This window comes from Dreissena polymorpha, chromosome 2 (genome assembly GCF_020536995.1).
Source record: "Dreissena polymorpha isolate Duluth1 chromosome 2, UMN_Dpol_1.0, whole genome shotgun sequence".
In the NCBI taxonomy this organism is placed as follows: domain Eukaryota; kingdom Metazoa; phylum Mollusca; class Bivalvia; order Myida; family Dreissenidae; genus Dreissena; species Dreissena polymorpha.
The window spans coordinates 16,508,817-16,781,330 of record NC_068356.1 but is presented as its reverse complement, the minus strand read 5'-3'; the positions used below and the strand labels follow the sequence as shown (position 1 = coordinate 16,781,330).

Below are 272,514 nucleotides of genomic sequence, written 5' to 3'. Positions count from 1 at the left end.
TATATGTTTAATCCGAGTGAATGTTTTCCACAAGTGTCAAAAACTGTTACCAAAGGTATTGAGTTAGAACTTTTTAAAATATACATTTGGTGCAAAAAACGAATTAGATATTTGTGTATAATGGACAACTATTGTTATGTCGTTGTTAATTGTCACATTATTTCAAACGCAAAGCATACTTAAAATGTGTTTGATTTAAAAAGAATCATTGCGCCTAATTATTTGTTATATGACGTTCCTGACCCCACTTTCAGGAGAGGTGGTCTTGTTTGCTTGTTACGATTTTCCGAAGGATGTTTGTGTTACACATGAGATAAAGTTTATAACTGCTGCAGTGATGATACGTAATTAACATATTCACCAACATGTGAACTAAATATATCTTTGTTTTTGTAGACGAGGAACGGACAACGAGAACGTTTCGACTAGATAACTTAATAGAAAATGCCGGTCAAGCGAAAACACAGGAAAACATGCAGGGTAAGATGGCATAATTGTCGGAAGTTTTTGCAGTTTTTGAGCTGTTCCTCCTATAATTTACCGACAAGTGCTTGTTTTAGTAGGAGAGAAATAATCGATAAGGCGATTTAACAGAACTGTATTAATATTTTATGATGTTTTTTTATTATTTAGTTTTATTGTACACAAGATACCAAATACATTCTTCCTTGTAACACGTTCAATTGAGGCAAGTGTTAAACGGTGTTTAATTTAAAATGTTCTCTATTGTAAGCAATTATAAAATGTTGTTATTGTTAAATTATTTTGTTTGTAAATAATTTAATGACAATCTAATAATAATGATTTATTTTCTAATTATGTATAAGCATTTTCAGAAAACAGTTTAATATTTATTAAATTGTGATGATTCATACACAAATTTTCCGAACATCCGGAAAATAATCTTGCTGCCTAAATTTACATCGTTATTCGACGGATTCTTTTCTTAGTATATATAGACTACAATGCTTGAGTGTAATACTTTTTATAACGTTTATCGCATGGAGCATACTGCGAATCGTACGGGATTGTCTGTAAATATGAAATTCAACGATTATTAATTCGATATTACACTCCAGGTGGACGATGTCAAATGTGTCGAGTTGCCGAACCAGAGGATAGAAAGGACAGAATCGTGTACTTCTCGCAACGACAAGAAAGTTTCGCAACGACGTCTTCACTACCATCCTTCCGTGGAATTGTTCCTTTCTTTAGTGGCAACAGTTCCTGTCAGAAACATTTTGTCTCGACGCATCAACACTGCGCACGCATATCGCATATTCAACCGGAGGCAGTCTACAAGTCGCCGATCTTTGTCCTTAGCCTGTTGTAGCATCGTCGCCATTGTTGTTCTGCTCACGTGTAAGTAGTGTTTGTTTGGTTGGTTTAAAAGATTTGTTATAAAAGAACGTTTTATTCTATTGATTTTTTGAAGCACATTTATGTTCGAATGGTCATCGTTGTTAGGTTTCTACTAATCAACTTGATGTCGAGGCGTCATGGCAAAAGTCGATAACATTTAAATATTGGACATGATATGAGGAGAACTAAAATCCTTATTATGAGAAAGAGTCCAAGATACGAGATGCGAAATTTTAGTTTAAACACTTTATTGCAAATACCAACTTTGGCTAATAAGAAGTTCATGTGTACAAAAGGATTGGACATACAGTGATACAAACAGACTTTCTTATTTACTTTAATTAATAAGAAGTACATGTGTGCATACGGATTGGACTTACAGTGATACAAACCACATTTTATACTTACTTTGGTTAATAAAAAGTGCATGTGTGCACAAGGATTGGACCTACATTGATACAAGCATCATCAAAAAGCCGATACCAGTATGGCAAAGATATTAAATTGATTAACACGATGTCAAAGAAAGCCTCCTTCTACCAAGAGTTTAGTTATAATGTAAATTATGTCGTACTGAAGTGAAAACAAATTGCAGAAAAAACATTGAATCATAAAAATAATTTCGAATAACAACAAAGGACCACGGTTTTGATATATCGACCAACAACCCGTCCGACCGCTACTGTCTGTTCAGAAAAAAATATCATGAAAATTTAAAGATGAGACACATATTTTTTCAGTATCTTCGTACTTTTAATATAAATGTAACAACCATAATCTCGAAAGGACGAGTTCCAATATATTTTTTATTAACACAAATACCATAGTGTTCCGTGAACAACATCACTTTGCATTATTACGTAGTTTTGAGGCCGAACTGTCCTATAATACACCGATCTGTCAGTGAGATATGTTGAGTGTTTTGGATAGCCATCGAGCTGTAGGGTTTGTGTGAATGGCTTACCTCACTTTGATTGCATGTATGAAGAAAAATGCATCCGCAACCAGTCAGAATGGGCGGATGGTGTAGGAGTTGTATTTGCATTGATCGTTAGGACCCAATATAACAGCTCAATGGTTGCAACTTTATTTAATTTTCGCGTTTTCTTCTTTGTCTTACTGTAACACATGTGTTTATAAAATAAGCCATTTGAAGACACTTACTTACAAACAATATTATATAGACAAGTCAGTTAACACGTCCGTTTAATCGAACACGTCGTAGACGTGGAAAAGTCTCTACGCTATAAATGGCGTTTTACACAAGTGCTGAAGACCATTAACACATGAAACTCAAATTTTTACATCAGCAATTAATGAATTCGCGGGTATGTGATCATTAAAATTTATCTGTCAAAGTTGTAAGGCGGATTAGTTTTCTGTATTAGGACTACATAACCGTATGAAGTGTTTTTGATCATTCGCTTTCGGATTTAGCAACACACTTGTTTGGTCGAATACTTATATTAAGAACGGATTAAAATTGAACGGTGGAAGCATGTAACACAATTCTCACGTTTGTTACAAATGACTATGCCCATAACATGCTGCAGTTAAGAATTTTATATGTTCGACATATATTTTGTTCGATGCGGCAAAGTATAAAAAACATGTAGTACATCAGTTTACAAGAAAACAAATTGGATTCGAAATACTTAATTGTGCTCACCTTAGTAATAATATTAAGAATTACATCGACAAGACAAATTATGCTTACATATGTTCAATGTGGAAAATGATGGATAATTCATAATCAACTCGAAACTCAACAAACACAATGTTTAAAATCGTACCTACACACATCAGGAAGGCATAATTCAACTAAGCGTTGTAAATAAAATGCGCTTTCCATATTGTTACAGTTAAAGGCAGGGGGTATTTCGACTGGAGAAATAAAGGTTCTCTTCACACTATTTTTCTTATTTTCTAAAAATGTAATTTAGTTACAATGTATTTATCAACAAAATTTTATTATTTGGAATAGTCTAAAATAATTATAAAAATTATAAAAGCAAGAAAACGAATACAAAGTTTGCATTTCGCAGGGGTCGAACCCGGTAAAAACAATAATCTACCTCTAGGCTACAGAGGCTTCAGATTTAAATTGGCATGTCAAGAGGATGCTTTATTGTTTTAATAATTAATTTGCAGTCTCTTAATTTATGGTTAAATTATAAAAAAACATTGTACTTTTACGCACATCATTAGACAAGAGTAACGGTCAAGACTGAAATGAAGTGAAATTACACGAAGTTCAAGGGGAATAATGTTTGTCAACTTGTCGTTTGGTTAGTTTATATTAATGATTAATGTTAAATTACTTCTTAATATGTGTGCGAATTAGATTTAAACTCGCGCGCTTCATATTTGAAAGGAGACGTAATGCGTGCCATATACCCAGTCACAATATCATTCAAAAAGACCGATTTGCGGCAATCTTGGATTTGTTTTAAGTCTGTCTTTTATTCCCGCTTATTATGTTCAGTGGGATATTTCTAGTGCGTACATTGTCGTCCCTGATTAGCCCATGCAGTCTGATCACGCTTTTCAGGGACGACACTCTCCGACTAAATTGGATTTTCAATGAAAAGAGACTTTCGTTAAACGAAAAATTCGATTAAAGCGGGAAATGTTGCCTCTGAATAGCCTGTGCGGACTGCGACGGAACTTTACCAAGGCCGTTAATCACGCGCGCCATCTCTTTTTTGAGATGCATTGATAAATGAGCCAATGCTACTTCCGAGGTGGCGCTCAGGCCCGGATGTTTAATTACAGAAACTTTGTAGAATCCATCTCATAGTGTTGCAAATAAATACTGCCCACCGTAATGGCATTGTCTTACGCGCTTATATTTATGACAGCATGAACATATACACCAACGTGATTCTTTTCAGTATTTTCACCACATTATTTTGTTTTTTTCTTTTAAATAACATAAGTATTGCGAGAACAAAGTAAAGAAAAACACAGTCATTTTTACATTACATAGGCACATATACTAAACGTACTCGTGTTTAATAATTAAGGAAAACAATACACATGCTATGCAAATATGACCTAGGTAAACATTCAATGACGTGAAATGCGTATTACCCTCAACAATAAATATTTTTAAGAGTGCCTCATAGAGACGCTGTAGCGATATAGTAAAACGGGCCACACCGTCAAACGTTTTAACGGATAATTTTACAGGGTGATTTGGTTTTATATGTTTTTTTTTCAACATGTTTAGTATTATTTTTAATAATCGGCCAATGTAGTGCGATTCAGCGGTTATAAATTCAAAGATGTACAGAAACATACAATCAAAACCCATTTGGAAACGTGAGGACCTTTATAAGTTGTGGCATGTAGAATTCGTAAAAGCAAATCGATGTCTTTTGCCTGTGTGACGAGCAATTTTCCTACCAATTAAATCGCTCATTACATAAAACGATTGCGTTGAACCTGTTCAAGTGAATGCCTGCACAAAACATCATCTTCTAGCCGATCTAATAGATAAATTTGCATTTTTCAAAAAGAGATGGAGCCAATGCCAAGGAGGTGGAACTCTGATTAGGAGGTGGCGCCAATCCACATTTATAGCTATTTTAAAGTGAAATATTTTATGTTATGGTTTCTATTATGTTTATGGGACTTGCATTATTTTTTGTAAGTTGACGACTTCAGCACATTTGTGTCGCGTGCGTGTTTAATTAGAAATAGTAGTTTTCTTATAATGTCTTGATGGATTTAAACGTTCGTCCTTATAAGATAAGAACATTTAACATGTATTATACAAAAAAGTTAACGGAAAAAGACCGAGCTATCTTCATTTTTTGGAGTTGATAGTGGGAAAAACAACATATATTAGCCTAATAAAGATTCATCGACCTTGGCCTTTTATTAAATTAAGCATTTGGATTAAGTGACACAAATCTTCGTTTCAAGAAGAAGTATTATCTTATATTTAATTCGTGAATTATCATACTGTATATAAATATTGCTGTCGATGAATTATTTTGATAATGTTGAACATTAAGTTATTGGTTTTATTGAGTATTAAAAATTGTTGGTATCTATCGTACAATATGTTTTATTCATGTTGATCTTAATTGGTTTGATTGCTTATATTTTTAAAAACTACATCTTATTTATTATAGAATGTGTTGATGTTTTGTAAAGATTTGGGCCTTCGTATGTACGTTGAAAAATAAATTAAATAACATTATCTATCAAATGTACGTCATGTGATAATTTCATTGCGATACGACTGTTAATTGATACATCCTGTATTGGCGCCACCACCTATCATTAGCGCCATCTCCTAAGCATTGGCTCCATCTCTTTTGGAAAAATGCAAAATTATCTACTACGTCGCAAGAAGCCAATATTTGTGTGCATGCAGCATCTAATGTATGTTGTACGCAATCGTTTGATGCCGTTAGCGATATTGGATGGGAATTTTCTCGTAACACAGAAAAAACTTATCACCGTGTAAAATTATCCATCAAATTTCAAAACATCCGGGCCTGAGCAACACCTAGGAAGTAACATTTGCTCATTTATTAATGCATTTCAAAAAGAGGCGCGCGTGATTAACGCCCGTGTTTACGCACATACATTAAAACCCCATTTTCCCTGAGCGCGGCTCATAATGATATTATTTTCAAGATGACCGCTGGCAGCCATCTTAGAATTGTGTTTTTGTGTGCAGCGGGTTTTACGGAAAGTAACCCTTGATAACCATAATGCATCGACACATATTGTTTTAAACATATTTACTTCGGAAAAATCCAAAATGACCGACTTCAGATAAAATGGTCAACTTCGATATATGGTTTTGTTTCGAACTACTTCTTTTGACTTAACATACAACTTCTCAGGCTTCATATTCGACGTTTGTCTTTGAAGATTGAAATGCAGTACTTATAATGCCATCACACACGTGATTATTCTGATCTTTACATGAAGTTGACATAGTGTGGTTCTGAAACATTTAATTAAAGCTCGTAATCCAACGAATGCGTCTTATTTATTGGACAAGTTCAAATCATTGGCAAACGATATGCAATTATCCTTACTATTCAATTTCATTTTTTTAAAACTCCGTACGATTGATAATGAGCCTTTGTCATGTATTGATACACTCATAATTATAAATTATATGGTCGATCATCGAATGTATACTGCACATACCTTAAAAGTGCACAATCTAGAAGAGTTGAACGCTCTGTACTCTGAAAATTCTGTGTTTATGAACTGTTATTGCAGAATGACAAATTCTTTCGTGGTTGAAATGCAAGAACCGACGTTCCACATTTGATCGATAAAAGAGTATAAAAGTATAATACATGCATACTCATGTTACACTTGTGATGCACATAACATTGGATTTGATCTGGACTTAGCGAAGTCAGCAGAGTCATTGTAGCTTACCGTTGTTTTCTCACCTTAATTTCTTTAGGCTCAGAACTAAGTGATGCATCAACAACAGATTCAAACACAGTAAAAACAACAGAGGCTGTTTTATCCAGTGCAACAGCTGCTACAGATCCTGCCAGCAATACAGCTTTAAATAACACACACACTACTACAGGAACCTCTTCACCATCCAGTACTGCAGTTGTTGCTACGCAATCTCGTACCGACATTTTGGAAACTATATCCAGTACTACAACTGAAACAATAACTTCGAGTACTACAACATTGGCAACTCCATCCAGTTCTACAAGTGATACAAATACATACAATAGTACGTCTGATACAGTACCATCTGGTACTAGCGCAGTGAAAACTCCATTCAGTATTAGAACTGAGACACTTCCCTCTATTTTTACAACTGAGACCACTCTATCAAATAATACAACGGAGACAACGCGATCAAATACTACAACAGAGACAACTCCATACAGTACTACAACGGAGACCGCTCCATCCATTACTACAACGCAGACATTTCAATCGAGTCGTTCACCAAAGACCACTGCATATATTAATACAACAGAGACAACTCCATCCAGTACTACAACGGAGACAACTGCATCCAGAACTACAACGAAGACAACTCAATCCAGTACTACTTCACAGACAACTCCGTCGTTTACTACAACAGAGATAAATCAATCCGTTACCACCGCAGATACAACTCAATCCAGTACTATAACAGAGACAACTCCATCAAATACTACAACAAATACAACTCCATCCAGAACTACAACAGAGAAAACTCCATCTCTTACTACAACGGAGACAACTCAATCCAGATCTACTTCACAGAAAACTTCGTCTATTACAACAACGGAGATAACTCAATCCGTTGCTTCCACAGATACAACTCCATCCATTTCTACAACAGAGACAACTCCATCCAGTACTACAACAGAGACAACTCAAACAAGTACTACAGCAGAGACAACTCCATACAGTACTACAGTAGGAACAACTCCATCTTTTACAACAACGGAGACACCTCTATCGAGTTTTTCATTAGAGACAACTGCATCTATTACTTCAACAGAGATAATTCAATCCGTTACTACACCAGAGACAATTTTATCCAGTACTACAACAGGGACAACATCATCCAGTACTAAAATACAGACAATGCCACCCATTTCTACAGCAGAGACTACTCAATCTTTAACTACAATGGAGATAACACCATCCTTTACAAAAACTGAGACAACGCCATCAATAACTGCACCGGGGAAACCTCCGATGAGTACTGTAACGGAGACAACTCCATTCAGTTTTACAACAGAGACACCTCCATCAATTACTACAACGGAGACAATGCCATCCATTACTACAATAGAGGCAACTCCATCCAGTACTACACCGGAGACAACTAAATCCAGTACTTCTCTACAGAAAACTCCGTCGCTTACTACAACGGGGAGAATTCAATCCGTTACCACCGCAAATATAACTCCATCCAGTACTACAACAAAGACAACTCCATCAAGTACTACAGCAAATACAAATCTATCCAGTACTACAACAGAGAAAACCCCATCTCTTTCTTCAACGGATACAACTCAATCCAGTTCTACTTCAGAGACAACTCCGTCTATTACAACACCGGAGATAACTCAATCCGTTTCTACCACATATACAAATCCATCCATGTTTACACCAGAGACAACAACATCCAGTACTACAACAGAAACAACTCCATCCATTACCACAGTTGAAACTACTGTATCTTTTTCTACCACGGAGACAACAACATCGACTACTCCATTCAGTACTAGAAAAGAAACAACTCGATATATTACTACAACAGAGACAACTCAATCCAGTACTATAACAGAGACAACTCCATTCATTATTACCACAAAGACAATACCATCCAGTACTGTAACAGAGAATACTACAGCCAGTTCTTCTGCAGAGACAACTGTATCAATTACTACCACTGTGGCAACTCCATCCATTACTACGACAGAAACAACTCCATCTATAGCTACAACGGATACAACACCATCCTTTACAACAACGGAGACAACTGCATCAAGTACTACAATAGAGACAACTACATCAATGACTACAACGGAGACAATTACATCCATTACTACAAAGGAGACACCGCCGTCCAGTACTACAATAAATACAACTGCATCGATTACTACAACAGAGACATCTCTATACATAAACACAACGGAGACAACTCCATCAAGTACTACAACAGAGACAACTACATCCAGTGCTACAACAGGGACAACTCCATATGTTACTACAACGGAGACACCTCCATCGAGTTTTACATCACAGACAACTGCATCTATTACTACAACGGAGATAACACAATCCGCTACTTCACCAGAGACAACTCAATCCAGTACTTCAACAGAGACAACATCATCCAGTACTCAAAAAGAAACAATTCCATCCATTACTACAGCAGAGACTTCTCCAGCTTTAACTGCAACGGAGACAACACCATCCTCTACAAAAATGAAGACTACGTCATCAGTTACTACAACGGGGATAACTCCATTGAATACTGCAGCGGAGACAACTCCATTCAATACTACAACAGGGACACCTCCGTCTATTTCTACAACTGAGACCACTCCATCAATAATTACAACGGATACAACACCATCCATTAGTACAACAGAGACAACTCCATCCAGTACTACAACGGAGACAACTCAATCAAGTACTACATCACAGATAACTCCGTCGTTTACTACAACGGAGATAACTCAATCCATTACCACCGCAGATACAACTCAATCAAATACTGTAACAGAGACAACTCCATTAAATACTACAGCAAATTCAACTCCATCCAGTACCACAAAAGAGAAAACTCCGTCTCTTGTTACAAGGAAGACAATTCAATCGAGTTCTACTTCAGGGAGAACTCCGCCTATTACAACAACGGATATAACTCAATCCTTCACGACAACAGATAGAACTCCACCAATTTCTACAAAAGAGACAACAACATCCAGTACTTCAACAGAGACAACTCAATCCATTACTACAGTAGGAACTACTCTATCGTTTTCTACCACGGAGACAACACCATCAACTAGTAGAGAGACAACTCCATCCAGTATAATAACACAGACAACTCCATCCTGTACTACAAAAGAAACAACTCCGTATAGTACTACAACGGAGACAACTCCATCCAGTACTACAACAATTCCATCCATTACTGCCACAGAGACAATACCATCCAGTACTGTAACAGAGAATACTACAGCCAGTACTCCTACATATACAACTGTATCAAATACTACCACAGTGGCAACTGCATCCATTACTACCACAGAGACAACTCTATCTTTTATAACAACGGAAACAACGCCATCCATTTATACAACTGAAACAAATCCATCCAGTACTGCAACGGAGACAACTCAATCCAGTACTTCTTTACAGACAACTCCGTCGTTTACTACAACGGAGATAACTCAATCCGTTTCCACCGCAGATACAACTCCATCCAGTACTAGAACAGAGACAACTCCATCCAGTACTTCAACGAAGTCAACTCAATCCAGTACTTCTTTACAGACAACTCCGTCGTTTACTACAACGGAGATAAATAAATCCGTTACCACCGCAGATACAACTCCATCCAGTACTTCAACAGAGACAACTCAATCAAATACTACTGCAAATACAACTCAATACAGTACTTCAACAGAGAAAGCTCTATCTCTTACTACAACGGGGACACATCAATCCAGTACTACTTCAGAGACGACTCCGTCTATTACAACAACGGAGATAACTCAATCCGTTACTACTACAGATACAGCTCCATCAAGTACTGAAACAGAGACAACATCATCCAATACTACAGCAGAGACAACTCCATCTATTACTCTAGTAGAAACTACTCTATCGTATTCTACCATGGAGACAACGCCATCAACTACAAGTGAGACCACTCCATCTAGTGCAATAACAGAGACAAATCCATCCAATACTACAAAAGAAACAACTCCATATGTAACTACAACGGAGACAACTCAATCCAGTACTTTCATAGATAAAACTCCTTCCATTACTTTCACAGAAACAATACCACTCAGTACTGTAACAGAGAATGCGAGTACTCCTACAGAGACAACTGCATCTATTACTACAACAGTGTCAAATCCATCCATTACTACCACAGAGACAACTCCATCTATTATAACAACGGAAACAACGCCAGCCATTTCTACAACAGAAACAATTTCATCCAGTACTTCAACGGAGACAACTCAATCCAGTACATCTTCACAGACAACTCCGTCGTTAACTACAACGGAGATAAATCAATCCGTTACCACCGCAGATACAACTCCATTCAGTACTATAACAGAGACAACTCAATCAAATACTACAGCAAATACAACACCATCCAGTTCTACAACAGAGAAAACTCCATCTCTTACTACAACGGAGACAACTCAATCCAGTACTACTTTAGAGACGACTGCGTCTATTACAAAAACGGAGATAACTCAATCCGTAGCTACAACAGACACAGCTCCATCAAGTACAAAAACAGAGAAAACATCATTCAGTACTACAACAGAGACAACTCCATCCATTACTACAGTAGGAACTACTCTATCGTTTTCTAACACGGAGACAACACCATCAACTACAATAGAGACAACTCCATCCAGTACAATAACAGTGAAAACTCAATCCAGAACTACAAAAGAAACAACTCCCTATATAACTACAACGGAGACAACTCAATCCAGTACTTTAGCAAAGACAACTCCATCCATTACTTCCACAGAGACAATACCACTCAGTACTGAAACAGAGAATACTACAGCCAGTACTCCTACAGAGACAACTGCAGCTATTACTACAACAGTGTCAACTCCATCCATTACTACCACAGAGACAACTCTATCTTTTATAACAACGGAAACAACGACATCCATTTCTACAACAGAAAAAACTCCCTCCAGTACTTCAACGGAGACAACTCAATCCAGTACTTCTTCACAGACAACTCCGTCGCTTACTAAAACGGAGATAACTCAATCCGTTAACACCGCAGATACAACCCCATCCAGTACTACAACAGAGACTACTCAATCAAATACTACAGCAAATACAACTCCATCCAGTACTACAACAGAGAAAACTCCATCTCTTACTACACCGGAGACAACTCAATCCAATACTACTTCAGAGACGACACCGTCTATAGCAACAACGGATATAACTCAATCCGTGACGACCAAAGATACAGCTCCATCAAGTACTAAAACAGAGAAAACATCATCCAGTACTACAACAGAGACAACCCCATCCATTACTACAGTAGAAACTACTCTATCGTTTTCTACCAAGGAAACAACAACATCGTCTACTAGAGAGACAACTCAATCCAGTACAATAACAGATACAACTCCATCCAGTACTACAAAAGAAACAACTCCATTTATAACTACAATGAAGACAACTCAATCCAGTACTTTCACAGCGACAACTCTATCCATTACTTCAACAGAGACAATACCACTCAGTACTGTAATAGAGAATACTACAGCCAGTACTCCTACAGAGACAACTGCATCTATTACTACACCAGTATCAACTCCATCCATTACTACCACAGAGACAACTCTATCTTTTATAACAACGGAAACTACGCCATCCATTTCTACAACAGAAACAACTCCATCCAGTACTTCAACGGAGACAACTCAATCCAGTACATCTTCACAGACAAATCCTTCGTTTATTACAACGGAGATAAATCAATCCGTTACCACCGCAGATACAACTCCATCCAGTACTTTAACAGAGACAACTCAATCAAATACTACAGCAAATACAACCCCATCCAGAACTACAACAGAGAAAACTCAATCTCTTACTTCAACGGAGACAACTCAAGCCAGTACTACTTCAGAGACGACTCCGTCTATTACAACAACGGAGATAACTCAATCCGTAACTTCCACAGATACAGCTACATCAAGTACTGCAACAGAGACAACATCATCCAGTACTACAACAGAGACAACTCCATCCATTACTAAAGTAGGAACTATTCTATCGTTTTCTACCACGGAGACAACACCATCAACTACAAGAGAGACAACTCACTCCAGTACAATAACAGAGACATCTCCATCCAGTTCTACAAAAGAAACAACTCCATATATAACTACAACGGAGACAACTCAATCCAGTACTTTAGCAGAGACAACTTCATCCATTACTCCCACAGAGACAATACCACTCAGTACTGTAACAGAGAATACTACAGCCAGTACCCCTACAGAGACAACTGCATCTATTACTACAACAGTGTCAACTCCATCCATAACTACCACAGAGACTATTCTATCTTTTATAACAACGGAAACAACGCCATCCAATTCTACAACAGAAACAATTCCATCCTGTACTTCAACGGAGACAACTCAATCCAGTACATCTTCACTGACAACTCCGTCGTTTACTACAACGGAGATAAATCAATCCGTTACCACCGCAGATACAACTCCATCAAGTACTATAACAGGGACAAGTCAATCAAATACAACAGCAAATACAACCCCATTCAGTAGTACAACTGAGAAAACTCCATCTCTTACTACAACGGAGACAACTCAATCCAGTCCTACTTCAGAGACGACTCCATCTATAACAAAAACGGAGATAACTCAATCCTTAACTACCACAGATACAGCTCCATCAAGTACTGCAACAGAGACAACATCATCCAGTACTACAACAAAGACAACTCCATCCATTACTAAAGTAGGAACTACGCTATCGTTTTCTACCACGGAGATAACCCCATCATCTACAATAGAGACAACTCCATGCAGTACAATAACAGAGACAACTCCATCCAGTACTACAAAAGAAACAACTCCATATATAACTACAACGGAGACAACTCAATCCAGTACTTTAGCAGAGAAAACTCCATCAATTACTTCCACAGAGACAATACCACTCAGTACTGTAACAGAGAATACTACAGCCAGTACTCCTACAGAGACAACTGCATCTATCACTACAACAGTGTCAACTCCATCCATTACTACCACAGAGACAACTCTATCTTTTATAACAACGGAAACAACGCCATCCATTTCTACAATAGAAACAATTCCATCCAGTACTTCAACGGAGACAACTCAATCCAGTACATCTTCAAAGACAACTACGTCGTTTACTAAAACGGAGATAAATCAATTCGTTACCACCGCAGATACAACTCCATCCAGTACTATAACAGAGACAACTCAATCAAATACTACAGCAAATACAACCCCATCCAGTACTACAACAGAGAAAATTCCATTTCTTACTTCAACGGAGACAACTCAAGCCAGTACTACTTCAAAGACGACTCCGTCTATTACAACAACGGAGATAACTCAATCCGTAACTACCACAGATACAGCCCTATCAAGTACTGAAACAGAGACAACATCATCCAGTACAGAGACATCTCCATCTGTTACTACAGTAGGAACTTCTCTGTCGTTTTCTACCACGAAGACAACACCATCAACTACAAGAGAGACATCTAAATCCAGTAAAATAACAGAGACATCTCCATCTAGTACTACAAAAGAAACAACTCCATATATAACTACAACGGAGACAACTCAATCCAGTACTTTAGCAGAGACAACTCCATCCATTACTTCCACAGAGACAATACCACTCAGTACTGTAACAGAGAATACTACAGCCAGTACTCCTACAGAGACAACTGTATTTATTACTACAACTGTGTCAACTCCATCCATTACTACCACAGAGTCAACTCTATCTTTTATAACAACGGAAACAACGCCATCCATTTCTTCAAAAAAAACAACTCCATCCAGTACTTCAACGGAGACAACTCAATCCAGTACTTCTTCACAGACAACTCCGTCGTTTACAACATCGGAGATAAATCAATCCGTTACCACCGCAGATACAACTCCATCCAGTACTACAACAGAGACAACTCAATCAAATACTACAGCAAATACAACCCCATCCAGTACTACAACAGACAAAACTCCATCTCTTACTACACCGGAGACAACGCAATCCAGTACTTCTACAGAGACGACACCGTCTATAACACCAACGGAGATAACTCAATCCGTTACGACCACAGATACAGCCCTATCAAGTACTGGAACAGAGACAACATCATCCAGTACTACAACAGAGGCAACTCCATCCATTACTACAGTAAAAACTATTCTATCGTTTTCTACCACGGAGACAACACCATTAACTACAAGGGAGACAAATCCATCCAGTACAATAACAGAGACAACTCCATTCAGTACTACAACAGAAACAACTCCATATATAACTACAACGGCGACAACTCAATCCAGTACTTTCACAGGGACAACTTCATCCATTACTTCCATAGAGACAATACCAATCAGTACTGTAACAGAGAATACTACAGCAAGTACTCCTACAGAGACAACTGCATCTATTACTACAACAGTATCAACTTCATCCATTACTACCACAGAGACAACTCTATCTTTTATAACAACGGAAACAACGCCATCCATTTCTACAACAGAAACAATTCCATCCAGTACTTCAACGAAGACAACTCAATCCAGTACATCTTCACAGACAACTCCGTCGTTTACTACAACGGAGTTAAATCAATCCGTTACCACCGCAGATAAAACTCCATCCAGTATTATAACAGAGACAACTCAATCAAATACTACAGCTAATACAACCCCATCCAGTACTACAACAGAGAAAGCTCCATCTCTTACTACAACGGAAACAATTCAATCCAGTACTACTTCAGAGACGACTCTGTCTATTACAACAGCGGAGATAACTAAATCCGTAACTACCACAGATACAGCTCCATCAAGTACTGAAACAGAGACAACATCATCCAGTACTACAACAGAGACATCTCCACCCATTACTACAGTAGGAACTATTCTATCGTTTTCTACCACGGAGACAACGCCATCAACTACAAGAGGGACAACTCAATCCAGTACAATAACAGAGACAACTCCATCCAGTACTACAAAAGAAACAACTCCATATATAACTTCAACGGAGACAACTCAATCCAGTACTTTAGCAGAGACAACTCCATCCATTACTTCCACAGAGACAATACCACTTAGTACTGTAACAGAGAATACTACAGCCAGTACTCCTACAGAGATAACTGCATCTATTACTTCAACAGTGTCAACTCTATCCATTACTACCACAGAGACAACTCTATCTTTTATAACAACGGAAACAACGCCATCCATTTCTACAACAAAAACAATTCCATCCAGTACTTCAACGGAGACATCTCAATCCAGTACTTCTTCACAGACAACTCCGTTGTTTACTACAACGGAGATAACTCAATCCGTTACCACCTCATATACAACTCCATCCAGTACTATAACAGAGGCAACTCAATCAAATACTACAGCAAATACAACCCCATCCAGTACTACAACAGAGAAAGCTCCACCTCTTACTACACCGGAGACAACTAAATCCCGTACAACTTCAGAGACGATTCCGTCTATTACAACAACGGAGATAACTCAATCCGTAACTACCACAGATACAGCTCAATCAAGTACTGAAACAGAGACAACAGCATCCAGTACTACAACAGAGACATCTCCATCCATGACTACAGTAGGAACTACTCTATCGTTTTCTACCACGGAGACAACACCATCAACTACAAGAAGACAACACCATCCAGTACAATAACAGAGACAACTCCATCCATTACTATAAAAGAAACAACTCCATATAAAACTACAACGGAGACAACTCAATCCAGTACTTTAGCAGAGTCAAATCCATCCATTACTTCCACAGAGACAATACCACTCAGTACTGTAACAGAGATAACTACTGCCAGTACTCCTACAGAGACAACTGCATCTATTTCTACAAAAGTGTCAACTCCATCCATTACTACCACAGAGACAACTCTATCTTTTATAACAACGGAAACAACGCCATCCATTTCTACAACAGAAGCAATTCAATCCAGTACTTCAACGGAGAAAACTCAATCCAGTTCATCTTCACAGACAACTCCGTCGTTTACTACAACGGAGATAAATCAATCCGTTACCACCGCAGATACAACTCCATCCAGTACTATCAACAGAGACAACTCAATCAAATACTACAGCAAATACAACCCCATCCAGTACTACAACAGAGAAAACTCCATCTCTTACTTCAACGAAGACAACTCAATTCAGTACTACTTCAGAGACGACTCCGTCTATTACAACAACGGAGATAACTCAATCCGTAACTACCACAGATACAGCTCCATCAAGTACTAAACAGAGACAACATCATCCAGTACTGCAACAGAGACAACTCCATCCATTACTACAGTAGGAACTACTCTATCGTTTTCTACCAAGGAGACAACACCATCAACTACAAGAGAGACAACTTCATCCAGTACAATAACAGACACAACTCCACCCAGTACTACAAAAGAAACAAACTCATATATAACTACAACGGAGACAACTCAATCCAGTACTTTAGCAGAGACAACTCCATCAATTACTTCCACAGAGACAATACCACTACGTACTGTAACAGAGAATACTACAGCCAGTACTCCTACAGAGACAACTGCATCTATGACTACAACAGTGTCAACTCCATTCATTACTACCACAGAGACAACTCTATCTTTTATAATAACGGAAACAACGATATCCCTTTCTACAACAGAAACAATTCCATCCAGTACTTCAACGGAGACAACTCAATCCAGTACATCTTCACAGACAACTCCGTCGTTTACTACAACGGAGATAACTCAATCAGTTACAATCGCAAATACCACTCCATCCAGTACTATAACAGAGACAACTCAATCAAATACTACACCAAATACAACCCCATCCAGTACTACAACAGAGAAAACTCCATCTCTTTCTACAACGGAGACAACTCAATTCCGTACTACTTCAGAGACGACTCAGTCTATAACAACAACGGAGATAACTCAATCCATAACTACCACAGATACAGCTACATCGAGTACTGAAACAGAGACAACATCATCCAGTACTACAACAGAGAAATCTCCATCCATTACTACAGTAGAAACTACTCTATCGTTTTCTAACACGGAGAGAACAACATCAACTGCAAGAGAGACAACTCCATCCAGTCCAATAACAGAGACAACTCCATCCAGTACTACAAAAGAAACAACTCCATATATAACTACAACGGAGACAACTCAATCCAGTACTTTAGCAGAGACAAAGCCATCCATTACTTTCACAGAGACAATACTACTCAGTACTGTAACAGAGAATTCTACAGCCAGTACTCCTACAGAGACAATTGTATCTATTGCTACAACAGTGTCAACTCCATCAATTACTACCACAGAGACAACTCTATCTTTTATAACAACGAAAACAACGTCATCCATGTCTACAACAGAAACAATTCCATTCAGTACTTCAACGGAGACAACTCAATCCAGTACTTCTTCACAGACAACTCCGTCGTTTACTACAACGAAGATAAATCAATCCGTTACCACCGCAGATACAACTCCATCCAGTACTACAACAGAGACAACTCAATCAAATACTACAGCAAATACAACTCCATCCAGTACTACAACAGAGAAAACTCCATCTCTTACTACAACGGAGACAACTCAATACATTACTACTTCAGAGACGACTCCATGTCTTACTACACTGGAGACAACTCAATCCAGTACTACTTCAGAGACGACTCCGTCTATTACAACAACGGAGATAACTCAATCCGTAAGTACACCAGATACAGCTCCATCAAGTTCTAAAACAGAGACAACATCATCCAGTACTACAACAGAGACAACTCCATCCATTACTACAGTAGGTACAACACCATCAACTACAAGAGAGACAACTCCATCCATTACGATAACAGAGAAAACTCCATCCAGTACTACAAAAGAAACAACTCCATATATAACTACAACGGAGACAACTCAATCCAGTACTTTAGCAGAGACAACTTCATCCCTTACTTCCACAAAGACAATACCACTCCGTACTGTAACAGAGAATACTACAGCCAGTACTCCTACAGAGACAACTGCATCTATTACTACAACATTGTCAACTCCATCCATTACTACCACAGAGACAACTCTATCTTTTATAACAACGGAAACAACGCCATCCATTTCTACAAAAGGAACAATCCCATCCAGTACTTCAACGGAGACAACTCAATCCAGTAAAACTTTACAGACAACTCCGTCGTTTACTACAACGGAGATAACTCAATCCGTTACCACCGCAGATAAAACTCAATCCAGTACTATAACAGAGACAACTCAATCAAATACTACAGCAAATACAAACCCATTTAGTACTACAACAGAGAAAGCTCCATCTCTTACTACAACGGAGACAACTCAATCCAGTACTACTTCAGAGACGACTCCGTCTATTAAAACAACGGAGATAACTCAATCCGTAACTACCACAGATACAGCTCCATCAAGTACTGAAACAGAGACAACATCATCCAGTACTACAACAGAGACATCTCACTCCATTACTTCAGTAGGAACTACTCTATCGTTTTCTACCACGGAGACAACACCATCAACGACAAGAGGGACAACTCAATCCAGTACAATAACAGAGACTACTCCATCCAGTACTACAAAAGAAACAACTCCATATATAACTACAACGGAGACAACTCGATCCAGTACTTTAGCAGAGACAACTCCATCCATTACTTCCACAGAGACAATACCAATCAGTACTGTAACAGAGAATACTACAGCCAGTACTCCTACAGAGACAACTGCATCTATTATTACAACAGTGTCAACTCCATCTATTACTACCACAGAGACAACTCTATCTTTTATAACAACGGAAACAACGCCATCCATTTCTACAACAGAAACAATTCCATCCAGTACTTCAACGGAGACAACTCAATCCAGTACTTCTTCACAGAAAACTCCGTTGTTTACTACAACGGAGATAACTCAATCCGTTACCACCGCAGATACAACTCCATCCAGTACTGTAACAGAGGCAACTCAATCAAATACTACAGCAAATACAATCCCTTCCAGTACTACAACAGAGAAAGCTCCATCTCTTATTACAACGGAGACTACTCAATCCCGTACTACTTCAGAGACGACTCCGTCTGTTACAACAACGGAGATAACTCAATCCGTAACTACCACAAATACAGCAACATCAAGTACTGAAACAGAGACAACATCATCCAGTACTACAACAGAGATATCTCCATCCATTACTACAGTAGGAACTACTCTATCGTTTTCTACCACGGAGAGAACAACATCAACTACAAGAGAGACAACTCCATCCAGTACAATAACAGAGACAACTCCATCCAGTACTACAAAGGAAACAACTCCATATATAACTACAACGGAAACAATTCAATCCAGTACTTTAGCAGAGACAAATCCATCCATTACTTCCACAGAGAAAATACCACTCAGTACCCTGACAGATAATACTACAGCCAGTACTCTTACAAAGACAACTGTATCTATTGCTACAACAGTGTCAACTCCATCCATTACTACCACAGAGACAACTCTATCTTTTATAACAACTGAAACAACGCCATCCATTTTTACAACAAAAACAACTCCAACCAGTACTTCAACGGAGACAACTCAAGCCAGTACTTCTTCACAGACAACTCCGTCGTTTACTACAACGGAGATAACTCAATCCGTAACTACCACAGATACAGCTCCATCAAGTATTAAAACAGAGACAACATCATCCAGTACTACAACAGAGACAACTCCATCCATTACTACATTAGAAACAACTCTATCGTTTTCTACCAAGGAAACATCACCATCTACTACCAGAGAGACAACTTCATCCAGTACAATAACAAAGACAACTTCATCCAGTACTACAAAAGAAAAAACTGCACATATAACCAAAATGGAGACAACTCAATCCAGTACTTTACCAGGGACAACTTCATCCATTACTTCCACAGAGACAATACCACTCAGTACTGTAACAGAGAATTCTACAGCCAGTACTCCTACAGAGACAACTGCATCTATTACTACACCAGTATCAACTCCATCCATTACTACCACAGAGACAACTCTATCTTTTATAACAACGGAAACAACGCCATCCATTTCTACAACAGAAACAACTCCATCCAGTACTTCAACGGAGACAACTCATTCCAGTACATCTTCACAGACAACTCCGTCGTTTACTACAACGGAGATAAATCAATCCGTTACCACCGCAGATAAAACTCCATCCAGTACTATAACAGAGACAACTCAATCAAATACTACAGCAAATACAACCCCATCCAGTACTACAACAGAGAAAGCTCCATCACTTACTACAACGGAGACAACTCAATCCAGTACTACTTCAGAGAACACTCCGTCTATTACAACAACGGAGATAACTCAATCCGTAACTACCACAGATACAGCTCCATCAAGTACTGAAACAGAGACAACATCATCCATTACTACAACAGAGACATCTCCATCCATTACTACAGTAGGAACTACTCTATCGTTTTCTACCACGGAGCGAACACCATCAACTACAAGAGGGACAACTCAATCAAGTACAATAACAGAGACAACTCCATCCAGTACTACAAAAGAAACAACTCCATATATAACTACAACGGAGACAACTCAATCCAGTATTTTAGCAGAGACAACACCGTCCATTACTTATACAGAGACAATACCACTCAGTACTGTAACAGAGAATACTACTGCCAGTACTCCTACAGAGACAACTGCATCTTTTACTCCAACAGTGTCAACTCCATCCATGACTACCACAGAGACAACTCTATCTTTTATAACAACGGAAACAACGCCATCCATTTCTACAACAGAAACAATTCCATCCAGTACTTCAACGGAGACAACTCAATCCAGTACATCTTCACAGACAACTCCGTCGTTTACTACAACGGAGATAAATCAATCCGTTACCTCCGCAGATAACACTCCATCCATTACTATAACAGAGACAACTCAATCAAATACTACAGCAAATACAACCCAATCCAATACTACAACAGAGAAAGCTCCATCTCTTATTACAACGGAGACAACTCAATCCAGTACTACTTCAGAGACGACTCCGTCTATTACAACAACGGAGATAACTCAATCCGTAACTACCACAAATACAGCTCCATCAAGTACTGAAACATGAGACAACATCATCCAGTACTACAACAGAGACATTCCCATCCATTACTACAGTAGGAACTACACTATCGTTTTCTACCACGGAGATCAACACCATCAACTACAAGAGGGACAACTCCATCCAGTACAATAACAGAGACTACCCCATCCAGTACTACAAAAGAAACAACTCCATATATAACTACAACGAAGACAACTCGATCCAGTACTTTAGCAGAGACAACTCCATCCATTACTTCCACAGAGACAATACCACTCAGTACTGTAACAGAGAATACTACAGCCAGTACTCCTACAAAGACAACTGCATCTATTACTACCACAGAGACAACTCTATCTTTTATAACAACGGAAACAACGCCATCCATTTCTACAACAGAAACAAGTCCATCCAGTACTTCAACGAAGACAACTCAATCCAGTACTTCTTCACAGACAACTCCGTTGTTTACTACAACGGAGATAACTCAATCCGTTATCACCGCAGATACAACTCCATACAGTACTATAACAGAGGCAACTCAATCAAATACTACAGCAAATACAACCCCATCCAGTACTACAACAGAGAAACCTCCATCTCGTACTACAACAGAGACAACTCAATCCCGTACTACTTCAGAGACGACTCCGTCTATTACAACAACGGAGATAACTCAATCCGTAACTACCACAAATACAGCTCCATTAATTACTGAAACAGATGCAGCATCATCCAGTACTACAACAGAGCCATCTTCATCCATTTGTACAGTAGGAACTACTCTATCGTTTTCTACCACGGAGAGAACAACATCAACTACAAGAGAGACAACTCCATCCAGTACAATAACAGAGACAACTCCATCCAGTACTACAAAAGAAACAACTCCATATATAACTACAACGGAGACAATTCAATCCAGTACTTTAGCAGAGACAAATCCATCCATTACTTCCACAGAGAAAATACCACTCAGTACCCTAACAGATAATACTACAGCCAGTACTCCCACAGAGACAACTGTATCTATTGCTACAACAGTGTCAACTCCATCCATTACTACCACAGAGGCAACTCTATCTTTTATAACAACGGAAACAACGCCATCCATTTCTAAAACAAAAACAACTCCATCCAGTACTTCAACGGAGACAACTCAAGCCAGTACTTCTTCACAGACAACTCCGTCGTTTACTACAACGGACATAAATCATTCCGTTACCACCGCAGATACAACTCCATCCAGTACTACAACAGAGACAACTCAATCAAATACTACAGCAAATACAACTTCATCCAGTACTACAATAGAGAAAACTCCATCTCTTACTACAACGGAGACAACTCAATCCAGTACTACTTCAGAGACGATTCCGTTTATTACAACAACGGAGATAACTCAATTCGTTACGACCACAGATACAGCTCCAACAAGTACTAAAACAGAGACAAAATTATCCAGTACTACAACAGAGACAAATCCATCCATTACTACACTAGAAACTACTCTATCATTTTTTACCAAGGAGACACCACCATCGACTACAAGAGAGACAACTCCATCCCGTACAATAACAGAGACAACTCCATCCAGTACTACAAAAGAAACAACTCCACACATAACCACAACGGAGACAACTCAATCCAGTACTTTCACAGGGACAACTTCATCCATTACTTCCACAGAGAAAATACCACTCAGTACTGTAACAGAGAATACTACAGCCAGTACTCCTACAGAGACAACTGAATCTATTACTACAACAGTGTCAACTCCATCCATTACTACCACAGAGACAACTCTATCTTTTATAACAACGGAAACAACGCCATCCATTTCTACAACAAAATCAATTCCATCAAGTACTTCAACGGAGACAACTCAATCCAGTACTTCTACACAGACAACTCCGTTGTTTACTACAACGGAGATAAATCAATCCGTTACCACCGCAGATACAACTCCATCCAGTACTATAACAGAGGCAACTCAATCAAATACTACAGCAAATACAACCCCTATCCAGTACTACAACAGAGAAAGCTCCATCTCTTACTACACCGGAGACAACTCAATCCAGTACTACTTCAGAGTCGACTCCGTCTATTACAACAACGGAGATAACTCAATCCGTAACTACCACAAATACAGCTCCATCAAGTACTGAAACAGAGACAACATCATCCAGTACTACAACAGAGACATCTCCATCCATTACTACAGTAGGAACTACTCTATCGTTTTCTACCACGGAGAGAACAACATCAACTACAAGAGAGACAACTCCATCCAGTACAATAACAGAGACAACTCCATCCAGTACTACAAAAGAAACAACTCCATATATAACTACAACGGAGACAACTCAATCCAGTACTTTAGCAGAGACAAATCCATCCATTACTTCCACAGAGAAAATACCACTCAGTACCCTAACAGATAATACTACAGCCAGTACTCCTACAGAGACAACTGTATCTATTGCTACAACAGTGTCAACTCCATCCATTACTACCACAGAGACAACTCTATCTTTTATAACAACGAAAACAACGCCATCCATTTCTACAACAGAAACAACTCCATCCAGTACTTCAACGGAGACAACTCAATCCAGTACTTCTTCACAGACAACTCCGTCGTTTACTACAACGGAGATAAATCAATCCCTTACCACCGCAGATACAACTCCATACAGTACTACAACAGAGATAACTCAATCAAATACTACTGCAAATACAAATCCATCCAGTACTACAACAGAGAAACTCCACCTCTAACTACAACCGGAGACAACTCAATCCAGTACTATTTCAGAGTCGACACCGTCTATACAACAACGGAGATAACTCAATCCGTTAACGACCACAAATACAGCTCCATCAAGTACTGAAACAGAGACAACATCATCCAGTACTACAACAGAGACATCTCTATCTATTACTACAGTAGGAACTACTCTATCGTTTTCTTCCACGGAGAGAACAACATCAACTACAAGAGAGACAACTCCATCCAGTACAATAACAGAGACAACTCCATCCAGTACTACAAAAGAAACAACTCCATATATAACTACAACGGAGACAATTCAATCCAGTACTTTAGCAGAGACAAATCCATCAATTACTTCCACAGAGACAATACCACTCAGTACCGTAACAGATAATACTACAGCCAGTACTCCTACAGAGACAACTGTATCTATTGCTACAACAGTGTCAACTCCATCCATTACTGCAACAGAGACAACTCTATCTTTTATAACAACGGAAACAACGCCACCCATTTCTACAACAGAAACAACTCCATCCAGTACTTCAACGGAGACAACTCAATCCAGTACTTCTTCACAGACAACTCCGTCGTTTACTACAACGGAGATAAATCAATCCGTTACCACCGCAGATACAACTCCATCCAGTACTATAACAGAGACAACTCAATCAAATACTACAGCAAATACAACTCCATCCAGTACTACAACAGAAAAAGCTCCATCTCTTACTACACCGGAGACAACTCAATCCAGTACTACTTCAGAGACGACTCCGTCTATTACAACAACGGAGATAACTCAATCCGTAACTACCACATATACAGCTCCATCAAGTACTAAAACAGAGACAACATCATCCAGTACTACAACAGAGACATCTCCATCCATTACTACATTAGGAACTACTCTATCGTTTTCTACCACGGAGACACCACCATCAACTACAAGAGAGACAACTCCATCCAGTACAATAACAGAGACAACTCCATCCAGTACTACAAAAGAAACAACTCCATATATAACTACAACGGAGACAACTCAATCCAGTACTTTCACAGGGACAACTTCATCCATTACTTCCACAGAGACAATACCACTCAGTACTGTAACAGAGAATACTACAGCCAGTACTCCTACAAGAGACAACTGCATCTATTACTACAACAGTGTCAACTCCATCCATTACTACCACAGAGACAACTCTATCTTTTATAACAACGGAAACAACGCCATCCATTTCTACAACAGAAACAATTCCATCCAGTACTTCAACGGAGACAACTCAATCCAGTACATCTTCACAGACAACTCCGTCGTTTACTATAATCGGAGATAAATCAATTCGTTACCACCGCAGATAACACTCCATCCAGTACTATAACAGAGACAACTCAATCAAATACTACAGCAAATACAACCCCATCCAGTACTACAACAGAGAAAGCTCCATCTCTTACTACAACGGAGACAACTCAATCCAGTACTACTTCAGAGACGACTCCGTCTATTACAACAACGGAGATAACTCAATCCGTAACAACCACAAATACAGCTCCATCAAGTACTGAAACAGAGACAACATCATCCAGTACTACAACAGAGACATCTCTATCTATTACTACAGTAGGAACTACTCTATCGTTTTCTACCACGGAGAGAACATCAACTACAAGAGAGACAACTCCATCCAGTACAATAACAGAGACAACTCCATCCAGTACTACAAAAGAAACAACTCCATATATAACTACAACGGAGACAATTCAATCCAGTACTTTAGCAGAGACAAATTCATCCATTACTTCCTCAGAGACAATACCACTCAGTACCGTAACAGATAATACTACAGCCAGTACTCCTACAGAGACAACTGTATCTATTGCTACAACAGTGTCAACTCCATCCATTACTGCAACAGAGACAACTCTATCTTTTATAACAACGGAAACAACGCCAACCATTTCTACAACAGAAACAACTCCATCCAGTACTTCAACGGAGACAACTCAATCCAGTACTTCTTCACAGACAACTCCGTCGTTTACTACAACGGAGATAAATCAATCCGTTACCACCGCAGATACAACTCCATTCAGTACTACAACAGAGATAACTCAATCAAATACTACAGCAAATACAAATCCATCCAGTACTACAACAGAGAAAACTCCACCTCTTACTACACCGGAGACAACTCAATCCAGTACTACTTCAGAGACGACACCGTCTATAACAACTAACGGAGATAACTCAATCCGTTACGACCACATATACAGCTCCATCAAGTACTAAAACAGAGACAACATCATCCAGTACTACAACAGAGACAACTCCATCTATTAGTACAGTAGGAACTACTCTATCGTTTTCTACCAAGGAAACAACACCATCAACTACAAGAGAGACAACTACATCCAGTACAATAACAGAGACAACTCCATCCAGTACTACAAAAGAAACAACTCCATATATAACTACAACGGAGACAACTCAATCCAGTACTTTGGAGACAACTCCATCCATTACGTCCACAGAGACAATACCACTCAGTACTGTAACAGAGAATACTACAGCCAGTACTTCTACAGAGACAACTGCATCTTTGACTACAACAGTGTCAACTCCATCCATTACTACCACAGAGACAACTCTATCTTTTATAACAACGGAAACAGCGCCATCCATTTCTACAACAGAAACAATTCCATCCAGTACTTCAACGGATACAACTCAATCCAGTACATCTTCACATACAAATACGTCGTTTACTACAACGGAGATAAATCAATCCGTTACCACCGCAGATAAAACTCCATCCAGTACTATAACAGAGACAACTCAATCAAATACTACAGCAAATACAATCCCATTTAGTACTACAACAGAAAAAGCTCCATCTCTTACTACAACGGAGACAACTGAATCCAGTACTACTTCAGAGACGACTCCGTCTATTATAACAACGGAGATAACTCAATCCGTAACTACCACAGATACAGATCCATCAAGTACTGAAACAGAGACAACATCATCCAGTACTACAACAGAGACATCTCCATACATTACTTCAGTAGGAACTACTCTATCGTTTTCTACCACGGAGACAACACCATCAACTACAAGAGGGACAACTCAATCCAGTACAATAACAGAGACAACTCCATTCAGTACTACAACAGAGATAACACAATCAAATACTACAGCAAATACAAATCCATCAAATACTACAACAGAGAAAACTCCACCTCTTACTACACCGGAGACAACTCAATCCGGTATTACTTCAGAGACGACACCGTCTATAACAACAACGGAGATAACTCAATCCGTTACGGCCACATATACAGCTCCATCAAGTACTACAACAGAGACAACATCATCCAGTACTACAACAGAGACAACTCCATCTATTAGTACAGAAGGAACTACTCTATCGTTTTCTACCAAGGAAACAACACCATCAACTACAAGAGAGACAACTACATCCAGTACAATAACAGAGACAACTCCATCCAGTACTACAAAAGAAAAAACTCCATATATAACTGCAACGGAGACAACTCAATCCAGTACTTTAGAGACAACTCCATCCATTACGTCCACAGAGACAATACCACTCAGTACTGTAACAGAGAATACTACAGCCAGTACTTCTACAGAGACAACTGCATCTTTGACTACAACAGTGTCAACTCCATCCATTACTACCACAGAGACAACTCTATCTTTTATAACAACGGAAACAACGCCATCCATTTCTACAACAGAAACAATTCCATCCAGTACTTCAACGGAGACAACTCAATCCAGTACATCTTCACATACAACTACGTCGTTTACTACAACGGAGATAAATCAATCCGTTACCACCGCAGATAAAACTCCATCCAGTACTATAACAGAGACAACTCAATCAAATACTACAGCAAATACAACCCCATTTAGTACTACAACAGAAAAAGCTCCATCTCTTACTACAACGGAGACAACTGAATCCAGTACTACTTCAGAGACGACTCCGTCTATTATAACAACGGAGATAACTCAATCCGTAACTACCACAGATACAGCTCCATCAAGTACTGAAACAGAGACAACATCATCCAGTACTACAACAGAGACATCTCCATACATTACTTCAGTAGGAACTACTCTATCGTTTTCTACCACGGAGACAACACCATCAACTACAAGAGGGACAACTCAATCCAGTACAATAACAGAGACTACTCCATCCAGTACTACAAAAGAAACAATTCCATATATAACTACAACGGAGACAACTCAATCCAGTACTTTAGCAGAGACAACTCCATCCATTACTTCCACAGAGACAATACCACTCAGTACTGTAACAGAGAATACTACAGCCAGTACTCCTACAGAGACAACTGTATCTATTGCTACAACAGTGTCAACTCCATCCATTACTACCACAGAGACAACTCTATCTTTTATAACAACGGAAACAACGCCATCCATTTCTACAACAGAAACAATTCCATCCAGTACTTCAACGGAGACAACTCAATCCAGTACTTTTTCACAGAAAACTCCGTTGTTTACTACAACGGAGATAGCTCAATCCGTTACAACCGCAGATACAACTCCATCCAGTACTATAACAGAGGCAACTCAATCAAATACTACAGCAAATACAAACCCATCCAGTACTACAGCAGAGAAAGCTCCATCTCTTATTACAACGGAGACAACTCAATCCCCTACTACTTCAGAGACGATTCCGTCTGTTACAACAACGGATATAACTCAATCCGTAACTACTACAAATACAGCTCCATCAAGTACTGAAACAGAGACAACATCATCCAGTACTACAACAGAGACATCTCCATCCATTACTAAAGTAGGAACTACACTATCGTTTTCTACCACGGAGAGAACAACATCAACTACAAGAGAGACAACTCCATCCAGTACAATAACAGAGACAACTCCATCAGTACTACAAAAGAAACAACTCCATATATAACTACAACGGAGAAAATTCAATCCAGTACTTTAGCAGAGACAAATTCATCCATTACTTCCACAGAGACAATACCACTCAGTATCCTAACAGATAATACTACAGCCAGTACTCTTACAGAGACAACTGTATCTATTGCTACAACAGTGTCAACTCCATCCATTACTACCACAGAGACAACTCTATCGTTTATAACAACGGAACCAACGCCATCCATTTCTACAACAAAAACAACTCCATCCAGTACTTCAACGGAGATAACTCAAGCCAGTACTTCTTCACAGACAACTCCGTCGTTTACTACAACGGAGATAACTCAATCCGTAACTACCACAGATACAGCTCCATCAAGTATTAAAACAGAGACAACATCATCCAGTACTACCAGAGAGACAACTCCATCCAGTTCAATAACAAAGACAACTCCATCCAGTACTACAAAAGAAAAAACTCCACATATAACCATAACGGACATAATTCAATACAGTACTTTAGCAGAGACAAATCCATCCATTACTTCCACAGAGACAATACCACTCAGTACCGTAACAGATAATACTACAGCCAGTACTCCTACAGAGACAACTGTATATATTGCTACAACAGTGTCAACTCCATCCATTACTGCAACAGAGACAACTCTATCTTTTATAACAACGGAAACAACGCCACCCATTTCTACAACAGAAACAACTCCATCCAGTACTTCAACGGAGACAACTCAATCCAGTACTTCTTCACAGACAACTCCGTCGTTTACAACAACGGAGATAAATCAATCCGTTACCACCGCATATACAACTCCATCCAGTACTACAACAGAGATAACTCAATCAAATACTACAGCAAATACAAATCCATCCAGTACTACAACAGAGAAAACTCCATCTCTTACTACACCGGAGACAACTCAATCCAGTACTACTTCAGAGACGACACCGTCTATAACAACAACGGAGATAACTCAAACCGTTACGACCACATATACAGCTCCATCAAGTACTAAAACAGAGACAACATCATCCAGTACTACAACAGAGACAACTCCATCCATGAGTACAGTAGGAACTACTCTATCGTTTTCTACCAAGGAAACAATACAATCAACTACAAGAGAGACAACTCCATCCAGTACAATAACAGAGACAACTCCATCCAGTACTACAAAAGAAACAACTCCATATATAACTACAACGGAGACAACTCAATCCAGTACTTTAGAGACAACTCCATCCATTACTTCCACAGAGACAATACCACTCAGTACTGTAACAGAGAATACTACAGCCAGTACTTCTACAGAGACAACTGCATCTTTGACTACAACAGTGTCATCTCCAACCATTACTACCACAGAGACAACTCTATCTTTTATAACAACGGAAATAACGCCATCCATTTCTACAACAGAAACAATTCCATCCAGTACTTCAACGGAGACAACTCAATCCAGTACATCTTCACATACAACTACGTCGTTTACTACAACGGAGATAAATCAATCCGTTACCATCGCAGATAAAACTCCATCCAGTACTATAACAGAGACAACTCAATCAAATACTACAGCAAATACAACCCCATCCAGTACTACAACAGAGAAAACTCCATCTCTTACTACAACGGAGACAACTCAAGCCAGTACTACATCAGATACGACTCCGTCTATTACAACAACGGAGATAACTCAATCCGTAACTAACACAGATACAGCCCTATCAAGTACTGAAACAGAGACAACATCATCCAGTACTACAACAGAGCCATCTCCATCCATTACTACAGTAGGAACTACTCTATCGTTTTCTACCACGGAGACAACACCATCAACTCCAAGAGAGACAACTCCATTCAGTACAATAACAAAGACAACTGCATCCAGTACTACAAAAGAAACAACTCCATATATAACTACAACGGAGACAACTCAATCCAGTCAATTAGCAGAGACAACTCAATCAATTACTTCCACAGAGACAATACCACTCAGTACTGTAACAGAGAATACTACAGCCAGTACTCCTACAGAGACAACTATATCTATTACTACAACAATGTCAACCCCATCTATTACTACCACAGAGACAACTCTATCTTTTAAAACAACGGAAACAACGCCATCCATTTCTACAACAAAAACAACTCAATCCAAAACTTCAACGGAGACAACTCAATCCAGTACTTCTTCACAGACAGCTCCGTCGTTTACTACAACGGAGATAAATCAATCCGTTACCACCGGAGATACAACTCCATACAGTACTACAACAGAGACAACTCAATCAACTACTACAGCAAATACAACTCCATCCAGTATTTCAATAGAGAAAACTTCATCTCTTACTACATCGGAGACAACTCAATCCAGTACTACTTCAGAGACGATTCCGTCTATTACAACAACGGAGATAACTCAATCCGTTACGACCACAGATACAGCTCCATCAAGTTTTATAACAGAGACAACATCATCCAGTACAACAACAGAGACAACTCCAGCCATTACTACATTAGAAACTACTCTCTCGTTTTCTACCAAGGGAACACAACCATCAACTACAAGAGAGACAACTCCATCCAGTACAATAACAGAGACAACTCCATTCAGTAATACAAAAGAAACAACTCAATATATAACCACAACGGAGACAACTCAATCCAGTACTTTCACAGGGACAACTTCATCCATTACTTCCACAGAGACAATACCACTCAGTACTGTAACAGACAATACTACAGCCAGTACTCCTACAGAGACAACTGCATCTATTACTACAACAGTGTCAACTCCATCCATTACTATCACAGAGACAACTCTATCTTTAATAACAACGGAAACAACGCCATCCATTTCTACAACAGAAACAAATCCATCCAGTACTTCAACGGAGACAACTCAATCCAGTACATCTTCACAGACAACTCCGTCGTTTACATCAACGGAGATAAATCAATCCGTTACCACCGCAGATAAAACTCCATCCAGTACTATAACAGAGACAACTCAATCAAATACTACAGCAAATACAACCCCATCCAGTACTACAACAGAGAAAGCTCCATCTCTTACTACAACGGAGACAACTCAATCCAGTACTACTTCAGAGACGACTCCGTCTATTACAACGACGGAGATAACTCAATCCGTAACTACCACAGATACAGCTCCATCAAGTACTAAAACAGAGACAACATCATCCAGTACTACAACAGAGACATCTCCATCCATGACTACAGTAGGAACTACTCTATCGTTTTCTACCACGGAGACAACATCATCAACTACAAGAGGGACAACTCAATCCATTACAATAACAGAGACTACTCCATCCAGTACTACAAAAGAAACAACTCCATATATAACTACAACGGAGACAACTCAATCCAGTACTTTAGCAGAGACAACTCCATCCATTACTTCCACAGAGACAATACCACTCAGTAATGTAACAGAGAATACTACAGCCAGTACTCCTACAGAGACAACTGTATCTATTGCTACAACAGTGTCAACTCCATCCATTACTACCACAGAGACATCTCTATCTTTTATAACAACGGAAACAATGCCATCCATTTCTGCAACAGAAACAATTCCATCCAGTAATTCAACGGAGACAACTCAATCCAGTACATCTTCACAGACAACTCCGTCGTTTACTACAACGGAGATAAATCAATCCGTTACCACCGCAGATACAACTCCATCCAGTACTATAACAGAAAAAACTCAATCAAATACTACAGCAAATACAACTCCATCCAGTACTACAACAGAGAAAGCTCCATCTCTTACTACAACGGAGACAACTGAATCAAGTACTACTTCAGAGACGACTCCGTCTATTACAACAACGGAGATAAATCAATCCGTAACTACCACAGATACAGCTCCATCAAGTACTAAAACTGAGACAACATCATCCAGTGCTTCAACAGAGACTACTCCATCCATTACTACATTAGAAAATACTCTATTGTTTTCTACCAAGGAGACACCACCATCAACTACAAGAGAGACAACTCCATCAAGTACAATAACAGGGACAACTCCATCCAGTACTACAAAAGAAACAACTCCATATATAACCACAACTGAGACAACTCAATCCAGTACTTTCACAGGGACAACTTCATCCATTACTTCCACAGAGACAATACCACTCAGTACTGTAACGGAGAATACTACAGCCAGTACTCCTACAGAGACAACTGCATCTATTACTACAACAGTGTCAACTCCATCCATTACTACCACAGAGACGACTCTATCTTTTATAACAACGGAAACAACGCCATCCATTTCTACAACAGAAACAATTCCATCCAGTACTTCAACGGAGACAACTCAATCCAGTACATCTTCACAGACAACTCCGTCGTTTACTACAACGGAGATACATCAATCCGTTACCACCGCAGATACAACTCCATCCAGTACTATAACAGAGACAACTCAGTCAAATACTACAGCAAATTCAACCCCATCCAGTACTACAACAGAGAAAGCTCCATCTTTTACTACAACGGAGACAACTCAATCCATTACTACTTCAGAGACGACTCCGTCTATTACAACAACGGAGATAACTCAATCCGTAACTACCACAGATACAGCTCCATCAAGTACAGAAACAGAGACAACATCATCCAGTACTACAACAGAGACATCTCCGTCCATTACTACAGTAGGAACTACTCTATCGTTTTCTACCACGGAGACAACACCATCAACTACAAGAGGGACAACTCAATCCAGTACAATAACAGAGACGACTCCATCCAGTACTACAAAAGAAACAACTCCATATATAACTACAACGGAGACAACTCAATCCAGTACTTTAGCAGAGACAACTCCATCCATTACTTCCACAGAGACAATACCACTCAGTACTGTAACAGAGAATACTACAGCCAGTACTCCTACAGAGACAACTGCATCTATTGCTACAACAGTGTCAACTTCATCCATTACTACCACAGAGACAACTCTATCTTTTATAACAACGGAAACAACGCCACCCATTTCTTCAACAGAAACAATTCCATCCAGTACTTCAACGGAGACAACTCAATCCAGTACATCTTCACAGACAACTCCGTCGTTTACTATAACGGAGATAGCTCAATCCGTAAAAACCGCAGAAACAACTCCATTCAGTACTATAACAGAGACAACTCAATCAAATACTACAGCAAATACAACCCCATCCAGTATTACAACAGAGGAAGCTCCATCTCTTACTACAACGGAGACAACTCAATCCAGTACTTCTTCAGAGACGACTCCGTCTGTTACAACAACGGAGATAACTCAATCCGTAACAACCACAAATACAGCTCCATCAAGTACTGAAACAGAGACAACATCATCCAGTACTACAACAGAGACATCTCTATCTATTACTACAGTAGAAACTACTCTATCGTTTTCTACCACGGAGAGAACAACATCAACTACAAGAGAGACAACTCCATCCAGTACAATAACAGAGACAACTCCATCCAGTACTACAAAAGAAACAACTCCATATATAACTACAACGGAGACAATTCAATCCAGTACTTTAGCAGAGACAAATCCATCCATTACTTCCACAGAGACAATTCCACTCAGTACCGTAACAGATAATACTACAACCAGTGCTCCAACAGAGACAACTGTATCTATTGCTACAACAGTGTCAACTCCATCCATTACTGCAACAGAGACAACTCTAACTTTTATAACAACGGAAACAACGCCACCCATTTTTACAACAGAAACAACTCCATCCAGTACTTCAACGGAGACAACTGAATCCAGTACTTCTTCACAGACAACTCCGTCGTTTACTACAACGGAGATAAATCAATCCGTTACCACCGCAGATACAACTCCATCCAGTACTACAACAGAGATAACTCAATCAAATACTACAGCAAATACAACCCCAACCAGTACTACAGCAGAGAAAGCTCCATCTCTTATTACAACGGAGACAAATCAAACCCGTACTACTTCAGAGACGACTCCGTCTGTTTCAACAACGGATATAACTCAATCCGTAACTACCACAAATACAGCTCCATCAAGTACTGAAACAGAGACAACATCATCCAGTACTACAACAGAGACATCTCCATCCATTACTACAGTAGGAACTACTCTATCGTTTTCTACCACGGAGAGAACAACATCAACTACAAGAGAGACAACTCCATCCAGTACAATAACAGTGACAACTCCATCCAGTACTACAAAAGAAACAACTCCATATATAACTACAACGGAGAAAATTCAATCCAGTACTTCAGCAGAGACAAATTCATCGATTACTTCCACAGAGACAATACCATTCAGTACCCTAACAGATTATACTACAGCCAGTACTCTTACAGAGACAACTGTATCTATTGCTACAACAGTGTCAACTCCATCCATTACTACCACAGAGACAACTCTATCTTTTATAACAACGGAAACAACGCCATCCATTTACACAACAAAAACCACTCCATCCAGTACTTCAACGGAGATAACTCAAGCCAGTACTTCTTCACAGACAACTCCGTCGTTTACTACAACGGAGATAAATCAATCCGTAACTACCACAGATACAGCTCCATCAAGTATTAAAACAGAGACAACATCATCAAGTACTACCAGAGAGACAACTCCATCCAGTACAATAACAAATTCAACTCCATCCAGTACTACAAAACAAAAAACTCCACATATAACCATAACGGAGCCAACTCAATCCAGTAATTTACCAGGGACAACTTCATTCATTACTTCCACAGAGACAATACCACTCAGTACTGTAACAGAGAATTCTACAGCCAGTACTCCTACAGAGACAACTGCATCTATTACTACACCAGTGTCAACTCCATCCATTGCTACCACAGAGACAACTCTATCTTTTATAACAACGGAAATAACGCCATCCATTTCTTCAACAGAAACAATTCCATGCAGTACTTCATCGGAGACAACTCATTCCAGTACATCTTCACAGACAACTCCGTCGTTTACTACAACGGAGATAAATCAATCCGTTACCACCGCAGATACAACTCCATCCAGTACTATAACAGAGACAACTCAATCAAATACTACAGCAAATACAACCCCATCCAGTACTACAACAGAGAAAGCTCCATCTCTTACTACAACGGAGACAACTCAATCCAGTACTACTTCAGAGAACACTCCGTCTATTACAACAACGGAGATAACTCAATCCGTAAATACCACAGATACAGCTCCATCAAGTACTGAAACAGAGACAACATCATCCAGTACTACAACAGAGACCACTCCATCCATTACTACAGTAGGAACTACTCTATCGTTTTCTACCACGGAGACAACACCATCAACTACAAGAGGGACAACTCAGTCCAGTACAATAACAGAGACAACTCCATCCAGTACTACAAAAGAAACAACTCCATATATAACTACAACGGAGACAACTCAATCCAGTACTTTAGCAGAAACAACTCCATCCATTACTTCCACAGAGACAATACCACTCAGTACTGTAACAGAGAATACTACAGCCAGTACTCCTACAGAGACAACTGCATCTTTTACTACAACAGTGTCAACCCCATCCATGACTGCCACAGAGACAACTTTATCTTTTATAACAACGGAAACAACGCCATCCATTTCTACAACAGAAACAATTCCATCCAGTACTTCAACGGAGACAACTCAATTCAGTACATCTTCACAGACAACTCCGTCGTTTACTACAACGGAGATAAATCAATCCGTTACCACCGCAGATAACACTCAATCCAGTACTATAACAGAGACAACTCAATCAAATACTACAGCAAATACAACCCCATCCAGTACTACAACAGATAAAGCTCCATCTCTTACTACAACGGAGACAACTCAATCCAGTACTACTTCAGAGACGACTCCGTCTATTAAAACAACGGAGATAACTCAATCCGTAACTGCCACAAATACAGCTCCATCAAGTACTGAAACTGAGACAACATCATCCAGTACTACAACAGAGACATCTCCATCCATTACTACAGTAGGAACTACTCTATCGTTTTCTACCACGGAGACAACACCATCAACTACAAGAGGGACAACTCAATCCAGTACAATAACAGAGACAACTCCATCCAGTACTACAAAAGAAACAACTCCATATATAACTACAACGGAGACAATTCAATCCAGTACTTTAGCAGAGACAAATCCATCAATTACTTCCGCAGTGACAATATCACTCAGTACCGTAACAGATAATAACACAGCCAGTACTCCTACAGAGACAACTGTATCTATTGCTACAACAGTGTCAACTCCATCCATTACTGCAACAGAGACAACTCTAACTTTTATAACAACGGAAACAACGCCACCCATTTCTACAACAGAAACAACTCCATCCAGTACTTCAACGGAGACAACTCAATCCAGTACTTCTTCACAGACAACTCCGTCGTTTACTACAACGGAGATAAATCAATCCGTTACCACCGCAGATACAACTCCATCCATTACTACAACAGAGATAACTCAATCAAATACTACAGCAAATACAAAAACATCCAGTACTTCAACAGAGAAAACTCCACCTCTTACTTCAACGGAGACAACTCAATCCAGTACTACTTCAGAGACGACACCGTCTATAACAACAACGGAGATATCTCAATCCGTTACGACCACATATACAGTTCCATCAAGTACTAAAACAGAGACAACATCATCCAGTACTAGAACAGAGACAACTCCATCCATTAGTACAGTAGGAACTACTCTATCGTTTTCTACCAAGGAAACAACACCATCAACTACAAGAGAGACAACTCCATCCAGTACAATAACAGAGACAACTCCATCCAGTACTACAAAAGAAACAACTCCATATATAACTACAACGGAGACAACTCAATCCAGTGCTTTCACAGAGACAACTCCATCCATCACTTCCACAGAGACAATACCACTCAGTACTGTAACAGAGAATACTACAGCCAGTACTTCTACAGAGACAACTGCATCTTTGACTACAACAGTGTCAACTCCATCCATTACTACCACAGAGACAACTCTATCTTTTATAACAACGGAAACAACGCCATCCATTTCTACAACAGAAACAATTCCATCCAGTACTTCAACGGAGGCAACTCAAGCCAGTACATCTTCACATACAACTACGTCGTTTACTACAACGGATTTAAATCAATCCGTTACCATCGCAGATAAAACTCCATCCAGTACAATAACAGAGACAACTCAATCAAATACTACAGCAAATACAACCCCATCCAGTACTACAACAGAGAAAACTCCATCTCTTACTACAACGGAGACAACTCAAGCCAGTACTACATCAGATACGACTCCGTCTATTACAACAACGGAGATAACTCAATCCATTACTAACACAGTTACAGCCCTATCAAGTACTGAAACAGAGACAACATCATCCAGTACTACAACAGAGACATCTCCATCCATTACTACAGTAGGAACTACTCTATCGTTTTCTACCACGGAGACAACACTATCAACTACAAGAGAGACAACTCCATCCAGTACAAAAACAGAGACAACTCCATCCAGTACTACAAAAGAAACAACTCCATATATAACTACAACGGAGACAACTCAATCCAGTCAATTAGCAGAGACAACTCAATCAATTACTTCCACAGAGACAATACCACTCAGTACTGTAACAGAGAATACTACAGCCAGTACTCCTACAGAGACAACTATATCTATTACTACAACAATGTCAACTCCATCTATTACTACCACAGAGACAACTCTATCTTTTAAAACAACGGAAACAACGCCATCCATTTCTACAACAAAAACAACTCCATCCAAAACTTCAACGGAGACAACTCAATCCAGTACTTCTTCACAGACAGCTCCGTCGTTTACTACAACGGAGATAAATCAATCCGTTACCACCGGAGATACAGCTCCATACAGTACTACAACAGAGACAACTCAATCAAATACTACAGCAAATACAACTCCATCCAGAATTACAATAGAGAAAACTCCATCTCTTACTACACCGGAGACAACTCAATCCAGTACTACTTCAGAGACGATTCCGTCTATTACAACAACGGAGATAACTCAATCCGTCACGACCACAGATACAGATCTATCAAGTTTTATAACAGAGACAACATCATCCAGTACAACAACTGAGACAACTCCATCCATTACTACATTAGAAACTACTCTATCGTTTTCTACCAAGGAGACACCACCATCAACTACAAGAGAGACAACTCCATCCAGTACAATAACAGAGACAACTCCATCCAGTACTACAAAAGAAACAACTCCATATATAACCACAACTGAGACAACTCAATCCAGTACTTTCTCAGGGACAACTTCATCCATTACTTCCACAGAGACTATACCACTCAGTACTGTAACAGAGAATACTACAGCCAGTACTCCTACACAGACAACTGCATCTATTACTACAACAGTGTCAACTCCATCCATTACTACCACAGAGACAACTCTAACTTTTATAACAACGGAAACAACGCCATCCATTTCTACAACAGAAACAATTCCATCCAGTACTTCAACGGAGACAACTCAATCCAGTACATCTTCACAGACAACTCCGTCGTTTACTACAACGGAGATACATCAATCCGTTACCACCGCAGATAAAACTCCATCCAGTACTATAACAGAGACAACTCAATCAAATACTACAGCACATTCAACCCCATCCAGTACTACAACAGAGAAAGCCCCATCTCTTACTACACCGGAGACAACTCAATCCAGTACTACTTCAGAGACGATTCCGTCTATTACAACAACGGAGATAACTCAATCCGTCACGACCACAGATACAGCTCCATCAAGTACTAAAACAGAGACAACATCATCCAGTACTACAACAGAGACATCTCCATCCATTACTACAGTAGGAACTACTCTATCGTTTTCTACCACGGAGACAAAACCATCAACTACAAGAGACACAACTCAATCCAGTACAATAACAGAGACAACTCCATCCAGTACTACAAAAGAAACAACTCCATATATAACTACAACGGAGACAACTCAATCCAGTACTTTAGCAGAGACAACTCCCTCCATTACTTCCTCGGAGACAATACCACTCAGTACTGTAACAGAGAATACTACAGCCAGTACCCCTACAGAGACAACTGCATCTATTACTACAACAGTGTCAACTCCATCCATTACTGCCACAGAGACAACTCAATCTTTTATAACAACGGAAACAATGCAATCCATTTCTACAACAGAAACAATTCCATCCAGTACTTCAACGGAGAAAACTCAATCCAGTACATCTTCACAGACAACTCCGTCGTTTACTACAACGGAGATAAATCAATCCGTTACCACCGCAGATACAACTCCAACCAGTACTATTACGGAGACAACTCAATCAAATACTACAGCAAATACAACTCCATCCAGTACTACAACAGAGAAAGCTCCACCTCTTACTACACCGGAGACAACTCAATCCAGAACTACTTCAGAGACGACTCCGTCTATTACAACAACGGAGATAACTCAATCCGTAACTACCACAGAAACAGCTCCATCAAGTACTGAAACAGGGACAACATCATCCAGTACTACAACAGAGACCACTCCATCCATTACTACATTAGAAACTAATCTATCGTTTTCTACCAAGGAGACACCACCATCAACTACAAGAGAGACAACTCCATCCAGTACAATAACAGAGACAACTCCATCCAGTACTATAAAAGAAACAATTCCACATATAACCACAACGGAGAAAACTCAATCCAGTACTTTCACAGGGACAACTTCATCCATTACTTCCACAGAGACAATACCACTCCGTACTGTAACAGAGAATACTACAGCCAGTACTCCTACAGAGACAACTGCATCTATTACTACAACAGTGTCAACTCCATCCATTACTACCACAGAGACAACTCTATATTTTATAACAACGGAAACAACGCCATCCATTTCTAAAACAGAAACAATTCCATCCAGTACTTCAACGAAGACAACTCGATCCAGTACATCTTCACAGACAACTCCGTCGTTTACTACAACGGAGATAAATCAATCCGTTACCACCGCAGATAAAACTCCATCCAGTACTATAACAGAGACAACTCAATCAAATACTACAGCAAATACAACCCCATCCAGTACTACAACAGAGAAAGCTCCATCTCTTACTACAACGGAGACAATTCAATCCAGTACTACTTCAGAGAAGATTCCGTCTATTACAACAACGGAGATAACTCAAACCGTAACTACCACAGATACAGCTCCATCAAGTACTGAAACAGAGACAACATCATCCAGTACTACAACAGAGACATCTCCACCCATTACTACAGTAGGAACTACCCTATCGTTTTCTACCACGGAGACAACACTATCAACTACAAGAGGGACAACTCAATCCAGTACAATAACAGAGACAACTCCATCCAGCACTACAAAAGAAACAACTCCATATATAACTCCAACGGAGACAACTCAATCCAGTACTTTAGCAGAGACAACTCCATCCATTACTTCCACAGAGACAATACCACTCAGTACTGTAACAGAGAATACTACAGCCGGTACTCGTACAGAGACAACTGCATCTATTACTACAACAGTGTCAACTCCATCCATTACTACCACAGAGACAACTCTATCTTTTATAACAACGGAAACAACGCCATCCATTTCTACAACAGAAACAATTCCATCCAGTACTTCAACGGAGACAACTCAATCCAGTACATCTTCACAGACAACTCCGTCGTTTACTACAACGGAAATAAATCAATCCGTTACCACCGCAGATACAACTCAATCCAGTACTATAACAGAGACAACTCATTCAATTACTACTGCAAATACAACTCCATCCAGTACTACAACAGAGAAAGCTCCATCTCTTACTACACCGGAGACAACTCAATCCAGTACTACTTCAGAGACGACTCCGTCTATTACAACAACGGATATAACTCAATCCGTAACTTCCACAGATACAGCTCCATCAAGTACTAAAACAGAGACAACATCATCCAGTACTACAACAGAGACAACTCCATCCATTACTACATTAGAAACTTCTCTATCGTTTTCTACCAAGGAGACACCACCATCAACTGAAAGAGAGACAACTCCATCCAGTACATTAACAGAGACAACTCCATCCAGTACTACAAAAGAAACAACTCCATATATAACCACAAGGGAGACAACTCAATCCAGTACTTTCACAGGGACAACTTCATCCATTACTTCCACAGAGACAATACCACTCAGTACTGTAACAGAGAATACTACAGCCAGTACTCCTACAGAGACAACTGCATCTATTACTACAACAGTGTCAACTCCAACCATTACTACCACAGAGACAACTCTATCTTTTATAACAATGGAAACAACGCCATCCATTTCTACAACAGAAACAATTCCATCCAGTACTTCAACGGAGACAGTTCAATCCAGTACATCTTCACAGACAACTCCGTCGTTTACTACAACGGAGATAAATCAATCCGTTACCACCGCAGATACAACTCCATCCAGTACTATAACAGAGACAACTCAATCAAATAATACAGCAAATACAACCCCATCCAGTACTACAACAGAGAAAACTCCATCTCTTACTACAACGGAGACAACTCAATCCCGTACTACTTCAGAGACGACTCCGTCTATTACAACAACGGAGATTACTCAATCCGTAACTACCACAGATACAGCTCCATCAAGTACTGAAACAGAGACAACATCAACCAGTACTGAAACAGAGACAACTCCATCCATTACTACATTAGGAACTACTCTATCGTTTTCTACCACGGAGACAACACCATCAACTACAAGAGAGAAATCTAAATCCAGTACAATAACAGAGACATCTCCATCTAGTACTACAAAAGAAACAACTCCATATATAACTACAACGGAGACAACTCAATCCAGTACTTTAGCAGAGACAACTTTATCCATTACTTCCACAGAGACAATACCACTCAGTACTGTAACAAAGAATACTACAGCCAGTACTCCTACAGAGGCAACTGCATCTATTACTACAACAGTGTCAACTCCATCATATACTACCACAGAGACAACTCTATCTCTTATAACAACGGAAACAACGCCATCCATTTCTACTAAAGAAACGATTCTATCCAGTACTTCAACGGAGACAACTCGATCCAGTACATCTTCACAGACAACTCCGTCGTTTACTACAACGGAGATAAATCAATCCGTTACCACCGCAGATAAAACTCCATCCAGTACTATAACAGAGACAACTCAATCAAATACTCCAGCAAATACAACCCCATCCAGTACTACAACAGAGAAAGCTCCATCTCTTACTACAACGGAGACAATTCAATCCAGTACTACTTCAGAGAAGACACCGTCTATTACAACAACGGAGATAACTCAAACCGTAACTACCACAGATACAGCTCCATCAAGTACTGAAACAGAGACAACATCATCCAGTACTACAACAGAGACATCTCCATCCATTTCTACAGTAGGAACTACCCTATCGTTTTCTACCACGGAGACAACACCATCAACTACAAGAGGGACAACTCAATCCAGTACAATAACAGAGACAACTCCATCCAGCACTACAAAAGAAACAACTCCATATATAACTCCAACGGAGACAACTCAATCCAGTACTTTAGCAGAGACAACTCCATCCATTACTTCCACAGAGACAATACCACTCAGTACTGTAACAGAGAATACTACAGCCGGTACTCCTACAGAGACAACTGCATCTATTACTACAACAGTGTCAACTCCATCCATTACTACCACAGAGACAACTCTATCTTTTATAACAACGGAAACAACGCCATCCATTTCTACAACAGAAACAATTCCATCCAGTACTTCAACGGAGACAACTCAATACTGTACATCTTCACAGACAACTCCGTCGTTTACTACAACGGAGATAAATCAATCCGTTACCACCGCAGATACAACTCAATCCAGTACTATAACAGAGACAACTCAATCAAATACTACTGCAAATACAACTCCATCCAGTACTACAACAGAGAAAGCTCCATCTCTTACTACACCGGAGACAACTCAATCCAGTACTACTTCAGAGACGACTCCTTCTATTACAACAACGGAGATAACTCAATCCGTAACTACCACAGATACAGCTCCATCAAGTACTAAAACAGACACAACATCATCCAGTACTACAACAGAGACAACTCCATCCATTACTACATTAGAAACTTCTCTATCGTTTTCTACCAAGGAGACACCACCATCAACTGAAAGAGAGACAACTCCATCCAGTACAATAACAGAGACAACTCCATCCAGTACTACAAAAGAAACAACTCCACATATAACCACAACGGAGACAACTCAATCCAGTACTTTCACAGGGACAACTTCATCCATTACTTCCACAGAGACAATACCACTCAGTACTGTAACAGAAAATACTACAGCCAGTACTCCTACAGAGACAACTGCATCTATTACTACAACAGTGTCAACTCCAACCATTACTACCACAGAGACAACTCTATCTTTTATAACAATGGAAACAACGCCATCCATTTCTACAACAGAAACAATTCCATCCAGTACTTCAACGGAGACAGTTCAATCCAGTACATCTTCACAGACAACTCCGTCGTTTACTACAACGGAGATAAATCAATCCGTTACCACCGCAGATACAACTCCATCCAGTACTATAACAGAGACAACTCAATCAAATAATACAGCAAATACAAGCCAATTTAGTACTACAACAGAGAAAACTCCATCTCTTACTACAACGGAGACAACTCAATCCCGTACTATTTCAGAGACGACTCCGTCTATTACAACAACGGAGATAACTCAATCCGTAACTACCACAGATACAGCTCCATCAAGTACTGAAACAGAGACAACATCATCCAGTACTGAAACAGAGACAACTCCATCCATTACTACATTAGGAACTACTCTATCGTTTTCTACCACGGAGACAACACCATCAACTACAAGAGAGACATCTAAATCCAGTAAAATAACAGAGACATCTCCATCTAGTACTACAAAAGAAACAACTCCATATATAACTACAACGGAGACAACTCAATCCAGTACTTTAGCAGAGACAACTTTATCCATTACTTCCACAGAGACAATACCACTCAGTACTGTAACAGAGAATAATACAGCCGGTACTCCTACAGAGACAACTGCATCTATTACTACAACAGTGTCAACTCCATCATATACTACCACAGAGACAACTCTATCTTTTATAACAACGGAAACAACGCCATCCATTTCTACTAAAGAAACAATTCTATCCAGTACTTCAACGGAGACAACTCAATCCAGTACATCTTCACAGACAACTCCGTCGTTTACTAAAACGGAGATAAATCAATCCGTTACCACCGCAGATACAACTCCATCCAGTACTATAACAGAGAAAACTCAATCAAATACTACAGCAAATACAACCCCATCCAGTACTACAACAGAGAAAACTCCATCTCTTACTACAACGGAGACAACTCAATCCCGTACTACTTCAGGGACGACTCTGTCTATTACAACAACGGAGATAACTCAATCCGTAACTACCATAGATACAGCTCCATCAAGTACTGAAACAGAGACAACATCATCCAGTACTACAACAGAGACATCTCCATCCATTAATACAGTAGGAACTACTCTATCGTTTTCTACCACGGAGACAACACCATCAACTACAAGAGAGACAACTCCATCCAGTACAATAACAGAGACAACTCCATCCAGTACTATAAAAGAAACAACTCCATATATAACTACAACGGAGACAACTCAACCCAGTACTTTAGCAGAGACAACTCCATCCATAACTTCCACAAAGACAATACCACTCAGTAATGTAACAGAGAATACTACAGCCAGTACTCATACAGAGACAACTGTATCTATTACTACAACAGTGTCAACTCTATCCATTACTACCACAGAGACAACTCTATTTTTTATACCAACGGAAACAACGCCATCCATTTCTACAACAGAAACAATTCCATCCAGTACTTCAACGGAGACAACTCAATCCAGTACATCTTCACAGACAACTCCATCGTTCACTACAACGGAGATAACTCAATCCGTTACCACCGCAGATACAACTCCATCCAGTACTATAACAGAGACAACTCAATCAAATACTACAGCGAATACAACCCCATCCCGTACTACAACAGAGAAAACTCCATCTCTTACTACAACGGAGAAAACTCAATCCAGTACTTTCACAGAGACAACTTCAACCATTACTACCACAGAGACAGTATCACTCAGTAATGCAACAGAGAATTCTACAGCCAGTGCTCCTACAGAGACAACTGCATCTATGACTACAACAGTGTCACCTCCATCCATTACTGGCACAGAGACAACACTTTCTTTACTCACAATGGAAATTACGCCACCCAAGTCTACAACAGAAACAAATCCATCTATTACCACAACGGATACAACACCATCCATTACAACAACGGAGACAACTCCATCCAGTACTACAATAGAGACAAATACATCCATGACAACAACGGAGACAATTCCATCCATGTCTACAACGGACACAACGCCACCCAGTACTACAACATTGACAACTGCATCTATCACTGCAACGGAGAACACTCTAGTCATGACTACAACGGAAACAAATCCATCAAGTACTTCAGCAGCGACAACTCTCTCCAGTACAACAACAGAGACAACTCCATCGAGTACTACAGCAGAGACAACATCATCCAGTACAACATTAGAGACAAGTCCATTCATTTCTACAGCAGAGACTACGCCAACCGTTCCAACAACGGACACAACACCATCCTTTACAACAACGGAGACAACGTCATCCAATACTACAACGGAGAAAACTCCATCCGGTACTGCAACGGAGAGAACTCCATATAGTACTTCAACAGAGACACTTCCGTTTTCTACCACGGAGACAACACCATCAACTACAAGAGAGACAACTCCATCCAGAACTACAAAAGAAACAACTACATCTATAACTACAACGGAGACATCTTCATCCACTACTATAACAGTGACAAATTCATCCATGAATACACCTGGGATTATTACTACAATTACTACAACGGAGACAACTCCATTTATTTCTACAACGGAGGCGTCTCCCTTCAATACATCAACAAAGACAACTGCATCTATTATTAGAAAGGAGACAACTCCATTCAGTTCTGCAACAAAGACAAATCCATATATTGCTTCAACGGCGACCACTCCATTAATTACTACAACGAAGACAACTGCATCCGTTATAACAACGGAAACAATTCCACCAATTACTACAACGCTCACATTTTCATCAGGTACTACAGCAGAGACAACTTCGTCTAGTACTACAAAAGAGACATTTCCATCCAGTTCTGCAACGGAGACAACTCCATCTTTTACTGAAAAGGAGAAAACTCCATCAAGTACTACAACAGAGGCAACTTTATCCATGACTCCATTTATTACTACGATAGAGGCAACTCTGTCCAATACAGCAACGAACACAACAACATCAATTACTGACAAGGAAACAACCCCATTCAGTACTTCAACAGTTATAACACAGCCCATAACATTAATTGAGACAACTCAATACATTTATACAACAGAGGAATCACCAGCCAGTGTTACAACAGAGACAACTTTACCAGTTACTACAACGGAGACAACGCCATTAAGTACTACAACAGAGACAACACTATCCAGTACTACACCAGAAACAACTCGATCGATAACTACAGCAGAGACTTTTCCACATTTGACTACCACGGAGACAACAACATCGTATACAACAACTAAAAAACCGCCATCAATTATTACAACGGAGACGATTCCATCTAGTACTACAACAGAGGCAACTTTATCCATTTCTACAACAGAGACAACGCCATCCATTACTATGACAGAGACATCTCCATCCACAGTGACAACATCCTTGCTGTTACCCATGACCTCAACGACACCTATGCGGACAGGTATTTGTACTTTTAATCGTTTGGAATGTATTTGCAATTTTCGGTTTGAAGATTTTCTGTACTCCTTCAAATGTTTAAACAATCATATTGCCTATTTATTTTATGATCTTGTTGTTCCTTATCATCTTTTTAAGATTGATTTATGGAAGTGTTTTATAAATGACATTTAAACGGATTTTACTTAAATGATAATTTGTTTTAGTAATTGATAACCATTTCAATCATAAGTGTACTTTATAAAAATTCTGTATGAATGTTATAAATAAACGTCATACTTACAAATACAACCCGTATCTTCAATAAGTGGGCATAAACTGAGGTACTTTAAGCCTGGCATCATTGAGGTAATTGTTGAGATTTTATGAAGGCGGAAGCATTTCCTTTTCATGATCTTGTAGATCACCTTCATGCGTTCGGCTTTCAAAACGGTGACTCGCTCATTGATGCAATCGCTGACATCAACGGAATGACGGGACACGACGCAATATATGGGCCAATCGAAACACCAATTGGATTTGCGTGTGAATGTTCCTGGTTCAGAAAAGTTTATGTATGATAAAATGCATTTTAGAATACAATGTATACATTTAAACGTTATTATTTTATGTAACTTATAAAGTTAAATGCAAATCGAACGTTAACCGTTGAGCATAACATAACATGAACAGATACAGTTCAAAGAATAATGCAAATATGGTCAATGCCCTAATTAGTGTTGTCATATTAATGTAACTTATTATTTAAAAAGAAATATCCTGATGTGTAACAGGTGTCTGTCAACGGGTTTGTGATGCTGGGCTCCCTCTGGCTTGCTGTGCCTCCCCGAGCACCCAACATTCCCATTCAAAATCTGCCCACAACCATAATAGCTCCATTATGGACGGATATGAGGATGGGTGCAAACAGCAACATCTGGGTACATTCTTACTATTCGTACACATCAAATGAGACGAGGTGGTCATCAAGTATGACAAGCATAAAAAACTACCTCGACACCTACGTTTATGGATTCAGTAATTTTCACCCTGTACAGGCTGTTATAGTTACTTGGGAAAAAATGCTGCCGCTAGACTCGATTTCTGAGGCAAGTACTTTTCGGTTGTATCGTATGTTCCTGTCATGTATTACAATTCTTAAATTGTTGTATTAACACAATGATAATTATTGGAGGTGTATTCTTTATTTAAATGAAGAAAAACAGAAGTTGTTTGAATAAACCCTTTGTAATTAAACTTTCCAAAGTACGAAACAATTGGTCAGCTTTTCTTTAGTTCGACTTGACGTATGTTTGCAGACATTAACAATCCAGTTATTGCTGGTAACTGACGCAGTGCACACTCACGCGGTGTTTGCTTACGGAAATAGCACGTGGATCAACACTAATCTTGGCAGACGTTCGGCCACCATGGCATGGCAATGCGTGCAAAGCAATAGTTACTACCAACACATCGCATCCAGGAAAAGTGTCATTTATCAACAGGCATTTTACGGATCGAATTTTGGTACGATGTATCTGCGTTTTCCGTCTCGCAGTTTTCATGTGTACATAGTGGATATTTTAATTGATATGCAGTATAAAAATTTGTATATATTTATACATGTTTTTTTTTGACAATTTCCTTTCTTCTTCAACCAGGTACGGCTGGCGTGTGGACGTTTAACACTGACTATTGTCCTGCAACATATAGTAACACACGCAATTCATGCTACAAATGGTATACTGAGGAATCCCAAAACGCCACACTGCAGCCAGAAATCGCTCGCATCAACATGGAGACGCCCCATTGTCCTTGTGACATTGATCGCGTCTCATTTGATAAAAGATTTGTGAAGACAGGTGTTGGTGCAGAACTGTGCTATGCCACTTTGTTTCCAACGGATGGTGTGTTTGGCAATAGGGTAATACCGCGTTAAATTTCTTAATCTTAAATTCCTGTAAAAAGTCTGTCCACAATTAAGTAATATTCAAGTGTAAAGTAATATTTGTTAAAATGTACCGGTAATTACATTAGTGTATAATATTTTACTGAATATTTCAGCCCAATATATTTTTCTGAATGCCTAAAACGTTGTTTAATTGACGTGCAATAAAATAGTTCCTAAATAGTATCCATAGAAAATTTGTATCGATTATGCGGCTAGTAAAGACCTTTGAAATCTGATTAATTTCTTGTTATCCAGCTGTGTTGCTATGAGGAAGACGGACCTTCAAAAGGGAGTTTGATCACACGTCTACCTGGTGGTGGATTTATGGCGCTGTACAATCCAATCAGATCCTCAGTTCAGTATCAGAAGTTCGATTATGAGCCATATAGGTAGGACTTGTATCTTTTAACACACAATTTTGCTACTTTTGGTTATTAAAATTCCGCCCCGTAAGTATGGAAGAAATTTAGGCCAGTCCGTGCGATCTTCTACATGGCAATTGCATATTGCTTCATGACAACTACATATTTCAATTAAATGTTGATATACGATAAATGCCCTTTGCATTGTGGTCTTCGTTACCAACAATATGCAACTAACGAACGTCTTTGTGCTTCTCTTCTTACTGCTTGTTTTTTTTTAACTTGCATTTGGCGTTAGCGGATTTTCACGAGGTCCTCGTGGCTATTTTGTGTGTTAAAAACACTCGCAAATATGGTATATGCATTCACATTTAGAATATTTACAACAAAGAATCAATTAGCACTAATCATTCTGAAAGGCATGACAAACATAAAGTATATTAAATACGACATTAATATTTGTATTACGTTATTCAAATGATGTTAGTTTGCCTGTCAGTCACAATGCATGTGGATTATTTTCAAGGCAAGGCAAAATTGAATTCAAAATGGATATTTTGTTGACCTCAGGCAGGTATTTTTTTCTTAGATTTATGAAAAATGATAATGATATGTCGAATGCATCAGTTTTATCGGTTTTCGCACTATTTGTAGAGACATATCTTTCAGCCTTGTCCATGAATGCCTCTCCAAGGGGGTTTGATTTGATTTGATTCGGGGTGGGTTGTGCATTACTCTGAATTATGATTAATTGATTTGAATTTGTACTATCAATGCTGGTGATTGAAAAGGCTCTACATATTTAAAAAATCTACTAGTTTGTTATTAAATAATATGGCCAGCTGGGTTTGGAACGTACCTTCTGCGCCCATCGGATAAAAGCGGGCCTTGTCAATATATGAAGGTCTTTTATACATACAACGTTTGATTCTACATCTTTTTGAACAGGTTTAAGTTAAAGCGTTTCATAGGAATTGTTATCTTTCGGGATGTAAATGCATTAAGAACTAATTTTTTTTAATGCCAAATGTGCACAAAGGCTGAAACATTACATAAATTTAAATTTGAGTTTCGCATGAATAGGAAACAATCATAATAAGACAAGTACATAATGTAAAAAGAAGAAGACTAAAAAATCAATATTGCAAAAATTAATCAAAAAAGGTTGAAAGCGATTGTCAGTTACACGCAAAAGAAATGTTGACCCAGAAGAGGCTATTAATTATCATTAAGAAGCATGAACGACGACTCGTCCGTAAAGAAAATGCAAAAAAAAAAGCGTTGGAATGTAGCAGAAAACTAACGCAAGATACCAACTTATTAAAGCCATTAAGCAGCACGCATTTACTAAAATATTAACCCTTCCATACACATATGTGGTTGAATATAGCTGTGACACTTTAAGACTTGTGTGTCGGGCACTCAGTCGGTTGGTATGTCGTGGACCATTTTGTTTCTGCACGATATTGAGCAAAAGCTTAACCTTTGATTATCGGTAAAAAGACACGATTTAAATAGTACCGCGTCAAGCAAGTGTCTTTTGAGAATGTCTTGTTTGTTACCTAAGAGCGATACTTTTCTGAACGGTCAGAAAATATGCGCTTGTGAACTCTATAATGATTGATGTGATAATAAATAAATAAAATTCGGATCTTTATTTCTGAGATTTTGCACATATACGAAGTATCGGAGGGACGGAGTGTCGAGCAGACGGAGGTCTAGTATGACTGTTAAAACCAATTGCGTAATTGTGTACTTCAACACCGCAACATCTCAATACGATTGACCTTTGAACCGTAAGGGCACTCAAAACGGCCACAATGCGCTTCCATCTTTCTGTACACAGTAATCTAAGTGTTGTGTTTAAGCACTGATTTGTTGTCATTTGAGCAATTGCATATTAATTTTTAATTGCATGATACATTCTTTAAACCTGTTTAAGCCTCTGTTGTGTGAAGTCGGACTTGTGCTCGCTGTTTGCCGCCCAGCGCCCTACTGATGACTGCAGCGCCTACGAACCTTCAACTACTGGTGCGATATCTGCGCTGAGTGTTTACATCTTAATGTATTCGTATTTATAAAATTATAGCTAACAAAACAATGAAAATAAAATAATATCTAAGGATATCTCTTATTTCTGCCACAGGTTTCTGCTACGGGGATCCTCATATCAAAACTTTTGACCAAAGGAATTACACTTTCAATGGAATCGGGGAATACACACTGTTCCGGATCTTAGACAATACTTCGAAAGTTGTCTTCCAATTACAAGGTATAACATTTCAGAAAATTATGCATTTATAAGATCCTATTCAATATATTATTGTATATTTTGTAGAATAGTACTACTGTCATTTAGGTAATTATTATTGAACTTATTATCCTTTGCTCTCCAATTAAGAATGATGTAACTTTAGTGTGGTGTTTTTTTTTTCTAAAAGATGTTTGATATTTCAACAATATCTCGCGTTAAAATCTTTATGACTGCAAAATATAACTTTTTTCAGGAAAGTTTGAAGACTTAAATTCGCACAATCGCTTGTGAAATACTTATATTTTCACTTTACTAAGAAATAGTTTTTAGTATACCCCCCCCCCCCAAAAAAAAAAAACAACAAAAAACAAACAAAACACGAAATGTCCTATATTAAGAGTGACCCAGTGTTCGTAATACAAATGTGTGAACAAATGATATATATATATATATATATATATATATATATATATATATATATATATATATATATTATATATATATATATATATATATATATATATATATATATATATATATATATATATATAAATCATTCGGGGAATTATCGCGAACTTCCTTTTTTCAGGAAAGTTTTAACATATAAATTTGCGCAAGCGCTTGTGAAATATTTATATTTTCACTTTACTAAGAAAATAGTTATCAGTATTATCCCCCCCCCCTCGAAAAAAACCCACTAAAACACAGCAACAACAAAAACAACAGCAGCACAACAACACCAATGTTCTATATTAAGAGTTACTCAGTGGTCATTATACACACATGTATAAAGTAAAATGTGCGCAAATAAATGATCTTTTGTCCATTTACTAATTTAAAATTTACTAATATGAACAAAATAATAATTAGAAATATATATATATAAATACAAAAATCATTCGGGGGAAATACCGCGAACTTCCTTTTTCAGGAAAGTTTTATCATTGAAATTCGCGCAAGCGCTTGTGAAATATTTATATTTTTACTTTACTAAGAAATAGTTATCAGTATACCCCTCCCCCCCTCACCCCACCCCGAAAAAACAACAACAAAAAATCAAAATAAAAACACAACACAACAACACCAAGTGTTCTGTATTAAGAGTTACTCAGTGTTCATAATACAAACATGTATACAATCAAATGTGTGCAAAATACACACGAATGATTTTTGCCATTGTCTTAAGGTCGAACTGAAGCTGTCATGTCTACCACCAACAACTCATCTCGACTACAGGCAGCAGTTTTCACCGCATTTGCGGGGGAAGATAAAGTTCATGGCGGATATTTTCACGTGGAAAGAAACTTAAAGAAAGATGGTATGCGTGAATGATTTTTGTTTAAATATATGATTTATTATTTATCATCTAATGTTTTATATGGATTGCATAATTGCTTGTTGGTCAATATTTATTTAGTACTTATTTTAATGTAACATTTTGTATACAATATGCTGTAATCTAGTGGCACAGTAGAAAGCATATCGCTAAGATACATACCAATTTTGTGCCAGGTTTCATTATCTACAGCAACACCTTCAAAGGCGCTGTAGACAGCAGTCTACACTTTCTATCAAGTTCTTCAATGCTCACGTTCACTTATGTAGCAATTCTGAAGAATAGCAACACAAGCATGATCATCGTATTTAAGAATGGTGAGTAAACTACATTCAAACATTAACTTTGATGGACAATTCGGTTTGACGAAACTGGGATGTTTTTTTTTTCCAGCAAACATTTTAAAACTTGTTAAGTTAATGTGTTGAACAATCTATTTACACTTTTCTTGGTCATTTATCCGTGGATTTCATCATGTAGGAGATAATTTTCATGTGTCCACGAATATTGTTGTATATGTTTTAGATTAAGCATGATCACCAAACTATATCTTTCATTAAAATATTAAACTCGATCAATCTTGTAATGTTTCGTCGTATGTTTCATTATTTTGTTCTATTCGATCGTTTTCCCAGGAATAACAGTAAACGTACACCTGACATTGGGATTCCTTAATATGTCGATGACAATTCCACGGAAGTACCACTCGAGTATGTACCAGTCGGCCGGTCTCTATGGCAACAACGACGGTGACCCAACGAACGACTTTCAGCTACCGAACGGCACAGTGCTGAGTAACAACATGACTGATCGAATGATATATCACTATGCTGAACAGTGTAAGAAATGATAGAATTGTTAACTGTATTGTTAATTTTACATGTACCAGGATAATAATGGTTGTGCAATCAAATACACTTATTTAGTGGTCATTTTGTAAATATTATGATAGTAAAAGTATAACACGCGATGTGTTAAATTTAAATTGATTTGAAAAACTATTCATGAATTCGGATAAAGAAAAATATCATGTAAATTCATCACTGGTGTTTTCTTGCAGGGCGAATAACGCAGCAGTCCAGTATTTTTAAATATCGCTCTGGGAAACAAAGTAATGATTTTGAAGACAATAATTTTTCAACAATATTCTTGGATGAAGTAGCAAAATTTAATTTAATCTGCTGCGGAGAAACTGTGTGGGGCAGGGCAGTCCAACATCCCGTGTGTGTTCGACTTCATAGTTACTTTAAACGAACAACTGGCAGCAAACACGAATGCAGCAATAAAAGAAGCAGATGCTATAACACTGAAAACAAGTGAGTTCACACACTGTAAATGAACATTCAAATAAATAAGTATGCATCGCGCTCTGTGAACCCTGGCCTGAGTGCCTTTACGTATCCTTAAGTGTCAACCTGCATTCGCACAGGTTAATCTCGGACGACACTTTAGGCACACGAGTTCAGCCCCGTTTTCCCAGCGCGTTGTATATTATTTGACATGGAAATGCTTACATGCTATTAATGTCGATAATGTAACTGTATACTAGAAATGTCAAACTGCATTAAATTGAACATGCTCTCATGATCTGTTTGGTCGTTTTTCTTCAGAAAATACCTCACCGTCTGCTCATTTTGTAAACCCATTCAAGTATTTGAGTGCAACGGTAAACACAACGGTTGTAATAACCTACGAAGCCCACGATCCAGACAGTGAACACATCACCATGTACTTGGTTGGACCAACCATTCAGAATAAAACTGGATTTCAGAATGTCTCAGACACATATGCATGGACCCCTTTGAATACAGATCCAGTTAACATCAGGTAAGTTAGATGTGTTTTTTATTGTTTTGCTATAACTAAGACCACTGTTTACCTTAATTTATGAAGACAGCGGACGAAATGCAATGCCCAATAGTGCTGCGCAAATTTTCTCTTTTAGGTAATGCAAACATGCATCAATGGTTTACTGTCCACCAATTACGGTTGCTTTCATGGGAGAAATAATCTTTACATAACTTTTTACAATCTTAAGTTTATACTTTTTCGACAAAAGCACAAGAACAGGCGATACTAATAAAAACTAACAATATGGAGTCTACGACTCACATAAATGATTATTTAGCCATCATATATGTTTTTAACGCAAGACTGGCATCACACTATTTACGTTTACACCGATTGTGTTTGTTAAGACATGGCTTGTTATGAATTTTCATAGCATAGCTGTTGGAAGACCGGTTGGTAAGAACTCTATATACTTGCCTGTTTTTCTTCTTCGGCATAACAAGAAAAGCAAGCATAAAGCTCTTTAGTCTTTTCTTGAATGAAACATTGATTAATATCTTTTTTGTGTAGCAAATTGATACCATTTAACTTTTTCCTTTTTATCAAAACTCAATACGAACATATTTTATAGAATAACGAGAATAAATCTATTACTCATTACCCTTAATGGTTGAATAAATTCTAAGTAAATCATCTAGGTACGAAATACATTGTAACATTAATAAAACTTTCTATTTCCTTCCTCAAGTGTGTTTGCCCGAGACGCACTGTCGCAGTCGTCCGTACAGTTCCTGTCGGTTCTGATATGCTCCGGCTGCAGTGGGAATGGCGTCTGTAACTTTGATCACGAGGTTGCACGGGAAGTCACGTGCAAGTGCAATATAGGATGGGGAGGTAATTGTGGAATACAGCTTTGTATGTGCACTATGGTAAACTGTTAATTGTCAACGTTTCACGTACAATTTATTTCGAGATCTATATTCGCTGTATAGTGCAATAAAGTTGTGTTGAACTGTTTTTAGATAAACGAACAACTCTGTCTTTTTACTTCTAATTAGGTTCAGGTTGCAATGTGGACATTAATGGATGCGAGGGAAACCCCTGTCCGATTGGTTCTGAGTGCACCGATATGACCCCTCAACAGCAGCAATCCCAGTCGACTGGGTACACGTGCAGTTGTTCACATGGCTACATTCTACTAAATGAAACAAAGCGGTGTCTAGGTAGGCTAACACTACTTAAGTTACTTTAATTTTAATTATCATAGTAAACAAAGGTTTACTTTTATAAATCGGACACGTTTCTCGGGATATATTTTATTAACCATACATGAACAAATTCACTTTATAAATATATCAGACTGATGCGTATGTATACGATAAATGCCAATAATGTATACGAATGTAAATTCGGACTTATCAGATATCGATGAATGCCAGCTGACGCCCAGTCCGTGCACTCAGATCTGTACGAACACCGAGGGGTCGTATGCGTGCTCCTGCAGATCAGGCTACGCGTACAATGCCGCGGACAATATATGTAATGGTAGGTGAACAAACATGTTTCGAATGGGTTCAGAACAACTGAGTATAATACAATGGTAAATGAACAAATGCTGTGGTTTTCATTTTAAGTTATAGTTAATGAAAGGTGTACATTTTGGAAAGTAGTTTTCTTTTCTGATACTGTAATGATTCTCCGATGATGAAACAGTTTGCAATTTGAAAACGTTCGTGTTTAAATTTATATTGGTTTTACCTTGAGACGCCAACATCTTCACGGAGAGACACGAATGCGAGGGTTTCATGCAACCTAAATGGGTTTCTTCATATCTAGAATTATATGAACGATATATATATATATGTGTAGCATTACATAAAGTAGAGGTAATCTTATAAAGGTTTGTGTGTTTTAAAACTCCACGGACATGCATACCCGCACGTGTGGACCACTATAAAAATTAATGTAAGCGTTATATAAATACCATCAGTGGTACATGTCATTCATGCAATTCTGCAAATACTCAAATATTCTGGACCGGACATACGATTTGTATGATTTTGCAGATGTGGACGAGTGCAGCGCGGGTTTCTCGGGCTGTCAGCAGAAGTGCATCAACCTGCCCGGAAGTTACAGATGCGAGTGTCAGGCCAACCACACCCTCCAGGTAGACGGCAGGACGTGCAAACAGGAATGTACGAATGTTGACTTTACTTTACTCAACGCATATGTTTAAAATGACGTAAGCAGTATGGTACGAATGATTACATAACTTAAACAGGATGGTCTAAATTGCACATGACTTAAATACGAGAATACAAAACAACGTGACTGAAATAGGATATCATAACTGATCAGGTGAATTTAAACTTAATAGTTTTAAAACATGTGTATCGAATGGGTTTTAAGCAATGTCAAGCAATTAGTTCGTAGTAAAATTGTATAACAAGTCAAGACATTTCATTTTGTCTACAGAGAAAAACGTGCACAAAATGAAAGGTCTCTACAGACATAAAATGTGCATATTAGGTTTAAGACATAATGGACTTTGGTTTCGATTGTGATTGTGAATTTGATAATTTGACCTTGTTGATTTGACAACCGTTGGTACTTCGCCTATTACAAATTAATATTGCATGTGAGTTAAAACACTTGTTTTAATTCTCTAATAAATCCTAAATTCGCTTACTTGATACTCCAGCATTGATTCTTGACGTCGAAATAAAAACAAATGCACTCCTTTTGACTTTGCACAACTACAAAACCCAAGTCCATGAGTATTTGCGAATATTTTCAGCTGCCCTCGAGCATTTGTGCCGTGAAAAACAATGTCAGCAGGGTTGCCAAGGATCGCAAGCTGGAATTAAATGTGTGTGCAACATAGGCTACACCCGTGCGTCGGATTTAATTACGTGTGTTGGTTAGTGGTTTGTAGACGATTGTGTATTCCACAATATTAAACCAAGAGTAAAGAAATTTTGAATAATGCTTTGTCCACCATGAAGAGTTTATCATTTAAGACAGTTATAATTGACAATACATGTAGATAATTGGTATGTGACGTTCAACTATAAATGTCACATGTGAAGTGAAAGCTAGCATGGTCATATAATATGAACGGTCAATATTAAACTTGCGAGACTCAATTTCAGATATAAATGAATGTGACAACAACCCATGTTTCCAGAAATGCAGCAACCTTGATGGGTCGTTCTCCTGTTCTTGTTACGATGGATTTAAACTTTCATCAGACCAGAAATCATGTGAAGGTGTTTTATTAATCTTGCTTATGAATTATTTTCTACTATTACAGAAAACATGCTTTATAGATTGCAAACAATAGCGTATTTAATAACTTTCAATATTGCATTGATGACACTTTATCTTGATAATCGTCTGATGTATATGCTACATACACGCAGTTCTATGTTCTAGACAAATTTAGTGAAAATAATACTAGAGGTTATCTATATTAAGTAACAAAAGTATTTAATATAATGTTTTGTTTGTGTCGTCGCATTACTATATAAGTGTAATATTCCTTTAAACTTGACAACCAGCTTGCATGGAGGGCACGTGGGGCACAAATTGCTCAAACACATGCGAATGCCTCCACGCGCGGTCCTGTGACAAGGTTAAGGGCTGCGTATGCCTAGAAGGTTGGTACGGCACCCAGTGCAATATGAACGTGAACGAATGTGAGAGGAACCCGTGCACAGCACTGCACACCTGTGTGGACACGGTCGGCTCGTATACTTGTGATTGTGCCGATGGTTACCGAAAACAAACAAACGGAACTTGTGAAAGTACGTGTATATTGAATTGTTTATTCGTCATCGGCATTCATTAATGTCGTTTTCCTTGTCAAAAGAACATTCCATGCGCTGATATCATGTTTATAAACAGAGCTAAAAAGATAGTTCTGATTACATGGACACTGCGTAATATGTCATCTGCAATTTATCAAGATGTTTACATAAACAAGATGCACAGACGTTTAACATAAGTGAACAATCCTGATATTTAAGACGGTCAATCTAATTGTATTTTATTATTATGCTTGTGTATACATTTTATCCCAAACTTGGCAAAACAAAACTTTAAATTAGTAAACAATGATCTAAAAAACGCAACGACCACGTAAACCAAAAACCATCTCCACAATAAGTATACCTAAGTAGTTTTAATCTTTTTTCAGATATTGACGAGTGTATTCAGGGTGGTAATAACACGTGTGATCCTGATCGCAGCACGTGCATTGACTTGTCTCCTGGATACCGCTGCTCGTGTTCTCAAGGATACGTAGCCATTGGCGGCAAATGCGATGGTAAGTTTGATACCTTTTGTATTGTGTTTATTTTGTGTACTGCAAATTATGTGTAAGTTATTTATTTACTGTCTTTTTTTGCAGATATCAACGAGTGTGACTTAAAGCATGACTGCGAGCACGAGTGTGTCAACGTGGTGGGGAGCTATAACTGCGAGTGCTATGTAGGATACACATTACAGGACGACCGTCGAATGTGTGTCATATGTGAGTATTCAAAGAAAACATCTTTTCATTTAAATGAACGTATTAAAAGTTCAAATCGCATATTATATTTAAATATTTTTAAAATCTTGGGCTTTACGCATTTTCATAAAAAGTATACGGCTATTATTATTGAGTACACCATGTTTGTTTATGAATGTATCATTTTTTAAGGATTGTTTCTTGTTTTATACTGGGGAATAGAGAAAATAAATCACTCGCCTAAAATAAACACCATACGCATTTTAACATAGCTGGCTTAAATTGAAAGTTGCTTAACACTTAAACTTCAACTCTTCTAACAGTTTATATAATATGCGTTGATGTTAATTCAAAGTACACAACACAAACGCAGCTCGGTGGATATATTTTCAGACAATACATGTGCTATGCATTTACTGGCATTTCCATTAATGACCAGATTGTTTAAACATATTCTTAATAAACACTAGAATGTTTAAAGTGATATTATGGGCATCTTACAGTGTATAGGTGTCTATCGCAACCGTTGTTTATTTTTGGTGTATTCACTTCATATTTATACACTTATATTTGTTAATGCAGCATCAATATACTAAAACAATATCCTGGAAAGAGAAAAATAATGCATTTGATTATCAACCGTACTTGTGTTTTGACAACTGACGACAGAAATGATTCGATTACGATGTGAATCTTAATCTAGTTTTAGTGCAGAGTCGTTCATACGACACAAAGACACTAATTTATTTTACGGATCATTTCGGTTTAGAGGACTGGGTGAGTCACGTAAAATATCGAATATAATGTATATATTTTTATAAACAACTGGTAGCAAGATGAGTGGCAGATAATTGGTAAGTAACCACATTTTAATTAACTCTGTTGACCTGTTAATTCTTTTCAGCTAAATTCAACAGTGAAAAATGCCCATAATATCACTTTAATTATGTACGGTGACAAGTTGATATACGGCTTTAATCTCGCATCATGACTATACCGTGGTACAACTCAACGTTACTTTTTAACATGTGTTATTAAAAACAATTTGCACATGACCTCAGATCTTTATTACGTAGTATTTATCAGGCTCGGGTAAATAAATGTGGGTTGTTGATGGAGGAAGGAGGAGCGCCTTGCATAAACCATTATAGCATGAACTATGGCAAAACAAACTCGCCTTGTATTGTATGTTTAAATACCGAGATGTTGGTATATAAACGAAATGAGTCATTACTGAAAGTCACGTACTACCGAAAATATACTTACTCAAAACTGTATGGTTGTTTAACTTCACAAATACATAAAAAACAAGTTTTCATTCAACTAAGTAAGGATAATTTATACAATCGAAACTTGTAATATCTAAGGGGGGTTGAATCTCAAGCCGTTTCCGCGCCATCTTAATCCGCCTATTATCAAGGTCGTATGTGGCTATTATTGTTTTCATCTTTCGTAAAAGTGTTCATTACGTCGACGATATTCCCTCATGTAACATTAAACGGTAGTATTTAACATTTAATTGATATCCAAAATTGTCAGCAAAGTATTTTGTTGTATAGCTTCGGATGCATGTGCTGGACACACAAACGGACTCAATCATACATCCTGTTCGGCAATGAACTTCCATGGTTGTAAACTGAATGGTTCTAAAACTGCGACTTGCTTCTGTCGTAATGGATTTGACACAACAAGTAACGGTTGTATTGGTATGTATAATATAGACCAAATAAACATCGATTTTATTAGCTTAAGACATGAAAACTCAGTATGTGTTATTCATGTAAATATTCGCGCATTTACAATTGAGTTTATAACACAGCTGCCTTTCTGACAAGTCATTTGAAACGCTTACATTCATTTGACTCATCATTAAATGATTCACTCTTCATACAACCCAGGGGACCGTTTCAATAAACATCGTAGTACACATTTACGATACGATACAAATTTCGAAGATACATTATTGCTAAATTCCATATCATATGATTATAAATTTTCAGTACTTAATTCTTTAAATTGGTATCTCAAGCGTCGTAGACATTTGACGAGCATGGCGAGCTAGTTCGTCTACTTATTAAGATTACAAAATTCTCTCGTAAGTTAAAATTGTCGTACGATCGTTTATGAAACGGCCCCCAGTTCTCTAATTTCTACTTTGTTATCGCAATTATGACATTGCAGATATGGACGAGTGTGCTAAAAACAATGGTCGTGGCGAATGCCAAGAGAAATGTTTGAATGAACCTGGACGTTTCTTATGTTCTTGCCAATATGGAGAGAGACTTCTCGGGGACGGACTTTCATGTGAAGGTAGCTGGGAAGTCGTGGCACAGAACATAAAACTACAATATCGTTATACACAAATTCGAATATTGTGTATGAACGGGTTCACTACATGCGTCACGTGAAACGCCAACATAAAAAGAAAATTTTAGTTTATCTAATGACAAGTATCCAATCTATTTGTTTGCAAAGTTTCAGTGTTGTACACCTTTTTGCATTTCATTTCACTCAAAGCAGTCAATAGGAATCTACGGAATACTATGTATAAGTGTTTTCTTTTTCTCAGCGTGCAATAAAACAGACAAGTGGGGTCGCAGCTGTCAACGCAAGTGTTCTTGCGGTCCCGGTTCGCTTTACTGTGAGTCATTACACGGCTGTCAATGTAAAACAGGTTTGTCACTCATTTCAATTATCTCATGGTAAAAGAAATAAAAATTGCGTTTTGTCAGATGTTGTTTTGCTATACATGTTTTAAAAATAAATGAACGAAAATAAGAAACTACTATTGGCAGAATTGCAAGATTATTAATATCTGTTAAATTATTTCCAGGTATGATATGGATTGTATGGCTTTACATATCAATGCGTGCTTACTACAAAATATGCAAAAATCAACGATAAATCTTTGTTTTACATAAGTGTTCCTTTGGCGTTAATAAGGTTCGGACACATACAGTTGAAACGTAACTTTATCATAATAAAAATACAAATCTGTCAAAATGAATATATAAGTTTATGTTTTAGAATATTACTTAAAGCAATCTATAGATATTGAATTGCAACAAAAACAAGCAATTAGATAACTACTCGCAAAGCACTACAAACAAAATCAAAATCAGTATGCAAAATGGTATCTTTAATTGCCTGATTATTCTTTGTTTGGTTGACACTGGATCAAGTTAAAGAAGTAAAAAACATATATGTTTTAACTGCATTTTGATGGTTTTAATTAATTAGGTTGGAGAGGCGAAAAATGTGACGCGGATATCAACGAATGCTTGACCAGCCCATGTGGTAGCAAACAGAACTGTCAGAATACTGATGGATCCTATATGTGCTCCTGCAATGCAGGGTACATGGTGAATGCATCGGATCAATGTGAAGGTTAGTTGAAATTTGTTTTGGAAACGCATTCCATTTTAAATACCAGAACTTCGTGTCAACTTTCGATAGCACTTGTCACGTTTGCTTTAATTGACTAATATCCGGCGCGGTACTCACTAAAAGTCATATTTTAGAACAATTTATATGAAGTTTACTTAAAGGGACCTTTTCACGTTTTGGTAAATTGACAAAATTGAGAAAAATTGTTTCAGATTTGCAAATCTTCTATGTAGTTATGTTTTTTGCTTGGAAACAGTAATACTGAACATTAACCATGCTCTAAAATATCTTTTATATGCATCTTTTGATGATTTAAAAACCTGAAAATTATTAAGCGTTAAGAACGCGAAACGATTGTATTATTTGACAAGTTCTGTTATATTTTGTGACGTGTTTACATAACGAGGATTGCTTATATTGAGAATATAATACGCGCCGTTTGACGTCAGCACGCATGGCCGAGCTGTTTAAGCTCTAAACTTTTACACCGATGGTCAGAGGTTCGAGCCCAGGTGTAGATTACTGTTTTTCTTTCTTCAATTTTGTGTTGTTATATAGTTGAACTTTTCAGTTCCGATGTGCACATTAATAAATTAAAAGCATTTATTGGCAAACTTCAAAACATGCCAATATCAGTGAAAATGTCCCTTTAAAGAGAACTAATTGTTTTACTATAAATTAAAATCAAAATTTCGCACCTGTTACCGCATTATTAAATGTTATTGATTCTGATTAAAATACAAAATACAATCCTGACAATTCCTCCTTTGATTCACTTAAATTTAAAGTAAAACAAGTATGATGAATCTAGATTCTTTTACAAACCGGAGAAAAAAGGAGTCACTTAACAATAAAACGCTTCGTCGGCGTGATAAGAATGTTCTTTCTCCGTGTTTTATTCCAGATATTGATGAATGCAGCTTAAAAACGTCTAACAAGTGTTCGCAACGTTGTGAAAACACCGAAGGGTCTTACATATGTGCATGTCATCTTGGTTTCGATTTCGCACCAGGATCAACCACAGAGTGTATCAGTAAGTTCTTATGATGACCGCTTTACTGATGCAAAGTAAACGAATCTTACATAAGTCTTTTATTTGCAAAAAGGTTTAATTGCGTTGATTGCTTGTCTCGCGTGTGTATTATAAAGAATTAAAAGTTTGCATAACGGAAATCAATTAAAACATTAGTTTTCCTAGCTATACTGGCCAAATGTGTATGTGAATGATATATTTATGTATCGGTTGCAGTAAAGTAATGCGTCCACTCGCTTAGATTGTATTTAAAGCATGTATGTATTGAATATAAATTGCACTCTCTCAAGCGATATAAAACATTTAAAAAAAATGTGCAGATGGAAGACTTTTTCTCGTCGTAATTTGTAAATAATGTTTTTGCTAAGCATCGGTTTTCTAACTAATACATATACAGTACTCAATACCTAAGAATTGTGTAGAAACATATAAATAACACATTTGATTCAAAGTAAATGACAGTAAACCGATGCACTTATTTCAGATACAAATGAATGCAGTGGGTTGCATGCTTGCCAACATAAGTGTCTCGATAACGAAGGAAGCTACCAATGTTACTGCCGCCAAGGCTTCACGTTAGAGCCCGACAAAACATCCTGTAGAAAAGGTCCCCAGCTGATGCTTATGCTTATTTTTTGTGTATCTTTTCATTGGTTTTGCTACAATTGACATTCAAATATATAATGAAATTATTAATATACAGTAAAACCAATCATATATTATTAGCTTTTCGCAGATATAAACCTACCTTTATTCTTAGTATGTTCCATGTTACTGTAGTATACGCTCAAACAGACGTTATAAAATCTAATTTTAAACTATCTTATATCGTCAAGAATTTATATCGTACCTTAAAATATTATTACATTTTGTTTTAGATGAAACTCATATGAACCCTTGCAGTACATTCAACACCACGTGTAGCTATGGGTGTGTAATGGTAAACGGCTCGTCTCGCTGTTTTTGCCCTGCGAATTTCAAGCTAAATGAAAAGGACAACACAACCTGTCTTGGTAAGTTGGAATGTGTTTGCACAAAACAGTTCAAAGAAAGTAAAATTTACTAAATGTGCACTTTCAATTTTCCTTAAAAATTCATTGCCGAAAACACATTGTTAGATGATATAATTTGTTTGCTGTTATTGTTAGCAAATCAAAACTGAAACCAGTTATAAGCATACAAATGTAATAGGATGAGGATAAGTATACGGTGCTCAAAACATTTATAACCGATAATTGTGTTTAAAGCTGCACGTTGAAGTCATTGTTTCTGTAGTTTGTTATCACAGTTTTAAAACGAGATTTTCACGAATCATGCATACAAGTTCAGCGCGGATCCATATTGTAATTACAGAAACGAACAACAAACTCTGGGTTAAACTGGCTCTTGATTTGCCCTTTGATGCCAGGATCCAGTCAAACACCTCACTCGAGTTCAAGAATAATGCCAGTGATTTGAGTTCAGGGGTAAGCAATCTTCCATAAAGCATAAAAGAATAAGAATGCTTCTTTCATTCGCTCGATGTATTCAAATAGATAAAGCTTTTAATGAGCATAGCGCAACTAATTGCTTTTTTTTTCAGTTCATGCAATACACAGGTGGTTTGCGTGTTGCTATGATATTAATTAATGAAAACATCATTTGAATGATAAATAATAAAATTATAACGAAAAAAATTAACTTCTCTGGAAAAAAAAATCACTGTCAAATTTATATATAACAAAGTATTCAACTCAAAATCACCCGAAAACAGGGCGCATCGCTTTGAACAGAAATAACTTCATTAATTGTGCAGCGATTTCCATGAACATGGTCTTATTCAACTCAGAAATGAATTGCTTTTCTGGAAATGTATATATCTTGCAATAATGTCATAAATGATTGGCCAAATTTTAAGAAATAACACGATACACAACTCGCGTGACCTTGTCGACATCGAATCAGACCCGATCGAAGACTGAATCTTCACGGAGTAAAGGGCATTTTCCCTGAAAAGTTCATGGACCTAGGTACCATAATTCAATAAAACGTATTAAAAAAAACATTATTACCGTACTTGTCGTAACATTATGCATCAAAACTAACTGCCCAGCGCCATTTGAACCTTTGTTTACATACATTTCAACTGGCCGACATTTTAAAAACACACGAGTGATTTCATTGGTCCAATGCGAAGGTGTGTCTTTACTTCTGAAGATTTCATTCATGAATCGGGTATGATCGACAACGCGTGGGTCACGCGAGTTGTGTATCGTGTTTTTTCTCAAAATGTGACCCAGCATTTGTGAAAATCTTGCAAGATATGTACATTTCCAGAAAGAAACTTCATTTCTGCGTTCAAATAAGACCGGGTTCGTGACAATCGCTGCAAAATTTATGAAGTTATGGCTGTTCAAAGCGATGCAACCCGTTTTCGGGTGATTTTGAGTTGAATATCTTGTTATATATGTTTTTGACAGTGAATTTGTTTTTCAGAAAAGTTGATTTTTCGTATAATTTGAATATTTCTCATTCAAAATGATGTTTTCACTAATTAATATCATAACCACCTGTGATGCAATACTGATGGGATAATTTATTAAGAACATTTGACCTCGCATGTTTGCTTAAAACAACTGAGGCAGCGGTTTATTGAATTGTATCGTCTATTCCACGAAATTGTGAATAACTTGCGAAAAAACGTCGCATCAGTCCTAGATTAGCCTGTGCAGTTTGCACAGGCTAACGAGGGAACAACTATTTCCGCCTTTTCATCTGTACGAAAATTCAGCTTAGGCGGAAAATGTCGTCCGGAAATGTATGGCCGAGCAGGCGAATCTATGCGATACTTAACATACCTACATAAAGCCATATTTTGGCTCAAATTTAAAATTCTTGATAATTGTATAAATTGATGATTAATATTTCAGCTGAAGAAAATGTATTCAAACCTGAGTGGCTTCGTTGATATTGGAATAATCGCAATCTTGTAAGTAAAAATGCTCGTTCCAAATTGTAATGCAAATACGTCCTTAATTGTATTTCAACATTCATAAGTGTATGGCTGTAAATAAGAGTAAGCACATCAAACTATGCAATGTTCTTCACATAGTTGCAAATAGTCAAATTAAATGCGCGTCTCTTTACAGATGTCATTTTAAATATAATTATATTGACTGCGTTTCATTTTTGTAAAATTAAAGCAAACGTGACAAGCACAGCAACATTTTGCTGTTTTGAGTTAACTAACTCATTGCACGATCTTTCTTAAAGCATCGCTGTGATCGTACTAATATTACGTTATGATTATTAATATAAGACACAGGATTTCAGACAAGATTGTTTTGTATATGTGTTAGGCCAGAATACGTGGTTCTGCATACGCTACAATTCAACACGGAGAATATAACGGATACTGACGCTACTGCCCTGGCGATACTGTTGAAATATACACGCTACAACCATGGATATATTGCTATTCGTCAAACTAATATATCAATTGTCAAGGAGCCATTGATTGCGAAAACTTTGTTGGGACTATTCCGTGAGTCCAAACATTAATGTTCAACCTTTTGTATTTTTCTTGTTGAATCATATCTTATGATAATGTGTGTTCTTATCTTGTCGCGTTATTTTGACATCCAACTTATCCTATGTTAAAAATAAAAGTCGGCATTTTTGTATCCTTAAGGTATACATGAAACATGCATTTAAACTAAATATAAGTGTTGTTTACCATACTTCTTAGTGTAGGCTATATGACGTTCCTGTCTATTGTTGTTGCAATATGGACTTAGGTTTCATTTGCATGACAGAAAACTGAAATTATGTATAGGAAGGTATCATACAATGCAGCTTGTTTGTCAAACGTCATTCTTTAGGTCCGGTGACGTGTTTGCTGTGTTCAGACGCCTGTGTGTTATTAAACGTCACAAAGGACACGTATGGTTGTGACGTCACACCAGGTATTACACGAGGCGATTAGTTTAGTGGCTTCTATATCTTACATATTGCAATTTGTAAACTGGGGTGAATTTTTATTATGCCTATGTTTAGCAACCATGTATTGAATACCAAAACGGCTTTTGGAAAGTATCAAACCAATACCATCATCAGAAGTTTAAGGCGTTTAAATGCGAGTTTTTTCATTCAACGCAATAGATAAAAGTCCGGTAACGACATTGCATCGGCTATGATATTTGTAAGGATTCGTAACACCCATAGCAACTGACAGCGTTCATCCAATCTATACTTTTCGCAGATTATAGCAATTAATCCACACGTCAAAATAATTCAAGCGCTTTACAATCTTTACTACGAAGCTTTCCTTTAATGGTCTCTGGCATACTACACACAATATTCACCATTATACAAACATATTAGCATATTAGCAATCTCACCACGCATGCTCGAACGAACTCGTTATCCTCATTAACCGTGGGTGATACACATTTTAATAAATTGGTGTGTTTTTTCTTCTGCAGATTTGAATATGTCCGTGGGGATCGAGATACAACTGCTGAAGGTTTATAAGCCTGCGTACGCATCAAAAACGTCGACTGAGTACTCTGACCTTAGAGCCACCGTGGTCTCGTCTGTATGTATCGCATTGGTTCATAGTTCTTGGACTTGCTACACAAATAAAGAATTGTTATTGCGCATAGATTGTGCGATTTCTTTATATAAAACTGCTCATATTCTTGTGCAAGTTAAAAAATAAATTGCACAATAATTTCAATGTGTAGCATCGTTCAATACAGTTTAGTATGTTTTTCCGGCATTGGTTGATATACATAACTATGCTACTGTGTCTTTTTATACTGACAAATTGAATATCGTGGGAATTGGCCAAGAAATTCAACAAGTATTCGTCACAAGTATTATTTAATTGTATTACGAGATATTCAGACATTTTAAATATCTACAATTAATGTGGTTTGGAACGTAAAAAGAATCTCAGGTTAACACAATATGAAAATAGATTAACAATATTATAAATTGTATGTGTTTCATGGGTACACTCTAAAACAATCGAATTAAGAGAGTCGCTATAAGATCTTACTCTATACGTCATAAATACTGGCAGTTTATTTACGACGAATGCATTCTTTATATATTTTGATTTTACTATAAACTGTGTCGATTTCCTATGAATGATACGCATTGTCTATTATTATAAAAATATATTGAAATAATTGTATATTTAATCAGTAAATGTAAACAGTAGGTAACACTTACTTGTTATCATAATTTAATATTAAATAAGTACTACTTGAATGAACGATTTATTTCAACAAAGGTTGTTGGATTTAAATGATGTAATGTAATTTACAGTTAGTGGCCATATTTGGATCAGTGTCTGGCTTTTCCGGTATTTCGGACATGACATTTAGGCAAGTATTCTATCTATTTAGACTTCAACTTTTTTGTCATTACTGTGTTGTTTTATTATTAGTATTCAAAAATAGGATCGGTTCGTTTCCCATGACACTCAATATCGGTGACACCAGTGTTTATTTTGGGTCGCGCCTTTGCGTGAATCCAGCAAATATTTGTAAAATATAGAATATATATTATTTGTGGCTGTTTGGCCTTGTGTCTATTAGCAACTCTATGCGGTATTTCATTACAAAACAAACATGGCATGCTGATTTTTCAATTTCAAACAAGACCACTAATGTTAATTGCAACATATAAACATAAGTGAACGACGTGAAAATAATATATTTACAAGTTGTTTATTAAATGCTGATGACGGCAAACAATACTTTAAAACGAAACTTAAATTCCAATAAGTCTTAAACGCAGTTATAAACCCGACAATTTATTATTACAATTGTAACCCATTTTTCCAATGGTTTGTTTAATTTAAAATTAAGTCTTATTCCTATTGACTGTGATTTATTTTATGTTTTACCCGGTTTTGTGCATTCAGTGAAGCCTTGGGGTCTCAAGGTAGCCAGATGCAGGTCCGCGCACACATTCTCCTCAACTCGACGGTGACGTCTGCCCAGAAAACCGACATAGCAAGAAGACTGGTTGCCCTGGAGACGCAGAAATGTGTGTTCCTGGAGGACGAATGTGTGTTGTTAGTTGGTCAGTCGCGGATAATAGGGACGGATGGGCCAGTTATAGGTTCGTACTATTTACGTGTATGAGTTTGGTGTCGGTTGTCATGTCAGTGATTGCATGTTTGTATAGAAGAACGTGTTATTTTTACAATCAGTGTGTTGAATGACATTGCACCAGTTAAGAATTTTGTAGTGGCTATCCAATAATGGTTTAAGCAGTATCATAAAGACAATACAATATCTTTCAGCGGTGTGCCTAACGTGTAGACTTGGAGATGAATGCCGTCTGGATAGCAGTAACCAGTATAGTTGCGTACCACTGACTCCAGAAACGACCACACCAAAAATAACAGGTACTGCCTCAAAACAATGCCAATATTTAAAAACATGCATGTTCGCAAACATGCTTGTAGATAAAATATCTTCGCTTAGATTGACAGATTGACACAATCAAATATTCATGTGCCAAAATGTCTTTCTGCCAAGACCTTTTAATTATTATTTCTGTTTATAAACTTCTTCTGCACTGAAATAATGTGTTTATAACATTTTCGGTGCTAGTCGTAACTCCTCTAGTTTAGGCTTAAGGATACGTTCCAATCCTTATCATTTGGGTATGCCTGTTAAGCAAACATAATTATATTATATTACAATGGGCATCAAACAGAATCAAATGCAAATTATCTCGAGCCCGTCATTTTTTTATAGAGAACTTCGACTTGCTACTAGGACTGGGTCTAGGCGTACCATTGTTCCTTCTGTCTGTTTTCCTTCTGGTCGTCTGCTTCCTGTTTTGTCTCCGCCGTCGCCGACGACGCCAGTCTTGGACAAGACAGTCACTGTCGTCTGAACAATCTGACCTGTATGCTTACTCATGTGAATTATATTCTGTATAGTTTTTATTGATTGACCAGTTGCTAGATAATATTGCTTTCTGGGAAACTAAGGTTTTGTCACATGAATTAACAAAAAGGAAATTAATTGGATTATTAAACCATGTGTTATTGTTTTTCACTGAATTATAACTTCAAATATTTGACCATCAATTATCATCTGATAAAATAAGTTAGGACAGCACCGCGTTTATGTATCATTACGATTAGCTATCGTACCTGATGAAGTTAAGTTATGCAATTGATAATAAGACATGGCAGGTGTATTTAATACGCGTTAGCTTTCCTGACCATGTATTGACATGAAACACAACATTACAGGTACAATGTCCGCCCCGCGTTCGGCTTCAATCGGTTCGGAGTTGCGCGGGAACAATGACGCGAGTGGCCCTTTCTCAGGGCGCTACAATTCAAACTGGGAGGACATTCCCAGATGAAGACATCTCCTACTACAGGGATCCGCTGCCGAGACCCAGTCTGAACAGACCCGTCTATCGTAATTAATACTTTATTGCAATACACCGAACTATGTGTTATATTTGATATGACAAAATACTGTGTCATAAACACTTTAGCCTCGCTATGATAAAATCGGGCTTAATCCATTTGCATAAAGTGTTGTCCTGAGTAACGTGTGCTGTCCAGCCAGTCTAATCTGGGACGAAACTTTTCGCTTTTTTTGTATTTTTTGGTTTAATGGCAGTCTCTTCTACGAGAAAATCCAAATAAGGCGAAAAGTGTCGTCCCTGAATAGCATGTGCGGGCTGCACAGGCTAATCTGCGACGACACTTTACGCAATGTATTAAACCCCGTTTTTCAGATTCAGAGAGATGCTATATTATGTATTATGTACATGACGTTTATCCAGTTTAAAAAATGAAACACATTCGAGATGGCTGCAAGTCGGCCTTGTTTAACCTGATCGACGAAAACAAATACACCACGCACTAAATTTTATTGAAATCGTACCAAATTAAGATAATAATTTGGTGACAATAATTGCTGCCAGACCAAACAACCCATGAACCAACCAACCCACAGACCAACTAACGTGGTGACTTTAGTTCAACTTTGTGGGAGTATAATTATGATGTTTCTAATGGCCATAGTCATGGACAAGGTAAACTACAATAATGATAGTTATGTCAATAACAAACCTGTTTTTCAGCCTCCGTGGATGGTACTCACATTGAGCCAAATGCACCCGTGGTTGAGCCAGTGCGTTCAGGATTTTTCGTGGGACTTTCTTTACAGCAGCCTGTTGCCAAACAAAGAGGTGAGGACAGTTAACGATAGCTGTTTATTGTGCTTGCACCATTTGTATTCATCAATAAGTCATACGGCGGTAAGATAAATCTTCGGCCGTTCAGGCAAGTACGCATCTGTTATTTAATATTGTGCGGGTATGACAATAACGATAAAACATGTTATTTTTGTGCGTAAAGGAATATGACATGATAACGAATGTTTCGGCTACAAGAGCTTTTGCTTTGACAGATAGTCAGTGAACTTAAGTTGGCATAAACACATAAAGCTCTTACATCTTATCTTATCTCTTACAGTTTCGCATTCAGAGGCCCGTTGTTGAAACAATGCCAGCCGAGGCTTTTACGGTAAGTTGAATCTGGATGTGTTCATTAAATGAGCTATTTGCTGCGTGTAAATAGTTTAATGTATTATTAAATTTTCTAGTAAGATAATGCGGTTAGGAGTTACTTGTTTCGGTAGTGTTGTTGTCGTGGTATCCTGTTTCTCTCGTCCTGAGTAAAAAATGTAAATTAAACCTTATAGATTGGGGAGTTATAGTGCACAATAACCGTTATTGAGCACTTCATACATTCCGACGTGTTAGCTCTTGTTTATTTTCGCTCTTATTTTTTTGTCCGGTACCTACCTTTAAGACCATGAAGGCAATGAGTTCTTATTGGTTATGAACATTTTGTTTGTCAGAATAAGCTAAGCTTGAGTATGAATGAAACCTCACATCAGCTAACGGATAGCACTTACTGCGCAAGACAGAGTCATATCTTATTTAGACTATTTGGTGAAGTATTTCCAGATGTTCTTCTTTGAATATTTTCAGGAGTCCCGACGCCAATCTCATGCGTAGGAGGTCGAACAGTGGAGTGCTTGACGCCGCGATAGTTGAATCTCCGATTACGAAATTACATGGCATATTTGCAAGCAATGCAATATGGCAATGATTAAGTGATGCCTTTGACTTTGTTTGTCTCAATATATCTATGTTATATTGGGAAAATATACGTGTTTAGTTCAGAAAGGATGTATAAAAGAGTTGTAATGTGATTATGTATAAATTGCGACCTTCAATGCATACAATGTGCTCATTTGCACTGGATTATATATAAAATTTGACTCGACAGCATAAATGATGTATTTGAGACCAACATTTCATGAAATATTTCTTTGCTATCTTTAATGTAAGAGGTAAATATATTTACATATATTGCTAATATTGGTATGTTAGATACATTTGTTATTATTATCATATTAAATGTTTACTTTAAAGGCTTGGCTGTTAAATATGTGCGAACACGTTTAACTTTATTGATAATTGATGGAGGTGCTGTTTTTTATGTTGTTATATCCAAATGTGTATGTATATAATGAAATTACATGCGCTTCCTAGTTTACGAGCACACGTTCTTTCATATATGTGTTAAGTTATCAGTGTACTGAACGTTGTTATTGTTGGATACTATCACAGTGTCAAAGTTTGGGTTGCGTCTTGATATCATTACGATGGAACACAATCACAATTATTTCCACATGTTTGATTCAGATTCCGAGTGTTCGTTGGTATTTTAATGCACACGTTGTTGGTTAAGGTAAATAACCTATATTTTGTTAGATATAGTGTCATCCTTGAAGTGAATAGTTACCGGATTTACTCCACATTTTGGAGTGTCCATTTTTACCAATACCACTATTTACCGGTTCTACCCAAGAAACTGAAACCACAGTTCTCACAGGTAGCCTAAGGATGTCAAAGCTTTAGTAAAGTTAAATCGCTTAAACTAAATTTAGGTTCAGGTATACTGAACAATTTAGTCTGCGAATGACACCAACCAAAATGTTATGTTCGTATAAGTAGAGGCCTTAGTACATGTCCGCAGTCTACCGACACACAAGGCGTCACATATAACACGTACAAACGCATATGAAGCTATTGCAAATATACTCTCAGTAGAGCACCATGAGCTTAAGTGAGACTTTCAGCATTCTAATTGGTCGATATTTTGGTATTTTATAACAGTCAATTTTTTTATTTGAAGAATTTATACGTATTTATTGGGTTGGTGACTTTTTAATCACAAGAAGATATGTAAAAAATGGAATATTTCAAGGCTATGGTGTTCCGATGTCACAAAATCGCCTCGTGCAATAAAACATATCGGGACACCGTCCTTCAATATTCCTTATGTATTTACAACGTTTCAATACACAATGAACAAAAAACATCTTATTACAATACACGTCGAGAACAGATCTATATATTCAGTGCTAAGTAACAAACACAGCAATATCACAAACAAGTCAAAGCATCCTTTCAATCAAAACACGTTCAGTCGTTGGTCCACTCAGAAATGCACGGTCAGAACTTTCCGTCATATTCGGTCACATGACTATTGGCCCATTTTGTTTAGCGTCAGATCCCTGCTCTGCCATCTCAATGTCAAAGAAATTGTCTATATCGGAATTCTTAAGATCCACGGCCGTGTGTCTTCGATTGCCGTCTCCCCTTTTCACCTGTAAACAAGGCATATACCTGATGCAAATGAAATAAAAGCGCAATGATGTAAACGTATGTGTGTATTTACAGTTCCTTACAATATAGCCGTATAAACTAATCTTACGGCGAATACATTTATGAGTAACTAAGCAAGACTAAAACACAGTTTATCTGAAAACAAACACACAATACGGGATGAAAATACAAGATATCGAATAAATATTTTCAATATTTCAATATTCATCAAATTTGAACTTAACGTTTAATAAACTTTGCTAGCTTACATGTTCAAGTGAGCTTGCACTTGAAACAATTCAATTATAGATGAAATATATCAGAATAAAACACATCCGTTTAGGCAAGACACGGATGTTTGCGTACCTCGTCATAAACGACTCCACATCGCAGAAGTTTTAAAATCACCTCTGGCAAATAAGGGAACAATATGTCAAAGAAGGGGATCTGCAAATTAGGGTCAACCTCACTGGGCTTGTTAGCTCCTAAAATCCGAACAAAATGAACGTCAATGTTGGTCAACATACGTATGTTTGTACAAACCATTTGAAAGATGCGAACTCATACCGTTTACATTTATAACTGTACATTAACATATGCATTTTGTGTTAAACCTCTATGTTATAAGTGGAGTTATCCTTCAAGAAAACAAAACCTGGATTTACAAAGAAACCAATCATATAACACATATAACGGAAACAATTCGTATAGCTGTCGTGAGATGCATCGTTAGTCGAATTCCAAAATATTCAACCTTTATTCATTTGTACTTATTTAAATAAAGAACCTCGATTTTCATTTAAGTGTACATCTCAACCCGAACGACCCTTTCCCAGATCGAGTACGTACCAGTTATGAAGCTGACAATTAGCCCGACACCGACGACGACAGCTACCGCCGTAGCGCTGTACCACATATAGGAGAGCGAGTAGAGCGGAAAGAAAATACCTCCACTGAAATGAAACAGAGCTCAACTGGTTCTAAATATTAAAGAAGCGTGATGTGGCCTACTTCCGTATATTTATAATAATAGCCAAGATAATAATCAAGTCACAGCGTTTTCCTGATCATCTTCTTATATCAGTATACTAACTTTTCACAGAATCTGTTTATCGATGTCATCAAAATCACCAGAACCATCAACATCTTCTACGTTATCAGCATCAATATTTTTCCCATGGGCAATGTCAACAAACGAAACAACTGCAGCAACAAGAACATTGGATATACAAATGAAACAAAAGTCTTACTCATGTTGTGCTGCTGTAGTTGTGACGTTTACGGAATTCATCGTTGTTGTTATGATATCTGTCGTAATGAATGGCGTGGCGGTGGTGCTCATGTTAATAGCGCTGACGGTGGCGGTGGCGGCGGTGGTGGTGAGGTTCCAGTTACAGCCGCTGAGCACAACGCGCGCTTTGGGGATTGTCTTAGTGACCTCCGTGATGTAGGCACCGATGCCAATCCAGAACATGAACACCAAGCTGACTATTAGGCCTGCATACGCACCCTAAGTAAACACATAATATCATAACAATATGGAACTGTGTACATACAATACCCTATGTATATTTGTTCAAGTTCTTTGCGCACAGAAGCGTATAACAACATTGGGACTATACTAGAGGACGTGAATCACAATATGGACCGACGAGTTCAATACTAGTATAAGAAAACGTACGAAAAATTAAGGACCAATAAGAGCCAAGAAACATTATCAGAGAGGAATATTGTTAATATCTGCTCGTCACTTATTTAATGATAATGACACACGACTGTATATGCACAATGCCAAGAGCAACAGGAAGATCCGATCATTGTTCCTTACAGCAGAATTGGCCAAAACGAAGAACTGAGGATGATCGCTACCGCGATTTTTCATAAATGATAGTAGCCTACCGCGATGTTGGCCAAAGGTTGGAATCACTGATAATTGCTACCACGATGTTGGTCCAAGATAAGAATCAATGATTCAACCGCGGCAATGGTCCAAAGGGAAAACCAATGATAATAGCTAACGCGTTGTTTGCAAAACGGGAGGAATCAATGATAATTGTTTATCGCGGTGAAAGCCTATGGCGAGAACCAGTTAAAATTGCTTACCGCGGTATCAGGCAAGGAATAATTATAATTGCTAACCAAGATGTTGGTCCGAGAGGAGAACCAATGATAATTGCTTTTCGCGGTGTTGGCCAAACAGAGGACCGATGATAATTGCTAATCACCGTTCTTGGCCATGGGAAGAGCCAATCATAATTATTTACCCCGGAGTTTGTCGAAAAATCAGTTTTGCTAACCATTGTGTTGGATAAGAGAAGGCGCCATTGATACTTGCTTACCGCGGTGTTCGCCAATGGAAAGAACAAAATATAATTACTCGCCCAAGAGAAGACTCAATAATACTTCTTACAGCGGTGTTAGATCAATAGAATATCACATGACGATTGCTTATCGCAGTGTTGGATCATGGGAACAGCATGATACTCGTTTACAGCGTTTTGGGATCAAGGAAAGACACACAGTATAATTGCTTACCGCGGCGTTGGGCAATTGGAAGAACCAATGATTATTGCTTCACGCGGCGTTGGACCATGGGAAGGACCAATCTAAACTGCTTTCCATCGTGTTGTCCCATTGCAAAAACCAAGCATTCGTCCAAACGAAAATCAGTCATCAAGGGAAGAACCCATGACAATTTATTACCGCGGTGTTGGTCCAAGGGAAAAACCCATGATAATTGGTTACCGCGGTGTTGGATCAAGGATAGAACCCATGACAATTTGTTAACAATGAGTTGGTTCCAGGGAAGAACCCATTGCACGTGGTTACCGCGCCGCGGAGATGGTCCAAGGGATAAACCCATGACAATTGGTCATCGCGGTGTTGGGTTCCATAGAAGAACTAATGACAATTGGTTACCGCTGTGTTGGTCCAAGGGAATTTTTAATAATTTATTTACAACTCATCAACACAATATTACACATAACAAAGCATTTAATAGTATCGTAAAACACATGTATTGCCGCTCCGCATTCTGAGCTATAAGAGATGGAAGTGTTGTACAAATTATGTCATCCACTAAGCAGCTCCGACACAAGCGCTCAAAGAGCCAGACACACAAACACAGAGAGCTGTTTACTGTCTGATAAAACTTGCACAAAATAGATCATAATATATGTATAAAGCACTGTCATGAAATATTTACACATATTGCTAAGAGTATTACTTCAATATCTTTGTGTGAAGAACAATGACTTGAGACAATCCAACAATCCTCACATAGATAGTGAGTTTGATCAAACAGCATTGCCGAAAGATCCGGCAGGTTAAATCGAGCATATCGTATACCAGATATGGCACTCAGACCTAAATAGGATCCAAAACTCCATTTACCAAGAACAGACAAGGTAAAAAGGAACTCTAATCATTGTGATTTGAAATCTGAGTGAAGATACAGCAAACCAAATATAGGTGTGGACTATGCATTGTCATTGTTCTCCACTATATTACAACTTTGGGTCTTATTTACAATAGTACACAAAACACATGTATTGCTGCTCAGCATTCTGAGCTAAAAGAGATGATAGTATTATAAAATTATGTTATCCATTAAACAGCCCCAAAAGAAGCGCTTAAAAAGCCAGACCCACCAACACAGAGAGCTGTTTACTGCTTGACACAACTTGCACAAGATACATCATAATATAAGTATAAAACATATGTATATATGTATGTTTATATAGATGTGGACTATGCCATATCATCGTTCTGCACTATATTAAAACTTTAGGTCTTATTTACATGTGTCTATTGAATTATAGTAACATCAAATGTTAAGTAATGGTAAAGGGAAGAACCCATGACAATTGGTTCCCGCGGTGTTGGTTCAAGGGAGGACCCAATCTTAATTGGTTACCAGCGGTGATGGTTCAAGGGAAGAACTCATGACAATTGGTTACCGCGGTGTTGGATTAAGGGAAGAACACATGACGATTGGTTACCGCTGCGGTGTTGGTTCCAGGGAAGAACCCATGACAATTTGTTACCGCGGTGATGGTCCCAGGGAAGAAACAATTACTACTGTGTACCGCGTTTATCGATCAAGGGAAGAACCCATGAAATTTGCTTACCGCATTGTTTAATCAAGGAAAGAACACATGACAAATGCTTTACCGCGGTGTTGGATCAAATGAAGAACGCGTGGACATTTCCTTTCCGCGGTATTGGATCAAGGAAAGAATCCTTCGCAATTAATAACCGCGCTGTTGGATCAATGGAAAACCCAATTGTATTAGTTAACCGCGGTGTTGGATCAAGGAAAGAACCGATGACAATTGCTTTTTTCGGTGTTGGATCAATGGAAAAAATCATATTAGCTTACTGCGGTGTTGGACCATGGAAAGAACATTCCTAGCACGAAGACGCCAAGTAGCGGCCCCCCGATCAACCCCACAGAGACAGTGCGGCCTAAAACAGGCAAACAAATATAGTGTCGATTAAAGGAAATAAATGAATACTGAAAGGTGTACAATTATCCAGAAAAATTGAATGGAAACTGATATATAGAAGGATCGTTATGACTGGCATGTCATATTACGTACATGAAAACATACCTAATCGGTCAAAAAATACCGGTTTTATTATCTTCTATTTCGAACAAAAAACGGTATGTAATAATATTCACTATTTAATACAATCGACATTTGAATCGACAGTGGGTGTCTCGAGATAACAAATTAAAATATTTAGATGTATAATTATATAATAGCAAGAACTAACGGCCAAAAAACGGAACATTGTTTCCTGTATCAATATTGATCATTATTATGGAAAGTGTTCCCCTCACCTGCAACACCCCTCCCAGCAATGACGCCACATAGGTCAGTCCGAGGCATACCACACTGATTATAACAGCTAATTAACACGCATGAAATGATTACATTTTTTAAATAAGCAGCTGCAATTGTATGGTGTATTAATAGAGAAATAAAAACATATGCAAAGCAACAGATAAAAATCAGATATATTAAAACTGAACAAATTAACATCGGACTCGTTAACTAAGTAGTTTCGCATTAATGTTAGTTTTAATTCAAACATATTTTTGGATTAAAATTTTGAGTATTATAACATTATTACTCATAAACCGGTATCATATAATATCCAATAATCCAGTGTAGTAAATCCTTTTCATGTTGTGACCCAGTTTAAATACCACGGCAAATTTGGAGTAGTTTTACATAGGATACCTGACTTTCAATATAGTACAACAAATATTAGAAACAAAAATTCGTCATGTTCCCACCATTGGTCTAAATTGAAAAAATAATTACCAAAAACCTCAGAATAGAGATAATTTCAACTTATCGTAAACAGGCGTTTGACGTTGGACATACACCTTTGCGCCTTGGAGACAAGTGTATTTCAATCGCGCAAATTAAGATAAATACATGTACACACCTTCCTAGGTCCCCTTCATGTTCAGTCGTACAAACGCCAGAGGCCATGTTATTACTCAACAAACAAAATTGACAAATTGTGCCGATTTGCTTTTCCAGTTTTCATTCACTTTAGTCGGGTACGTGACTAAAAACTACCAAACAAATCGGACTAGGTTTTGGCACTTCGCTCGGCCACGTCCTTCACAAAGACCGGGTGCTAGACTAATAGTAACCGAACATTTTGGACAGGGTGTTGGCCATTTGCTCTACCACGTCCTTCATAAAGGCCGGACGCAAGACTTCTACTTTATTAACACATTGGCAGGATTGTGGCCCCATGCTCTGCCATGCCCGTTGTTTATGCCGGGTGCCATTCTAATACTCATCCAACACCTTGGTCCAAGTTTCAATAAGGCTGGATACATGACTACAAATAAACTAAAACCTTTTACGAGTTGCCGGCCCTTTGCTTCGTCATGTCTTCCACTAAGGCCGAATTAAAGACTTATATACACACTTAACACTTAGACCAAGCTGTGACCGTCTGCTCCGTCATATCTGCCACTAACGCATGAATCGTGCACATGACAACAACTTACCTAACACCTTGGACCAGGTGGTTGCCCTCTCCTCGGTCATGTTCTTTACCCAGTACGTCCTGATTATATCCTGAAGAATGCACGCGGCGATAGAGTTCAAGCCGGACGATATTGTGCTAAAATAGGAACAAATATGGAGATAATTGAGGAAAGTTGAGGTAGATTGACGCGCGCGTTAAATGCAATGAAAGCGAAAGACCCTAGATGAGTTAGTGGAGTTCTTAACGATGATGATGCGTGTTTGTTGCCGTTTCGCGTTGTAATTATAAATTGTGCATATGTGTTTACAAATGAAAAACGTATCATATTACATAATTTTATCTCAGTTATTGGGATATTATTTTGAACGTCGAACTCATACGGGTGAACAAAAATATCATTATAACTTTAGTACACTTAATATATTGCAATTGTGTTGCAACTATGGGGCAATGTTGTGGAATGTAATATTATAAGTATCGAAATTCTGAGTGTAATATCGTTTTACATTGTGAACGGAAATGTGGCCCTGTTAAGATAATATCACGTGTATGTATCGAGTGTAAATCAATTTTTAGAATGTGTTTATGATTGTAACGTATATAGAATAACAGTTCAAACATTGATACAACACTTTCTTATCTTGAGAAAGGATTAGTTATGTTATAAAATAAGGGCCTTGGTGTATCTGACTGGACTGTCTGTACCTTAGGGTGCCGCTAAACAAGGAGGCGACAAATAGGCCTGGAACTCCATCCACTTTGCCTAGCACATCCATCACGAACAGGGGTAGCAACTGTAAAAATAATAGATCGTGAGATTTGTGTATAAGGAAATAATTTATAAAGAAACCAAGCGAGTATAGGGTAGAGTAGACAGTTTCTACTTTCATTCGTGTAGTCTACGAATTAGTATTACATTGAAAACCTTTCAAAGATAAAATTCAATAGTCATAATAAGAACATATTCAATTTTATGTTTGAATTTAATTAACGGCTGTTTTTTTTCCGAAATTTGTAACATAACCACTCTAAAGGCCAAATGAAATAAACAAAACTGCACGGAAAATGATTGAAGTGGATAAATTATTTATTTCAATAAATTCCTGATCACGCACAATTTTTAGTTGCCAACCGTGAATGATCACTTGTAAATTTAAAGTGATTTTCTAACGACACAAAGAAATATCCTTTATCCTTTAAACTTTGTGTTCGATAGACGTAGTCATTTCTCATTTCAATAAGGATGTTTACGAACAGATAATGATGTTCAAATGCCTATGAACCACATTTTGCTTAAACTGTTAACTTGGTCAAAATGTGAGACAAGAATAAATGACTTAATTTAGTGAATCAATATATTCGAAAGAATTGTGCTGTAATGCAGCCGAGAAATCAACCTTGAATATCACAAACGTATGCCGCAAAATTATGGTCGAAAACCAACATAATAATGTAATTGTTCAATAGGTACGTTTCAATTCAAAAAGGAAGGTTATCAATTTTATATTACTAAGCGGCTAAACAGAGTTTTCTCCTTGGAAACACGAGTAGGTTGGTAACTTTTTTTAACAGGTTATATCAAAACACAATTAATGTTCGATAAGCTAATTCTAAGAGTATGTGTATAGGTATATTATTACAAGAAATGTTTGTGTAGTGTTCTGATTTATCAGAGGGCTTGATATTGTTTGCATTTTTTGCTTTGTTGGTGTATGCAGTTTATGTGCAACTAAAATATTCTCTTAAATGTTGTACTAGTAGCAACGAATTTAAAAAAGGGGGTAGAATTGGCCTAGTGATATATCCAACAGTATACAATGTAACTCCATGTATGTCTCTGAATATGTATACTCTGATGAGTAGTCATTATAACAACTAATGAGACAACGAAACCGTTCGTGACTTAAAAGTGTACAGGGTAACCCTTCACTTTACTGTGCGAAGGCTGGCCTGTAGCTACTCTTGGAATATCTCCGATTTTCGCATGATGCGGCTATTAATTATTATATACATATTATATGTATAACAACATCACAATATCACATTTAATATCATGATATTTGACAAAGATACCAATACATCGTAATACTTATTTCTTATTTACGTGCAATCGTTCATGTAACTTGCAAGCCCATGTACAAACGTGATGGAATCTTATATAAAAGTTACACTGTCCACAATGTCCGTCCGTACATCTCCGCTATACAAAGACACCATCTCCTACTTCCCATGATGTCTTATTTCATCATCCGTAATTTACAAAATCCCTATATAATGACTAATTACACGAGGACACTCAATAGCATCTGACGTGTGCAATTAAACGATCATCTTGATAACAAGTATTCCGTATAATACGTTGCATTTCTTTTATAATATATGTTATATAACGATGTACGCTGCCCCGCTTTGGCATTTGCCATGATTTTGTCCTAGATAAACTGATTGTTTAATCGTTTCAACCTGTTATCGGAGACATCTTCAGCAGGGGATTAACTATTCGATTAATATCATTATAGATATATGGTATTGTCAGGGACTTTTTCTGATCTACGTTCGCTGCCTCACAACCGATGATTTCTGGATAAACTCTTAGATTAACATGCCTTGTTTTTCATACTTACCAGGTGTTACGAGAGAGGTACAATAAAAGGCATGGTAAGAATATTTATGACTTAACACGTACATAATAACCGACATATTGGTCCGAAATAACGCTTTAATCATATGCTTATCATTGGGATATTTCTCACAAAACCGGGTCAGCAATTCAAACTTACTTGATGGTTATTCAAAATAGTTTTACAACGTTCTGCACGTAAACCGTATAGGAATGGCTTCGGGGCGCTGGAGATGTTCAATCGAGGATCGTTGTGGGAAAACTGGACTTCATGCATGTGCGTAAAGTGTCATCCCAGATAAGCCGTTGCAGTCCGGACAGGACTAATCTGTGATGACGCTTTAGGCAGATGCAATAAGCCTGGTTTTACAGGACGATGCTCAATAAAATGGGTCTCTAAGAAACGTACCTTGATCGCTTGCGGCAACGAGACCGAACTTGATGGGGTCGCAGGTCCGGTAAAGGTTGTACATGGCGATACCGATGAAGCAGCCGAGGTAGAGGATAAGACACATGCCGGGGAAGTTGATCCACATCGCGCTGGAAATAGACGACACGTTTTATTACAAATGGAGATAGAAAACATAGTCTCATCATTTGTAGATAGAAACATTAGTCATACCAATTGGATATAGATTTAAATATCCAATTTTGTTGGAAATACGGGAGCCAGAACAGCCATTCATAATAGAAGACAGGAGCTATCACAATTACAAGTTATAAACACGAGTTATTCGCAATAAGTGACAGTTAACGTAATATGCAAACTCAAAGACAGAGGCAATCACAGTTGTTATCACAATCACCATTATTTTTCATTATCATCACTATTACTACTTACCCCTACCAATAGAACGTTGTTGACAAAAACCGTGGTCATAATCTAATTGGCGCGTTATCATGGTTATAGTGTTTAACTTTATTGCATTATCTAATACAAATTTAAATAGTGCGTGTCGGCCATGAATACTATGTTATTTTTCTATCGTAAATATAAGTCAAAAGGCATTAAATTCAGTATTTGTTTATACAGTTCTCGTGTACAGAAACTTGAAAAGTTCAAAGTGAACCATATCCCTATCATAAGAAGTTATAAGATGAGCGTTTGGTTTAACTCACAAATTGAATGTTTTTGTGTTTCATAATACTAGCTAATGCTTTATTAATCTCAAAAGTGCCGTCTCGAATAAACCTGAGTGGTCAGCACAGGCTTATCCAAAAAGACGAGTTACGCATGTGCAACACCTACCACGTTCTCACGTGGGACCTACATTTGCGCCTCTTTCAGCGATGAGCAGGAGCATGCACGTTGAACCTGCGCCTGGTTGACGCCGTGAATGGCTACCCAGGTGAACCAGCCCCCAAAAACAAGTGCCCACGCCGAGTGGCGAACCTTCGGGTCGAAACTGAAGCTGAAATGGCATTAACAGCGTTTACAAAAAGTGGTGTATGACAGTATGAGTTGTTCGTTTGTACAAAAAGTACAAGGATTAAGAGTATGTAATCACAATTAAAGGCTGTTAAAATCTTCAACGTATATGACAATTATTGATTAAACGCAGTGTAAGATTAAAAATTCAACTCGACTCTCAAAATTACAAGTTTTTTTATTTATATTTGTATTTTTTGCAAGTTTTTAGTTAACTAGCACAAAATTATTTTGATTACTTTACATTGAATAGAATATCAAGTAAAATATGCAAAAGGCCGCATTTTTCTTTCTACTGTTGACTTCTGTAAACAATCCGATACTTTTTACTATTTGAATGCGTCAAGAAAGTTATTTTCCTTGTTTATTTATTATATAAATATTATTGTTTTGATTGATGACAATGTAATTAATAATGTGTCTTAATGTTTAACAAACAATCAGAGAGTATAACATTGTGAAAATAAATGTGTGATGTACTGGTTTGTTAAAACAAACAATGCAAAACACTAAATCGTTCAGATAATTACATTTACGTTGAACACTTCTAGAATTTGATGGGCTGTTTTCTCGCCTACTAAATGATGGATCGTCATCTAATTGTCACACATTTCAATGAAAAACACTTGGTGCCCCATGTCTAAATGTGTTGTTCGAATTATTCAGGGTGCAGGATCACGTGACTGTGTTGGGTTTTCTCAATTAAACGTTATTAGATATTGTAAACCGGTTCTGCTTTTTAAACTGTTTTCAAATATTTTTTCATCAGAATTTCAACTAATGCATATAAGACAGAATTTTATTCCGCTTATGTAAATGTGAAATACATCAGAATTACTTTATTTAATAAGCCTGTGTTCTTGTTCAAAAAGTCCATGTATACTGCACGACTATACGTCACGCAAGGTGAAATATTGTCACCGATTTCAAACGTATTCAAGGATTTATACTTAGACCTTAAGCTATCGACACAAACTGCAAGAAAAACTGTCTTTTATGCACTACAGATTTTTGTAAATGTATTTCAATAACTTCAGATATTTGCAAATATAAAGTTCTTAACGGTGTGTTAACATTCTGTCTGGCCCGTGTGTAACCCCCCTGAACGTAACGTTTTACTATTTAAACCAAAGTTTGACGCATAAACTGCCTACAGTTTTTATTTCTTGGATGGTAAAACTGTCAATATATAGCGCGTTCTAATGGCCTATATATTGTTTGAATTAGCTAACTATACGCGGACGCGAACTTAAAATTATCATGCGGTCACTTTTAACAGATTATACGGCAATCTGGTACACTGCACACAACATATCTCACAAACATGTGTTTGCAATCCTGCTCTCATGGAACATTCAACACACTTGTAAGCGTTGCTAAGATATGCTGTCCTTTGTAAACATGTCTCTAATTTCGTTGCGCTCGCGGAAGGGTACTATTTGACGCGTGTACGTGATTTTACACGGAAAGGCTTTAATAAGGAAGTATTCTTATCAACGACGGTATTTTTCAATTTTTCGTACATAATGTAAATTTGCATACATGATTTACCACCACCCAATATGGTTTTAAAATTGAATGTAAAGGAGCGTTTTCGACGCGTTATTTAATACGGTTTATAGTCAGAGCGTTAGCAAAACAATAACTATACTATAACGTTATGTTTATGGCACGCATGGTGAATTTTATTTTAAACTCAGTTTGATAATATTCATTATAGCGCATAATTCAGCTTAGCTCGTTACAAATCGCTAAGTTTATTAATTTATTATTATTAATTGTATGAGTATTAAATTACTTTATGCAGCAATTTAAATACTTTTTTTTCTAAAATCCCTTTGTTGTTAGTGACAAACTATAACTGTCAGATATCAATGCGCAAAAGATAAGTAAACAACTGCCATCCCGAACATAGAAGATATAAGCAACTTTAATAAACAATTCGAGACTTTGGTGTGAAGAACCAATGTCAAGTTAAAATAAAGCTAAGAAAATTTCCGTTTTCATGGCATATTCATACAATAAACTCCTTACTCGTCCCAAACCACCCTTCCACTGATGTCAAAATGTGTCCATGCGTCCTTGAGACCCCCAACTTCGTCCATGCCCTTGATGGCGATGGCGGACAGGCTGCCAAACATCACCAGGATTTGAAATGTGTCGGTGCATAGCACGGCCTTCAAACCGCCCTAAAATAAAGTGGTGACACGGGACGTACGATGAACTGGAAAGGCTACTTGAATTATCATTCACACAATAATTTTTTCGAGATGTATTGTGTTCAAATATGTTTTGACAGCCTTATGATCTTTGCTATGGCGATATCGAGTAATGTGCCGCAATCTCCGAAGCAGAATAAGTGGATCAATTTCAGAGCCCAGTAACTTTGTTGACAATATCATAATACGTGGACAACTTGACAAATATGCAAGTTTATATATAAATGCTTAAAATATTACAATATCGTTTTACAAAACCACATACCAAGTAAACTTGTAAAAGGTGTGCGATGTTTTTTTTCTGTATTATTGAGTTTTCGTGACTATGTCCTTTGGAAATAGTACATAGTTAGTAAACATGTCTGTCTTGCGTGACAAAATACTTATACAAATGTATCCGCGTTGTCGTGTTTTTCCACTTTTTCCATTAAAATTGTATTTTGCAAAAGGTATTTTTAATGCTGCTAGCGTTTCACTGGTTGCATTGCAGACCGTTTTACTACATGAAGTTTGTCGAATTCGGACAGAATGCTTTTTTAATTCATAAAAAAACGCATCGTAAAGATGGAAACTACATTGTACCACTGTATGGAGAGATACGGCTTTTTGACCTCAGATCATTTTATGAACTGAATGTTAACTAATTAACATTCGAGTGTAAGTCGTATACAATCTGGACAATACAAATCTTACAACTTTTACTCTTACGAAAGCATGGTCTAGTTCTGGGAACATATCTTACCAGAGCAGTGTAGAAGGTGCAAACGATGCCGACAGCGATGATTAACCACCACAGAGGGAACCCCGTCACTGAAACAACGACAACACCACAACCTCAGCAAACTTTCTCAGGTCCCATGACAATAAACATTGGTAAGCTTTATCGTTCTTGAAATTCTGAACAACTCATTTTTTTTTCAAATTAAAGATGTAGAAATATTATTGTTGCAAAAAATGTTTTAAGTTTAGATAAAGTTGACAGTATGACAATTTTTCATGCAAACGTTTTGTTTTAAGAAAACATTTTGTCGTTTATCGCTATATATATATATATATATATATGGGATATATATATATATATATATATATATATATATATATATATATATATATCCTTGCAATTGATTGTGTTTATTTATAAAGACCGTTTGATGGAATGTACGTATTTTTGCAATTGATAGTGTTTATTTACATTTGTAAATGACTAATTATGTTATGTTATGTTTAAAAAATAAATTTGATTTTTCATGCAAACGTTTTGTTTTAAGAAAACATTTTGTCGTTTATCGCTATATATATATATATATATATATGGGATATATATATATATATATATATATATATATATATATATATATATATATATATATATATATATATATATATATTTATATATATATATATATATATATATATATCCTTGCAATTGATTGTGTTTATTTATAAAGACCGTTTGATGGAATGTACGTATTGCAATTGATAGTGTTATTTACATTGTAAATGACTAATTATGTTATGTTATGTTTAAAAAATAAATTTGATGGAATTTACGTATTCTTGTAATTGATTGTGTTTATTTATATCTGTATTCTTAAATGACCATTTATGTTATGTTATGTAATGTAATATTGTTAACCTATTTACGTGACCGTAATCAATGTATATATTTGTGTATGAAGACGATGTACTTATGTATAAGTCTGAATAAACTGTCTGTCTGTCTGTCTGTCTGTCTGTCTGTCTGTCTGTCTGTCTGTCTGTCTGTCTGTCTCTCCGTCTGTCTGTCTGTCTGTCTGTCTGTCTGTCTGTCTGTCTGTCTGTCTGTCTGTCTGTCTGTCTGTCTGTCTGTCTGTCTGTCTGTCTGTCTGTCTGTCTGTCTGTCTGTCTGTCTGTCTGTCTGTCTGTCTGTCTGTCTGTCTGTCTGTCTGTCTGTCTGTCTGTCTGTCTGTCTGTCTGTCTGTCTGTCTGTCTGTCTGTCTGTCTGTCTGTCTGTCTGTCTGTCTGTCTGTCTGTCTGTCTGTCTGTCTGTCTGTCTGTCTGTCTGTCTGTCTGTCTGTCTGTCTGTCTGTCTGTCTGTCTGTCTATCCGTCTGATAAACACCCATCCAGCCGTGGAACGAACCCCACCACTAATTAACACCTCTATTAATCATTGTATGTTTAAAGTGTAATTGTATGCTCTTGATTATTGATGCTGTGCTAATTGCTTTCGACATTCTTCTGAAAAAGTCAACACTCATTAGAATTGAAGCCGCTGTCATGGGGACTTATTCACCAAACAATTCTGATACATTTGTTTAAAGTGATATTATGCGTATATACCAGTACATGCTATGTTTATAGGTGTCTAACGCAAACTTGTTTATTTTTGGTGTGTTCACTTCTTTACACTTATATTTGTTAATGCAGCATCAACATACTAAATCAATATCACGGAAAGAGAAAAATAATGCATTTGAATATCAACCGTACTTTCGATTTGACAACTGACGACAGAAATGATTCGATGTACGATGTGAATCTAAATTTAGTTTAAGTGCAGATTCGTTTATACGACACACGAAAACTAACTCCGATCCTAATAAAAAGACAGTACAGCTTGGCCTAGAGGACTGTACAGTCATGTTAAATATCGAATATAATATATATTTTTATAAACAACTGGTTGCAAGATGAGTTGCAAATAATGATCAATTACCACATTTTAACTAACTCGTTTGACCTGTTAATTCTTTTGAGCTCAATTCAACAGTGAAAAATGCCCGGCCCGGCCCAATTAGTTTTACTGCTTCAATTTCATATTGAAATGAACCATACTATTGAAAACATTAATATATAATGAACGTGCACGTTTTCACATACATAAACCTGTCGCCCGGGGAAAAGATTAATCAAAGGAAAAGGTTTCTACTGTTTAAAAATATACCTTAACTCTCGATTGTGAAAGACAATAAAATAAATATTTACGAATACAATGCATTATTTAAATGTATAGCGCGTAAAATAACGCATTATTGTTTTGACGTTGACGCAAGAATGATCTTCATTTTGTCATTTGCTCGTATCATGCACATTAATATACGATTTAAGAAATCTCTTGCACATGTTACATATAGACACACGTATAGAAGCAAGTTGTCACATACCTGCGTTAAGCGCCAACGACGGAGCATACAACACTATGGCCATGTACAAAATTTGAAACAGATACACTAGTGATAAATAAATCTAAGAATATACACGACATACAAGTGATTTAAGAAATATATTTTGATTTATTGTTTATAACCATAAAATACTGCAGGTATTTAGCACCACAGGAAGTGTACAAAAGGTTTTATTGCATGTACTGTGTGTCATCATTTAATCGGTTTGAACATCTGTGTTGCTCTCTTAAATGTCGGTTAAAACATTATCAGGCCTTTGTTAATTTTTAATTTTTGTTCGATAACAGCACAAACAAGTGCGTAATATAATAAGTTGGAACCAATGTATTAAATATTAAACAGCGATACCATTAATTGTTGTTGTTGTTGAATCAAATCTACTCAATCTTCGCCGTGAATGTAAGACGAATTTGCCAAAATTCGAAATAAAAATCGGGCAGTGCTGACATTGTCTGTTTGAGTCGGAAGTTAGCAAGTGCTGCCACAAATATAATACAAGCGGGCTATGGTGGCCCTGGGTCGTTCAAATGTGAAGAAGTTATGTAAAGCAAGGGTTGTAAATGTTGTTTTGTGAAAAGAAAGGGTTTGTTGTTTAGGCCGATATATAAATATATGCGTTATAAGGAGTTTTTTGTGTTTGTTTATGCTTTTTACAATAGACATTTGCTTCCCATTGCATCAAATGTTTATTTGGGATAAAAGTGATACGAGGACAGTATTCAAATATCTACAAAATTACAATCAACAGAAATGAATGTTTGCACTCAACTTCAATTTTTATTGCCTTTTTTCGCGTTTTTTTTTTAATACTTTTTGTCATTTTTTTTTAATATTTGTCGAAATATATGGCAGAAAGTGACATATTTTGCAAACAAAACTTGTTTACCATTGTTTGTTTTTTTTCAAGAAAAAATAAGAATCTTCTTCAATTCCAGAAAATTCAGACCGAAAAACAGATAATTGGATTTTTTATCATTTTTGGCGGCCATCTTGGACGCCATCTTGGATTACAAAAAACGTACCATCACGCGGCACGTCCATCCAAAATTTTCTGACACTTCAGACATTTACCTAAAAATGATATATACATCAGCTTTCACTCTTTTTTGCACACGGTAGTTGCCTAGGGACTGTACTATTAACGCTCTTCGCGTTCTAGTTTTTATTTTTGTCGGTGGGAAATCTCTGACAATCGATCAATTGATAACTCCGTTCAGAATCATTAAACGTCTGTAAGTATATGGAAATATGTAGCTTTAAACGAAGTGTAAGAACTCAATCTTCAGCCATTCATCTAAACGCATATGCGTCGTTTATGATTTGATTGATATATTTTAGATTAACATCACAGCTTTGAAGTACATTTATGTATAGGTAGAGCGCGAAATGATATCGACCTGGCAGTCGTGACCTTCCGCAAGAATAATTAAAACGCTTGATTTGTTTACAGTTGTTGCATTATGTTTCATTCATGAACGTTTTGCGCGAGTTTAATAATAAAATAATAGTGGGTCTAGTAAGGTACGCTTTATTCGACTTGTATCGCTTCTAGTACGGAATCTAATAAATGCATCGCTATGGTATTGCAATATATTCATGCTAAAATGTTAATACCAGGTACATGTTGGCGCTCTGCAGATTGCATATATAACCCAAGGCCGCATGTTTATATAAAATGTAACTGGAATAAATTCATATTACATGAATCACATTAAATGAGTGTTGTGTCAATAAATGCACGTGAATTAAGCTGACAAAGCATCCTTACTTTTTCCTAGGCGGTACATTGTATCGAAGGTTGTTAATCAACTCACTTAAAAGAAAAGAAACTCCGAATACATGTATGTATAATGAGCACGGTCTAAAAATGTTTTCAAAAATATTTTGTCCTCAAATATGCGATAGTGAAAGTAATACGCATAAAAACTGACATAAGCGAGTTACCAAATCGACATGGTTCATGCTCAATCGGGATATATTTGCTAAATAACTAAACAAGAAACAGTAGCTGTTTGGTTTAATCTCATAAAGCAAGATCCAGCGAGCAGAATTCAGCGAGCAGAATTTGAGCGATATTAGCTACACTCGAAATTGGATTACATATATGTACAGGAAACATTTTACGTGCAAGGAAATGATATATGTAATCTTGTTCAATATGCACATAAAAAGTACTCATAAAATTCTTACCACGTGTGCTTAAGATAAGGTTACGGTACATACGCATGCCTTGGAATTACAAGTTGACCCATGTATTCATTTGCTATAGTACACATGCAAACAACATCGGTTCGTGAATTCCAGTCAAATTGATGCAATTTATAGGCAGTACAGCGATTTTTATCTAGAAAACATGCAGATTGATCGTGCCATAAAATCAATTAGTGTATGTTAACCACTTATGGGCAGCACACCGCTTTTTTTCTAAAATACATGCATAGTACATCTCTCCATAAAATCATGCATTTTGTGTCCACCACTTAAGGTCATTACAGTAATTGTTTTACTATATCAAATTCCGAGTAAATCGTTTCATTACATCAAGTAGTGTTTGTTCACCACTTACGGGAAGTACAGCAATCAGCATCAGGAGTGTTCATTGTTTAAACGCATTGTAATAAATCCATTTGTGTATTGGCTCTAAATACTATAATTGTCTTTCTTACAGTTACAATAATCGCAGTTTTCGTGTCGATGTGTTCACGTTATTGAGATTGTATGCTATGTAATAGAGCACTTGGTGTCACCCCAACTTTGGTGTTGGACATCAAACAATACAAGTAAGCCTTAAAGAAATTCAATGTAAATACATGAACATATAATTGTTTAACTTAATTAACAGGACTTCCTTTTACCAAACATTTGTTCTCACTATGCTCCTGAATTAGTTTGTGTTTAAACGTATTTAATTAAGCTCGTTGCATTGAAAGCCTAAGGCTTATTTGAAACACTCTCGAGTCCGTTTCCTGGGTCTAGAAGCAGTACTTTATGTCTATGGAGGAAGAAAGCAACCACAATAGGGATCGAACCCGTAACCTTCCGATCGCTAAGAGGACACCATATCCACTACACCACTGCGACATAAAATTGCTCCCGAATTGCATACCGTACTTCGTGGTTTTAGCGCAAAAGGGTTGTTACTCACATTTTGACAAAAATAATCTTTTTTCTTTTTTCAAGTTGTTTTTTTTACTTTACACATCCTAAATAGATATTAAGATTACACTCTGAAAATTTACCTATGAAAACATGTATTTGTCTTATGGTTGTATTTATTTTTTTATTAAATTGTGTATGCAAAACGGTTGTATCTCAAGTTAAATCCTTTGAGCACAAACAATTACAAAGTGTACGTTGTTGGAAGGGAAGTAACTCAACTTCACATCTTTTGTTGATGACATCATAATTATGACATCACTGTTTGATTTACTTGCCATGTGTGCCTTGACATTCTGAATGTTGTTTTGATTTTTTATTTTTTTTGAAGGCTCAAGAACATAACATAATTATCTTTACATCTTTCTTAAATCATTTAATATTTGTTTTGTAATTTTTATAATTCAACAGAGTTAAATTCAAAACCAGTTTATCTTATCAGCTTATTTTAATTAAAAATAATAATAAACTTTGTTATTAAAAGCTGGCCTATAACCCTCTTTCTGAATTCAAATAAAAACTATTCAAATAAAATTGTGATATAAGAAAAATGATTAGACAGAAACGAGTACAAAATCCGATCGATCTTGTTTCTACCTTTTGAGCACCACGATTATAATTGTCTCAGTATGACATGCTACACAATGGTACCATTGTCTCCGTCTAACATGCTATGTACTGGCACCATTTTATCCCATCATCAGACGTGCATTGTCGAAATAAACCACTGTGGAATAAGTGTGTGGAATTTCGGCAGTGCTGAAATATAGCTGTCACGCGCGGCGGACAATGGTCATATTACTCGAAATCAACTATAAAGTAATCATATTTAGTAAAATCGAATCAGATTCATCAAAACAAACAATTTGATAACACGATGTTATATATTTTTAACAAATAATGCAACTCAAAAAGCAACAAAAATAATTAACAAATATTAAGCGTACTCGTGACGTCATCATTAAGACGTCATACGACACAATGCATGTTCTTTCACGCTAAAGCTGCAGTTGTTTAGTGTTTTTTTCCATTATTTCTTAAAAATCGGGGACGTAGAGGTATGATAACAGAAAAACAGGTTAGTTACTGATCTTTTTGTAATGTATAAGCTCGGCACGATTAAAATAATGAAACAATGTTTGCTTAAAATAACTTTGGGATTTTCCGTGTAGTTCGATTTTCCTATTCTATTTTTAAAGAAATAATTTACGACTTAGAAAATTGATGGGATAAATCGAATACTAGGTCGGTGCCGAATAAAGCAAAGTTTATTTTGCTCGGCACGTAAATCTGAACCACTCGCCAAGGCTCGTGGTTCAGATTTTCTAAGCCTCGCAAAATAAACTTTGCTTTATTCGGCACCGACCTAGTGTATTCTCTATGTCTCAGTCTGACATGCTATGAACTGGTACAATTGTCTCAGTCTGACATGCCATGTACTGGTACAATTGTCTCAGTTTGACATGATACATACTGGTACCATAGTCTCAGTCTGAAATTCTATATACTGATACCAGTGTCACCATCTGGTTTAATTATAACAGTCTGACATGCTACGTACTGTTACCATTGTCACAGCCTTAGATGCTACGCACTGGTACCATTGTCACAGTCTCACATGCTACATACTGGTATAATTGTCACAGTATGACAAGCTACGCACTGGTACCATTGTCACAGTCTGACATGCTACGCACTGGTACCATTGTCACAGTCGCAGATGCTAGGTACTGGTACCATTGTAACAGTCTGACATGCTACATACTGGTACCATTGTCACAGTCGAGCATGATACGTACTGGTAAAATTGTAACAGTCTGACAAGCTACGTAGTGGTACCATTGTCACAGTCTCACATGCTACCTACTGGTATAATTTTCACAGTCTGACACGCTACTTAGTGGTACCATTGTCACAGTCTCACATGCTACATGGTATAATTGAAACAGTCTGACATGCTACCTAACCGGTACCATTGTCACAGTCTCAGATGCTAGGTACTGGTACCATTGTTTCAGACTCACATGCTACATACTTTTAAAATTGTCACAGTCTGACATGCTACATACCGGTACCATTGTCCCAGTCTGACATGCTACATACCGGTACCATTGTCCCAGTCTGACATGCAACATACTGATACCATTATGACAGTCTGAGATGTCACATACTGGTACCATGTTCACAGTCGCAGATGCTATTTACTGGTACCATTGTAACAGTCTGACATGCTACATACTGGTACAATTGTCACAGTCTAGCGTGCTGCATACTGGTATAATTGTAACAGTCTGACAAGCTACGTAGTGGTACCATTGTCACAGTCTCACATACTACCTACTGGTATAATTTTAACAGTCTGACAAGCTATGTAGTGGTACCATTGTCACAGTCGCACATGTTACATACTGGTATAATTGCAACAGTCTGACATGCTACATACCAGTACCATTGTAACAGTCTGACATGTTACATACCATTACCATTGTCACAGTCTCAGATGCAACATACCGTTACCATTGTCAAAGTCTCAGATGGTACGTACCTGTACAATTGTCACAGTCTCAGATGCTACGTAATGGTACTTTTATCTCGGTCTCACATGCTACGTACTGGTAAAATTGTCACAGTCTGACAAGCTACATAATGGACCATTGTCACAGTCTAACATAATACATACCAGTACCATTTTTACAGTCTGACATGCTACATACTGGTACCATTGACACAGTCTGACATGCCACATACTTGTATAATTGTCACAGTCAGACTTGTTCTTTTGAATGCTCTGAGCTTTTATAAGTACATACATACAGCTCAGAGTTCTTCTTGTTTACCCATTTTTAATGTAAATTTTTTTATGTCTCACGTATGTCTATAAAATCGAGTTCAATCAACCTAATACATCGTTACAAACACAATACCTGTTATTACCGATATCAATTTGCGAGGGAATTGTTGAGAAATACTCAAAACAAAAACTTGATACAAAAACCGTTTTCAAACCGAAAGCTGAAGTTTTGAATTGAGGATTCGATCTATCTTACGGATGTTCCGGAGGTAGTCGGTATATAACGATTGGTAGATTAGACACGATATCTATCTCGCCGAGGATTCCGGATATAGTCTATAGCGTATTTTCGAATTCAGAATTACTCGGAATACTCGGCTTTGTCCATTGCAAAAACATATACATTTAAAAGACCCATTGACGTGTTTGAAACTTTGCATTAATATCAATATTATGCGAGCATAACATATCATGACAGTTGTTTTAATTTGCGCATTATGGATATATTAACGATCTATTTGTGTTTATTTATGCCAGAAAATAGTTTATGTGGCTAATATTTCCAATTAATGCCGCCCGGATTCTGGGCAGCACGTTTCTATGGAAAATCGGGTAGTTGCAACTCCCAGCGACCCGAAGGGTCAATAGCTGGGAGTTTAATTATTGCAACTAACAGTCTGACAAGTGGTACCATTATCACACTACACAGTGGTACCATTATCACTGTCTCATATGTTACCTACTGGTATAATTGACACAGCCTGACATTCTACTACCATTGTCACAGTGTCACATGCTACAATGGTATAATTGTAACAGTCTGACAAGCTATGTAGTGGTACCATTGTCCAAGTCTCATATGCTACATACTGGTATAATTATAACAGTCTGACATGCTACGTACTGGCACCATTGTCACAGTTTCACATGCTACGTACTGGTACCATTGAAATAGTTTCAGATGTTGCATACTGTTATTGTTGTAGCATGTTGCCTCATGTTGATGAATGATCTTACTTTTGCTGTGATACCCAGGTTAAACATTTATGGTATCACATCTTCAGTTATTACTTCTGTTATCTTAAATAACTGCATACCAAATTGAGCAAAGTAACAAGGAATTTATTGTGATGCCGAAATATGTTTGAATACATGTACAATAATGTGTGGAATAATGTGTGGAATATTTATTTATTAAATGGTATACACGATACTAAAATGATTGTATTTGTTTAAAAAATGTTTGAGGATTGTTGATTAAGAATAAAAAGTTAATGGTAACTAGTAAGTTTTGCTTTCTTTAACTAATGATGAAGAATAAAGAGTATATGATGAGATACTTCCATTTAACACACACATTAATATTAAAACCTGCCCAAATTAAAAGTGGAAAACAGTTGTAACTTGAGTTACTTCCCTATTGCATAAACAATAATAACTGAACTTTCCAAAATTTCAGGTGGAAAATGGTTGTAACTTGAACATGTTCAAATATCTCTTTCCATAATTATTCTACAGATTGGAAGTAAGTCTTTTAACACTGCTTGGAACTAACCAAATGTATGCTTTTTTGAAAAAATCCAGCAAGAAATTTTTGAAAAAAAATTGTGCAGTTCTTTGTCTCTCCTGTAAAATTTCAAAAAATGGAGTTACAACCGTTTTGCGCTAAGCCCTCGACTTGTGAATTTGATCGCGCTTAAATCAGTACACATCTCCCCTAAAAAAAACTCTATAATAATGTTAGATGTTGTAGGTATAAAGAGCTTTCGATTTCATGCCCAATTTAACCAGTGAGTTTAGTTCAGCGAGTAATGACCTTGTGTACACTCACCATCTGGATACAGAACGTCAGGGAGCCCGCCGTCCTTACTCCGCGGCTGAATCGGTGCTCGAGATACTGCAACATAAAACAGCGTGGAGCCGTGCGTTTTCAATGACTGGAGGAGGTTCACAGGAAACGCAAATGAGCCACTATCTGGGTAAACGGGGTTTAATGCATATGCGTAAAGTGTCGTCCCAGATTAGCGTGTGCAGTCCGCAGTCAGTGAAGTCACTTTCCGCCTAAAACGGATTTTCGCAAAAACTTCCTTCAAACGGAAAATATAAATAAAAAGTGGAAAATTGTCTTTCCTTATTAGCCTGTACGGACTGCATTGCTTATTCGGGACTTCACGCACATGTATGAAGCTCAGTTTTTCCATGCCGTTTCTCATAAGTAGTGAAGTTTGAGTTGAAGGCTAGACATGTATGGTTTTATTGCCGCGTAAAAGGCTGCTAGAACTATACGTCGGTAGAAAGTGAATGAATTACAAAAAAAAAGTTCGGTCACACAATTAATTAAATACACATTACAATACATTAACAAAATATGCTGTTTAAAGATATATTTAAAATATTGCAGTTTGTAACTTTATGGAGAACGGTTAATATATATAGGATATTTGTTGGATTCGATGGAATATCGATTTTATTTCACGAGTGATCATATAAAATAATGCGCCACGAGTGAAAATATATATTTTTATGACCACGAGTGAATTAAAATCGATATTCCATCGAATCCAACTAATTTTATTTTTATTTTATGCTCTTTTCATCGTTTATTTACATTGGAAAAGAGTTTAAACTGGATAATTTCGCTGGATTTATGACGTCATTTCGTCGAAAAAAAGACGATATTTTTATCGTTATTTTTCTCTGTAATTTTTCACTGTTTAAAACAGCGAAATACCAGTTTTATTTCACTGATATTTGTCTATAAACCACAGGAAAGCATAAAATAAATTGCTTTATTCCTTAAACCGTTTCCAGGAATAAAGACATAAATTGTTCTCCATTGAGTAAAAAATTATGAATGTTGCTTTCACGAAACATTGGCTTTTGAATGTTTTAATGAACATAAAGCCAATTGATTCGCATACAATTGCCTCAATAGTTAAAAACAAACACAATCATATACATATTTATTCAGATTTGATTATTTTGAATATAAAATTAGGACCCAATAAATTAGATTAGATTAATAAAAATAACATAATGTCGGTGAATAACTTAAATACGAACGAACCGTACTAACAACGCAATCAACCGCTGTGATATCGGGGAAAATATAATCTTAAAGTGAGCTTATCTTGTAAAACAAGCACAAGCAAAAACAAGAGGTACCCGGTATACCCAAGTCAAACAATAACTATTCGTGTGTATTCGTTAAAAGCGTTCAACAGACACCTAAAATAGACCTCAGAAAAATCAAGAACATGTGCGCGATTACGATGTGCGTTCTTTGTTGTATCATCATATCCGCAGGTCTAAAACAAAAACGTGTTACCTGCGCCAACTGTTTAACGAGCGTCGGATGCTCATTCAATGTGTGATAATATCTGCATTGCTGAAATTTACATTTGATGAACGAAAAACCTTATATCGACCATGGGATAGAATAAATTACACTCTAATGATATATTTTAGTAGTTTTATTTGTATATCTTAACCTTTTTTCGAGAGAGTGTTTCGAAGTTTATGAAGTCGTTACGTTGACGGAGCTTGCATTCTTTGAGGACCCGGAGTGTGTCAAAGCACCCCTGCCTTATTAACTTATTAGACTCACGAACGGTAGGAAAAATGTTCAAATTAAAGCTGCAATTTCCAGCTATTTAGTTTGTACTTAAATTTCGGTGTGGTCTTGAGCTGCGGGGGAACCCAAGAACACGGAGAAAACCCCACCTGCCCGGTATGGTGACCACAAACAAATATCACATGCGCCAAAACCTAGTAGAGAAGCGTATGTACAAACCACATCCTTAACCGGACAGCCTATACATATTAATCGTTGTCTGCAAACCTCTACATATAACTGCCAATTCAATGTTATATCTCGAAGTGCAGCCAGGGCTTGGCAATGAAAACAAATTAACTCACTGAAAGTCATAAACACATTTAAGTGCACTGAGTCTTTAATTGCAATATTCCAGTATAGACTCAACAGGTGGATTAAATATATGTTTTCGCCCTATTAAAACACATGGGTTTTTTCCTGTAACACGTGTTTATTTAAATTCAAGTATTGTTTAGACTTATGCAATCATTTCTTTTAAACATGCGATTTATCATAATTGTATAGCGGCGTGTTATTTTGCTCCAACTTCGCTCTTAAATTCTTTAAAATATTCTCCGCTCTAAGCTTCCTGAAGACAAAATGCTGTCCAAATAATGAAACAACAGTAAAATGAAACAATACTTTCTCTCACTGTTTAATAATTATTTTTGGGACATAAATGATAAAACAAAGTAGTCTACCAAGATTACCTCGTAGGCGCTCGTGCAACGGAGCCGGTAGAAGACGGGTACGAAGACGTGCGCCGCCGTGGCGACAGCAAGCAGGTAGGAGAGGCCGATGTACCAGTACATGGTCGAGTAGTTGTACATCTCCGCCGGCGTGCCCAGCAGCGTGATCGCTGACATGAAACTCGCCAGGAGTGACAGCGACACCGGTAACAGGAACTCCTTCGTGTTCTGGTGCTTACGGTCTTTGATAGCGTAGAATATGCCAATAAACGCCGAAAACGCTGGTGTCAATCCAAATAAAGCGTAATCCATAGCGTTAAAGCTCGCGCGTTTATTTGATGCAAAACTGTAGGCCATCTTGGTCGGTGAATATGATCGATCGCTATATGTTAAAATGAAATCAATTCTTAACGCGAACCTACGTTGACATAAAACAAAACTTATTAGTTGTCGCACACAATTCGAAATACGCATATCCTGTTTGTAAGTCTTTCGTCGAACCGCCGCTTCTTGCTGAATGTTAATAGCATGTGAGTATATCAAGATATATCAGTATACATGAAAATTTCTGCTCGTATTATTTATAACTGCATCAAGGAAGCATTAAACAATATAGTCCTGCGTTAACCTAATGAAATTGTATTTGGTGTAAACTAATAAACAAAACTACATATATTCAGACGTAAATAGATCTGCGTTTTACGCACTTATGATCGATCCCGACTTTTGACTTTTCTTCAGTAATGACCAAGCCAACATGAGCATGTGATTCCTATATGGGCTAGCCCAAATTAACATCATACGGTTCCATCTGGATTGCATATCGGCATGCCAATAAACAGCCCATTTTGGGACGCTAATCGCATCGCTTTTAAGAAAAATTTATTCAAATCTGTTTATTCGTCCGTGTATTTACCGTCTTTTCATGCTGCACACGACAATACGAAACACATACATAAACACATATAAGTACGTATTCACATGATTTTTAAATAATGTTTAAGGTAGAGGCACTGTAATGGGCACCTTTCCAAATATAATCTTATGTATTATTTTCTTAATCAGCATCATTTCACTGAACTACATGCAAAGTAGTCTTTCCATAATTTGATACTGATTGTTTTCAAAACAACCCCCACGCTCGGCTTTTGTCCAGTTTATTTGCACCCCTGGGGTATATGAAAGTTCCATTATTCATCCAGATTTCTAAATATGGGCATGATGTTGGTGTGTACAGATGCAGTAAAGGTGTTTTAAGTTTAAACAAGATGAAATAAGTATTCCTTTACAGACATTTATTTTTTATAACTTGTTATCTATGGAAGAGCGCCATGATATGTAAGTGGTTTCAGCCAAGTAGAAATTGGGATGGTTAAAACAAAGTGTCAGAAAATTCAAAATAGTATCATTTAGTAATATTTTGAACTTTTTATGCATACACTATATACAGCAAAAACACCAAGAAATAGACAGATGTACCGTTTACTTTTTTATATTTTCGCGAGCGCATGGCGCTAGTGAAAATATGAACATTTTGTACTTCGATGCAAAGCTTGGTTTATACATGAAGTTATTGCAATGTTTGTGTTATTGCTGGAAAACCAGACTACTATTTAACAATAAGCACAGCTTATATGTTATATTTAATCAAATTACGTTAGAAAAGAGATAAACGCGTCGCAAAAAGTATGCGTTGTCGGCAGGATTCGAACCTTCGCGGGAAGATCAAAAAATAATCTAGTATATCGCCTTAACCACTCGGCCAGGACAATTTCTCATAAAGTATCTGCTTAAATTAGATCTCCATAAGTAAACTGGTAAAAGGCTCTTCGATTTTCGTCGAAATCTCGGGAAATCATTACACTGGCTCTACCTTAAAACCTGTCTTTTTCTTTAAAGAGTTTTTCTTTGTTCTTATTGTAAAACTTCTTATTGCCCCTATTCATATTTCGTAACAATCTGGATATACCGGTAATCAATGTTTGAACATTAAATTGACGTAAACTTGTGTTCCCGTTTCCCGTTTGCGTTTAACGTTTTTGTTTTGATAACGAGCGGCGCTGCATTGGTGTGCAAATATATCATGATTTACTTTCTTGATCATTTTTTTTCATATTTCAAACAATGAAAACTAAGAACTCTTTAACAAAAACTGGCCAAAAATTATTTTAAAAAATGTAAACGAAGCAATGAAACATAAATGCATGTAACATTGCGCACAGTTTTTGGATCTTTTCCAGAATTGTTTACAAAGTTATTTTAACAAATGCACTTTAAATATATTCATTGAACCGCTCGTAACTGACAACATGTCCCTTTACATATAAAAGAACTTATATAGTTTAAATCATTAAGCAAAGCGAAGCGTATGGCTCGAGTTTTGGGTTAAAAGTAAAGCTTCAGACAATCTAGTAAGTTGATAACAAAATACAAACAATTGAACGTATACTATTCTTCAAGCTACCTGGAGCGAGATTTTAGCAATTTTTACATAGTATTGATACATTTGGAGCAGTAAATAAATAAATTCATTAATCATATGTTATACAACATGAGCACTATGTAAATCAGTATGCACTATAAGCTATGAAATGGACTTAACATAAATGACTTTTCGACTGTACACACAGTATATGCAATTTTAATCAAAGCGCTAAAGGCACTGCAGTTGTTCGCTCTTTGGACGTAATAAGTATTACTTACACTCACGGGACATGAAGTTTGAACGGCCCCGAAAAATAGCAAACACCAATGAAATTTACTTTTAATTGTCTACAGTGCTGAGATTTTGAAAAAAAAACATCAATGAGGAAAATGACATTGATTTACAATTTCTCACTAATTTTATATAAGATTCACACAAATTCCACATATGATTACAAAGATGAAAAAAAACGAAATTCAACGAATATATAAGTTTGCTCTTACGAAAAGTATGTGAGTCTTACAAAGAATGAAAACCACAACACACTTCAAATAATAAATGTATTGGTATCAACGAGCATTGCATTAAATTCTCAATCAAACCGCATTGAAAAATAGCAAATATTTTTCGCCTGAAATTAAATGCTTTATGCAATGTATGTCCATTTTACTTTTATTCATTTTCATATACTGACATTAACGAGTTACTCCTCTACTATCCCCCTAGTCACCCATATTTTTATGAACGTACCATCTAGTGTGCTATGTTTAAGTCGTATATTAACGGGGTTTTTTTCTATAAAGTTTCAATGGGTAAATATTTTCTGATCGTGTGCATTTATTCCGATTAAAATGTTTCATCGTAACGTATTACATGTACTGAATTGCACGAATTTATTAACAGCACCTGGTCTGTTGCAACACGCACGCTTTTCATGCGTGGAACTTGACAGACGAATGCAACAATTTCGCACTCTAAAAAACACGACTTTTTTAGATGCGTACGAAGGGACTAAAATCAGCAAATATTAACACATGGTTAAAGAAAAGCTAACAATTACAACTGACTCGTCATTACGATTCAATTGCTTACCATTTCATGTTAACGATTCAAGTACGTATTATTTAAAGTTAAAAGACGTGAGGGTGATGTCCGACATTGTCTTTCATGTACTGTTATGATTTGGACGGTGAAATTAGCCTGGAAACTAGAAAGTAACCTAAGAATTTCCCGTGACCCATCTATGTCAGCACACATGATGCTTTAATGAGGTTTGAATATTCGATTAGTTCGTCATACTATATCCTATCAACGGATGATCTACTACCCCATGGGGCGTTTTTGGCGATTACGCGTTGAAAAAGTACATACTGCTCCTTCAAAGTGGTTGTGTAATTCAGTTTATTTACAGGTCAGCGCTGTGTCTTAACGACTACACATGTGCAGACTTGCCCTTGTGACCTTTAAGGTAAAAATACTTAATTTTTGAGCCAATTTAGGCCAAATTTACCTCGGCTGCCCGGGCATTCGCCAACGAAATAATTTTGATCCAAATAAACGAGTGCGTGGTGGTCAATGAGATCTTAATATGCACTTTTAGACAATTTTAAAGACAATTCATGTCTGGTTGCCCTTAAAAAGACAATGTTACTCCGCAAAGGAGTGCTGACAATTAAAAAAAACTTATTCCCGCTGATCGCGCTCTGCACTGCTGTTATGGCCTCTCTAGACACCACAAGCCGTCGACCTGAACCCCAGAACGGTTTCCCCAGCACGTTGAGCGTACTGAGTACCGCCGTCTTGGGAAACTTCCATCATCTTCATATGGTAAACCCCTCGAAATGATTACATGTATATCTGCCCATGGTCCCAACCGTTCGTCCTCTACGCTGCCACCTCCGCTGATTCCGTCCCTCTTCCGGTGATGTAGATAAACCTCTATCCACCTACGGACAATTACCATTCCGCTTTGCGATCCTTCTGGGAGTCAGCGGGAGATGGCGTCCGGGTCGAGAGATCACGGTACTCGCTTGATTAACAGAGACCCCCGCACAAGTTCCCCTATCCGACCCTCATCAGACAATTTAGTGAAATCGCTATCCACCTAAGGGCAATTACCATTCCGCTTGGCAATTATACGGAGTCTTCAGAAAATCTTCTGCAGGTGACTCTTGCCCCGGTCGACGTACCCACTTCAGCTGCTGATTGAGCTCTTTTAAACTATGGAATACTAGGGTATAGTGTACCATTGATTTTTCTTTTGACAAACCCTTTTCTTGTTCATATTCAACTTTAATCGCTAGTGGACAGATTCAATCATTGATTCAATCGCCATTGGCGATTTTGTCCGTCGGAAACGCTAAAATATAATATCCTGACTTTAAAATAAAGTTAGAAAAGTACGTTTTAAATAATAAAATTAACCAAAAAAAAATTAATTGTTGTTGTTTTCGCCACTTGCTAGTCGTATATTCACCGCATGAAATGTGTGTTGTTAATTTCACGTGTTTTCATCCCTCACGTAAATGTTTGTAAATAACAAATTATACTACGGGAGATCACATCATTTGTGGCCTCACATTGCTTCTTATGAGTTTATTTTTTCACCATCAATTATATCGTATACCTTTTTAACGCGCAGTTTTCTTTCGACACAATCATACTTTAAGAACCGAATCATGCGAAAATGGGTCTTTACCACCGTTCGCACATAGACGCCGCTTCTACTACGATCAAAGCGTGGCTAAAAAACGTTGCAAATCGTGACAAATCGCAGGAGAAACGTAGTGGAGCCTTCATAAGAGACGTATGATCGCGGAAGAGTCTTCATGATCGGAGAGCTCTACGCTCTCGAAAGGCTTATTTTGAACATGCTCAAAACAGGAGTAGCGGGATCGTTGCAAGCATGAATCGGTGTAAATTCGTAAAAAGAGCGTAGTAGAAGCGCCGCTCGGTCAGCAGCTGGAGCGTGCGCGTCGCGACCTAGGCGAGAGTAGTCCGCAGAAGATTTTCTCTCCTGAGGGGAACTTCTGCGGGTGGCTCTGCTAATCCAGCTGAGTCCGTCACCCTCGAGACGGACGTCTTCTACACTGCTGGTTTTGCTGTCTTCTCCAAGATGCAGCGGACTTGTCATCCGCTGTTTATCGTCGAGAGTTCGCCGTCCCGGACCTGCCAGAGGTCCCGTCTGAAGAGGGCCGGGGACGGCGGGACAGCGAGACCACCAGTGTGGGGGACATACGGGACGGATCTGGGTCCATTGGCTTCAATGGAGCAAACCCATGAACATCGAGGGGGTGGCCCTATAGAGTGACCCCGGAACGGCGGTACTCAGTACGCTCAACGTGCTGGGGAAACCGTCTCGGAGATGAAGACGACGGCCGGTGACTTCAAGCGTGGCCATAAAGGCAGAGCGGCGAGCTGCAGACCCTTGGTGGAGCTGCGTCCAGACAGTATTTTATCTTTAAGATTGTCTATTGTCTACCAGTGCACATTAAGGTCTCATTGGCCACCGTGCACTGGTCTATTTGGATCTAAATTATATCTTTGGCGAATAACCGGGGAGCCGGGGTAAATTTGACCTACTTTGGCTCTAAATTAAATTTTCTCCCCTGAAAGGTCACAGGGGCAGTTCCAGCTAAAATGACTCCGTGAATGGGCGTGGGACCTGAAAATAAACTCAGAACAACAACAACAGTAGAAGCGCCGTAATCATACGGGCAGCGCGGAAGCATCGTGAAGACATCTTGGTGAGCGCAGTAAAAGCGCAGTAAAAGCTCTGCGTAGCGTCGTAGTATGATCGTGTATGTCGCGACAGTAAACGCAGTAAGCGTTTGACGTAGGGGCATCGTAGAACGGTCGAAACGAAGACCATAATTTGCCAAATTTCTCGATTTAGACTCCGATCGGCCTTGATCCTTTTTTTCAGATCGTGGCTTGATCGGGATAATCGTCGTAAAGTCGCAGCTATTTGAGAACGGGGGTTATGGCGCGTTGGCTAGCTTTGCATAAGCCTTGTCTTCGCAGTTGCGCAGTCTGGTCAGGAGCTGCGCTGTCCAATATAAATCACACAAGGTTTCGTGATCTCATTAGGTATCTCACAACCTACTGCGACATGCACAGGCTGGAACAAAGCTTTGCTAGCCGCATTTGACATAAGACCCATTTCCGCATGACGCGGGTCTATTTAAAGCAAAATGGCTAATTGCGGTAGCCTATTAAATCTTTAAAGAACGATTTCCATACCGACGGAACGAGTACGGCAAACATTTGTAATTCGATCATCGATCTTATCACAAATGTTTGTTTTCTCATCTTGAAAGCAAAACTGTGTTTATCGATAGTCAATTATATAATTCCCGGACGATTTAGTGAACAAATACTGACCCTGAAATTCTGCGATATGGATTTTAACGCGTAATAGTAACTGGGCCACAATTTGTGTCGTTTGAACATACACAGAGTGGTCCGGAATTTCCTTACACTGAACAGTGCTACATTCTTTGCGCCGAGCACAGACAAAGTAGCCAAAGTTCAGAGGTTTTACCTAGAATCAGCCTATGAAATATTCGAATATAGTCATGCGTGTCTGCTGGCGTTATGTAAATCATTTAAGGTAAAAAGCTGGATAAAACATAGTAGGCAGAAAAAGCGTATGAGTTCTCTTTACCCATGTTTAGGTCAGAAATGTTGTTAACTGCTAGGGAAACAAGTAATGCATAAACGATAAAGTACGGGTCAACAAGGCTGGCTTTATGACTATTTAATTCGTGAGTAAAAAGTATTGCTCGCAGATTTATTTTTTATTTATTTTCATCAATTATCTTATTGTATATTTATCCCCACGCTTTTAAAAGCGTGGGTTATTGAATTGATCTCCGCTTTCTGTCCGTCTGTCCTGGCCACTATCTGCTCCTACACTGTTAGCACTAGATATTTGAAACTTACACACATGGTAGCTATGAGCATATGTGCGACGGTGACGGCGACGAAATTTTGATCTGGACCCTGGGTCAAAAGTTATGGGTAAATAAATGGGTAAAATGGGTAAAGAACAAGGGCTGTCAGAGGACAGCGCGCTCGACTATTCGAGTGCTTGACAGTATAACGTAAGCCATCATGGGAAAATTGTTCAAAGTATTCAATAAGGTCAAGGTAATAGTTCAGGTATATTTTCCACAATCAATTGAACATTTGTAAAGACATAAAACAAACTAATAAGATTTTATTTCAAGTTTGATAGCAATAGCTTAGGTGGGAAGTTTGGACGGTCCTTCAAAAATAAAGTAAATAAATATTTATTTATTTTGTAACCATGTTTTAAAGAAAAAAATATTCGTTTCGGGTTTGGTAGGGGGGGTGAGAGGGGATATAATGTGGGGTGGGGTCATTTATAAGTCGATCTTTCAAAAATAAAAAAAGGAAAAAATAATTTATTTATTTTATATTTTTATATTTTATTTTTTTTTTTGGGGGGGGGGGGGCAGGGATTCTGGGTTGGGGCGTGGGGTGTTGTTTAGGTGGAATCCATTGTGGTATTCAGGTAAGTGTTGTTTTGTCAAAGTATTAATAAAATCTGATCATAAATAAAGAAGTTATGGCAATGTAACTAAAGTAATATGCATATTATAAGTGAAAAAAGGGCCATAATTCTTTTTTTTTAATGCTTGATACAGTTGTCTGCTCTTGTTTATAGATTGGGGTCATGTTGGTAAAGCAGTTTGCAAAATATGAAAGCAATATGTCAAGGGACAATGAAAATATTTTAGGTGGTACTCAAAATTTAACATAGATTTATGAATAATATGCATATTGTAAGTGAAAAAGGGTCATAATTCTTACAAAGTGCTTGATACAGTTGTCTGCTCTTGTTTATAGGTTGGGGTCATGTTGGTAAAGAAGTATGCAAAATATTAAAGCAATATGTCAAGGGACAATGAAAATATTTGGGGTGGTACGCAAACTTTAAATTTGCACGCTAACGATAACTGGAACGGGAACGCTAACGCCGACGCCGGGGTGAGTAGGATAGGTCCACTATATATATTTCATGTATAATAGTCTAGCTAAAAACTCATTTTACTAACAACATGCGACGAACATGATAATAACTTTTGACACAGAGGTCATATCAAAATTCCAAATAGCGCACCGTCGCACATATGCTAATAGCTACCATGTGTGTAAGTTTCAAGGTTCTAGTGCTAATAGTGTAGGAGGAGATAGTGCCCGACCACGTCCACCCAAAATTTTGTTTTAACATAACTTCTTCATTTATTCACCGACTGACTTCCAATTAATACTGCACATCTCTTATGCCAACACGGTCTATCTCGACCATCCATGTCCACATTACCCCCACAGGGCCATTGATAAAGGTAAATGCAGCTTTGTTTATACTCTCTTTCAAATTTATCGAGAGGTCTACGGGTACTACTTCCCCGTACCCCAATTTTTTGTTAGTACACAAAATTGTTCGTGCCCAATTTTTTTCGTACCCAATTTTTTTTCGTTACCAATTTTTGTTTCGTACCCAATTTGTTTTCGTATCAAATACCAAAACTCAGCTCAATATCTGAAAGTGTTGCGTAAAAACATTTGGAAAAAGGTTATGCTACAGATAATTTCTAAGTCCAAGGCCAATAATTTTGCCAAATAGCAATGGACCGGAGCGAATTTCACACTTCATCTGTAGGTCATGCAAGTACACAAACATTCCAAAAAAATAGCTCATTATCTGAAATCGTTGCGAAAAAGAAGCACTCCGTAAAACTGTTATTATAGTGACAAATTTTAAGTCCAAGGCCCATAAAAGCCAATGAACTAAATGATGATCACTGCCTAAGAAAAGAAAATATAAAGCATTCGGGGTCATAACAGATTCCCCGGGTCCAGTTGTATTGACAGAGCACTTGCCCGTAAAACAAACTTAGCCGTAGAGCATCACAATATAACAACAATTTAAATGTATTTAATTACTCAATGGTTTATTTAATGCTAACCATATCATCATAGTAATAATTTGCCGAGTCGAGCTGAAAGGGTACAAGAACAAAACATCAACAACCGGAACTCATTTAACAACAGACATTCCCATACTTAACACATGGTATATATAAAACTGTTCCCAATCAACGCTTTTATGTATCAGCATTCAAATGGAAGTGGCATCAATTTGTTTTCAATATGCAGAAATTCACAGATTTGCTTTACTTTTCAGATAATTGTCAAACAATTAAGGTAAAAGCCGTAAGATTGGTTTAAAAAAGAAGTATAAGCAAGTTTTATTGTGTGTGTTTATACGTGGCTGACTTAAAAATAATATATGTTCCCTGTTCTGTGAAAAGGAGGTTCAATGAATGTGCGTTAAGTGTCGTCCCAGATTAGCCTATGCAGTCCACACTTTCCGCTTTTATGATATTTTTGGTTTAAAGAAAGTATCTCTTTAGCAAAAATCTAGTTTAGGCGGAAAGTGTCGTCCCTGATTATCCTGTGCGGACTGCACAGGCTAATCTTGGACGACACTTTACGCACATGCATTAAACCCCATTTTCACAGAGCGAAGCTCATATATTCAACTGTGTAACCCGTGAACAACTATCAGCATTGTTCAAAACAGAAATGCAAACCAGACAAGTTGCGTCATTCAGAAGTTAAAGTTATGTTTTTAATTATCCAAACACCTTTGGAATAAACATACATACGAGCTTTTGAATTCGGCATCCGATACGTCTTATCAAATGAATGGCCATTTCGTTTTTCAGAAATCATGGTAATAACAAGAATCAATTCGTTTGCATCCAGACGACAGTCCAAATTGACTGTATAATGGTAAAACAAATACACAATTAAATAGTTTCCATATTGACTGATTATAAATTTACAAATTGTACAGTAAAGCACTGACGGCTGACCGGACCGAATAAATTATAGCGATGAATTCGTTAAACTTGATAAGTCTCAACGAACACATTGAGCATTAACTTCTCGGTAAACGTTTCAACTTGAAGATAAGACAACTTGAGATCGTATGGTAAGCAGCATGCATGTTAAAATTCACTAAAATGGTATGTGAGTGTGATGGGAAGTCCGCAACGTCAGTTGTATACTGCTGTCGATGAGTCCGCAACGTCAGTTGTATACTGCTGTCGATAAAATCGATGTTGAGGTCGTGTTGGAAGTCCGCAATGTCAGTTGTATACTGCTGTCGATGAGTCCGCAATGTCAGTTGTATACTGCTGTCGATGAAATCGATGTTGAGGTCGTGTTGGAAGTCCGCAACGTCAGTTGTATACTGCTGTCGATGAAATCCATGTTGAGGTCGTGCATTATGCAACGTCAGTTGTATACTGCTGTCGATGAAATCCATGTTGAGGTCGTGCATTATGCAACGTCAGTTGTATACTGCTGTCGATGAAATCGATGTTGAGGTCGTGCATTATATGCAAACTTTCACATAGAACAGCCGCAGACAGTATAAGATGATCAAATGGCTACATTATTTCCACTAAATTCATTCTCGTTTAGACCTGATTTTATCTATGAACACCATACGCCGTATTATACGAGCACATACTGATGAGAACGATTTAAATTGCTGATGTATATATTTACCCAGATTAATTGCACAATTCGAAAACATTAAATTGCAGTTTTTAAATTTAATTTTACTGTTACAGTTTAAAACCATGGTCTTATCAACACTTAATTTGTTGTTTGATCATTGAGTCTTGCTTTTGCCATAAACGCTACTGCAATTTGCTACAAAACAACAACAATATTTAATAAATTTTAACTTTATATATTCGAACAACAAATAAAATGTGTTTGTACATACAATATATCCTAAGTATATAATTTAATAGTTGACATTTTATTATTTTTACCGATAACATCTATTAACACCATATCAACAATTCTCTGTGATCAATGAATACAGCAATTGTCATCCGATATAATGTCAATGCCTAAATGTCTCAACTATCGATTTTTAGAGACACGCTTGGACTAGAGAATTATTTGGAGTTTGTACCTGATTATAATTTACCTTACTTTATAAAGTTCCGTATGTGTAACCACCATCTGCCAATTGAAAGGTGCCATGTTGTTTCCCTTAATTATTAAACATGAGTACGCATAGTATATGTGCCTATGTAATGTACAAATTACTGTGTTTTCTCCTCTTTGTTCTTGCAATACTCATGTTATTTAAAAGAAAACTAAATAATGGGGTGAAAATAGTGAAAAAATAACGTTGGTTTATATATTCATGCTGTCATAGAAAATAAGCGCTTAAGACAATGCAATTTCTTTGAGCAGTATTGATATGCAACAACATGAGATGGATTCTACACAGTTTCTGTAATTACTGTGGACAATATCTCCGTCTTGTCATTCTGTGTAAGTAAATAACGGTATCTGTGTTGTTCTTGCTATGTTCTTATTTAAAATGAAGTTTAACTATGTGCTATGCAGTATTGCATAATGCTCATTATGTTTCATGATGTGTTGTTGTTAAATCTGGACTATATATATGAAGCCAATACTCTTACAATCAAAACGCTGAAGGCACAGAAATGTTCGTTATTGCAAAATTTGAGACGCAACTCAGTTTTCAAAATTATGTTATAGCTTTTTATATCGCTAGTTTGAAATGAACACAACACATTCAAATGTATAAAGAGTGTGTCTTAAAGCACAGGTCGGGATATGTGTGCACTGTTTATCCTCATATTTATGTTAAAGAGATAACTTAGAGAAAATAACAATAATATGTCCTTTTTTTCGCAATTGGTTGCTGCACTGGCAACCATCTTTAGAATTTTGGTTGCCTTGCTAAAGAAAAAACAAGCCTAGAATCATGTACATGTTGTGTTATGTGTATGTAATACTTTATTTATTTCCTTAAACTTATTGAGCAACAATTTTGCCGACATGACATAGAGGATATTTGTTGGATTCGGTGGAATATCGATTTTATTTCACGAGTGATCATATAAAATATGTATTTTTTATGATCACGAGTGAATTAAAATCGATATGCCATCGAATCCAACAAATTTTCTTTTTATTTTATGCTTTTTTCACCGTTTATTTACATTGTAAAAGAGTTAAACTGTATAATTTCGCTGGATTTATGACGTCATTTCGTTGAAAAAATGACGCCATTTCATAATAAAACAGTGAAAAATATCGATATTTTTCACTGTTGTTTTTCACTGTTTCAAACAGTGAAATACCAGTTTTATTTCACTGATATTTTTCTATAAACCACCGGAAAGCATAAAATAAAGACTTTTAATGAATCATGTCTTGTTGTAAGCCGGAATTTAATCATGTCCTAGATATAATTGATCAACAGTCGCCAATTTGTATTATATGTTTAATTGGATTGAGTTGTTTCAAGCTTTGAACAAGCTAGTTGCCCTGCGTTTGGGCCCAATTGTAACCAACTTTTGATAGTGAGTTTCCTGGGCTTAAATCTACTGGACACAGGCTAACAGGCAACCACTAAACCGGTAAGTTATTCATAATGTAAGATCTGACAGTGTATTTAACTCATTCAATTTGCAAGTCTGAAGACATTAAAGAGATATTTTAACGTTTTGGTAAATTGACACAATTAAACGATTTAATAATTTGAAGAATTCTGTTGTTGTTATATTTGTTCACATTACGAGGATTGCTTATATGAAGCATAAAATACATCTTTCATTGTATGAGCATGGATGGCCGAATGGTCTAAACGATAGACTTTTATTGCAGGGGTCAGTGGTTCGAGAACAGTTGAGGGTAACTTTCTTTGTTTCTTTAATTTTATTCTTGTTTTTGTTTTGAATGGAGCTTTTAAGATCCAATGTTTACATTTATCAATATTAAGCTTTTAATGGCAAACTTTTAAAAGGTCCCTTTTAGATGTTTACTTAAAAATGCCACAAGGTAAAAATTAATACCTCATTGGTTGTTTAATTGATTTAAAAGTGATTTTGTTTATTTGGATTGTCAGCGAGGTTACTTTGAAGTTATTATCACTTTTTTTCTCTCTTTTTTTCAATCATCAATAGAAAAGATAATGAAAGCTTCATTTTGGGAAAACAGGGCTAAATGCAAATGCATTAATATCATCCTAGTACCAAAAATTCTCGTTAAACGAAAAACACCATAAAATCAGAAAGTGTCGTCCTTGATTAGCTTAGCTGGGACACCACTTATTTGACATGGTATTACATTAATCCCCGTTTCCCCTGAAATCAACCAATATGTACAGATTTCAATGAAAAACTGGCTAATTTCGTCGCACAAGCTGTAAAACACTATTGATTCATAGAAACACTTACTGTCTGCAGTGTACCAGTGGTGAAGTATAAACAGGAAGATGCAGTGTTTATCGTTCTAAGCGTTGTTAAGAGCAGACTTACTTGCAACGCATACTCATAACCATAGTTGTCCGCAAGCGAACAACTAATAAACATATTTAACATGGAATGATGTTTCAATAGTAATAAGACAGGGGGCATGCGTATACGGAAGCTTACAGGGTTAAATTGAGATAAGTTGGAACTTACTTCCAAGATAGCGTCGTTTTCGTGTTTTTCGTGAAGGAGTAGCGAATATAATCACCCGTTATATGTGTAATGTTTTAAATCTTGAAAATCTTGATATTCCCTCTAACGAAAAGTCATGTTATATCGTTAAACATAGACGAAAAAGACACAAGTCAGATATCAATGTTAGTACACAGTCAGTCTTTCTGAAAATCGCCCCTGAAATCAAGAAACTCTACCGACATTTTTCCGTTTTCTATTAATAACAATCTTACTTTAATGTTATATCGACGTGTATGCAGTTGATTTTAAGTTGTTCGCTTGGAAACAGCTAATGCTACTGCTAAATTTGGACTTTAGCTTTAATGTCCTGCGATTCACTAAACCACACATTTATTGAGTTTTAAGTGTAAATAATTGTATCTGTTGAACATTTCCTTATCAGATACAATTGTTTCACACTCAACCCTAATTCGTGCAGATAAAGAATGTACCATAATTGAATGGCAAACACTAACTGCTTTTTTTCTTATAAACAAGACAAGTCTCTGAATAAATTCCAAGTCTTTCTTTTATTTTTCTATTAAAATACTATATAACACAAATTCTAAATATATTTATAAATCTCAATTGTTCATTCGAATCTAGTCGCAGAGTGCCGTTTCATCACAGACCATCTTAAGAAATTTATATTGACATATACATAAACATAAAATAATAATACTTCTTATTAAATATTTGATTGGTCAAATAGTTCTTTCTGAATACTTGTTAATTGCTGATTGGCTGACAGCTAATGTATTGTTTCAATGACACTCCCCGGAAATGGTGTGACCAAATTACCCACGCTTTAACCCATTTACCGAATGTTGATGATGGAGAACCCTGATTAGAATCCCGTGACAATTTCCATGGATGTTATTGATTGCTAACGCAGATTGCACTTCTGTTGATAACAAGATAATATTCTTATCATCATACTCGCGCAGTTCAACGGATGTAATAAATGATTAAACAAGATTATAATTCCCGCGGCAGTACTTTTGAACATAATTACACATTTTGTCAGCTTAGACATCTTGTTAAGTATGGTCGTGTCTATTTTGGATACCTAATAAATTGGCATAATGGAGACCAAATCGATATATTTGCAGCATCGTTTACGACAATGTTTTTTTTTATATGTTCAATATTTTCATTTAAAATTAATTATTTGAAAAGAAAATCGCAGTTGATAAAGACCAAATTTTGATTGAACGGTGTCAAAGTATCAAAAGCAGTGTTGATATGAACAATTTCTAACAGTAAAATCGGTCGTTTCAACCGAACTTTACATCAACCATCCTTTTTACACATTACCAAGGGTGCAATGTATCCTGTTGATACTGACTGAATTTGGATCCCTTCATGGTATTGGTAAGGGGGTAGAGATACACATGAAGCTCAACTCATTGTGACCGAATTTCTATCCATTTTGGACATTATCAAGAATGTAGCTAGCCCTGTTGATACTGACCGAAATCGGATCAATTTCGGACATATTCAAGTGTGTAGTAAGACCTGTTGATACTTACCGAATTTTGATCCATTCTGGACATTTTCAAAAGTATACCCAGCCTTTTTTATACTTACCGAATTTGGATCCATTCTGGACATTTTCAAGAGTTTACACAGCCTGTTAATACTGACGAAATTTGGATCCATTCTGAACATTTTGAAGAGTGTAGACAGCCTTTTTAAAAGTGACCGAATTTGGATCCATTCTGGACATTTTCAAGAAGGTAGCCATTTCTATTGATACTGACCGCATTGGGATCCATTCTGGACATTTTCAAGAGTGTTGCCAGTCCTGTTGATTCTGAGCGATTTTGGATCCATTCTAGATATTTTGAAGGGTGTAGCCATTCCTTTTGATACTTACCAAAATTGGATACATTCTGGACAATTTCAAGAGTCCAGCCAGCACTATTGATACTAACCGAAATTGGATCCATTCTGGACATTTTCAAGAGTGTAGCCAACCTTGTTGATACTGATCGAATTTGGATCTATTCTGGACATTTGCAAGAGTGTAGCCAGCCCTGTTGATACTGAGCGAATTTGGATCTATTCTGGACATTTGCAAGAGTGTAGCCAGCCTTGTTGATACTGACCGAAATTAGATCCATTCTGGATATTTTCAAGAGTGTAGCCAGTCCTGTTGATACTGACCGAATTTGGATCAATTCTGGGCATTTTCAAGAGTGTAGCCAGCCTTGTTGATACTGACCGAATTTAGATCCACTCTGGACATTTTCAAGAGTTTAGCCAGTCATGTTGATACTTACCAAAATTGGATCCATTCTGGACAATTTCAAGAGTCTAGCCAGCTCTGTTGATGCTGACCGAAATTGGATCCATTCTGGACATTTTCAAGAGTGTAGCAAGTCCTGTTCATACTGACCGAATTTGGATCCATTCTCGACATTTTCAAGAATTTACCCAGCCTTGTTGAAAGTGAACGAATTTGTATCCATTATGGACATTTTCAAGAGTGTACCAAGCCCTGTTGAAAGTGATCGAATTTGGATCCATTCTGGACATTTGCAAGAGTGTAGCAAGTGCTGTTGATACTGACCGAATTTTGATCCATTCTGGACATTTTCAAGAGTGTAGCAAGCCTTGTTGATACTTACCAAAATTGGATCCATTCTGGATATTTTTCAAGAGACTAGCAAGCCCTGTTGATACTACCGAAATTCGATCCATTCTGGACATTTTCAAGAGTGTAGCCAGCCATGTTGATACTGACCGAATTTAGATTCATTCTTGACATTTTTCAGAGTGTAGCCAGTCCGGTTGCTACTGACCGAATTTGGATCCATTATGGACATTTTCAAGAGTGTACCCAGCCCTGTTGAAACTGACCGAATTTGGATCCATTCTGGATATTTGCAAGATTGTAGCCAGTCCTGTTGATTCTGAGCGATTTTGGATCCATTCTGGATATTTTCAAGAGTGTAGCCAGTCCTGTTGATACTGACCGAATGTGAATCCGTTCTGGACATTTTCAAGAATGTACCCAGCCTTGTTGAAACTGACCGAATTTGGATACATTCTGGACATTTGCAAGAGTGTTGCCAGTTCTGTTGATTCTGAACGGTTTGGGTCCATTCTGGACATTTGCAACAGTGTAGCCAGTCCTGTTGATATAGACCAAATTTGAAACCATTTTGGACATTTTCAAGAGTATATCCCGCCCTGTTGAAAGTGACCGAATTTGGATCGATTTTGGACATTTGCAAGAGTGTAGTCAGACCTGTTGAAACTGGCCAAACTTAGATTAATTCTGGACATGTTCAAGGGTGTAGTAAGCCTTGTTGAAATTGACCGAATTTGGATTCATTCTTGACATTTTCAATAGTGTACCCAGCCCTGTTGCAAGTAACCAAATTTGGATCTATTGTGGACAAGAGTGAAGCAAATCCTGTTGATACTTACCGAATTTGGATCCATTCTGGACATTTTCAAGAGTGTAGCCAGCCTTGCTGATACTTATCGAAATTGGATCCATTCTGGACATTTTTAAGAGTGTAACCAGCCCTGTTGATTCTGACCGAAATTGGATCCATTCTGGACATTTTCAAGAGTGTAGCAAGTCCTGTTGATACTGACCGAATTTGGATCCATTCTCGACATTTTCAAGAATTTACCCAGCCTTGTTGATAGTGACCGAATTTGTATCCATTCTGGGCATTTTCAAGAGTGTACCAAGCCCTGTTTAAAGTGATCGAATTTGGATCCATTCTGGACATTAGCAAGAGTGTAGCCAGTCCTGTTGATTCTGAGCGGTTTTGGATCCATTCTGGACATTTGCAAGAGTGTAGCTAGTCCTGTTGATACTGACCGAATGATGATCCATTCTGGATATTTGCAAGAGTGTAGCAATTCCTGTTGATACTGACCAAATTTGGATCCATTCTGGACATTTTTAAGAGTGTAGCCAGCCTTGTTGATACCGAAATTGGATCCATTCTGAACATTTTCAAGATTGTAACCAGCTCTTGGATTTTTACCGAATTTGTCTTGTTGAGGGAAAAAAACCTTTAAGCAAACACCTTGATGAATGTTCCAAAATATAACCAAGGTTTAAAATGTTTCCTTTGTATAAGCTTATTCGAACATGCGGGTGTAATATCGTCAGTTAAACGCCATAAGGGCTCAACAATTTTTTTGGTCGAATTTCACATTTTTGCGGTTTTTGAATGCTAATGATATTATCTTTATGATAAAAATATTAAGATTGATTTCTCATTTTTCGATGAAATTATTTTACTCTCATCAAATGTACTATTCCAGATTTGACAGTACTTACACTGCCAAGAGGACTCAACAACAAAAAAGTACTGCCAAAAGGACTCATCAGCAATACACGGTGCTGATAAGCCCTTGACAGTTTTCTCTAATTAGCGAGTACATGTATATATAAAAACCATTATATGCACATTGTAGTATCAATGTGCTATGATAATATTTATACTGTTTTATTCAAAAAGTAAATTAAAAAGTTAAACATTATATTGATTTTAACTATTGTGGGAAAAGCCCTTCTGAAAGTAGATTATATGACATATAGAACATGTTAAAAAAACTTTCCTGGAAATCAAATCCAGGTGCTCATGCACACAATGCAAGAACTATTACATATGCGGAGAAGGTGACACGCAGGGGCCGCGATCGCGGTCCCAATAATCTGGCAAGAGGCAGCTTGTGGGCCGCACAGTTTGGAATCTGCTCATTCTGTTCAATTGCTCCAATGCAGCGGAAATCGTTTCACGAGTTGTCCCTACTGCGTGTCAGCACCATAAAAATGGTGTTAGGCCGTAAAATGGGGAATGCGATGCGCGCTGACGACCCTTCAGTAACGACCCGTGAATGGCAATTGGCGATAGGTCACTAGATGTTCTTTCATGCCAAACATATCTGCGCTAGGCCTTGTGATTTCGATTAATGTTTGAAGTTTTACACATATATGATAAACACATTTACCCCGGGATGAGACCAATTTTGACCACATGTGCTTATCTGAACAATCTTGACAGAGGACCACTAGATGATGCTTCATGCCAAATATCTTTTCTCTATGTCTCATGGCTATGGAGAAGAAGTTGTCATGGTAACCAAATGTATGCATGGAATGCAATGCTTTGAATAACTTTAAAAAAAGCTTTATGCAAGGAACATTCCTGCCAAGTTCCATCAATATTGGCCAAGCAGTTCAGGAGATGCTGTTTAATTAAAAAAATGTTTAAGCAGGACGGATGTCGCACGACGACGGACGACAGACAAAGACCGGTTAAAAAAGCTTACCATGAGAACTTTGTGCTCAGGTGAGATACAAAAAATAAATATATAAATATAATAATGTAAGCATTTAATCGAGTGATTTAGTCCCATAAAAATCTATTAAATTAAACAAAAAAATATATTCAAATGACTAACGTATGAGAGAGAGTAAATAAGTATTTCATATTTAAAACTATTATTCCGTTACACACAATTTTATTTTCATAAATTCCTTGCTTAAATTTTTAGATGCTCAGCGAAAAAAATGTGAGTAATGTACACCTAAATTTCCATAAATTAATGATCTGAATCAACAATTAAACATTAGAAAGTCGTTTAATAAATATAAATACACAATTTAATACATTGACTACAAAGTCAGTAAGCAAAGCTCCAAAAATCAAGTGGTTCTTCATATATATGGGGATATTATATATAAATAAAATGTTTTGTGACAATAATATAAATGGACACAGGCAAATTAAATCTACACACTTCATATGCTGGGTAACAAGAACCTTAATAAAAATGCTTAGAATATCACATACATTTACTTTCTAAACCTTAAAAAAGTAACATTTCATCATTGTTTCATCATTTATAAGTGAATCTGCACATTGGCTTCTGGCCATTCACAATGTGTTTTATAACCAAAAAAACATTACCATGGCAATTATGGCAGTACTTATTCTTTTTACTAGTTTGTATGTTTTAAGTCACACCAGAGTATGTACTGAGAAAAACAACCGTTTTTTAAAGATTCAAAATGGATCAATAATGTTTTTTTAAACAATAGGTTTCAGAGGCCATGTGTCGTTCACCAAAATACCATACAATATACAGATGCAATATCAATTGCAGGCTCCATACCTTTGTGGTTTAGGAGAAGAATAATTTTTATTAAATGCATATAAGGAAAACGCCCTGGTCCCCAGCGTGTAACACATTGAAAATTCTTGGCGGAGGTTCACTAGACACACATTGAAAATCAAATCTTGGTTGAGGCTCAATATACAATGTTTCATGCCAAATACCCCTAGCGGAATATATTAAACAATCTTTGTGGTCATTTAGAAGATATATATGCAATGCTAAATGCCAATACACTAGGCCTTGAAGTTTGTAAAACAAACAAATATTCAAGTTTATACTATCTGCATATAAGGAAAACATTGGCCACCTATAATAGAAAAAGCAAAACGGTGTGGCTAATTTGCATCCCAGGGTCATAATATGATCAATCAAAAAAGGTGAGGCTTATTTTTAACCTTGAGCAATAAACTGAATAACTTGTAAGAGGTCCACTGGACAATGTTTCTTGCCAAATATCTATGCTCTAAGCCTTTTTGTGCAAGAGAAGTAGCTTTTATTCAATGCATATAGGATAGCTTTCAAATGTTATGGTAAACAGAGTTAGGAATGAAATCCAAGAAACAGTCCTGCCAAGTTTCATCATGATTGGATCAGCAAAGATGTTGTTTCTAGAAAAAAATGTTGACACAGGACAGACACAGACAGGATACAAAAGCTCAACCTGAGCATTTCGTGCTCAGGTGAGCTAAAACTCAATAATAATGAACACATAAGAATGTCAAACAATCCATTTAATTTGTGTGTGAGTTAAGAGAAAATTTAGTTTTGGGAATTCGGCACATAATCATTTTTGTAACCCAAAAAATCAGATATGCTTAACATCCTATCAAGTTACAAATAGACACGCATTGTTTATTATAACAATCCATAATCTCTTGTTCTGCAAACATTTTTTCCACTTTGTCAAAATATCAAAATGAGGTGTGATGCTTTTTTAACTTTTAAACTATTCAGATTATGACATTAATACTAGAAGCCCATAAATCTTAATGTATTCTGTTCAGTGAAGGTTTTGATAGGATGTTTTTTAAATACATCATCCCGTACACTTAACTGTAGTTTTAAACATGTGTAAATGTATACAATTTCTATTCCAATACTCATTCTCTAATATAAAAATGAAATTATTGTAGAAATAGTTTAAATTGGTCTTATATTATAGTTATGGTCATTCGTGATTGTTTCTCTCCTTCACTTGCTAATGCTCATGTGCTATCAGTTCCAAGCATGAGAACTAATATCGCACGTTCGATTTCTTGTTCCTGATGTTGTTGACGCATGGTCAATGTCCTAATTCTTGTATGTTTAAATTTCAATGTTTATTTTCAACTTACGATCACATGGTTTTTTCTCTTTATCCGTCCATGGTCTGTTGGCGATATTTTATACGCATTTTTATTATGTGATTTCTACATTCAAGCAGTCATGGTGTACTATATACGACATCGTAATCACATACAATCCAATTTGTGTTGGAGAATATTTTAAGAACTTTCATAACGTCTGAGACTCTGTACAATCATAAATCCAAATGTTCATTGATGAATAAAGTAGAAACCTTCATCATACATATAAAATGATATAAAGTATGTTCTTTGTTGAATATAACGTAAGCCGTCACCAAATATTTACAGTTAATTTGCGCAATTAGGTCGATCAATTCATGAGTGCTCTAAACAATGTTATTTTGTTATTAATCGTTGAAATCACATATTTCATTTGTTGAATGATAGCTTTATGTTCATTATTGACGATAGGTGATAATATCCAGCTTTCTGACCTCGGGCGCGAGAGGTTCGCAAGCCGAATCGCAGGAGGCCAGGCCCACATAACCCGGGGGACTGAGTTCTCCCAGGCGCATATCACCGTAGGCAGATCGAAATTGGGAAATTATGGGACGAATAGATCGGGTAATGCGTTTACATTTACAGTTACTGAGAAGTGCTGCACCAGATTTCACAGCTGTCATCACTCCTATGACAATTTATCCCCATAACGGAAAATTATCAGACGTTGCGTCCATGTCATTTTATTATCTTATATTTTGCAGTTTTGTTATTAAAGCTTTCGTAGGTATTTCTCTGATGTTTGATAGTTCATGAGGCATTTCAGTTTTTGAGAAATTTATGAGAGAGTTATGGAACGGTAGCCAAATGGAAGAACCCTTAAAGGTTGACATAATAATGTGATAAAACTCTGAAAGAATGATGCAGTCGCGCCGTTTCTTTTACGAGGTAGTAAGAAGTGTTGTTTTTCGAGGATTAATTATTTCAAATTGAAGAAGTTATTAAGAGCATAATATATACGTGTACACTCAATTTTTATATCAATGGGACCTACATATCATGAAACGTAGCAATTAAAATTATCAATGTATTTTTTCATATTTGCACAATAAGAGTATTATTTATCGAATCCCTGGCATATGGAGATTTAAGATTTAAGATTTAGTTCGTTTCAGTCGCTTCGATTTACTGATATTGTACTTTAACACTAATGCAATTGTTGCGTGTTTGTATGTACTTTGTATGGATGATAAACCTTTTTTCTGTTTTGTGGCCTTTATCGTGAAACCTGTTAAACAGCGAATGACTCATAATTAAAGATAACAAGATATTCATACTCCAAATGACCCAAAAAACAGTGTGAATTCATTTGAACAACCATAACATCCTTAATTTTGCAGCGATTTCCATGAACTTGGTCATAACTGAAAAAATCAATAAACGGGATAGGTCACGAGTGCGTTAAACGCAGATCTTTTTATGTATGAACATATTTAGTTTTGTTTTATTTTTTTACATCAAATACAATTGCACCAGGTTAACGCATGCCTATATTATTAAATGCTTCCTTGATGCATGTATAAATAATATGTGCTTAAATCTTCAAGTATACACAAAAATCTCGACAATTTGTCAACATTTAGCAAGAAGCGGTGGTACGGAGAAATACTCTTCACAACAGGATATACGTAATTCAAATTATGTACGACTGCTTATGTGCTTCGTTGTTCGGGTAAACCACTATTTTCATTGTGACATATATCGATCAAGCATATTCACCGACCAAGATGGCCTACAGTTTTGAATCAAATGAACGGGCGAGCTTTAAAGCTTTGGATTACGTTTTATTTGGATTGACACTAACGTTTTCGGCGTTAATTGGCATATTCTACGCTATCAAGGACCGTAAACGCCAGAACACGAAGGAGTTCCTGTTGGCGGGCCGCGACATGAACCCAATACCGGTGTCGCTGTCACTCGTGGCGAGTTTCATGTCAGCCATCTCGCTTCTGGGCACGCCGGCGGAGATGTACAACTACTCGACCATGTACTGGTACATCGGACTCTCCTACCTTCTTGTTATCGCCGCGGCGGCGCACGTCTTCGTACCCGTCTTCTACAGGCTCCGTTGCACGAGCGCCTACGAGGTAATCTTGGCAGAATACTTTATTTTATCATTAATGTCCCAAGAAAATAATTATTAAACTGTATAAAAACATATTGTTTCATTTTACTGTTGTTTCTTTATTTTGACAGCATTTTGTCTTCAGGAAGCTCAAAGCGGAGAATATTTTTAAGAATTTAAGAGCGAAGTTGAAAAAAAAACAACACGCCGCTATAAAATTATGATAAATAAACAATACTTAAATTTAAATAAAACACTTGTTCCAGGAAAACACCCATGTGTTTTAATAGGGCAAAAACATATATTAAATCCACCTGTTGAGTCTATACTGGAATATTGCAATTAAATAGCCAGCATCCGACGCTCGCTAAACAGTTGGCGCAAGAAAACACGTTTTTGTTTTAGATCTGCGGATATGATGATACAACGAAGAACGCACATCGTAATCGCGCTAATGTTTTTGATTTCATTAAGTTCTATTTTACGTGTCTGTTGAACGCTTTTAACGAATACACACGAATAGTTCTTGTTTGACTCGGGTATACCGGGTACCTATTGCTTGTGCTTGTCGCCTTCAACTCAAACTTCACTAATTATCAGAAACGCCATGGAAAAACAAAGCTTCATAAATGTGCGTGAAGTCCCAGATAAGCATTGCAGTCCGTACAGGCTAATCAGGGAAGACACTTTCCGCTTTTTATGTATACTTTCCGTTTGAAGGAAGTTTTGTCGAAAATCCATTTAAGGCGGAAAGTAACGTCCCTGACTGCGGACTGCACACGCTAATCTGGGACAATTTACGCATATGCATTTAACCCCGTTTTCCCAGAGAGTGGCTAATTTGCGTTTTCTGTGAACCTCCAGTCATTAAAAACGCACGGTTCCACGCTGTTTTATGTTGCAGTATCTCGAGTACCGATTCAGCCGCGGAGTAAGGACGGCGGGCTCCCTGACTTTCTGTATCCAGATGGTGAGTGTACACACGAACATTAGTCGGTGAACTAAACTCACTGGTGAAATTGGGCATGAAATCGAAAGCTCTTTATTCATACTGCATCTAAGGTTATTATAGAGGTTTCTTTAGGGGAGATGTAAGTTTACTGACTTAAGCGCGATCAAATTCACAAGTACGGTATGCAATCCGGGAGCAATTTTAGGTCGCAGTGATTTAGTGGATATGGTGTCCGCTCAGCGGTCGGGAGGTCAAGGATTCGATCTCTATTGCGGGTGCGTTCTTTAGATTTCCCCCATTGACATCAAATACTGATTTTAGTCCCAGGAAACGAACTCGATAGTATTTCAAATAAACCTTAGGCTTAAATGCAACGAGTTTAAATAAATATGTTTAAATACAAACTAATTCAGGAGCATAGTGAGAACGAATGTATGGTTAAAGGAAGTCCTGTTTAATTTATTTTTTTATTCATGTAAGTAACAGTGAATTTTCCGTTAGCCTTACTTTTATTGTTTGATGTCCAACACCGAAGTTGGGTTGACACCAAGTGCTCTACTACATATCATACAATCTCGATAACGTGTACGCGACACGAGAACTACGATTATTGTAACTGTAAGGAAGAAAATTATTAGTATTTAGAGCCAATAAACAGATGGGTGTATTACACCAGGCAACGTGCGTTTAAACAATGCACAATCCTGATGCTGATTGCTGCACTTCCCATAAGTGGTGAACAAACACCACTTGATGTAATGAAGCGATTTACTCGGAATTTGATATAGTAAAACTATAACTGTACTGACCTTTAGTGGTGAACACACAATACATGATTTTATGGAACGATGTGCTCTGCATGTATTTTAGAAAAAAAAGCGCTGAGCTGCCCATAAGAGGTTAACATACACTAATTGATTTTATGGCACGATCTATGTGCATGTGTTCTAGATAAAATCGCTGTACTGCCTATAAGTTGCATCAATTTGACTGGAATTGACGAACCAGTGTTATTTGCATGCGCACATTAGCAAATGTTTACATGAGTCAATTTGTAATTCCAAGGCATGCGTATTTACCGTAACCTTACCTAAAGCACACGTCGTAGTAATTTTATATAAGTACTTTGTATGTGCCTATTGAACTAGATTACATTTATCATTACTTTGCAAGTAAAAGGTTTCCTGTAAATATATGTTATCCAATTTCGAGTATAGTTAATATCGCTCAAATTCTGCTCGATGGATCTTGCTTTATGAAAAGATTGAACCAAACAGCTACTCTTTCTCGTTCAATTATTTTGCAAATATATCCTAATTGAGCACGAACCATGTCGATTCGGTAACTCGCTTATGTCATTTTTTATTGACGTTAAACTTTCACTATCGCATAGTTGATGACAACATATTTTTGAAACGTTTTTAGAGTAGATAAACAACTTTCGAACACAATGTACCGCCTAGGAAAAAGTAAGGATGCTTTGTCAGCTAATGCCGCGTGCATTTATTGACAATCATTTAATGTGATTAATATGTATATATTACTATATGTAGAAAGTGTGCCTTTAGTGGTTATCGGTACACTTGATGAGTTATTTGCAAATAAATTCCAAGTGTGCCAATAACCACTAAAGGCACACTTTCTCCATATAATGACCTGTTTATTGCATATGTTCATCATGTGTATACAGTACATATGTCGTGTATTTCGAAAGTAATAATTACTATCGTGTATATCGAACATAATAATTAATATCGTAATAAAAACATCATAATTCAATATAAACGACACGCTTACCTCAATGACAACTTAAATTCAATATTTATAACAATGAAATTGAAACGAGTTGCACTTACATTTTTTATTTTTCCATCTCTTTATCAAAACTTATTTTAAAAAACGCTATTTTATTGTATTCCTATCAAAGTTTACAATAAACTATTATGCACGAAAAACATACAATACGAAATACGTTTTGCATTTGTTCGATGCTTTAAACAAATATTGTATTGTTAAAAGACAACACGTCCAACATGTCCTTAAAATCCAGATAGTTTAACTCAAACTAGTGTGTTTCGTCAGAGAAATTACGTCATACAACATACGCCATAAATTGCGCAATCAGTTGCATGAAAAATAAAAGTACGGAAAGCCGGTTTTGAAAAAAAGCGATTCCAAAACCCGTTCAGACGCCATTTTGTTTTCAAGCTCCGGTCGCGAATTACGTAACGTCAACGCGTGCGGACGATCCGCCGTTACTGGACAACAGGTGCGAGAAAACCGGAAGTTTGCAAATAACCGATTTTGGCACAGTGTGCCAATAACCGGTTATTTGCACACTTGCTCAATACCGAGATTTTCACGAGTTATTCGCGAAAAACGGCCATTTTTTTACTAAATGTAGCAACATATGCAATAAATTATGAATGTATACAAGTTACATTTTATTTAACATGCGGCCTTGGGTTCGGTATCCCATTTGCAGAGCGGCAACATTTCCCTGGCACTTACATTTATGCATGAATATATTCAAACACCAAAACGATGCATTTATTAGATTCCGTACTACAAGCGACTAAAGTCGAATAAAGCGTACCTTACTAAACCCCACTATTATTTTCTCATAATACTTGAGAAGAGTGAAGTTGGTAATGACATCGACAATCGACATTTAAATATCAAGCTGGGGCGAATGTCGAGCCAGCTCTGACATCGACATTCGGAAAAAGTCCCGAATATCGAGCTGGGGCGAATGTCGAGCCAGCTCTAACATCGATCAGCAAAAGTCCCGAATATCGCGCTGGGACGAAAGTCGAGCCAGGTTTGACATCGACATTCGGCACTAGTACCGAATATCGAGCTGGAGCGAATGTCGAGCCAGCTCTGACATCGACATTCGGCAAATGTCCCGAATATTGAGCTGGGGCAAATGTCGAGCAGGCTCTGACATCGACATTCGGCACTTGCCCCGAATATAGAGCTGGGGCGAATGTTGAGCCAGCTCTGACATCGACATTCGGCAATAGTCCCGAATATCGAGCTGAGGCGAATCGCGAGCCAGCTCTGACATTGCCATTCGGCAAAAGTCTCGAATATCGAGCTTGGGCGAATGTCGAGCCCGATCTTACATCGACATTCGGGAAAAGTTCAGAATATCGAGCTGGGGCGAATGTCGAGCCAACTCTGACATCGACATTCGACACTAGTCAGGAATATCCATCAGGGGCAAATGTAGAGCCAGCTCTGACATCGACATTCGGGAAAATCCCGAATATCGAGCTGGGACAAATGTCAAGCAAGCTCTTACATCGGCATTCGGCAAAAGTCCCGGATATCGAGATGGGACAAATGTCAGGCCAGCTCTGATATACACATTCGGCAAAGGTCCCGAAAATCGAGCTGGGACAAATGTCGATCCAGCTCTGACATCGACATTCGGGAAAATCCCGAATATCGAGCTGGGACAAATTTCAAGCAAGCTCTTACATCGGCATTCGGCAAAAGTCCCGGATATCGAGCTGGGACAAATGTCAGGCCAGCTCTGATAAACACATTCGGCAAAGGTTCCGAAAATCGAGCTGGGACAAATGTCGATCCAGCTCTTACATCGACATTCGGCAAAAGTCCCGAATATCGAGCTGGGACGAATGTCGAGGCAGCTCTGACATCGACATTCCGCAAAAGTCCCGAATATCGAGCTGGGACGAATGTCAAGCAAGCTATGACATTGATATTCGACAAAAGTCCTGTATATTCAGCTGGGGCGAATGTCGATCCAGCTCTGACATCGACATTCGGCAAAAGTCTCGAATATCGAGTTGGGGCGAATGTCGAGCAAGCTCTGACATCGACATTCGACAAAAGTCCCGAATATCGAGCTGGGGTCAATGTCGAGCCAACTCACCTCGGTTCCAATTTTAGGAACAACCCTTGCCTTAATGCCGCTCACTTTCCTGTCATATCAATTAGAACGTGATATATTTTTTTCGTAAAAATATTTGATGTTTATCTATACTTTACTCGCTGTGAATTGTCTTAGCAGAAGCTGAAATGTTTTGTCCTGCTAAGAAATTTCGCAGAGAGTAAAGTCGAGATATAGAGGGAATATTAATACAACACAAACGCTAATCACTTTTGTTGCTGATATGGCTTGAAAGTGAGCGACATTTTAACATTTATTACAAGTAATAAAGGGTATAGAACGGCGATACACCTGTCTTGGCAAGGACGTCGCCATCTTCTTTTTCACGTGATTACCCGCTTTGGAATAGGTCACAGTAAAAAGAATTGATCATGAAAATGACACCTCTACTATCCTGAGTTTGTAGAGCTCTCAATGAACGCAATCGTTGACATCATTGATCTGAAGTATATGCTATCAGCGTGTCAGATATATAGTTATGGGAATTTTAACATCAAACAGAAGTTAATTGTTTTATTTTTGTGACAGCACTTGCTAACTTCCGACTCAAACAGACAATGTCAGCACTGCCCGAAATGTATTTCGAATTTTAACAAATTCGTCTTATATTCACGGCGAAGAATGACTAGATTTGATTTAACAACAACATTCTTCTTATCTGTCATTCTGTTTATTTGCATGGGCGATAGTTTAGAAGGTTCGGGTCAGGCAATTAATGGTATCTCTGTTTAATATTAAGTATATTGGTTCCAACGTATTCTATTACGCACTTGTATGTGCTGATATCGAACCAATATAAAAATCAACAAAGGCATGAAAATGTTTCAACCGACATTGTAGAGAGCAAGAAAAGATGTTCAAACCGATTAAATGATGGTACACAGTACATGCAATTAAACATTTTGTAAACTTCCCGTGGTGCTAAATACCTGCAGTATTTTATGATTATAAACAATAAATCAAAATATATTTCTAATTACTTCAATGTCGTGTTTATTCTTAGATTTATTTATCACTTGTGCGTCTGTTTCAGATTTTGTACATGGCCGTAGTAATGTATGCTCCGTCGGTGGCGCTTAACGCAGGTATGTGGCAACTTGCGTCTATACAAGTGTCTATATGTAACATGTGCAAGAGATTTCTTAAATCGTAAATTAATGTGCATGATACGAGCAAATGACAAATGAAGATCATTCTTGCGTTAAAGTCAAAACAATAATGCGTTATTTTACGTGCTATACAATTAAATAATGAAGTTTATTCGTAACAATTTAGTTTATTGTCTTTCACAAGCGACAGTTAAGGTATATTTTTTAAACAGTAGAAAACTTTTCCTTTGATTTATTGTTTTCCCTAGGCAACATGTTTATGTATGTGAAAATGTGCACGTTCATTATTGAAGTATAGATCCCCTAAAAGTTAATGTTGTTTGTACCTAATTGATGTTGCTTAAATATGGGAAAGGATTATGCAATAGCGCTTGACAACATTTTAGAGAAGTTCCCTGTCGTAAGATGAGTTCAATGTAAATGAGACAACACACAATAGTACTAGGAGATAAAAAGGCAGAATATCAATGCTGTTTTCAATGAACAACTGAAGATACGTTCGAAAATTGTAACTGGTAGGAGAATACATCGTACTGTAATAAAAAAAAACATGGTTCATTTCAATATTAAGTTGACGCAGTTAAACTAATTTTGCCGTGCTCTGTGAAAAAGGAGTTTAATGCATGTGCGTAAATTGTCGTCCCAGGGACGACACTTTCCAGTTTTATGATTTTTTGTTTAAAGAAAGCTCCTTGTTAGCAAAAATCTATTTTGGCAGAAAATATCTCCGTGATTAGCCTATGCTAATCGGAGACGACACTTTTCGAACACGCATTAAACCCATTTTTCACAGAGCACGGCCCAATTAAAATAATGCTAAAGATATGTATATGTTTTGGATTTGGAAACAGTCTTTTGAAAAGAGATCAAAACTTCATAAACACATTCCCATTATATAATTTTTGGATAATGTTCGTCACGCAATAATATCTTTTGACCCCATTTATTTATATTTTATATTTATTATCTTGATTTATGTCACCAAAGATCTCAGAACCATATGTGATGTTAAAATAATGTTAAGTAGTAAGTAGAGCACGACAATCAACAACGTTAATACACTACATTTTACTGCTTATAATAATAATAATATTATTATTATTAATAATAATAATAATAATAATTATATAAACTTTATTTCACGAAGATAACACATTAAAAAATAACATTTCTTTTTTACAATGTGGTCTTTAAAAACACAGTATATGTAAATATAACTCAACAGTGTCTAGCATACTGCTGTCAGCCTAAAAAAATTACAAAAGCAACATAACTATACTACTCCTCCTCCTACTACTACTACTACTAATAATAATAATAATAATAATAATAATATTTATAATAATAATAATAATAATAATAATAATAATTATTATTATTATTATTATTATTATTATTATTATTATTATTATTATTATTATTGATGATGATGATGATGATGATGATGATGATGATGATGATGATGATGATGATGACAACTAGCCCAGTTAATTGAAAATTTGAATTAAAGTACATGTAGTTGAAAACGGATTATTCATTATTATTTTTTGCAGCTCGTTTCTGTATCGAAATTACCTTGTTTAATTTTGATCTTGTGTCTGATCACCATATTGTGCAACAATAGTCCATATGAGGTAACATGTATGAATTGTAAAACAATTTCATTGTTTCATTATTTAGATAGGGTTTAATTCGTTTAAATAAGGCTGGCTTTGAGTTGAGCTTTCGAAAGACGTTATGTTATTTATATGCAGTTGCCAAGTGAGATGTTTGTCAACGGTACAAAATGTCATAATTGATTGGAATCTTGGAATCTTGATAAAATTAGTGTGTTTTACCATTCCAACATTCTACCATTCATAAATCGAGCAAATTAAATGGAAATATTTGACTTTTTTTCAAAACAATCGTTTGTCTGCTTCTATGGATAGTACCAGAGGCCTAACATTGCTCTAAATGTGCTAATAGTGTATTGTACAACAAACACTGATTAACAAAACTGGGTCTTCTTTAATCTGCAAAAATAATAAAAAGAAATCAAAATTGTATAACTGTTTACTTTATTTTGTTAAACTATTTTTTACAAATAAGTTATCTTTTTCTCAACGAATTTCAGAAACATATAACACTTAAGGCTTCATTAAGACCCTATAACCACAAACTACTGGCCCTATGGTCCCAAAGTCATTAACAATGTATACCAAGACGTTGAAGAAAAAAGATGTACGTATTTGCCCATTATATGCTCAAGATACGTCACAGTTGATGAAAATTAAACGTTAACGTCCATCTGATCATATGTTATAACGTTTTAAATTCTTTATAACAACTGTTTAAGAGTAGGACATTCCTATCGTCAAGTTTGACATAATTAAAACATTGTGGAAAGTTATGTATGTGGAGCAGAACAGATTCCATTAAGTGTTGTTAAAGTACTTGCTTTGTAACAATGATTTGTATTCTTGTCATTCAACAAAAACATTATCATGACTGGAGCATAGCTGATAATTTTTGCTGGAAAACCCTTTAGGGGATCCGAAAATGTCTGTGCGGGGATATAACAAAAAGACAACGCAGTCTGTCGAAAATGCTGCGCACAATGTGTATTGTTATAAATCGTGGTATAATGCAAAGTTAATAACAAATGACTCGTTAGTCTTCGGCAATAGTCGAAGGGTGTCCTTTGATTTCAGTCATTTTCCGAAGCTGCCATAAAATTCCGTTAATAATCATCTAAAATGTATTTTCTTATTATAAAATTATTTATTTATTCAAGTTAATCAAAATGTTTTTCTCCGGCCATTTAGATAATTGTCGAAAAAGGTTATTGGACTGGGATATCAACTCAACATAAGTAGGCTTCTACATTTTGTTATGATATCTATTACAGTTATAGCTTTAACAGACATTAATACCGATGACACAAGTTACAAAACAATCATTTATTATCAAATATCTATAAATAGGTATCGATTTTATACGGATAAGAGTGCCAGGTTAATAATTGTGCAGTATACAGACAAAAAATATCTATTTGTAACAAAGATTCCAATTCCATTTTTCGGGGACCGGCTTCTTAGATCTTCTCAAATTTTGCTGTCACGACTTCTAGTGATTTCAACAATTCTACGGTTAAAATTTGTAAATAAAAATCACGCGCTATCTTGGAAATGACTTAATCGATAAATCAATAAGATGGTTACCCGTCGGTTGCATATTGAATACAACATTATTTTAACGCTTAAATACGAAAACTCCCTGGGTTCCTGGAAAAAATAGATAACCGTTTTCGCGTCCATTTACTCGTCCAAAAAAATTGGGTGCGAACGCACCAAACGCCCCCCCCCCCCCCCCCTGGCTACGGGTATATGTATATAGGAGAGAGAGAGATATTGAGAGAGATATTGAAGAGAGAGAGAGAGAGAGAGGAGAGAGAGAGAGAGAGAGAGAGAGAGAGAGAGAGGAAGAGCGAGAGCTGAGAGAGAGAGAGCGAGCTAGAGAGAGAGAGAGAGAGAGAGAGAGAGCGAGAGAGAGCAGGAGAGCAGTAGAGGAGAGAGAGAGAGAGATAGAGAGCAGAGAGGAGGAGGCGCGAGAGCGAGAGAGGAGAGCTAGAGAGAGAGAGAGAGCGAGAGCGCTCGCGCTCTCTAGAAATCTATTGAGAGAGAAGAGATCTATTCGAGCGAGCGATCTATATTCTGAGAGTGAGAGAGAGATTCTTGATTCTCTCTCTCTCGAGAGATCTCGCTCGCCTCTCTCGCTCTCGTCTCTCTCGCGAGAGCGCTCGAGCTCGCTCTCGCTCTCTCTCTCGAGCGCGCTTTCGCTCTCTCGAGCGCTCGCGCGTCTCTCTCGCGCTCGCGAGCTCTCCTCCTCTTTCTCTCTCTCTCGCTCTCTCTCTCGCTCTCTCTCCGCGCGCTCTCCTCTCGCTCTCTCTCTCTCGCTCGCTCTCTCTCTCTCTCGCTCGCTCGCTCTCTCGCTCTCGCGCTTTCTCTCCTCTCGAGCGCTCTCGCTGAGCGCGCTCGCGCGCGCGCTCGCGCGCTCGCGCTCGCGCGCTCGCTCTCCGAGAGCGAGAGAGAGAGAGAGATTAAATTAAATGGGTGTTTAACACCCAGTCACAAAAAGGGATAAACGACAGAAAGTTTTCTTAAACCAAAACTTTTTCAGGAAAAATGTCATACTATTAACATTATCTAAATCTAAAACATGTTTTGCTACAATAATTTTTCTACATCTTTAATTAAAAGTGATTGAGTTGTTCAGAATTTCAAGAGCGATAAAGCTTAACAGTGTTCATGGGACCTGAGAAAGTTTTCTGAGGCTGTGCTGATGTCGATGTTTCAGTGACGGGGTTTCCTCTGTGGTGGTCAATCATCGCTGTCGGCATCGTTTGCACCTTCTACACTTCTCTGGTAAGATACGTACCCAGAACTAGACCACGCTTTCGTAAGAGTAAGAGCAGTAAGTGTTGTATTGTCCAGACTGTATACGATTAACCTTCGAATTTTAATTAGTTAACATTTATTTCACAAAATGATCTGAAGTCAAAAAGCCGTATCTCTCCATACAGTGGTACACGTAGTTTCCATCTTTACGATGCGTTTTTTTAATTAATTTATCAAGCATTCTGTCCGAATTCGACAAACTTCATGTAGTAAAACGGTCTGCAATGCAACCAGTGTAATGCTGGCAGCATTAAAAGACTTTTGGTGAAATATAATTTAAATGGAAAAAGTGGAAAAACACAACAAGGCGGATACATTTGTATAAGTATTTTGTCACGCAAGGCAAACATGTTTATTAACTATTTACTATTTCGACAGGACATAGTCACGAAAACTCAATAAATTACAGAGAAGATCGTCATGGTTTTTAATATTCCCTCGCACACCGATTACAAGTTTACTTGATATGTGGTTTTGTTAAACTACTAGTATATTATAATATTTTAAGCATTTATATATAAACTTGCATAATTGTAAAGGTGTCCACGTATAATGATATTTTCAAAAAATATCTGGACTCTAAAATTGATCCACTTTGTCTGCTTTGGAGCTTGCGGCACATGCCACAATTACTCGATATCGCCATAGCAAAGACCATAAGGCTGACAAAACACGTTTAAACACAATACATCTCGAAAAAGTTATTGTGTGAATGATAATTCCAGTAGCCTTCCCAGTTGATTGTACGTCCCGAGTTACCCCTTTATTTCAGGGCGGTATGAAGGCCGTGCTATGGACGGACACATTTCAGGTCCTGGTGATGTTTGGCAGCCTGTCCGCCGTCGCCATCAAGGGAATGGACGAAGTGGGGGGTCTTAAGAACGCCTGGTCACATTTTGACATCAGTGGAAGGGTGGTTTGGGACGAGTAAGGAGTTTATTGTATGAATATGCCGTGAAAAGGGAAATTTTCTAAGCTAAATTTTAACTTGACCGATGGTTCTTCACATCAAAGCCTCAAATTGTTTATTAAAGTTGATTATAAATTCTTTGTTTGGGATGGCCGTTGTTTACTTATCATTTGCGCGTTGATGTCTTTGTCGTTGTCAAAGGGATTTTAGAAAAAAATAGTATTTAAATTGCTACATAAAGTATTTTAATACTCTAACAAGTTATAATGATAAATTAATAAACTCGGCGATTTGTAACGAGCTAAGCTGAATTATGCGCTTTAATGAATATTATCAAACTGTGTTTAAAAATGAAATTCACCATGCTTGCCATATACATAACGTTATAGTATAGTTAATATTTTGATAACGCTCTGACTATAAACCGTATTAAATGAAGCGTCGAAAACTCTCCTTTACATTCAATTTTAAAGACATATAGGATTTTTAGGATTTATTTCCAAATACATCGGGGCAGAAATGCCCATGAGTACACAAAAGTAGACAAAAGATGTTCTACACATATCAAAGTCAAGGTCATAATAAAACATGCATATTGTTACACAATGTTATGAAGTACAATATATTCTCTATAAAAATACAGAGACATCTGGACAAGTGAAATGTTTTAGAATCCGATAATATAGCATTTGTTATATAATACGTAGTACAGAATAATTAATGTACTGAGGAAAATATAGCATAATGTAGATGTTTATTCAGGAAAAGAGGCAATATGCCCATCATTCCGCATGTAACACATGACAAAGAAATATTGGGTCGTAAATCATGTATGCAAATTTACATTATGTACGAAAAATTGAAAAATACCCTCGTTGATAAGAATACTTCCTTATTAAAGCCAGTCCGTGTAAAATCACGTACATGCGTAAAAAAGTACCCTTCTGTGAGCGTAACGAAATTAGAGACAACTCATTTGTACCTGTGATGGGTTTGCAAACAACAAAATTCAGATCACTGCCTGATAATTGAGAACAATTACATCAGGACATTTTGAGAATCCATTTTAGTATGGTAGGATCCTTACCAAATAAGGCATATTTAATCAAAATGTGTGATTTTGTTCTTTGTGTGTGACTTTGACCATGACCCTAGCAACCTGGATCTTATATTTGACACTCAGCTAGATAATGGAGTACAATTGTGGACAGTATTACAGAATCACTTGATGTCTATTAAAGGAATGACTAAATAATAAATTATTCAACAAATTTGTGACCTTTGACCACAATGTGTGACCTTGACCCTAGCCGCTAGGATTATGGGAGTTGAATGTGAAGCACCCCATATGATAGAGAACAACTATGGCAAGTTGCATGGCTTTGGCTCATGTGTTAATGGAGATAAAGCTCTAAGCTTATATAAAAAAGCATTTTTTTTTCAAGATACAAAGGCCTATAACTCCGTTATTAACAGATGGTGCACAATGCCATTTGGCGTGCATCATCCTCTTATCCATATATACTGTATACTCAAACCAAGTTTCAATGAAATCTGCCAAAGCAATTCCAAGATATGGCTCCGGAAACAAAAGTGCCTTTTTTCAAGATACAAAGGGCCATGACTCCGTTATTAACAGATGGTGTACAGTGCCATTTTGCGTACATCATCCTTTTATCCATATATATACTCAAACCAAGTAACAATGAAATCTACCAAAGCACTTCGAAGATATGGCTCGGATACAAAAGTGCCGGACGGACGGACGGAAAGACGGACGGACGGAAAGACAGGCGGACGGACGGACGGACAACGCCAAAACAATATCCCTCCGCCTATGGCGGGGATAAAAACTGTAGGCTGTTTATGCGTTAAACTTTGGTCTAAATGTAAAACGTTACGTTCAATAACGGGGTGCAGAATCAACGGGGTTTTCAGGGGGGTACAAACGGGTTGGACAGAATGTAAACACACATTTAAGAACTTTATTTGTGCAAATATCTCAAGTTATTGAAATACATATGCTAAAATCTGAAGTGCATAAAAAACAGTTTGTCTTGCAGTTTGTGCCGATATCTTAAGATATAAGAATAAATCCTTGAATACTTTTGAAATCGGTGAACAAGTACACAGGCTTATTAGATAGAGTTATTCGGATGCATTTCACATTCACATAAGCAGCATACAAATCTGTCTTTTATGCACTAGCTGAAATTCTTAAGAAAAATTGTTCGAAAAGGTTATTTGAAAATAAGCAAAACTTACCGGTGTGCAACATCCAATAACGTTTAATTGGGAAAAACCAACACAGTCACGTGATCCTGCACCCTGACTAATTCGAACAACAAATTTAGACAAGTGTTTTAAATTGAAATGTGTGACAATGAGATGACGATCCATCATTTAGTATGCATTTATGAATTTATATAAAATGTGTAAACAACTTATTATACATATATTTCAATATAAATTAAAATAAAAGTTAAGAAAAACATGTGTCGAAAAATGCGAAATAAGCCAGATATTTACTTCTGAAATGGAAAATGTATATGCAGTCGCATTCGCCAGCATGTATATCATGCATGTACGATGTGAATCTAAATTTAGTTTAATTGCAGATTCGTTCATACGACACAAAGACATAATTTTGTTTTACGGATCATTTTAATTTCCTGCAACGAAATCTATTCTTACGACACACGAACACTAACTCCGATCCTAATAAAAAGTGCTTCGGTTATTGTAGGAAAATATGTACGAAATATCTTCGTCACAATCGGCTCGGGGCGCTAATTTGTCTTTGCTGCATTTTATGAAATTCGTCTTCAATGTATAATTTTTCTTGCCTATATTGTGTTATTGTAACATATTTTTATCAATTTATCACAATTTAACACATATAAAAATCGTATCATCTCGCTTTAAGACACATATCTTATTACATAGTCCTCAATTAAAACAATCATGGTTACATGTATAAGAAATCAAAACAAGAGAAATCACTTAATTGACGCATACAAATAGTAAAAAGTATCGGATTGTTTACAGAAATGAACAGTAGACAGACAAATGTGTGGTCTTTTGTATATTTTGCTTGATGTTTTATTCATTGTAAAGTAATCAAAATAATTTTGTGTTAGTTAACTAAACATGTGCACACAAAAAACTACAAACATGAACATCTGTGAACATGTCTCTTTTATTTAATCACAAAGCTCTCCAAGTTGATGATGCTCGAGATAACATTTCAAAAGCTGCAAAAAGCTAAGAATTAAGTGACATCCAGCCATTACCAGTGAAATTCATTAGTTCACCAACCAAAGTAACAAACATAGCTCTTTTGGCTTTACAAGAAGGTGGTGTCGGAAAAAAGAATTAAAACTGTGTAATCTCAATTGCGTACCAGTAACTAGATATATAGAGAATAATAGGTTACTGCCTGATCTTTTTGTAATATATCAGGCAAGGCTTAGAATAATATAACGGCGAGGCTTAAAAGATCCGGCAGTAACCTGTTTTTCTGTTTATCATACCTCTACTTCCCCAATTTTAAAGAAATAATGAAAAAAATCGCTTAAAAGCTGCAGTTTTAGCGGGAAAGAATAGGAATTTTGTTGTTTCACGTGTTAATAATGACGTCATGAGCACGCGCGCTTAATATTTGTAAAAAATGTTTTTGCTATTTGTGTTGCATTTTGTTTTTAAAATATATAACATCTTGGTATCAATGTGTTTTTGTTGTTGAATCTGATTCGATTTTAATAAATATGATTACTTTACAGTTGATTCCGAGTAATATGACCATCCTTCACACATGACTGATATAAGAACTTCCTGTTGACCATGATATAAAAATATATATCAGGCAACGTTATATCAGGCAGATATCAATGCGGTGGTATGATAAAAATATATATAAATATATTTGTGAGATAACAGCAAAACTCGGAGCGCTGCAGACACTGCCGTTATGCGCTTTTATTTACAACCGATAACACTGCAGTCTGTGTAAACGTTTATCCCAACATAAATATAAATTAAAAGTTGCGATTTTGAGAGGCGAGTTGAATTTTTAATCTAACACTAGCGTTAAATCAATAATTTTCATATACACGTACGTTGATGATTTTAATAGCCTTTAATTGTGGTTACACACTCTTAATCATTGTACTTTTTTACAAGCGAACAACTCATTCTGTCATACACCACTTTTAATAAACGCTGTAAATGCCATTTCAGCTTCAGTTTCGACCCGAAAGTTCGCCACACGGTGTGGGCGCTGGTTGTCGGGGGCTGGTTCATGTGGATAGCCATTTACGGCGTCAACCAGGCGTCGGTTCAACGTGCATGCTCCTGCTCATCGCTGAAAGAGGCGCAAATGTAGGTCCCACGTGAGCACGTGGTAGATGGGGCACAAGCGTAACTCGTCTTTTCGGATAGGCCTGTGCTGACTGCTCAGGTTAATTCGAGACGGCACTTTTGTCAAATATGTCATATTGTTAAATAATTAATGTCTTTTAACTTATAATTACGATAAAAAGATAACATAGTATTAATGGCCGAAACACATTATTTGAAGTTGTCATTATATAAAGCAAAAATGTTGTACACTATAACGCGCCAATTGCAATTAGATTATGACCATGGTTGTTGTGAACAACGTTCTTTTGGTAGGAGTAAGTAGTAATAGTGATGAAAATGAAAATGATGGTGATTGTGATAACAACTGTGATTGTTCCTGTCTTTGAGTTTGCATGTTACGTTAACTGTCATTTATTGCGAATAACTCGTGTTTATAATTTGTAATTGTGATAGCTTCTGTCTTCTATTATGAATGGTTGTATGTACAGTTTACGGCTCCCGTATTTCAAAAAATTGGATATTTAATTCTATATCCAATTGTAATGACTCATGTTTTCTATTTACAAATTAGACTAATGTTTTCTATCTCCATTTGTAATAAAACGTGTCGTCTATTTCCAGCGCGATGTGGATCAACTTCCCCGGCATGTGTCTTATCCTCTACATCAGCTGCTTCATTGGAATCGCCATGTACAGCCTTTACCGGACCTGCGACCCCATCAAGTTCGGTCTCGTTGCCGCAAGCGATCAGGTACGTTTCTTAGGGACCCATCTTATTGAGCCTCGTCCTGCGAAAACCGGGCTTAATGCATCTGCCTTAAGCGTCGTCACAGATTAGCCTGTCCGGACTGAAACGGATTATCTGGGATGACAAGTCCAGTTTTTCCGCAACCATCCTCGATTGAACATCTCCAGCGCCCCGAAGCCTATCTATACGGTATACGTGTAAAACGTTGTTAAACTATTTTAAATAACCATCAAGTAAGTTTGAATTGTTCACCCAATTTCGTGAGAAAATATCCCAATGATAAGCATATAATTAAAGCGTTATGTCGGAACAAGACAACTGTCGGTTATTATGTACCTGTTAAGTCATTAATAGTTTTACCATACCTTTTATTGTACCTCTCTCGTAACACCCGGTCGAGTATGAAAAACAAGGTCTTTTAATCTAAGAATTTATCCAGCAATCATCGGTTGTGAGGCAGCGAACGCAGAGTAGAAAATGTCCCTGACAATCCATATATCAATAATGATATTAATCGAAATAGTTAATCCCCTGTTGAAAATGTCTCCGATAACAGTTTGAAACGATTAAACAATCAGTTTATCTAGGACAAAAGCATGGCAAATGCCAAAGCGGGGCAGCGTATATCGTTATATACATATATTTTAAAAGAAATGCAACGTATTATACGAAATACTTGTTATGAAACTGATCGTTTAATTGCACACGTCAGATGCTATTGAGTTTTCACATGAAATTAGAAATTATATAGGCATTTGTAAATCATAAAATGACGAATGATCATATAAGAAATCATGGGAGGGACGTAGGAGATGGTGTCTTTGTATAGCGGAGATGTACGTACGGACATTGTGGACATTGTAACTAATAAAATAAAATCCCATCACGTTTTTACCTGTGCTTTCAAGTTACATGAAATATTGCACGTAAATAAGAAATCAGTATAACGATTTATCATACCACCGCATAGATATCTGCCTGATATAACGTTGCCTGATATATTTGTTATATCATGGTCAACAGGAAGTTCTTATATCAGTCAATGTTTGGAGTTACGTGGGATTTGCAATAAAGTCACCACTTTCTATCACCATGAATCATGTTCAACAAAACAAACAATTTGATACCAAGAACGTACATATTTTATTCTAGTTTAAAGTCATAAATCACAAGAACGTTTATTTAAAAAATAATCACGACAGCCCGCACTACATAAGTTAAATGACGTCATCAATGGGACAATAAATCTTAAATATCGATATAGTCATTGCACTCGCAAGTGTTGCACAGAAAGTCAAGACAAATGATAACTGTATGCTAGTCCTTAACTATTTAATTTTTAAACGATTAAACACGCTTATGTCAATATTGACACCATCATTAAAATGTCAATTTCAATACACATCTCCAAAATGGCGTCACCAAACTATTTGGTGAAGTGTGTTCTTCGATTTAATTTGTCGCCGTAGTTCATTCCTGATCTCCAATTCAAGACGTTTATAATTAAAGCGGGTGTACTCTTCCCATTCGTAGTGCAAACAACTTTTTTTCTCTATATGATGTTTAAAATAAGCGATTATTCGTGTCGTCTTTTCGAACGCCGTTGCTACATGTATGTCAACGTGTATAAGCCGGATCAGCAAAATCAGCGGGGATCTTTACATTTTAAACAGAAAAAAATGGATTGTTTTGCAGATTTTTAAGAAAATGTATGATAAACAGAAAAACAGGTCACTGTCCCAACGTTATGTAATATATCAGGTTCGGCACGAATAAAATAATTATATTATTCTAAGCCTTGCCTGATATATTACAAAACGCTGGGACAGTAACCAGTTATTCTCTATGTAATGGTATCTTTGTCAAATATCAGTATATTAAATGTGATATTGTGATTTTGTTATACATATCAAATGAATATAGTTAATATTAGCCGCATCATGCCAAAATCGGAGATGTGCCCAGAGAAGCTACATGACAGCCCTCGCATTCGCACAGTAAAGTAAAGGGTTACCCTGTACTCTTTTAAGTCACGCACAGTTTCGTTGTATCATTGGTTGTTATAATGACTCCTCATCAGAGCATACAGATTCAGAGACATACTTGGAGTTACATTGTATACTGTTGGATATATCACTAGGCCAATTATACCCCTTTTTAAATTCGTTGCTTCTAGTACAACATTTTATACAATAGTTTTAGTTGCACATAAACTGCATACACAAACAAAGCAAATGATGCAAACAATATCAAGCCCTCTGATAAATCAGAACAGTACACACACAAAATCGTGTACTTAATATACCTTTACAGTAGTTGTAGTAGTAGGTTTATTGTAAAGAAAGGCCTCCGGCCCATAAAACAACATGTACACATAATATATATATACAGATAATACAGAGAGTTGTCCCTACGTATATATTAACAATAACATTTGACTGGAGAAAAACATACTACAACTACAAGTATTACGTTCCATATGAAGAACGTATTAACTGGTTAACATAGAAGGCTATTTTTGTAATAACCAACTCATTTTCATTTCTTAACAGATCAAATAAATTCAGAATAGTTTGCCAGCCATGATACCAATTATACAAATAAGTTTGCCTAATTTCAGCATATTTTTTTAATAACAAACTCATTTTCATTTCTTAACAGATCAAAGAAATTCAGAATAATTTGCCTGCCATGATACCAATTATACAAATAAGTTTGCCTAATTCATATTTAGAACATTAAAAAATACATGATATTCATCCTCTATTTTATCGGAATCATTTTCTGATTTTTGACAATGTGCACATATTTTAAGATATCTTGGTCTACCTCACTCTATTTGAAACCTATGGCTCGAACAACGAAATCTCGCTAACGCTTGCCTGCAATGATGGCATAGCAATGTCTAAATATCGCTCCCTGTTTGATAAACTTTTAAATTGCCTGTAAGAATAACATCTAGAAGAGTCATTTATGTATTCGTGCCAGGCTTGAGTCGCACAATCAGTCAGACGTTGTTTAAAAAAGAGCATGAATAAATCAATATGGAACGCCTCGTCTGTCTCATGTTGACTATTGATATATCGGAGGTTTCATTGAAATGATGTGGGGTTAAATCAAATGATATGTGTTTATAATATTATGCTGTGTGCTTGACATAGTATGCTGTGTCTATGTGATGGTATGCTGTGTGTTTGTGAAGTTATGTTGTGTGTTTATGATGATATGCTGTGTGTTTGTGATGATATGATTGTGTTTGCCATAGTATGCTTTGTGCTTGTCATAGTATGATGTGTGTATGTGATGATATGCTGTGTGTTTGTGATGGTATGCTGTGTGTATGTAATGGTGTGCTGTGTTTTGTCATGGTATGCTAGGTGTTTGTCATGGTATGCTGTGTGTTTGTCATAGTATGCTGTGTTTTCGTCATGGTATGCTGCGTGTCTGTCATGGTATGCTGTGTGTTTATCATGGCATGCTGTGTGTTTGTTAAACTATCCTGCGGGTTTATCTAACATGATGTCCTTTTCATTCGCTATGCTGTAAGTTGGCGTTATTTTCATTTGGAACCCTCGGTTCTTGTCGAAGAACTAATGGTTACGTCATACGTATGACCGTCGGTCCTTAGGTCAGTATTTCCGTCTGTCCGTGCGTCTGTCTGTTTGTCTGTGTTACTTTCGGTGGGTCTGTCTTTCTGTCTACTGCTTGTGTGTCCGTCCGTCCGTATGTCCGTTTGCCCATTTGTTCAGTGTGTCCGTCCGTGTTTCCTTATTTCCGACTGTCCGTGTATCTATCTTTCCGTCTGCATGTCCGTCCGTTTCTCCCTGCGTCCGTATATCCGTCTTTCTTTCTTACCGTCTGTCCGTCCGTCGGATATACGGATATACGGACGGACGTACGGACCGACGGACATACGTATGACGTAATCATTAGATCTTTGACAAGAACCGAGTGTTCCGAATGAAAATAACGCCAACTTACCAATCTCTTGCACGACGGTTACATTACATTCACCTCTGTGTTGGGCTCAGAACGGACTATTGTTATGAAAGCGTCTCATTTATGTCATGATCATTCCAAGCGTTCATCATTGAGATTACAGAATACTAAACAATCTCTTGCACGACGGTTACATTGCATTCACTGCATTAAAGAAAACCATCTCATACCATGATATCTTATATCAGTCTTAATTCATTATTATAAAATAGATATGGATTTTTTATGTTAAGAAACCAACATACATACACACGTCGAAGCAATTCCTAACGTCACTCAAAAAAATATGTTCAATTGTTTACATTTGTGAAGTTCGTGGAATGATTCCATCTGCGTAAATGGGCAATAAATTAGTTCCAAAGAGTTGCATTAAAACTCGCAAGTTTTTGCACGATTTATCGTACATTTAAAAGTCATATTTCTTAATTTAATGCATGCGATCTTAAATATCCAATCAAATATACGTTGAATGCGTTTGTTCGGTTTTATCTAATTTATAGACAAAATGGAGGGCTGAGCCTTTCGCAGAGTTGTATGTGAGAGCAAGGAACGACAACTCTGCGTGGAGATTGCCAACTTACATCATAGCGAATGAAAAGGACATCATGTAGATAAACCCGCAAGATAGTACAACAAACACACAGCATGCCATGATAAACACACAGCATACCATGACAAACACACAGCAAACCATGACAAAAACACAGCATACCATACAAGCACACGGTATACCATGACAAAAACCTAGCATACCATAACAAAACACAGCATACCATGACAAACACATAGCATACCATCACAAACACACCGCATACCATCATATACACACACCATGCTATGGCAAGCATACAGCATACTGATATAAGCACATATGATATGATTTAAACCCACATCATTTCAATGAAACTCACAGTATACCTTCACAAAAACACAGCGTACCACCACAAACTCACAGCATACCATGACAAACACACAACATACCATGACAGACACACAGCAGACTATTGCAAACACACAGCATATCATTAAAAGCACACAGCATATCATTAAGCACACAGCATAACATCACAAACACACAGCATACCATCACAAACACACCGCATACTATGGCAAGCGCACAGCAGTCTATTATTAGCACATATCAAATGATTTGAACCCACATCATTTGAATGAAACTCAGAGCATACCATCACAAACACACAGCATGCCATGACAAACACACAACATACCATGACAAACACACAGCAGACTATGTCAAACACACAACATATCATCACAAACACACAGCATATCATCACAAACACACATCATGCCAGCATACTATGGCAAGCACACAGCACACTATTATAAACACATATCATATGATTTAAACCCACATCATTTCAATGAAACCTCCGAAATATCAATAGTCAACAGGAGACAGACGAGGCGTTCCATAAATCAAGATCACCAACATCCTGTGAGAGCCAAATAAAGCCGAACCCATATTTAAAAAGAAGCTCCTTTACATCCGTAGCCCAATTTCGCCTTCCAATATCATCTAATGACGTTAACATTTTATAACAGTTTGTTGGATATATTCTATCAGGCATCTGAAGAAGTTTACACCAGTATTTTATACATTGTGAGTGATAAATAACGTACATTGGTGAACGGCCACATTCCCCTAAAGCTACACAGTTATTGACCGCAGTTTTAACGTCCAGGAAGTACTTGCAAGCTTCTATACATTGTGCACGTTCTATTGAATCACTATATGCAAACCCCCAGATTTCTGATCCGAATGTGAGTATTGGTGTAACCATGGCATCAAATAATTTAAAGAATTGTGTACAGCATAAATATACGAACGGAATTTGGTAGTCTTTAATGGCAAATAATGCTTTTCGTCCCCGAGCGGCTTATTTAGTTTTTGCAGCCCACCAGCATAGCTGTGGGGTATATAGGATGCCCATATATTTATAAACGGATGTTGTGTTTACTGGACAATTATTGAAATACCATTTCTCAAAGTGACGTTATGGACCCCCATTTCTAAATACCATTACCTCAGGGGGTTTTTAAGATTCAAATTCATGCTTGTTAAAGTGTAAAATTATGCAAAAGCATTTATCTGCAACTGTAGATTTACAGGAGTATCTGCACAATTTGCAATATCGTCAGCAAAAAGTATACAAAAAATGGCAGGGATATCGTTTGCGACAAATATTCCAGTATCGCACTTTTGTCGAATAAATGAACACAGACCATTTATGTATAAACTAAAAATAATCGGCGAGCACAAGTCGCCCTGTTTGGTACCGATGTAACAAGCAAACGGGCTCGAAATAGCGCCGGTGCTCGTGCGTACATAACTTTTAAGTTTGGAATACATCGAGGTCAAGACCTTAAGTACGTGTCCCTGGATTCCTTCTCGCATAACTCTTAGAATAATCTTATCGAACATGAACTGTGTTTTGATATAACCTGTTTAAAAAAAAGTTACAAACCTCCTCGTGTTTCGAAGGGTTAAACTCTGGTTAGCCGCTCAGTAATATAAAATTGATAACCTACCTTTATGATTTGAAACGTACCTATTAAAACATTTACATTTGTTGGTTTTCGAACATAATTTTGCGGCATTCGTTTGTGATATTCAAGGTTGATTTTACGGCTGCATTAAAGCACTATGCTTTCGATCATATCGCTAAATTTAGTCGTTTAATCGTGTCTTACATTTTGACAAAGTTAACAATTTAAGAAAATATGGTTTATAGGCATTTGAAGATAATTATCTGTTCGTAAACATCCATATTAAAATGACTCGTCTATCGTACAAACCGTTTAAAGGAGAAATGATATTTTTTTGTGTCGTTAGAAAATCACTTTTAATTTACGAGTGATCATTCACAATTGGCAACTAAAAATTGTGCGTGATCACGAATGTTTTGAAATAAAAATTAATCCACTCCAATCACTTTCCGTGTTTTTTGTTTATTTCATTTGACCTTTAGTGTGGTAATATTTACAAATTTCGAAAAAAGCACCGTTAATACCATTTAAACATTAAATTGAACATGTTCTTATTATTACTACTGACATTTTTCTTTGAAAGGTTTTCAATGTAATACAAATTCGTAGACTAAAAGAATGGAAGTAGAAACTGTCTATTCTACCCTATACTCGCTTGGTTTCTATATAAATTACTTCATTAATGTTTACACAAAGTTCACGATCTTTTATTTGTACAGTTGCTACCCCTGTTCGTGATGGATGTGCTTGGCAAAGTGGAAGGAGTTCCGGGCCTATTTGTCGCCTCCTTGTTTAGCGGCACCCTAAGGTTCAGATACATCTGGGCACTTATTTTATAAGATAACTAATTCTTTCTCATAATAAGAAAATGTTGTATCAATGTTTGAACTGTTATTCTATTTAAGTTACAATCATAAACATATTCTAAAACTTGATTTACACTCGATACAAACACGTGATATTATCATAACAGGGCCACATTTCCATTCACGATGTAAAACGATTTTACACGAAGAGTTCAACGTGCAAAAATATTTATAATTAAAAAGCGAAACTGCAACAAACACACATCATCATTGCGAAGAACTTCTGTAACTTATCCAGGGTGTTTCGCTGTCATTGCATCTGACGCGCGCCTCTATCTACCTCAACTTTCCTTAATTATCTCCATATTTGTTCCAATTTCCAGCACTATATCGTCCGGCATGAACTCTATCGCCCTGTGCATTCTTCAGGATATAATCAGGACGTACTGGATAAAGAACATGACCGAGGAGAGGGCAACCACCTGGTCCAAGGTGTTAGGTTAGTTGGTGTCATGTTCATGCGTTAGTAAAAGACATGACGGAGCATACGGTCACAGCTGGGTCTAAGTGTTAAGTGTTTATATAAGTGTTTAATTCGGCCTTAGTGGAAGGCATAACGAAGCAAAGGGTCGGTACCTCGATCAAGGTTTTAGTTTATTTGTAGTCATGCATCCAGCCTTATTGAAAGACATGACGAAGCACAGGCCCATAACTTGGACCAAGATGTTGGGTGAGTATTAGAATACCCGGCATTAATGACGGACATGGCAGAGCAGAGGGCCACAATCCTACCAATGTGTTAGATAAGTAGTCTTGCTAAAAGTTCGGTTAGCATTAGTCTAGCACCCGATCTTTGTGAAGGACGTGGCCGAGCAAAGTGGCGAAACCTGGTCCGATGTGTTTGGTAGTTTTTAGTCAAGTACCCGACCATAGTGAAGGAAAACTGGAAAAGCAGATTGTCACACTTTGTCAATTTTGTTTGTTGAGTAATAGCATGGCCTCTGGCGTTTGCACGACTGAACATGAAGGGGACCTAGGAAGGTGTGTACATGTACTTATTTTAAAGGGGCTTTTTCACACATTTTGGCTTGTTTTGAAGTTTGTTATTAAATGCCTTACATCGATCAATGTAAACATTGGATCTAGAAAGCTCCAGTAAAATATCAAAAATAAAATTTAAAAAAAAGGTAACCCTCAGCAGGACTAGAACCACTGACCCCTGGAGTCCTGGAGTAATAAGTCTACGCATAAGACCACTCGGCCATCCTTCCTTCTACAATGACAGATGTATTTTATACTTTATATAAGCGATACTCGATTCACAAAATATAACGACAACAACAGAACTCTATCGTTTCGCGTTGCAACGCTTTATAATTTTCAGGTTTTTAAAGCGTCAAAAGATGCATATAAAGGCTATTTTAGAGCATGGTAAATATTCAGTATTACGGTTTCCTCACAAAACTCATAACTTAAACGAAAATTTGCGAATATGAAAGAATTTTTATTCAATTTTGTCAATTTACCAAAACGTGAAAAGGTCCATTTAATGTGCCGGATTGAAATACACTTGTCTCCAAGGCGCAAAGGTGTATGTTCAACATCATACACCTGTTTACGATTAGATTGAAATTATCATTATTCTAAGGTTTTTGGTATTTAATATTTAAGAAATAATTCGTGTAGGTTATAGTTTGTTGTCGAATAACCCAAGTTAAGATGCGTACGGATTAAATCACGAGTGCGAAGCATCTAAACTTCCGGCCGTGAGTTATTCGACTACAAATTGTAACGTACACGTATTGTTTTGATTCTAACACGGTTTCACTAAAGATGTATACAATGTATCTTATTTTTCTTGTGTCCTATTTTCTGTGAAGTTCCGCCCATAAAAATTATGTTCGACTGTTCTGTCAATCAGATCTCCGCCCTAAATGACTTTCATTCATAAAATATCGGCATGTTTTGTTTAGTTACAGCGCGTTCATTCAGTCTATAAGCTCTGACCATAATTATTGCAAAATAACCCATATACGATTTTCTTGTTTGTTTATATGAAATTTAGCAAGTGCCGTGTTAGAAATTAATTTAGACCAATTGTGGGTAGATGACGAATTTTTGTTTCTAATATGTGTTGTATATGTTGAAACTCAGGTATCTTATTTAAATCTACTCCAAATTTGCCGTGGTATTTAAACTAGGTCACAAAATGGAAAGTATTTACTACACTGGATCATTGGAAGCATTATGATACCGATCCATGAGTTAATAATGTTATCATACTCAAAATTTTAATCCAAAAGTATGTTTGAGTTAAAACTAACATTAATGCGAAACTACTTAGTTAACGAGTCTGATGTTAATTTGTTCAGTATTAATATATCTGATTTTTATCTGTTGCTTTTCATATGTATTTATTTCTCTTTTAATACACTATACAATTGCAGCTGCTTATTTAAAAACCTAATTATTTCATGCGTGTTTATTAGCTGTTATATTCGGTTTGGTATGCCTCGGACTGACCTATGTTGCGTCATTGCTGGGAGGGATATTGCAGGTGAGGTGAACACTTTCCATAAGTATGATTAATTATTAATACAGGAAACAATGGTCCACTTTTTGGCCGTTAGTTCTTGACGTTATATAATTATACATGTAAATATTTTAATTTGTTATCTCGAGACATCCGTGTCGATTCAAATGTGGATTGTAATTTAATAGTGAATTTATTACATACCGTTTTTGTTCGAAATAGATGATAATGAAATATGGTATTTTTTTACCTATTGGGTATGTATTCATGTACGTAGTATGACATACCAGGCATAACGACCTGACTATATATACTACAAGCTGTTTCCATTCATTTATTCTAGATAATTATACACATATTCATTTATTTCCTTTAAGCGACACTATAGTTGTTTGCCTGTTTTAGGCCGCACATTCTCTGTGGGGGATGATCGGGGGGCCGCTACTTGGCGTCTTCGTGCTAGGAATGTTCTTTCCATGGTCCAACACCGCGGTAAGCTAATATAATTTTTGTCCATTGATCCAATAACGCGGTAAACTAGTATAATTGGGATTTCCATTGATTCAACACCGCGGTTACAAATTACCATGGATTATTTCCTTGATCCAATACCGCGGAAAGCAAATGTAATGTGTTTTTCATTTGATTCAACACCGCGGTAAGTAATTGGCATGGGTTCTTCCTTTGGATCATCACCGCGCTAAGCAATTGCCATGTGTTCTTTCCTTGATCAAACAATGCGGTAAGCAATTTTCATTGGTTATTCCCTTCATCAATCCACGCGGTACATACTAGGTATTGGTTCTTCCCTGGGACCATCACCGCGGTAACCGCTTGTCATGGTTTCTTCCCTGGAACCAACACCGCAGCGGTAACCAATTGTTATGGGTTTTTCACTTGATCCAACGCCGCGGTAACCAATTGTCATGGGTTCTTCCCTTGGACCAACACCGCGGTAACCAATTGTCATTGGTTCTTCCATGGAACCCAATACCGCGGTAACCAATTGTCATGGGTTTTTCTCTTGGACCATCACCGCGGTAACCAATTGTAATGGGTTCTTCCCTTGAACCAACACCGTGTTAACAAATTGTCATGGGTTCTTTCTTTGATCCAACAACGCGGTAACCAATTGTCACGGGCTCTTCCCTTGGACCAACACCGCGGTAACCAATTGTCATGGGTTCTTCCCTTGATCCAACACCACGACAAGCAAATATCACTGACTTTCATTTGGACGAATGTTTGTTCTTTCCAATTGGCTAACACCGTGGAAAGTAATTATCATGTACTATTCCCTTTGGCAAACACAACGGTTAACGATTGTCATTGGATTGTTCCTTATTCCGTATCAATGGTAAGCACAAATTAAGGATTCTTCCCTGGGGAACACTACGCGGCAAGCTTTGTGATTGGTCATTCCAATTGCCCAACGCCGCGGTAAGCAATTATTCTGTGTGTCTTTCCTTGATCCCAAAACGCTGTAAGCAAGTATCATGTTGTTCCCATGATCCAACACCGCGATAAGCAATCGTCATGTGATATTCTCTTGATCCAACATCGCTGTAAGAAAGTATTATATTTTGTTCTTCTCATTGGCGAACTACTCGGTAAGCAAGTATCAAGGGTGCTTCCCTTTATCCAACCCAGATGTTAGCAAAAAATATTGATTTTTCGACAAACGCCGCGATTAGTAATTATGATTGGATGTTCCCGTGGACAAGAACGGTGATAAGCAATTATCATTGGTCCTCCGTTTGGCCAACACCGCGAAAAGCAATTATCGTTGGTTCTCCTCTCGGACCAACATTGTGGTTAGCAATTATAATTATTCCTTACCTAATACCGCGGCAATTTAAATTGGTTCTCGCCAAAGGCTTTCACTACGATAAGCAATTATCATTGATTCCTCCCGTTTTGCAAACAACACGTTAGCAATAATCATTGGTTTTCCCTTTTGGCCATTACCGCGGTAGCAATTATTATTGATTCTTATCTTGGACCAACATCGCGGTAGCAAATATCAGTGATTCCAACCTTTGGCCAACATCGCGGTAGCAATTATCAGTGATTCCAATCTTTGGCCAACATCGCGGTAGCAATTATCAGTGATTCCAACCTTTGGCCAACATCGCGGTAGCAATTACCAGTGACTCCAACCTTTGACCAACATCGCGATAGCAATTTTCAGTGATTCCAACCTTTGGCCAACAACGCGGTGGCAATTATCAGTGATTCCAACCTTTGGCCAACATCGCGGTGGCAATTATCAGTGATTCCAACCTTTGACCAACATCGCGGTAGCAATTATCAGTGATTCCAACCTTTGGCCAACATCGCGGTAGGCTACTATCAATTATGAAACATCGCGGTAGCGATCGTCATCTGTTCTTCGTTTCGGCCAATTCTGCGGTAAGGAACTATCATCGGATCTTCCTGTTGCACTTGGCATTATCCATATACAGTCGTGTGTCACTATCATTAAGTAATTGACGAGCAGATATTAAAGCGAGATAATACGATTTTCATATGTGTTAAATTGTAATAAATTGATACAAATATGTTACAATAATACAAAATAGGCAAGACAAATTATACATTGAAGACGAATTTCATAAAATGCAGCAAAGACAAATTAGCGCCCCGAGCCGATTGTGACGAAGACAGTTCGTACATATTTTCCTACAATAACCGAAGCATTCGTCTTTTTATTAGGATCAGAGTTAGTGTTCGTGTGTCGTATGAATAGATATCGTTGCAGGAATTTCAAATGAACCTTTTAAGCAAGATAATACGATTTTCATATGTGTTAAATTGTAATATATTGATACAAATATGTTATAATAACACACAATAGACAAAAAAAAGTATACATTGAAGACGAATTTCATAAAATGCAGCAAAGCATTCGTCTTTTTATTAGCATCGGAGTCCGTGTTCGTGTGTCGTATGAATAGACATCGTTGCAGGAAATTAAAATGATCCGTAAAACTAAATTTAGATTCACATCGTACATGCATGATATACATGCTGGCGAATTCGACTGTACATACATTTTCGATTTCAGAATTAAATATACAATGTATGGCTTATTTCGCATTTTTCGACACATGTTCTTCTTCACTTTTATTTTAATCTATATTGAAATATTTGTATAAACAGTTTTTCACACATTTTATATAAATTCATAAATATTTAACAAAATCGTATCATCTCGCTTTAAACCAAATTAAGATTCACATCGTACATGCATGATTTACATGCTGGCGAATTCGACTGTACAGACATTTTCGATTTCAGAATTAAATATCTGGCTTATTTCGCATTTTTCGACACATGTTCTTCTTAACTTTTATTTTAATTTATATTGAAATATATGTTTAATAAGTTGTTTACACATTTTATATAAATTCATAAATATTTGACAAAATCGTATAGTCTCGCTTTTACAATTCCTCTCTGCTAATGTTTCTTGGCTCTTATTGGTCCTTCATTCTTTATGTTAGTTTTCATTGAATGTTTTCCTATACTAGTATTGAACTTGTCGGTCCATATTGTGATCCACGTTCTGTATTTTAGTCCCAAAGTTGTGTCCATGCTTCTGTGCACAAATATAGCCCCAATGTTGTTATACGCTTCTGAGCACAAATAACTTGAACAAATTTACACAGGGAATTATATGTACACAGTTCCATATTGTTATATTTTTTGTTTTCTTAGGGTGCCTATGCAGGTCTGATAGTCAGCTTGGTGTTCATGTTCTGGATTGGCATCGGTGCCTACATCACGGAGGTCAGGAATACAATCCCGAAAGCGCCTGTGGTGCTCAGCGGCTGTAACTGGAACCTCACCACCACCGCCGCCACCGCCACCGTCAGCGCTATTAACATGAGCACCACCGCCACGCCATATATTACGACCGATATCATAACAACGATTAATTCCGTAAATGTCACAACCACAGTAGCAGAACATGAGTAAGATTTTTGTTTATTTTCATATCATGTTCTTGTAGCTGCAGTTGTTTCTTATGGTGACATTATCCGTGGGGAAAATAACGATGCTGATTACGTAGGCGCAATTGTTGGTTTTGGTGATTTGTATGACATCGATTAACAGATTCTGTGAAAAGTTAGTATAATAATATTAGAAGATGATCAGGAAAATGCTGTGACTTGATTATTATCTTGGATATTATTATAAAAAGGTTGCAATATACGGAAGTAGGCCATATTACGCTTTTTTAATATTAATAACCAGTTGAGCTCTGTTGCATTTCAGTGGAGGTATTTTCTTTCCGCTCTACTCGCTCTCCTATATGTGGTACAGCGCTACGGCGGTGGCTGTCGTCGTCGGGGTCGGGCTAATTGTCAGCTTCATAACTGGTACGTACTCGTTCTGGGAAAGGGCGTTTGGGTTGAGATGTACACCTAAATGAAAATCGAGGTTCATTATTTAAATAAGTACAAATGAATAAAGGTTGATTTTGAAATTCTACAAACGATGCATCTCACGACAGCTAAAAGTATTGTTGCCGTTATATGTGTTCCAGGTTTTGTTTTCTTGAAGATAACTCCAACACATAATGCATATGTTAATGTACAGTTAAAAATGTTAAACGGTATGAGTTCGCATCTTTCAAATGGTTTGTACAGACATATGTCTGTTGACCAACATTTACGTTCATTTCGTTCGGATTTTAGGAGCTAACAAGCCCAGTGAGGTGGACCCTAATTTGCAGATCCCTTTATTTGACATCTTGTTCCCTTATTTGCCAGAGGTGATTTTAAAACCTCTGCGATGTGGAGTCGTTTATGACGAGGTACGCAAACATCCGTGTCTTTCCTAAACGGATGTTTTCTTCTAATATATTTTATCTGTTAGTTAAGAGGGTTTCAATGCAAGCTCACTTATAAATGTAAGCTAGAAAAGTTTAATAAACATTAAGTTCAAATTCGATGAATATTGAATATATTTATGTGTTCGACATCTGTTATTTGATATCACGTATCGTGTGTTTGCTTTCAGTAAAACTGTGTTTTAGTCTTGCTTAGTTACTCAGAAATGTATTCGCCGTAAGATTAGTTTATACGGCTATATTGTCAGGAACTGTAAATACATGCATACGTTTATATCATTGCGGTTTTATTTCAATTGCATCACGTATAAGCCTTGTTTACAGGTGAAAAGGGGAGACGGCAATCGAAGACACACGGCCGCGGATCTTAAGAATTCCGATAAAGACAATTTCTTAAACATTGAGATGGCAGAGCAGAAATCTGACGCTAAACAAACGTCGCACATAACGGAAACGTCGCCAATGGTGTAGCCACAGTTGATAGCCCCAGATTCCGGGCCAATGGTCATGTGACCGAACATGACGGGAATGTTCTGACCGTGCATTTCTGAGTGGACCAAAGACGGAACGTGTTTTGATCGGAAGGGGATGCCTTAACTTGTTTGTGATATTTCTGTGTTTGTTTCATAGCACTGAAGATATAGATCTGTTCACGACGTGTATTGTAATAAGATGCTTTTTGTTCATTTCGTATTAAAACGTTGTAAATACATAGGGGATATTGAAGGAATACGCTGTTCCGATATGTTGTATTGCACGAGGCGATTGTGTGACATCGGAACACCGCAGCCTTGAAATATTCCATTTTTTACAAATCTTCTTGTGGTTAAAATGTCACCAACGCAATAAATACGTATAAATTCTTCAAATAAGAACATTGACCTTTATTAATTACCAAAATATCGACAATTAGAATGCTAGTTGACTTGACTCGCGAGTTTGAAACACGGTCGTATAACACCAAACTTTAAGGTGTCATTGTTTTTAAATTGAAAAAGAGTCCGGCTCATAGTATGATGCAGACTCAGAAAACTCTACTAGCGAATACAAGTAATCGTGTTTGATTGTTAAATTCATTATAGTTTGATGGCAAAACAGGAAAGGTATATCATTTAAGAAAATACCATGTACGGAAGGACTGACAGACGGACGGGCGGACAAGGCAAATTCTTTATCCCTCTGCCTTTGGCAGGGGATAACAAGCAGATTTCTTACAGTCAAATTGTTGTCCTAAATTGCAAGTAATCAATTATGAAACATACTGAAAAGCAATGAATACATCATAACAGTACATGAAAAACAAGAGCTGCGTTTGTGAAACATAATGCCCCCAAGAAGCCCACAGCAGCTATTTTAGAAAAAAAACAAGGCCCATAACTCAGTCAAAAATCAATGGACCAAAATGAAAATCACGCTTCATCTGCGAGACATGAAGTTAGACTCAAATACCAAAAATCAGCTCAATATCTGACAAGGTTGCGTAAAAACATCCGGAAAACGGTTATAATGCAGATAATTTCAAGGCCCATAATTTTGCAAAAATCAATGGACCGGAACGAATGTCACACTTCATCTGTAGGTCATGCAAGTAGTACGCATACCAAAAATCAGCTCATTATCTGAAAGCGTTGCGAAAAAATAACACTCCGTAAAACGGTTATTATAGTGAGCATTTTGAAGACCAATGCCCATAACTACGCAAAAAATCAACGGACCGGAACGTATTTCACACTTCATCCGTAGGTCATGTATGTGAGTCTCAATATCTGAAACACAGGTGTTTAGCGTGTGGCTATGATATTAATTAGTGAAAACATCATTTTGAATAGACAATTGTCAAATTATAACGAAACATTAAAAAAAATCACTATGAAATATATATTATAAAACAAGGTATTCAACTCAAAATGACTTGAAAACAGGGTGCATCGCTTTGAATAGCCATTTTTTCATCAATTTTGCAGCTATTTTCACGAAATAGGTCTAGTTCAACGCAGAAATAAATGTACTTTCTGGAAATGTACATATCTTGCAATATTGTTACAAAAACTTGGTCAAATGTTAAGAAATAACACGATACTAAACTCACGTGACCTTATCGTCATCTTTAGGTCATGTATTTAGACTTGCATACCAAAAAGCAGCTAAATATCTTAATGCGTTGCGTAAAAAATCTCCGGGAAACAGAATTCCGGACAGACAGACAGTGCGACTTTTATATTCCATACTACCGGGGGCATTAAAGCCAGGAATACAAGAGCACCGTATAACGGGTGCCACGCTCGGCTGCGAAAGTTTGTCAGAAATTATTTATTAAGAGGTCACAGTGGCCTTGACATTTGACCTAGTGACCTTAAATAGGTGTTGCGTGTAGAACTCATCAAGGTGCATATACAAATGAAGTTTCAAAGTTGTAGGTGGAAGCACTTTGATTGTATTGGCAATGTTAAGGTTTTTGTTAAAGTTTTATATTAGAGGTCACAGCGAACTTGACCTTTGACCTAGTGACCCAAAAATGGGTGTTGCATGTAGAACTCATCAAGGTGCAACTACATATGAAGTTTCAAAGTTGTAGGTGGAAGCACTTTGATTTTAGAGCCAATGTTAAGGTCTAAGCACGACGCCTACGGCGGACGGCGGACGTCGGACGAGCTGGCTATGACAATAGCTCGGGTTTTCTTCGAAAACAGCCACGCTAAAAATGACTGCCTTAGAAAAGTCAATAGCAAGCATTCGGGGTCATACCAGTTTCCTCGGGTCCAGTTGTATTGACAGAGCACTTGCCTGTAAAACAAACTTAGCCGTAGAGCATCACAATATATTAACAATTTTAATTTATTTAATTACTCAATGGTTTATTTAATGCCAACCATATCATCATAGTAATAATTTGCCGAGTCGAGCTGAAAGGGCACAAGAACAAAACATCAACAGTCGGAACTCATTTAACAAGAGATATTCCCCTACTTTACACATGGTATACATAAAACTGTTCCCAATCAACGCTGTTTTGGATCCACATTCAAATAAAGGTGACCTCATGTTGCTGCAATATGCAGGAATTCTCAAATGTAGTTTACTTTTCAGATCATTGTCAAACATTTAAGGCAAAAGCCGTAAGATTGGTTTAAAAAAGAAGTATTAGTAGAGGGGAAACTAGGCTTCTGGGACAGAACCGTTTCCCTTCCGTTTTCCTTCCGTGTCCCAGGAAATTCTATATATAAATGTATAATATCTTTTTCAAGATATTATATATCCTTCTGCGTCCCAGGAAATTCTATATATAAATGTATAATATCTTTTTCAAGATATTACATATTTCCGAAAAGTCAAGCTCGGGGCAGCATCCCATTCGCAAACGCGGCGGCTCGAGGACTTTTGACCACTACCATTATTCGTGAAGGCCTTTGAAAAATATTTCGTTTATATGTTTAATTTTAAAGTCTTGGTAAACAATGTCGTTTGGTTTGATCATTCCGAGTAAGAATGCCGTGGTAATAGCACCTTTGCGATATTTTTTCTCCTCCATATCACACTCTAATTTTAACACGTATTTGTCGATCAACCTAAGTTGATCCTGTTTTTTAACGTTCACCCACTGTTTCATTGACTCTTTGATGGTTGCTTCCATTTTTTCAAACTCATTGTTTTTAGTCCAGAGCAATTGATTAAGTTCATCATGCAGTTGGGCGCTGTATGTTTTTGGGATTTTGAATTTTTCCTTTTCTTTAACGAGTGTTGACGTTCCATCGTCATTGTCAATAATCAAACCACATTTTCCAAAACCAAGAAGTTCCAAATATCTTTTATTTTCCTTATTAGAGTCGCGCTTACTACATTCTAGAAAAAACGGATAAAATCTCATGTTTTATATTAGAGTTTGATACTTATAAATCACGTTGATAAAACATACAACTGCATAACTTGAGCTCCAAGATCTCCGGCTCCAGTACTTGCTTGTATAGCGAGTCTATAATACAGGTATGCTGTAGTAGTTGAAATATCGAAAAACAAAGGAGCATTAGCAGAGCCAAACAACTTAGTCGTAGATGTCAACAGTGGTTCAAATGTTTTTCCATCATGGCTTCCACTAATAGTCCATTCAGTTATATTTTTACCATCTATAGCTCTAGCTTTTAACGCCACTTTCCAAATTGTCACGGGTTCAGGACATTTAATTTGCAGCCATCATTTTTTGCAGGTGTGGCCCAGCTTCCATTAGATCCATCGACATTAAGATTATTAAATGCACCGTATGCTTGAAATTTATCAGTAGTAACTGCATTTGCAGTGGCCACAAATCCAGTTCTACTAATATTTTCCTCCAAAATTGGAACATAACCCGAATAACTTTTTTTAGGTGTATTTGTAATGAGTTCCTTTGTAATGAGTTCCTTTGTTATTTTAATAGCATTTTGAACTTCAGCATTTACTAACTGAGTAACTTGAGACCAACTAGATGCTTCAGATCCTAAGTACGTGGTTGGAGGATAATGAACAGGTAATCCTTTAACCATCCTACCACCCATGTTTAAATCACCAGTCATAGTATCTCCAGACTTTGAAACAGCATGAGTATCAACATAAGAATTTAAAGTTATGATTTGAGCACTATCTTGCTTATCAACATAACTTTTAGTTGCAGCGCCTTGAGCTGCAGAAGGATCCAATAAATTAGTTATAGCGCGACCATTCATGTCTAAAGTACCAGTCATAGTATCTCCAGTCTTTGAAACAGCGCGAGTATCAACATAACTTTTTGTTGCAGCATCCTGAGCATTCATAGGATCCAATACATTGATTAGATTGTGAGAATCCATATTAATATTTGCGTCAGCAGCATTTTTACCATCTCGCCTTAAGAACGTATTAATGGCCTGTGATAATGTAACCCCTCCTGAAATCACTTTTTGCGACGATCCTGCGTTTGTTTTACCAAATATGTTTACAGACATTTTTATATACACATTTTTTTAATACAATGAGTTTATTACATGTTGTAAGCTTACGCTCTCACATTGTTTAAGAATGTAAAGACATAGGTGACCACAAAATACCTCACCATCCGTTTGTACTCTTTCGCTATTATAATACACAGGATTCCTTATATAGCTGACGAGTTCAACAGGCGGTGCTAACCCATAACTGTCAAAGTACAGTTTTTCATGACCGTTTTTGATCCATGCAGTCCAGTGTGTACCATTTCCTCGCGAGTCGCATAGATTTAGAATTCCACACTCTTCCTTTTTAGGGCTTTTCGGAAGTTCATCGCGAACATAGACACCCCTAAAGTGTTTAATTTTTAACTTTTTAGCGGCATCTATCAACTGGAAATTGGATAGAGGTTCGTTTGGTAAGACAACTCCTTCAACATTAATATACTTTTCGGTATTAAAACTCATTTTATATATGATTTTAAAAAGTTTTGTTTTCATTTGATTGTTTAGATACGTTACAAGTTCAAGTGGTGGCTCTAAACTAAAAGTGTCAAAGTATATTTTTTCATGACCGTTTTTGATCCATGCCGTCCAGTGTGTTCCTGGCATATTGGGATGACGTGGATAATTGTCGCGCACATACCTTACTCTAACGTTTGAGCTTTTTAGTTGCTTTGCGACGTCAATAAGTTGTGATGTGCTTGAGAACGTGCTGTATATGGGGATGTTGGGGACAACACGCCCACCCACGCTCTTAAACTTTTTTATTATCTTTTGAATGTCTGTGAGATTTTTGCTCATCTTGTTTTTTTTCTTAGGAGGTTATGTCCATAAGCCATTGTATTAATACCGTCTTTTAGTATAATACGCTTATCATCATTTGCGCTAAGAGCTACCTTATTGACCGTTTCAGTATATATTTCATGCGCGTATGATCTGATAACGTTCATTGACCTTAGCACTTCTTGACGAGAAAACAGCGTGTTTTTATAATCGTTGTGTGTAATGGTGTTTTCGATAACGCTCTTTTTTTTACCCCCTTACACTTTTTGTTTTCCTTTCCTTCATACATTTTACACGAATACAGTTTAGCTCTGAGTCCTACAAATTCCTCTATTTGTTTTCCAGCTGCCTCATCTTTGAACATTCCGAGAACCTTTTTGTTCACACCCGTTTTAATTCCGGAGGGGTGATCTTTTGGATACTCACTCGTATCAAACAGTCTTTTAACATCGTTTGAAATGTCTGCATAAAAATCTTTAGTTTTAATTTCGTAGACAAGACTGTCTGTGTCCGTAAACAATAGCTTTGCCTTTTGTCCATATTTAGCCTTGATGTAATTATAGTGAAACTCATACATTATTGTCTTGCTTAAGTCTAGAATAGACATTCCAAGATAAATGGGTTTGTTATAACATAACTTGGTTTTTCTCATATGTACAGCTATTAAATTTTCATCAAATATAGTCAAGCGGTCGAAATTAACCTTTGCAAGGAGCTTTTCCGCCTGTGTAATATTATTAACCAATCGGATATCAACACGATTCTCGATGTTCTCCATTGTTTTTCCAAACACACTGTTGTTCATCAACTTGAAGAAGTCTTTTTCAAAGTTGTTAGTTGCAGCTGTTCGCAATTCAGTGTTCAAGTCGATATATGTTTTTAACCAAGGGCTTTCATCAAACTTAATTCCTCTGTGAATGTTGGTAACTCTGAGCCCTAGCTTTTCGTACTGCTGCAAGTTTTTATAATGTACTACATACTTGGTTTTGTTGTTCAAGTTTGGAATAAGCTTTTAACTTTTGATCCCTCATGTATAATGTTTTCAGGGGCTAATGGATAGTCATTATGAAGATCATGTAATTCATCAGGATATTCCAAGTCAACTTCTAAAATACACCCCTGTCCTTCTGTGCATGAAATGTTTTTCCAATCGTTAAGCTCATTTTCATTCATCCACTTAAACCCCCGGTTGGAAGTGGCTTACTCATCGCGCACCCGTAGAGATTGTTAGCATCCAGATAAATGATAAACGATGAGTCTTTGCTTTCATCATAATCATCACCCATATACTTATTGTTTCCAATACCAAGACGCGTTGAAATTGTACTAACCCCACCTCGAATACCTTGCTTTAACATTAGCAACACGTCATAATCGTTTATAAGCTCAAGTTTTACCTTTGTCAACTTAAGACACGCATCCATAGATAGTCCTGGCGCTTTATAATACCATGCTGGATCTAGTTTATAGTATTTATTGCTAGCATCTCTGAAGTTTTCGAAAACGTCGGCTAGCAGCAAGACATCACTCTTTATGTAGAGTTCAAGGTAGTCTCTTATTGATTTACAGCCAAAAGCCTTCCATACTTTGTTTGCAAATTCATAATCATCATTACAAATAGCCTTACCCGTGAGCTTTGAGTAGAATGCTTCCTTTGGGGGCAATGACGTTTCTGCGAGTTTTTCAACAGAGCTCACATAATCATATGGAAAGATGCCCTTTTGTTTCAAGAGTGTAAACTCATTACCGCTATAGACCTTAGCCAATTCACGACACTGATCATCGGTAAGATTTCCTGATAAAGCATCCAAACTCGATTGCATAAACCTATAGGTATCGATAAACCTAATATCACGATAAATAGGCTTATCCTGTCCTTTTTTGTTTGTATACGTGTCAACAACAACCTTCTTACAGAACGAAATATACTTTTCCTCGTTATTTGGAATGCAGCTAATTTGTCCTCCAATACTTAACTTTTTAATAAATAGATGACAGTCATATCCAGAAAGATTGTGTAGTAATACAGGAATAAATTTAGGGATTTTATACCCTAAATTACACTTTGAATGTGCCGCTCCTCTAAACTTTCCAGTCAAGTGACAATGATCGCGAACCTTTGTATAGCTATCAGTGTTGCCTTCTAACCTAAACTCGCCTTCATCACCTTCGCATATATGACATGTGGTCGCAGCATCGTATTCAGCTTGATCATCTTTTGTGAATATCATTTCCTTGGAAAATTTAAATGTGTTGTAAATATCCTTAGTGGTTTGTTCAACAGAGTTAACAAATAATTGCGCGACATCATCTGTTTGATTCTTAGCTGAATACACAACAGGCTCTCGACTATACAATGAGCCATCAGAGCATACCACGTGATAGCAAAACGCGCTAGGCGTATGCTTCTGGAACTTGTGTGTAAACGACGTCGCAGGATTCGGATTACAAGAACTAATAGGCTCGATAAACGATTCGAAGTCTGCATATATTACAAACGGAACCCTCATTGATCTACAGTAATGCTTGAAATACTCTGTGGTTCCCTCTGCTGGCATCACTATTTTCTGTGTGCTGTGTAATGAACAATATTCATTGTGTCTTTGAAGACCCTCAACTGTTCGATGACCTGTTAAGCACCTTTTACAATAATACATTTTATTGTGACCGGTTTCAGTTCGTCCCGAAGCTAATTTGTTAAAATTTTTAATCAAGCAATAATGTTTTGTTTTTCCATTTGAAATCAGCAATAAATCAATAGCCTTTTCACTTTTGTTTTTACTTATTATTAGTGGGTAAATATCCTTTTCTTTAGAATCATAACCGAATATATTGATGCTCAAGTTGTTGCTTATTTCAAATTAACTTATTACATTTACATCCACTGCAACTGGAAATTTAATACCATCCCAATTTAACGACTTTGCGTGTTCCTTTAATTGTTCGGTTATTCTTTCGGAATGTTTTACAATAGGATTTAATGCTCTCGTGACGCACCACTTGAAACATTCGTCATCTTCATTCTTTATGTTAATAATTGCCTTTTTAGCAGCCAACTCTTTCGGCAATGGAATGTATGATTTACCTTTTAACGGCTTATACGTACCGGTGTTAATTTCCAGTCTAATGACGGACTTTAGCCTCCAATTGCTTCCCTTCATTTGAAAATTTGCAAACGATTCCAAAATCCTATCTACCATTTGGGTAAATAATTCAGCAACATCAGTTCCCTCCAATACTATTTCAGTTCTCGAAACAAAGGGTATTTTTTCGATTACACCAGTTTCATGTTCCATAATATGCCGCTCCATTTCACACACTAGCACTAGATTCATTTTTATTTGACGATGTTTGCTCATAAACTTTACAACTTCAGGTTTAACAATATCTAAAAATGTTGGAGCATCAGTTTTTTCAACCCCATCAATAACATATTGCCTTGCAAAACGTTTAAGTGCAGTTTTACTTTCTTTAATTACTATGGCGCTTTCACTAATTTTAATATCACGTTCACTTCTTTGCTGCTTCTTATAGTAATTATTATAAATAGATTCGACTTCTGCTTTAAACGCATCAGCCTTTTTGCTTATCGCTTTCCTTAAAGGCTCTGGTGTATGTTTAATAATCCAATCATAGCTATTTTTTGCAGCTGTCTTTACAGGTTTAACAGCCCAATCATAGCTATTTTTTACAGCAGTCTTTACAGGTTTAACAGCCCAATTAAATAACCTATTTATCATAGTAGGTTTTTTAGCTGGTTCAGCCCTTGCATCCTCCCTCGCATTTTCCCATACATCATTATCCCTTGCATCCTCCCTCGCATTTTCCCATACATCATCATCACCCGAATCCTCATCGTTGCGTCTGCTCAGCCTCGCTATCAACTCAGCTTTTGTGAGCTTCGAATATCCGCACAGACCCTGATCTTTATCGGCTTTCTTCAACTCTTTTACAGTTTTGTTATTCATTTTATATATATTAAAAAATATTTAGGTAGATTCATTTATTTTAATAAGCATGTGTTTTGCTTATAAAAACATGACCTCATACCTCATTCCATTTACCACTTGTCCGTTGTTTCTCTTTTTTATATTACAACCAAGCGCTTTTATTGCTCGGTATTTTGAGTTATAGGTTGTTTCCTCTCCAGTTTCAACATTCGTTAATTTAACAATTACTTTAGGCGAAAACTGTATAGGTCTGCCTCGCGGTCTTTTTTCATTAGGTTCTGGTATAACAACATCTTCTCGTTTCCAATCTAGTCCGTTTTCCTTTGCAATCAACATTAACTCCATTATACTTTGATCAGTCGTAGCAGGAACGTCAATACTTTCTAGCATTTTAATTAATACTTTCTTTGTGTACTTCATTTTTTATATAGTATTTTTTTTATTATTTCGTCACTATATACATTTTAGATCCGTCAGAGGTAAATTTTATCATTTGGTCGGAAATAACAACTGCGTACGCTTCTGTTCCCGCTGGCACATTCTGGTGGAATGTTGCTTGGATTTGCATCTCTACCGATGCATATTTTAACCGCTCACTTTGTTTGCTGACATCAAACACCATAATAGGAAACAGGTCTTTGAAATCCGCCGGTGTAATGTTACTCTGTGTTACCAGCGGATCCATTCCATAAAACTTTTCGCTAAATCTAGCCGCTTCATAGTAAGCTCGTGAACATTTTTGGTTTGGAAAAGATAAGTTGTAATCAGCCTCAGGGTATCGCTGATTGTTAACAGTCACGTACATGTTATGAAGATCGCAATGATTGAATATCGATGTATTTCTTTCTTGATTATTTTTGCAATTAGTTTGAAATCCAACCAAAATGTATCGCGGTTTTTCGGTTGGTGTTCTAACACTTAGTCTCCAGTTGAACGATGTAGACTGTGGCACTGTAATACTTTCGCAATGTCTAGACCTAAAAGGGACGGGTACTGTTACCTTTGATTCAATTGATTTGTACAGTTGAAATTTATCCCTATCTGCAGGTAAAATCTGAGGCATAAACCATGACAATCTATCAATGCTTACTTTACCCGCAGCTGCTGCATGTGCTCGAAAGATGGCATCGTCGTCAGTTTTTCTAACAAGTGCGAGCGTATGTTTAAATCCATACACAATCTTGTCATAGTCATCACAAAAGCCGAAAATGTGTTTCAGCGGAACAACGAACGAAAATGTTCCCTTGGGGTTAGGATTCTTAATAAGGTATGCCTGCCTGATGTTAAAGCCTGCGTTATCTGCAATTACAGCTGTTGTCGTCGTATCTTTACTCCAAAGCTGATTGAGTCCTTGCGCTTTTGAAAACCCATCCGGATACTTTAGCATTCCAATCATGGTCGTAGCCTGTCCAGGATGATTCAACGATTCTATTTGTTGATCGGATAGCTTATACGTAATATTGGAAAATAAATGCATAAGCCCATTGTTTGTTAACGATACTGCGTCACCGTCTGCGTATGCAGGCGTGCCGTCATCGCCGTCGGCAACTTTAGTTAGTATACCTTCAATGAGTAGGTACGATTCCGCAGGATGAGCAAATACATCATACAACCCGATATCGATAGTTATGGTACCCGATGAATTTAAATTCGTACCATTTACAGGCTCATACGCCTTAAACTCATATGTTTCAATGGATTCATCAACGGTTATAGCTTCTGTAAAATTTAATATTTCGCTCGACATTCTTACTTTTTATAAGAAAGAATATTTTTTTTAAGCCAGACGAAGACCGGATCCTGTGTTCAACCTTTTTACAAGATCTTGAATTGATATTGCGTTTGCCCTTGCGGTACCTCTCTTCACCCCGATGCCGTAACCCGCAAGCAAGTTGTTAATGTTTGTTTCTTTAATAGAACCCTTATTTACGAGAGACGCTAACGCGTCCCTCGATTCTTGCGTTACTTCGCGATTTTTTGGTGCATTATATCCATCAATCAAAGCTTTAGCTTTGGCTATAGCTACATCTTTTCCAACATCAATAGCTTTTAAACCAACTTCTTTTACAACCAACTTTCCGGCTTCGATAGCCGTTTTACCTATTTCTGTTTTCGATGCGCTACTCACTTTTGATGCCACCGTTTTTGCGACATTTGCAGCAGTTTTCGCAGCCGTTGATCCTACCATTCGCTTAAAGAAATTTGAGACGGTATCAAACATTCCAGAACCGCCGATAACGTATTTTTTTATATACCTTCGTTTAACAATCATTTTTTAAATACGAAACATTAATTTTTTTATAATATTCTTTGTCTATTACCGCTTGTCTCACCAGTTCATCTGCTATGTCTATGATTTCATTTTTTACTCCAGTATTACCTGCATTATAACTATTAACTCGTAATGTAAGCATTTCAACGAGTCTGTTTGGATCAGAAGGCATTAACGCTATTCCTTCTCCTTTCTTCTTGAATAATGAACTTATTTTGTGTGTCTTTTTAGGTTTTAAATATGCTTCATAGATTGGTTTAATAATTTTTCTGTACTTTTCTCCAGAACTTGATTTAACCTTTCCCGTGTCAGGATTCACAATAGCATTGGTGTTTAGTAAAATTGTTTTGTAGGAGTCAATGTCTTGTGAAGTATATTTATCGGAATCAGGATATTTCGATGTTATTAGCTCCCAAAGTCCTAGGGTTCCATTATATTTTGTTTCTCCAACAAATATATCATCTCCAGATAGTTTTACCTCTGAATCTCCAATATAAAAAGCGCCACCTTTATCATACAGTCCAAATGTTTTATCGGTTAATTGTTTGCCTGCCATCGATCTCAAGTATTCAGTTGCTATTGAACCTAGTTCTATTAATGTTTCTTTCGGTCTTTTATCCTCTTCTGCTTGTATGCTTGGGTATTGAGGGAAAGTAATGGCATTTGGTGTTGTAGCTGCTAATGCTGCTGGCAGTGCTTGTATCACACTTGACGTTGCGTCTTTTAACTCTCTTTGCGAATCGGTGATAGGTTTGTAAAGTTTTGTTAGTTCTCTGTGTTGATCAATGTCTCCTAGCTTTTCAGATAAAGAGTCTTGACGAATTTTATTTCTTAACATAAGATACTCATGCACCATGGAGTCCCTTTTTTCCGGATCTGTTATCTTGAAAAACGACATTTTTAAATAGAAATAATAATGTTTTTAAACGTGATTTGAGACGTAATTTTTGATTTTATTTTTGACGTGATTTTCAACGTGATTTTTGACGTGATTTGAGACGTAATTTTTGAAATGATTTGAGACGTAATTTTTGACGTGATTTTAGACGTGATTTAAAACGTAATTTTTAACGTGATTTTATACGTTAAAAATTACGTTGATTGAGAGGTGTTCGTCTGTTTTTCTCTCGATTTACTAAACATGTTTTGAAACGACAAAATTGCATCTTCACGTCCTTTCGCAATAAGGGACTGTTTTGTTTCCTCGTCTATACCTACTCTTATTTTAGATCTTATTTCTTCTTTCATCTGATTGAATTTGTCTAGTTCACTTAGAATCAGTGAGTATTCTTTAACGGAAATTTGATCGTCTGCCAATGCCTTTGATATAAGATCACTTATTGTGTTCAATTTTGCTTCTGCAAGTGTTTTAATTTTTTCGTGTTTTTCAGCTTTCATTAATAGCTTTTTATTGGTTTGACCTCCAATGATAGACAATAGTCCTATACCTATTGCAGCTCCCTCCATTGCTATTGCAACTGGTGCCGCAATGATTGTGCTCAATACTCCTATCCCCGCCGCACCTAGCACCATTGAAGAAACAACAAGAGCGTTGTCCACTCCTGCTATAACTCTCACTGCTCTGTGATACTTTTTAGACAAGTTTGCACGCTTGTCTCTTTCTGTGGCAATTTCTTTTTGAATTTCGTTTATCTTTTGAAGCCTGTATGACTGAGCAGTTCCTTCAACGCTAGTCGGTTCTGGAGCCGACGGAACGGCAACTGGTGGTAAAGATGGATATAATTTAGCGTTACTTGCATACGTATCGTATGCGTTACATTTAGAATCTTTGTACTCCATTTTTATATTTGAAAAGATATTTTTTAAAGCGACTGATGTGTAACAAAGCATAAAGATTCGCCTTCAACAATATCAACTGCAACGTCGGAGTTGTTTTGAATTGTAACAATTATGTCGTCAACAGATTCAGCAATAATTCCATCTTGTAAACTACATCTCTTTTCCTTTAAACTTTGTTTGAGCGATACCGAACAAACACCTTGAAATAGCCGTAAACCTATTTTTAATTTAATAGGAAGTGCTGCTTTCGGTTGAATAGTGAGCGATTGCTGCATCGAAATACTCCATTTACCATACAGTGGTTTTGCAGGATGTGCAAGATTCTCGTGTGGCAGCCATTTAACTGACGCTGGTGTTGGTCGTTTATGCTTGTGGATAAATTTGTGAATTGGCATACTATGTCTTTGCATTTTTATATATGTTAATATTTTTTATAAAAGCATCCCTAGTATTGGAATACTGCTAAATGGTGAATTCGGTCCTAGTAGCAATCCTGATCCTGCTCTCATGTACATTCCTTTTCCAGATTTAAGATACAGCCCCTGTCCTAACGAACTACCTTTCTTCCACGGAGCTAAATACAATCCTTTACCTGCTTGTATTACTTTACAACCGCTTCCGTTTTTCTTTAAATACAAAACACCCGATCCACTAATTTTGTCGACAACTTTACTACCGGCTGCGGCTCCAACGCCGGTTAGCAAACCGGTTGCAAGTCCTGGTAAAACGCAAAACATAAGAAACTTACCCGCGGTAGCCAACCTCGGCAAAATAGCTCCAATAAATCCCCCTTCAACTTTTTTGTTGTGTTCTATTTGTGTTTTTGACATTTTAATCGTCACTCCTTTACCACTTTGGTACGCTTTTGTCATTTTGTTAATCTGTGCTTGAGTGAGGGCTAGCACGTGTTCTCCAGATAAATCCTCGTGTGATAGGCGAATAGACACGGGAGCTCCTGATTGAATAGCTTTTTTGATTTTTTCTCTCTGACCTTCGCTAATATTTACTGGTACATTTACGAAACGACTCATTTTATATATGATTTAAAAAAACTTTTTTACTTTTCTTTTATATGAAATTTAATAAAAAGATTTTCACCACGCAAATTTACAAGTTTTCCGTTCTGGTCAGTGAGTTTTGTCTCAATTGACGAAATTGTCGACAAATTAACAGGTAAATAAACCAAATTAACTGGTGTTTCCATAATTTTATACCCAGGTCCAACCGATGGGAAAAAGCTGTATATTACGTTTTCAGTCGAATTGTTAACATATGATGAGCTAATTATATCACTAGTTACGTTCAAGCTACTAATACATAATATATTGACAATATTTTCTGCCTCATTATATCCTGATGAGTATATTTCTGCATTAAAACCCAATACCGTTCTTATAGAGTGTGCAGGTGTAAAGTCTATTTTATAATCTGGTGCTATATTTAGTACTGTTCTGAGTGTGTTGGTTATATCGTACTCGTCCGAGTCAGATTTGTAATGATTATTCTCCTTCATTCTTCGTTGAATGTAATCGCCTATATCATCCAATTCGTATGAACCTTCGGGAATATTTATATCATACCAATCATCTCCGTTGTTAGGGCTATAGCGAAAGTTATTGTTTGAAGAGTCTATATTTGGAAATGAATAGTTGGTCTCCAAACTAACTAAGGCCATTTCATATGTTTTGTCTACATCTAGTTGAATTGGTGGTCCTAAAGAAGTACAAATTCTTGAGCTATTACCATGCATATAATGTGAAAAGAATTTTTCGAACCGGTATTAATTCTAATTTGTTTTATTTCCGCTAACATTTGTTCTAGTACTCGTTCCATTTTATATATATATTTTTTTATTAGTGAGGTATGTAAAAATAGTCAAATCCTGATCTATACTTACCATTATTTTTTTTACTAGTAAGATCTATAACAGCAAATCCATGAGGACGGTCCCAGGCTACTTTACAAAAATTTCTAAATTCTTCTTTTGACATATCAGTTGAAACGTGATCGTTGTAGATGTGATTAATATTTTTCATGTCCTGTGGAAACAAACACATAAAGTTTGCATTTTCACGTATTGTTTGTCTTGGAAGTTTAAAGTAGTTTTGTGCGAGATAAAAGCAGTCTACATTGCTGTGGCGTCCTCTTATGTAATAAGTTTCACATTTGTTTTGTTTTTCCAACTGAAGGTCGTCAAAAATCATTAAATTCTTTTTAGAGCTATTCAAGTCTCTAGGATCAGGTACATCATCAGACGTTTCATAAAACTTACATTCAATATCAGCTGGCTTATCTAAACTTTTAGCAATTAATTCAACTAAAAGAGCTGGTGAAACGTCATTCTCTATTATATAGTCTTGTTCGGCAAACAATTTCAGAATCTCTTCTTTAGGCAGCTTTTCTTCAAACGCTTTCTTAATAATTCTGTACTCCGGCTGAAATAGCGACTTGCCAAAAACTCGCAAGTTGTTGTAGTCTAACCATCCTGGTCGTAGTAAAAGGTTTAACAATAGTATAGTTTTTCCGCATCCGCTTTTACCAATAATAAGACCTCGTATTGATCTCGGTAAAAGTCTACTGTTGCATCTTTTTGAAATATCATCATTCCACGAAAGATCTGTAACTTCCATTTTTAAATATAAATTATTTTTTCATAAAAAAATGTTTTGTGTAAAGTGCAAAAGCAAAACTGAAACGGTTGATGTAAAAAATGTTGTCAGTAAGAACAATAAACCAATGCTTCGCGGAAAGTGCTCCGTTTGCGGTTGTGTTAAAACACAGTTTGTAAAAATGCATACTAAAACTGGCGGAGACTTGGTTTCGACGTTGAATAAGGTGACGAGTAAAGTCAAGCTTCCGTGGGCTAAATTTCCCGGTGAAATGCATATTCCAGGAATGAACTTTGCAGGACCTGGAACTAATTTAAACGAGAGATTAACTTCAACTGGCGCATATAAAGACTGGAGTAAACCAGTTGATCGAGTTGATAATGCCGCATTAAAGACCCAACACTCCGTGAAAGAATTGAGCGTAGTATAATAGAGCCGATAATATCTACCAAGGCAAAGTTTGGGTTGGGTTATAATGGGAAAAAAAAGTCGTGGCTAAAGAAATAAAATGGTCTGATCAGCTCGCAGTCGAACTGCATAGACCCGTTGTAAAACGTTTTAGAAAAAGAATAGTCGTTGCCCATGGCATTGATAACATATGGGCTGCGGATTTAGTTGACATGCAAGCTTTTGCTAAGTTTAATGTAAGTAAAATGCACGAATAATGGTAGTGGTCAAAAGTCCTCGAGCCGCCGCGTTTGCGAATGGGATGCTGCCCCGAGCTTGACTTTTCGGAAATATGTAATATCTTGAAAAAGATATTATACATTTATATATAGAATTTCCTGGGACACGGAAGGATATATAATATCTTGAAAAAGATATTATACATTTATATATAGAATTTCCTGGGACACGGAAGGAAAACGGAAGGGAAACGGTTCTGTCCCAGAAGCCTAGTTTCCCCTCTACTAGTATTATGTTGTTTTATTGTGTGTGTTCAAACGTGGCTGACATAAAAATAATATATGGGCCCTGTTCTGTGAATAGGGGTTTCAATGAATGTGCGTAAAGTGTCGTCTCAGATTAGCCTATGCGGTCCGCACAGGCTAATCAGGGACGACACTTTCCGCTTTTATGATATTTTTGGTCTCTCTTTAGCAAACATCTAGTTTAAGCGGAAAGCGTCGTCCCTGATTAGCCTGTGCGGACTGCACAGACTTATCTTGGACGACACTTTACGCACATGCATTAAACCCTGTCTAACAGAGCGAGGCTCATATATTCAACTGTATTACCCGTGTACAATAATCAGCATTTTTCAAATAGAATTTCAAACAAGACAAATAGCGTAATTCAGAAGTTAAAGTTATGTTTTTAATTATCCAAATACCTTTGGAATAAACATACATACGAGCTTTCGACTTCGGCATCCGATACGTCTTATCGAATAAATGGCCATTTCGTTTTTCAGTAATCGTGGTAATAACAAGAATCAATTTGTTGCATGCAGACGACAGTCTAAATTGACTTTGTAATGGTAAATCAAATACACAATTAAATAGTTTACATATTGACTGATTATTAATTCAAAAATTGTACAGTAAAGCATGGACGGCTGACCGGACCGAATAAATTATAGTTGTGAATTCGTTAAACTTGGTAAATCCCAACGTACATAATGAGCATTGAATCAATCGGTTAACGTTCCAACTTGAACATCACACCAACTTGACATCGTATGGTAAGCAGCTTGCATGCTTAAATTTACTAAAATGGTATGTGAGTGTGATTGGAAGTCCGCAACGTCAGTTGTATACTGCTGTCGATGAGTCCGCAACGTCAGTTGAATACTGCTGTCGACGAGTTCGCAATGTCAGTTGTATACTGCTGTCGACGAGTCCGCAAAGTCAGTTGTATACTGCTGTCGATGAGTCCGCAACGTCAGTTGTATACTGCTGTCGATGAGTCCGCAACGTCAGTTTTATACTGCTGTCGATGAGTCCGCAACGTCAGTCATATACTGATGTCGATGAGTCCGCAACGTCAGTCATATACTGCTGTCGATGAGTCCGCAACGTCAGTCATATACTGCTGTCGATGAGTCCGCAACGTCAGTCATATACTGCTGTCGATGAGTCCGCAACGTCAGTCGTATACTGCTGTCGATGAGTCCGCAACGTCAGTCGTATACTGCTGTCGATGAGTCCGCAACGTCAGTCGTATACTGCTGTCGATGAGTCCGCAACGTCAGTTGTATACTGCTGTCGATGAGTCCGCAACGTCAGTTGTATACTGCTGTCGATGAGTCCGCAACGTCAGTTGTATACTGCTGTCGATGAGTCCGCAACGTCAGTTGTATACTGCTGTCGATGAGTCCGCAACGTCAGTTGTATACTGCTGTCGATGAGTCCGCAACGTCAGTTGTATACTGCTGTCGATGAGTCCGCAACGTCAGTTGTATACTGCTGTCGATGAGTCCGCAACGTCAGTTGTATACTGCTGTCGATGAGTCCGCAACGTCAGTTGTATACTGCTGTCGATGAGTCCGCAACGTCAGTCGCATACTGCTGTCGATGAGTCCGCAACGTCAGTCATATACTGCTGTCGATGAGTCCGCAACGTCAGTCATATACTGCTGTCGATGAGTCCGCAACGTCAGTCATATACTGTTGTCGATGAGTCCGCAACGTCAGTCATATACTGCTGTCGATGAGTCCGCAACGTCAGTCATATACTGCTGTCGATGAGTCCGCAACGTCAGTCATATACTGCTGTCGATGAGTCCGCAACGTCAGTCATATACTGCTGTCGATGAGTCCGCCACGTCAGTCATATACTGCTGTCGATGAGTCCGCCACGTCAGTCATATACTGCTGTCGATGAGTCCGCCACGTCAGTCATATACTGCTGTCGATGAGTCCGCAACGTCAGTCATATACTGCTGTCGATGAGTCCGCAACGTCAGTCATATACTGCTGTCGATGAGTCCGCAACGTCAGTCATATACTGCTGTCGATGAGTCCGCAACGTCAGTCATATACTGCTGTCGATGAGTCCGCAACGTCAGTCATATACTGCTGTCGATGAGTCCGCAATGTCAGTTGTATACTGCTGTCGATGAGTCCGCAATGTCAGTTGTATACTGCTGTCGATAAAATCGCTGTTGATATCGTACATTATTTGCAAAATGCCACACAGACCAGCCACAGAGAGCTTAAGATGATCAAATTGCTACATAATTTCCACTCAATTATTCAGGTTTAGACCTGATTTGATCTATGAACGCCATACGTCGTATTATAAGTGCACATATATTGATGAGAACGATGTTAATTGTTGATATATATATTAACCCAGATTAATTGTACAATTCGAAAACATTAAATTGCAGTTTTAAAGTTTAATTTTACTATTACAGTTTAAAACCATGGTCTTATCAACACTCAATTTTTTGTTTGTTCCTAGGGTCTTGCTTTGCCATAAACGCTACTGCAATCTGCTACAAAACAACAACAGTATTTAATAGATTTTAACTTTATATATTTGAACAACAAATGAAATGTGTACATATAATATATCCTAAGTATATAATTTAATAGTTGAAATTTTATCATAATTACCGATAACATCCATTAATACCATATCAACAACTATCGTATGTAAGGAATCATTAAATGTAAATAAATTGTATTTATATACGCATAAAACAATATAAATAACAACAACATATATACAATTGCGTCCTAGAGACCATTGGCGCTCATCTATGTTTTATAAGGATTTCAAACATATTAATGTCTGAAATCATGAATAATGGCAGTGATTCACGGCTTACCGACAAAACAGTATGAGGTCCTTATACCTAGTTTTGACATCAGTATATAGCCGCATGTTATCGCACCTTTGCGAAATCACTTCATACATAAACAACTCACTTAACCGACATACACGTAAAAAAACACGTAATCGTTCAGATATAATCATTTCATCAGTGTTTTTTCTGGAACAAATATTTTCCCCTTTTTCAAGCCAATAGACTAGCAAATAATATCTCGGTTGTAAAAAGGGAAATGCATGTTTCTATAAGAATCAAAACACAAAATACGTCGCAGTGTAGCGTATATCCGAATCCCGTTCGCCTAGACACGCTTCTTTGTAAAAGTCGCTGCTCGATCGAATATTCTGTTAGTTCCATGCACTTATGTACGTCTCATGTAGCATGCATTTTTAAAGCGCCTCTCCTACTCATACGTTTGACGTCTTGAATCCTGAAAAACAAACAAGCTTCTCGCTGGATAAGGCGGGCTAAATCTTCCAGATTAGCTCATGCAGTCCGCACTTACTAATCAGCGACGCCATCTTCCGCGTTTGGAAGTTTTCGTTTGAGTAATGTCTCTCATAAACGAAACCCCAGTCTCAGCGGAAAGTATCATCACTACTAAGCCTGTGCGGACTGCAGAGGTTTTTCGCGGACAATACTTAACGCAAATGTATTAAGCCCGATTTTTCTACACTAATACTTATGAGTCAAATTCCCTCTGAACATTTTCAATAGATAGGTCTTGAATAAATGCAGACATTCAAAAGCACTTTTACGGTTTTGAAAGAGCATACATAAAACATACAACTTAAATATAGTATGGAGTCAAGATTGAAATGCAATTGTAAAATCTAAACTGGTACGAGTCTAGTTGCTATTAAACTGTCGACTACTTTATTTCATCACAAGAGATAACCTGTACAAATGTTTCAATGCATGTTTTAAGTATCACCATTTTTAGTAGGTTAGTTTTAATAAATAACCATGTTTTCAAATAATTCTATAGAAACGAATACTGCTTAATAACAAACATCACCGTTCATGCCCAATATTATGATATAGCACTTGCGATAGTATTTCAGTGATACACAAAGATATAGACGTTGTTCAACCTTAATATAACAAACATTAATGAATACTTGTATATACAAATTTAACGAACCAAATCCATATGATTGGTGCTCTGCGAAAAAGGGGCTTAATGCATGTGCGTAAAGTGTCGTCCCAGATAAGCCTGTGCAGTCTTACAGGCTAATAATGGACGACACTTACCGCTTTTATGATATTTTTTGTTTCAAGAAAGTTTCTTCCTCGCAAAAATCAACTTAAGGCGAAAACGTTTCGTCCCTGATTAGCTTATCAGGGACGACACTTTACGCGCATGCGTTAAACCCCATTTTCACAGAGCACGGATCATATGTATCTTACCCTAAACACGTCAGCTGGCTTAGTTTCAACCACCGGTCTTTCAATACGAAACTGTAATGTAAGCACAACAGGTCTAAGGTTCTAAATTGTGAACATAACCATTTGGGTCATTCATTCATTAAAATTAAATATTTAAATATTGTTTAACAAAATAAATACACGTAAATCAGTAAAATAATCATGCCATTATACGTGTGCAAACGACGGTTTCAATGTACAAATGATACAAACACCACATTTAGTCATCAGTAACAACAAAACACATACAGCATTGTTTGGTTGAAAGTTGTTGTCGTAAAGGATGTCCCAGGAAAAATTTGACCGCACTGGCTCATCTACAGGTTCATTTGGCTCGATGACAGCTCCAGCCAAGGAAGCTAATATAAGAACGTAAATTAACCCTTTGCATAGTGGGAAATTTGTCGTCTGCTAAAATGTCGTCTGCTGAATTTGTAAAATAAGCATTTTCTTCATTTTTTTCAAACAATACTATCAGAATAGCAAACAGTTTGGATCCAGATGAGACGCCACGTTCTGTGGCGTCTCATCTGGATCCAAACTGTTTGCAAAGGCCTTTAAAATTCGGTTCCCGCACTGAAAAGGTTAATGGGGTCGCGTGTAATACAAAGTAAAGGGTGCTCAGAGAATAACAACTCGATTTCATATCAATTGTTCACAACCATAAGTATTCTTTTAAGTAATAATTTAAAGTATATTTTTCGCAAACGAGACATGGAGTATACTGTTATTGAGTGAGCAGATTTCAAAATAAAACCAAGAAGGCACAGGGCACATATTTTCACATATGCAACGAAACTATTGATTTACGGTATATGGGTATGTAAGGTGCCGGTATTAGTAGCGGATCCCTGTAGTATGAAATGTTTTCGTCCTCTTCCGGGAATGCCTCCCAGTTTTCCTTGTAGCGCCGCGAGAAAGGGCCGCTCGCGTTGTTGCGCCCGCTTAACTCGGAACTCACTGAGCCAAACGCGGGGCGGACATTGTAACTGTAATGTATAGAATCATGTTTAAAGTTGTTTTTAAATACCCCTTTATCATTTAGATTTTTTATAACGGTATATATATTAATACAAAAGAACACATTTTTCGCATGCATACATGTATTCCCATATGATCTTAAATCAATTGCGTGACCTAAATAAGGGTCTATTTGCACAATCCATCGAATGCAAATGTTACCAATATTACTATATGTCAGAATGCAAATGTTACCAATATTACTATATGTCAGAAGAATCTAAGCTAAATTATCTCCTCATTATGTAATTCAATTGTTATGTAATTTACTGTGGTATTTAATATCTCGACTTCTATTGTACGTACGGGTCGGAATTTTCAGAAGACAGTGACTGTCTGGTCCAAGACTGTCGGCGTCGGCGGAGACAGAACAGGAAGCAGACGAACAGCAGGAAAACAGACAGAATGAACAATGGTACGCCTAAACCCAGTCCTAGCAGCAAGTCGAAGTTCTCTGAAACAATATGAAAGTCAAGTATTTTATACAGCACAAATACATCAAACACGTGACAGAATTGAGTTTGGGAACGACGATTGTAAATGTTTGTTTTTTCAGGCGATATGTGGATGTTTAAAACAACACTGCTTAGCCGGTTAAATATTGACCAATACTGCGCGTTACATGTAATGATATGCAAGTCCAGAACTGCAAATGATATTCTATTGTATGAGTAAAATAGTAAGATACCATATTTATGAACATTACCTATGCTTTTAGATGTTGGCGTAACTTGCGTCAGTGGTACGCAGTCATAACGGTCTCTGATACCTAAACGGCACTCTTGGTCAGCTTTACATGTCTGACAAACCGCTGAAAGAAATAAAATAAAAAAATTAATTCATTACTACGTTTCGAAGTCCTTCATCAAGAGTTATTTTCTTCTAATATTGCTCCTTAAATAAAACATGAGATTGCCAAGCGATATGGTCCCCTACCGGCTCCACCATTGTCAGAAATTCCACCATTGTCAGATTTGTTTATTGATTTTTTTATATTTTTTGCCATAGCAACCAGAATTTTTGACGTAGAAACAAAATGAAATGACGTGCATAATGTCCATATTGCCATCTATCCATGTTTCAAGTTTTATGAAAAAAAAATATGAAGAACTTTTAAAGTTATCGCAGGATCCAGAAAATCACCATTTTCAGCAGTATTTCTAGTCTATTTGTTGCCAGAGCAACCATAATTTTTGACGTAGATACACAATGAAATGACGTGCAAAATGTCCATATTGCCATCTATCCATGTTTCAAGTTTCATGAAAAATTATTAAGAACTTTTAAAGTAATCGCAAACCAGAAGTCCCCTCCGGTGAAACCGGTAGGGAGCAATAAAAACGTATACTTGTATCTTTGACGACAAATTTTCAGGACAACAATATTGTGTTTGTATTTTTTTCATAATTAAACTATATAGCTATATAACAGTATAATTATTTCATTACATATTTCATAAACCTTAATAATAATACCGACTGTAAAAAAAACAAGTGCCCCTTTTGTCTATATTAATGTTACAATAGACAGCATGTCATTCCAATAGCTTATGAAATTTACAGTAAAAGCATCACCTTTAACACAAAAAACACGCCATTTGCTTATTGGGGCCATATAAACATACATTTTATTAAAAAAGCATTGTAATGTGCATTGATTAAAACAAAGCAAAAGTTATGACGTGTTGTAAGTCGCAAACAATTTCGATTTAAACTGGTGCTTATCCGTTTTTCAACTGGCTATTTTTAATGACCAGCGACCCTATCTGGGAGTGCTTATTCCAGAAAATAATTGCATTTATAGATGTTTTACATTTTAAAAATATACACAAACTAGAGCTTTGTCACAGACGTGACGAATACCCCCACATGTCGCATTGACACATAATATTGTGCATGTCGTCTTCACAAAAAACAGCGGACGCCATGCTCAATTTTTAAAACGCACTCAGTGGCCCCTTGACCTAGTTTTTGACCCAGAAAGGCACATGTTCTAACTTGGCCTTAAGATCATCTATATAAAACTTCTGGCCAAGTTTGGTGAAGATCGGATGTAAACTACTTGAATAAGAGAGCGGACACCATGCTGAATGTTAAAAAACGCACTAAGTGACCCCGTAACCTAGTTTCAGGCCCGGAATGGCCCATGTTCAAACTTGTCCTAGAGATCATTTAGATAAAACCTGTGACCAAGTTTGGTGAGGATTGGATGAAAACTACTTGAATTAGAGAGCGGACAACATGGTGAGGTTTTAAAACGCACTAAGATACCCCTTGATCTATTTTTTGACCCGGCATGACCCATATTCTAACTTGACCTAGACATCATCTAGATACAACTTCTGACCAAGTTTGGTGAAGATTGGATGAAAACTACTTAAATTAGAGAGCGGACAACATTGTTATGTTTAAAACGCACTAAGTGACCCCGTGACATTGCATTTGACCCGGCATGACCCATATTCAAACTTGCCCTAGACATTATCAAGATACAACTTCTGACCAATTTTGGTGAAGATTGGATAAAAACTACTTGAATTAGATAGCGGACAACATGGTGAGGTTTAAAACACACTAAGTGACCCCGTGACCTAGTTTTTGACCCGGCATGGCCCATGTTCGAACTTGACCTACACATCATCTAGTTACAACTTCTGACCAAGTGTGGTGAAGATCGGATATAAACTACTTGAAATAGAGAGCGGACACCATGCTCAATGTGTAAAACGTACTAAGTGACCCTGTGACCTAGTTTTTGATCTGGCATGGCCCATGTTCGAACTTGGCTTTCAGATCATCTAGATAAAACTTCTGACCAAGTTTGGTGAAGATCGGATGAAAACTACTTGAATAAGAGAGAGGACACCATGCTGAATGTTAAACAAGAGCACCGCCTTGCGGTTGCAGACCGCTCATCTATTTTTCTTTTTAAAGGTGTAGGGACCTATCTCAATTTCAATCACAAAGGAGGGAGGGCTGGAGTGGAAAGAAGTGTATAGAGTATGGCGTGGTCATTTATTACATTATCTTCCAAAAATGAAAAAAAAAGCAAACAAAAATATTTTGGGGGGGGGGGGATTCTTGGGTGGGATGGTTGGACGGTATTTCAAAAATAAAATAATAAAAATAAATATCTGTGTTTTTAACCATGTTTGAAAAAAAACAAGAGATGTGTTTGTCAGAAACACAATGCCCCCTTTTGCGCCGCTTTGAATTATTTTTTTTACCTTTGACCTTGAAGGATGACCTTGACCTTGAACTTCCACCACTCAAAATGTGCAGCTTTATGAGAACGCCGCTTTGAAAAAAATGACCTTTGACCTTGAAGGATGACCTTGACCTTGAAGGATGACCTTGACCTTGAACTTCCACTACTCAAAATATGCAGCTTCATGATAACGCTGCTTTGAATTTTTTTTGTTTTTACCTTTGACCCTGAAGGATGACCTTGAACTTGAAGAATGACCTTTACCTTGAACTTCCACCACTCAAAATGTGCAGCTTCATGAGAACGCCTTGAAATTAAAAAAAAGACATTTGACCTTGAAAGATGACCTTGACCCTGAAGGATGACCTTGGCCATGAACTTCCACCACTCAAAATGTGCAGCTTCATGAGAACGCCGCTTTGAATTTTATTTATTTTTTACCTTGAAGGATGACCTTGATCTTGAACTTCCACCACTCAAAATGTGCAGCTTCATGATAACGCCTCTTTGAATTTATTTATTTTTGACCTTTGATCTTGAAGGATGACCTTGACCTTGAACTTCCACCACTCAAGATGTGCAGCTTCATGATATTGCTGCTTTGAATTATTTTTTCACTTTTGACCTTGAACGATGACAACCTTGAAGAATGACCTTGACCTTGAACTTCCACCACTCAAAATGTGCAGCTTCATGAGAACGCCGCTTTGAAATTCTTTTTTTTTTACCTTTGACCTTGAAGGATGACCTTGACCTTGAAGGATGACCTTGACCTTGAACTTCCACCACTCAAAATGTGCAGCTTCATGAGAACGCTGCTTTGATTATTTAAAAAAAAAATACCTTGAAGGATGATCTTGACCTTGAACTTGCACCACTCAAAATGTCCAGCTTCATGAGATACACATGCATGCCAAATATCAAGATGCTATCTTCAATATAAAAAAAGTTATGGCCAATGTTAAAGTTTTCTGACGGACAGACGCCATATATTTGATATTTGACCTTGAAGGATAACCTTGACCTTCACCTTTCACCACTCAAAATGTCCAGCTCCATGAGATACACATGCATGCCAAATATCAAGTTGCTATCTTCAATATTGAACAAGTCATGGCCAATGTTAAAGTTTTCGGACGGACAGACACCATAAATTTGACATTTGACCTTGAAGGATGGCCTTGACCTTGACTTTTCACCACTCAAAATGTGCAGCTCCATAATATACACATGCATGCCAAATATCAAGTTGCTATCTTCAAAAGTGAAAAAGTTATGGCCAATGTTAAAGTTTTTTTTAAACGGACGGACAGACTGACTGACATACTGATGGACAGTTCAACTGCTATATGCCACCCTACCAGGGGCATAAAAAATATTTTTTTAGTCTGGGGGTGGGGGTAGGGGGTATAGTGTGAGGGTGTGGTGGTCATTTATTAGATGATCTTTTATTCAAAAAATAATAATGGGGGGGATTGAGGATTGAGAGGGGATTCGGGGGGGGGGGGGGGGTATTCGGGGGGGGGGGGGGGGAGCGGGGAGGGGATGGTTTGGGTGGAGGCTTTTGTGGTATGTCAGGTAAGAGTTGTTTTGTCAAAGTATCAATCGAATCTAAACATAAATAAAGAAGTTATGGCAATTTTAACAAAATTTAATAATTTTATCTTGAGAGTCAAGGTCATTCAAAGGTCAAGGTAAAATTCAACTTGCCAGGTACAGTACCCTCATGATAGCATGAAAGTATTTGAAGTTTAAAAGCAATAGCCTTGATACTTTAGAAGTAAAGTGGATCTAAACACAAAATGTAACCATATATCACAGTTACTAAGTCAAAAAAGGGCCATAATTCTGTAAAAATGACAGCCAGAGTTATGCAACTTGTCCTTTACTGTCCCCTTATGATAGTTTGTGAGTGTTCCAAGTATGAACGCAATATCTATGATACTACAGGGGTAAAGAGGACCAAAACACAAAACTTAACCAAATTTTCAAGTATAAAGGGCCCAGTATTCCGTCGAAATGCCAGTCAGAGTTACATAACTTTGCCTGCACAGTCCCCTTACGATAGTTAGTAAGTGTTGTAAGTATGAAAGCAATAGCTTTGATACTTTAGGAAAAAAGTGGACCAAACACAAAACTTAACCAAATTTTCAATTTTCTAAGAATAAAAAGGGCACATAAATCTGTCAAAATGCCAGTCAGAGTTACATAACTTTGCCTGCACAGTCCCCTTATGATAGTTAGTAAGTGTTGCAAGTATGAAAGCAATAGCTTTGATACTTGTGGAATAAAATGGACATAAACGCAAAACTTAACCAATATTTTCAATTTTCTAAGTATAAAAAGGGCACATAATTCTGTCAAAATGCAAGCCAGAGTTATCTAACTTTGCCTGCCCAGTCCCCTCATGATAGTAAGTAAGTGTACCAAGTTTGAATGCAATAGCATTGATACTTTATGAGAAAAGTTGACCTATACGCAAAACTTAACCGGACGCCGACGTCGACGCCAAGGTGATGACAATAGCTCATAATTTTTTGTTCAAAAATAGATGAGCTAAAAACGCACTTAGTGAACCCGTGACCTAGTTTTTGACCTGGCATGGCCAATGTTCGAACTTGGCCTTAAGATCATCTAGAAACAACTTCTGACCAAGTTTCGTGAAGATCGGATGAAAACTACTTGAATTAGAGAGCGGACAACATGTTGAATGTTTTAAAACGCACTTAGTGACCCCGTGACCTAGTTTTTGACCCGGCAAGGCCCATGTTCGAACTTGGCCTAGATATCATGTAGATACAACTTCTGACCAAGTTAGGTGAAGATCGGATGAAAACTACTTGAATTAGAGAGCGGACAACATGCTGAATGTTTAAAACGCACTAATTGACCCCATGACATAGTTTTTAACCCGGCAAGGTCCATGTTCGAACTTGGCCTAGACATCATCTAGATACAACTTCTGACCAAGTTTGATGAAGATTGGATGAAAATTACTTGAATTAGAGAGCGGACAACATTCTGAATGTTTAAAACGCACTAAGTGACCCCGTGACCTAGTTTTTTACCTGGCAAGGCCCATGTTCGAACTTGGCCTGGACATCATGTGGATACAACTTCTTACCAAGTTTGGTGAAGATCGGATGAAAACTACTTGAATTAGAGAGCGGACTTTTAATACGGACCGAGCGACAGACAGACCGACAGACCGACCGACCGACCGACCAACCGACCGACCGACCGACCGACCAACAGACAAGTTCACTCCTATATACCCCCCTTAACTTCGTTTGTATAATAATATATATGGATTACCTATAATTGGTCCATCCGTCCCTATTATCCGCGACTGACCGACTAACAGCACACATTCGTCATCCAGGAACACACATTTCTGCGTCTCCAGGGCAACCAGTCTGCTTGCTATGTCGGTTTTCTGGGCAGACGTCACCGTTGAGTTGAAGAGAATGTGTGTGCGGACCTGCATCTGGCGACCCTGAGACATCGCGCCTTCACTGAAATTGTGTTGTTAACCCATTTATGCCTAGTGGACTATCCCATCCTTCTTAATTGGATCAATTTATTTCCAAAATTCGGGATGTCTATTATATTTATTTATATATATATATAGTATATTTCTTACAAAAATTCCTTTAAACAAACACCGCAGACCCTGATGAGACGCCGCATCATGCGGCGTCTCATCTGGGTCTACGCTGTTTGCCAAGGCCTTTTTTTAGACGCTAGGCACAAATGGGTTAACCTGTACTTGTTTGAACTTAGGATTCAAGAAACAATATGATATAATTGACACGCGTATATAATAAAGAGGTTACGTGTTGCTTTCGATGTATGATCGAATTATATTTCAAGAGTCGTTATACAAAAATTAAGTTTTCCCGAATGGCCAGTGCATTATATATTCGATCATTCACTAAGTGTAAAATATTTTCATTCGTATATGTTATATATATTATATAATTCATTATACTAACAGATTATATCATTTATTATGCAGAAAAACTGCTGACTATTGTGGGGGTGGGACATTTCATTATGTCTTCGTCGTTGTAGCTAAAGTCTATATATTTTTAAGCTATTTTTGTAAATATATATTATATATATATATATATTTGATGACTGCGTTCATGCCCCAAATGCGTTCGACAAACTGCTTAAGCACTATGTATGAACACTAAACCACTCAAGCTTAATAATCGTAGATAATAGAATACTTGCCTGAACGTAATATCCGAAATACCTGCATACCCTGGCAGTGATCCGAACAATGATATGAACTACAAATAAACAATATCGATATAATAAATATATAACATATAATAAGTATAACTTGCTATGCAAATCGATTGTAAAATGTTAAAACAATATGTTAGTCTATGATAAAGAGAATGTAGTGAGAAGAGAGAAACCACGTTTATAGCAACTTGCGGCAATACTTTTACCAAAATATGTCAGCTACCCTAAGCAGTGATGTCAATGTTATTAAATACCACTAAAGAAAGAAACATTGTATAAGGTTTAACGGTATACTTTTTAATCATGATATGAATGCATAGTATAACTCGCAAACAATACGTCAAGTTAAAGTCACTGCCCAACTATTAGTCTTATTTTTCTAACATTAATATGCATGTCTAAGTTGTGTATGCCTATAATATACACCGAAGAAATATTCATATAATCATGTATAATCATAATACGAACAAAACGCGAGGTTTATTCAAATAAAACAAAGAATAAACCGTTACGCACCATTAATATCGTCGACACAAATTAAAAGTTATTGCCAATAGGATTACATCCGGTAACGTATAATCATCTGGGGTACCTACCGAGGAGACTACAGCGGCTCTAAGAGCAGAGTACCCTCGCGATGTTTTGGAACCGTAAGCTGGTATGTAGATTTTCTGCATTTGTATCTCTATTCTGGCAGACATATTAAAATCTGGAGCGGAAATTTAAAGGTCGTGTTTATTAAAACTTCAGGATGAATATTTGCGTTAACAACATTGATTTATGTAGCGAAGCATAACAATATAATTTGACATAACTTTTAACTTTAATATTAATTGAACAGTTTGTGCCGTTCAATTGGAAGTTTTCACTAATTACTTAAGTAACAAAATAAATTTGCCAAGTGCAAAGACAATTATAATCCTCCATTAAGATATCTGATTATGGTTATTCGTACTTTAGGGAGTAATTTTTTTATTAATAACTCTGCAGATGTAATCAAGTAATTTTTATAAAATGCAGTCAACCGATGTTAAAATAAATTGCGAAATTATTAATGTGCATTTGTATGGTCATTAAATAACAAGATTACAATAAACACTTAACCGGATACATGCAACAGTACCTGGTAACGATTCACATAGGTACGTATCCCTGGTTACGTTTAACAGCAAGCAGGTGTGTGAACAGACCAAGCACGTCACGATACCTAACAAAAGGAAATAATAATAGTAGCAAAAGGGGCCATAGCTCCGGCTATAATGACAATAAGCGACCTCAAATATAGAGGTGCATAAGTTCACATGCTGGTTACTTTGCTTGTATAGTTTCATTCCTCTCCGGCTACTACTTTGATGAATATATCCGCGACACATGATTAAAATTAAATGTTTTCGCTGAAAAGAGGCCATAAGTCCGTTTATGTCGAGAACAATGGATCCAAAAGGTACGAACGAAAGGACCGACGGACAAAAGAAAACTTATATATCCACCCATCCCTTCTTAAAGTGGGGCTTCCAAATCTGCTTCATAGAAATGTGTCATTGCATTTATGATGTCATTTGCTGTCTTCAATTTTTGTATATTCGTTTTTTCAAATACATTTTACCAATTTATTCAGACAGTGCATGACGTTAATTCCAAAAATTATCTCACGGAATGGTCCCGACAGCGTATTCGCAATAGAAGGCTCCTGGACAATGGATGTATTCGTTTGATATATGGCGATATATCCTTGGTCATAGCGTATGAATCGCAATAGGCTTGCCAGCGCGGTCACGTCTGTATCCGTAATGTTATCCTTGTTAAAAAGGACCGTATGGAGAACAACAAACTCCGGCCTGTAATATACAAAATAATCATGTCTGAAATCTATAGTCTTATCTTAAAATATAAGAAAATTATGTCCGTACAAAACAGCGATGGCCAAAAAAAGATTGAATCTGTAAACTGAAACCCAATTATATATGATTACTATTTTTGATATAACTAGAGCTTTGTCACAGACGTGATGAATACCCCCACATGCCGCATAGACACATAATATTTTGCATGTCGTCTTCACAAAAAACAGCGGACACCATGCTCAATTTTTAAAACGCACTAAGTGACCCCTTGACCTAGTTTTTGACCCAGAAAGGCCCATTTTCTAACTTGGCCTTAAGATCATCTCCATAAAACTTCTGACCATGTTTGGTGAAGATCGGATGTTAACTACTTGAATTAGAGAGCGGACACCATGCCGAATGTTAAACAAGAGCACCGCATAACTAGTGCCACGCTCGACTGCGAAAGCTTGTCAGAATTTTTTTTTTCTTAGAGGTCACAGTTACCTTGACCTTTGACCTAGTGATCCAACAAGAGATGTGTTTGTCATTTATATTTATCATTTGGCAGGTATATGAATCATCTCCCTTTAAATGTTATTACTTCCCTTGAGTTTTGTCCAATCCAACCGGGGGTGGGTGGGGGTGGGTTGGGGGTGGGGAGGGTCTCGCAGTCAATTATGACCATGTCAGACATCACTGACAACCAAGGCCTGTGGTTTAAAAGAGATCATAACCAGAGTTGATCATATATCTATGGACATAAGTCCACAGGTATGTTATGAACATAAAAGAAATTATAATGATATCATTTAAAAAAAATTGACAAATCAATCATTTGGGTTATACATAATCAAAATAATAAATCTGTACAGTAACTGTGAAAAGAACTTCAATTCTTGGTACGGATATATATAATATTAAATTTTTAATTATATAAATTACTTCCCTTGAAAATAATTGTCTGTAACAAATCTATATTTTATAGTAGCAAATAATTAAAAGCCACTACTGTGACTGTAGATTCACCACTCAGAATGTGCAGCTCCATGAGATACACATGCATGCCAAATATATAAAGTGGCTATGTTCAATATTTAATAATTTTCCCCCTTTTCAAAGCTTATTACTTCCTTTAAAACTGTATTTTTTACCATAGACCATAAAGGATGACTTTGACCTTGACCTTTTACCACAATGTGTTTGTCAGAAACACAATAACGCCTACTGCGCCGCTTTGATTTATTTAACAAAAATATATACGTGGGCAGGTCAGATAACTATGTCCATTTAAAGCTTATTACTTCCCTTGACTTTGTTTTTTTCGACCCTGACCTTGAAGGATGATGTTCACCTTCAAATTTGTCCACTCAAAATGTGCAGCTCCATGACATGCACATGCATGCCAAATATCAAGGTGCTATCTTCAATATATAAAAAGTTTTGGCCAATGTTAAGGTTTTAGCACGACGCCTACAGCGGACGTTGGACGGCTGACGGCGGACGACGAGCTGGCTATGACAATAGATCGGATTTTCTCCGAAAACAGCCTCGCTAAAAACGCACTTAGTGACCCCGTGACCTAGTTTTAGGCCCGGAATGGCCCATTTTCAAACTTGTCCTAGAGATCATTTAGATAAAACTTGTGACCAAGTTTGGTGAGGATTGGATGAAAACTACTTGAATTAGAGATCGGGCAACATGGTGAGGTTTAAAACGCACTAAGATACCCCGTGAACCTAGTTTTTGACACGGCATGACCCATATTCAAACTTGACCAAGACATCATCTAGATACAACTTCTGGCCAAGTTTGGTGAAGATAGGATGCAAACTACTTGAATTAGAGAGCGGACAACATTGTGATGTTTAAAACGCACTAAGTGACCCCGTAACCTTGTTTTTGACCCGGCATGACCCATATTGAAACTTGCCCTAGGCATTATCAAGATACAACTTCTGACCACTTTTGGTGAAGATTGGATAAAAACTACTTGAATTAGAGAGCGGACAACATGGTGAGGTTTAAAACACACTAAGTGATCCCGTGACCTAGCATGGCCCATGTTCGAACTTGACCTACACATCATCTAGTTACAACTTCTGACCAAGTGTGGTGAAGATCGGATTTAAACTACTTGAAATAGAGAGCGGACACCATGCTCAATGTGTAAAACGTGACCCTGTGACCTAGTTTTTGATCTAGCATGGCCCATGTTAGAACTTGGCTTTCAGATCATCTAGATAAAACTTCTGACCAAGTTTGGTGAAGATCGGATGAAAACTACTTGAATAAGAGAGAGGACACCATGATGAATGTTAAAAAACGCATTAAGTAACCCCGTGACCTAGTTTTTGACCCGGCAAGGCTTATGTTCGAACTTGGCCTTAAGATCATATAGATACAACTTCTGACCAAGTTTGGTGAAGATCGGATGAAAACTACTTGAATTAGAGAGCGGACAACATGCTGAATGTTTAAAACGCACTAAGTGACCCCGTGACCTAGTTTTTGACCTGGCACGGCCCATGTTCGAACTTGGCCTAGACATCATGTAGATACAACTTCTGACCAAGTTTGGTGAAGATCGGATGAAAACTACTTGAATTAGAGAGCGGACACTTAATAGGGACCGACAGACAGACCGACCGACCGACAGACAAGTTCACTCCTATATACTCCCCTAAACTTATAATAAGCATCTATGCGCCAAGATAAGAGTGACATCTCTAAAGAGACTGGAATCGAATTAAGATATACAAGATACATTGTTGTAAGTTTTCACTCTATATTGATATCGATGTATTTATGTATTTTTACCTTTAATCAAGTACTCTTTTACATTACTGTTTGCTACGAGCATGTCTACTTACAAGATTGCAAATATCCCAATATCCACAACCCCCGGCAGGTTTGAATATGCTCTCTTCAGCTGAAATGTTATTTATATAATTATACTATTACACAGGGTTTTTATTGCTATAATAGACGATTTAATACAATAACCTTGTTGAGACAATTCACGAGTATTGTTGTGTGCATTGAATGATAACAATAAGTTTCAGTCGGGTCATTAACCCTTTGCATGCTAGGAAATTTGTCGTCTGTTAAATGTCGTCTGCTGAATTTCTTAAATCAGCATTTTCTTCATTTTTTTCAAAGAATAGCACACAGAATAGCAAACAGTTTGGATCCTGATGAGCGCCACGTTCGTGGCGTCTCATCTGGATCCAAACTGTTTGCAAAGGCCTTCAAAACTCGGTTCCAGCACTGAAAAAGTTAAATGCTTGTATCTACGTGTACACGATTTCAAAGAATACATAAAGAAGAACGGAGATACTATAGTGCTTCATCAAAGACCGCTTACCCCTGAACTCAAATCACTTGCATTATTCTTGAACTCGACTGAGGTGTTTGACTGGAGCTTAACATCATATGGCAAAGAAAGGACCAGTTTCACCCACAGTTTGTTATTCAGCTCTGCAAAACATGTAATTAATTGAACCTTATATTGTTAAACTGGGTCTATATTGGCATGAGAATATCGTTTCAAAGTGTGAGTGTATGTATCAGCTACAGAGAAAGACAGTGGCCGCAATTGTGCAGATGTAAACTGTCAACATACCCCGGTAAGCATTGTTTGCGAGTGTTTCGAGAAGTATACCCATGATCAGGTTAATTATATATTCGTGCGTAAAGCTGGTGTCAGCTTCGATTTGGTAAACAAAGACCACACATTAAACATTATGTCATTCAATTGGGTATTGTGGGATATCAATTTTTAAGGGAAAGTGCGCACATTTAATATATGTAAAGAACTCTGAACTGTTTTGTGCAAATACATCCCAACTTACCAAGACAGGTTGAGTTGTCCTCAGGATTGAGCTTGAAATTCGCAGGGCAGAAACAGCGAGGCGAGCCGTTCACCGTTACACACCCATAGCCACACGTGGTGTTGAATGTACTGCAAGGGTCCACTTGGGTTTCATCTTAAAAACGTTATGAATGTTTAGTTGTAACAACATCTTAACATCTTATCGATACAATCTCGAATTTTCGTATTTTCGTATTCAAAACGGCATGTTTAGTCATTTTTAACGTTACGGCTTTTTGCGATAAACAGAAAACATGAAAGTATTAAAGGGATCTTTTCACGCTTTGGTAAATTGACAAAATTGAAAAAAGTTGTTTCAGATTCGCAAATTTTCGTTTTAGTTATGATATTTGTGAGGAAACAGTAATACTGAACATTTACCATGGTCTAATATAGCCATTATATGCATCTTTTGACGATTTTAAAACCTAAAAATTATAAAGCGTTGCAACGCGAAACGATTGAATAATTTGGAGAGTTCTGTTTTTGTCGTTAAATTTTGTGAAACTACGAAGATTGCTTATATAAGGTATAAAATACTCCTAGTGTATGTACTCGGCGGAATAGCTCAGTAGGCTAAAGCGTTTTTACTTCAAGACTCTGGCAGGACTCCCAGGGGTCACTGGTTCGAAACCTGGTCCGGGCAATGTTCTTTTCCTTTTTTTAATTGTATTCTTGATTTTTTACTGGAGCTTTTACGATCCAATGTTTACATTTATCGATATAAAGCATTTAATGAATAAGTTAAAAAAAATGCCAAAATCTGTGAAAAGGCCCCTTTAAAATACCAATGTGTGTGCTAAACTATTCACATGTATATATTTTACTAAATATGCTGACTGGGTAAATACGTTTAGCAATAATAAATGTAAAACAGGAACCTTTCCGGCAAGATTTATTGTCGGACTCCAATCTGAATCCCTGGCGGCAGTAACACTGGTAGTTGCCTTCGTTATCCAGGCATCCATGTTCACAACCATGTGCACCGTTACACTCATTTATATCTGAAACCATTTTTTCAGTGTAATGCAATATACGCTTATATAAGTGACGTTTTAGAAAAGAATTTCACTACACTTTAATGCGTTGTGTAACAATATTTAATCACAAACGTGTGTGATCTATAAAACGAACGCCGAAATTAGGACGCTACAGTTCTGTTTACTTTTTCTTTATTGATTACAAACCAGATTTCCGTTGTAAACTATACTTTTTATTAGTGATGACATTGACAAGACCCCGAAATAACGCATATACCCCACTATGGTTTTCTTACAATTGCTCAATTCATTCTCGAGTTTCTCAGAATAAAATTATATGCCGAGGTAGCGGTGGGATGAACATTGACATGCAATCAGATGAGATCTTCCAATACACGGCACCTTGGCATGAAGCTCTCGAGTTATAAAGGAGGTACAATAGTGTTTTTATTTAAGTAATGGCGACCTTGATCGGATTTCAACCAACCTGATATGCAATCCTAATCAATGTATTAATGACAAGTGATATATCTGACGTTTTATTACAATATATCAAGACCTGTTACTGCAATATACCGATTTGTTGTCAGGTTATTAAGCTGAAAACCTTTTTATTATTTAGTAGCGGTTATATTAATTACGAACAATCGCCACCATAGATTTGTTTTCATATGTTATCTATTGTATATGACGCTGCTAAAATACCAACGACGTAACCTCGATTACAAACTGTTTTCCCGTAATATTTGGATAATAATAAGTCCTAAATCAGGTAATCACCTGATGATTTAAAAGAAGTCAAGATTGCGAAGTCTATGCCGAGACAGGAATTTTTCTCCGCTTTATTTCCTGTATTACTTTTATTTATTTATTAATGCCGCTTACTTACCAGCCATAGAAGAAAAAAGTGATTAGCGTTTATTTTGTATCAATATTCGCTCTATATCTCGACTTTACTCGATACGAAATTTCTAAGCGAGATCACAAAATTAAAGCTCACCCTAAGAAAATTATTATCGCGTAAATTCGAGATATAAAGCGAATGTAAATACAAAATAAACGTTTATCAATGTCTTACTGGTATGACTAGAAAGTGACCGGCATTTACAAATTAACCCAAAGCAATAAATGGTATACCTGTATCGACACGGACGTCGCCATCTTGATTGTCACGTAATTACCCCGTTTACAATACATTACATAACATAAAACACAACCTATCAAGTTGGACAGCGGACTGGTAAGACAATACGTATAAATGCATAATTAACTAAAATGGTACTTGTACTTTGGCAGGGTGTATTTTGCAATCATCAGTTGTGATTCGTTCACTAATTAAGCATGTCAAGAGGTAATACAAATTAATGTACAAAGCAAACGACATCGTACATCTTTTCTTTTCCTTCAGTATACGTCTAAACATTCTTATTTCTAGTACTTAATTTCCGTTTATAAAGAAAAGTTGTATATCAACTTCTCTTTTATAACGTTTTAATAATTGTTTTATGATTATTGTTTTCACATCCAATTTTTGTAAATTTTAACCTTTAAATTCATTGTATTTATCATCTGCATGTGTAAGTGCAGCTAAAAACTATTTTAACAACACAAACAGTTTGCTATGGCATGTATGTTAATCTTTACGTGATTACTATGATATGATACGGAGTTTTACGAACTTGTGTTCACTTTGATATTATTATATATATGTATATGTTTATTAACTTATAAATAAGAAAAAAATGTACAACTTAAAGCGGGTATATACGATTTTTATATGTGCTGAACTGTTAAATATTGATACAAATATGTTATAATAACACACAATATGCACGAAAAATGATACATTTAAGACGAATTTCATAAAATACAGCAAATACAAATTAGGGCCCTGAGCCGATTGTGACGAAGATAATTCGTAATTATTTTCCTACAATAACCGATGCATTCGTCTTTTTAGTTAGTGTTTGTGTGTCGTATGAATCGATATCGCTGCAGGAATTTCAAATGAACCGTTAAACTAAATTTAGATTCACATCGTACATGCATGATATACATGCTGGCGAATTCGGCTGTACAGCCTTTTTCGATTTCAGAATTAAATATCTGGCTTATTTAGCAATTTTCGACACATGTTCTTCTTAACTTTTATTTTAGTTCATATTGAAATATATGTATAATCAATTTTTACACATTTTATATTAATAAATAAATATTTGACAAGATCGTATATACCCGCTTTAAGTCTATAAAATTGTCCGTCCGTTCGCTCTACCGCCCGTTCGTCGGTCACACGCCCGTCCGCCTGTCTGGCCGCCTGTCTGTCCGCCAGTCCGTCCGACCAACCGACTGTCTGTCTTTATGTTTGTTTAAATAGTACGGACTTACTGATGCACTCTCTGTTTGATCCTGGTGCGAATTGGAAACCTTGACGACAAGCACATGTGTAAGAACCCATATTGTTGTCACAGCGTTGCGAGCAATAGTTTTTCGTCGGTGAGCTGCATTCGTCAACATCTGTAATTCAATGTTTACTATTCTTACGCATCTACTTGAATGGATCGGTGGTACGGATTAACGAAAACTACATCTAATCCAATTAACACCAACCCGTAAAGTGTACACTGTCAAAAAGTTGTTTATAGAAATAAATATTACGCCCACTACTGCATTCATGAAATCGTTATATCATTCTCATTACACAGGAGGCAAGATTTCTGAAGTCAAATACTTGTTCTGTATTATCAGCCCTCCAACATTGTTAACTGACCTTCGCACTTATTTGATACATTCCTGTGGTATCCTGTATTGCACTCACAATAATATGAACCAAATGTATTCATGCAGTTCTGATTGTTTCCACACGGATTGGTCAAGCATTCATTAATATCGACATCACATTTTGTGCCATTCCAACCTGCAAACATTGAGATGTTCTAATACGACAAAAAACAGCAACATTGTATTCTGTGCAATTTATGGAAAAACGCCCGGTCATAACATAATGAAAATACAGCTTCATAATTTACCACGATTTAGATTGTTCATATTTGTTTACAGTGGACAATAAAACTGTCAATTACATTTATTTTGTTTGTATATTGCGGATTTACAACAACTCAACACATAGAGGTCATATCGTGCCGTAAATGTGTTAATATTAAATCACATGTTTTAATATTAAATCATAAAAAAATAGCATACCCGTTCTACATTGACAGCCGTCAATAGAGTCACAGTAGAGCGCTCCTTGCCCGCATGAACATTTGTTCTCACAGCTGGAACCCCATGTGTCAGTTGTATTACACGCTGAGGTAGAACCAAAACAGACGCATTTTGAGTCATGTACTGAGAAAACTGGGCATAATGCATGTGCGTAAAGTGTCGTCCCAGAGTGGATTTTTGCTAAGAAGAGACTTCATTTAAATGAAAAATGTCATAAAAGCGGAAAGTGTCGTCCCTGATAAGCCTGTGCGGACTGCACAGGCTAATCTGGGACGACACTTTACGCACATGCATTATGCCCAATTTTCTCAGAACACGACTCCATTTATCTTAGCACAACTGTTGTATTTAGATGAAATGTAACAGTTCTAAACAGATTAATTCAGCTCTTTCAAGTAACTATCTGTCTAAGATTTGCTGAGCGTGTAAACAACTCTTTTTACATTTGTCCTACTGATAACAACACCAAGGATGTGCAGGTAAAATACCAATCAGCCATATCAACTTGGAATGTTCATTTTTCAGAACACGTTGTAGACAAGACGTCAAGTTTCAAAACGGTGTTAACATATAGTTAGGAGTTACAACAGTTTGTATTTAATTGGAATTTACTTAGAGGATAAATACACAATAACACACATGTCTGTGAAAGTATAATATGTATATTTAACAACATATTTATCATAGCATACTTTAAATGCATTTTCAAATGCTATTGACACCAATCATGTTAGTGCGGGCAATATACACACGATTGTTGTAAGTGTTATGTGTTTACAATATACAATAAAGACAAGTAGCAACGGCCCATTTACCTTCGCACGAGATTCCATCGCTAAGAAGTCTTTCTCCATTGTTGCACGAACATAAGAAACTTCCCGGCAGATTTAAGCACTTCACCTTACACACTCCCCGGCCCCCATTACCAGCACACTCGTCCGTATCTGAAAAATAAAACGCGTACACAATCAATCATTTATAATATATTTCTGTGCACACACCTTATTTTTACGATACGTTAAATTCGCTTGAAAACATTTCAAATATGATATTAAAAGTATAATTGTGTAATTTGCTAACTCCATGCTAGAAATCAATCATGTTTAGTTGGGCAAAAATGAAACTCACCAATACACCCGTTTCCTGAATTATCAAATCCTTTACGACAGAAGCAAACAGCATCTCCAGAATCATTGAGCATGCACCCATGGAAATTCATGGTTGTACATGAAGTAAAGTTCAGTCCGTTTTGGTGTCCTGCGCATCTATCTGACGCTAGAAACAAAGTTCGCTTGTGAACAAGGTATAGGATTATATTGAGATTTGTAGTTTGTTTTCATTGATGTGTTTTACAAATATAAAGTTGTTTCTGGTAAAAGGAGAGAAATGATCAAAGTAAATGTCAACACTTACAAATGCAACTCTATGAACATACGACTACAACAATTTGCAAACTATATTATGTGTCAATATATCCTATTAACAAGTTCAGTTAACAAATCTATTTGTTTGAGCTCGATTGCATCCAAAGCGCTATGCATATTGAGACACTCTCGTCTACGTTTCTTTGACAGATCTAGTACTTTAAGGGAAACTTCAACTTCGTAAACTTAAAGCGGGTATATACGATTTTTATATGTGCTGAACTGTTAAATATTGATACAAATATGTTATAATAACACACAATATGCACGAAAAATGATACATTTAAGACGAATTTCATAAAATACAGCAAATACAAATTAGGGCCCTGAGCCGATTGTGACGAAGATAATTCGTAATTATTTTCCTACAATAACCGATGCATTCGTCTTTTTAGTTAGTGTTTGTGTGTCGTATGAATCGATATCGCTGCAGGAATTTCAAATGAACCGTTAAACTAAATTTAGATTCACATCGTACATGCATGATATACATGCTGGCGAATTCGGCTGTACAGCCTTTTTCGATTTCAGAATTAAATATCTGGCTTATTTAGCAATTTTCGACACATGTTCTTCTTAACTTTTATTTTAGTTCATATTGAAATATATGTATAATCAATTTTTACACATTTTATATTAATAAATAAATATTTGACAAGATCGTATATACCCGCTTTAAAGAGTAAAAAAGCAGCGAAATGTTTTATATTAACCGTTTATAGCGCGAGCTCGTTGTATTATGTAACTAGATGCTTCATGAGGTTTTTGCTTTTTTGGTTTATTGTTCGGTCAAATAATGAAACTGTTTGAGATAACTATAGCTGAATATGTTTAATTCTATATCCACGAGTATTAACAATAGTGGCTATTACAGAGTACTCACATGCGATACACGTTCGGCGGTTGTCTTGTAATATGTATCCCACGAAGCATTTACAGTTATAGTTGCCCACCACGTTAATGCAAGTGTGCTCGCAGTCGTGCTTGGTGGCACACTCGTCGATATCTGCATGAAAGGCGCATACACACTCGGAAATGATAGGCGCATACACACTCGGAAATGATACGATATCATGTGTGAAGACAACTTGTTGAGCCTCGCTCTGGGAAAACAAGGTTTATGTAGTCCCAGACTTTCCTGCATACTCCACACAAGCTAATCAGGAGCAAAACTATCCGCTGTTATGGAATTTTTCGTTTAAAGGAAGTTTCTTATAAACCAAAATCCAGTCTTTGCGGAAAGTGTCGTCCATGATAAGCCTAGGAGGACTGCACAGGCTGATCTGGGATGACACTTTACGCACAGGCTGATCTGGGATGACACTTTACGCGCATTCATTAAGCCCCATTTTCCCAGAGCAAGGCTCAACTATTTTCAGCGCATTTGCATACTGCTAGTTTTAATAGAAAAATAAGGAAAAAACAACAATACATGATAATCATTATGTTCGCTTTAATGTCAATTTCATTTTTGAGTTTCTTATGCGGAATATATGTAGCAACTAACAAACTCTTAGATGTTACTACTCTATACAGTGATCAAACTCACCGTCACATTTGTCGCCATTGGCGATGTATCCTTTAGAGCAGGAGCAGCTGTATCCAGGAGACAAGTCAATGCACGTGCTGCGATCCGGATCACATTTGTTATTACCACCCAGGATACACTCGTTTATATCTGAAAGCACAAAATGAAAGCGCTGATGGTTCACTATTCAGGAGTTCGCTATTGCATAACATTTGACACAACTAATTTTTCAAGAATACATTATTTCTTTTTAAATCTCAGGTTTTAATCAAAATTTAAAACAAGAGCTGTCTCCATAGGATGACATATGCCCCAATAAACGCTTTGATATAAGTTATTGAAATGCAATAAGTGACCCCGTGACCTAGTTTTTGACCCGGCATGACCCATATTCGAACTTGACCTAGATATTGTCTAGATACAACTTCTCACCAAGTTTGGTAAAGATCGGATGAAAACTATTTGAATTACAGAGCGGACACGAAAAGTGTGACAGACTGCCAGACTGACCGACGGACAGTGCGAAAACTATATACCCCCTTTTCTTCGAAAGGGGTCATAAAAAATTCAGTAGATTCAGAGGAAGTCTAAACGCAAATGTCCAAAATGTGCGTGTGTGTTCAGTGTTTGGCACCGTATTTGTGCTAAAAACAAAAGTTAGTGCACATAACATCAACAGGTCCATTGTCAGACTTGCTGAAACTATATGAAATATATATTATTTGCAATCACAAATAAATGAATATTTCGTCGTTGTAAAGATTTTCTTTCCCATTTCAAATGCTATGTCATGAAAAAATTTGCAAACCTGTATGTATTCATATCACCGCAACATACTGTGGTACACAATAAAGAAATTAATGAAAAGATATGAAAAATAAACGTGAGCAGAATTGATTTCACAGATAGGTAGTTATACAGATTAATAATTGTTGAACCTGGCAGTGCACGTTGGGTCTAACCAGACTCCGACCAAAACTTTGGTAATGAACATTGCAGTGCGTTTGATATTTTGTGTTAGCGATTCTGAAGAAGACGTAGGTTGCAGAAGCACAACATCTTGATCCATGGTTCACTGTTTGGTTTAAGTCTATTGATTAGTCACTGTAAACATTAATTAAAATGTTATTTAAATTCACAGGTGCATTTACAATGTTGTATCGCCTGTGCGAGTAGCCTACACTCTGTAAAGTTACCATATAAGCCTGCGAAAGATAAACACAAGTCAGAGAGGTAAAGTTCAATAACATATTTAAATCGTACCGTTCTCTTCATAATCAGCACATGGACTGTTTTAAGAGAAGGATAACGACATTTCCAAATGCAAATTACAAATTGACATATTCAATATTAACATACTCTCACAAGTTTCGTTATCTAGTTTTTGGAAGCCATCGACACAATCACAAGTATACGAGCCGTCTGTGTCCACACAGGTTTGCACCGCTGTGCACGGGTTCCTCACACATTCGTTCACGTTCATGTTGCACTGGGTGCCGTACCAACCTGCTTGGCACACGCAGCCCTTAACGCTGTCACAGGACACCGCGTGAATACAGATGCACGCGTTCGAGCAATTTGTGCCCCACGTGCCCTCCCGACAAGCTGGAGTGAACAGTTGTAATAAATATCATTGTGAAATAGTAGCGTTTAACTTCTTCACAAGGAAATTAATAAAGAACCATCAAGCAAAATTCAATATTTGACATCACAGCTGTTATATTTATTTATCATTAAGCATAAAAATATATAAAGCATAATTCCATAACAAAGCAATAAATGACGCAATTGATTATTTTCTAGAAACTTATTTCGTACATAATTCCTGCCGCGAAATATTTCAGTAGTAATGTTGTTGTTGTTATTGTTGTTTTCATAAAAAAATATGTTTGACAATAGTATATGCTGATGTAATGATAACAATGTCACGTACGTTCACACGAAATCTTGTCTGTGGACAATTTAAATCCATCGTAGCAAGAACAGAGGAATGCTCCATCGAGGTTGCTGCATTTCTGGGAGCATGGGTTTTTGTCACATTCATTTATGTCTGGAATGCAGTTTTGTAGGTTTAATTACTTCATATTAAATTAAAAAGTTATTTTTCACAACACATATAGGAATCATATTGCACTTAACAATTATATGTTTAGTCTATCAAATGAAATGCTGGCATAAACTGATCACGAATGATACAACAGTCATTAAAACTACTAATTCTCATAAGAAAGGGAACCTACCACAAAAAACTTACCATTACATGAGATGGAATCAGACGCTAGGGAGAAGCCTGTGTTACAAAAACATTTGACGTCTGCTTGCGATCCCTGACATCCATGTTGACATTTTTTTGCGATACACAGCTGCTCGAGGGTAACTGAAAGTCGCAATGTCACAAGGGCTTGTGTTTTGTATGTGCTACCAATCCAAAAGCAATTCACAGCACAGGTGGTTAGCGTGTGGCTATGATATTAATTAGTGAAAACATTATTTTTAATGATATATAATCATATTATAACGAAAAATTAACTTTTTTGAAAAAAAACACTTTCACTATCAAATATATATATATAACAAGGTATGCAACTCAAAATCACCCCGAAACAGGGTGCATCGCTTTGAACAGCCATATCTTCATCAATTGTGCAGCGATTTTCACGATCTCGGTCTTATTCTACGCAGAAATGAATTTCCTTTCTGGATATGTATATGTTTTGCAATATTTTTACAAATGCTGGGTCAACTTTTAAGAAATAACACGATACAAAACTCGCATGACCCAGTTGACAATGATCATGCAGTCTTTAAGAATGAAATCTCCAGTTGTTAAGTCACACCTCCGCATTGGACCAATGAAATCACTCGTGTGTTTGTAATGTCAGTTAGTTGAAATGTATGTAAACAAAGGTTTCAAACGGCGCTGGACAGTTAGTCTTGATGCATAATGTAACGACAGGAACGGTAATAATGTTTTTTCATACGTTTTATTGAATTATGGCATCGAGGTACATGAACTTTGTAGGGAAGATACCCTTTACTCCGTGAAGATTTCAGTCTAAAAGACTGCATGATCATTGTCAATCGGGTCATGTGAGTTTTGTATCGTGTTATTTCTTAAAAGTTGACCCAGCATTTGAAAAAATATTGCCAGACATATATATTTCCAGAAAGGAAATTCATTTCTGCGTTGAATAAGACCAAGATCGTGAAAATCGCTGCACAATTGATGAAGATATGGCTGTTCAAAGCGATGCACCCTGTTTTGGGGTGATTTTGAGTTGCATACCTTGTTATATATATATTTGATAGTGATTTTTTTAATAAAATTTAAATTTTCGTTATAATATGATTATTTATCATTCAAAATGATGTTTTCACTAATTAAGATCATAGCCACACGCTAACCACCTGTGATTCACAGGTTTTATCGATGACAGTATTTTTTATTCATTTTTTTATTAAACGAGTTCAGGAATTTTGTTAGTAAGCGAGCCTTTGGCGAGTTTACTAACGAATGACCTGGACGAGTTTAATAAAATATAGTATGAAATGACAACAAGTGTCAGATCTTTATACATGTACCACATGCTTTTAAACGAGCAAATTAAATAAATATTTACGCAAACTAAATGATAATTCCCGAATGTTGTTTACATTTCGTGACGTCATTTGACGTTGCAACGTCATTTCAGCAAAATGCGATTGGTCAATCAAACGAAAACTAAGCCAATGAAAACGCTTAAAAAAGTATATGTCACATACGTTTGTAAGATATTTTCATTAATTAGATCATTAACAATCCTATTCGAGTCTCATGATCATCTATAACACCTTGGTAAGGTACAATTAACTTAATACCACCGGTTTAAGTCAAGTGATACGTTATAAGATCTTGTTTGTGTCAAGTTAACATTAATACCATCCTGTTTGCACGTCCTGCCGTCTGCCTGGAGGGTGTGGTTGGCCTGACAATCACATCTGTAACTTCCGGGCAGGTTGATGCACTTCTGCTGACAGCCCGTGAGTCCTGTTCTGCACTCGTCCAAATCTGCAAAATAATACACCTTATCAGTTGAGCTGTTCAGTGCAAAGTTTATGACAAGTATTGACATACTGAAAACATTGTATTGACATTAAATTTTATTGCAAAAGTTGATCATACACATTATACAACATCTCTTCATATAAATCCCTTTTCTTGGTATCACACCTTTGTTAACCCAGGTAAGCATTTATAATGAAAATGAACTTTAACGCCCGAATGAAGACAGCGAAAAAACTATTTTGGCATATACACAGATGCTTGTTTTCCACTTACCCGACAAAGCCTGTATTGCTGTACCGATCTAAAAGGTTTAATATTTATATGTTTTCGTTGTCGATTAATTTCGCTAATTCCCTTAACCCATTTATGCCTAGCGTCTAGAAAAATGCCTTTGCAAACAGCGTAGACCCAGATGAGACGCCGCATGATGTGGCGTCTCATCAGGGTCTACGCTGTTTGCTTAAAGGAATTTCTGTACGAAATATTCTAAATATAGAAATAAATATACTAGACATCCCAAATTTTGGAAATAAATTTATCCAATATAGAAGTATGGGAGAGTCCACTAGGCATAAATGGGTTAAATGACTGATATTTTTTCTACATTCGATCATATTCACTCAACTAGTTCAAAAATAAATTAAAATTTACTAAAGAAAGACTTATCAATAGACATTTAGGAGATTTCTGCATGTTATAGAGTATTCTTATAAAATTTGGAATTGTTATAACAAGTTGGCGACAATCCTGTTTAGCCGACCTACCTGCCCTACTTTGTTGGAAATTTTAGTGGAAATAAATTACTATTTTGCCTTAATCGCGAAAAAAGTTGTATAAATAACCGCGTGTGCGTTATTTTTGTTTTCGTCACTTCGTCAAAAAACATCTTATATTCATCCGATATCTTATATCTGACCGCGACAAATGTACTCACGCTGCACATCTAGGAAATGTATGTTTTCATGTACTCACGCTGCACATCTAGGAAATGTATGTTTTCATTAAATATAGCGCAACATACTTGAACTGCTATTCTGGTGCTATGGTTTGCACACAACCATTTATATATAAAATTTTAATTCAGTTGAAATGTATTCTCTTTTTTTTCATTTGATGAAAGATGGTATGAGGCTATGTTTCATTTACGTCATTGCACGTTTTGTTAATAAGTCTGAGCCAAGTGCGAGGATTGGAGCTCCAAAAAACGGGTCGAAGAATCCGATGTGTATTTGCATTGGCCGTTCAAAAGCGGTGACCCCATATTCATTGTTTTTTCAATATTTTCTTTGTATTATGTTAACCGTGATATCTTTTTGTCGATTGCCATCCGAGTGTATCTCTCTAAGCTAGGTGTGAGGTTTGCAGCTCTATAAAACAGGTTCAACCCATTTATGCCTAGTGGACTCTCCCATACTTCTAAAATGGATCAATTTATTTCCAAAATTAGGGATGTCTAGTATATTTATTGCTATATTAAAAATATTTCTTACAGAAATTCCTTTAAGCAAACAGCGTAGACGTGATGAGACGCCTTTTTTGTCTAGACGCTAGGTATAAATGGGTTAAACCCAAAATTCCAAAGACAGTTTGAGTACTTGTGGGGCAGGTCTAGGACATTTGTTTTGTCTCATCGTTTAGCAACTTGGTTCCTTGCTCTAAATAAAGAACCACATGGTATCATAACGTTTATTTGGCGCTGCTCTTATTTCGCAGTATGCTTATTTTTTTCACATTCGAGAACATTGCACTCGTTGTGAATATTCAAAACGGGTGCGTTTTCTACTACCATTTCGTGTGCACAACTATAACATGCATTTCTATCGGCAATTCCACTATTTTCCGACTGCTCAACTGTATATATATATATATATTATTTTACTGAAACTATGACCTGTAGTGTTTTCTTACCATAATGCAGTAAGCGTTCTGCACTGCTACGTCGTGGTTTTGTTCACCTACCATTACATGTTTTGTCTCCTGCATCGTACGCGTAACCTGACCTACAGGAACACGTATACGACCCCTCGGTGTTCGTACAGATCTGAGCACACGGACTGGGCGTCCGCTGGCATTCGTCGATATCTGGTAAGGACAGTGTACGTATATACGCCTGTATTCAGCATATGCATTTATTGTATGAAAACACATCACACCAATGAACTTATCGTGAACTTTGGACGAATAGTTGATAAAAAAAAGTCATTTCTTATAAAAACAAAAACTGAAGTCGGCTCTTAATGGCATATGTTACATGCAACGTTTATTTTACATACATACACACCTAGTAAAACCTCGCATTCGCCATTCAACAAAAGCTTTCCGAAGACAGTGCGAGCGACTATTTCTCCCGTTTCAGATACATATATGCGTTCATTAAATTTATGTTCACATATTTTCCGTTGCAAAATTGTATTATTTCGAACGATTTTTAACACAATGTATTAGTTAACATTGCAACGCTCGTCATCTTTTTACAAGAAGCAATTTTTATAAAGTGTAGTGTGAATTAAACAAAAATAAACATAAACTGACTACAATAATGGTCACAGTAAACATCACTAGCCGGTGACATTATATAAGGACTTATTTTCTTTATTAAAACAAGATAACAAGTAAAATGACAACGCCACAAACGCGATTTTTAAAGTTTAATTATAACAAGAGTGCAAAACACAAGGTTCGTCTGCCTGTCAGCTACCTATGGGCAAGTTATTGAGCATGTGCAGTTGATTTTTTTTGTTTTTAGTAACCTTGACATGGATCCGACTCGAACAAGCTTTCAGCTACATATCTTTATTTAAACTCGTGGTTTTAGGCATAAACTGTTGCGCTAGAATCAGTTTGAGTGACCTTAAAGCGGTTTGCCCCAAATGTAATCCCATCTTGCTTTTAACGAAATTCATAAAGATTGGTCAATCCAAACATAAGTTATTGATCCGAAACCAAATATTTGCCGATTTCTATGTTTCAGTAACATGACAAAGACTCTGATGTTATTGCCCACATTTACAATCCCGATCTAAGTCCATACGTGAGATATCTACTTACACAATTTTGGTGAAATACCTTCTGCCAAACTGAAGGTTTTTTTTCTGCGGAAATCATTGTTCTAATTTTATTAAGAACGTCCTTGACCTTAATCCGACCAACTCCAGACAAATACCAAAAAAGGTATTCATGCTAGATCGTTATATCCAAATTTGTATTAAAATAGGTATATATAAGTAAAGTATCTGACCGGAAACCGCGTGTTTGACGCCGTTCGTCCGCATTACATACCTAAATCTAATTACCAGGATTTTCAACAAACAGGAGTTTCGATTCCGATGGTGAACTTAATTACAAGAGCACTGCCTTGAGGTTGCAGACCGCTCATCTATTTTTCTTTTTAAAGTGTAGGGACATATCTCAATTTCAATCACAAAGGAGGGAAGGGTGGAGCGAAAAATGCAAAAAAAATGCAAAATAATAATAATTTTTTTTTGGGGGGGGGGGGGATTCTTGGGTGGGATGGTTGGACGGTATTTTAAAAATAAAATAATAAAAATAAATATTTGTGTTTTTTAACCATGTTTGAAAAAAAAAAAAGAGATGTGTTTGTCAGATACACAATGCCCCCTATTGCGCCGCTATGAAATAAAAACTAATTTTTTTTTACCTTTGACCTTGAAGGATGACCTTGACCTTGAACTTCCACCACTCAAAATGTGCAGCTTTATTAGAACGCCGCCTATTGCGCCGCTATGAAATAAAAACTTCTTTTTTTTACCTTTGACCTTGAAGGATGATCTTGACCTTGAACTTCCACCACTCAAAATGTGCAGCTTTATGAGAACGCCGCTTTTAAATATATTTTTTTACCTTTGACCTTGAAGGATAACCTTGACCTTGAAGGATGACCTTGACCTTAAACTTCCACCACTCAAAATGTGCAGCTTCATGATAACGCCGCTTTGATTTTTTTTTACCTTTGACCTTGAAGGATGACCTTGACCTTGAAAAATGACCTTGACCTTGAACTTCCATCACTCAAAATGTGCAGCTTCATGAGAACGCCGCTTTGATTATTTTAAATATTTTTTTACCTTTGACCTTGAAGGACGACCTTGACCTTGAAGGATGACCTTGACCTTGAACTTCCACCACTCAAAATGTTCAGCTTCGTGAGAACGCCGCTTTGATTTTTTTTTACCTTGAAGGATGACCTTGACCTTCCACCACTCAAAATGTGCAGCTCCATGATAACGCCGCTTTGAATATTTTTTATGACCTTTGACCTTGAAGTATGACCTTGACCTTGAAGGATGACCTTGACCTTGAACTTTCACCACTCAAAATGTGCAGCTTAATGAGAACGCCGCTTTGAATTTTTATTTTTTTGACCTTTGACCTTGAAGGATGACCTTGACCTTGAAGGATGACGTTGACCTTGAACTTCCACCACTCAAAATGTGCAGCTTCATGAGAAAGCCGCTTTGAATTTTTTTATTTTTTTACCTTGAAGGATGACCTTGACCTTGAACTTCCACCACTCAAAATGTGCAGCTTCATGAGAAACACATGCATGCCAAATATCAAGCTTCCATCTTCAATATTAAAATAGTTATGGCCAATATTAAAGTTTTCTGACGGACAGACGCCATATATTTGACATTTGACCTTGAAGGATGACCTTCACCTTCACCTTTCACCACTCAAAATGTTCAGATCCATGAGATATACATGCATGCCAAATATCAAGTTGCTATCTTCAATATTGAAAAAGTTATGGCAAATGTTAAAGTTTTCGGACGGACAGACACCATAAATTTGACATTTGACCTTGAAGGATGACCTTGACCTTTCACCACTCAAAATGCGCAGCTCCATGAGATGCACATGCATGCCAAATATCAAGTTGCTATCTTCAAAAGTGAAAAAGTTATGGCCAATTTTAAAGTTTTTTTCGGACGGACGGACGGACTGACTGACATAGTGACGGACAGTTCAACTGCTAAATGCCACCCTACCGGGGGCATAAAAATCATTTTTTTCGGGGTGGGAGTATAGTGTGAGGGTGTGGTGGTCATTTACTAGATGATCCATAATTTAAAAAATTAATGGGGGGATTGAGGGGGATTCAGGGGGGGAGGGGTTGGGGGGGCGTGGGGATGGTTTGGGTGGAGTCTATTGTGGTATGTCAGGTAAGAGTTGTTTTGTCAAAGTATCAATCGAATCTAATCATAAATAAAGAAGTTATGGCAATTTTAGCAAAATTTAATAATTTGACCTTGAGAGTGAAGGTCATTCAAAGGTCAAGGTAAAATTCAACTTGCCAGGTACAGTACCCTCATGATAGCATGAAAGTATTTGAAGTTTAAAAGCAATAGCCTTGATGCTTTAGAAGTAAAAGTGGATCTAAACACAAAATGTAACCATATATTCAAAGTTACTAAGTAAAAAAAGGGCCATAATTTGGTAAAAATGACAACCAGAGTTATGCAACTTGTCATTTACTGTTCCATATGATAGTTTGCGAGTGTTCCAAGCATGAAAGCAATATCTATGTTACTTAAGGGGTAAAGTGGACCAAAACACAAAACTTTACCAAATTTTCAGGTATAAAGGGCCCATAATTCCGTCAAAATGCCAGTCAGAGTTACATTACTTTGCCTGCACAGTCCCCTTATGATAGTTAGTAAGTGTTGCAAGTACAATAGCAATAGCTTTTATACTTTAGGAAAAAAGTGGACCTAAAAATAAAACTTAACCAAATTTTCAATTTTCTAAGTATAAAAAGGGCACATAATTCTGTCAAAATGCCAGTCAGAGTTACATAACTTTGCCTGCACAGTCCCCTTATGATAGTTAGTAAGCGTTGCAAGTATGAAAGCAATAGCTTTGATACTTAAGGAATAAAATGGACCTAAACACAAAACTTAACCAAAATTTTCAATTTTCTAATTTTAAAAAGGGCACATAATTCTGGCAAAATGCAAGCCAGAGTTATCTTACTTTCCCTGCCCAGTCCCCTCATGATAGTAAGTAAGTGAACCAAGTTTGAATGCAATAGCATTGATACTTTATGAGAAAAGTGGACCTAAACGCAACACTTTACCGGACGCCGACGCCGACGCCGACGCCAAGGTGATGACAATAGCTCTTTTTTTTCAAAAAATAGATGAGCTAAAAATGGTCAATTCTTGATTAATTAAGAGATTTGGAGATCGTGTAATGACCTCACATAACAAGTCATCAAACATGTGAAATGTTAGATAATAAAAGAGAGTCAAGCAGTTATTGTTCACAACAATTTAACTAGAGCAGTACGCCGACGGTTACGAACGGTCGAGTATAACATAGCTCAAATAAAACGATTCGATTAATTGAAGTAAAAATTTGTAGCGTGTGTGATGTGAGTGGTGTAACCTACCTAAACACTTTGACCCTTCATTTATGTAGCCTTGTTGACAACTGCACCTGTACCCAGTCTGCACAGACTGCTGTTGTTGAGGGGTGATGTCGATGCACTTAGAACCAATCGGACAGGGGTTTCCCTCGCACCCATTTATGTCCACATTGCAGGCTGGGCCTAGTTTCACATATAACGACAGAGTTTGTAAGTGAAAAATGATATGAACAACAATCCAACGCAACACTCAAATAATCCACAGCAAATATTAAGTCTTTTGGAATATAATTATACTTAAAACATTTATCGTTTACCATAGTACAAATACAACGATATATTTCACAGGTACCTCCCCATCCTATATTGCACTTGCACGTGACTTCCCGTGCAACCTCGTGATCGAAATTACAGACACCATTCCCACTGCAGCCCGAGCATATCAGAACCGACAGGAACTGTACGGACGACTGCGACAAATCGTCACGGGCAAACACACTGACGGAAAAGAGAACATAGACTGTGGAGATACTGATCTTAGAGATACATGATTCATAGCTTAAGTTATGCGGGTTTTTTATAACAATAGATTGAGTGCAAAAATTAATATAGAAGTATATTTTAAAGGACATAAACATATGGAACGCCATGACTGTCTTAGAATAATAAAACTTGTGATATTACGTCAATCTGACTGTGCATGAATGCCTGTAACCATTATATATATGCATAATCACAATATATAAATACATAATTCAAATATACACTTATAAAACATAAATATATAAAGATATAATTTTCTTATATATAGATAAAATGTAAAAATATACAGATACAAATATTATATACAGATAATCTTCCATTATATAAAGGCATTACTTCTTTATATGAAGGCACAAGATCTTTATATGAATGCCTGTAACCATTATATATATGCATAATAACAATATATAAATACATATTTTGAATATATACAGATAAAGCATTAATATATAAAGATATAATTTTCTTATATAAAGATATATAATCTTTCATTATATAAAGGCATTACTTCTTTATATGAAGGCAAAAGATCTTTATATGAATGCCTGTAACCAATGTATATATGCATATTCATAATATATAAATACATAATTTGAATATATACAGATAAAGCATTAATATATAAAAAATATAATTTTCTTATATATAGATATACAATCTTCCATAATATAAAGGTATTACTTCTTTATATGAAGGCAACATACCTTTATATGAACATAAATAAGTATTATGTTACCACGGATTACTCCGGTAACAAACACATTCAACACGCATTTTCATGATAGTTGTTTTTTCATTTACACCCAAGCAATTAAAGTCGCACAGTGACATAAGTGATATGATGTCCGTTGTTATCTTCTCCGGTCTGAAGCGCCGTATCACTCCTTCTTCCACTCCAAGTCGCTCAAGTATCAAATCCAGATCCATTGTTGTGAAATGATGCAAAACAATTTTTCTCCCGTGTGTAATAAAAATTTCGTATATTTAATTTTATATATATATATATATATATATATATATATATATATATATATATATATATATATATATATATTGTGATAATGCATATATATAATGGTTACATGAATTAATGCACAGTCAGATTGACGTAATATCACAAGTTTTGGTATTATAAGACAGTGGAGGCGTTCCATATAAACATATTGAAGCATATTTGGGATGGTTTTGCTAATTCCAACAATATCTGATAGCTATCTTTTGAAAAAAAGCAAACCATCTTATTCAGTGGCGGTTCTACTATTGTGCAGACAGTTTGGATTTGCTCATGCAACACTTCTGCTTAAAATCAGTAGCACGATAAGGAACGGACGTGAATACTTGATTATTTTGGATTATTTTAGTTATAAGGGCGTCCTTTATGCCGTTAACAAGACATTGCTTTGAATGACCGTATAACAAATTATTAATATTGCATGATAGTTTATAATTTATCCAACTGAACCAATACCTCCAATGGTGCTTCTATAATTAGTATTGTTGAGTCATTTCATTGTTATATACTTTCAGAATATTTGAAACCATTTATAAATAATTGTTATTTGCTTACCATTGTCTGAAAACTGATGGAGTTACAGTCCACACATTTATTTGGGACGAACGGTCATATGTAAGAAAAAGTTCAGAGCTTAACAGCGTCTTCTTTTTAAAGGTCAAATAACTATGTTTCATTACCTTATATTCACTGGAGTTGTATTTAATGGTGTCCATGTATAGCTGTCTGACACATTCTGGAATCCAGTTTTATTTTTTCGGGTTGGTCCTTCGAAGAACAAAGTGATGTTATCACTATCTGGGTCGCTGGCTTTGTAGCTTATAATAACAGTTTCGTTGACTGTAGCACTTAAATACCTAACTGGGTTCACAAACTGAGCAGATGTTGCAGTATTGCCTGTGGTAACAAAGACACGTCATTACATATTAAAACTTTGAAATTATGGTTAATACACATTTTTTATAACAATCTCATCTGGAACTAAATATCCTGTCACATCAGCAGTCTCGCCAAGAACATTGACGGCGGCGTATGCCTAACTTCGAGTTTACATGTGTAAACAAATAAAGAAATATGAGTATGTAGTTGTTTTTACAACGAATACATGTAGTTTGTAGCTCATCAATGTACTGGTTAAATGCCGGGTGTCTGTCTTTTAAATCGAATCTCAGTATTGCGTTTAAAACGACTACTGGTGGATATCTATAACACTAAGACAGTTAACAACAACCTGTATGAAATTTCGCTATCAACTATGAATGGGCTCACCAGCTTTCAGCGCGATAAACTCTGATTCTTTTGTTGCTGCATTCGTGTTAGCAGCCAGTTTTGCATTCAAAGTAGCTATGAAGTCGAACAAACAAGGGATGTTCGACGCTTCACCCCCACAGACCTTCATAGCTTCCGTTAAGTTTGATTTTGGAATTTCGTCCAAGAATATTGGATAAAATGTGGGATCAGCTGTGGCACTAATGGGTTTCCCAGTGCTATAATGGAACAGTCTGGTTTGTGAGGTGACATTCCCTGCAAGAGCCAAAGCAAACGAAAAAGATATATTGATCGGTCGAAATTGAAAGTTATTGAAACCACCACAAACAGGTCAATTTAATAAAATTACCTGTTAAATTATCAGAAATACTCTTAAATGTGTCAGGTTTGCTAAAATATAGACACGCTTGAAACACTAGGTATATTTTATGGACTGTATCTGTGTCATAATTATTCAATATGTTTAATTTATTTTAAGCTTGAAATGTTAACGAAGTTTAACAATCATTTGTTCATACCTAGAATGTAATTATAAGAAAAATGTTTTTCAAATGATTTAAACCTATACTTTGTTTTGACTTATATAGGGTTTAATATGCTAAGAGATAATAGAGTTGGAAATGTAAATAAAAATTACACTGTTCAGCATAGTTGTGGATCATGCGGTCAGTCATGTTGTTGGGCAGCACTGTGCCGTCCGGAAGATTAAATTCGTTATTTGAATCCCCGTCGTTGTTACCATAGAGACCGGTCGATCGGTACATGCTTAACTTGTACACCGGTGGAATTGTCATTGACAAATCAAGTAATCCCTCCGAAAGTTTCACGTTAACTGTTATGCCTGGCGAATGAAATATGATTCATACGAGTTCTACACAATTTAAAGAAGACCAATTACAGATCACAGCTGTGTTAGTATAAAATCCTGATCATTTGATCGAGATATAGAACGTGCCGATCATATTGGTCAATAAATTTAATTCAAATAGCATTTTAAATAAATAAAATAAAATATTTAAAGTAGATTTACAATGTAACATCTTAACTCTTAATATTTTATTAAAATTAAGGAACGCATTGGAACAAAACACTAAACAACTGTAATCAACATAAACAATATGGGTTTTTTTCCGTCAAAAGCGATTTCAATGTATATTTTTCTCACCATTTGTAAGAGATATATCCATGCTTGTGTTGCTATTCTTTTGAATTGCTACATTTGAATACATGATTGGTTGAGTACTGGACAGAAATTGTAGACTACAATCAACAGCTTTGTTGAACGTGTCACTGTATATAATGAAACCTACAAAACACCCAAAAACATTTACGCTGGTGGTTAAAATAAACATATGAGAAATAATTCCAATTATTTAACAAAATTAAACATAAAATAATGCACTCCGCATTCAATATATAATTTAAATACATACCATCTTTCTTTAAATTTATTTCTACGTGAAAATATCCTCCGTGTATTTTATCCTCTGCTGCGAACGCTGCAAACACGGTGGCATTTAGTCGGTTGGACGAGTTCGTAGCTGACGTGACAACTTCAGTTCGCCCTAAGAATAAGAAGCAAATGGTAATTTTATCTAATTCCTGGTCATTAGACTACACCAGACGCGCTCAGGGAAAACTGGGCTTAATGCATGAGCGTTAAGTGTCGTCCCAGATTAGCCTGTGTAGACCGCAGGTACAACGCTTTTTGCTTTTATGTTTTAACGGAAGTCTCTCCTCAACGAACATGCTAATCTGGAAGGATACTTAAACACATGCATTAAGTCCAGTTTTCCCATATAGAATCAAATTGCATTTTATCAGTGTTCAAATTCAAAATTCAAGCATGCAATTGTTCTCTTTTCAACAGTGTGCAATGAGCAAGATCATACCATACTATAATGTGTCGCTTACCTTGCAATTGGAATACGTGTCTAGAAGCATTAATGTCATATATCTGGAATAGGATGTATTCACCGAGTCCATTGAAGGTGTAATCTCGTTGGTCAAGAGTTCTAATATGAGGATCACCATAGCAGAATCCTAAACATGAAATATTATCAATTAAGTATGAACAAAACTATTGCCAAGCAATAAAAGTCCCCTAGCGGCTCCACTATTGTCAGAAATTCCACCATTGTCAGAATATTTGTTTTATTTGTTGCCATAGCAACCAGAATTTTTGACGTAGGAACAAAATGAAATGACGAGCGTAATGTCCATATTGCCATCTATTCATGTTCCAAGCTTCATAAAAAAATATTAAGAACTTCTAAAGTAATCGCAGGATCCAGAAAAACACCATTTTCAGCAGTATTTCAAGTCGATTTGTTGCCAGAGCAACCATAATTTTAGACGTAGGAACAAAAAGAAAAATAACAGGCATAATGTCCATATTGCCATCTATCCATGTTTCAGGAAAAAATATTAAGAACTTTTAAAGTTATCGCAGGATCCAGAAAACCACCATTTTCAGCATTATTTGTAGTCTATTTGTTGCCAAAGCAACCAGATTTTTTGACGTAGGAACAAGATTAAATGACGTGCATAATTTCCATATTGCCATCTATCCATCTTTCAAGTTTCATGAAAAAATATTAAGAACTTAAAGTTATCGCAGGATCCAGAAAAAAACACCATTTCAGCAGTATTTCTAGTCTATTTGTTGCCGTAGCAACCAGAAATTTTGAAGTGGGAACAAAATGAAATGACGTGCATAATGTCCATATTGCCATCTATCCATGTTTCAAGTTTCATGAAAAAATATTAAGACCTTTAAAAGTAATCGCAGGATCCAGAAAAAACACCATTTTCAGCAGTATTTCTAGTCTATTTGTTGCAATAGCAAGCACAATTTTTGACGTAGGAACAAAATGAAATGACTTACATAATGTCCATATTGCCATCTATCCATATTCTAAGTTTCATGAAAAAATATAAAGAACTTTAGAGTTATCGCAGGATCCAGAAAAAACACAATTTTCAGCAGTATTTCTAGTCTATTTGTTGCGATAGCAACCACAATTTTGGACATAGGAACAAAATAAAACAAGAGCACCGCCTTGCGGGTGCAGACCGCTCATCTATTTTCTTTTTAAAGGTGAAGGGACTCTCATTTTCAATCACAAAGGAGGGAGGGGTGGAGTGAAGAGGTGCATTGTGTGGGGGTGTGGACATTTATTACATTATCTTCCAAAAATGCGAAAAAAAAAGGAAACAAAAAATCGGTGGGGGGTGGGGGGTGGGGGTGGGGTGGGGGGATTCTTGGGTGCGATGGTTGGACGGTATTTCAAACATAAAATAATGAAAATAAATATTTGTGTTTTTTAACCGTTTCAAAAAAAAATGGGGGGGGGGGTGAGGTGGGGGGGGTATAGTGTGAGGGTGTGGTGGTAATTTGTGAGATGATCTTAAAAAAAAAAAATAGGGGGGGGAAGGGGGGGGGGGCACGGGCACGGGAGTTTGGGTGGAGTCTATTGTGGTATGTCAGGTAAGAGTAGTTTTGTCAAAGTATCAATCAAATCTAATATAAATAAAGAAGTTATGGCAATTTTAGCAAAATTTCATAATTTGACCTTGAGAGTCAAGGTCATTCAAAGGTCAAGGTAAAATTCAACTTGCCAGGTACAGTAACCTCATGTCATAGCATGAAAGTATTTTAAATTTGAAAGCAATAGCCTTGATACTTAAGAAGTAAAGTGGATCGAAACACAAAATTTAACCATATATTCAAAGTTACTAAGTCAAAAAAGGGCCATAATTCCGTAAAAATGACATCCAGAGTTATGCAACTTGTCCTTTTACTGTACCCTTATGATAGTTTGCGAGTGTTCCAAGTATCAGGAATATCAAGATAAACTTCTATTAACTACTTTCAAAAAAGTATAACTTTTCCTGAAGTTAAAATCACTCTTAATTCTTTAAACAAGACCAGATCGTTCATCTATTTTCTTTTTAAAAGGTGAATGGACTCTCAATTAAAATCACAAAGGAGGGAGAGGTGGAGTGAAGACGGGTGTATAGTGTGGGGGTGTGGACCTTTATTACATTATCTTCCAAAAATGCGAAAAAATCGGGGGGTGGGGGGGGGGGGGTAACCTCATGATAGCATGAAAGTATTTGAAGTTTGAAAGCAATAGCCTTGATACTTTAGAAGTAAAGTGGATCGAAACACAAAATTTAACCATATATTCAAAGTTACTAAGACAAAAAAGGGCCATAATTCTGTAAAAATGACAACCAGAGTTATGCAACTTGTCCTTTTACTGTACCCTTATGATAGTTTGCGAGTGTTCCAAGTATGAAAGCAATATCTATGATACTTTAGGGGTAAAGTGGACCAAAACACAAAACTTTAGCAAACTTTCAATTTTCTAAGTATAAAGGGCCCATACTTCCGTCCAAATGCCAGTCAGAGTTACATAACTTTGCCTGCACAGTCCCCTTACGATAGTTAATAAGTGTTGCAAGTATGAAAGCAATAGCTTTGATACTGTAGGAATAAAGTGGACCTAAACACAAAACATAACCAAATTTTCAATTTTCTAAGTATAAAAAGGGCACATAATTCTGTCAAAATGCCAGTCAGAGTTACATTACTTTGCCTGCACAGTCCCCTTATGATAGTTAGTAAGTGTTGCAAGTATGAAAGCAATAGCTTTGATACTTAAGGAATAAAATGGACCTAAACACAAAACTTCACCAAAATTTTCAATTTTCTAAGTATAAAAAGGGCACATAATTCAGTCAAAATGCATGCCAGAGTTATCTAACTTTGCCTGCCCAGTCCCCTCATGATAGTAAGTAAGTGTACCAAGTTTGAATGCAATAGCATTGATACTTTCTGAGAAAAGTGGACCTAAACGCAAAACTTAACCGGACGCCAACGCCGACGCCGACGCCGACGCCAAGGTGATGACAATAGCTCATTTTTTTTTTCAAAAAATAGATGAGCTAATGACGTGCATAATGTCCATATTGCCATCTATCCATATTCCAAGTTTCATGAAAAATATTAAGGACTTTTAGAGTTATCGCAGGATCCAGAAAAAAACACCATTTTCAGCAGTATTTCTAGTCGATTTGTTGCCATAGCAACCACAATTTTTGACGTAGGAACAAAATGATATGACGTGCATATGTCCATATTGCCATCTATCCATATTCCAAGTTTCATGAAAAAATATTAAGAACTTTCAGAGTTATCGCAGGATCCAGAAAAGTGTGACGGACGGACTGACGGATACAAAACCAAAAGTCCCCTCCGGCGAAACAGGTAGGGGACTAACAAGTACGTGGTATAACGTTGTTGCTTTTTGGAGTTTCATGTATTAGAGTCTGAAGGACAAAAGCTGTCTCAAAACAGCTATCCTTCTGCTTTAAAAGTAAAATGAAAATTTTCAGACAGTTGATATAATGGAAAACAGTCATATGTTTCAAGTTGAATATCTAAAAGTAGTTATACAGTAGACGTTAACTTAAAACTAAATGTATAACTTTTAAATTAAAATAAGACACATTACTAAAAGGAAAACAATATTTTCAACTATATACCAGTTAAGTAAGTTGAATCAAATTAAATGTAGAGTAAGCAAATAAATTAAATGTAAATGAGGTCTGCATTTAAACTTCTTAAACACAATATTCAGCACATTCAAACTGAAGATATTCAGTAAAAAGCACTTCTCTATTGACACAAAATGACACAAAAATGCAATCCCTCCAGAGGTCTGCTTGTATGCAATATCAAAAAAAAAATTACAGCAATGTAATGCCATAAAAACGTATGAAATAAAGTTGAAACACTTTTGTTCATTTTAGTAACAGTGACCTTGAACTCACTTGCCCACATACAATCCCTCAATAGATAAGACTTTAGCCTACATACATACACAAGTTTAATACAGTATTTACATCATAACATACGTAATTTATTAAGCGATTACTTAAAAAAAGTGACCATGATCTCGACCCAACTGGTCCCAGTTGCAACCCCATGTCAACCAGAGATAGAAGGTGTTGCACACAAGGGCTTAACTTAATTTCCTATATAAAAAGTTACATATATGCATACTTCTAAGTATATTCTGCTGGATTGCAGTACTGAGTTATGAGCTTCGGTGGGTGACCTCGGATGATGATACCGAACACATGTGCGAATTCTAATTGAACCTCCCTAGGAAACTTAAAATGAATTTCAACTTGCAAGCAAACCATTACCACAAAAGAGAGTATGCTCATGCTTAAACGTTGGTCTAAGAATTTCTTCTTTGTAATTTTCGATTTTTAGACCATTAAAACTTATCCAAAGTTACATTCAGATAGATAATATCATTGTAACTCTTTTACAGTTAAGTAACGTTGTCTAATAGCATCAATACGATAAAAAAGACATTTCTTAATCTCGCGGCGTTTAAATGTTTTCGCCTCAATATACATAACATAACACGATTTCTAAACGCACAAGACAAACTAGAAATGGCGCGGCAGAAGCCGACGCGTATCCCCACGCCCCAGGGTTGGTAATGGGGCCATGCATAGTTGAGATTGACCGAATTGTCATAAGAATAGTTCAGTATCAATTAGACGTGAATCGGTGTAGAAATGAAGGAATTATAGTTAAAGGCAATTTTGTGTGGGTGTGGCCTATTTGAGCGGGGCGCCCCAGGGTTGGTAATTGGGCCATGCATAGTTGAGATTGACCGTATTGTCATATGAGAAGTTCAGTATCAAGAAATGAAGAAGTTATAGTAAAAGGCAATTTTGGGCGGGTGCGGCTTATATGGGTGGGGCGCCTCAGGATTGGTAATTGGGCCATGCATAGTTGAGATTGACCGTATTGTCATAAGAGAAGTTCAGTATCAAGAAATGAAGAAGTTATAGTAAAAGGCAATTTTGGGTGGGTGTGGCTTTTATGGGTGGGGTGCCTCAGGGTTGGTAATGGGGCTATGCATTGTTGAGATTGACTGTATTGTCATAAGAATAGTTCAGTATCAATTAGAAGTGAATCGGTGTAGAAATGAAGAAATTATAGTAAAAGGCAATTTTGTGTGGGTGTGGCCTATTTGAGCGGGGCGCCCCAGGGTTGGTAATTGGGCCATGCATAGTTGAGATTGACCGTATTGTCATAAGAGAAGTTCAGAATCAAGAATTGAAGAAGTTATAGTAAAAGGCAATTTTGGGTGGGTGGGGCTTATGTGGGTGGGGCGCCTCAGGGTTGGTTATTGGGCCATGCATAGTTGAGATTGACCGTATTGTCATAAGAGAAGTTCAGTATCAAGAAATGAAGAGGTTATAGTAAAAGGCAATTTTGGGTGGGTGTGGCTTATATGGGTAGGACGCCTCAGGGTTGGTAATGGGGCCATGCATAGTTGTGATTGACCGTATTGTCATGCTTAGTTGAGATTGACCGTATTGTCATAAGAGAGGTTCAGTATCAATTTGACGTGAATCGGTGTAGAAATGAAGAAATTATAGTAAAAGGTAATTTTGGGTAGGTGTGGTCTATGTGGGCGGGGTGCCCCGGGGTTGGTAATGGTGCCATGCATAGCTGAGATTGACCGTATTGTCATAAGAGAGGTTCAGTATCAATTTGAAGTAAATCGGTGCAGAAATGAAGAAGTTAATGTAAAATAACATAAAAAATGAGTGAAAATCTCTGACCCGGCTCCGCCCCAACCCCATAACTTTTGACCGAGGGGTCAGATCAAAATTCCAAATTGTGCCACATATGCTCATAGCTACCATGTGTGTAAGTTTAAAGGTTCTAGTGCTTGTAGTGTAGGAGAAGATATTGGCCAGGACGGACAGACAGACGGACGGACGGACGGACGGACGGCTGAGATAACCTTAATATCCCCACGCTTTACAAAAAGCGTGGGGATAATAAGCAAATAAGTTATTAAGTAAAAAATAGCAGACATTACAAAACATGTGTATAGTATTCATTAAACCACATTAGTTAAAGGATCGCGTGATAAAAGAAACATTACACGGATACGTGAAATTACGAAATTCAAAATGTTCGCAACGCAAGCTAAGCTACATGTAAAGCACATTTAGCCGAATCACAGGACAATTGTTCTTAAACCAAATGCAGTCAGCGTACATGTTTATTCAAATGTATCATATAAATAGCCGCTTTCCTTAATTCCAAGTAAATTTCTTTAAATCAATAAGAACCAAACCAACTTCGCAAAAATACGATATGATGAGTGGAAGTCATAATTGGCGGGTTAAGAGGTAAAATAAAAGCGTTGTATCATCAAGTCCCCTGTCAAATAAGAAGTATTGTTTTATTCTTCTGTTAAAAGCAATACAACCTATTTAAAATCTTATTATAACTATGGTTATTTGTTTTGAAAAGCTGTCTTTTATGTAAAACCCATGTATGTTTATCAGACTGTACTTAATTTAGTACTACAACATTGGATTTCGAAGTGAAGCTTTAGGACGTGCGATTGTTCCCTATGAATGGTACTCTGTTTAGGTTGTCAAAGCTAAACAAAAGTAAATATTATTTTCGGCGTAAAAGTTATACATGTACTGATTATTTTCTAAAACACGAGCTGATTGCTGGTGACATTATAAAATTGTTCCCAATATCGACAAAAATATACGTTGAAATTGAGAAATAACATACTTATACACAATAGGAAATTGAACACTGTTTACTGGTGGGTGTGGTAATTAATTATTTAAAGTGAAAAACGCAAAATAAATATTAATTTAAAAATTAAATTGTCGATATAAATACGTCACTCATTGTATGTCACTTAAGATTAGTTAATAATGTGAATTTTGTATATTTGTGAAATGTATTTCTTTAAAAAAATACTGTAAAATGACTTTCGTTTTCTTCATGTAAATAAACACTCTTAACATCGCTGTTGCAAAATATATTTAACGGTGACCTAAATAGGTCTTTATCTTTATTTTGTGCTTGTATACTTGACTAACATGTAATCCCAAGCGTTTTTGTCTATTATAGACTGCATTGTGTACTGCGTACTGCACAGGCTATTCTGGGACACACTTTAACCACATTATGCATTAAGCCTAGTTTTTCCAGAACGAGGCACAATTGCTAATTAGCGTTACCTGGGGTAGGAGGAGTATATGAGGTGCAGTTATCAGTGGGTCGCAACGAAGTAAACAGGGAACACAGGTTCGAACTAACACAGCAGAGACTGAAAAGAAAGTAGATATGTGAGACATTACAAATGAATGTGCTTTATGTACCAGCATCTATTACACTTTTCATGCCGAACATTTTAACTACATATAAGACGCGTTTAGAGAAAACTGGGAATAATGCATGTGCGTAAAGCTTCATCCCAGATTAGCCTGTGCAGTCCAGATACGACACTTTCCGCCTAAACTTGATTTTCGGTGATGAGGGACTTCCTTGAAACATAAACGCGGAAAGTGTCGTCCCTGATTAGCCTGTGCGGACTGCACATGCTAATCTGGGATAACACTTTACACACATGAATTAAGCCCAGTTTTCTCAGAACGCGGCTTATACGTTTTTCTTAACAAACTGAGCAATCATGATGATACATAAATTGATATATTGATGAATTTAAACTGGTACATGACATAATTCTATCAAATTCGTCGTTTTTGTCTTGATAATTAAGTTGTGGGACAAATATATATTTATACCGTGAAAAAAATCAATAGAAGTTTGAAACTCATCAAAGATTAATATTTGATGTCAAATCGCACATTAAATATACACAAATAACATACATATATGGCTCATAATCGAACTTCTGATATCGATCAGATGATCTTATTGGATTGTACAGTGCCATAAATCCACCACCAGGCAGACGTGTGATCAAACTTCCGTTGGAGGGTCCGCCCTGCTCATAGCAACACAGCTGAAAAACAACGCAAAATTCTGCATATATATTTGTATTAATCTTCTCTCTCCGTTTATATAATTATAATATTTTCAGCGTTGCTTTTTATATTATATCATTATCAACAGGTATACGGTTCCAAATATATTTAGTTCGTTAATATATGAAGTAAATGTGTGTAGACCAAATATTACAATGCTTCGACAGTTTACAAGCAGTGAAAATTTGTGTCGATTTATTTATTGCCCTTTATCTGTGCACGAGTTTATTTGTTACGACAGTATTCAGGTTAAGAGTGGTTGTTTTGTTAAAATATTGATAATTGTGCAACAAAAGTTGCACATTGCTCTTTTTGTGTATAGCTAAGCGATCTTTCATATCTGGAAAAAAAACACTAGTAATGTGTCATACACTTTAACCCATGTATTCTAGGCGTCTAGAAAAAAGGCCTTGGCAAACAGCGTAGACCCAGATGAGACGCCGCATGATGCGGCGTCTCATCAGGGTCTGCGCTGTTTTCTTAATGGAAATTCTGTAAGAAATATTCTTAATATAGAAATAAATACAATAGACATCCCTTATTTTGGAAATAAATTGATCCGATTTAGAAGGATGGGAGAGTCCACCAGGCATAAATGGGTTTATACCCCGAACAACACATGTTTTAACACAGACGAATCCACAGTGGTATAAAAAGGGTCATAGTTCTGACCATTCTGTTCGCAGCCAAAATGTCTTTATATCAAGATCATCCTTTTACAAAATAATATAAGTAAGCATGTATATTTGACCGGAATAAACCAAGCAAAAGTAGAGTTCAGTAGACACAATTTTGGGGACTGAATATCTGAAAGTGTAAAACAAACTGACAACAATTAAGCAAAAACTGGTCGTGGAAAATTTGTATTTCTTACGAACATCTAGGCATAAAGACAGTTCAGTTGTGGTATTATTTACGATCATCTAAACATACAGGCAGTTCAATTTTAGCGAAACAAGACCAGTGGTTAATTACGAGTGAAATACACAACGTGTGCTGTCACTAGTGAAAAAACAGACGAAAGGGAAACAATCTGCCATATGTGGTCGGAGTAAAACTTCATTCTTCCAAGGTCAACTACACTTATAAGTCATTTAACTAAGGCGTTTTGTATCGATATCTACACTGCCGTTAAAAGGAGTTGGCAACAAAAGCTTTGTAATTATTTAAGTACAAATACAATAATAATCATTAGTAAGCATAAAACAAACAGTTCTTGTTTGATTTGTTTGAATACCGACTTGAATTTACGCATTCTATGATCACTCGTAAATTAAAAACAATATTCCACCAAATCCAACAACTATGCTCTATATTTTCATGCTATGACAATTATTGAATGGTATATTATTGTACCGTGTATACTTTTAATAGATTTCATATTGGGCAAGATATGTTGGAAAAAGAGAAAACATCAATAGATCACTTTTTACAAATTTGAGACTATATACCATGGCCATAAAGTTTCTTAAAGTTAATAAAAATTTAATTTAACGGCCATAATTATATTTGGCGAGATATGGCTGTTAATTGCACACAGTCGTAAACTTCTTACACAGGCGTTCGAGAAATGTGTCAATGTAGATTCATATGTCGATAATATAGAATGGAAACGTTAGAAACTGAAAGCTTAACCATTTTACAGCGATTTAGCTAAATATCGGATATTTTCCAAATTAACACGATCAACAGAGCATGGTTTTTCAATCTTACCCTGTTACCAAACACACCATCCGTTGGAAATATAGTAGCATAGCACAGCCCTGCACCAACGGTATTCTTCATAAATCTCTTATCGGAAGAGACGCTGTCAACATTACACGGACAGTTAGGCGTCCCACTGTTTAGGCGATCAATTGTTGAGAGAAGTGTTGAGTTTTGTGACTCTTCTTTATACCATTTGAAGCATGCATTGCGCGTGTTGTTGTAGGTACTGGGACAGTAGTCAGTGTAGAACTTCCACACGCCCTGAGTGTCTGGATGAAACAGAGAGGACATTATAAGACACGTAATGAATAATTAATGAAATATTAATAAGTATTAAAATATTAATATATATATATATATATATGTTAAATAAAAATGATATAATGCAAAACAAATCAATCAAGTACATTCAAAACAAATTTTGCTATTGGGATGAGCCCAGGCCATAAAATTATTATTTTAAAATTATATTACCTGAATTCGTTTCAGAAAATGCCTGTTTATAAAGTTCAGTCTTTCTTGATAAGACATTTTCATAAAAACTGGTGCTATTCGCACATCGCCAGGCCATGGCGGCCGGACGTCGAACAAGTGCGCTAATGCTCCATGTACTACGTCCGTAGGCATATACCGCGATTGTGCGAACTGCGTCGGTAATCAACAATAATTGGACTGTGATCTCCTGCAAAGAAGAAGAAATAAGTATGTTATAAGTATAGTTTATTAATTTAATGATAAGGTTTTCAAATAAAAATTTGTCAATTGATGTTTGTGTTTATATGACAGTAAACGTAACGACTTATGTTCTATTTAAAACACGTATTGCTTTCTTGTCAAAATTACGTATCAGCACAGGAGAGACGTAACGGGGAAGATTGTCACATAATAACCACATGATAATCAAACAAATATATATAACTCTAAAATAATCGTCTTCAATAATTTGATATTTGTCAAGAACTTGTTACGTTTTAAGATGTTTGTGCTTTATTTTTAATGCCTTGTTTGGAATACTCTCATACATTGCAACAATTTCCTGCAGCGCAAAGATTACTCAAACCTTTTACCAATCGATTAAAAAGTGTTCTCAGTCTAAGTGTGTTAGTTGGTTATATTAAATAAATAGGAGCGTACAATTATTGTTTACTCACTTCAGTATTCGAATCTAAAGGAAGCATCTTTTCCCAAGTAACTGCAACTGCCTGTATTGGCTGGAAACGTGTGACATTGGGCAAATACGTGTCGAGGTAGCTATTAATTGTTGTCATATCCGCTGACCACTGGGTCCCATTTGTTGTGTACAGATAGTAAGAATGCACCCAGATGTTGCTGTTTGCACCCATCCTCATATCCGTCCATAATGGAGCTATTATGGTTGTGGGCAGATTTTGACTGGTAATGTTGGGTGCTCGGGGAGGCGCAGCAAGCCAGAGGGAGCCCAGCATCACAAACCCGTTGACAGACACCTTAAAAAGAAATGACATCAAGTAGGTTTAGGACAATTCAAGCGACTGAAAAGCATGACAAGCAGCAAAAATGTAGTATCACGGTAAATGGCCATTTTCAACATCTTTTACGTTAAACCAAACATGTCGGACACTTTTTATATTTGTGCTTACACATACGCATATTACAGATTAACTATTGTGTTAAATTCCAGCAAATAACAAGATGCTGTGTTCAATAATCGAAAGTGCACCCGTTGGAATCATAGCCAGTATTGATTCGTTAGACAATGTGAATAAGACCAAAGTAAGTTATTGTCGAAGTCACAATAGGTGATGTGTGCTTTTGCGGAGTGTTTAATTGAAGTATGTAAGTGTTTCAGTAAGTTGTATTAATATGAATTGGATATGATAAAAAAATACCGTCCAAATTAGTACAAGTCAAAATGGAATTAAATGTCTTCGTAAAATGAGGTTAGTTGAAACGAGTGTGGTGATGGTATTAAATAATCCATGCAGGTATCACAGCTTTGTAGCGAACAGTATTGATATTGGACGAAATGCGTCATTAAGTGTTCACGAAGAATTTGGGCTGGTTGAAAAAGTGCAAGTCCAAAGAAGGTCAATGTTTTGATCAAATTGAAACCAGGTGAGGTGGATGTGTTCAGACCATGACTCTGTAGAATGCATTAAATGAACCGTTGTTGGTAAACCTCGTTCGGACGGAGTAACAGACAGGTCAATCGCTATGTACCTTTCAGTATGAATAGCTAATATGAATATAGTTGAATCTTTTGGCCTTTATGGAGATATACTTAAATCATTAATACTGTATACATTGTTGAGACGTAAAAGAATAAATTAAGCCGATTGTAATAACATCGTTTATTCCTTATAAATAATCTTACGTAAACTTTTCTGAACCAGGAGCATTCACACGCAAATCCAATTGGTGTTTCGATAGGTCCATATATTGCGTCGTCTCCCGCCATACCGTTGATTCCAGCGACTGCATTAATACGCGAGTCGCCGTTTTGATTGCCGAACGCATGCAGAAAGCCTGCAGTGCAAGGAAACACGCGATATAGTGTGACGAATGCGCTCGAATATTCAGTCAGCCAATACAACATGGATGGCCTAAGTGCTAGGTATGATAATTCGACATTGCTTAAAATTGTGTGTGTAGTTCAGTCTACTACTTTGATGAGGAAAAATTGCGACACTGCTCAGCGTACAGTACCGAGTTAAAGTATAGCATATTTGCCATTGTAGTGTTTGCTCACGAACTGAGATGTTGACAAGAACGTGGGTGCAATTTAAAACTGAAACATAAATGTTCTAAAAATGTTGTGTTTACATAAAAAAAATCGTAAGAGATTTTCACGATTGTAATGTATTACAATTTATTTACTGAAATCTATTTATTTAACAATGGCATACAACTGTTTAACAACCAAACTGATGGCAAGCTTTCCCTGATGAAGTAAAGCCCGAGTGAAGATGTAATTTTATGAAAAACCTAGCCGGATTTCTAAAATGAAAAAAGGTACACACACTTTCCAAGATACAAAACAGTGACTGATAGTGATTGATTTCCCTGTTAGATCTAGAGACGTTAATAGCATAAATATATAATTTTAATTGGCAATGAAACAACTTTGATAGTACTGCCTAATTAATGAAACAAATCTGGATTGGACGGAAAAATGACCTGTTCAACTGAATAAATTGTAAGTTATATTTGCCCAGCGTATATAACTGGTACATTTGAACTTAGATACATTTTCGATTGCAACTTAAAATACTTCAAAATGCATTCATTTTTAGTCATACACATACATGCATTAATCATGCAATACAAATAACAAAGATGATTTGACATAAATAACAACAACCTGTTCGCAATGGAGTCGTAGTCGTTGAAATACTAGTCGACGGCGAAGATGTAGTAACACTTGTCGAAGTCTGCTTTCCGTTTGGACCAGCTTGCGTAATGTCAGTATCAGGCGTCGTAGTGGTTGTTATAGGGGAAGAAGTAGTTGTGGTTGTTGTGGGGGCAGAAGTCGTTGTGGTTGTTGTAGAGGCAAACGTCGTTGTGGTTGCTGAGGGGGCAGACGTCGTTGTGCTTGTTGTAGGAGCAGGCGTCGTAGTGGTTGTTTTAGGGGAAGAAGTCGTTGTGCTTGTTGTGGGGGCAGAAATCGTTGTGGTTGTTGTGGAGGCAAACGTCGTTGTGGTTTTTGTGGGTGCAGACGTCAATGTGATTGCTGTAGGGGCAGGCGTCGTTGTGGTTGTTGTAGGGGCAGACGTCGTTGTGGCTGTTGTAGGGGCAGACGTCGCTATGGTTGTTGTGGGGGCAGACGTCGTTGTGGTTGTTGTGGGGGCAGACGTCGTTGTGGTTGTTGTAGGGGCAGACGTCGTTGTGGTTGTTGTAGGGGCAGACGTCGCTGTGGTTGTTGTGGGGGCAGACGTCGTTGTGGTTGTTGTGGGGGCAGACGTCGTTGTGGTTGTTGTAGGGGCAGACGTCGTTGTGGTTGTTGTAGGGGTAGACGTCTCTGTGGTTGTTGTGGGGGCAGACGTCGTTGTGGTTGTTGTGGGGGCAGACGTCGTTGTGGTTGTTGTAGCAGCAGACGTCGGTGTGGTTGTTGTAGGGGCAGACGTCGCTGTGGTTGTTGTGGGGGCAGACGTCGTTGCGGTTGTTGTAGACACAGCCGTCGTTGTGACTGCACCAGAAATGGCCGTCGTTACATCTAATCCTGCACCAGTAGTTGTCGTCGTTACATCTGTTCCTACACCAGATATGGCCGTCGTTACATCTGTTCCTGCACCAGTAGTGGTCGTCGTTAGATCTGTTCCTGCACCAGATGTGGCCGTCGTTACATCTGTTTCTGCACCAGAGGTGGTCGTCGTTAAATTTGTTCCTGCACCAGTAGTTGCCGTCGTTACATCTGTTCCTGCATCAGAAGTGGCCGTCGTTACACTTGTTCCTCCATCAGAAGTGGTCGTCGTTACATCTGTTCCTGCACTAGTAGTGACCGTCGTTGAATCTGTTCCTGCACCAGATGTGGCAGTCGTTGAATCTGTTCCTATACCAGATGTGGCCGTCGTTACATCTGTTCCTGCATTAGATGTGGCCGTCGTTACATTTGTTCCTGCACCAGTAGTGGTCGTCGTTATATCAGTCCCTGCACTAGAAGTGGTCGTCGATACATCTGTTCCTGTACCAGTAGTGGCCGTCGTAACATCTGTTCTTGCATCCGTAGTGGCAGTCGTTACATCTGTTTCTGCACCAGAAGTGGCCGTCGTAACATCTGTTCCTGTACCAGAAATGGCCGTCGTTACATCTGTTACAGCACCAGAAGTGGTCGTCGTTACATCCGTTCCTACACCAGAACTAGCCGTCGTTGCATCTGTTCCTGTACCAGTAGTTGCCGTTGTAACTTCTGTTCCTGTACCAGATGCGGTCGTCGTTTCATCTGTTTCTGTACCAGTAGTGGCCGTTGTTACATCTGTTCCTGTACCAGTAGCGGCCGTGGTTACATCTGTTCCTGCACCAGATGTGGCCGTCGTTACATCTGTCCCTACATCAGTAGTGGCAGTCGTTACATCTGTTCCTGCACTAGTTACATCTGTTTCTGTACCAGTAGTGACCGTCGTTACATCTGTTCCTTCACTTGTTGTGGTCGTCGTTACATCTGTTTCTGTACTCGAAGTGACAGTCGTTACATCTATTTCTGTACCAGTAGTAGCCGTCGTAACATCTGTCTCTGTACCAGTAGTGGCCGTCATTACATCTGTTCCTGCATCAGATGCGGCCGTGGTTACATCTATTACTCTACCAGTAGTGGCTGTCGTTACATCTGTTTCTGTACCAGTAATGGCCGTCGTTACATCTGTTTCTGTTCCAGTTGTGACAGTCGTTACATCTGTTTCTGTACCAGTAGGGGCCTTCGTTACATCTGTTTCTGTACTAGTAGTAACCGTCGTTTCACCTGTTTCTACATCAGTAGTTGCCGTCGATACATCTGTTCCTGCACTAGTTGCTGTCGTCGTTACATCTGTTTCTGTATCAGTAGTGACAGTTGTTATATCTGTTTCTGTACCAGTAGTGGCCGTCGTTACATCTGTTTCTGTTCTAGTAGTGGCCGTCGTTACATCTGTTCCTGCACCAGATGCGGCCGTCGTTACATCTGTTTCTGTACCATTAGTGACAGTCGTTTCATCTGATCCTACATCAGTAGTGGCCGTCGTTACATCTGTTTCTGTACCAGCAGTGGCCGTCGTTACATCTGTTTCTGTACCATCAGTGGCAGTCGTTAGATCTGTTCCTGTCCAAATAGTGGGCGTTGTTACATCTGTTCCTACATCAGATGCGGCCGTCGTTACATCTGTTTCTGTACCAGTAATGTCAGTCGTTACATCTGTTTCTGTACCAGTGGTGGCCGTCGCTACATCTCTTTCTGTACCAGTAGTGGCCGTCGTTACATCTGTTCCTGCACCAGATGCGGCCGTCGTTACATCTGTTTCTGTACCAGTAGTGGCCGTCGTTACATCTGTTTCTGTACCAGTAGTAACCGTCGTTTCATCTGTTCCTAGATCAGTAGTGGCCGTCGTTACATCTGTTCCTGCACTTGTTCTTGTCGTCGTTACATCTGTTTCTGTACCAGTTGTGAGAGTCGTTACATCTGTTTCTGTACCAGTAGAAGCCGTCGTTACATCTGTTTCTTTACCAGTGGCGGCCGTCGTTACATCTGTTCCTGCACCAGAGTCGGCCGTCGTTACATGTGTTTCTGTACCAGTAATGGCAGCCGTTACATCTGTTCCTTCACTAGTTATGGTCGTCGTTACATCTGTTTCTGTACCAGTAGTGGCTGTCGTTAGATCTGTTTCTGTCCCAGTAGTGGCCGTCGTTATATCTGTTTCTGTACTAGTAGTGGCCGTCGTTACATCTGTTTCTGTACCAGTAGTAACCGTCTTTTCATCTGGTCCTACAACAGTAGTGGCCGTCGTTACATCTATTCCTGCACTAGTTATGGTCGTCGTTACGTCTGTTTCTGTATCAGTAGTGGCAGTCGTAGGATCTGTTTCTGTCACAGTAGTGGCCGTCGTTACATCTTTTTCTGTACCAGTAGTGGCCGTCGTTACATCTGTTTCTGAACCTGTAATGGCCGTCGTTACATCTGTGCCTGCACCAGATGCGGCCGTCGTTATATCTGTTTCTGTGCCAGTAGTGGTCGTCGTTACATCTGTTTCTGTAACAGTAGTAAGCCTCGTTACATCTGTTCCTACATCAGTAGTGGCCGTCGTTACATCTGTTTCTGTACCAGTAGTAACCGTCGTTTCATCTGTTCCTACATCAGGAGAGGCCGTCGTTACATCTGTTTCTGTACCAGTAGTAACCGTCGTTTCATCTGTCGCTACATCAGTAGTTGCCGTCGTTACATCTGTTCCTGCACTAGTTGTTATCGTCGTTACATCTGTTTCTGTACAAGTAGTGGCATTCGTTACATCTGATTCTGTCCCAGTATTGGCCGTCGTTACATCTATTACTCTACCAGTAGTGGCTGTCGTTACATCTGTTTCTGTACCAGTAATGGCCGTCGTTACATCTGTTTCTGTTCCAGTTGTGACAGTCGTTACATCTGTTTCTGTACCAGTAGGGGCCTTCGTTACATCTGTTTCTGTACTAGTAGTAACCGTCGTTTCACCTGTTTCTACATCAGTAGTTGCCGTCGATACATCTGTTCCTGCACTAGTTGCTGTCGTCGTTACACCTGTTTCTGTATCAGTAGTGACAGTTGTTATATCTGTTTCTGTACCAGTAGTGGCCGTCGTTACATCTGTTTCTGTTCTAGTAGTGGCCGTCGTTACATCTGTTCCTGCACCAGATGCGGCCGTCGTTACATCTGTTTCTGTACCATTAGTGACAGTCGTTTCATCTGATCCTACATCAGTAGTGGCCGTCGTTACATCTGTTTCTGTACCAGCAGTGGCCGTCGTTACATCTGTTTCTGTACCATCAGTGGCCGTCGTTACATCTGTTTTTGTTACAGTTGTGGCCGTCGTTACATCTGTTGCTTCATCAGATGCGGCCGTCGTTACATCTGTTTCTGTACCAATAATGGCAGTCGTTACATCTGTTTCTGTACCAGTAGTGGCCGTCGTCACATCTGTTCCTTCACTAGTTGTTGTCGTCGTTACATCTGTTTCTGTACCAGTAGTGGCAGTCGTTACATCTATTTCTGTACCAGTAGTAGCCATCGTTACATCTATTTCTGTACCAGTAGTGCCCGTCGCTACATCTTTTCCTGTACCAGTAGTGGCCGTCGTGACATCTGTTTCTGTACCAGTAGTGGCCGTCGTTACATCTGTTCCTGCACCAGATGCGGCCGTCGTTACATCTGTATCTGTACCAGTAGTGGACGTCGTTACATCTGTTTCTGTACCAGTAGTAACCGTCGTTTTATCTGTTCCTACATCAGTAGTGGCCGTCGTTACATCTGTTTCTGTACCAGTAGTAACCGTCGTTTCATCTGTTCCTACATCAGTTGTGGCCGTCGTTTCATCTGTTCCTTCACTAGTTGTTGTCGTCGTTACATCTGTTTCTGTACCAGTAGTGACAGTCGTTACATCTGTTTCTGTACCAGTAGTGGACGTCGTTACATCTGTTTCTGTACCAGTAGTAACCGTCGTTTTATCTGTTCCTACATCAGTAGTGGCCGTCGTTACATCTGTTTCTGTACCAGTAGTAACCGTCGCTTCATCTGTTCCTACATCAGTTGTGGCCGTCGTTACATCTGTTCCTTCACTAGTTGTTGTCGTCGTTACATCTGTTTCTGTACCAGTAGTGACAGTCGTTACATCTGTTCCTACATCAGTAGTGGCCGTCGATTCATCTGTTCCTGCACTAGTTGTTGTCGTCATGACATCTGTTTCTGTAAAAGTAGTGACAGTCGTTACATCTGTTTCTGTACCAGTAGTTGCCGTCGTTACATCTGTTTCTGTACCAGTAGTGACAGTCGTTAAATCTGTTTCTGTTCCAATAGTGGCCGTCGTTACATCTGTTCCTACTTCAGATGCGGCCGTCGTTACATCTGTTTCTGTACTAGCAGTGGCCGTCGTTACATCTGTTTCTGTACCAGTAGTGACAGTCGTTACATCTGTTTCTGTACCAGAAGTGGCCGTCGTTACATCTGTTTCTGTACCTGTAGTGGCCGTCGTTACATCTGTGCCTGCACTAGATGCGGCCGTCGTTACATCTGTTTCTGTAAAAGTAGTGGCCGTCGTTACATCTGTTTCTGTACCAGTAGTGGCCGTCGTTACATCTGTTTCTGTACCAGTAGTAACCGTCGTTTCATCTGTTCCTACATCAATAGTGGCCGTCGTTACATCTGTTCCTAAACTAGTTGTTGTCGTCATTGGATTTGTTTCTGTACCAGTAGTGACAGTCGTTACATCTGTTTCTGTACCAGTAGTGGTCGTCGTTACATCTGTTTCTGTACCAGTAGTAGCCGTCGTTACATCTGTTTCTGTACCAGTGGCGGCCGTCGTTACATCTGTTCCTGCACCAGATGCGGCCGTCGTTACATCTGTTTCTGTACCAGTAATGGCCGTCGTTACATCAATTTCTGTACCAGTAGTTGCTTTCGTTACATCTGTTCCTACATCAGTAGTTGCCGTCGTTACATCTGTTCCTGCATTAGTTGTGGTCGTCGTTACATCTGTTTCTGTACCAATAGTGGCAGTCGTTAGATCTGTTTCTGTCACAGTAGTGGCCGTCGTTACATCTGTTTTTGTACCAGTAGTGGCCGTCGTTACATCTGTTTTTGTTACAGTAGTGGCCGTCGTTATATTTGTTGCTACATCAGATGCGGCCGTCGTTACATCTGTTTCTGTACCAATAATGGCAGTCGTTACATCTGTTCCTTTACTAGTTGTGGTCGTCGTTACATCTGTTTCTGTACCAGTATTGGCAGTCGTTACATCTATTTCTGTACCAGTAGTAGCCGTCGTTACATCTGTCTCTGTACCAGTAGTGGCCATCGTTACATCTGTTCCTGCACCAGATGTGGCCGTCGTTACATCTGTTTTTGTACCAGTAGTGCCCGTCGTTACATCTGTTTCTGTACCAGTAGTGGCCGTCGTGACATCTGTTTCTGTACCAGTAGTGGCCGTCGTTACATCTGTTCCTGCACCAGATCCGGCCGTCGTTACATCTGTTTCAATACCAGTAGTGGACGTCGTTACATCTGTTTCTGTACCAGTAGTAACCGTCGTTTCATCTGTTTTTACATCAGTAGTGGCCGTCGTTACATCTGTTTCTGTACCAGTAGTAACCGTCGTTTCATCTGTTCCTACATCAGTAGTGGCCGTCGTTATATCTGTTCCTGCACTAGTTGTTGTCGTCGTTACATCTGTTTCTGTACCAGTAGTGACAGTCGTTACATCTGTTTCTGTACCAGTAGTGGCCGTCGTTACATCTGTTTCTGTACTAGTAGTAACCATCGTTTCATCTGTTTCTACATCAGTAGTGGCCGTCGATACATCTGTTCCTGCACTAGTTATTGTCGTCGTTACATCTGTTTCTTTACCAGAAGTGGCCGTCGTTACATCTGTTTCTGTAACTGTAGTGGCCGTCGTTACATCTGTTCCTACATCAGATGCGGCCGACGTTAAATCTGTTTCTGTACCCGTATTGGCAGTCGTTACATCTGTTTCTGTACCAGTAGTGGCCGTCGTTACATCTGTTCCTTCACTAGTTTTGGTCGTCGTTACATCTGTTTCTGTACCACTAGTGGCAGTCGTTACATCTATTTCTGTACCATTAGAAGCCGTCGTTACCACTGTCTCTGTACCAGTAGTGGCCGTTGTTACGTCTGTTCCTGCACCAGATTCGACCGTCGTTACATCAATTTCTGTACCAGTAGTTGTTGTCGTCGTTACATCTGTTTCTGGACCAGTAGTGACCGTCGTTACATCTGTTCCGGCACCAGATGCGGCCGTCGTTACATCTGTTTCTGTACCAGTAGTGGACGTCGTTATATCTGTTCCTGCACCAGATGCGGTCGTCGTTACATCTGTTTCTGTACCAGTAGTTACCGTCGTTTCATCTGTTCCTACATCAGTAGTGGCTGTCATTACATCTGTATCTGAACTAGTTGTTGTAGTCGTTACATCTGTTTCTGTACCAGTAGTGGCCGTCGTTACATCTGTTCCTGCACCAGATGCGGCCGTCGTTACATCTGTTTCTGTACCAGTAGTAACCGTCGTTTCATCTGTTCCTACATCAGTAGTGGCTGTCATTACATCTAATTCTGAACTAGTTGTTGTCGTCGTTACATCTGTTTCTGTACTAGTATTGGCCGTCGTTACATCTGTTCCTGCACCAGATGCGACCGTCATTACATCTGTTTCTGTACCAGTGGTGGCCGTCGTTACATCTGTTCCTGCACCAGATGCGGCCGTCGTTACATCTGTTTCTGTACCAGTAGTGGCTGTCGTAACATCTGTTTCTGTACCAGTAGTAACCGTCGTTTCATCTGTTCCTACATCAGTAGTGGCCGTCGTTACATCTGTTCCTGCAATAGTTGTTGTCGTCGTTATATCTGTTTCTATATCAGTAAGGACAGTCGTTACATCTGTTCCTGCAACAGATGCGGCCGTCGTTACATCTGTTTCTGTACCAGTAGTGGCTGTCGTAACATCTGTTTCTGTACTAGTAGTAACCGTCGTTTCATCTGTTCCTACATCAGTAGTGGCCGTCGATACATCTGTTCCTGCAATAGTTGTTGTCGTCGTTACATCTGTTTCTGTACCAGTGGCGGCCGTCGTTACATCTGTTACTGCGCCAGATGCCGCCGTCGTTACATCTGTTTCTGTACCAGTAGTGGCCGTCGTTACATCTGTTTCTGTACTAGAAGTGGCCGTCGTTACATCAGTTTCTGTATCAGTAGTGTCCGTCGTTGTATATGTTCCTACATCAGTAGTGGCCGTCGTTACATCTGTTACTGCACTAGTTTTGATCGTCGTTACATCTGTTTCTGTACCAGTAGTGGCCGTCGTTAAATCTGTTTCTTTTCCAGTAGTGACCGTCGTTACATCTGTTCCTACACCAGATGCGGCCGTCGTTACATCTGTCTCTGTACCAGAAGTTGCCGTCGTTACATCTGTTCCTACATCAATATTGGCCGTCGTTAAATCTGTTCCTGCACTAGTTGTGGTCGTCGTTACATCTCTTTCTGTCCCAGAAGTGGCCGTCGTTACATCTGTTTCTGTACCAGTAGTGGCCGTCGTTACATCTGTTTCTGTACCACTAGTGGCCGTCGTTACATCTGTTTCTTTTCCAGTAGTCACCGTCGTTACATCTGTTCCTACACCAGATGCGGCCGTCGTTACATCAGTCTCTATACCAGAAGTTGCTGTCGTTACATCTGTTCCTACATCAGTATTGGCCGTCGTTACATCTGTTCCTGCACTAGTTGTGGTCGTCGTTACATCTCTTTCTGTCCCAGAAGTGGCCGTTGTTACATCTTTTTCTGTACCAGTAGTGGCCGTCGTTACATCTGTTTCTTTACTAGTAACAACCGTCCTTTTTTCTGTTCCAACATCAGTAGTGGCCGTCGATACATCTGTTCCTACATCAGTAGTGGCTGTCATTACATCTGAACTAGTTGTTGTCGTCGTTACGTCTGTTTCTGTACCAGTAATGACAGTCGCTTCATTTGATTCTGTACCAGTAGTGGCCGTCGTTACATCTATTTCGGTACCAGTAGTAACCGTCATTACATCTGTTTCTGTACCAGTGGCGGCCGTCGTTACATCTGTTCCTGCACCAGATGGGGCCGTCGTTAAATCTGTTTCTGTACCAGTAGGGGCCGTCGTTACATCTGTTTCTGTACTAGCAGTGGCCGTCGTTACATCAGTTTCTGTATCAGTAGTGGCCGTCGTTACATTTGTTCCTACATCAGTAGTGGCCGTCGTTACATCTGTTCCTGCACTAGTTGTGGTCGTCGTTACATCTCTTTCTGTCCCAGAAGTGGCCGTCGTTACATCTGTTTCTGTACCAGTAGTGGCCGTCGTTACATCTGTTTCTGTACTAGTAACAATCGTCGTTTCATATGTTCCTACATCAGTAGTGGCCGTCGAAACATCTGTTCCTACATCAGTAGTGGCTGTCATTACATCTGTTTCTGAACTAGTTGTTGTCGTCGTAACATCTGTTTCTGTACCAGTAGTGACAGTCGCTACATTTGATTCTGTACCAGTAGTGGCCGTCGTAACATCTTTTTCGGTACCAGTAGTAGCCGTCGTTACATCTGTTTCTGTACCAGTGGCGGCCGTCGTTACATCTGTTCCTGCACCAGATGCGGCCGTCGTGAAATCTGTTTCTGTACCAGTAGTGGCCGTCGTTACATCTGTTTCTGTACTTGTAGTGGCCGTCGTTACATCAGTTTCTGTATCAGTAGTGGCCGTCGTTACATCTGTTCCTACATCAGTAGTGGCCGTCGTTACATCTGTTCCTGCACTTGTTGTGGTCGTCGTTACATCTGTTTCTGTACCAGTAGTGGCAGTAGTTAGATCTGTTTGTGTCCCAGTAGTGGCCGTCGTTACATCGGTTTCTGTACCAGTAGTGTCCGTCGTTACATCTGTTTCTGTTCCAGTAGTGGCCGTCGATACATCTGTTTCTACACCAGATGTGGCCGTCGTTACATCTGTTTCTGTACCTGTAGTGGCCGTTGTTACATCTGTTCCTACATCAGTAGTGGCCGTCGTTACATCTGTTCCTGCACTAGTTGTGGTCGTCATTACATCTGTTTCTGTACCAGAAGTGGCCGTCGTTAGATCTGTTTCTGTCACAGTAGCGGCCGTCGTTAAATCTTTTTCTGTACCAGAAGTGGCCGTCGTTACATCTGTTTCTGTTCCAGTAGTGGCTGTCGTTACATCTGTTCCTAAATCAGATGCGGCCGACGTTAAATCTGTTTCTGTACCAGTAATGGCAGTCGTTTCATCTGTTTCTGTACCATTAGTGGCCGTCGTTACATCTGTTCCTTCACTAGTTGTGGTCGTCGTTACATCTGTTTCTGTACCACTAGTGGCAGTCGCTGCATCTATTTCTGTACCATTAGTAGCCGTCGTTACATCTGTCTCTGTACCAGTAGTGGCCGTTGTTACATCTGTTCCTGCACCAGATGCGGCCGTCGTTACATCAATTTCTGTACCAGTAGTGGCCGTCGTTACATCTAATTCTGTACCAGTAATGGCCGTCGTTACATCTGTTTCTGTACCAGTAGTGGCCGTCGTAACATCTTTTTCTGAACCAGTAGTGGCCGTCGTTACATCTATTTCTGTACCAGTAGTGGCCGTCGTTACATCTGTTCCTGCACCAGATGCGGCCGTCGTTACATCAATTTCTGTACCAGTAGTTGTTGTCGTCGTTACATCTGTTCCTTCAACAGATGCGGCCGTCGTTACATCTGTTTCTGAACCAGTAGTGAATGTCGTTACATCTGTTACTGTACCAGTAGTAACCGTCGTTTCATCTGTTCCAACATCAGTAGTGGCCGTCGTTACATCTGTTCCTGCACTAGTTGTTGTCGTCGTTATATCTGTTTCTATACCAGTAGTAACAGTCGTTACATCTGTTTCTGTAACAGTAGTGGCCGTCGTTACATCTGTTGCTGTACTAGTAGTAACCGTCGTTTCATCTGTTCCTACATCAGTAGTGGCCGTCGATACATCTGTTCCTGCAATAGTTGTTGTCGTCGTTACATCTGTTTCTGTACCAGTAGTGACCGTCGTTACATCTGTTCCGGCACCAGATGCGGCCGACGTTACATCTGTTTCTGTACCAGTAGTGGACGTTGTTAAATCTTTTCCTGCACCAGATGCGGACGTCGTTACATCTGTTTCTGTACCAGTAGTAAACGTCGTTTCATCTGTTCCTACATCAATAGTGGCTGTCATTGCATCTGTTTCTGAACTAGTTGTGGTCGTCGTTACATCTGTTTCTGTACCAGTAGTGGCCGTCGTTATATCTGTTCCTGCACCAGATGCGGCCGTCGTTACATCTGTTTCTGTACCAGTAGTGGCCGTCGTTACATCTGTTCCTGCACCAGATGCGGCCGTCGTTACATCTGTTTCTGTACCAGTAGTGGCTGTCGTTACATCTGTTTCTGTACCAGTAGTAACCGTCGTTTCATCTGTTCCTACATCAGTAGTGGCCGTCGTTACATCTGTTCCTGCACTAGTTGTTGTCGTTGTTATATCTGTTTCTATATCAGTAGTGACAGTCGTTACATCTGTTTCTGTACCAGAAGTGGCCGTCGTTACATCTGTTTCTGTTCCAGTAGTGGCTGTCGTTACATCTGTTCCTACATCAGATGCGGCCGTCGATACATCTGTTTCTGTACCAGTAGTGGATGTCGTTACATCTGTTTCTGTAACAGTAGTAACCGTCGTTTCATCCATTCCCACAGCAGTAGTGGCCGTCGTTAAATCTGTTCCTGTACTGGTTGTTGTCGTCGTTACATCTGTTTCTGTACCAGTATTGGCCGTCGTTACATCTGTTCCTACATCAGTAGTGGCCGTCGTTAAATCTGTTCCTGCACTAGTTGTGGTCGTCGTTACATCTGTTTCTGTACCAGTAGTGGCCGTCGTTATATCTGTTTCTGTCACAGAAGTGGCCGTCGTTACATCTGTTTCTGTACCAGAAGTGGCCGTCGTTACATCTGTTTCTGTTCCAGTAGTGGCTGTCGTTACATCTGTTCCTACATCAGATGCGGCCGACGCTAAATCTGTTTCTGTACCAGTAATGGCAGTCGTTACATCTGTTTCTGTACCAGTAGTGGCCGTCGTTACATCTGTTCCTTCACTAGTTGTGGTCGTCGTTACATCTGTTTCTGAACCACTAGTGGCAGTCGTTACATCTATTTTTGTACCATTAGAAGCCGTCGTTACCACTGTCTCAGTACCAGTAGTGGCCGTTGTTACATCTGTTCCTGCACCAGATGCGGCCGTCGTTACATCAATTTCTGTACCAGTAGTGGCCGTCGTTACATCTATTTCTGTACCAGAAGTGGCCGTCGTTACATCTGTTACTGTACCAGTAGTGGCCGTCGTTACATCTGTTCCTGCACCAGATGCGGCCGTCGTTACATCTGTTTCTGTACCAGTAGTGGACGTCGTTACATCTGTTCCTGCACCAGATGCGGCCGTCGTTACATCTGTTTCTGTACCAGTAGTGGATGATGTTACATCTGTTTCTGTACCAGTATTAACCGTCGTTTCATATATTCCCACATCAGTAGTGGCCGTCGTTACATCTGTTTCTGTTCCAGTAGTGGCTGTCGTTACATCTGTTCCTAAATCAGATGCGGCCGACGTTAAATCTGTTTCTGTACCAGTAATGGCAGTCGTTTCATCTGTTTCTGTACCATTAGTGGCCGTCGTTACATCTGTTCCTTCACTAGTTGTGGTCGTCGTTACATCTGTTTCTGTACCACTAGTGGCAGTCGCTGCATCTATTTCTGTACCATTAGTAGCCGTCGTTACATCTGTCTCTGTACCAGTAGTGGCCGTTGTTACATCTGTTCCTGCACCAGATGCGGCCGTCGTTACATCAATTTCTGTACCAGTAGTGGCCGTCGTTACATCTAATTCTGTACCAGTAATGGCCGTCGTTACATCTGTTTCTGTACCAGTAGTGGCCGTCGTAACATCTTTTTCTGAACCAGTAGTGGCCGTCGTTACATCTATTTCTGTACCAGTAGTGGCCGTCGTTACATCTGTTCCTGCACCAGATGCGGCCGTCGTTACATCAATTTCTGTACCAGTAGTTGTTGTCGTCGTTACATCTGTTCCTTCAACAGATGCGGCCGTCGTTACATCTGTTTCTGAACCAGTAGTGAATGTCGTTACATCTGTTACTGTACCAGTAGTAACCGTCGTTTCATCTGTTCCAACATCAGTAGTGGCCGTCGTTACATCTGTTCCTGCACTAGTTGTTGTCGTCGTTATATCTGTTTCTATACCAGTAGTAACAGTCGTTACATCTGTTTCTGTAACAGTAGTGGCCGTCGTTACATCTGTTGCTGTACTAGTAGTAACCGTCGTTTCATCTGTTCCTACATCAGTAGTGGCCGTCGATACATCTGTTCCTGCAATAGTTGTTGTCGTCGTTACATCTGTTTCTGTACCAGTAGTGACCGTCGTTACATCTGTTCCGGCACCAGATGCGGCCGACGTTACATCTGTTTCTGTACCAGTAGTGGACGTTGTTAAATCTTTTCCTGCACCAGATGCGGACGTCGTTACATCTGTTTCTGTACCAGTAGTAAACGTCGTTTCATCTGTTCCTACATCAATAGTGGCTGTCATTGCATCTGTTTCTGAACTAGTTGTGGTCGTCGTTACATCTGTTTCTGTACCAGTAGTGGCCGTCGTTATATCTGTTCCTGCACCAGATGCGGCCGTCGTTACATCTGTTTCTGTACCAGTAGTGGCCGTCGTTACATCTGTTCCTGCACCAGATGCGGCCGTCGTTACATCTGTTTCTGTACCAGTAGTGGCTGTCGTTACATCTGTTTCTGTACCAGTAGTAACCGTCGTTTCATCTGTTCCTACATCAGTAGTGGCCGTCGTTACATCTGTTCCTGCACTCGTTGTTGTCGTTGTTATATCTGTTTCTATATCAGTAGTGACAGTCGTTACATCTGTTTCTGTACCAGAAGTGGCCGTCGTTACATCTGTTTCTGTTCCAGTAGTGGCTGTCGTTACATCTGTTCCTACATCAGATGCGGCCGTCGATACATCTGTTTCTGTACCAGTAGTGGATGTCGTTACATCTGTTTCTGTAACAGTAGTAACCGTCGTTTCATCCATTCCCACAGCAGTAGTGGCCGTCGTTAAATCTGTTCCTGTACTGGTTGTTGTCGTCGTTACATCTGTTTCTGTACCAGTATTGGCCGTCGTTACATCTGTTCCTACATCAGTAGTGGCCGTCGTTAAATCTGTTCCTGCACTAGTTGTGGTCGTCGTTACATCTGTTTCTGTACCAGTAGTGGCCGTCGTTATATCTGTTTCTGTCACAGAAGTGGCCGTCGTTACATCTGTTTCTGTACCAGAAGTGGCCGTCGTTACATCTGTTTCTGTTCCAGTAGTGGCTGTCGTTACATCTGTTCCTACATCAGATGCGGCCGACGCTAAATCTGTTTCTGTACCAGTAATGGCAGTCGTTACATCTGTTTCTGTACCAGTAGTGGCCGTCGTTACATCTGTTCCTTCACTAGTTGTGGTCGTCGTTACATCTGTTTCTGAACCACTAGTGGCAGTCGTTACATCTATTTTTGTACCATTAGAAGCCGTCGTTACCACTGTCTCAGTACCAGTAGTGGCCGTTGTTACATCTGTTCCTGCACCAGATGCGGCCGTCGTTACATCAATTTCTGTACCAGTAGTGGCCGTCGTTACATCTATTTCTGTACCAGAAGTGGCCGTCGTTACATCTGTTACTGTACCAGTAGTGGCCGTCGTTACATCTGTTCCTGCACCAGATGCGGCCGTCGTTACATCTGTTTCTGTACCAGTAGTGGACGTCGTTACATCTGTTCCTGCACCAGATGCGGCCGTCGTTACATCTGTTTCTGTACCAGTAGTGGATGATGTTACATCTGTTTCTGTACCAGTATTAACCGTCGTTTCATATATTCCCACATCAGTAGTGGCAGTCGTTAAATCTGTTCCTGTACTAGTTGTTGTCGTCGTTACATCTGTTTCTGTACCAGTAGTGGTCGTCGTTACATCTGTTCCTACATCAGTATTGGCCGTCGTTACATCTGTTCCTGCACTTGTTGTGGTCGTCGTTACATCTGTTTCTGTACCAGTAGTGACAGTCGTTACATCTGTTTCTGCACCAGTAGCAACCGTCGTCTCATCTGTTCCTACATCAGTAGTGGCCGTCGTTACATCTGTTTCTGTACCAGTAGTAACCGTCGTTACATCTGTTTCTGTACCAGTAGTGGCCGTCGTTACATCTCTTTCTGTAACAGAATAGGCCGTCGTTACATCTGTTTCTGTACCAAAAGTGGCCGTCGTTACATCTGTTTCTGTACTAGTAATAACCGTCGTTTCATCTGTTCCTACATCAGTAGTGGCCGTCGATACATCTGTACCTACATCAGTAGTGGCTGTCATTACATCTGTTTCTGAACTAGTTGTTGTCGTCGTTACATCTGTTTCTGTACCAGTAGTGACAGTCGCTACATTTGATTCTGTACCAGTAGTGGCCGTCGTTACATCTGTTTCTGTACCAGTAGTAGCCGTCGTTACATCTGTTTCTGTGCCAGTGGCGGCCGTCGTTACAACTGTTCCTGCACCAGATGCGGCCGTCGTTAAATCTGTTTCTGTACCAGTAGTTGCCATCGTTACATCTGTTTCAATACTAGTAGTGGCCGTCATTAGATCAGTTTCTGTATCAGTAGTGGCCGTCGTTACATCTGTTCCTATATCAGTAGTCGCCGTCGTTACATCAGTTCCTGCACTAGTTGTGGTCGTCGTTACATCTGTTTCTGTACCAGTAGTGGTAGTCGTTAGATCTATTTGTGTCCCAGTAGTGGCCATCGTTACATCTGTTTCTGTACCAGTAGTGGCCGTCGTTACATCTGTTTCTGTTCCAGTATTGGCCGTCGTTACATCTGTTCCTACACCAGATGCGGCCGTCGTTACATCTGTTTCTGTACCTGTAGTGGCCGTTGTTACATCTGTTCCTACATCAGTAGTGGCCGTCGTTACATCTGTTCCTGCACTAGTTGTGGTCGTCGTTACATCTGTTCCTGTACCAGTAGTGGCCGTCGTTATATCTGTTTCTGTACCAGTAGCAACCGTCGTTTCATCTGTTCCTACATCAATAGTGGCCGTCGTTACATCTGTTTCTGTACCAGAAGTAACCGTCGTTACATCTGTTTCTGTACCAGTAGTGACCGTCGTTACATCTCTTTCTGGCCCGGAAGTGGCCGTCGTTACATCTGCTTCTGTACCAGTAGTGGCTGTCGTTATATCTGTTTCTGTACTAGTAATAACCGTCGTTTCATCTGTTCCTACATCAGTAGTGGCCGTCGATACATCTGTACCTACATCAGTAGTGGCTGTCATTACATCTGTTTCTGAACTAGTTGTTGTCGTCGTTACATCTGTTTCTGTACCAGTAGTAACAGTCGCTACATTTGATTCTGTACCAGTAATGGCCGTCGTTACATCTGTTTCTGTACCAGTAGTAGCCGTCGTTACATCTGTTTCTGTGCCAGTGACGGCCGTCGTTACATCTGTTCCTGCACCAGATGCGGCCGTCGTTACATCTGTTTCTGTACCAGTAGTGGCCGTCGTTACATCTGTTCCTGCACCAGATGCGGCCGTCGTTACATCTGTTTCTGTATCAGTAGTGGATGTCGTTACATCTGTTTCTGTACCAGTAGTAACCGTCGTTTCATCAGTTCCTACATCAGTAGTGGCCGTCGTTACATCTGTTCCAGCACTAGTTGTGGTCGTCGTTACATCTGTTTCTGTACCAGTAATGGCCGTCGTTATATCAGTTTCTGTACCAGTAGCAACCGTCGTTTTATCTGTTCCTACATCAGTAGTGGCCGTCGTTACATCTGTTTCTGTGCCAGTAGTAACCGTCGTTACATCTGTGTCTGTACCAGTAGTGGCCGTCGTTACATCTCTTTCTGGCCCGGAAGTTGCCGTCGTTACATCTGCTTCTGTACCAGTAGTGGCCGTCGTTACATCTGTTTCTGTACTAGTAATAACCGTCGTTTCATCTGTTCCTACATCAGTAGTGGCCGTCGATACATCTGTACCTACATCAGTAGTGGCTGTCATTACATCTGTTTCTGAAGTAGTTGTTGTCGTCGTTACATCTGTTTCTGTACCAGTACTGGCAGTCGCTACATTTGATTCTGTACCAGTAGTGGCCGTCGTTACATCTGTTTCTGTACCAGTAGTAGCCGTCGTTACATCTGTTTCTGTACCAGTGGCGGCCGTCGTTACATCTGTTCCTGCACCAGATGCGGCCGTCGTTAAATCTGTTTCTGTACCAGTAGTTGCCGTCGTTACATCTGTTTCTGTACTAGTAGTGGCCGTCGTTACATCAGTTTCTGTATCAGTTGTGGCCGTCGTTACATCTGTTCCTACATCAGTAGTGGCCGTCGTTACATCTGTTCCTGCACTAGTTGTGGTCGTCGTTACATCTGTTTCTGTACCAGTAGTGGCAGTCGTTAAATCTGTTTGTGCCCCAGTAGAGGCCGTCGTTACATCTGTTTCTGTACCAGTAGTGGCCGTCGTTACATCTGTTTCTGTTCCAGTAGTGGTCGTCGTTACATCTGTTCCTACACCAGATGCGGCCGTCGTTACATCAATTTCTGTACCAGTAGTGGCCGTCGTTACATCTATTTCTGTACCAGTAGTGGATGTCGTTCCATCTGTTTCTGTACCAGAAGTGGCCGTCGTTACATCTGTTTCTGTTCCAGTAGTGGCTGTCGTTACATCTGTTCCTACATCAGATGCGGCCGACGTTAAATCTGTTTCTGTACCAGTAATGGCAGTCGTTACATCTGTTTCTGTACCAGTAGTGGCCGTCGTTACATCTGTTCCTTCACTAGTTGTGGTCGTCGTTACATCTATTTCTGTACCACTAGTGGCAGTCGTTACATCTATTTCTGTACCATTAGTAGCCGTCGTTACCATTGTCTCTGTACCAGTATCGGCAGTTGTTACATCTGTTCCTGCACCTGATGCGGCCGTCGTTACATCAATTTCTGTACCAGTAGTGGCCGTCGTTACATCTATTTCTGTACCAGTAGTGGATGTCGTTACATCTGTTTCTGTACCAGTAGTAACCGTCGTTTCATCCGTTCCTACAGCAGTAGTGGCCGTCGTTACATCTGTTCCTGCACTAGTTGTTGTCGTAGTTATATCTGTTTCTATACCAGTAGTGACAGTCGTTACATCTGTTTCTGTAACAGTAGTGGCCGTCGTTACATCTGTTTCTGTACTAGTAGTAACCTTCGTTTCATCTGTTCCTACATCAGAAGTGGCCGTCGATACATCTGTTCCTGCAATAGTTGTTGTCGTCGTTACATCTGTTTCTGTACCAGTAGAGACCGTCGTTACATCTGTTCCGGCAACAGATGCGGCCGTCGTAACATCTGTTTCTGTACCAGTAGTGGACGTCGTTACATCTGTTCCTGCACCAGATGCGGCCGTCGTTACATCTGTTTCTGTACCAGTAGTGGATGTCGTTACATCTGTTTCTGTACCAGTAGTAACCGTCGTTTCATCTGTTCCTACATCAGTAGTGGCCGTCGATACATCTGTTCCAGCACTAGTTGTTGTCGTCGTTACATCTGTTTCTGTACCAGTGGCGGCCGTCGTTACATCTGTTACTGCACCAAATGTGGCCGTCGTTACATCTGTTTCTGTACCAGTAGTGGCCGTCGTTACATCTGTTTTTGTACTAGTAGTGACCGTCGTTACATCAGTTTCTGTACCAGTAGTGGCTGTCGTTACATCTGTTCCTACATCAGTAGTGGCCGTCGTTACATCTGTTACTGCACTAGTTGTGATCGTCGTTACTTCTGTTTCTGTACCAGTAGTGGCAGTCATTAGATCTGTTTCTGTCCCAGTAGTGGCCGTCGTTACATCTCTTTCAGTACCACTAGTAGCCGTCGTTACATCTGTTTCTTTTCCAGTAGTCACTGTCGTTACATCTGTTCCTACACCAGATGCGGCCGTCGTTACATCTGTCTTTGTACCAGTAGTGGCCGTCGTTACATCTGTTCCTACATCAGTATTGGCCGTCGTTACATCTGTTCGTGCACTAGTTGTGGTTGTCGTCACATCTCTTTCTGTCCCAGAAGTGGCCGTCGTTACATCTGTTTCTGTACCAGTAGTGGCTGTCGTTACATCTGTTTCTGTACTAGTAGTGGCCGTCGTTACATCTGTTCCTATATCAGTAGTGGCCGTCGTTACATCTGTTCCTGCACTAGTTGTGGTCGTCGTTACATCTCTTTCTGTCCCAGAAGTGGCCGTCGTTACATCTGTTTCTGTACCAGTAGTGGCCGTCGTTACATCTGTTTCTGTACTAGTAACAACCGTCGTTTCATCTGTTCCTACATCAGTACTGGCCGTCGAAATATCTGTTCCTACATCAGTAGTGGTTGTCATTACATCTGTTTCTGAACTAGTTGTTGTCGTCGTAACATCTGTTTCTGTACCAGTAGTGAAAGTCGCTACATTTGATTCTGTACCAGTAGTGGCCGTCGTAACATCTGTTTCGGTAGCAGTAGTAGCCGTCGTTACATCGGTTTCTGTACCAGTGACGACCGTCGTTACATCTGTTCCTGCACCAGATGCGGCCGTCGTTAAATCTGTTTCTGTACCAGTAGTAGCCGTCGTTACATCTGTTTCGGTACTAGTAGTGGCCGTCGTTACATCAGTTTCTGTATCAGTAGTGGCCGTCGTTACATCTGTTCCTACTTCAGTAGTGGCCGTCGTTACAATTGTTCCTGCATTAGTTGTGGTCGTCGTTACATCTGTTTCTGTACCAGTAGTGGCAGTCGTTAGATCTGTTTGTGTCCCAGTAGTGGCCGTCGTTACATCGATTTCTGTACCAGTAGTGGTCGTTGTTACATCTGTTTCTGTTCCAGAAGTGGCCGTCGTTACATCTGTTCCTACACCAGATGCGGCTTTCGTTACATCTGTTTCTTTACCTGTAGTGGCCGTTGTTACATCTGTTCCTACATCAGTAGTGGCCGTCGTTACATCTGTTCCTGCACTAGTTGTGGTCGTCATTAAATCTGTTTCTGTATCAGTAGTGGCCATCGTTAGATCTGTTTCTGTCACAGTAGTGGCCGTCGTTAAATCTTTTTCTGTACCAGAAGTGGCCGTCGTTACATCTGTTTCTGTTCCAGTAGTGGCTGTCGTTACATCTGTTCCTAAATCAGATGCGGCCGACGTTAAATCTGTTTCTGTACCAGTAATGACAGTCGTTTCATCTGTTTCTGTACCAGTAGTGGCCGTCGATTCATCTGTTCCTTCACTAGTTGTGGTCGTCGTTACATCTGTTTCTGTACCACTAGTGGCAGTCGCTACATCTATTTCTGTACCATTAGTAGCCGTCGTTACATCTGTCTCTGTACCAGTAGTGGGCGTTGTTACATCTGTTCCTGCACCAGATGCGGCCGTCGTTACATCAATTTCTGTACCAGTAGTGGCCGTCGTTACATCTATTTCTGTACCAGTAGTGGCCGTCGTTACATCTGTTTCTGTACCAGTAGTGGCCGTCGTTACATCTATTTCTGAACCAATAGTGGCCGTCGTTACATCTATTTCTGTACCAGTAGTGGCCGTCGTTACATCTGTTCCTGCACCAGATGCGGCCGTCGTTACATCTGTTTCTGTACCAGTAGTGGTCATCGTTACATCTGTTCCTGCACCAGATGCGGCCGTCGTTACATCTGTTTCTGTACTAGTAGTGGCCGTCGTTACATCAGTTTCTGTATCAGTAGTGGGAGTCGTTTTATCTGTTCCTACATCAGTAGTGGCCGTCGTAACATCTGTTCCTGCACTAGTTGTGATCGTCGTTACATCTGTTTCTGTACCAGTAGTGGCAGTCGTTAGATCTGTTTCTGTCCCAGTAGTGGCCGTCGTTACATCTGTTTCTATACCACTAGTGGCCGTCGTTACATCTGTTTCTTTTCCAGTAGTCACCGTCGTTACATCTGTTCCTACATCAGATGCGGCCGTCGTTACATCTGTCTCTGTACCAGTAGTTGCCAACGTTACATCTGTTCCTACATCAGTATTGGCCGTCGTTACATCTGTTCCTGCACTAGTTTTGGTCGTCGTTACATCTCTTTCTGTCCCAGAAGTGGCCGTCGTTACATCTGTTTCTGTACAAGTAGTGGCCGTCGTTACATCTGTTTCTGTACTAGTAACAACCGTCGTTTCATCTGTTCCTACATCAGTAGTGGCCGTCGATACATCTGTTCCTACATCAGTAGTGGCCGTCGTTACATCTGTTCCTGCACTAGTTATGGTCGTCGTTACATCTGTTTCTGTACCAGTAGTGGCCGTCGTTAGATCTGTTTCTGAACTAGTTGTTGTCGTCGTTACATCTGTTTCTGTACCAGTAGTGAAAGTCGCTACATTTGATTCTGTACCAGTAGTGGCCGTCGTTACATCTGTTTCGGTACTAGTAGTAGCCGTCGTTACATCTGTTTCTGTACCAGTGGCGGCCGTCGTTACATCTGTTCCTGCACCAGATGCGGCCGTCGTTAAATCTGTTTCTGTACCAGTAGTGGCCGTCGTTACATCTGTTTCTGTACTAGTAGTGGCCGTCGTTACATCAGTTTCTGTATCAGTAGTGGGAGTCGTTTTATCTGTTCCTACATCAGTAGTGGCCGTCGTAACATCTGTTCCTGCACTAGTTGTGGTCGTCGTTACATCTGTTTCTGTCCCAGCTGTGGCCGTCGTTACATCTGTTTCTGTACCAGTAGTGTCCGTCGTTACATCTATTTCTGTTCCAGTAGTGGCCGTCGTTACATCTGTTCCTATACCAGATGCGGCCGTCGTTACATCTGTTTCTGTACCTGTAGTGGCCGTTGTTACATCTGTTCCTACATCAGTAGTGGCCGTCGTTACATCTGTTCCTGCACTAGTTATGGTCGTCGTTACATCTGTTTCTGTACCAGTAGTGGCCGTCGTTAGATCTGTTTCTGTCACAGTAGTGGCCGTCGTTACATCTGTTTCTGTACCAGACGTGACAGTCGTTACACCTGTTTCTGTTCCAGTAGTGGCTGTCGTTACATCTGTTCCTACATCAGATGCGGCCGACGTTAAATCTGTTTCTGTACCAGTAATGGCAGTCGTTACATTTGTTTCTGTAACAGTAGTGGCCGTCGATACATCTGTTCCTTCACTAGTTGTGGTCGTCGTTACATCTGTTTCTGTACCACTAGTGGCAGTCGTTACATCTATTTCTGTACCATTAGTAGCCGTCGTTACCTCTGTCTCTGTACCAGAAGTGGCCGTCGTTACATCTATTTCTGTACCAGTAGTGGCCGTCGTTACATCTGTTTCTGTACCAGTATTGGCCGTCTTTACATCTGTTCCTGCACCAGATGCGACCGTCGTTACATCTGTTTCTGTACCAGTAGTGGCCGTCGTTACATCTGTTCCTGCACCAGATGCGGCCGTCGTTACATCTGTTTCTGTACCAGTAGTGGCCGTCGTTACATCTGTTCCTGCACCAGATGCGGCCATCGTTACATCTGTTTCTGTACCAGTAGTGGATGTCGTTACATCTGTTTCTGTACCAGTAGTAACCGTCGTTTCATCTGTTCCTACATCAGTAGTGGCCGTCGTTACATCTGTTTCTGCACTAGTTGTTGTCGTCGTTATATCTGTTTCTATACCAGTAGTGACAGTCGTTACATCTGTTTCTGTAACAGTAGTGGCAGTCGTTACATCTGTTTCTGTACTAGTAGTAACCGTCGTTTCATCTGTTCCTACATCAGAAGTGGCCGTCGATACATCTGTTCCTTCAATAGTTGCTGTCGTCGTTACATCTGTTTCTGTACCAGTAGAGACCGTCGTTACATCTGTTCCGGCACCAGATGCGGCCGTCGTAACAGCTGTTTCTGTACCAGTAGTGAACGTCGTTACATCTGTTCCTGCACCAGATGCGGCCGTCGTTACCTCTGTTTCTGTACCAGTAGTGGATGTCGTTACATCTGTTTCTGTAACAGTAGTAACCGTCGTTTCATCCATTCCCACATCAGTAGTGGCCGTCGTTAAATCTGTTCCTGTACTGGTTGTTGTCGTCGTTACATCTGTTTCTGTACCAGTATTGGCCGTCGTTACATCTGTTCCTACATCAGTAGTGGCCGTCGTTAAATCTGTTCCTGCACTAGTTGTGGTCGTCGTTACATCTGTTTCTGTACCAGTAGTGACAGTCGTTACATCTGTTTCTGTAACAGTAGTGGCCGTCGTTACATCTGTTTCTGTACTAGTAGTAACGGTCGTTTCATCTATTCCTACATCAGTAGTGGCCGTCGATACATCTGTTTTTGTACCACTAGTTGCAGTCGTTACATCAATTTCTATACCAGTAGTAGCCGTCGTTACATCTGTCTCTGTACCAGAAGTGGTCGTCGTTACATCTGTTCCTTCATCAGAAGTGGCCGTCGTTACATCTGTTCCTGCACTAGTTGTGGTCGTCGTTACATCTATTTCTGTACCAGTAGTGGCCGTCGTTAGATCTGTTTCTGTCACAGTAATAACAGTCGTTTCATCTGTTCCTGTTCCAGTAGTGACAGTCGCTACATTTGATTCTGTTTCAGTAGTGGCCGTCGTTACATCTGTCTCTGTACCAGAAGTGGTCGTCGTTACATCTGTTCCTGCACCAAATGCGGCCGTCATTTCATCTATTTCTGTACCAGTAGTAGCCGTCGTTACATCTATTTCTGTACCAGTAGTGGCCGTCGTTACATCTGTTTCTGAACCAGTAGTGGACGTCGTTACATCTGTTTCTGTACCAGTAGTAACAGTCGTTTCATCTGTTCCTTCATCAGAAGTGACCGTCGTTACATCTGTTCCTGCACTAGTTGTTGTCGTCGTTACATCTGTTTCTGTATCACTAGGGGCCGTCGTTACATCTGTTCCTACATCAGTAGTGGCCGTCGTTACATCTGTTCCGGCACTAGTTGTGGTCGTCGTTACATCTGTTCCTGTACCAGAAGTGGCCGTCGTTACATCTGTTCCTGTACCAGATGTGGCCGTCGTTACATCTGTTTCTGTACCAGTAGTGGTCGTCGTTATACCTGTTCCTGCACCAGATGAGGCCGTCGTTAAATCTGTTTCTGTACCTTTAGTGGCCGTTGTAACATCTGTTCCTACATCAGAAGTGGCCGTCGTTACATCTGTTCCTGCACTAGTTGTGGTCGTCGTTACATCTGTTTCTGTACCAGTAGTGGCCGTCGTAAGATCTGTTTCTGTCAGAGTAGTAACAGTCGTTTCATCGGTTCCTGTACCAGTAGTGACAGTCGCTACATTTGATTCTGTACCAGTAGTGGCCGTCGTTACATCTGTCTCTGTACCAGTAGTGGATGCCGTAACATCTGTTTCTGTACCAGTAGTAAACGTCGTTTCATCTGTTCCTACAGCAGTAGTGGCCGTCGTTACATCTGTTCCTGCACTAGTTGTTGTCGTCGTTATATCAGTTTCTATACCAGTAGTGACAGTCGTTACATCTGTTTCTGTAACAGTAGTGGCCGTCGTTACATCTGTTTCTGTACTAGTAGTCACGGTCGTTTCATCTATTTCTACATCAGTAGTGGCCGTCGATACATCTCTTCCTGCAATAGTTGTTGTCGTCGTTACATCTGTTTCTGTACCAGTGGCGGCCGTCGTTACATCTGTTCCTGCACCAGATGCGGCCGTTGTTACATCTGTTTCTGTACCAGTAGTTGCCTTCGTTACATCTGTTTTTGTACTAGTTGTTGTCGTCGTAACATCTGTTCCTGAACTAGTTGTGATCGTCGTTACATCTGTTTCTGTACCAGTAGTGGCAGTCGTTAGATCTGTTTGTGTCCCAGTAGTGGCCGTCGTTACATCTGTTTCTGTACCAGTAGTGGCCGTCGTTACATCTGTTTCTGTTCCAGTAGTGGCCGTCGTAACATCTGTTCCTACACCAGATGCGGTCGTCGTTACATCTGTTTCTGTACCTGTAGTGGTCGTTGTTACATCTGTTCCTTCATCAGAAGTGGCCGTCGTTACATCTGTTCCTGCACTAGTTGTGGTCGTCGTTACATCTTTTTCTGTACCAGTAGTGGCCGTCGTTAGATCTGTTTCTGTCACAGTAGTAACAGTCGTTGCATCTGTTCCTGTTCCAGTAGTGACAGTCGCTACATTTGATTCTGTACCAGTAGTGGCCGTCGTTACATCTGTCTCTGTACCAGAAGTGGTCGTCGTGACATCTGTTCCTGAACCAAATGCGGCCGTCATTACATCTATTACTGTACCAGTAGAAGCCGTCGTTACATCTATTTCTGTACCAGTAGTGGCCGTCGTTACATCTGTTTCTGAATCAGTAGTGGACGTCGTTACATCTGTTTCTGTACCAGTAGTAACAGTCGTTTCATCTGTTCCTTCATCAGAAGTGACCGTCGTTACATCTGTTCCTGCACTAGTTGTTGTCGTCGTTACGTCTGTTTCTGTATCACTAGGGGCCGTCGTTACATCTGTTCCTACATCAGTAGTGGCCGTCGTTACATCTGTTCCGGCACTAGTTGTGGTCGTCGTTACATCTGTTCCTGTACCAGAAGTGGCCGTCGTTACATCTGTTCCTGCACCAGATGCGGCCGTCGTTACATCTGTTTCTGTACCAGTAGTGGCCGTCGTTATATCTGTTCCTGCACCAGATGAGGCCGTCGTTAAATCTGTTTCTGTACCTGTAGTGGCCGTTGTAACATCTGTTCCTTCATCAGTAGTGGCCGTCGTTACATCTGTTCCTACATCAGTATTGGTCGTCGTTACATCTGTCCCTGCACTTCTTGTGGTCGTCGTTACATCTCTTTCTGTCCCAGAAGTGGCCGTCGTTTCATCTGTTTCTGTACCAGTAGTTGCCGTCGTTACATCTGTTTCTGTACTAGTAATAACCGTCGTTTCATCTGTTCCTACATCAGTAGTGGCCGTCGATACATCTGTTCCTACATCAGTAGTGGCTGTCATTACATCTGTTTCTGAGCTAGTTGTTGTCGTCGTTACATCTGTTTCTGTACCAGTAGTGACAGTCGCTACATTCGATTCTGTACCAGTAGTGGCCGTCGTTACATCTGTTTCTGTACCAGTAGTAGCCGTCGTTACATCTGTTTCTGTACCAGTGGCGGCCGTCGTTACATCTGTTCCTGCACCAGATGCGGCCGTCGTTAAATCTGTTTCTGTACCAGTAGTGACCGTCGTTACATCTGTTTCTGTACTAGTAGTGGCCGTCGTTACATCAGTTTCTGTACCAGTAGTGGCCGTCTTTACATCTGTTCCCACATCAGTAGTGGCCGTCGTTACATCTGGTCCGGCACTAGTTGTGGTCGTCGTTACATCTGTTTCTGTACCAGTAGTGGCAGTCGTTAGATGTGTTTGTGTCCCAGTAGTGACCGTCGTTACATCTTTTTCTGTACCAGTAGTGGCCGTCGTTACATCTGTTTCTGTTCTAGTAGTGGCCGTCGTTACATCTGTTCCTACACCAGATGCGGCCGTCGTTATTTCTGTTTCTGTACCTGTAGTGGGCGTTGTTACATCTGTTCCTACATCAGTAGTGGCCGTCGTTACATCTGTTCCTGCTCTAGTTGTGGTCGTCGTTACATCTGTTTCTGTACCAGTAGTGGCCGTCGTTAGATCTGTTTCTGTCACAGTAGTGGCCGTCGTTACATCTGTTTCTGTACCAGAAGTGGCCGTCGTTACATCTGTTTCTGTTCCAGTAGTGGCCGTCGTTACATCTGTTCCTACATCAGATGCGGTCGACGTTAAATCTGTTTCTGTACCAGTAATGGCAGTCGTTACATCTGTTTCTGTATCAGTAGTGGCTTTCGTTACATCTGTTCCTTCACTAGTTGTCGTCGTCGTTACATCTGTTTCTGCACCACTTGTGGCAGTCGTGACATCCATTTCTGTACCAGTAGTAGCCGTTGTTACCTCTGTCTCTGTACCAGAAGTGGCCGTTGTTACATCTGTTCCTGTACCAGATGCGGCCGTCGTTACATCAATTTCTGTACCAGTAGTGGCCGTCGTTACATCTATTTCTGTACCAGTAGTGGCCGTCGTTACATCTGTTTCTGTACCAGTAGTGGCCGTCGTTACATTTGTTGCTGCACCAGATGCGGCCGTCGTTACATCTGATTCTGTACCAGTAGTGGATGTCGTTACATCTGTTTCTGTACCAGTAGTAACCGTCGTTTCATCCGTTCCTACATCAGTAGTGGCCGTCGTTACATCTGTTCCTGCACTAGTTGTTGTCGTCGTTATATCTGTTTCTATACCAGAAGTGACAGTCGTTACATCTGTTTCGGTAACAGTAGTGGCCGTCGTTACATCTGTTTCTGTACTAGTAGTAACCGTCGTTTCATCTGTTCCTACATCAGTAGTGGCCGTCGATACATCTGTTCCTGCAATAGTTGTTGTCGTCGTTACATCTGTTTGTGTACCAGTAGTGACCGTCGTTACATCTGTTCCTGCACCAGATGCGGCCGTCGTTACATCTGTGTCTGTACCAGTAGTGGACGTCGTTTCATCTGTTCCTGCACCAGATGCGACCGTCGTTACATCTGTTTCTGTACCAGTAGTGGATGTCGTTACATCTGTTTCTGTACCAGTATTAACCGTCGTTTCATCTATTCCGCCATCAGTAGTAACCGTCATTAAATCTGTTCCTGTACTAGTTGTTGCCGTCGTTACATCTGTTTCTGTACCAGTAGTGGCCGTCGTTACATCTGTTCCTACATCAGTAGTGGCCGTCGTTACATCTGTTCCTGCACTAGTTGTGGTCGTCGTTACATCTGTTTCTGTACCAGTAGTGACAGTCGTTACATCTGTTTGTGTACCAGAAGTTGCCGTCGTTACATCTGTTTCTGTACCACTAGTTACAGTCGTTACATCAATTTCTGTACCAGTAGTAGCGGTCGTTACATCTGTCTCTGTACCAGTAGTGGTCGTCGTTACATCTGTTCCTGCACCAAATGCGGCCGTCGTTACATCTATTTCTGTATCAGTAGTTGCCGTAATTACATCTATTTCTGTACCAGTAGTGGCCGTCGTTACATCTATTTCTGTACCAGTAGTGGCCGTCGTTACATCTGTTTCTGAACCAGTAGTGGACGTCGTTACATCTGTTTCTGTACCAGTAGTAACAGTCGTTTCATCTGTTCCTATATCAGAAGTGGCCGTCGTTACATCTGTTCCTGCACTAGTTGTTATCGTCGTTACATCTGTTTTTGTATCAGTAGTGGTCGTCGTTACATCTGTTCCTACATCAGTAGTGGCCGTCGTTACATCTGTTCCGGCACTAGTTGTGGTCGTCGTTGCATCTGTTTCTGTACCAGTAGTGGCAGTCGCTACATTTGATTCTGTACCAGTAGTAGTGGACGTCGTTACATCTGTTTCTGTACCAGTAGTAACAGTCGTTACATCTGTTTCTGTACCAGTAGTGACAGTCGCTACATTTGATTCTGTACCAGTAGTGGCCGTCGTTACATCTGTTTCTGTACCAGTAGTAGCCGTCGTTACATCAGTTTCTGTACCTGTGGCGGCCGTCGTTACATCTGTTCCTGCACCAGATGCGGCCATCGTTAAATCTGTTTCTGTACCAGTAGTGGCCGTCGTTACATCTGTTTCTGTACTAGTAGTGGCCGTCGTTACATCAGTTTCTGTACCAGTAGTGGCCGTCATTACATCTGTTCCTACATCAGTTGTGGCCGTCGTTACATCTGTTCCTGCACTAGTTGTGGTCGTCGTTACATCTGTTTCTGTACCAGTAGTGGCAGTCGTTAGATCTGTTTCTGTTCCAGTAGTGACCGTCGTTACATTTGTTTCTGTACCACCAGTGGCCGTCGTTACATCTGTTTCTGTTCCAGTAATAGCCGTCGATACATCTGTTCCTACACCAGATGCGGCCGTCGTTACATCTGTTTCTGTACCTGTAGTGGCCGTTGTTACATCTGTTCCTACATCAGTAGTGGCCGTCGTTACATCTGTTCCTGCACTAGTTGTGGTCGTCGTTACATCTGTTTCTGTACCAGTAGTAGCCGTCGTTACATCTGTCTCTGTACCAGTAGTGGCCGTCGTTACATCTGTTTCTGTACCAGAAGTGGCCGTCGTTACATCTGTTTCTGTTCCAGTAGTGGCCGTCGTTACATCTGTTCCTACATCAGATGCGGCCGACGTTAAATCTGTTTCTGTTCCAGTAATGGCAGTCGTTATATCTCTTTCTGTAACAGTAGTGGCCGTCGTTACATCTGTTCCTTCACTAGTTGTGGTCGTCGTTACATCTGTTTCTGTACCACTAGTGGCAGTCGTTACATCTATTTCTGTACCAGTATTAGCCGTCGTTACCTCTGTCTCTGTACCAGTAGTGGCCGTCGTTACATCTGTTCCTGCACCAGATGCGGCCGTCGTTACATCGATTTCTGTACCAGTAGTGGCCGTCGTTACATCTGTTCCTGCACTAGTTGTGGTCGTCGTTACATCTGTTTCTGTACCAGTAGTGGCAGTCGTAACATCTGTTTCTGTACCAGTAGTGGCCGTCGTTACATCTGTTTCTGTACCAGTAGTGGCCGTCGTTACATCTGTTTCTGTACCAGTTGTGGCCGTCGTTACATCTGTTATTGCGCCAGTTGTCGTCTCTGCTCTTGTACAAGATAGTGCTATAGCAGACAAAAGTGTCGGGTTATGGAACTTGTTCCGCGTAACTCTATGGTTTACTTCTACCAAGGCCCCATAGCTATCTTTAAATGTAAACATCTTTCCGTTTTGTTTGTTGTTATTCGTATGTGTCAAGGTGAACGTTTTTTATCTTAAGTCTTATATCTTTTTATATATACTTTCAACGGTATTCACGTCTTCACTATCAGCGTAAGTATAATACGGCATGCATATACTTCTTTTAACTTAATGTTGTAAACTATTTATTGTATTAGAGTTTCCATTTTACACCCACGTGTTCTGAAAAATATTCCTATCGGTGCAAATTTGATATTTGATAGTATAATATACTTCTTCATTTGGTAACTACATAGACAACAAAATTCTTTGTCAACTTTGCCACATCGATTAGTACTTTAATTTCCTTTCTGCGTGTTTTATTTGTTTTTTATTACTATTATTCATGTATGTTTTTCGTTAATGTATGCTTGTATTTCTGTGTGAATTAATGCAGTTGTTTATATATATTTATTTATACATTTATATATGCATGAAATACTGTAATTATTCATGCATAAAATGCATTTATTTATGTTTGTAAATATTGTTATAACCCTCGCAAAGATTACTCACAAACAACAAGCAAATTCGTTGAATTGGTTGAATTGATACCCTTCGCCTAATAGAGTGTGTCAAACAATATGTGTAGGGTAATTGTTTAAAGCTGTAGCGATTAAAAGTTCCATCATTCAAAAAACAACAAAGGGCAATAACTCTTATTTAAGAAAGTGAATGCTTGTGCTTCTTACGCATGGCACTTCCCCTCATTAATATCAATACACCCATGAAGTTTCATGTTGAAGTCTTACGTGGTATCTGAGATATAGACCTGAAAAGTTTTATCATACACAAAACAGTAGCTGCGTGTGTGATACACAATGCCCCTACTGCGCTTTGAAGTCCCTCGGCGGCTCTTTTAGTCTGAAACTGACAGGGTTTCTTAAAAACGGAAAACGGTTATTTTACAGAAAATTTCAAAGTCAAAGGCCATTTACTTCCGCACAAATCAATAAACCGGAACGAAAATTACACTTCATCCGTAAGGCATGTATGTTGATGTCGCATACAAAAAAATAAGCTCAATACTAATATATATATAAATATATTTAAAAGTGTTGAATAAAAAGCTTCCGGAAAACGGTTATTATAGAGAAAATTTCTATATCCGCTTTGTCTCATATCTCCGTGCCTTTTACTTTCTATTTATAGAAATTCAAACCTTGAATTATATCTCTTTAAAAAAATATTACTTCCCTTGTCAAAATGACCTTGTATATGCACAATGATCAATACAAATTATTTGCCTTTAAAGCTTATTACGTCCCTTTGCAAACATTGAGGTCAGTCAAAGGCCGTATCTTCGTCAAAAATCAACGGACCGGAACGAATTCTACACTTCATCTGTAGGTAACTTAGGTAGACTCACATACCAAAAATCAACTGAATATATGATAGCGTGACGTAAAAAAAAACTCTGGACACAAAATGTTATATTTGACACTCAAAAAGCTTTTTTTTTTCAAGATACAAAGGGGCATAACTCCGTTATTGACAGATGGTGTACAATGCCATTTAGCGTGCCTTATCCTCTTATCCATATATATACTCATACCAAGTTTCAATGAAATCCGCAAAAGCACTTCTAAGATATGGCTCCGGACACACAAAAATGCATTTGTTCAAGACACAAAAGGCCATAACTCCGTTATTAACAGATGGTGTACGATTACATTTGGCGTGCATCATCCTCTTATCCATATATATACTCATACCAAGTTTCAATGAAATCCGCCACAGCACTTCCAAGATATGGCTCCGGACGGACGGAAAGACGGACGAAAAGACGGACGAACGGGCAACGCCAAAACAGTATCCTCTGCCTATGGCGGTGGATAATAAGTGTAACTAGAGAAAGTGTATGATTGTGGTTCTTGTGCATGGCATTTCGCCGCTTTGATACCTATATACCTATGAATTTGTATGTTAATATATTATATAGTTTATGAAATTAAGCCCTAAACGATTTTTTAACAGGTTGTTGTTTTTTCCTTAGGTTTTTTACACATAATTTAAAACAATATTGTTCTTGTCAAGTTCGCATTTGCTGAATACACATTTGGGGACTTTCGTCACACTATATCACGTGTTAGTGTATTTGCTTTCTTTTGCGCATACTGAATTCAAAATGGCGAAGCGCGTGGCGATACGTGGCGATACGATGTTACGAAACACGAAAACCAAACGTTGCGAATATAAATACGACACGACTGGCCCTTTCTGTTGATGTATAGGCGGAAAGTGTCGTCCCTGATTCGCTTATCTGCGACGACACTTTACGCACATGCTTTAAATCCGTTTTCTTGCATTTCACATTTATGCGCATTTGCTATATCCCATTTGATTTTTTCAACGTGACATTTAACATAAATAGATCTAATAACCTTAACAATAATTTTAATTCAGTCATAAAAGCGCTTAAAATCTAACAAATGTAACCATGCGTAGTGATATACATGTATTTGTTCTGGTACGCAAAATAGTCTTTAAAAAATTCACACACAAACTGTAAAACAAGTAAAAAATATCACCATATGCCTACATTCAATTTTACGCAGTATGCGAATTTTAACACATTACGACCGCGAAAAGAAGATTTTACTTTACTATAATTCATTTTATTTTCGAAAGAAAATGATCAAATCCAATATGGCGGCGATTGCTCCTGACAAAATGCTGTCGATGTCAACATACATGTACACCATCGACGACCTAGTTCTGGCTACCATAACTTTAAATGTCGCTTTTTATGATTTTTGACTGGCGCGGCTTTGTACAGGTCTTTCATTACTAAATAAACTGTACGCTGAAGTTTCTTTAGCTATCGAAGACCTTGACAATTTTGACGAGTAAACAGACAATTGCAGCGACTGACACTTTATTTGACAAAATATACAGGGCAATACGTTTTCCGACTTCGGACGACGAATTTAAGGACGCGCAGAACGTGTTTTTTATCCCCACGCTTTTTGAAAAAAAGGTGGGGATATTGTGGTGATCTCCGCCGTCCGTCCGTCCGTCCGTCTGTCCGTCCGTCCTGGCCACTATCTCCTCCTACACTAAAAGCACTAGAACCTTGAAATTTACACACATGGTAGCTATGAGCATATGTGCGACCCTGCACTATTTGGAATTTTGATCTGACCCCTGGGTCAAAAGTTATAGGGGTTGGGGTGGGGCCGCGTCAGAAATTATCACTCATTTTTTTAGGTTATTTTACATTTACTTCTTTATTTCTACACCGATTCACTTCAAATTGATACTGGACCTCACCTATGACAATACGGTCAATCTCAACCATGCATGGCCCCATTCCCAACCCTGGGGCGCCCCGCCCACATAGGCCACACCCACCAAAAATTTCCATTTACTATAATTTTTTCATTTCTACACGGATTCACTTCAAATTGATACTGAACTTTTGTTATGACATTAGGGTCAATCTCAACTATGCATGGCCCCAATCCCAACCCTGGGGCGCCCGCCCACATAGGCCACACCCACCAAAAAATTCCATTTACTATAATTTTTTCATTTCTACACGGATTCACTTCAAATTGATACTGAACTTCTCTTATGACATTAGGGTCAATCTCAACTATGCATGGCCCCATAACCAACCCTGGGGCCCCGCCCACATAGACCACACCCACCCAAAATTGCCTTTACTATAATTTCTTCATTTCTACACCGATTCACTTCAAATTGATATTGAACTTCTCTTATGACAATACAGTCAATCTCAACTATGCATGGCCCCATTACCAACCCTGGGGCGTCCCGCCCACATAGACCACACCCACCCAAAATTGCCTTTTACTATAATTTCTTCATTTCTACACCGATTCACTTCAAATTGATACTGAACCTCTCTTATGACAATACGGTCAATCTCAACTATGCATGGCACAATTACCAACCCTGGGGCGCCCTGCCCACATATGTCACACCCACCCAAAATTGCCTTTTACTATAACTTCTTCATTTCTACACCAATTCACTTCTTATTGATGATGAACTTCTCTTATGACAATACGGTCAATCTCAGCTATGCATGGCCCCATTACCAACCCTGGGGCACACCTAGGTCAAACATTCGGCGTGGGGATACGCGTCGGCCTCTGCCGCGCCATTTCTAGTTATATAATGTTATGGGTATGCCGTGTGTGATCCGATGCATCAATGGCGCCCATGTTAAAGGGATCTTTTCACGCTTTGGTAAATTGACAAAATTGAAAAAAGTTGTTTCAGATTCGTAAGTTTTCGTTTTAGTTATGATATTTGTGAGGAAACAGTAATACTGAACATTAACCATGCTCTAATACAGCCATTATATGCATCTTTTGATGATTTTAAAACCTAAAAATTATAAAGCGTTGCAACGCGAAACGATTGAATAATTTGGAGAGTTCTGTTTTTGTCGTTAAATTTTGTGAAACTACAAAGATTGCTTATATAAGGTATAAAATACGTCAAAAATGTGTACTCGGCGGAATAGCTCAGTAGGCAAGAGCGTTTTTACATCAGGACTCTGGCAGGACTCCAGGGGTCACTGGTTCGAAACCTGCTCCGGGCAATGTTCTTTTCCTTTTTTAATTTTTTTTCTTGATTTTTTACTGGAGCTTTTACGAGCCAATGTTTACATTTATCAATATAAAGCATTTAATGAATAAGTTAAACAAATGCCAAAATCTGTGAAAAGGCCCCTTTAAAATCATTTCCCCGAGAACAGGGAACGACAAAAGTACAAACAAAAATCAAAACACGTAAGAACTAGTATCTTACCTTTAATTATCCTTTAAAATCCATCTAATAATCCATTTAACTCAATAATTGACGATTTTGCATCTAGGGTCTTTAATAATTATTTTAGCATAGTTAAATAAAGACCTTTATGCCATTCTATCACTTTATTCAAATGAGTTTATGAACGCGATAAACTTTCTTCTTCGTCACACGCTACGTCATGTACTCTACATTACTGCTGTTCAAATGAACCGGAGCAGTTTATCTAATAATAGCCGTTGGTAAACTCGGTTGCATTTGCAGATTTCTGCATACAAACATAATTATGTTTAAACTTGCACAATGTTTTATTTATCTATGGTAAATGCCCTTATTGTACGAGAAAATAATTTTATATATAAATACACAAAGAATGGAAAACATTCCAGTACACAACAGATAAATAAGTAGAAAATACCCGTGTACAAAATGGGACGTTCCCAATTCCAGTGTGGTGCTATTTTTACCATCTTATACTTTACACAGCTCTATGCCTAACGTGAATTAAATAGGAAAGCAAATATAGCAGATTATTCATGAACTGTGCGATATGTGTATGGCTTGTTGTACATTCTTAATATTTAAGTTAAATGTCAAAAGTATATGCTTTGGTTATAAAAAATGCACATTACACGAAATAAGGAAAATGTGATCAATTGACAATTCAGATATGTCGACATACAGTACATGTAGAAAAAATGTGAAATAAGTCGCGTTTATAATAAATCGTCAAAAAAATGGGGAAAATGACGCAATAAGTATGTCATTTTATGACGCCATCAATCAGCTGATTCATTATACGGATGGCGAAAAATTATGTCATATGACTAGTTTTAAAGGTTGAAGGTCGTATAATTTTGAAGCTTAAGTTTTGTCGACTTTGTTATAAATAAAAAAATAACAAAACAAAAATCGTGTAATTTCATATTTTATTTCAACATTTCTTTTGGTGAATATGTCAGATATATGTTTTTTTGCAAAATGTGCACATTTTCTTCTAATGGGTGACCTTAAAATTCGATCAATGAACCAAACAATATCGACCTAATTTTAGCGCATATCGCATGACGTCATTTAAAAAGTAGTCCGTGCACGCGACAGGTATATTCCACAGTGTTGAATACAAGCAAGTATATCCCACAACGTGTTATACCGTCAATGTCGCGGTGAAAATGGGATAAAAATAGAATACTAGGTTAGCGTTGAATACAGAGAAGTTTATGTTGCGAGGCTTAGAACGCCGGAAGCGCGAGCCTTGCTATGTATTCTGTATAGTCCAAACGTGCCTCAGAATGTGACAAGTTTGGTTCTCAAGGATGGAAATTACCAACGTTGCAGATGACCTCTACAGCATGTCACTGTTTTAATATTTCAAGCTCTGCGCCGTACGGTTCAGAGCAGAAAGTTTTCAAATCGTTTACGTTTTATAATTATTATGGCTTTTGGAGACTAATCAATATATGTGCAATTGTTGATTTTAAGAATTTTGTAAAAGGGAAATCCAATTACTGTCTCTCCGGGGTATGGGAAACAAATTATAAAACTTTGCAACGTGTTGTATGGAAATGTTGACCCCGGGCACACGGACGGAAACATGAATGATAAGCAAAGGACAATTAGGCGACTTAAAAAGCTCATCATGAACTGTGCGCTCAGGTTAATTAAATGTGTATACAACAACATGTATGTATACATGTATAGGCATACATACGAGTTTATGTGTGCTCAGAAAACAATCATATTGGTTAAAATATTATTTAATAATTAAATAAGCAGTATAATTTAATATGTATAATCACAAAATTGCATCAGACCCCATAAATCAAGAGTTTACAAAAGCCGAAGTTGCATTTAAAGGTACTTTGAAACGATACTCTCCTTAATGACCTACTCCTATAAATATGAGGTCGATTTACATCGAAGCGGGGTAGCTTACGTCTAATTATTTGGACTACTTAATGACCCGGAAAATAAACATGTGTGAATTTTAAATTGAATGACTTGCAGAGTTAAAAATAGAGTACTCGTACTAAATTAAACCCCGGCTACTTGAATGTTGAAAATGGTTGAAACTCCAACTCTGTATACCATCCCACCTTCTGCATTGTGTAAATGAAGAACGGCAACTTACTCGTGAGGAGAACTAGTATGGAGATGATGACGATATGACGCAGGGTCGGACTTCTGCGTCTGGCAGGATGCTTCCGGTTCAATATGCATAACGCATGCGCAAAGTGTAAGCAATTAGACACATTGTTTATAATAAACAGCTTTCCAATCAGGGATGGTCTCGTGGAAGAGAAGAGATGAAAACGGCGGCCGGTGTAACATTCCCCAGTGATCATCTGGTCGAGCAACGCGGTATACGTGTCCTTGTGTGACTGAAAGAAGGATATAACACTTCGTGCGAAAAAAGGTCGTATGTCATATGCATACGCATATTGTGGTCAGGAGCTACCTTTGCTGTCCACTAATGAGACTGCGAGACCTTGAATGACTTTATAGCGGATAGCGTAGCTCCTGACCAGACTGCGAGACCTTGAATGACTTTATAGCGGATAGCGTAGCTCCTGACCAGACTGCGAGACCTTGAATGACTTTATAGCGGATAGCGTAGCTCCTGACCAGACTGCGAGACCTTGAATGACTTTATAGCGGATAGCGTAGCTCCTGACCAGACTGTGCAATTACACAAACTGATATGGATGAACGCTAACCGCATATGTCATAAAACCCATTTTCGCACGAAGTGGCCCATATGTTAACGATGTTTTCTAAAATAAAGAATCAACATATTTTACAAGGTAATTTTCTTGAACAGCGCTGACAGGCAATTCATTTCACTATTCCTCGCATTGAAACTGATTGAATGTTGTTGATGTTAACCATCGATTACACAAACTGATATGGATGAACGCTAACCGCATATGTCATAAAACCCATTTTCGCACGAAGTGGCCCATATGTTAACGATGTTTTCTAAAATAAAGAATCAACATATTTTACTATGGAATTTTCTTGAACAGCGCTGATAGACAATTCTTTTAATTATTACTGGCATTGAAACTGTTTGAATTTTGTTGATGTTTACCATCGGAGTATTCGAGTAATAATATACTATTCAAAATTTGCTAAGGATCACTTTCCTTCTTCTTCTACTTCGTACTTCCTACAGTCAATTGCTGACTATTACAGGAAGGCCTATTATAGGCAGATGTGGACATTGTTGAGTCCGTTTCCTGGGAAGAACCAGTACTTGGTGTCTGTGGAGGAGATAATGAGATTGCTCCCCGAGTAGGGAGCGAACCCACGAACTCCCGATGGTATGTTATTTGAAGTTCACCCTTAGCTAGATTCAGCCAGCGTCACGCATCAATGATAAATCAATACATAAAAGTAAAATCTAAAACACACCTTCTAATATCAAAACCTGCAAAATAACAATTTAAAATGAACGTAATCCAAAATTGAAGATAATGTGAAAATAAAAAGTGATCCTTAGCAAATTTTGAGAAGTATAATACAACCTTAACCGGGTCCTTTAAATCGGAATACTGTAATGTATTTCATTCTGATGGAATGTGTACAACATAAGCATTTAGGGAGCTAGTTAGCAATTTAAAAAAAAAATCAAAATTATAAAATCACTGGTTTGCCTCATTACGTACTTTAGTCGGAGGGTCTAATAGTTTCTTTTACTTTGCCGAATTATACCACCCAAAAGTCTACAGCATATTCATTTTCAATTAAATTTGGGTCAATATCAAGGTCACAACGAGGTTGATATGAATTTAATGAAATGGTGTAATGAGCAACTGATGGCGGACGGATGGGCTCGCACTGACATAGTACGGGTGGCATGGCGGACGTATGGGCTCGCACTGACATAGTACGGGTGGCATGGCGGACGGATGGGCTCGCACTGACATAGTACGGGTGGCATGGCGGACGGATGGGCTCGCACTGACATAGTACGGGTAGCATGGCGGACGTATGGGCTCGCACTGACATAGTACGGGTGGCATGGCAGACAGATGGGCTCGCACTGACATAGTACTGCTGGCATGGCAGACGGATGGGCTCTATACTGACATAGTACGGGTGGCATGGCGGACGGATGGGCTCGCACTGACATACTACGGGTGGCATGGCGGACGGATATGCTCGCACTGACATAGTACGGGTGGCATGGCGGACGGATGGGCTCGCATTGGCATAGTATGGCTGGCATGGCGGACGGATGGGCTCGCACATCAAAACTATGCTAATGCGTACTCAGATATTAAGTCTGAATACATTGTGTTTTACTGCCAGATAAGTTTCCTTCAATGCTGATCTTATTTAAAGCCACACACCTTGAAATGAAATACATGGCATAGTAAATTTAAGGTTAAAGAAGAAACATATTTTATCTATGCCAATTAGAGTATGTCTGGTGGTTACAAGGTAGAAATCCGTCTCTTTTGCGCTTTAAAACTTAAAAATAATCGCGTTTATCGAAATGGACGTATACGTCTAGAAATACTACTTTCGGTTTTAAAAGCGGTACCGTTTGAAAAATAATAAATTACTTGCTAACTAGGCTATAGATTTAATTTATCTATCTCAATTAGAGATTTTTTGCGCTTTAAACTTAAATATAATCGCGGTTGTCGAAATGGACGTATAAGTTTAGAAATCCTATTTTCGATTTTAAAATTAAACAAAAAACAAGAGGTGTTTGTCAGAAACACAATGCCCCCTATTGCGCCGCTTTGAAGCCATAAATTTGACCTTTGACGTTGAACGATGACCTTGACCTTAAGCCACTCGAAATGTGCAGCTCCATGAGATACACATGCATGCCAAATATCAAGTTGCTATCTTCAATATACAAAAAGTTATGACCAAACTTAAACGAAGGTTAAAGTTTTAGGAACGAAAAATACAATGATATTTTTTTTAACCTTGAAGGATGACCTTGACCTTGACTTTTCACCACTCAAAATGTGCAGCTCCATGAGATACACATGCATGCCAAGTATGAAGTTGCTATCTTCAATATTGCAAAAGTAACCAAGGTTAAAGTTTTGTGACACACACATACAATGACGGACACAATGACAGACAGACAGGCCAATAACAATATACCCCCGATCTTTCGATCCGGGGGCATAAAAAATTACTTGCTAACTAGGCTATAGATTTAATAACAATTTTGCACACTTTCAAATTGCATCTATATGTATTGATTAGCATGTTTTTCATTTCAAGGTGTGTGGCTTTAACCAACGTACAAAATATGAATAGTTTCGTGTTTGTTTTATAATAAGTACACACAAAACACGATCTTATAAAGTTAATTTGGCTGTACAGTCAGCACAGGCTAATCAGGGACGACACTTTCCGCTTGTATGACATTTTTCGTTTAAATGAAGTCTCTTCTTAGCAAAAATCCAATTTAGGCGGAAAGTGTCGTCCCTGATTAGCATGTACAGACTGCACAGACTAATCTGGGACGACACTTTACGCACATGCATTATGCCCAGTTTTCTCAGAACGCGACTAATATACTTGTACGTGTACTCGCTGAAACCAAACTTACAACAGATACACGACGCCGCAGACACAAATGTCGAAATTAGTAGTACATGTAACACTTTTTAATAAAACTAATGTACGGTATTCCATGTTAGTTTTTACATTTTAAATTTCGGTCATTAATAAACGGATGCATGAATACGACTCGCTACGGCAAAGAGTTGTGGTCATTGTTATGAATATACTCGAGGATGTAGAAGAAACCTATGCGATTGTCAAAAACGAAGTGTTCATTTAAATTGAGCAAAAATGTGTGAAATCTCTATTTTGGTCAAGCCATAGTGGTATTAATAGCTGCTTTATTTGTTGTTTATTTGCCAAAAGTGTTTGTAATTGCTAAAAAAATATAAGTGCCATGCACTTATAACACACACATACTCAAAGCAACATTTCGTTGTAAAACATATCCATTTTGCTAAAAAAAAATTCGATGGACATATTCGTTTTCTAAACAGATCGGCTTTATTCATACACACTATTCCAAGACACAAGTTATTTACAACCAGAAACCCACACAGAATCGTTTAATAACCAAATAAATGACCATCAAAATAGATCACTTAAAAACTCGGTGAGATATGCGATGAAAATCAGATATTAGTTACATTATTTCGAAAATGTTTAATTTGCAAACCCAATTAACTTGTTTTTGTTTTTTTTTGTAAACGCATGTATTGCAAGTAAGTTCATACATAAAAGTGTCGCAAATCACTTCATACCTGTGAACATAAAGAATTTAAATGGAGTAAAGAATATAAATGAGTCGTGTTCTGAGAAAACTGGGCATAATGCATGTGCGTAAAGTGTCGTCTCAGATTAGCCTGTGCAGTCCGCACATGCTTATCAGGAACGACACTTTCCGCCTAAATTTGATTTTTGCTAAGAAGAGACTTCATTTTAACGAAAAATGTCATAAAAGCGGAAAGTGTCGTCCCTGATTAGCATGTGCGGTTTGCACAGGCTAATCTGGGACGACACTTTACGCACTTGCATTATGCCTAATTTTCTCAGAACACGACTCAAATGTGCGACTTCCACCCAACTGCAGATGCCATTGCAGTTTGGTCTATCTGCTGCATTTTGGTTTATCGACGCACATGTGGTATTAAATAGAAACGAAATGTTTAAAAATCTAACTTACCTGAACAACAGTCATCCTAAAGAAACAAATTTTAATCAAATGGTTTTGTTAATGTGTTTGTCTTTCAAGCATGTTATTCTTTTTTACACAGTCGGAAACACAGAGAGCAATACGATGCAATGTACTTCAAACATTACCATGCCCATGTCATTATTACACATAATTGCAAAAATGCACGAGCTATTCGTGCACTGACTTTGCTACTTCTCACAGGGGTTGGATCGTTTAGCTTTTAGTTAAATATAAATAATATAGCAGTTGCTTGGGTTTCATAATAAATATAAGATGTTTCTTTATTAAAAATATGTGAGCTCGGAAAAAAAATAATCATGCTTAAATAATCAACACAGTCCCAGTAATATGAAGTAATAAATAACGTTATAATTTTATATGTCATTTTGGGGTATCATGCCCCTATGGTTTCGCCGTTGTGGCTCACTGATTTTTATTCTGACCGCACCCATTACAGCACGAAAAGCAGATGCTTTGGTATCGTTTTAAATCATTTATTGAATGAAGAAAATGATTATACAAATATCAACACTCATATTCATGTTTTTGCAGGAACATAAAACGTACTTATGTGCCGTATAAATACATCTGCGCAGACTAAAGTAGATTTACCAACATGACACATCCATATACCTCACATCACACAGGATGTGCGTCCTCTCTATGAACATGGCAATAATTGTTATTAAAAAAAAAACATACGGGGAAAGAAAGGTCAGGGAAAGACAGATGCCCTATGGGTCGAGAAGGTCTGAGTTATTGCCAAGGACGTTGCTATGTCACTGCATTGACATCGGTCGATCTGAACAAGATATTGGAAGTTGGCTTAATCGACTATCGGCGACGTCACATTGCCAACACTTCATTATTGACGTATCTTCTACGACACTAACTACACCATTGTGTTTTACATTGCGTCGTTAGTGAGTCTGTGGCCTTCTCATGGCGGTCTAGCCAGTACATACATTTTGAACATTAATGTGTACAATATTTTAAATCAACATTGTTGTTTCCTTTGTGTTGAAGAAATTTATTTGAAGATATGGGACCTGTTATAGATTTTTGCTTTGGCGCCCGAAACCAAAAATGTTAATGAAAAGCCTATAAGATTTCATAAAATATGAAAGAATCATTTGACTATCTTGATCGACATAAGGTCAAAACTTGTTTTTATGATTTTAATGACTGTATATTGTATTGCCAGTGGTGCATTGTTAATAATGATATTAAACCATTTCAATATTGTTGTTTAATATATACTTTTCATTTAAATTGTTTTTCTTATCACATTTACGTCAACAACATTTCGGCTATTTTAGCAAATCGCTTTATTGTTTATGGTGCATAAACTAAGTTTCTACAAGTCTGAGTGGGTCCTTGCTGCATTGTTAATGCTTATTATTTAAGTAGCTTTCAATTGATGCCGTAGGCGAGCCATTTGTAGAAATTTAGTTGTATTTAAGTCGAAAGTCGCGGTAATTTAAATTTTATTCGAAATTTTCTCGCAGTAGACAACCAAAAGTGAAACAACTGTTGTTTTTTAAATAACGCTGTGTTTGATCCTACTCGAAAAAGGTCTAATAAAATTATTGAATTAGTGGCCGGAGCTTATTCAAAATAGGCTCTTACTCCAAATAGGCTCTTACAGAGCGGGAAATCACGCGACAAACAATATGGCGTGGTGCATGTCGAGACAGGTGTTTTCGCCGTTTATTCCCTTTATTTTTTATATAAATTGTTACAACGCCGTTCACTTTCTAGCCATTTCGGCAAGAAATTGATTAGCGTTTGTATAGTATTAATATTCGCTCTACAGCTCGACTTTACTCGCTGAATAAATTTCTTAGCGGGTCATAACATTACAGATCCCGCAAAGAAATTTCACAGCGAGTAAAGTCTTATTCAAAATGACATTAAAACGATACAAACACAAGTGTGCCCATCCAAAACAACATTTTAAAATTACATTTATAATCAGCTAATGTTTTATTTTCATGCCTTTACGAATGAAAATTCGTATACACCCTATGCAGATAAACATGAACATGATATGGCGACTTACGTTTCAAACGTGAGCTGATATAAAAGTCCTATCATTTTTTAAATCTACATGTAATTGCACTGTCTTATATAAGATTCTTAAACATTTTTACGTTTTTCGGTTAACCGGTTGCTATATTAGATTAACCGGTTAATGTTTATCAAACTATTGCGTCACTGGTAAAAAAATACCTCAAATACGCGGTGGTTTTGTTTCTCGTAAGCCTGCGCATTCACACCGGAAGGCGTCACGATTACGATAACGCGACAGTACAATTAGTAATACACGACAGTACAATAACGATCATCATCGTACTGTCGTAGTATCGCCTCTTCATAATCGTTCTGTCGCGTAATCCGCATCGTTCTTTTGCACCGTCGTGTTGTCGCGTAATCGCCATCGTGCTGTCTTGTCTTCGGGTTATCGTCATCTTATTATCGCGTGATCGTCATTGTTTCAATAAAATTTAACTTTTAAAGTATATTGTGTGACAAAAAAAGACATCCGTTGTACATGTTCAATCTACGATGGTGTTGTGTCTCACAGCGTAGGTGATGGATATTGATGTTACAGAAAGGGCCAATATATTGGCATAGTGCTCAATATATATCAATCGGGGTTTGCATCATCATGGTCATCATCTTCAACAGCAGCATCGGCACCGTTATCGGATTTATCATCATCACCATGTAGGTTGTGAAAAGATTTACTACTCATTCTGTTGTGAAATACGCCGGCCTTTTTTCTGGGCTGGTCAACATAAAATGTAACTAGTAATTCCTTACCCATACTCAAAAGTGACATTATTCGTATTCGCTGATAACAGATAACAGACATTAAACTATGTATATTCTTATTAGAGACTAAAAACCAAGCAGCTGTATTTTTATACACCACATATCAGGCATTATACAATTACCGCAATATTCAACTCATTCATGGAAAACAGGGCTCAATGCCTGTGCGTTAAGTGTAATTCCAGAGTATCATGTGTACTCCGCTATTCGCTTTAATGGAACTTTTCGTTTAAATTAAGTGTCTTCTTAACGAAAGTCCAGTTTTATGCGGAAAGTTTCGTCCCTGATTAGCCTGTGGGACTGCGCATTCTAATTTTGGATCGCACGTTACGCACATGCACTTAGCCCAGTTTTCCAAAAGAGATGCTCATATAATTATATGTGCAACGTATTAACGGGCCAAGGCTGTTTTAAAACTTGTGAAATAAGGTTAAAGAAATGTCCTAAATGTTTTGATCTTAACGATCCATTTTTTTCTATCGCACTATTGATCCACGTGTATGATAACATTCGCTCAAGTGAAGACCATTTTAAATTAAGTAAATTTAATATTTATTGAGGTAAATCGATAAATATATATTGAATACATTTTAAGTTTCGAAAATTGCATGTGTGTATAGTATTAAGTGTGCTGTGTTTATTGTATTGTTAAGTCAAAACAAAATTTATTTTATATAGGCAATTATTTAATTATTT

The 272,514-nt window shown here is 38.0% G+C and overlaps 5 protein-coding genes and 1 pseudogene across 7 annotated transcripts; 2 read left to right on the top strand and 4 right to left on the bottom strand.

Moving 5' to 3' along the window:
• Positions 1 to 30,889: 30,889 nt before the first annotated feature.
• On the top strand, positions 30,890 to 74,600 carry LOC127866906 (uncharacterized). Its single transcript, XM_052407761.1, is given in 60 exon segments — positions 30,890 to 30,893; positions 30,929 to 31,289; positions 31,572 to 31,853; positions 32,314 to 33,656; positions 33,830 to 33,896; positions 33,990 to 34,972; positions 35,037 to 36,229; positions 36,346 to 36,452; positions 36,627 to 37,100; positions 37,164 to 37,581; positions 37,855 to 38,039; positions 38,160 to 38,542; positions 38,645 to 39,008; positions 39,291 to 39,572; positions 39,871 to 40,649; positions 40,745 to 41,428; positions 41,549 to 41,750; positions 42,195 to 42,719; positions 42,775 to 48,944; positions 49,343 to 49,494; positions 49,714 to 50,028; positions 50,239 to 50,446; positions 50,581 to 50,843; positions 51,126 to 51,259; positions 53,175 to 53,263; positions 53,379 to 53,504; positions 54,673 to 54,804; positions 54,999 to 55,139; positions 55,458 to 55,661; positions 55,883 to 56,037; positions 56,039 to 56,138; positions 56,433 to 56,649; positions 57,362 to 57,507; positions 57,672 to 57,836; positions 58,036 to 58,158; positions 58,680 to 58,808; positions 59,411 to 59,533; positions 59,766 to 59,882; positions 60,174 to 60,419; positions 60,812 to 60,940; positions 61,025 to 61,147; positions 62,686 to 62,832; positions 63,308 to 63,436; positions 63,696 to 63,800; positions 64,367 to 64,513; positions 65,418 to 65,546; positions 66,031 to 66,153; positions 66,425 to 66,559; positions 66,900 to 67,012; positions 68,456 to 68,514; positions 68,885 to 69,069; positions 69,407 to 69,490; positions 70,010 to 70,122; positions 70,860 to 70,918; positions 71,461 to 71,660; positions 71,845 to 71,949; positions 72,305 to 72,486; positions 73,659 to 73,766; positions 74,053 to 74,103; positions 74,574 to 74,600. Coding segments are annotated over 60 exon segments (20,544 nt in total).
• Positions 74,601 to 75,810: 1,210 nt separating this feature from the next.
• Positions 75,811 to 102,351, bottom strand: LOC127870241 (sodium-dependent multivitamin transporter-like; annotated as a pseudogene).
• A 22,497-nt stretch (positions 102,352 to 124,848) lies between these two features.
• Positions 124,849 to 157,543, top strand: LOC127866034 (sodium-dependent multivitamin transporter-like). 3 transcript variants are annotated; one of them, XM_052406268.1, is made up of 15 exons: positions 124,878 to 125,541; positions 126,424 to 126,489; positions 131,427 to 131,478; positions 135,841 to 135,908; positions 136,714 to 136,868; positions 141,091 to 141,231; positions 141,835 to 141,964; positions 149,191 to 149,279; positions 149,661 to 149,776; positions 151,767 to 151,834; positions 152,216 to 152,302; positions 155,531 to 155,787; positions 156,092 to 156,195; positions 156,514 to 156,632; positions 156,993 to 157,543. In XM_052406268.1, the coding sequence occupies exons 1-15, from the start codon at positions 125,182 to 125,184 to the stop codon at positions 157,137 to 157,139; spliced, it is 1,959 nt and encodes a 652-aa protein (XP_052262228.1). In that variant the 5' UTR covers positions 124,878 to 125,181; the 3' UTR covers positions 157,140 to 157,543. The 3 variants fall into 3 exon arrangements, with proteins under 3 accessions (XP_052262230.1, XP_052262229.1, XP_052262228.1); XM_052406270.1 differs by lacking the exon at positions 156,514 to 156,632 and having other exon boundaries at positions 124,849 to 125,541; XM_052406269.1 differs by lacking the exon at positions 151,767 to 151,834 and having other exon boundaries at positions 124,872 to 125,541; positions 155,544 to 155,787.
• An 18,937-nt stretch (positions 157,544 to 176,480) lies between these two features.
• LOC127866902 (mucin-19-like) lies at positions 176,481 to 246,750 on the bottom strand. The gene is made up of 51 exons (XM_052407754.1): positions 242,726 to 246,750; positions 241,142 to 241,333; positions 240,149 to 240,439; positions 238,730 to 238,921; positions 237,605 to 238,027; positions 235,796 to 236,152; positions 235,367 to 235,558; positions 234,704 to 234,997; positions 234,063 to 234,301; positions 227,780 to 233,924; positions 226,793 to 226,944; positions 225,591 to 225,905; positions 224,914 to 225,121; positions 224,446 to 224,708; positions 222,577 to 222,710; positions 221,923 to 222,011; positions 214,738 to 214,866; positions 214,257 to 214,388; positions 213,989 to 214,129; positions 213,461 to 213,664; positions 212,824 to 213,078; positions 212,235 to 212,451; positions 210,352 to 210,497; positions 210,024 to 210,182; positions 205,571 to 205,693; positions 203,486 to 203,614; positions 201,821 to 201,943; positions 201,500 to 201,616; positions 200,926 to 201,171; positions 199,588 to 199,716; positions 198,922 to 199,044; positions 197,743 to 197,889; positions 197,430 to 197,558; positions 196,594 to 196,698; positions 196,160 to 196,306; positions 195,778 to 195,906; positions 193,291 to 193,413; positions 192,390 to 192,524; positions 191,903 to 192,015; positions 191,409 to 191,467; positions 188,366 to 188,550; positions 187,836 to 187,919; positions 187,309 to 187,421; positions 186,695 to 186,753; positions 185,771 to 185,970; positions 179,955 to 180,059; positions 179,555 to 179,702; positions 179,039 to 179,217; positions 178,478 to 178,587; positions 178,211 to 178,261; positions 176,481 to 177,230 (listed from the first exon to the last, which is right to left on the bottom strand). Exons 1-51 carry the CDS (start codon positions 246,534 to 246,536, stop codon positions 177,204 to 177,206), a joined length of 18,018 nt encoding a protein of 6,005 aa, XP_052263714.1. The 5' UTR covers positions 246,537 to 246,750; the 3' UTR covers positions 176,481 to 177,203.
• A 247-nt stretch (positions 246,751 to 246,997) lies between these two features.
• Positions 246,998 to 256,271, bottom strand: LOC127866887 (mucin-22-like). The gene is made up of 14 exons (XM_052407723.1): positions 256,226 to 256,271; positions 255,497 to 255,688; positions 254,474 to 254,698; positions 254,210 to 254,335; positions 253,946 to 254,104; positions 253,319 to 253,543; positions 252,659 to 253,180; positions 251,669 to 252,190; positions 250,974 to 251,596; positions 250,632 to 250,639; positions 248,864 to 249,996; positions 248,402 to 248,659; positions 247,643 to 248,065; positions 246,998 to 247,014 (listed from the first exon to the last, which is right to left on the bottom strand). Exons 1-14 carry the CDS (start codon positions 256,269 to 256,271, stop codon positions 246,998 to 247,000), a joined length of 4,479 nt encoding a protein of 1,492 aa, XP_052263683.1.
• Positions 256,272 to 256,273: 2 nt separating this feature from the next.
• LOC127866883 (uncharacterized) lies at positions 256,274 to 258,173 on the bottom strand. Its single transcript, XM_052407718.1, has 3 exons — positions 258,155 to 258,173; positions 256,410 to 257,044; positions 256,274 to 256,285 (listed from the first exon to the last, which is right to left on the bottom strand). The coding sequence occupies exons 1-3, from the start codon at positions 258,171 to 258,173 to the stop codon at positions 256,274 to 256,276; spliced, it is 666 nt and encodes a 221-aa protein (XP_052263678.1).
• Positions 258,174 to 272,514: the final 14,341 nt, after the last annotated feature.

Coding starts and splice junctions, on each gene's coding strand:
- LOC127866034 (XM_052406268.1), top strand. CDS start 125,182: ATGGCCTACAGTTTTGAATCAAATGAACGGGCGAGCTTTAAAGCTTTG. Junction 126,490..131,426: donor TGACTTTCTGTATCCAGATG/GTGAGTGTACAC, acceptor CGTCTGTTTCAG/ATTTTGTACATGGCCGTAGT. Junction 141,965..149,190: donor TCGTTGCCGCAAGCGATCAG/GTACGTTTCTTA, acceptor TTATTTGTACAG/TTGCTACCCCTGTTCGTGAT.
- LOC127866902 (XM_052407754.1), bottom strand. CDS start 246,536: ATGACTGCCACTACTGGTACAGAAACAGAAGTAACGACGATCACAACT. Junction 210,183..210,351: donor GTGCAATATAGGATGGGGAG/GTACCTGTGAAA, acceptor ATGTGAAACTAG/GCCCAGCCTGCAATGTGGAC. Junction 191,468..191,902: donor CAAGTGATTTGAGTTCAGGG/GTAAGCGGTCTT, acceptor ATAACATTTCAG/CTGAAGAGAGCATATTCAAA.
- LOC127866887 (XM_052407723.1), bottom strand. CDS start 256,271: ATGGCCGCATCTGGTGCAGGAACAGATGTAACGACGGCCGCCACAG. Junction 254,699..255,496: donor TGTAACGACTGTCACTACTG/GTACAGAAACAG, acceptor CTACTGGTACAG/AAATTGATGTAACGACGGCC. Junction 251,597..251,668: donor TGTAACGACGGCCACTTCTG/GTACAGGAACAG, acceptor CTACTGATGTAG/GAACAGATGTAACGACGGCC.